The 288,358-nt window shown below is 40.9% G+C and overlaps 9 protein-coding genes and 5 long non-coding RNA genes across 24 annotated transcripts; 7 read left to right on the top strand and 7 right to left on the bottom strand.

Annotated features, from left to right (window-relative positions):
- The first annotated feature begins 1,008 nt into the window (after nt 1-1,008).
- LOC112845993 (uncharacterized) lies at nt 1,009-14,515 on the top strand. Its single transcript, XM_025905177.1, has 4 exons — nt 1,009-1,343; nt 12,894-13,244; nt 13,483-13,595; nt 14,489-14,515. Exons 1-4 carry the CDS (start codon nt 1,181-1,183, stop codon nt 14,513-14,515), a joined length of 654 nt encoding a protein of 217 aa, XP_025760962.1. The 5' UTR covers nt 1,009-1,180.
- A 277-nt stretch (nt 14,516-14,792) lies between these two features.
- On the bottom strand, nt 14,793-20,166 carry LOC109201327 (uncharacterized). Of its 2 annotated transcripts, none has more exons than XM_019356923.2 (6): nt 19,659-20,166; nt 19,390-19,503; nt 18,067-18,199; nt 17,237-17,584; nt 16,855-16,990; nt 14,793-15,754 (listed from the first exon to the last, which is right to left on the bottom strand). In XM_019356923.2, the coding sequence occupies exons 1-6, from the start codon at nt 19,897-19,899 to the stop codon at nt 15,011-15,013; spliced, it is 1,716 nt and encodes a 571-aa protein (XP_019212468.1). In that variant the 5' UTR covers nt 19,900-20,166; the 3' UTR covers nt 14,793-15,010. The 2 variants fall into 2 exon arrangements, with proteins under 2 accessions (XP_019212468.1, XP_025761533.1); XM_025905748.1 differs by having other exon boundaries at nt 19,897-20,165.
- A 9,022-nt stretch (nt 20,167-29,188) lies between these two features.
- On the bottom strand, nt 29,189-56,943 carry LOC102082281 (uncharacterized). 4 transcript variants are annotated; one of them, XM_019356925.2, is made up of 5 exons: nt 56,377-56,943; nt 52,443-52,621; nt 52,074-52,209; nt 50,083-50,493; nt 29,189-29,735 (listed from the first exon to the last, which is right to left on the bottom strand). In XM_019356925.2, the coding sequence occupies exons 1-5, from the start codon at nt 56,866-56,868 to the stop codon at nt 29,403-29,405; spliced, it is 1,551 nt and encodes a 516-aa protein (XP_019212470.1). In that variant the 5' UTR covers nt 56,869-56,943; the 3' UTR covers nt 29,189-29,402. The 4 variants fall into 4 exon arrangements, with proteins under 4 accessions (XP_019212470.1, XP_019212472.1, XP_019212471.1 ...); XM_019356927.2 differs by lacking the exon at nt 29,189-29,735 and having other exon boundaries at nt 49,540-50,493; nt 56,809-56,943; XM_019356926.2 differs by lacking the exon at nt 29,189-29,735 and having other exon boundaries at nt 49,540-50,493; nt 52,443-52,618.
- On the top strand, nt 33,883-37,999 carry LOC102081795 (uncharacterized). Its single transcript, XR_268066.4, has 3 exons — nt 33,883-34,078; nt 36,411-36,773; nt 37,012-37,999. It is a non-coding gene; the product is annotated as an uncharacterized LOC102081795 (long non-coding RNA).
- A 37,012-nt stretch (nt 56,944-93,955) lies between the features above and the next one.
- Nucleotides 93,956-103,221, top strand: LOC112846315 (coxsackievirus and adenovirus receptor homolog). 2 transcript variants are annotated; one of them, XM_025905829.1, is made up of 4 exons: nt 93,956-94,205; nt 101,053-101,388; nt 101,627-101,694; nt 102,329-103,221. In XM_025905829.1, exons 1-4 carry the CDS (start codon nt 94,103-94,105, stop codon nt 102,344-102,346), a joined length of 525 nt encoding a protein of 174 aa, XP_025761614.1. In that variant the 5' UTR covers nt 93,956-94,102; the 3' UTR covers nt 102,347-103,221. The 2 variants fall into 2 exon arrangements, with proteins under 2 accessions (XP_025761614.1, XP_025761613.1); XM_025905828.1 differs by lacking the exon at nt 102,329-103,221 and having other exon boundaries at nt 101,627-101,846.
- Nucleotides 103,222-134,397: 31,176 nt separating this feature from the next.
- On the top strand, nt 134,398-140,308 carry LOC109201329 (uncharacterized). 3 transcript variants are annotated; one of them, XR_002061364.2, is made up of 5 exons: nt 134,398-134,681; nt 135,087-135,173; nt 136,776-136,819; nt 137,992-138,342; nt 138,581-140,308. It is a non-coding gene; the product is annotated as an uncharacterized LOC109201329 (long non-coding RNA). The 3 variants fall into 3 exon arrangements; XR_002061363.2 differs by lacking the exon at nt 136,776-136,819 and having other exon boundaries at nt 134,401-134,681; XR_002061362.2 differs by lacking the exons at nt 135,087-135,173; nt 136,776-136,819 and having other exon boundaries at nt 134,407-134,681.
- A 10,871-nt stretch (nt 140,309-151,179) lies between these two features.
- LOC109201328 (uncharacterized) lies at nt 151,180-156,150 on the bottom strand. The gene is made up of 6 exons (XM_019356928.2): nt 155,647-156,150; nt 155,378-155,491; nt 154,458-154,590; nt 153,615-153,962; nt 153,233-153,368; nt 151,180-152,131 (listed from the first exon to the last, which is right to left on the bottom strand). Exons 1-6 carry the CDS (start codon nt 155,885-155,887, stop codon nt 151,388-151,390), a joined length of 1,716 nt encoding a protein of 571 aa, XP_019212473.1. The 5' UTR covers nt 155,888-156,150; the 3' UTR covers nt 151,180-151,387.
- Nucleotides 156,151-160,664: 4,514 nt separating this feature from the next.
- LOC109194435 (uncharacterized) lies at nt 160,665-172,366 on the bottom strand. Of its 2 annotated transcripts, none has more exons than XM_019356930.2 (5): nt 171,867-172,366; nt 170,294-170,318; nt 162,825-163,000; nt 162,456-162,591; nt 160,665-161,605 (listed from the first exon to the last, which is right to left on the bottom strand). In XM_019356930.2, exons 1-5 carry the CDS (start codon nt 172,340-172,342, stop codon nt 160,862-160,864), a joined length of 1,557 nt encoding a protein of 518 aa, XP_019212475.1. In that variant the 5' UTR covers nt 172,343-172,366; the 3' UTR covers nt 160,665-160,861. The 2 variants fall into 2 exon arrangements, with proteins under 2 accessions (XP_019212475.1, XP_019212474.1); XM_019356929.2 differs by having other exon boundaries at nt 160,666-161,605; nt 162,825-163,003.
- A 91-nt stretch (nt 172,367-172,457) lies between these two features.
- On the top strand, nt 172,458-175,085 carry LOC109201330 (uncharacterized). Its single transcript, XR_002061366.2, has 3 exons — nt 172,458-172,652; nt 173,946-174,270; nt 174,509-175,085. It is a non-coding gene; the product is annotated as an uncharacterized LOC109201330 (long non-coding RNA).
- Nucleotides 175,086-178,608: 3,523 nt separating this feature from the next.
- LOC109201331 (programmed cell death 1 ligand 1) lies at nt 178,609-199,965 on the bottom strand. 3 transcript variants are annotated; one of them, XM_025905831.1, is made up of 3 exons: nt 199,603-199,965; nt 180,677-181,015; nt 178,609-180,438 (listed from the first exon to the last, which is right to left on the bottom strand). In XM_025905831.1, exons 1-3 carry the CDS (start codon nt 199,673-199,675, stop codon nt 180,293-180,295), a joined length of 558 nt encoding a protein of 185 aa, XP_025761616.1. In that variant the 5' UTR covers nt 199,676-199,965; the 3' UTR covers nt 178,609-180,292. The 3 variants fall into 3 exon arrangements, 1 of the variants encoding a protein (XP_025761616.1); XR_003219223.1 differs by lacking the exons at nt 178,609-180,438; nt 180,677-181,015; nt 199,603-199,965 and adding exons at nt 183,003-183,058; nt 183,189-183,390; XR_003219224.1 differs by lacking the exons at nt 178,609-180,438; nt 180,677-181,015; nt 199,603-199,965 and adding exons at nt 183,010-183,061; nt 183,189-183,390.
- A 6,444-nt stretch (nt 199,966-206,409) lies between these two features.
- On the bottom strand, nt 206,410-211,528 carry LOC102081971 (uncharacterized). Its single transcript, XR_268306.3, has 3 exons — nt 210,909-211,528; nt 206,792-206,842; nt 206,410-206,617 (listed from the first exon to the last, which is right to left on the bottom strand). It is a non-coding gene; the product is annotated as an uncharacterized LOC102081971 (long non-coding RNA).
- Nucleotides 211,529-213,733: 2,205 nt separating this feature from the next.
- LOC102081053 (interferon-induced protein with tetratricopeptide repeats 5) lies at nt 213,734-223,166 on the bottom strand. Its single transcript, XM_019356959.2, has 10 exons — nt 223,009-223,166; nt 220,912-221,088; nt 220,063-220,252; nt 219,798-219,989; nt 218,098-218,325; nt 216,238-216,379; nt 216,042-216,168; nt 215,816-215,960; nt 215,454-215,501; nt 213,734-214,783 (listed from the first exon to the last, which is right to left on the bottom strand). The coding sequence occupies exons 1-10, from the start codon at nt 223,011-223,013 to the stop codon at nt 214,571-214,573; spliced, it is 1,467 nt and encodes a 488-aa protein (XP_019212504.1). The 5' UTR covers nt 223,014-223,166; the 3' UTR covers nt 213,734-214,570.
- LOC109201428 (uncharacterized) lies at nt 218,332-219,286 on the top strand. Its single transcript, XR_002061467.1, has 2 exons — nt 218,332-218,778; nt 218,897-219,286. It is a non-coding gene; the product is annotated as an uncharacterized LOC109201428 (long non-coding RNA).
- A 7,910-nt stretch (nt 223,167-231,076) lies between the features above and the next one.
- LOC100702506 (interferon-induced protein with tetratricopeptide repeats 5) lies at nt 231,077-236,570 on the top strand (the record flags this gene model as incomplete). The annotated part of the gene is made up of 8 exons (XM_019357048.2): nt 231,077-231,232; nt 231,314-231,518; nt 231,677-231,885; nt 232,543-232,684; nt 232,764-232,890; nt 232,978-233,119; nt 235,364-235,411; nt 236,074-236,570. Coding segments are annotated over 8 exons (1,242 nt in total), but the record flags the coding sequence as incomplete, so codon positions are not given.
- Nucleotides 236,571-288,358: the final 51,788 nt, after the last annotated feature.

Consider the following 288,358-nt stretch of genomic DNA (forward strand, 5'->3'; position numbering starts at 1 on the left):
GTGGCTTTTTTTTTCTTTCTTTACTGTTTTCGCGCTGTCCTTAGAAAACGCTTAAAACACACAGACAAAAACGTGACGACAGTATTTAGAGAAAAGCATGGCTTATATATATTATCATAACTCTGGATTTACTGGCCTGTAATTAAAATTTAAAAACTTTGAAGTCCGAACTTTCAATGTGGGCTGAAACAGAGACTCAGCGTGGCTGCAGCTTGTTGCTATGTCAGCTTAAAATAGTCATGTGATTTGGAGGTGCAGCGTGTCCGTGGACCACAGAGGGTTAATAACACTCACCTTCCTTCCATTTCCAGAGTGTAACATCCAACCACCTGTGTAAAATCCGAAATTCCCGTGGTGTTGTTCAAAATGTGCTCTGGCACAATCATAAGCATCGCTTGATACTGAAAACAGGAAAAAGCCGGTCCTGCTATGGGCTGAACCATTTGTTAATGTTGGAGGGGGGGAACACTATCCAATATATTCAGTTTTAGCATTTATATTCAGTGTTGACTGTAACTACGCTCAAACTGTTAATGCTATCTTATTTTAATAAACAACACTGTCATATGCAAAACTGGGGTGGCAAAGGATCATTTTAGGGTGGCACTTGCCACCCCATGCCACCCTTCTAGATCCGCCCCTGCTTCGGGTCTCTCCTCTTGCCTCCCTTTTCCTTCATCCACCTGCTGGCTTCCACCACTTGCTAATGTTATTGAATCTGTGGAAGCTCCGCGATATCCACCACACGAAGTAACGAGTAACGAGCCTATCTAAATCCCAGTAACGAGTAACGCGTTCCTGGTTTTGGCATAATAACTAGTTACCGTGCTCGTTACCACAATAATAACGTAGTTACTGTAACGCGTTACTTAATAACGCGTTAGTCCCAACACTGGATATAACTGACAATATAATTGATGCCAGACAAAATACTTTACAACTCCACATGCTGTTGATGTTGTTAACTTTTCATTTTGTTTCCTCTCTTTCAGACGTAAACATCACAGCCGGACAGAACGTTATTCTGCTATGTCAAGCTCCAAACTACAATATCATAGTTGCAGATTGGAGCAGAGCTGACCTGGGATCAGAATATGTTCTTTTGTACCGGGATGGACATTTTGATCCAGATTACCAACATCTATCTTTTAAGGGTCGAGTGGATCTGCAGGACAGACAGATGAAGGATGGAGACGTGTCTCTGATTCTGAAGAATGTGACGATTAATGACACTGGAACATACGAGTGTCGTGTCATCACGAGAGGAACAAACCGTGGGAAAAGAGCTGTTTTGAAAAATAACCCCATCAGCATCATCACCCTGAGTGTTGTTGATCCTCCAGGTGAGTGAGTAGAGTTGAGTGTGTGTGTGATCAGAGGTGAAGCTGCTTCCTGGTTGTTGATGTTTGTTTCTAAAGATGTTGTTGATGAGACTTTGTAGAAAGCAGCTGGTCTGAGTGATGTGATCAGAGTGCAGTAGATAATGTCTGACAGCAGTTTGAAGAGGAAATGGATTCTGTTCTGTTCTTCACTCATCACCTACCTGACAGCTGACACCTCACACCTGTTTCTCACCTGCAGGTCAGACAGGAGGAGACACAGAGGATGGAGGGAAGGAGGATGGAAGGAAAGAGGATGGAGGACATGGAGAGGATGCATCTGTTGGATTGAAGCTTGGTCTGCCACTTTCTGCTGTGCTTGCTGTTGCTGCTGTTTTCCTTTTTTATCTACAGAAGTTATAAACAACAGAGTCGAGATTCACATCGTCCTCCTTCTGAACCGCAGTGCCTGAGATCTTTCTACGGCTGAAGTCTGAATCTCCTGTTGTTGAACACAGAGACAGAAATCAAGTAAAAACAGACAGCGGTCACCAACACTCCACAAGGATCCCCGATTTCAAGGACCCTTGAAAAAAAAGCTTATTTTTTTCTGTGGTTACAAACGAGCCAATGGCATCATCCTGTGATCAACATTAAAGCAGCAGCAGCATTACTGACATGTCTCAGTGTTCCTGAGAATTCAGCTTTAAATATGACCAAAACAAACTCTGCTGGCTGTCATACTACATCAGTTTCATCAGCACTGAGAGAGAGCAGCAGAAGAACAGTCGGAGGCTGTTAGATCGGTATTTGATTTTTGTTCATAAAAACTGAGCAAACAGAAAGATGCCCTAAAGAGGAGAGTATTGGCCTTTTTATGGCCGTTATCATGGGGTATTGCTGAGGAGAAAGGAGGAGGAGCTGTTGGTTGTAGTTTTTTACCGATAGTCACTTGGATGAGTGACGAAACGTTTTTCCCAATGAAAACGTCCAGATGAACAGAATCTTGTTTCATTTCTATAAAATGATCTTGTTCTCCACAATTTACTGTTTGTGTTTGTTAGTGAGAAACGAATATCAACAACAATATGAATAACGAGAGCATCCATCTGTTTAATATAATTATAAAAAATGTAAACCTTTAACGCCTAATATCGTAAAACACAGCAGACAGATGTTGCAGTTTAGTATTTTAAATAGTTTACTAAGTTTCTATACAGCTCAGCTGTCTCTTGTTTGGGAACTTTATTGAGTTATGATATTATTTCTTTTAGTATTATTTTTGAGTGGAGTTCTTTTTAGCTGACCTTTTTTATGGGCCCACTTATTTCTTAAAATAGCTTATTTTTGTGACTGTGTATTTTGACATTATTTTCGTCATTTTGGGGTATTGCAAAAGCCACATTTTAAAAATTACACCTGTACCTGTGCATCCTTGGCTGCCTGGTCCCTGATAAGAGAGGGAGAGGAAACAAAATCCCATTTCTCATCAATGTTTCACTCTTTTTGGTTGATTTTTGAAGAATAGCATCAATGACTGATTCACTGATGTTTTACTTAACATGCTATTTGTTTTATGTATATCATTTCTGTAGCATATTAACAATAAATATTGTTTCACCTGTTTAAATGTTAAGTACAATGCAAGAGTCTTTGAATCAAATCACATCCTAGTAGCTAACAGAATGTAGTCCTGACCTAATTCTACATCCTTTCCTGTTAAAAACGTTGTTTGTAACGTCTAATTAAAAAAAAAAATCTAATCTTTCTCTGGTTTGTATGGTTTCCAGTGTGGCATCTTCTTCAGCGCAGAATGGTGCTGTATTTTCAATAACTACACTGTTAGTAAAATGTTTTGAATTATTTATTTGATGTAATAACAAATATTTTAATGTTCAGTAAAATGAGACTGAGTAGAAGAGGGATTTACGTTTGACCTTGCTGTGGTGCAATCCATAAATTAATCCATTAATACACCTTCATACACAGAGCAAACTGCTGCTTAGATTAATTAGCATTTTTATCCATAATATTACTCTGAGCAGGACTATAACATATTGTGGGTTGACAAACTCTGCTGGTGTGAAAGACAGGATGAGAATGCAAATAAACAGTCATCAGTGACTCATAACAATAAAGTCATGGGCCGGACTCTAATTTCCTCAGTTCAAAAGAAATGATTTTATACACGTCAAAACTGAAATTATATCAATAGAAGAATATGTATAAATATCTGTCAGTTTAAAGATTGATTTTTCTTTCATTTATTTACTAAAACTGCTGGTATGCAGTAACTGAAGCGTAGGCCGTGCTGTGTGCTCAGCTACTAACCACATACCCCTGCTCTTGCCTCTTTACACTGGTTGCCTGTCCATTTTAGAATTCATAAGAAAATTTTATTGTTTGCTTTCAAAGTTTTAAATGGCCTGGCTCCTACTTACCTGTCAGACCTTCTATACCTATGCAATTACACACCAAAGGTCTCTCAGGTCAGCTGACCAGTCACTCCTTGCTGTCCCCGTTTTGCGACTGAAACACCGAGGGGGTCAAGCTTTTGCTGTTGTGGCCCCCAAATTATGTAATAAGTTGCCCCTCCATATTAGGCTGGCCCCAACACTTGAAACTTTCAAATCACTTTTAAAAACACATCTTTTCTCCATGGTGTTTTAGGAGTAGTATCAGAGTCAGCTTATAGTCAGTTATAGTCAGCTTTTGGTCGCTCTTAATCTTCTTTACTTTATTCATTTTATTTACTGTATATTTATTATCTATTTTAATCATTTTTAATGATTCATTTCTATCTTTTTTCATGTATTTATTTTATTATTTAAGTAAACTTTAATTTAAGTTTACTTTGACTTCAGCAGCGAGCAGGCGCACCGAGGGCTCTCGCGCTCACTTTATAGAATTTCGAAAACCCATCGGTGCAAATTATAAGTCTGTATCATAACGTCTGGTGTTTTCGTGTTTGTTGGTTTGTTTTTATTTTGTTTTATTTTGCGAGTTGGTTCTCTGGCTGCTCCAGCCAGCCAGAGAATCCCCCGCTGCCCGCGGGGGCCTATCGCGTATAGGTGTAATGGAGAATCAGCCAATCAAATCGCAGCTTTTCAGCCAGTGTAAAAAATGATATATTTTTTTGCACTGAACCGTCTGAGCGCAGGTTCGAGTCCTGGTTGGGACAAAGGCTGTGTTACATTATCAAAAGATAAACACCATTTTTAATTTAGTTAATGTGGATAACATTTATTTTTAACTTTGCTTTTTCTTATTATTTGATTATTATTCTATTTATATTATAGTGTTACGGCCTGTGGAGTATTATGTACCTATACTGCGTAAAGGAATATCTTTTATTTATATTTATGTATTATTTACATTTTTTTTTTTATTGTACAATGCTTTGGTGCCACGGGATTTTAGCATTCCTCAATGTCTAACCGCTAACAGAAGGTATCTCAGGAAGTTGGAAGCAGGCGTTCACACGGGAAAAGTTCATCTTTTGTCTTCTCCACTGTAAGAGGAAGCAAGGGAGTGTGAACTTTTCTCTGGGGGAAGACCAAAGGTGTGGAAACAGCTGTGTACTGCCTTTTGGTTCTGTGGAAGGTGTTTAAACCCAAGGCTCTGTTGGGTTTATTTAATGGAAAACTTCCACAACAACTGTCACATAGTACATAAGTACATAACTCAAAATAAACTGTATCATCACAGTTTTGAGATGATACAGACCAGACACACTCTTCAGTTATGCAGACATCCAACTTTTAATACAAAGATTAAAGTTAAAACTATAATTCAGATACATTCTGATGGCATAGAAAATTAAGCTTATGCATAATTTCAATAAGAAAGATCTGTAATAAGTCATTTGTCTGCTTCCTGGTGGCTGCTAGTTTATATCTATTCATTTTCCAGCACAAACTCAGTACTGACATCATTACTTTATTCCACTCATGCTCTTGCCAGCCTCCACTCTGCATGCTTTAAATCTGTTGCTCTTCTGCTTCTGCCATTCTGCGTTTCAGATCCGCAGCCATGCAGCCCGCCTTCTCTCCTTTCTCCTCCTCACCGTGGTCACTCAGAACCCTGTCCCAGCCTCCATCCACCAGCATGTTGACTCTGGGGTGGGGCTTGTGCAAAATCCTGTCACTGCTGAGATTCCTTCTGCTATGATGGATCATTGGAGTCTAACTGCCTAACAGTTAAATTCATTTCTGTATCTCAATAAATCATGTTCGGTTTTTCCACATGATCTCTCCTTATTGAACTGCTTTTGTAGATAAGCGTCAAGCCAGAAAGCAACAGTACCTAAACCAAAAATATTATCATCAGAAGTGAGAAAGTGTCTGGAATATCTCCAGCTGTGCTGCATGTATTAAAGATAACTTCAGACACTGTCTGGTTGTCATGTCTGAAACAGGCTGTACGGTCACACAGATAAAAGACATCAGTCATGTTTCTAATGATATAAATCAAACAAAAGGATTATAAAGATAAAAGCTGTGAGACCCCCCTAGAGAACGGATGGCTTGTTATCATTACATGAAGTGATTTAGAAATAATATGTAAGCATTCAGGGCAGCACTCACAACTTTTTAAAACTGATTACCTGATGGTGAGCACACAGATATAAACATACATGTGAACTCTAAGAGGTTATAAAGAAGAGAGCTGTGCTTTTACAGAACACAATTTATTTACATTTTATATTTACAATCAGTTTTTATTTATATAAACAAAATAAACATTGCAAAACTAGAACAAAACTATCTTATTTACAATATAAACTGTTTCTCCCCTATTTCCTTTTTTCTTCCACCCATCTTTGTCTCTCTGCCTCATAGAAAGGAGACTCCTGAAACTCCTTCCAGGTCATCTCCTTGGCCATGCCCTTGTCCCTGTACAGAGAGTGCACTTTTGAAGGGCAGTAGATATATTTCCCTGCCACTCCAGGGAAACCCGTATGAACATGTGGGCTATTTGGTCCCTGTTTCAGGTCCATGTGGCAGAACCCGCAGAGGCGGCCTGTTTGTTGGGTTTCTGGCTTTTTCCTCTTTTTCTCCATCTTTTCCTCTGACCTCTTCCTGGTAGCATCCAGTTCCCTTTGGAAAAAGTCTGTCTGGGCAAATTCCTCAAAGGGCATTTTAGGGTTAGTGATTCCCTCAGCAGCATAAGTTTGATGCACCTTGTTGGAACAATAGAAATAGAGCACAGCCCTGTCTGGTAAAAATAGTGGACGGTGGATCCATCTGTCTCATATTGAGACTTGGGCTGTCCACAGGCAAGACAAGTCTTTGTCTGCCTTTTTTTACCCTCAGGCTGCTGCTGCTGTGGCTTTTCTAAGATGCCCTCCACAATCTTCTCTATTGAGACTTGTGTTAGTGCTGTAGACAGGGCAGGAGGAGGCGCGTTAAAGACGGCAGGCTCTATGGTGACTACAGGGACACTAGTTGTTTCACTGCCTTCAGAGTGCCACAGCTGCTGAATCTCCATTAGTTTTTCTGGGCTTATGTTCAAAGATGAATTGGTGTTGAGAAGTTTAGCCAAGCTTCAGGATGTCCTTCTTCCCATGGTACGTTTGCAGCAGATCATCTATTGCCTCTTTCATGGGTCGCACAAAAACCCGTCCACCTGTCTTTATAGGTCCAGTGCAGAGCACTCCTTGGTGAGGCCCGCTTCGGCAGAGGTAGAGCTTCAGAGATTTCTGGGAAACAATAGTAATAAGCTGTGTCCCAGCTGTGTCGGTGGAGTTTAATTAACTCGGCCGTCTGCTCCTTGCTATCTACAATATAACAGGACACTGGCGTAAATTCTCCACCATCTCACACTTCTGTTTATGTCTATGTGGGTGCGGGGTGACACAATGACCCATCTTTGTTTTGACTTTTTTCTGGTTGTAAACTGTGAAACTGTTGAGACCAGTTTTTACCCCCCCCAACTGTAAGGGCAAGAAATGCGTTATTGACAAAATCAAAAACTCGACACACCCTCCGCCACATAACCTTTTATTTACAATGATGTATTTTGTTAAAATGTTCAGATTTTTCAATATTTTATTCTCCTTAGTTGTTGTAAAATAATGTGTGCCCTAGTCTCCAATGAGACATTGTGCTGGAAGGATAGTTATTCCTCCGTTACACCACGAGAGAGCATCTTCTGAAATGAGCAGCTCTAGTGCGAGTAAACAGGCCACTCACCATAATGCAGTGTGCCTAACAAGAGCTGTGCGAGACTGTGTACAAACGTGTAATGGTGTACTATATCTATATGTTTGCAGAACATACAGTAAAGGTGAACTCACAAAGCTACACTGGTTTCTATTTCTTTTAATCTAAGTGTGCAACATAACCGTGACCCCCTAAATTGATGCGTATTCAAGAAAACAAACTTTAAAAAAGGATCTGTCTGACTCAAAGACACAAAATTTAAAAAAAAAAAATCAAACATAGAATTAAACACATAAACACAACATGGGCGGTGACTCATGGCATTAAAGTCCAAATTCCACAGCAGAAATAACAACTTAAAGTAACAGATCATTTTAGTTTTATAGACTAAATACTGTAGAAAATGTATTGAAGTGATTTAAAGAATTTCACAGATTCAGTGAGAAAACCAGCCAACAGGTGGCAGCACAGGTCCTATCTTGACACCTTATGATCACGGCCACTCTTCCACTGCTCTGCTCACCCTTCAAAGCTGACGAGATCCATGCTATAAACCAAAGACTTGTTTGTTCTTTTTCGTTCACCTCTAGATTCTTGATGTTCTCCTCTGTTGCTTCGGCATCACAAGGTGTGTGTGTTTGAGGGGGATGAGCATCCAAGATAAGTAAGCTGGAGCAGAGGGGACCTGGGTCGGGGTGTCAATCGCACAACCCACGACATGAGTTTATATGTCTGTTATTAATGGCCTGTCTGTTATGTGGAGCCGAATCTTCAGCCCGGCTGAGAATACATGCAGGCTGGCATGGGGGGTTATTTTGATGGGTACGCCATGTGGCCAATCACAGACTGACATCATGTGATCATGTGGAAGAAGAAAGGGGGCAAAATTTGCTGTGTACTACAATAAGCTGCTGGAAATAGTTTGTTCAGATAGAGACTTTGATACTAATACTGTAAAACCACACGTGATCATATCAACACGTCGCTCCGCGGTGAATTAGCCTGAGCTCATCCTTCTATACTCCACATTAGTGGTACTTTCCTGCTGTCAGTATTTTCCCACAGATGTAATTTATAACTGACATTGTTTAATAAAATATAATGACAGAGTCAGACATATGTTTTACAGTTCTAGCTCTGTCTGTTTAGATTTCTACATTATAATCATTATAATTCATCCGATATAAATTGTAAATTATATAAATTACAGATTAATCTTAACAGTAGGTCAAACTGTATAAAAGGTTGTGCCACAAAATACTCCCAACTTAATTATGACTTAATATATTGTAGTTGAGATATTATAGAATAAAAAACAGTTATTGGTTTTGCTTAATAGCAAACCTAGAAACTTTTACTTTAACAAACATCAATAAAAACCTGCTTGTTAACTGTGGTTAACCAGGTCAAAGAAAGGTCACGATAATTTAATCTGTTATTGCAAATTAGGGCGACATATTATCATTTTGCCATTGTGTGTGCTTTAATATATGAATTGGTGACATTTATAAATGCTACGAAGTTGCTGTTATTACCTTCAATGAATTTCTCTTTTTCCGTGAAAAATGCTGGATACTCGCCTTTTAGTTTATATGAAACCAAAGTCTTGTACTCTTCTGGTTCCATCCTCTTGTGGTGTTGTTTTTGTTTTGTTTTTTAATTGTAAATTAATTTTCTCGTTAGGTCAGGAGCACTCAGGTAAGACAAATTTTCAGTTCTTACACATAACGTGAACTAATTTGCATAATTGACGAGGAAAACCCACGTGACCTAAGATGTTGGAAAACTGTGTCAATGTGTCAATATAGGCCAACCAAATAGGCCTGTATTGAGATTATTTTGGTCATTGGGGCGTATTGCAAAAGCCACATTTTAAATCACCTGTAGCTGTGCATCCTTGGCTGCTGGGTCCCTGATAAGAGAGAAAACAAAATCCCATCTCACATTAATGTGTCATTCTTTTTTGTTGATTTTTGTAGAAAAGCATCGATGACTGGACATTCAAAGGTGTCAAATAAAGAAAACCCTTTTTTAAAATGCTGTTGGTTTTATGTTTCAATTTATGTAAGATAAAGAGAGAACCCCAACAATCAGCGACCCTCTCTGGGCAACCACTTTGGTGACAATGGGGAAGTGAAATCTCCCTTTTAACAGGAAGAAACCTCCTGCTCAAACAGGGTCTGTTGTCACCAGTTGAGGGGAGGAAGACCAAACAAAAGACATGCTGTGGCAAGATTAATAATAACCAATGATTCAATAAAGAGTGTGTAATAAAAGCATGAGTAATAAAAGCATGAGAAAGCAAGAAAGCGTTGGTTATTGTGGTTGCAGCTTCTAACACAGTGCTGCCTTCTACACTGAGTCATGAATCGGTCATTACAGACTTTTTACAGGATTTCAACACCTCAGTGAGCTAGAACATTTTTTTTTAAGTTTAAAGTTAAATCATTTGTACGTGCTTATAGCAGTTTTTTCCCCCCTTGAATTCCACCACCTAAAACAGGGTTAAAGTAACACAGTTTTACTCTTATGTAGTGTTAGTCTCAACCCATCCAGCCTCAATATGCTTACTTGACACCACTACTTGATATTAAGTCACGCTTAACAATTGCAGCTTGCTGCTATCAGTTCAAGCTGAAAATGGCTATATTTAAAGGAAAACATGACAACAATAATAACAATGATAAAACTAGAGATACTTCGCCTCGTGTGTTTTATACATATAAAAAACTTGCTTCCTTACCAAGTTCAATGCTTTAAGTCATGTTAATTTCAACAAATCTTTAATTTAAAAAAAAACCCCTGAACAGTCAGCTGTTCTTGCGGTTGCCTGTGCAGCACTAAAAAGCTACCTATAGTTCTCCGTTGTATTTAGGATATACTGAATGTATTTTAATCAGCCAAGGCGAGCTCGTGTAACAACTGGCTCCCATCACGAACATTGGCGGGAGATTAATGGAGAGGTAAGTTAAGTTTACACTGTTTGTCAGTGTCACGATTAGATTGATCTAATCGGGACACTGGTCATGACACCTGGTTAAAAAAACTGAACTGTAGACTGCCGGATGGCTTCCACACAGCCTACAATAGAAGCCAAGAACTGTCGTTCTAAAAAAAGAATCATCTCCCTTTTATCTGTAGCAATGTCTGGTTGTGCTCAATAAATGACTAAATGATCAGAGGCAAACAGGCGACCACAGGTCGTGTTTGCCACATATGCAGAATATTATTATGAACTTTTCTTTTTCTTCACACCCAGCCATAAATCTTCCTGTCAGCTGGAGATCTTTATGTAAAAGCTCTTGAGGTTTCAGGACTGTGACGTGCAACTGTTACAAATAAACTAACTATGAATGTGCACTGAGTGGAATTCACAAGATAATAATTCACAAAATCAAAAATTTTCTGAGACATTGGTTACTTCCTCTTTGTCCCCTCTTACATAGTATTGTTTCTGTTGTTCTGATAAGAACAGGTGGGTGTGTTCTGTAGTCAGTTTCGCGTGGATGGAGGGGGATCATCCACTCTACCCTTTTTATGTGAGTACCTAGAGAGCTGGTAGCTTAAATGACTTGGATGTTAACAGAGAGCGTCTGTCCTGATAGCCGGTGTCTTTGGACCTTGGATTTATATTTCCCATCTACACATAGACAGCCCGACTATGTTGCAGTTGTGTTGTAGTACAGTCCTCTGCATGCTGCTGCTGGTCTGTGTTCTGGTCAATGCCCATGAAGAAGGTAAGCTGTGAAGCTGCACGCGTGTTGTAATGTATGGAGTAGTTTGGAATGTATGGAGCTTAGTTTCTCTAAGGGATGGTCATGTGTCATATGTGCTTAGATTTGAGTGATATAGGAACAAATTCCAGATGTTATAGTTTCAGATTTCATATCCATTAAAAGTGTAGTGGAAAGAACTGTAAACGGCATTAAACTGACTTTGAGACCAGGCATAAAGACAATATGGCCACAAATCTGTCTTCTTTCAGTGCAGCACTGACAGAGCACAAACCAAACACTGTATCACAACATCTTCACTGTTGTTGTAAGTGCAAGCACTCAGCGTCCTGTGACGTTAACTTCTGTGAATCTGACAAGAAGAAGCACTTCTTAAAACAAAAAAAATATCTTACTCAGTTGCACATTTCTTTCAATCCGAGTGTGCTAGTTTTAACAAATGTACAGTATTTTTTCTCTTACGTTGTAAATTTGCCCTGTACAGTCCCTTATTTCTTGTCTTTTTATTTTAAATTCATTGCTTTTGTGTAAATCTGCCTGCTGGAACCCCTGAATTTCTCTAGTAAGGGTTCATAAAGGATATTTAACACTAAAGGACAAACACTGATCTTTTTGATGTTACAAGTAAAAAATGATCCCAGACCTGAAAAAATGTTCATTTTAGTGGAATGCACATTCCTCCGGTCAGCATGTAAATGGAAATAAGTTGAAAGCTGCATTTTCTAAGAAACACACTTCCCCCAGAATGACACAATGCAACTGTATAGGTCATGTGATACGTGTTTCCCTCTATGTGCTTGACACACAAACGCAATTTCTGCACTGACACATCGATTGCAGCTCTCTCACTCTAGATCGTCTGTTAGGTCATCCTGTAAATTCCTAATATAAAAGCTCTCTGTGACCGCAGAATGACAGAATTGGCCGCGTCTCAACACTTTCAAACACACTTTTATTTACAAACCCACAAAGCAATCTCACAGCCTGTGGAAAATAAACTATTTTAATTTCATACTGATCCTTTTATGATGTGTAAATGTTTGAATCAGTGTTCTGGTTAAAAGGCATGTAAGCTTTTGTGATCTGTATCCGTACCTATAAGATAAAAGATAAGGCTTTTTTTGTTTTTTTGTGACAAAACAATGCTGCATCACCTCTGAGCACACACTTACCCGTGTTTACTTGTGATGAATGGAGTGGATGATTGCACAAGATGTGTGTATTGAGTTGATAAATGGCATCTAAGAGAAAGAGTCCACTTTTTATGTCACAGAAACGCATTAACACCAACAGCAATGTTTGTTTAGTGACACTGACCTGCATTTACATTACATTTTTTTGTTTTTTTTTTAAATTTGATCCAACCTTACAGCTCACTAACAGACCTGGGCTGCTGTTGTGGAACAAACACACATTTCACCAGTTAAAGTGCAAACCTGGACTCAAAAATATATTATGCTTTCTTATCCAAATGCAAAAGAAAAAGTCAGTTTTACACTTAAATTGGGGAAGGATTTTTTCCCCATGAAAAATAAATCTAAATCTCACTGTGTTGAATTTCAGCATCCTGTGTGAGCTGTACTGCCTGTGGCTCTGCAGGAATCAATGGTTTTTGCTCCAGAAGTGAGCGATGCTGTCGATGTCGTTAACTTTCCATTTTGTTTCCTCTCTTTCAGACATAAACACCACAGCTGGACAGAACGTTATTCTGACATGTCGAGCTCCAAACTACAATATCATAGTTGCAGATTGGAGCAGAGCTGACCTGGGATCAGAATATGTCCTTTTGTACCGGGATGGATGTTTTGATCCAGAAAACCAGCATCCATCTTTTAAGAACCGGGTGGATCTGCAGGACAGACAGATGAAGGATGGAGACGTGTCTTTGATTCTGAAGAATGTGATGATTAATGACACTGGAACATACGAGTGTCGTGTCATACACAGAAGAAAACACCGTGGAAAAAGAGCTGTTTTGAAAAATAACCCCATCAGCATCATCCACCTGAGTGTTGTTGATCCTCCAGGTGAGTGAGTAGAGTTGAGTGTGTGTGTGATCAGAGGTGAAGCTGCTTCCTGGTTGTTGATGTTTGTTTCTAAAGATGTTGTTGATGAGACTTTGTAGAAAGCAGCTGGTCTGAGTGATGTGATCAGAGTGCAGTAGGTAATGTCTGACAGCAGTTTGAAGAGGAAATGGATTCTGTTCTGTTCTTCACTCATCACCTACCTGACAGCTGACACCTCACACCTGTTTCTCACCTGCAGGTCAGACAGGAGGAGACACAGAGGATGGAGGGAAGGAGGATGGAAGGAAAGAGGATGGAGGACATGGAGAGGATGCATCTGTTGGATTGAAACTTGGCCTGTTACTTTCTGCTGTTGTTGCTGTTTTGTTTTGTTTTTTTATCTACAGAAGTTATAAACAACAGAGTCGAGATTCACATCGTCCTTCTTCTGTACCACTGTGTCTGAGATCTTTCTACGGCCAAAGTCTGAATCTCCTGTTTCTGAACACAGAGACAGAAATCAAGTAAAAACAGACAACAAACTCTACTGGCTGTCATACACGACATCCGTTTCATCAGCACTGAGAGAGCAGCAGCAGAACATTTGGAGGCTGTTAAATCTGTATTTGAGTTTTGTTTTTAAAAACTGAGCAAACAGAAACAGGGCTTAAAGTTATCGTGGGGTATTATTGAGGAGAAAGGGGTGTGCTGCCACCTGTTGGTTGTAGTTTTTTTTACCGTTTTTGCAGTTTAGTATTGACTGTTATTTACTGTATATTTTATTATCTATTTTAATCATTTTACTGATTCATTTTTATCTTTATTTTAATATTTATTATTTATTATTATTTATTATTTATTTATTATTATTCTTTGTCATTTTAATGGGTTTTAACTTCTATCACAGTTTTTTACTGGAAAGTACTTTTGACAACCATGTTGTTTTTAAGGTGCTCTATAAATAAAGTTGGATGGATTGGATAAGAAAGAATGAGAGATTATCAGAGGCTATGCCTTTTCTATGGTTATTCCACACCGGTGGAATTACCTGGGTCTCAGTCACACGACCCATGTCACCTCTACTTAAGGCCGCATAATGACGTGAAGAAAGACTTTTTAAAATTTATTCCAAAATGATTTAATATGAAGGCAGAGTGTCACAGGTATCGACCTAAAGCATGTGGCCTCATGGGCAGTGTAGTCCGTGCTGCAGGGAGAATGTACTGCCATACTTCCCTTGTAACAGAACTGATACTGCTGCACAGGAACACAGGAAACTAGATGGTGGCTAATGTTTCCTGTGTTTTTACCTAAACTGTTTTGAGTCACATTTGAGTGAAATGTGTTTGGAAAAAAAAAAAAAAATCGGAATTGAGCATTAAGACCTGCAGAGTGACCGTAGCTTAAATTGTGTATGCGCCGAAGGACTACCTAGTGCAAAGAATATACATGGATACAGTTGTGCATAAGCCAGCTATTTCTTTTTCTACATATATATGGGTCAAAATAGCCGTGTTTGACAAATGAACAGTGAAAACAACAGCAAAAAGAAAAACAGATCCTTCAGGCTGGATTGAACAAAGTGATATTTTATTTGCAAAACTTTTAATGAATTTTTAAAAAACATTTTACTGTTGTGTGAAACCAGTAAACTCTTATTTTAGCAACAGTATCAAAAACATTATAACATTGAATGTTTGCAGAACTTATTTACATAGTAAGTATTTAAAGCTCCATGCATAGCACAAGTTACTGGCACTGGTTCCTTGGGACAACTCCATCTCGTCTCACTTAACCTGTTTTTTAACTAATGCTGTGTTCTGGTAATTTGACAGCATACATGCTACTGCAAACAGTTGGCTGATATTGTAAACAGGTGACATGATGATGATGCCATCAAAAAGTTTGTTCTGTTTGATCCTCCTAATGACTCGCTCCACATGTAGCCTGAGTCTGACTGTGGCCTGAGTCTCCTTAACCTGGTTCTTCTTCTGCTTAGATAGAAAAGGTGGGCGGTACACTTTGCATTTACAACAATCTGTGATCAGGAAGCCCTTATCTACCATCACTGCCATGTCTTCAGTCAACTTCTCAGCAATGCCTGACTGTTTGAATAGTTCCTTGTCACTAACCGAACCTGCGTACAGATCAGAGATGAATGTGACTGGACCATGTGGAGCTATGCCAACCAGGGCTTTCATCGTGCAGTGGGATTTGTACGAAGAGTACGTTTCACTCTGGAGAAGTGATGAGGATGGTGTCTGACACCTCAGCTCTGTACAGTCAAGGATCACCTGGGTGTCTGAGAAATCTTTGAATTCCTTAGGGAGGTAAGCTTGCACTTCTGCACGTGTAAGCCAGATGCACTGAGACCCCAGTGCAGTGGCAAGAAAACTTGTCCATGTTGCAATGATGCGGCTCACTGTGGACTGGTGTATGTTGAATTGATGAGCCAGGTCCCTCTCCTTCAGACCAACAGACAGGAAAACCAGGAAAAGAAAGAACTCGTCGATTGGCTGGAGCAGCTGCCTCTGAAAGGTTAAAACAAAAGGGAAAATGTTACTCCTAAAGCTATGAACTAGTAAGATCATGCTTTTCTTGGCTAAATGTTTTGTAAGATTGCTGTAATGGTTATGCACACCATACTGTACTGTCAGAGTTGAGTTTTATTATTTTTCTACTAAATAAAGTTGTTTTATTATCTTTATATACACACTGCAAACGTCCTCATATGAGTTGTAGGACAAGTCTTAGTAGGACTTGTTAACAGTCCTACTAAGGGGCAGGTCAAATGTCAACGGCACTTCATCCATGTTTATGATCTCGTCTGGTCCGATGGAATATTTGTTTATCTTTCGTTGTGTGAATTTGCGCAAGTTTGTTATTTTCTCTCCATAGTCGGGAGGGAGTTGTTGACACACAGTCGTCCGCACCCTGATGGACAGTCCTTTTCGTTTTTCCGTTGGCGACTGTTTTCAGTCGGATCTGCACAGTTGAAACACCTCGTACATTTGCTCTCTGTGTGTTCACCCAGTCTTCAATACATTTGGGCCATCTGCTCTTATTTCCTGTGAAAGCTCTCGTCTTTTTGGACTGAGCCAGTTCGTCACGCTGGCGTCTCCAACGTCTCACCATTGATTCGTTTATACCAAGGGTACGTGCAGCAGCTCTACTTCCCCTCGCTGAGAGCCAAATCGACTGCCTTTAATTTGAAAGCTGCATCACATGCATTTCTTTTGTTTGCCATACTGAGAGTTTGTGAATGAAAGCTTCCTTTGCTCCTGTAATACTCCTCTTGCTAATCAAGTTTGTTTTTCGCGCTACTTCGTACAGCACTGCGTTGCCTGGTGGACGGACATGTGACCAACATACGACTCTTGTCCCCTGATACTGTGTGTCTGATCACATGCCCTTCTGCCAGCCAACGTAGTGCCGTACAACAGCGGAACAAACCAAAACAAATCCTCTTACGATATCACAAAAATCATGAACAATCCATAGAAAAGCCGCACCTGACTGAAAGGGTTCAAAGCTTGTGCAAAAAGTAGTTGCTTGTAGCCCAAAAATTACGCTACATAAATACAATAACATTGCACCTCTAGTTCCAACTACCAACAAAGCCATAGCCTACCGTTTGTGTGCGTGCAGGTGTCAACACTTCTTCGTCCGTGTTGGCAGCTGACTTGGCTCCTGAAGCCTGGATCATTTCATAGATGCAAGGCTCAATCAAAACCCAGAATGCCATCAAATGATTATAGCTTGGAAATCTATTCACAAGAGAGACAAACATTGTGTCAATCATTAATTAACATCACACATTGAAATTAATTAATGTCTGATTAAGACGCTATTTGGTGCATCTACATGAAACATACAATCAGCAGACAAAAAGTAAATATCGATGTTGTTTACATGAAGACTGGAAACACTTGAACTTTAACTGATGGTGACCTTGGTATGAGCTAACTGTATATATATTATATACAGTTAGCTTGACTAGAACTCAGGTGTACCTGGTATAGAATTGGATGTCAGTGTCGGAACCAGCAAACCGCTGTAACCCAAACTCTCGCTGGACACGTAACTCCTGTATTTCCTTCTTCAGACTCTCCAGGTCTTTGGACAGGTCTTCTGCTGACGGCTCAGGAAATGAGCAGTAGTCATGATCTGTTGTAACACTGTGCTGACCTTGATCCCCAGGATGGACTAGTTCAGGGGATCGCTCCGTTCTCTCCCAAACACTACTCCGCGGCGGTTCAACTTTATATCTATTCCACTGAAAAAGTGTCGGGACAGCACCTTTAATAAGCCGCCTTTGACCATCAAGGGTTGTTGGTCCTGCATCCTTGGCTGCTGGGTCCCTGATAAGAGAGAAAACAAAATCATGTTCATTCTTTTTTGTTGATTTTTGTAGAAAATGGTCCATGTTTTTGGCGACAGTTTTTGGTGACAGTGGGGAAAGAAACACTCCCTTATAACAGTCAGAATCAAGAGGGTGGGGAGGCTGTGGCAAGATTAATAATAACTAATGATTCAATTCAGAGAGGTGTATAAATGTACAGTGGGTGAAAATGTGATTAATAAAGAGTGCATTATGTGCTAAGGGTTTAAGCAGCTCCAAGAATTAGAAGAACCTTTTAAAAACAGTTTTAAAGTTAAAATCATTTCAATGTGTTTATTGTAGTTTTTCTTTTTTTAGTTTTCCACCACCTAAAGCAGGGTTAAAGTAACACAGTTTCACAATTATGTAGCGTTAGTCTCACCACACCCAGCCTCAATATGCTTACTTGACAGCACTCCTTGGTATTAAGTCACACCCAGAGAAAGACTTTGATATATTCACCTTGGAGGGATGTCTTCTGCAGATAGCTTGATTTGTGTTATCCGTTTTAGCTTTGCTGTCTGTCTTCTGTTGAACACATCCAGTCTCATTTTTCTTCTTATCTCCTCTGCAGATGCCTTCTCTGCCTTTCTGCCTACAAAATAAACATAAACATTTCAGTATTTCTCCTTTAGAGCTTGCTAACTAAGAAAGCACGACATAAAGCCCACTATGCATGCAGCTATGTGAGCTTTATGTCCACATAGCTGCAACGATAGTCTAGTAAATAATGAAAACACTTATGTTAGGAAGCTTATATTTGGTAACTTGACATTTTCATACAAAATGATCGCTGCACAAGCGGAATACGACGGCTGGAAGGTCCCATCTTTCAGTCTTGTTTTGCTTACTCCTGGCTCTTTTAATGGTGCTGCTCAATTTAGCTCACCTAATGCGGTAAAAGGAAGTACCTTTCTTTTTTCCTCGTCTATTTGTACAACCTGGGGCGCAACAGTTATCAACCATGGTTAGCCGCGTTCACCACAGCAGTCAGCCGGATGCTGCCAAAATAGCAAAGTCTGGGGTGGGGGAGTCATCTCTCGAGCCTGAACAGAGCTCGCTGTTCCCTGCGCAGTACTACAAATACTACCAGTTTCGTAATAAGAAATCGCATCCAGTTTACTAATGGCTGGGTGCAAGATTTGGCTATTTTCAAGCCGCTAAACTGTGAGTACGTCGTCATTCAAACCAAGGTAAGTCAGCTGGAGTGCGTGGAGTATAACAGCCATTATAAGATAAGATAACCCTTATTAGTCCCACACAAATTTGTTTTGTCAAAGCAGGAAGTGGACAGTGCAAAAGTTACATAGCAAAAATTAGAATACAATAAGAATAAAATACTGTACACAACTGTACAGAATAGAATAAAATTAAAAATACTATATACAGTTTAATAAATAGAATAAGAATAAATAGAATAAGATATACAATAGGAAAAAAACAGAATACAAATTCTATGTACAACTGAGTAAAAATACATCGATGCCAGAAAGGAGTATTGTGTTATTGTTCACCACCCACCACAATTAATGTTATACATTTATCAATGAACTGCAAATATCTCGTGGTTATATTATGTGTCCATAATTGTAAAGATGCAAACTACTACATTGATAATCGAGCAAGATATTACTTTAAACCCATTTGTGTCCTCCATGCACACAAGGGGAATTTTCAGCGGTTTTCACATTAAGGCCATATAAATCCTCAAAACTTTACGTGGTGATTGCCGGACACTAAGAGCAATTTTTTGAATTAGGGATTGGGGGTGGGGGTGGTGTTTACCTCCGACTAGTGCTCTTTGTTGTTGTCCTTGCGTTCGTCGTCTTTTTTCGGAGTTCATGTGTAGCGTTGGTACCCAGTCTGGATTTGTTTGATCCATTTCATAGGCAGGCTTCCCTACAGTGGTGCGAAAGAATTAGCGAATCTTTACATAGCACGTGTGTCTGCAAAGTCACTCAATACGATGTTTGTTCGGATTGTATAACCTCCGAGTGCATCAACAATAAAATTATTAAGCTATAAAGAGTGATATGAACATATATAGAACTTACCGGAGTGAAAATGTCTGGAGCACACCAACAGACATTTGGAGATGGAAGAGAACTGGAGATCAACTCGTCCCACGGCTGCTATCCAGGCTAGACGCCTTTTTTTGGTAAGTTCCGCTATATGAGCTCCCTCATGTTGCTTCCATGTCGGGAAAGAATGAAAAGATAAACCATTCCCAAGCTTATTCCCTTGCCGGTCGTGCGATCGAACAGTACAGCCGATCACACAGCAAGTACGAACCATGGCTGATGTGTGTGCTTTCGCTCCTCTTTCGTTTGAGCCCCGAAATATGGCGCATCAGCCCAAAAGCCTTTCCACGCCCACCCGCGTGACATCACGAGCCAAAGCCCTGTTAGATAGTGATGTGTCTTGTGTGTCGAAGCGTGTGTCAGGGGAGTTTTTGTGAAGCACGTATCGAGGCTCGCTTTGATTACGTATGCAGTGACGTTCGAGGCCTCGCGGGCAGTCCGTACCACGTGACTGATTCAGGAACTGGCTCGCCGGTTCGCGCCTGATTCGAAATAAAATGGGCAGCAAAACACAGCGGACCAGTGTTGCCAACTTAGCGACTTTGTCGCTATATTTAGCGAGTTTTCAGACCCCCTAGCGACTTTTTTTCTATAAAAAGTCGCTAAAAAAAGACGTGAAAGCGCGTATCGCTTTTACTCTCAACAAGCAGCGGGTGCTGTAACGCAGTCAGTTCTTCTTTTAATCTTTTACTCTTATGCTGTTTTATGGATCACAAGGTTTAAAACTACTTATAAACACACACACAAACACAAAGTAACTCCACCAGAGTGCCTATTTCGGGTCACTTTTGCCGGTCCAAGCCCGGGTAAAGGAGCAGGGTTGGAATTGTGACATTAAAAAAACAATAATTGCTAAAAGAAATTTAATTTGTAGTTCTAAATAAACTCTAAATGCATTTAGGACGTTTTTTACTCACTTTATGTCTCTTCCACGATGTTATTTCTCTCTCCAACAACATAGATTACAATTATATTAGCGTGACCAATTATGCAAATTAGGTGATGACGTCATTTAGCGACTTCTAGCGACTTTTAGGACAGCCAATAGCGATTTTCCTTACTGAGGAGTTGGCAACACTGCAGCGGACTCCCCATCACACTGTTGTGGAATTGGATTGCGTACGTGCTACATAGTTACTTGAGCATTTCTTCTTCGATGGAACCAGCAAGGAAGAGATTTTTTTTATTTATTTAATCTCCTAATAAAGTATGCACAATATAATAAATATCACAAAAGATAAGTACCATAATATAAATAAACAACACTACAGATCCTATAATCTGAGTTCTGTCTTTTAGTTTATTAAAAAGTGAAGCGCCACACAGTTTGTGTGATTATCCAGATGTACATAAGCATGATTACACAGTTACACAATCATACCAAAACTCTGTCCTGATAGTTTCCACTTTCTCTTTTGTATCAGACATACTGAGACAATATTCGTGATAAATAACCATAAAAACAATTAATTTATTCAGTTTAGAGGTTTACACATCACATCAGTATAGTCAAAGAGCCTGTTTAACTCGAATCGTCCACTTGATGGCGCAGTAGAGCAAATGAATCATCATAATGCTTTGACCATGAGTCGACCAGTGTGATGGAAAGCTTCAGTTCATCACGAGGCTTCATCTTATGGAACGCCAGGACTGCCATAATGAATTAATTAAATACATGATTAAATAACTGAGTATCATCCTTAAATAAATGTTTTAGTGTGTTTGTACAGGTGGCTATGGAACTGGATCAACGCCCTCCACAAGCACAGCGGCCGGAGCAAAATGATAGATTAACATAATTGGAACCACACCCAGCCCGTGTTTTGACTGAATATTACACAGCTTCACTCCATGTACACTTACACTGAAGAACAAGCTTCGAGCTCAACCGATCTCTCCCTGAAGACAAAATGCAGTTTGAGAGCAACGGCGTCGACTTCAAGACTCAACAATGTGAACACACAGCAACACTGCCCTAAACCTTAAAGGGTCCAGCAGCATGTACCATGGATGGATGGAAGTATGCACTCCCAATCACAAGCTGGGAGGTTCGCCAGCGACATCACTGTGTGTGAATGGACTTGAGAAGACTGTCTGAGTTTCACATTTGCCATACTGGAAGCTGAAATGGCAAAGGAAGAGACTGAAAAGAGTGAAAGACAAAAGGCAAAGCTGAAGAAGACACGCCACAACTGTGAACTGCTGCAGATTCAGGAGAGAGACATAAGCTGTGAGAAGTGGGGAGAAGAGAGCATGGAGGAAAAATGAAGTCTGTTGTTGTTAATGTGAGAACACATGAAAATTGGGTTGGAAAACTGTGGCCGGCTGTCTTGTGGAGGTTGATAAAGAGTCCGTAGGATCGCAACAAAGGTAAAACTAAAACGCACACAAACACACATAAACAGAGAAATGTGAAGGAAAGGCAGCTTTAAGGACATACCTTGCTGAATCTGTAGCTCCACTGCACACACAGCCATTAAACCTGCCTACTAACACACACACATGCAATGAAGATCAGCTTGTTATCTGTCATCAGTGTTAAGATTGTGCAAATTTCACAGACACTTTTTATCAAACGCTGAGTGTATCCACTGCTGACAATTAACTCTCTAGGTTGCAGGACAACAGTTTAACTTTTGTGAAAGAAAAAAAGAGATTCTGGTTTGACCAACCAATGCTTTCTGCACTATTGGTGCAGCACAAGTAATTTACTTTTGGGATAATATTTTGAACATGCATTTCTGTTGTCCTGTCAACTTAGTGGGTTATCAGCTGATTTGCAAATTAGTTGATTGTTATTAGATCCGGGAAAGATGACTGGATTATAAAACAAGTGAATAAGATGTAGCAGAGGGTGTAGTTTCCTGTTTCTGATGTATGGGTGAAGCTTGCACCCAGATACACACTCTGATTACATGAGAACAAACTTGTTTTGAGAAATACATGATGACATGTTACACGTTTTATGTTTGGGGAAGAAAAAAAAGGAAAGAAAAGTTAAATAAAATAATTGGGTCTGTGAAAAAAAAAAGCACAGACCTGGGGAAGAAATTCACATTCCTGTGATAAAACATTGATATGAAGTGTTTAGGAAGCTTTTAATGGTGAACATTTGTGTTGTTTGAACTCTGCAGCTGCTAAAGAAAAACATTTTCTCTGTGTATTTAGCAGGTGAAACTAGATCAGTTGGCCCCAGACTTTCCAGAATTGGAAATATTTGGGAGCACTTGTGGGCAACCAGTAAATATGATGTGGGGAAAATGAACAAAGGTAGTGACTCTTAAGTCTGATTTCAGACCATGTAAGCATCAGTTGTTAATTAAAGCCAGACGCAGTGACTGCAGCACTGCATGGCAGGTTCTAATCCCTACAGCCTGTTGTTTCACCTGAAGGCAAAAACTTTTCCTGTTATTTTTCCAGTAGATTTTGGGTTTTTTGTTTTAGTACCAGGCTGATTCTGCCAGTTAGGTTTGGGTTGTTTTTCTTTTTCTAAGAGAAAGACTGTTTTTTATTTTTACACTTAGACATGTCCGGAACCGGGCCTAAAATGTTTTTTTGTTTTTGTAACAGTGCACTTAGGGAAAAACCCTGCCAGGTATCATCCCTCTGGGTGTGATATTTTGTGTATTGATGATTTAAAAGCAGGCCTGCAAGATTGGGAGCAAAAGCGCTATAAAATACTTTAATTGAGAGCAAATATAAGGTGAGCTTCTCTAGATTACAATTGGCTTCTGAGAAAATTCACCTACATAGGACGCTGACCATATTAGATGGTAAATTCTGTGTTTAAAAGGATTGTAGCGATTCAATCCATTTCAAAAGCAATAAGAATTGTTTTTGTTTTTGGAATGACGAAATATTGCTGTCAGTGGATATTTATATTTGTGTGCAGTTTTCCACTGTCAGCAATGATCGTTATGAATGCATGTGACTAGATGAATGCATGTGATTGGTATAAATGCAAATGCAGAGGACTGTAACTGGACTGATGATGTGATGGTAAAAAATAAAATGGTAAATGGCCTGTATTTATATAGCGCTTTAACAGTCCCTAAGGACCCCAAAGCGCTTTACATATTCCAGTCATCCACCCATTCACACACCGTTGTCAATCAGATTCTTTCAGATGGCACAGATGGCAAGCTACATTGTAGCCACAGCCACCCTGGGGCGCACTGACAGAGGCGAGGCTGCCGAACACTGGCGCCACCGGGCCCTCTGACCACCACCAGTAGGCAACGGGTGAAGTGTCTTGCCCAAGGACACAGCGACCGAGACTGTCCAAGCCGGGGCTCGAACCGGCAACCTTCCGATTACAAGGCGAACTCCCAACTCTTGAGCCACGATCGCCCCATGTGGACTAAATGTGACTGACTTGAAATTGAGAAGACGGTAACTATTGTAGGATTAGTCACTTCTAATGCCTAATCCACCCAAACAGTGAATAAAGGGTGGATGTGTGTGTTTTTGTTTGCTTGTTTTTGCAGAAGCAGAAGGATGACAGAGACCAGAGGAGGAGAGACTGTAGGTTTACATGAGTGTGGGCAGACTTAACCCTTTAGCTGCTACTTTTCTGTTTTACTGATTTTGTGTGAAGAACACTGTTTTTACTGGCTGCTTGTTGGTTATAGTAACACACTGTATTGTTGGAAAATGTCAAATGCTAGAAGTTGGCAGAAAACATAGCGCCTTGAAGAGCGTGCAGAGAAGGCTTTCACCCACCTACTGCTGACTTCATTAGGAAAGAAAATTTTAATCAAAACACAGACAGGTCAGTTGAATGCATGAATTGGGCCCGACATGTGCTACTCCGGAGGAGATGCCCTGATGTTGCATTGGCAATGATCTAACTAACCTTTTTCGTTAAGAAAGGAGCCTAGTTCTGATGAGTTGACTCATGGGAGTGTCGATGCGTCAAGAGGAGGAATTCCAGGTTTAACATGAAACAGTGTAACATGAAACAATGCTTTCTGTGTTTTCCATGAGTTTTTCATGACAATTTTCTCCACGGCTTTTTACTGTGACTTGTGGGATTAACATGTTATGGACAGGTATTAAACCTCTACAGGTGGTACACCCATGTTCGGATGAGGGTTTGAAAACCTATAAGTGAAGTTCACTAAAGGAAAAATGTGGATTGATGTTGGTTGATATATTTTCCAAATGGTTAGAAGTTTTTCCTTCTAGTAGGGAGATACAGGTGCAGCAGCCAGAGTATTGCTGGAAGAAATCATCCCAAGGGTGGAATCTCCAGACTGAGAGTGAGACTAGGTGCTGATCAGAAGTCTTCAGAGAACCAGCGAGAAATAGGAAACACAGAGCTGACAGCCCAGGCAGTAGTTGAGGTCAAAGGTCATGCGTCATTATGAGAAGATTCCAGAAGCACAGCAATAAAGCTGCATTGGAACGAGAGGGTGAGGGGTGAAAAGAGCGCCCTCCTCCAACAAGAGCATGCCAAGCTCCAACTCAGCGACTGCAGAGCAGACTCTGTGCCACCGAAGAGGGATCATGAATGCAGATGACACCTGATTAAACAATTAGGCAGTTGTGCCTGAAGTAGTTCCGTGTGGTTTTGTGTTAAGGGGGTCGTGGGTGTGACATTTCTAATCATCTTATAACTGATATGCATTTACATGACTCTCTGAACATCACAGCTAGACTGATTTTCTAGCATGTCAGTTCCTGATGCGTAAGTGCATTTGGCCCTCACTGTCTGAGTAAACATAGTAACAACAGTTGTGAGTTCTTTTGACATGTGTACTCAGCTTTGACATGTTGTTTGACAGCCTAAACTAGGATTTTGGGTTCATCACATTTCATTCAGGGATTTTGATAGGTCTCAAACATGCTGGAAGCACCTAAAGAATGAGGTTGTTCTTCTAGAGTTAAATGTGGTTGTTTTGGTTTCCCCAATCACTGATGTGAGGACAGTAAAGATAATTGTAAATGCCTTTGAGAGGGTTTACACTGTTTAAATGGGTCTACAGTAGTAAAGAGTACAGCACAATGCATAGATAGAGAGGAAAGATCGATCTCTCTGTTGTAAATGTAGCTCAGAAGTGTTTGATATATGTTGGCTGTGTGGAAATTCATGGCTACTTCTGGGTTTTACCCCGGACTTTGGGAAGCACTAACATTGAATTTAGTTTATGTTTGTTGTATTCACTTAGGTACAGATATAGTCACTGTCCTTTATGGCAAACATCTGGACAGGGCAAAGCAAATGGCACAAAGGAGTGTGTGTGATGTTTGGTGAGGCATGTGTGCCTCAATCCCTAATAACACTGGGGAAGAGGGTCTTTTACAGAAACCATTAATAAATTGGGAGACATGGGTTGATGGATTTAATGATGAATTGGGAAAGATATATCACACACTGAAAGACTTCCTTATCTAAACAACGGGTTCTTATGAAAGAGCAGCTTGATGTAACTAAGGTTAAAGTTTTCTTTTGCAGATGAACAACAGAGGCTGTTTCATTTCTGTATATGATCTCATATTGTGTTTTCTTTTATGATATAACTGCCATCCTTCAAACAAAGGGTGGAGACTCAGATGGAGCGAAGATGACCGTAAAGTGTGAATTTAGGGAGGATGCACATTATGGAATTTCTTTGAGTACGCAATAGTGCTGATGTTATTTTCAGTAGTTGGAAAAGAAATCCCCATGTTTTTATGTGATTCTTAATTGTGGTATCACAAAGGGTGGAATGTGGTGGCAGATTTCTTTTCTCATATATTAATCACATATTTAATTATATCACATTAGTTATAGTAATATTACTTTCTCACTTTACTATAGTAAGAGCACTCCTGCCACTACTTTACATGCATGTGGAAAGTTAACACAGTGAGGCCGTTGTAATGGGAGACATTAAACAGCTAGTGAGGCTCCTTCTGTTTATCAGGGATGTAAATCATTAGGTGAAGGCTAAGCAGAAAACAAGGTCATAATTCTCTCTGTGCGGGAGGCTCCAACTGGTGGCCTGTAATGTCCTTCAGATGGGCTAACACCAGTCGTTCGAAGGATTTCATGACCACAGACGTCAAGGCGACAGGTCTGTAGTCATTCAGTCCTGTGATGGTGGGTTTCTTGGGAACAGGGATGATGGTGGAGCGTTTGAAGCAGGAGGGAACTTCACACAGCTCCAGGGATCTGTTGAAGATGCGAGTAAAGATGGGAGCCAGCTGTTCAGCACAGGTTTTGAGGCAGCAGGTGAGACACCGTCTGGTCCGGGGGCTTTCCTGGGCTTCTGTTTCTGAAATAGTCGGCTCACATCCTCAGTGTGTATTCTGAGTTTCAGGGAGGAGGAAAGGGGGGTGAGAGGTGTGATGGAGGTCGTTGAGTCTGGATTGGAGAGGGTGATGATGGTGGTCGTTGAGCCTGGAATGGGGAGGATGGTGGTGGTCGTTGAGTCTGGATTGGGGAGGGTGTTGGTGGTCGTTGAGTCTGGATTAGGGAGGGTGGTGGTGGTCGTTGAGTCTGGATTGGGGAGGGTGGTGGTGGTCGTTGGGTCTGGATTGGGGAGGGTGGTGGTGGTCGTTGAGTCTGGAATGGGGAAGGTGGTGGTGGTCGTTGGGTCTGGATTGGGGAGGGTGGGGGTGGTTGTTGAGACTGGATTGGGGAGGGTGAGGGTGAAGGGGGGAGAGGTGGAAGATGTTTTGGGGGTCAATGTCTGAAGCAATGTCTCTGAGGAGGGGAGGGTGAGGCGTGGGAGTCTGTCCGTCTCAAACCTGCAGTAGAACACATACCATCGTCACGCAGTCTATTCTTGAAAATAGTTTGTGCATCTTCATTTTTATTCACGGTTCCACATGTGGCAAAAGTTTTGTGTTGCCTTAACTTACACCCTGTAAATTTAATAATCTATAGTTCAAACGTGGGGATGGGGACTACTTTTTGTTTTTATTTGCTGACATAACCAACTCTGTCTAAAAATAAACCTCTGACATGTTTAAACATATGAAAAATCGGATGCAGTATCCTCTAACTACTTGGTTAAAATAGTGTTAGAGAAATAAACATATTCTTATAGCAATGTGCATCACTGTAGTTATAAAACATGAACCATCTAAAATGGTCCCACCAGTGTGTAGTCCTACTTAGAATAATCCTTTAATTGTCCCACAAGGGGAAATTTGGTTGTAACAGCAGCCACTTGCACAATCACTTCTGCGTTATACTCAGCCCTGCTCCACTGTTTCCGCAGTGGTTAAACAGTGGCGACGTTCTACACCCGCTGCCTACAAGCTCCCAAAATTGAACAACTGCCAGAAAATTAGATAAACGATTTACGTTATATGCTGCATCACAGATACACAACTATGAGGGTAAGAAAACAGAAATTAACAGACAAAAAAACGTTGGCTAACTTCAAATTTAAACATTGCAGTACTCCTCTCTGCTTTATCACACCTAATTTGGCGGGGAGGTCAGTTCCTTAATCATAATTATGACTCTGACCTCACAGCCCATTGTCCCTTCAGTGGGCTGGTTTCAGTCATTATGCAATGTACTGTTTATAAGGTTTGGGGAAACCTGCAGTCAGCTGAGACTGAAGAAGTCACTTGGATGAGTGACGAAACGTTTCTCCCACAAAACGCTACGTCCAGATGAACAGATTCAACTTTTGGAGATTTACTTTCCTGGATGATTGAGAATGCATCAAGACGATGGTTACTTTTTGTTTTAATAGAGAGAGAAGGAAGCACTAAGCCTGCAGGGGTAACCATAATGCTGAACTATGATTCTGTTCGCCTCTTGTGTTTTTGTGCTTAGAAGACGAGCTTCTACATCTCAGAAGTTTGTATGTAAATCTGGAAATGGCTCACAAAATAAAGGAAGCTACACGTGGTCAAAGCTCTTCCTCTGATTGGCATCTGCTCCACAGGCCCAGAGTGACTGCCTCTTGGTTTCGGGAGGTGTGTCAAGTCAGAGGCCAGAACTCAGCAGAGTCACTAGCAGAGTGTATAATGAAGGGAACAAGGCAGACAGCAGACATGAGGAGAGGTACTGAGATGGAGCCTGCAATAGCAGCAGAGTGTAGTAGGCTAATGAATGTTAACATCCTGTGTTCTGGTCATTCACCCCATTGCCCCCTGGCTTTGCTGCAGCTCCTGATGGTGTTGTTTTTGACCCCAATGAAAACCCCCAGATTGGCCTCGTGGAATTCAAATGTCCCAATGTACAAAACTTTACTGACTGCAAATATGTGCAGATGGACTGTTGTAAACTAAAAAAAGAGCCTATTGTGCAAAGACAACTGATCAGTCGGATGCAGTGGTGTGACTTTGTTGTGTGGGCATCAAAGGACTACCTAGTGCAAAGATTATACATGGATACAGTTGTGTATAAGCCGACTATTTCTTTTTCCTTTTTTTACATATATGCATATATATGTATGTGTATATATGTATATACAGTATATGGGTCAAAATACCCGTGTTTGACAAATGAACAGTGAAAGCAACAGCAAAAAGAAAAACAGATCCTTCAGGCTGGATTGAACAAAGTGATATTTTATTTGCAGAACATTTAATGAATGTTTAAAAAACATTTTACTGTTGTGTGAAACCAATAAACTCTTATTTTAGCAACGGTATCAAAAACATTAAAACATTGAATGTTTGCAGAACTTATTTACATAGTAAGTATTTAAAGCTCCATGCCTAGCACAAGTTACTGGCACTGGTGTCTTGGGAAAAGTCCATCTCGCCTCACTTAACCTGTTTTTTAACTAATGCTGTGTTCTGGTAATTTGACAGCATACATGCTACTGCAAACAGTTGGCTGATATTGTAAACAGGTGACATGGTGATGATGCCATCAAAAAGTTTGTTCTGTTTGATCCTCCTAATGACTCGCTCCACATGTATCCTGAGTCTGACTGTGGCCTGTGTCTCCTTAACCTGGTTCTTCTTCTGCTTAGATAGAAAAGGTGGGCGGTACACTTTGCATTTACAACAATCTGTGATCAGGAAGCCCTTATCTACCATCACTGCCATGTCTTCAGTCAACTTCTCAGCAATGCCTGATTGTTTGAATAGTTCCTTATCACTAACCGAACCTGCGTACAGATCAGAGATGAGTTAAAAAAAACGTGAGATCTTCAAGTTCCTGGGTACCACCATCTCCCAGGACCTGAAGTGGGAGACCAACATCAACTCCATCCTCAAAAACACCCAGCAGAGGATGTACTTCCTGAGACAACTGGGGAAGTACAGTCTTCCACAGGAGCTGCTGATCCAGTTCTACACTGCAGTCATTGAGTCTGTCCTGTGCTCCTCCATCACAGTCTGGTATGGTGTAGCCACCAAACAGGACAGGTGCAGACTGCAGCGGACTGTACGGGCAGCAGAAAGGATCATCGGCGCCCCCCTGCCCTCCATCCAGGATCTGTACCTCTCAAGAACCAGGAAACGGGCAGGGAAAATCATCACAGACCCCTCACACCCTGGACACAGACTTTTTGATCTGCTGCAGACCAGGACCACCCGACACAGGAACAGTTTCTTTCCCCTCGCCATCTCCCTCCTAAACAGTTGAACTGTCACACTGCTCCCACTGCCAGACTGCAACTGCACCTTATGTACATTCAGTAGTATTCATTCCACCTCATTTCATTTCTGTATTTTATGTATATAGGTTTAGATTACTTATTTATAGTTGGTTTATACAGCTTTGTGTATGTATGTGTAATGTATATATAGACACGTGTGTGTGTGTGTGTGTGTGTGTGTGTGTGTGTGTGTGTGTGTGTGTGTGTGTGTGTGATTTACATTGCTGTGCTTGAGAGCCACCATCTACCGGAACCAAATTCCTTGTATTTGTCTGCACATATACTTGGTCAATAAACACGATTCTGATTCTGATTCTGATTGGTTGATTGCTGTAATGAGAGTTGAAAGTTTGTTTTTCATTTTAGTCAACGTTTATGGATATAATAATGAAAGTCAGAATAAAAATATGTTAGAAGATATAACTTTAAATATTTTTTAACTTAAAGATCGATACCCTACGGAATATATTTTAATGGGTGGTGATTGGAATATGACTCCTGATGAATGGACTGATAGATGGCCCTCAAGGACAGGTAGACCACAAAAAAATAACCTAATTATAGAATTTTTGATAAACAACAATTTGACAGATATTTGGAGAGTAAGAAATCCAGGAATTAAAAGCTTTTCCTGGTTTAAACCAAATGGAGCTTGTAAATCTAGAATAGACTATTGGCTAGGAAGTGACAACATTCTTAACCACACTGTAAAAGTTGTGATGTCAGATGCACCTCTTTCTGATCATTGCTTTATTGAATTATGCTTAGAATCGGAAATTAGACAATCAAATAAAAGAACTTATTGGAAGTTCAATGCCAAACTTTTACAAAATGAAGATTACTGCAACATAGTCAAAAAAATTATAAAAGATATTATGGCTGACCGTTTAATTGTAGGATATATCAGTAAATGGGAATTCATTAAATTCAAAATTAGAGAATTTATTCAATTCAGTAAAAACATAAGTCGAAAGCAAAGAGAATATGAATGTAAATTATTCCAAGAAATTACTTATTACTGTAGTAAACATGATCTAAATAGCCAAGAAAGGAGTAAACTTATGGAGTTGCAAACTAAATTAGATCAGCTCTACCTAAATAAAGCAGAAGGAGCTTTTGTGCGTTCACGCGCCAAGTGGATTGAGGAGGGGGAAAGAAATTCCTCATATTTTTTTAATTTAGAAAAGAGCAGACAGAAAAGAAATTTTATATCTTCCCTGTTAATTGATGGCATTGAATGTGACGACCCTAAAATTTTGGAGAATGAAACTTACACATTCTATTCCAATTTATACTCCTCACAGTTCTCTCAAGCAGATTGTGATGCTTTTTTTGATCAAATAGATAATCTGATCCCTAAAATTGATGAATCATTTAAGGAATTTTGTGAATCTGACTTTAGAATCGAAGAGTTAGATGCATCTGTTAAGAAAATGGCGCTTAATAAATCCCCTGGTCCAGATGGGCTTACAGTTAATTTCTTCCAATTTTTTGGGGAAGACTTAAGGGAAATTCGATTCAGTAGAACATCCTTTTATTTTAGAAACACTAACTCGATTTGGATTTGGGGATAAATTTAGGAAGATAATAGATATACTGTATAATGATATAAATAGCTCTGTGTCGTTAGGCTATGGCACTGGTAAAAGATTTAGTGTTAAAAGAGGAATTAGGCAAGGGTGTGGAAGCTCTCCGCTGTTATTCATAATGGTTGTGGAGATGCTCGCAATTCTAATTAAAAACAGCAGCGTTGCCAGAATTGAGATTATCGATAATTTTTTAATAATTAGTCAACTTGCAGATGACACTACTCTTTTCTTAAAAAATGAACATCAGATTCCCCTGGTAAAACAAATAATCACATTCTCAAAAGCTTCAGGCTTAAAGTTAAATTTAAATAAATGTGAACTATTGGCGTTAAAGGAGTGTCATTCACAATTACTGTACGATATAAAGGTGAAGAAGGAGGTAAAATATTTGGGCATCACAATTTCAAAAGATCACAAAGTCTTAGAAAAAGTAAATATTTCAGATAATGTTGACAAATGTAAGACAATCTTAAATAAGTGGTTACAAAGAGACATTACAATTTTTGGAAGAATATTATTAACCAAAATGGATAGTTTATCTAGATTTATATATCCAGCTTACTCTTTATCAATATCAAATAAAGTTATTAAAACAATTAATAGCTTGAATTTTAATTTTATTTGGAGGAATAAGTGCCATTATATATCTAAAGATGATTTGGTTAAACCATACATTGAAGGTGGTGGAAACGCAATTGACTTTGATATAATGAATGGTGTCTTGAAACTTAAATGGTTAAAATCCTTCCTAAATAATCCACACTCCATTTGGTTTTTTATACCAAGTAAGGTCTTTAACACATTGGGGGGTATTGATTTTCTCCTAAAGTGTGACTTTGAAATTACTAAGCTACCTGTTAAACTCTCTGAATTCCATAAACAGGTCCTTCTTTATTGGAAAATGTTATTTAAACATAATTTCACTCCACATAATAGCCCAATTTGGAACAATAGATATATACTTATGAACAGAAAATCTATTTTTATTCAAGATTGGTTATCAAAAGGTGTTTGAGCAATTGCCCATTTTGTAGATAAGGAAGGACATGTTCTAGAACATCAAGATTTTTGCCAAAGGTTTAATATCCAATGTTCTAAAAGTAAATTTAATCGGGTTATAAAATCCATTCCACTGTCACTTAAAAACATAGTTGTAAATGATATAATATATTCTGACATCTCCCCCAAGTTAAGGCAATTATATATAGATGATATTCGATTTTGTGATGTTAAATGCAATAATAAGTTTCTATGATCTTCATTAAGGAGTCTTTATTCTCCAAATTTACTTAGACGTAATTACATATTAAAAGATTTCCAAAGGGAAGAAATTGAAAAAATAAGAATTGATTATATCACCTTCCCTATCCCTCCTGAAGCGAAAGAAGTCCAATTTAAAATTTTAAATAAAATTTACCCAACAAATAGACTCCTTGGTGATAGATTCAAAATAGAAACTGGTAATTGTGTATTTTGTGAAACAGAAGAGGAGGATTTGGACCATCTATTCTTTTTGTGCAATTTTATACAATTATTTTGGTTGGATTTTCATACCTGGCTTTATTCCAGTGAGATTCAAATTACCCCATTTACCTTAAATATGATAATGTTTGGAGTGTTTTTGAAAGAAAAGGAAGCTAATTATGGTGTTAATGTGTTATTAATTTTGTGCAAGCTATTTATACATAAATGTCGTTTTTTTTTTAAGACCAAAACAACACTAGCTTACTGGAAAAACGACTTAAAACTGTTGGTTAAATCTTTGACTTTAATTAAAAAGAAAAAGGTTGCTTTTTTTATTTCCTTTGTAGAAGATTTTGCTTTAGTGAGTTAATAATCTGTTAAATTATGTGACCCCATCTTTATATTTTCTTTTTCCTATGTATGAAAGTTGTTAATATGTAAGGAATGTTTATTCTCTGAATGTGTAATGTATGGTGCATTTTGTTTGTATGTTATCTTTACTAAAAAACAAAACAAAAAAAAACTCTACATCCGGTCTCAAAACAGGAAGTGAGCATTTTGTGTACACTGGGTCCATTGGTCATTTCCTTTCCGATCTCACCACACCCAAGTAGTAACAGGAAAGAAACCTGAACACTCAGCTGTTCTCGCTGTTCCATGCCCAACACTACCTTTAGTTCTCCGTTGTATTTCGGGTTTACTGAAGGCATTTAAATGACCAAGGCGAGCGCGTGTAACAACTGGGTCCCTTCACGGACGACGGCGGGAGATTAATGGAGAGGTAAGTTAAGTTTACACTGTTTGTCGGTGTCCCAATTAGATCAGCGCGGAAGCTTCCAGGAAAACATGAATCCTAAAAAAAACGGAATTGTAGACTGGCGGAAATAGATCTGTCGTTCTAAAGAAAATAATTTCCCTCCTATATGTAGCAACGTTTGGTCTGGTCACTAAATGTCTAAACCAGCCAAAATCTTCCTGTCGGCTGGAGATCTTTATGTAAAAGCTCTTGAGGTTTCAAAGCTGTGACGTGCAGCTGTTACAAATAAACTAACTCTGTGAATGTGGACTCAGTGGAAACACTTAAGTAGTAATTCAGAAGATCAACAAGTTTCTGAGACATTGGTTAATTCCTCTTCGCTCTCTGACGGGAACAGGTGAGTCAGCTTTATTTGGTATTTTGGGTGGAAGGAGGGGGATCATCCTCCCCACACTTTTTATGTGAGTACCTAGAGAGCTGAGAGGTTAAATGTCTTGGATGTCAATAGAGAGAGCGTCTGTCCTGATAGCCGGTGTCTTTGGACCTTGGATTTATATTTTCATTGTGCCACCTGCACATAGACAGCCCGACTATGTTGCAGTGCTGTTGTAGTACAGTCCTCTGCATGCTGCTGCTGGTCTGTGTTCTGGTCAATGCCTATGAAGAAGGTAAGCTGTGAAGCTGCACGCGTGTTGAAATGTTTGGAGTAGTTTGGATGCATTTCTCTACGGGATGGTCATTCAGTAAAAGGACTAGATGTTACAATCCCTGACACTGTACAATATGAACCCTCAGTGAGAATACCAGGCTAAAACTAAATAAAGCAAGTTACCTTAAATGGGATTGTGCTGTTTATCAAAACGTCTGCTAGCTTATTATTATTAAGTAGTAAAGAAAATGGAACAGTGGCACGATTTCTGGAGATTCTGGATGATCAAAGGATTAAAAACACCGTGCTGATATTTACTCAGGAAAAGTTTCTCCCCTTCTCAACATCTCGGGTGCAAAATACAGTAGCCACACATAACTTTGGGGATATGTTTGTAACAAAAAAAAAAAAAAGGAAGGCACACGACCACTAAGCGGTGCGGAAGAGGAATGTTTTTTTTTTCCCTTCTTTTCGAGAATTCTGAGAAATAATCAGAATTCTTGAAAGAAGAAAAAAACCCCACATTCCTACATTTTTTTTTCCAGTGGTCCTAATTCTCTTCCATAAAACTGACATCTATTAGTGTAGGCTGACAACCAAACCAAACAGTGTTACAACATGATCACTGTTGTTGTGAGTTTTAATCATGTGATGCTAACTACTGTGAATCTAGAATTCACAAGAGGAAGTATATACAGCACTTTTTATACATCTTAAAACAAAAAATATCTTACTGAGTTGTGCTATTTTTAACAAATGTACAGTATGTTTTTCTTATGTAGTAAATTTGCCCTGTACAGTCTCTTATTTTATGTTTTTCATTTTAAATTCTTTACTTTTGTTTGAATCGTCATGCTTCATTTGCCTGCTGGAACCCCCAAAATTCCCTAGTGAGAAATCATAAAGGATATTTCTATTCTATTCTTTTGTTTACCCGCAAATAACATTAATAATGTTAATTCGTTTAAATCTTTCAGACAGAATCTGGAACATAATTAACTCAGATGATAAATGAGAGGAATTGGAAACACTAAAGGAAAAACACTGACCTTTTTTAATGTTACAAGTAAAAAATGAACCTGGACTGGAGAAAATTTTCATTTTCATGGAACATGAACCACTGTGACATTTCATGGCACAGTGGATCCATCCACCCATTCGCTTCCGCTTATCCTTTTCAGGGTCGCAGGGGGTGCTGGAGCCTATATCATAGGGCGAGAGGCGGGGTGCACACTGGACAGATCACCAGTCTGTCGCAGGGCTAACACATAGAGACAGAGACAACCATTCGCATTCACATTCACTCCTGCATTCCCACCTATGGGCAGTTTAGATTAATCAATTAACCCCACTAACTGCATGTCTTTGGACTCTTGGAGGAAGCCGGAGGATCCGGAGAGAACTCACGCAAACACTTAAAGAACTTAAGAAGTTTTTAAAGAAAAACTTAAAGAATGTTTCAGTGGTTCAGTCTGTGAAATGTTTCAATTTTAAAGAAGGTAAGTCCACGTTATGAGGTTGGAGATGTTCACACCACAAACAACAGACTGAGGTATGAACATCTTCAATTTGATTTTAGTTCAAACAAAACAGTTCAGCCTAACATGATTTCAATAGAGGTTGAGTACAGAACAGCTAAAAGCATAAACTGTGGAAGTTGACCGTAGACTTTTAACAACTCTCCTCTGTGTTGTTTCCTTTTTTTAGTCCAGAGAAACATCAGAGCTGTGTCTGGACAGAAGAATGTCACTCTTCAATGCCGAGCTCCAAACAACGGACATCCTCACACGACCGTAGAGTGGAGCAGACCTGACCTTGGGGATCAATATGTGCTTTTGTACCGGGACGGGCACTTTAACTCACACAACCAGCATCCATCATTTGTGAACCGGGTGGATCTGCAGGACAGACAGATGAAGGATGGAGACGTCTCTCTGATTCTGAAGAATGTGACAATTAATGATGCTGGAACATACGAGTGTCGTGTCAAGACAGAAACACACTGCAGAAAGAGAGCTAATCTCAGTGTTGACCCCATCATCATCATCAGCCTGAGTGTTGATCCTTCAGGTGAGTGAGTAGAGTTGAGTGTGTGTGTGATCAGAGGTGAAGCTGCTTCCTGGTTGTTGATGTTTGTTTCTAAAGATGTTGTTGATGAGACTTTGTAGAAAGCAGCTGGTCTGAGTGATGTGATCAGAGTGCAGTAGATAATGTCTGACAGCAGTTTGAAGAGGAAATGGATTCTGTTCTGTTCTTCACTCATCACCTACCTGACAGCTGACACCTCACACCTGTTTCTCACCTGCAGGTCAGACAGGAGGAGACACAGAGGATGGAGGGAAGGAGGGTGGAGTCACTAGAGGACGTTCTGGTCTGTCAGTTTTTGCTGTGATTTGTGTTCTTATAGCTGCTTTTGTGATCTCTGGAAAATTGAAGAACATAAATTCCCCACTTCCTCCTCCTGAACAACAGCAAGTCTAAAAAAAGAAGAAGCTCTTCACTTTTTTTATTTCTTTGTCTTCAGACAAACCAGTTTACTGTAACAGTACAGACATGTTTTGGCATTCCTTCAGAATCAGCTATAAATATGAGTAAAACAAAGCGATTCATTATTGCTACATACGTGGCCCTTATACAGGACATCAGTCTTAGTCATCTGTCTCTGAAATTTGCTCTGACTAAATGAAGATGTGAATTCTGTCAGATTCTATTACTGTGTAATCTCAGAGTTTAAACTGTGGTCCAGAAGTGTCTGATGTGGTTGTGGAGCACTCTGATGATCATGTTACATCATTTATTTATTTATGTATTTATTTATTTATTTTTCTTTCTTTGCTGTTGTCAAGTGTTTAATGTTAAAGGTGAAATTATTCTTCCTCTGCTGCACCTATCTCCTGCGGTGTGCCTCAAGGATCTGTCCTTGGTCCCCTGCTCTTCTCACTGTATATGCTTCCCTTAGGCACAATCTTTGAGAAGTACAACATTGCACATCATTGTTATGCTGATGACATACAGATCTATTTTGAATTAACTGATGATCGTTCCATGTCTTTGCACTGTTTTCATAAGTGTATGCGTGAGGTCAAAGATTGGCTCTCTGGTAACTCCCTTAGCTTAAATGTCAGGAAAACCGAAATCATCGTGTTTGACAGTAATATTCCTTGCAGCCAGTAATATCCCAAGCATTGGCTTCCCGTTAAGTACCGTATTTATTTCAAAATTTCATCTCCGAGGAAGTTATCCCAGAGAGAAGTAAAGCAAGTGTGTAAGTTCATCTCTGAATGTTTGTAAAGCGTTCCCGCGTTAAGCTTAACAACCGATATATGGAGCGAGTGCCTCTCTCTCTCCCTCCCTCTCCTGTCGCTACTTCAATGTGAAACTGATCAACGATCAGCTGATCGGATTTTCTGTCGCGAGTCCGTCTCTCTTCTTTGTTTTTGGCCCACTTTGCACCAGAAAGAGGAAACCAGCGGCTGAACAACAGCAGCACGTTTAAGCTTGATAAGCTGTTAGAATTTATTTAATATTACTTTCTAGACCAGGATCCTTTTCTACGTAGCTGACGGCTGGTAACTGTGCAGGGGCGGATCTAGCAAAGTTTAGCCAGGGGGGCCGATAGGGCATTAACAGGGAAAAGGGGCACAAAGACATACTTTTCTTTCTTATTCTCATTTAAAATGTCTAGCTTTTAATAAATAATTATCTGAATCTTACACCCAAAGTTTTAATCTGGTGTAAAATGTATAGAAGTCCATTACTGTATAACTGTTAAGTCTAATATACCCTAGTAAGCTATAGTACTTTTTCCTTTGGGAAGGTACCATCTGTGAATTCTGCAATTCTGTTGAAGAAAGATGTTGAATCTATTTAATTATTCTTGAAAAATAATTTATTTCTGTGCATTTTTTTTTCACCCTGCATCAAATTAAAGTTGATTACATCGATTAAGCATCATGAGGTGGAGGGTGGGGGGTGGTTCCCTATTTTTTTTTGCTGGGAGTTTGCAACCCTATTAGTTAGGTTGCTTAATATTTCTGCTAAGTACTCTTTAAAATACCAGAATAGGAAGGATGGAGTAGGTTTAAGTTTATTAGATTGATCAGTGTTGCTGAACTATGAAATACTTTGGGCGCAGTGTATTTTTTACATACAGGTATAACAGAATAGCTTTAGTGTTGCTGTTTATTTAAACTTCAGTATGAACTTATACAAAATGCAGCAAGATATTAAAAAAACAGTTTTCTTGATTAAAAAACACTATATCGGATTCATATCGGTATCGGCAGATATCCAAATTTATGATATCGGTATCGGACATAAAAAAGTGGTATCGTGCCATCTCTAGTAATAAGATCATCTTCCCAGTCACTTCTGGTACAGCTGAGATCCCGACTGAAGACTAGAGGGCGTGTTTGCCTTGGCTGCACCCGATTTGTGGAATAGCCTCCCCATTACTATCCATGACTCTGATTCCCTTCAATCCTTCAAATTGCAGTTAAAAACCTATTTATTTAACCTTAACGGCATCAACCTGCGAGCATGTTTGGTACTTTTCCATGGGCTTCATCTGTCTCTATTATTATATCTGACCTCCTTGTATGATCAGCACTTTGGCATACCACTGGTTTTGAAATGTGATATATAAATAAAGTTTGTTGTTGTTATTTTCTGTACTAACAGGCTATAAAACTAAATGATCTGTTACTTTAAGTGGAATTTTGACTTTAATGCCATGAGTCACCGCCCATGTTGTGTTTATGTGTTTCTTTGTATTTTTAGATTCTCAGATTATTTTTTTATATATGTGGAATATACCGAAGACTTTTCAATGGAACAAGACGAGCAGATGAAACATCTGCTTCCCACCAGGGATTATGGACAGAGATTAAGTCCCAACCCGACCGATAGCACGTCCTCTTTGGAACCAAGATAGTGATAGAAATTTTGAGGTGTAGGATGTAAGAGGTTAAGCCACGCAAGGTGAGTGCATCCCACACTGGAGCGTCCAGTGTGCTGTGACGTGCTGTGCTGCTGTACCAGTGCAGCTCCATGTCCAAGTCGAATTTTATGCTTCATCGACCGATCTAATGCAAAGGAAATATGGCTATGACGCCCTTGCTCCCCACTGCACTCCTTTGACCTGTGGTTTCAGTTCCTGGTTTGGTTTCTGCGTTTAAAGGTAAGTTGGCATCATTTGTTAAGTTGTTCCGCCTTGGTGTGTTTGTTGATGTTGAATTTAAATCAGCATTACAGAAGGCTATTTAGGAAAAGAAAAAAATGTTATGCAAAATTTTACAAAAAATAAACTTTTAATATCTCTATATTTGCTTGTTGTTTATTCTGAACAGTATACAAGTTACAGTGGGTCATAAGCAACGTCAAAAACTAAAAAATCAAAAAAACCTATTTGAAGCAAGTGCCAAGTGCACCTTTTCAAACTTGCCCCCTCCCCTGCCCTCCTCTCGATACACCAGCCATTTTCAGGCTACCACCAGCATGCTCTCTTGCAGGCCTGCTGTCATAGAGGATTTGCAGCCTCTAGGGTCGGGGTGTCAATCGCACAACCCACGACATAAGTTTATATGTCTGTTATTAATGCCCTGTCTGTTATGTGGAGCCGAATCTTCAGCCCTGCTGAGAATACATGCAGGCTGGCATGGGGGGTTATTTTGATGGGTACGCCATGTGGCCAATCACAGACTGACATCATGTGATCATGTGGAAGAAGAAAGGGGGCAAAATTTGCTGTGTACTACAATAAGCTGCTGGAAATAGTTTGTTCAGATAGAGACTTTGATACTAATACTGTAAAACCACACGTGATCATATCAACACATCGCTCCCCGGTGAATTAGCCTGAGCTCATCCTTCTATACTCCACATTAGTGGTACTACCACAAAGGTTTATTAGTTACATAAATCAGAGTTTAACCAATAACCACAGTGACTTTGGAGACTTTATTTTAGACTTCCTAACATCTGTACATATTTATGTATTCATACAGATACACACACACACACACACACACACAGGTTCTCTATATTTTTGACAGTATGCCTACTTCAGAAGCCAAAAATATTATTCCAAACACAATACTGTTTTAGTAAAACTCAAAGAAAAAGTGTTGAAGGTCATTGTGACTAATGGCCTTCATTTTTTTTCATACAGATATCAATCCAAATGAGTTTAATTTTATATTTCCTGCTGTCAGTATTTTCCCACAGATGTAATTTATAACTGACTTGGTTAATACAATATAATGACAGAGTCAGACGTATGTTTTACAGTTCTAGCTCTGTCTGTTTAGATTTCTACATTATAATCATTATAATTCATCCGATATAAATTGTAAATTATATAAATTACAGATTGATCTTAACAGTAGGTCAAACTGTATAAAAGGTTGTGCCACAAAATACTCCCAACTTAATTACGACTTAATATATTGTAGTTGAGATATTATAGGATAAAAAACAGTTCTTGGTTCTGCTAAATAGCAAACCTAGAAACTTTTACTTTAACAAACGTCAATAAAAACCTGCTTGTTAACTGTGGTTAACCAGGTCAAAGAAAGGTCACGATAATTTAATCTGTTATTGCAAATTAGGGCGACATATTATCATTTTGCCATTGTGTGTGCTTTAATATATGAATTGGTGACATTTATAAATACTACGAAGTTGCTGTTATTACCTTCAATGAATTTCTCTTTTTCCGTGAAAAACGCTGGATACTCGCCTTTTAGTTTATATGAAACCAAAGTCTTGTACTCTTCTGGTTCCATCCTCTTGTGGTGTTGTTTTTGTTTTGTTTTTTAATTGTAAATTAACTTTCTCGTTAGGTCAGAAGCACTCAGGTAAGACAAATTTTCAGTTCTTACACATAACGTGAACTAATTTGCATAATTGAGGAGGAAAACCCATGTGACCTAAGATGTTGGAAAACTGTCAATGTGTCAATATAGGTCAACCAAATAGGCCTGTATTGAGATTATTTTGGTCATTGGGGCGTATTGCAAAAGCCACATTTTAAAACACCTGTAGCTGTGCATCCTTGGCTGCTGGGTCCCTGATAAGAGAGAAAACAAAATCCCATTTCACATTAATGTGTCATAGAAAAGCATCGATGACTGGACATTCAAAGGTGTCAAATAAAGAAAACCCTTTTTAAAAATGCTGTTGGTTTTATGTTTCAATTTATGTAAGATAAAGAGAGAACCCCAACAATCAGCGACCCTCTCTGGGCAACCACTTTGGTGACAATGGGGAAGTGAAATCTCCCTTTTAACAGGAAGAACCCTCCTGCTCAAACAGGGTCTGTTGTCACCAGTTGAGAGGAGGAAAACCAAACAAAAGACATGCTGTGGCAAGATTAATAATAACCAATGATTCAATTCAGGAAGGTGGAAAAATGCACAGTGTGTAATAAAGACTGTGTGATAAAAGCATGAGAAAGCAAGAAAGCATTGGTTATTGTTGTTGCAACTTCTAACACAGTGCTGCCTTCTACACTGAGTCATGAATCAGTCATTACCTTACACCTCAGAGAGCTAGAACATTTTTTTAAGTTTAAAGTTAAATCATTTGTACGTGCTTATAGCAGTTTTCCCCCCCTTGAATTCCACCACCTAAAACAGGGTTAAAGTAAGACAGTTTTTCTCTTATGTAGTGTTAGTCTCAACCCATCCAGCCTCAATATGCTTACTTGACACCACTACTTGATATTAAGTCACGCTTAACAATTGCAGCTTGCTGCTATCAGTTCAAGCTGGAAATGGCTATATTTAAAGGAAAACATGACAACAATAATAACAATGATAAAACTAGAGATACTTCGCCTCGTGTGTTTTATACATATAAAAAACTTGCTTCCTTACCAAGTTCAATGTTTTAAGTCATGTTAATTTCAACAAATCTTTAATTTTTAAAAAAACCCTGAACAGTCAGCTGTTCTTGCGGTTGCCTGTGCAGCACTAAAAAGCTACCTTTAGTTCTCTGTTGTATTTAGGATATACTGAATGTATTTTAATCAGCCAAGGCGAGCGCGTGGAACAACTGGCTCCCATCACGAACATTGGCGGGAGATTAATGGAGAGGTAAGTTAAGTTTACACTGTTTGTCAGTGTCCCGAATCTAATCGGGACACTGGTCATGACACCTGGTTAAAAAAACTGAACTGTAGACTGGCGGATGGCTTCCACACAGCCTACAGTAGAAGCCAAGAACTGTCGTTCTAAAAAAAGAATCATCTCACTTTTATCTGTAGCAATGTCTGGTTGTGCTCAATAAATGACTAAATGATCAGAGGCAAACAGGCGACCACAGGTCGTGTTCGCCACGTACACAGAATATTATTATGAACTTTTCTTTTTCTTCACACCCAGCCATAAATCTTCCTGTCGGCTGGAGATCTTTATATAAAAGCTCTTGAGGTTTCAGGACTGTGACGTGCAACTGTTACAAATAAACTAACTATGAATGTGCGCTGAGTGGAATTCACAAGATAGTAATTCACAAGATCACTTCCTTTTTGTCCCCTCTTACATAGTATTGTTTCTGTTGTTCCAATAAGAACACTTGGGTGTTTTTGGCAGTCAGTTTTGCGTGGTTGGAGGGGGATCATCCACCCTACCCTTTTTATGTGAGTACCTAGAGAGCTGGTAGCTTAAATAACTTGGATGTTAACAGAGAGCGTCTGTCCTGATAGCCGGTGTCTTTGGACCTTGGATTTATATTTTCATTGTCCCATCTACACATAGACAGCCCGACTATGTTGCAGTTGTGTTGTAGTACAGTCCTCTGCATGCTGCTGCTGGTCGCTGTTCTCGTCAATGCCTATGAAAAAGGTAAGCTGTGAAGCTACACGTGTGTTGTAATGTATGGAGTAGTTTGGGTGCATTTCTCTAAGGGATGGTCATGTGTCATATGTGCTTAGATTTGAGTGATATGGGAACAAATTCCAGATGTTACAGTTTCAGATTTTATATCCATTAAAAGTGTAGTGGAAAGAACTGTAAACGGCATTAAACTGACTTTGAGACCAAAGACAATATGGCCACAAATCTGTCTTCTTTCAGTGCAGCACTGGCAGAGCACAAACCAAACACTGTATCACAGCATCTTCACTGTTGTTGTAAGTGCAAGCACTCAGCATCCTGTGACGTTAACTTCTGTGAATCTGACAAGAAGAAGCACTTCTTAAAACAAAAAAATATCTTACTCAGTTGCACATTTCTTTCAATCCGAGTGTGCTATTTTTAACAAATGTACAGTATTTTTTCTCTTACATTGTAAATTTGCCCTGTACAGTCCCTTATTTCTTGTCTTTTTATTTTAAATTCGTTGCTTTTGTGTAAATCTGCCTGCTGGAACCCCTGAATTTCTCTACTAAGGGTTCATAAAAGATATTTAACACTAAAGGACAAACACTGATCTTTTTGATGTTACAAGTAAAAAATGATCCCAGACCTGAAAAAATGTTCATTTTAGTGGAATGCACATTCCTCCGGTCAGCATGTAAATGGAAATAAGTTGAAAGCTGCATTTTCTAAGAAACACACTTCCCCCAGAATAAGACAATGCAACTGTATTGGTCATGCGATACGTGTTTCCCTCTATGTGCTTGACACACAAACGCCCTTTCTGCACTGACACATCGATTGCAGCTCTCTCACTCTAGATCGTCTGTTAGGTCATCCTGTAAATTCCTAATATAAAAGCTCTCTGTGACCGCAGAATGACAGAATTGGCCACGTCTCAACACTTTCAAAAACACTTTTATTTACGAACCCACAAAGCAATCTCACAGCCTGTGGAAAATAAACTATTTTAATTTCATACTGATCCTTTTATGATGTGTAAATGTTTGAATCAGTGTTCTGGTTAAAAGGCATGTAAGCTTTTGTGATCTGTATCCGTACCTATAAAGATAAAAGATGAGGCTTTTTTTGTTTTTTTGCGACAAAACAATGCTGCATCACCTCTTATTGAGCAGACACTTACCCGTGTTTACTTGTGATGAATGGAGTGGATGATTGCACAAGATGTGTGTATTGAGTTGATAAATGGCATCTAAGAGAAAGAGCCCACTTTTTATGTCACAGAAACGCATTAACACCAACAGCAATGTTTGTTTAGTGACACTGGCCTGCATTTACATTACTTTTTTTTTTTTTTTTTTTAAATTTGATCCAACCTTACAGCTCACTAACAGACCTGGGCTGCTGTTGTGGAACAAACACACATTTCACCAGTTAAAATGCAAACCTGGACTCAAAAATATATTATGCTTTCTTATCCAAATGCAAAAGAAAAAGTCAGTTTTACACTTAAATTGGGGAAGGATTTTTCCCCATGAAAAATAAATCTAAATCTCACTGAAGTGACCTGTAAATGATGTGATGATAATCTAGGCAGTTATTTTAAAGCCAGTCCACACGAAGAGGGACAGAGCCAAAACTAACAAAACCTCACTGTGTTGAATTTCAGCATCCTGTGTGAGCTGTACTGCCTGTGGCTCTGCAGGAATCAGTGGTTTTTGCTCCAGAAGTGAGCGATGCTGTCGATGTCGTTAACTTTCCATTTTGTTTCCTCTTTCAGACGTAAACACCACAGCTGGACAGAACGTTATTCTGACATGTCGAGCTCAGGGGCGATTCTAGGATCAGAGCTTTGGGGGTGCTGAGCACCCAGAGAGCTGCCCAGCCAGGCAAGATAAACTTTATTCGTCACGATGAGACTTCTTCCCCGTCTCTGTCAGTCCCTGCATCCTTAAATGTCTCCAGTTGTCCCGAGTTCCCTCTGACTGTCTCCTTGGTGCATTTAAACCCCTGTTCCTCCCTGTCCTCGTCGTCTGTTGTCCTCGTCTCTGTTATCAGTCATCATAATTTTACCATCTCTGTGCAAGTCTGCAAATTTCTTTCTTAAATCATATGATTCTTAAATTCAACAAGTCTCTCTGTGCCTGGGTCCTCGTCACAAAACATGACATCACTGTTTTGTACATTTTAACACAATTTAATCCCCACATTTGTGAAAGAAAAGCAAAACACTTTTTGAAAAGTCTGTAACAAAACCATCAAATCAAAGATAAAGGTTATTTAAATGCTGCAAAAGAAGAATGGATTGGAATAAAAAAATACATATCCTAACCTTAATTACTGCGGGAGAATAATGAATGATGCTCATAGTGAGTAAAAAGTAAACTGAGTGCATTTTTTAGATTCACTTTTAATGTGTATGTATAATATAATACAGATACATAAAAAAACACTCCCAAAACAGAATAAATTATTACAAATAAAAATCTTTACTGCAGATACTAAATTTACTAATTTAATAATACTAATTTTGTGTTGTAATATTTAATCGGGTTCATGCTTTCATAGTGGTACTTGGGAGACTTGACATTTTTATCACGTGGTACACACTGTAAAAAGTTTGAGAAACACTGATAAGTGTATGTGTGCTTTTGGAAAACATTTAAAGCTGCTGTACAGAATCTTTGAAACAAGCTAGCTTAAAACATTTTTAGAATATAAACAGAGCATCTGCTTCTCTTTACAGCTCCTCACTCCACCAGGGCTGTTTGGCTCTTTCTGCACAAATGTGGTGCACGTACTGCAGCAGTCATACAGACAACTGGACGGTCCAAAAGTTGGCCTACCTATTACTGGCTGAGGTTTTAGTAGAGTTGTGGCTGAACCACATAAAAATATATCATTAATTTTAATCTCCCCAATCAATGATAATGTTATGTTGGAATGTTGTTAAAGAGGGTCAAAAGTGTTTCAACCCAGTTTGTTTTGCAGATTCTGTATAGCAGCTTTAATATAGGGAGGACACAACTTCAAGATTGTGTCAGTAAAATCAGGTTTTTTCTCTTCGTCAGTTTAATAGTTTCTGTTTTGCCTGTCACTGTTCGCTGTCTGTTTTCTTACCTGGTTCTTCCTGACCTTGTACTTTCTCCTCACGTTCCCTCTTTCCTCTCTCCCTCTTTGGACTGACAATCATACACAAATAGATTGTATTCAATTAGATGAAAAATTACATTAATATGAAAAAATACTATTAAGATCACTAACAAAAAGTCCACTCTGTCTACTTTCAACCAAAAGGAAAAAAACCAAACCACATGAACATCTAATAAAAGATATAAATATTGAAACACTGATCCAACATTATCCTTTATTGACGGAAAATTTGATTTTACACTTTTACCTGAATGTGGCTCCTTTTTTTGAAAAAACTTCCTTTTATCTATTATGAACCTGGCTGTCTCTCTCTACAAACACACACACACACACACACACACAACAGTTGTTATAAGGTTAATGAGCATTCGGTCAGTTAGCTAGTTAGTATCCATTTAAAACAGGACAGTGGTAACAACAGTAGCTACGGACAATTTTAAGTTTTAGATTTTAAATAGGCTGTATACATTTCAGTGGGAGCAACAGGACGGTCAAATGTCACTGATTTTACTACAGTATAGGACGGATTGTAGGGTAGCAAACATCGCCGGAAAACAAGTTTTCAACACTGCAGGTTACCTGGTGTAATGTTTTTCAGCTAAAAAGAAACATGGCCTGACTCCTACCTAACTATATAAAGAGTAACTGAAGGTTAAATGCAGCTAATATGTCCTGTTTTAAGCCAGGCACTCCACCTCCGCTCCGCTGCGTCTCAGCCACCATCGCTCTGGCAGCAACGGTGCTAGAGCCAGAGTGGGGGAACAGCGAGCTGGAACAAACCATTTTGGGAGGGGGGGGGTTATCTATACTTTTGTTGTTAAAATGTTATGTCTCAACCAAGCACTGTATGCTTTTTATATTTTTAGCAGTGTGTCGCACAAACAGCAAATATTGTCAAAAAAAGTAAGAAATCTTTGGGGGTGCTTTGATTCATTTTGGGGGTGCTGAAGCACCCCCAAAAATGGGCTAAAATCGCCCCTGGTCGAGCTCCAAACTACAATATCATAGTTGCAGATTGGAGCAGAGCTGACCTGGGATCAGAATATGTTCTTTTGTACCGGGATGGATGTTTTGATCCAGAAAACCAGCATCCATCTTTTAAGAACCGGGTGGATCTGCAGGACAGACAGATGAAGGATGGAGACGTGTCTCTGATTCTGAAGAATGTGACGATTAATGACACTGGAACATACGAGTGTCGTGTCATACACAGAAGAAAACACCGTGGAAAAAGAGCTGTTTTGAAAAATAACCCCATCAGCATCATCCACCTGAGTGTTGATCCTCCAGGTGAGTGAGTAGAGTTGAGTGTGTGTGTGATCAGAGGTGAAGCTGCTTCCTGGTTGTTGATGTTTGTTTCTAAAGATGTTGTTGATGAGACTTTGTAGAAAGCAGCTGGTCTGAGTGATGTGATCAGAGTGCAGTAGATAATGTCTGACAGCAGTTTGAAGAGGAAATGGATTCTGTTCTGTTCTTCACTCATCACCTACCTGACAGCTGACACCTCACACCTGTTTCTCACCTGCAGGTCAGACAGGAGGACACACAGAGGATGGAGGGAAGGAGGATGGAAGGAAGGAGGATGGAAGGAAAGAGGATGGAGGACATGGAGAGGATGCATCTGTTGGATTGAAACTTGGCCTGTTACTTTCTGCTGTGCTTGCTGTTGTTGCTGTTTTGTTTTGTTTTTTTATCTACAGAAGTTATAAACAACAGAGTCGAGATTCACATCGTCCTTCTTCTGTACTGCTGTGTCTGAGATCTTTCTACGGCCAAAGTCTGAATCTCCTGTTTCTGAACACAGAGACAGAAATCAAGTAAAAACAGACAACAAACTCTACTGGCTGTCATACACGACACCCGTTTCATCAGCACTGAGAGAGCAGCAGAACATTTGGAGGCTGTTAAATCTGTATTTGAGTTTTGTTTTTAAAAACTGAGCAAACAGAAACAGGCCTTAAAGTTATCGTGGGGTATTATTGAGGAGAAAGGGGGTGTGCTGCCACCTGTTGGTTGTAGTTTTTTTTACCAATAGTCACTTGGACGATGTTGCAATTTAGTATTGACTGTTATTTACTGTATATTTTATTATCTATTTTAATCATTTTACTGATTCATTTTTATCTTTATTTTAATATTTATTATTTATTATTTATTTATTATTATTCTTTGTCATTTTAATGGGTTTTAACTTCTATCACAGTTTTTTACTGGAAAGTACTTTTGACAACCATGTTGTTTTTAAAGTGCTCTATAAATAAAGTTGGCTTGGATAAGAAAGAATGAGAGATTATCAGAGGCTATGCCTTTTCTATGGTTATTCCACACCGGTGGAATTACCTGGGTCTCAATCTCACGGCCCATGTCACCTCTACTTGCGGCCGCATAATGACGTGAAGAAAGATTTTTTAAAATTTATTCCAAAATGATTTAATATGAAGGCAGAGTGTTACAGGTATCGACCTAAAGCATGTGGCCTCATGGGCAGTGTAGTCTGTGCTGCAGGGAGAATGGACTGCCATACTTCACTTATAACAGAACTGATACTGCTGCACAGGAACACAGGAAACTAGATGGTGGCTAATGTTTCCTGTGTTTTTACCTAATCTGTTTTGAGTCACATTTGAGTGAAATGTGTTTGAAAAAAAAAAAAAAATCGGAATTGAGCATTAAGACCTGCAGTGTGACCGTAGCTTAAATTGTGTATGCACCGAAGGACTACCTAGTGCAAAGAATATACATGGATACAGTTGTGCATAAGCCGACTATTTCTTTTTCTACATATATATGAGTCAAAATACCCGTGTTTGAAAAATGAAAAGTGAAAGCAACAGCAAAAAGAAAAACAGATCCTTCAGGCTGGATTGAACAAAGTGATATTTTATTTGCAGAACATTTAATGAATGTTTAAAAAACATTTTACTGTTGTGTGAAACCAATAAACTCTTATTTTAGCAACGGTATCAAAAACATTATAACATTGAATGTTTGCAGAACTTATTTACATAGTATTTAAAGCTCCATGCCTAGCACAAGTTACTGGCACTGGTGTCTTGGGAAAAGTCCATCTCGCCTCACTTAACCTGTTTTTTGACTAATGCTGTGTTCTGGTAATTTGACAGCATACATGCTACTGCAAACAGTTGGCTGATATTGTAAACAGGTGACATGGTGATGATGCCATCAAAAAGTTTGTTCTGTTTGATCCTCCTAATGACTCGCTCCACATGTAGCCTGAGTCTGACTGTGGCCTGTGTCTCCTTAACCTGGTTCTTCTTCTGGTTGGATAGAAAAGGTGGGCGGTACACTTTGCATTTACAACAATCTGTGATCAGGAAGCCCTTATCTACCATCACTGCCATGTCTTCAGTCAACTTCTCAGCAATGCCTGATTGTTTGAATAGTTCCTTGTCACTAACAGAACCTGCGTACAGATCAGAGATGAATGTGACTGGACCATGTGGAGCTATGCCAACCAGAGCTTTCATCGTGCAGTGGGATTTATACGAAGAGTACGTTTCACTCTGGAGAAGTGGTGAGGATGGTGTCTGACACCTCAGCTCTGTACAGTCAAGGATCACCTGGGTGTCTGAGAAATCTTTGAATTCCTCAGGGAGGTAAGCTTGCACTTCTGCACGTGTAAGCCAGATGCACTGAGACCCCAGTGCAGTGGCAAGAAAACTTGTCCATGTTGCAATGATGCGGCTCACTGTGGACTGGTGTATGTTGAATCGATGAGCCAGGTCCCTCTCCTTCAGACCAACAGACAGGAAAACCAGGAAAAGAAAGAACTCGTCGACTGGCTGGAGCAGCTGCCTCTGAAAGGTTAAAACAAAAGGGAAAATGTTACTCCTAAAGCTATGAACTAGTAAGATCATCCTTTTCTTGGCTAAATGTTTTGTAAGATAAGACAGGATAGACCCTTATTAATCCCACATGTGGGAAATTTGTTGAGTTACAGCAGAAAGTGGCAAAAATTCAGAAAAACAATGGGATAGGATAAGAATAATAATATAATAAGAATAAGACACTGTGTACATTGACAACGTAGCATTTTGTTCTAATGTAATTGGTTGTTGTAATGGATCCATATGGATGCATATCATATCGTACTCATATCGTATTTTAAATTTTTCTACAAAATAGTTGTTTTTATTATCTTTATATACACACTGCAAACGTCCTCATATGAGTTGGCACTCCGTCTCTTGAAGGTCAAAAGCTAAGTTCAACGTGACTGTCCGGACTGATTATTGTAGGAATGATGTAGAGTGCAGAGGGTTGTTTGCAACACGCTCACACACACATGATAATGATTATAGGGATATTCTCTGGTTCAGAAGGCCAAATAATATGTCTGCAAGTAGCAGTGGGACAGAATTAAATAATCAAGAAATAATCAAGACTAGGCGGGGAGGTGTTTTTCTTTTCTCTCTTACAGAGGAGAGAGCAGATACCAGAGGAGGTCACAAATGTACAAGGAAGATTCGCAGGGAGACAGGACTGCCACCTCCGTGTGACAGCACGATAGCCATGATAATCTTTGTTATTGTCTCACTATATAAAGTTGTTGAGGGTTATCCTTTTTGTGAACCACATGCTTGATCTTACACAGAGGTCCACAGCACTATGTAAACTTCTAATTTCAATTGCTAACACAAATTAAATCTTTTTAAATGACAGAACGTTCTTCTGAAATTCCTTCTGAACACACACAACAGTACCATGGAGCCCCACAAGGAACATGGGAAAAAAAAAAAAAATTAAGATTAACTTTTGCAATATCTCGCAAAAGTAACTCGGGATCTCGCAAAAGTAGGTAGCATTTGAAGGCCAAGTTGGCGTATCCTTCGTGACCCAACCTATCCGAGAACTCATACCAGCCAATCCGTTTCCAACAATGGCAGCAGCTACTTAGTTTTAATATTACTCTTTCTGGGTCACAAAATAAACTTTTAAGATATTTTCAGACGTGAATGTAGCTGTGTAAACTTCAAATATCTGCTCAGTTTATCAAGACATCACATATTTGCAAAAGTGGTCATTTTTTTGTTTTCAAAGATGTCTGTTACCCACCAGCTGAAAGCTAACGGCAGGTCGAGGCCCACTACAGCCAGGGGGAACACCGCACTCCAGGCACATCGTGCCGCGACCTCCCGGTCGGATTCGAGTAGGCGGCCCTCCGAAGGATGCGGCCGAAACATTTGCCAGATCTTGCAAAAGTTCATCTTTATTTTTTTTTCTCCCATGTCATGAACACAACAGTACCTTGGGGAAAACAATGAGGTGCTGTAGTACACAGGTGTAAGTATGCAAAGGATGCTGAGTCCTTTAGGATCTACATAAACACAATGACATCACACCTCTAGTTCCAACTACCAACAAAGCCATAGCCTACCGTTTGTGTGCGTGCAGGTGTCAACACTTCTTCGTCCGTGTTGGCAGCTGACTTGGCTCTTGAAGCCCGGATCATTTTATAGATGCAAGGCTCAATCAAAACCCAGAATGCCATCAAATGATTATAGCTTGGAAATCTATTCACAAGAGAGACAAACATCGTGTCAATCATTAATTAACATCACACATTGAAAGAAAAATAATGTAAACTGTGACAAATATGATAACGGTATGCTACCTAACATTAAGATAGTCTGATCAAGAGGCTATTTGGTGCATCTACATGAAACATACAATCAGCAGATAAAAAGTAAATATCTATGTTGTTTTCATGAAGACTGGAAACACTTGAACTTTAACTTCGATGTACCTGGTATAGAATTGGATGTCAGTGTCAGAGCCAGCAAACCGCTGTAACCCAAACTTTCGCTGGACACGTAACTCCTGTATTTCCTTCCTCAGACTCTCCACATCTTTGGACAGGTCTTCTGCAGCTGCTGCTGATGGCTCAGGGACTGAGCAGTAGTCATGATCTCTTGTAACACTCTGCTGTTAAGAGATATTTTCAGGCAAGAATGTAGCTATATGAACTTCAAATAGGTGCTTGATTTATCAAGACATCACACATTTGCAAAAGTACTCTGTTTTCTGAGACATCTGTTACCCACCAGCACTAGCTGACCGGGAGGTCAAGGATCACTACAGCTGGCGAGACGAGCGAAATCCCAGCATATCATTTTTAAACCGCCCGCGGTCTTTCGCTACTCAGGTTAAACATGATATTTAAGTCTCTTAGGTAACTTCTAAATTTTAATGTTGTGTTTAATTTAGTGTTTTATTTGTTCCTGAGTCAGTTTGGCTGAGATTAAAGTTCAGCTTCATGACTGGACAGTTTTATTTAACACTGAAATCTCACTTAGAGAGCTGTGATTGTATTTTGAATTCCACCCGTCATATCCCCTGATGTAAAATGTTCTGTTTTTATTTAAACAGCTGACTCTGAATTAAATACACTAAAAACTCAAGAGGAATCATTTTCACTGGGAGCAAAAACAGCATGCTAATGCATGGAAATCCTGTTCTAACATCTCACCTGTTTGTTTTTATTCAGACCATACATGTGTACTATTTTTATTAATAGAGAGATTACGCTTGTGTTTTCATAAATGTAGCGATTGTGCTTAACTATATAAAACTTACTGTAAATATTAATCACAGTTAGTGAGCCTCGACCTCCTGGCTCATGCAACATAACTGTGTTCAAATATGGAGTCACGTGATTCCGCCCAATGTGGCGCTCCACAGTGGGCCTGTCTCAAAATGCGTACTTGCGTTCTCGTGTACTTGTGATACGTCATCAGTCGGAGACCAAGTACTGTTCCAATTCAAAGTACGCATCAAGGAGAACACGAAAAAGTCCCGGATGTGTTCTCGCTCCGCCTGTTTTATCGAGCATGCATCAGTGGTGACTTGTGTGGACTTGGTACAGCTAAATATCCCAGAATGCATTTCGTCCAGAACTCAAACGCAGCAATGGCGGCCGAGCGCGGCTAAAAACGTTTAAATATTACTCTTTCTGGGTCACAAAATAAACTTTTAGGTTATTTTCAAGCGAGAATGTAGCTGTGTAAACTTCAAATATCTGCTCGATTTATCAAGACATCATATATTTCCAAAAGTGCTCCGACGTTTTCGGAGACGTCTGTGACCCGCCAGCTCCATAGCAGACCGGGAGGTCGAGGATTACTAGAGCCGGCGAGAACAGCACAAGAGAGCAAGACCGGTATTCACGAAGGTGGAATCTAAGGATCAAAGGAATGAAAGACAACATGGGCAAAGATATCAGAAAAGAGGTGATCAAAATTCTCGCCAAGGTCGCCCCAGAATGGTCAGATAATATGGACACTGTGCATCGCATTGGAAGAAGGGAAGAGGGCAGAAATCGCCAAGTTATAATTCAGTTCACAAAGCGCCTACACCGAGACGGAATATGGAAGAAGTCCAAAAATGTTCGGCTTTGTGAGAGTGCAAAATTCCATTTTGCCGAGGACCTGACGAAGGAGGATCGTGTGGAGAGGGAGAAGGTCTGGGTGAAAATTTTACAAGCCAGAAATGCGGGGAAGAAGGCTTACTACAGAGGAGCTGTCGGTTATATTAACGGCCGTCACGTTCTGACAGATGGTTGAAAAGTGTTCACTCTTGTTTGTTCTTTGAACTCTGCATAAAGAGGGACGTTTGACAGTTTTGAATGGCATAGATGCCAGCACCGCTGTTCTTTCACCTTTCTCTAAACAGGAAAGTAAACTAACTTTTTCTCTTTTTCTATTCAAGTTTGATATTTGCAATCTATTTTTATTTATTTTTAATGCTACGCACATGTTTATCCATTGTGTCGTTGAATGTTAAAGGTCTCAGGGATAACGTTAAAAGAAAAGCAATGCTTATGTTTATCAAAGGGCTAAAAGCGAATTGCACCTTATTATCTCATTCAAGCGTCACTTGAATGAGAAGAAACTCATTCAAGTGACGCTGATGCCACCTTCTGGTCAAATCGATGGGGTGAAAAAAATCCTCTTTGGCCACTGATCCAACCACTCTGCTGGAGTAGCTCTCCGTTTCTACCAATGTCCAGGGAAGGTCGTAACTTTTCAGGCTGATTCAGGACACTGGTTGGTAGTTGTATTGAATATTGATGGTTCTTTTGTGATTCTAGTAAATGTTTATGGGTTTTCCTCTAATACTCTAAATAAGCTCATGCTGGAAAAAATAACAGATGTCCTTTCCGAGTATAAACTTTTATACCAGCGGTCCCCAACCTTTTTTGCGCCACGGACCGGTTTATGCCCGACAATATTTTCACGGACCGGCAATAAGGTGTCGCGGATAAATACAACAAATAAAACTAGTGCCGGTACCGAAAAAAAGAAGATTTATTCATAACACACGTGAAAAGACCCAGGAAAACCGAGTTAACGATAAAAACGATAACAAAATAACGCTGAAAACCGATAAAAACCCTGAAAACCATACATTTCACACCTGAGCCTCAACTCTCGCGGCCCGGTACCAAACGACTCACGGACCGGTACCGGTCCGAGGCCCGGGGGTTGGGGACCGCTGTTTTATACCACACAGACCATGCATTACTAGGCGTCGACTTTAATCTTGTTCCTAACGAATGGCAGGATAGAGATCCTCCCAGATACAGTATTAATCAGTGGAATCCAATTCTGACAGAGTTCAATGATTCAAACAATTTAAGTGATATATGGAGAGAGAAAAACCCTGGAGTTACTCAATTCTCTTGGATTCAACCAAATGGTAATAATATGTCCAGACTAGATCTGTGGTTGGGCTCGACTTTACTATATAGATCTGTTTCACATGTTTCTATCTCAGCAGCCCTGTTGACAGATCACAGTATTATTATTCTTAAACGCCAATTTAAAGGAAAGGCATGCAGAAATAAATTTTTAATGACAATTTTCACCAAACAATTTTTCCCTTCACAACTAAAAATAAAATATATGTTTAGAGATTATTATTCAAAGTTTTTGACTAAATATCTTTCTTTTTCAAGTTCACCTAAAGTGAAAGAAAATCACTTTAAAATTGTAAATGCCATATATCTGTCCAATGACTATCTTCACAGGAAATTAAATATAGATACGAACGCATGCACTTTCTGCAATAATGATATTGAAACTACAGCATCTTTTTTATTCATGTGAAAGTTCCAGATCTTTTTGGGATGATTTTCAGTACTGGTTAACCTCTAAAAACATTGACTGCCCTTCTCTAACCTTTCAAGTAATTAGATTTGGCCTACAAACAGAAAATAAAAAATATAACTTATTTATAGTTGCAAAATTTTCCATTCACAAATGTCGCTTCTTGAAAATTACTCTGATTTTTGTTGGCTTTAAAAATGAAGTCCTGCGTGTAAGACTTCATTAGACAAGTGTAACTTAAAGCTCACACATTACTTGAATTTTTGATGCAGCTTTTCAATTGAGCTAGATTGTATGTGCGTACTTTTGTTTTTACTTTTATATGATAGGTCACCTTGCTGTACTTTTATGCTGCTTTATGGTATTTCTGACCTATAATATTCTTTAAATGTTCTTTGTTCGACGACTGCTTTGTTCTTAACCACTTATACATGTATACAACTTTTTGTTGACATGTAAAATAAGCGCTATATTGTTATTTTTTTGACAATAAAGGAAAAAATTGTACTGCTACATCGGACTTATCTCATCGGTTGATGCATCAGTTTCACTTGAAGAACACTGAACACTTACGGATACTTTAGTAGCTTCAGCTGCTTCATTGCTTGTCTCCTCCATAACTGACAGAGTGTCTGATTGGTCACCATCATCCACGCACATGTTGGCTACTGTAGAAGCGGGTTGTTGTTGTTTACCACCATCCCGGAAACTGTTTAGCATCTCTGGTCTTATGCGTTTCTTAGCGCGGTTTTCACTCGCTTTTCCTGGACCCGTGGTCTCCTCATAGCGAAAAACTGTCGGGACTGCATTTGGTTTTAGTCTTCGCTTATAACCAGAAGCACCTGTGAGCTCTTTTATCAACCGTGGTCGACTAAATGCCTCAAACGCATCAGGGCTAAAATGGCGAGAGCACAGCCGCGAGTCTTTGGGGAGTTGTACTCGACCGCAGGCATCTTCCCATTGCTTTCTTCTTGCTTTCTCATGAGGAAAGCTGTGCAGACTTACATCTGTTCCTTTGTTGCCCTTCGACTGGAAATTACAACCGAAAGCTGCACAATGCGGCATAGTAGCTCCTCTCCTGCAACAACAGGCTAGCTGAACGAAAGCGCCTGCCCACAACCAATATACATCATCGTCCCAGAATGCATTGCGTGCACAAAAACATGGCCGCTCCCAAGGCTTCAAAATAGTTTTAAACAACAAAGATTTAATGAATAATGAAAACATTTTAGTTATTTTCAACCATGTTTATGTAGTGGAGATAATTTGTAACATATTTAGAGTAACTTGACATAATAGTCGGGGTTCCTTTTAAGAAAAAAAAAAGGAAAAACTGTAAATGTGAATATTACCAAAGAAATCCTGCTCCTGATCAGCGCTTTCCTCCTGACACTCAGACTACCACATTTTATTTATACCTGATTTCACTTCAGGTTTCTCTTTATTTTGATTTATGCAACACAGTACACACGGAGGCCAGCCAAGTGAAATTAACCATGTGTTGTGACCACATGGGGGAAATTGGGATTATTATTATTTGTATTACGCTTAGTTGTTGTCCCTGTGGTTTTCCGTTTAGTATTTAAAATGGTTTTCTCAGTGTCTCTATAGGCTCAGCTGTCTCTCATTTGGGGAGTTTGTTGAGTTATGATAGGATTTTGCTAAGCATTGTTTTGAAGGAGTTCTGTTTAGCTGACCTCTTTTAGGGGTCCACTTATTTCTTAACATAGCATATTTCTGTGATTGTGTATATTAACATTATTTTTGTCATTTTGGGGGTATTGCAAAAGCCACATTTTATAAATTACACCCGTACCTGTGCATCCTCGGCTGCTGGGTCCCTGAAAAGAGAGAAAACAAAATCCCATTTCACATTAATCTTTCATTCTTTTTTGTTGATTTTTGTAGAAAGTCATCAATGACTGGACATTCAAAGGTGTCTCACATAACAAGACAAATAACAATGACAAAAGTTTCAGATACTTCACCTTGTTTTCTTAACAAGTTGAATGTTTTAAGTCATGTTAATTTACAAATTTGTTAATTTCAACAAATCTGTAATATTAACCTCACTTTTTTAACCTTTAACCTTTGATGGTTCTAATAGACTGTGCGCCTTAGCATTTGCTACTTCCGGTGGGGAAACTCCTGTAGAGCACTTCGTTTCCTGAGTGATATTCGTGATATTATGGTCGGGTTTTCCAAAACAAGTTAACCAAATGGATGAATCATGCGGCGATTTACATATCTCGAGATGTCTTGGGCATTTACCATTTATATATCTGTAGATGATGTTCACTGACTTGAACTCGATTATTCTACACTAAGAGCAGAACAATTAAAACCACATATGGGATTTGTGAAATGTTTAAATAAAGGTTCATTTAATACATTTTCATGCATCTGGACCACAGTAGAACAGATCTCATACTACTGTCCAATTTTGCTTTATTAGCTGTTCTTGCAACTTTAAACTTTGTGGGGTTTTCAGTTGTTCTCACTTCATAGAAGCTACTGTACATCTGACCTGCATCCTGTGTAGATACCTTCATAGAGAGAACATTAAATTAAACTCCTCTGAGATATTAAATTACACATTGTGTGACAGTAGGGGGCACTGCATTTTTTTTGCATTAATGCAATTAATTAAATCTGTGAATGAGATCATTGGAAATTGGTCATAAAAGCTGTGCAGAAAGCAAAGAAACACAAGATTAATCCAGGTTAAGAAAGCAGTACAGAGAGGAGGGAAAGCAGTGGCCAGGATTATAAGAGAATATGCATTTGGTGTTTTCGTCGAGCTCCCCTGATATGGTTTCATATTTAACGCGGTGCTCCAAAACTCCAGGTCGCTCTGTCTTTCTCGAAAAATTATTCCAGTGGAATAACGACGGAACAACTTTCGGCTGAAGACAACGCTTCCCAGAGGAAGACACGAAGATGTCTCCAGTCTCAAAATGCCGACTACACACTCTAGAGCTGGTCGTAACTGTGAAGCCGTGCCTTCTGATTTCCATCAGCCATTGTGTGCGCAATTCAGGATCCTTGGGAAAGCAGTGGAAACTTAACATCTTGTTAAACCTGCCCCCAGCAGTGCACAGCGGGACACAGCAGTGGTGAGTGTTCCCACCTTCTGCTCTTTGTAGCTTAACGCGATCTTTCCGCTTTCGTATTTTGGACATGGTTTTGGTGTCTATCTTTGCAGCAGCGATTGACCGCAAAATAAAGCTACCGGAAATGTACAACTCTACATCCGGTCTTGAAACAGGAAGTTAGCGTTTTCTCGTTCACGGGGTCATTTCCTTTCCTCTCCGATCTCACTGCACCGAGCAGCAACAGGAAAAAACAAACCCTGAACACTCAGCTGTCCTCGCTGTTCCCTGCGCAGTCCTACAAAGCTAGCTTTAGTTCTTCGTTGTATTTCGGATTTACTGAAGGCATTTTAATCGACCAAAGCGAGCGCGTGGACCAACTGGGTCCCTTCACGGACGACGGCGGGAGATTAATGGAGAGGTAAGTTTACACCGTTTGTCGGTGTCCCGATTAGATCAGCGCGGAAGCTTAAAAACGGAACTGTAGACTGGCCGATGGTTTCCACGCAGCCTACAACAGATCTACTGCTCTAAAGAAAACAATTTCCCTTTTATCTGTAGCAACGTTTGGTTGTGGTCACTAAATGAATAAAAGGCCAAAGGCAAACAGGCGACCACGTGTCGTGTTCTCCACCTACACATAATATTATTATGAGCCTCTTTTCTTTTTCTTCACACCCAGCCATAAATCTTCCCGTCGGCTGGAGATCTTTATGTAAAGTCTTTGAGGTTTCAGAGCTGAGACATGAAGCTGTTTTTCCTGTTCTCCTGATAAGAACAGGTGGGTGTGTTCTGCAGTCAGTTTGAGGTGGAAGGAGGGGGATCATCCACCCTACCCTTTTTATGTGAGTACCTCGAGAGCTGGTAGCTACATAAGTGGCTCTTATACAGGACATCAGTTTCAGTCATGTGTCTCTGAAATTTGCTCTGACAAAATGAACATGAGACTTTTGTCAGATTCTGTTACTGTGTCATCTCACAGGTTAAACTGAAGTCCTCTTGTATGTTCAGCACTTTGGCATACCACTGTTTTTAAATGTGCTATATAAATAAGGTTTGTTGTTGTTTTTGTAATAAATGTTGAGCTAACGTTCATTATTCTCTGTACTATCAGGAGCCAAATAAACGTCCCTCAGTGGATAATGGAACCAGGCGTCTTATAGTAAACTGTGATCTACATTTGTATTTGTGACATTTGATTTGATAAACTGACGCAGTCAGAAGTTTTGAATGTTTTTAATTTTTAAGATAAGATAAGATAGATAACCTTTATTAGTCCCATGTGTGGGAAATTTGTTTTATTACAGCAGTGGACAGTGCAAAGTTGCATAGAAAAATTGGAGAAAAACACTGGAATAAGATATCAATAAGATACTGTACACAACAGAATAGAATAAACTAAAATACTATATACAACTGAATAAAATAGAATACAAATGCTATATACAGTTGAATATGATACAACGATGCCAGAAAAGATTATTGCACTTAGTGTTAGTGCACATGTGTGGATGTGTGTGTTTGATCAGTTGGAGTCTTTGTTGTGGAGTCTGACAGCAGTGGGGAGGAAAGACCTGCGAAATCTCTCCGTCCCACACCGTGGGTGCCGCAGTCTCCCACTGAAGGAGCTGCTCAGTGCTGTCAGAGTCTCCTGCATGGGGTGGGAGATGTTGTCCAACAGTGATGACAGCTTAGCCACCATTCTCCTGTCACTCACCACCTCCACTGGGTCCAGAGGGCATCCTAGAACAGAGCTGGCCCTGCGGATCAGTCTGTTCAGTCTCTTCCTGTCCCCAGCAGACCACACCATAAAAGATGGCTGAGGCCACCACAGAGTCATAGAAGGTCTTCAGGAGTGGGCCCTCCAGTCCAAACGACCTGAGTCTCCGCAGCAGGTACAGTCTGCAGTGTAGATGGTGAAGAGGAACGGAGCCAGAACCGTTCCCTGTCCGACACACAGCCCTGAGTTCTCACATATTTTAAGATCAGTTTTAGCCGCGGATACATTAACATGTGTTTAGTCTAAACTTGATTTTTGTCTTCTTGCTGTAATTAAGCTGAACAAGTGTTGAAGAACAAACACACAAATGGAAACAATCATTCACAGAGAAATCAGTGAGGACAGTCTGTGTATCTCTCCATATCTGATAAAAGCTTTTAAATCAGGCTTCTTGTCTGTTGTTTGTAGAGTTTTCAACAATAAATAAAGATTTTGACTGTAAACCTTTTTTCCTGTGTGACATAGATGAGCTCCTAAAGCTCAGTCTGTGCTTGTAGGACAAGAAAGGCAACCACAGTCTGAACCAGGTTTACTTATCTGCTTATTTTATTAGTGGGGACTGAACGTGTGCCTGTTTCACTGTTAAAAGTCTACAAATCTAGAAGAGGATGCCACCATCCATAAACATTAAACATTACCTTTATTATGATGTCTATAGCATTACCATATTATATTATATTAGAATAGATTTTAAACCAAAGGCTGGACTGTGATCACCAGTGTTGGGTAAGTTACTTTAAATTAGTAACTTAGTTACATTACTAGTTACTTCTCTAAAAAAGTAACTCAGTTACTTCAAGTTACTCGTTACTTTCAAAGTAACTAGTTACTAGGGAAAGTAACTTTGGTTTTACTCAGAATTCTCTTGTTAATGTGTTGCTTCCATAACTGGATACCCAGCAAGGTTCCCAGTCTTCTAGCTTGCTTACTTGCCACAAGTGCACTGTGCCACCTAGAAAGGAAAAAATAATGTGCACATTTCCACGAGAGAAATCCCACGCCTGGACCGTCGTTGACCGCCGCCATGATTCTAGCCTGCTTTTTACATCCAACACAAAAACTGCAGTCGTGGTGCTTTTGATTGTACTCAGAACTTGGAAATTCTGCCTTCTGAATAGGAAGATGTAGGTAACACCAGACTGCAGATGAGCTGCATACAGAGCTGGACTGGGACAAAAAAATCGTCCCGGGCATTTTGACTAGAGACCAGCCCACCATTATAGGAAAAATCATAAAGCCTTTGAATGAAAATAAACACTGTTGTGACAGTGATGTACACTGTTCTGATGGCATATATGTATCAATCTATCAATTGTTTGTTGTAAGACTCAGATAACTATTTTTTTTAAAAGCGAGACATTTTAAATGAGAATAATAAAGAAAAGTATTTCCTTGTGCCCCCCTTTCCCTGTTAATGCCCTACCTGTCCCCCTGGCAACACTTTGCTAGACCCGCCCCTGCACAGTTACCAGCTGTCAGCTACTTAGAAAAGGATGCTGGTGTTATTTGTCTCTCAGAAACAGTTCATAACTTCCCTTCAACTCATCCATGTCACCTAAAAGGTAAACCTGTTTCTCCATCACCTGTTCAGCTCTGATGATTCAGTAAGGACATCTCCTGGTTTCATCTGCATGTTTCCCTCTCACCAGATAACCAAACCAATATCATGACCAGCAGCTTTACAGCTGTGGCTCCAGCAAACATCAGCTGATACTAGAAATTAATATTAAATAAATTCTAACAACAGCTGATCAAGCTTAAACCTGCTGCTGTTGTTTAACGCGACATCCGCTGGTTTCCTCTTTCTGGCGCAAAGTGGGCGATAAATAAACGAGAGAAAAGCCGATCAGCTGATCATTGATCAGTTTCGTGATTGAAGTAGAAACAGGAGAGGAGAGAATGAGAGAAGAAGAGGCAGCTGTGCAGCTTCAGCTTTGTGTCTTTTTCATTGTAGCTGAAGTCCGGGACAAACTGTGTTCCTTTTCACCTCAGTACGAAACGCGTAATATTTTCTCTGAATACGAGACGATTCTGTTTTTTACAGGATGGTTGGCAACTCTAATAATTAACCGTATGAACAAAATAAAGTTCAACATCAGTAACATAGCACCCACACAGCTGTATAGAAACTCCGTCATGCTAGCTAGCACGCAGTACGAAAATGTCATCATTCCGAAAATAAACTCCACCTAAACCTGGTTTATATCTGACTCAGACTGCAGGTCATAACTTCTTACCTGAAGTTCAGTTCACCTGACACTCGGACCGGCGGCCGCTTCGGGTCTCTCCTCTTGCCTCCCTTTCCCTCATCCAACTGCTGGCTTCCACCACTTGCTAATGTTATTGAATCTGTGGAAGCTCCGCGATATCCACCACACGAAGTAACGAGTAACGAGCCTATCTAAATCCCAGTAACGAGCAGTGTTGGGACTAACGCGTTATTAAGTAACGCGTTACAGTAACTACGTTATTATTGTGGTAACGAGCACGGTAACTAGTTATTATGCCAAAACCAGGAGCGCGTTACTCGTTACTGGGATTTAGATAGGCTCGTTACTCGTTACTTCGTGTGGTGGATATCGCGGAGCTTCCACAGATTCAATAACATTAGCAAGTGGTGGAAGCCAGCAGTTGGATGAGGGAAAGGGAGGCAAGAGGAGAGACCCGAAGCGGCCGCCGGTCCGAGTGTCAGGTGAACTGAACTTCAGGTAAGAAGTTATGACCTGCAGTCTGAGTCAGATATAAACCAGGTTTAGGTGGAGTTTATTTTCGGAATGATGACATTTTCGTACTGCGTGCTAGCTAGCATGACGGAGTTTCTATACAGCTGTGTGGGTGCTATGTTACTGATGTTGAACTTTATTTTGTTCATACGGTTAATTATTAGAGTTGCCAACCATCCTGTAAAAAACAGAATCGTCTCGTATTCAGAGAAAATATTACGCGTTTCGTACTGAGGTGAAAAGGAACACAGTTTGTCCCGGACTTCAGCTACAATGAAAAAGACACAAAGCTGAAGCTGCACAGCTGCCTCTTCTTCTCTCATTCTCTCCTCTCCTGTTTCTACTTCAATCACGAAACTGATCAATGATCAGCTGATCGGCTTTTCTCTCGTTTATTTATCGCCCACTTTGCGCCAGAAAGAGGAAACCAGCGGATGTCGCGTTAAACAACAGCAGCAGGTTTAAGCTTGATCAGCTGTTGTTAGAATTTATTTAATATTAATTTCTAGTATCAGCTGATGTTTGCTGGAGCCACAGCTGTAAAGCTGCTGGTCATGATATTGGTTTGGTTATCTGGTGAGAGGGAAACATGCAGATGAAACCAGGAGATGTCCTTACTGAATCATCAGAGCTGAACAGGTGATGGAGAAACAGGTTTACCTTTTAGGTGACATGGATGAGTTGAAGGGAAGTTATGAACTGTTTCTGAGAGACAAATAACACCAGCATCCTTTTCTAAGTAGCTGACAGCTGGTAACTGTGCAGGGGCGGGTCTAGCAAAGTGTTGCCAGGGGGACAGGTAGGGCATTAACAGGGAAAGGGGGGCACAAGGAAATACTTTTCTTTATTATTCTCATTTAAAATGTCTCGCTTTTAAAAAAAATAGTTATCTGAGTCTTACAACAAACAATTGATAGATTGATACATATATGCCATCAGAACAGTGTACATCACTGTCACAACAGTGTTTATTTTCATTCAAAGGCTTTATGATTTTTCCTATAATGGTGGGCTGGTCTCTAGTCAAAATGCCCGGGACGATTTTTTTGTCCCAGTCCAGCTCTGTATGCAGCTCATCTGCAGTCTGGTGTTACCTACATCTTCCTATTCAGAAGGCAGAATTTCCAAGTTCTGAGTACAATCAAAAGCACCACGACTGCAGTTTTTGTGTTGGATGTAAAAAGCAGGCTAGAATCATGGCGGCGGTCAACGACGGTCCAGGCGTGGGATTTCTCTCGTGGAAATGTGCACATTATTTTTTCCTTTCTAGGTGGCACAGTGCACTTGTGGCAAGTAAGCAAGCTAGAAGACTGGGAACCTTGCTGGGTATCCAGTTATGGAAGCAACACATTAACAAGAGAATTCTGAGTAAAACCAAAGTTACTTTCCCTAGTAACTAGTTACTTTGAAAGTAACGAGTAACTTGAAGTAACTGAGTTACTTTTTTAGAGAAGTAACTAGTAATGTAACTAAGTTACTAATTTAAAGTAACTTACCCAACACTGGTAACGAGTAACGCGCTCCTGGTTTTGGCATAATAACTAGTTACCGTGCTCGTTACCACAATAATAACGTAGTTACTGTAACGCGTTACTTAATAACGCGTTAGTCCCAACACTGGTGATCACTGAAGTGGGACTTTTATTGTTCTTAATTGTTCTCAGTAGATTGTTTGTGCTCAATTTCAAGTTATGTTTTTCACACCTAATTTGAGTGTTTTGTTTTAGTTATCTATAGTAAACTTCACAGGTACATCCTAAATGTAAAAATGGATATTGAAAGGCTGCTTTGGTGATCTTTCTAACACTGAAACTATAAAACAGGCACTCTGAAGCAAAGCTCTTTGCATTTTTTTTCAGTGACGACAGACAAACCAGAGTTTCCTGTAGCATAATTATTTCACTGATATGAAAACAGGAGCAGCAGGACAGACACGTCTCAGTGTAAACTTGAAACTGCCTGTTATACATGACATATAATTAACTTTGGTCCACATGACAGTTTCAGTCATGTAACCTTGAATTTCACTCGCTTCACAGTGGAGGATTGTGAGCTCAGAGCTAACCGGAGCTTTGTCTTCTGATGCACTGAAGATAATAACAAGGACCAGGGTTCGTACGGGTGCTTGAAATCCTGGAAAGTGCTTGAATTTCATTTACTCAAGTGAAAGCTTTAAACATTAGCCCGATACATAACTAGCTAACTTAAGGCTTTCTGATTAACCCGGTCGACGGACTCGACCGGGTATTTTCAGGCGAGAATGTAGCTGTGTAAATTTCAAATATCTGCTCGATTTATCAAGACATCACATATTTGCAAAAATGCTCTGACGTTTTCGGAGACGTCTTTTTTTTTTCATGCTTTGTGGCAGCTTTAGAACATCTGTGGCATCTATTAATGTCAAATCTAGCCTTTATTTAACAACATAAGCAAACTCTATGTTACAATGATTGCACAGCCATTAAGGATCAAATCAGTTTCTGAAAAATGTTCTGTTTTTTCTCCCTCTGCTTGCTTCTTACTGTCTTTGAGGCTCGGGACCAGCACTCCTGTTGTTGGACAGAAAGACATCAGTAAGTATTTTGGTTTTCCAATATATTAGCAACTGTCAGTGACATTTATATTAATCAGGCTGAACTTTAATCATACTTTAGATCAGCCTGTTTTACTTATTGTTTTATTTGTGCTTTGGTTTGGGGAAGTTGTTTCTTCACTGATCTTTTCCTGTCTTCTGTTATTAGACTTGAGATATGACTGCACTATGCTGTTGCTGGTGACCACAGTTAATTCTACAAGACATGCTGTGTAAGTAAACAAACAACAACAGTTTGGTCTGCATCTCTTGAAAGATCACATCCCCCAAACTTAGTTTAGAGGGTCTACACTGTATATAGTGAAGTCTGCAAGTTTTCTAACAGCAAAATCTGTTTTGTGCCCAAAATCATTTTGCACATCATTAGAATGAGAGTTATTGGCCATGTTTGCATAGCCCTTTTTTAAAATGATGCTTTCATGACATTGTGTGTTGGGTGGTGGTCACGGCTATCCAGACTGACAATTTGGGACATTGAATGTCACCTCTCCAGTGGGGAGGGAGCCTGAGATCGTCTAAATTGGAGTCTGTTTTATACCAAATGCAGAAAAAAATGTTTTAAGAAAGCAATTAAGTTCATGTTCCAAAAAATATGATTGTTTGCTTGCAGGACACCAGGAGAGATGAGTCCTCCGTCACAGATGGTGTGGTCAGTGAAGATGGTCGCCTGCAGGTTCAAGCTCATTGCATCTCCAACCCACATCCACTGCCACTGTACTTAAGGGAAGTTAAAGACTTTCTTCTGCACTAACTTTTGGATCACCTCGATCCATGACAGTCATTCAGGCAGTAATGCCTGGACTGGAAACAAGCCATCCTTAAAATATTACAACATTCCAGCTCATGTGTTGGAATGGAAAACAAATGTGTTGTTTAAATTAGAGACTGCACTTGTGACAGAACAATAAATATTTTATTCTGATTATATAAGTAATGTAAGTACAAAACAAACTGTGGTAGACCTAAACTTATTTTCAGAATAATTACATCTGAGACTTTGTTTCATTGTAAGATTATAACAGTGATGGCAATATAATTGTTTGTTGTTCAGCAGAACATGTCCAGTATGTTGGCTGTTGTACTTTGTTGTGTTTGAAAATAAAAGTTGGACTTATTTTAACATCATTACAAAAATTGTTGTTAATTATTTTTAATCATATTCAGGTTACCACAAATTGTTTTTTCATTTAGTTGAACTTAACATGTTTGTCAGTAGGTAAACAATTAGTATTGTACAGTCAGAAATATCAAGTTATTGTTAATACTGCAGACTTGCAATGTATAAGTTGTCCTAACAGTCATTTTAAGTAAGCTTTACTTAGTTTTTTTGAGCCAACGAGTTTACATATTTTTTTTGAGTTCTGGGAACTAACAAGGCTGTACAGTGTACTCAAAATGAGTAAGTTGCCCTAACTTGGTCATCTTACGTAAACTTGATCCAATTTTTTTGAGTTCTGGGAACAAATGAGCTTGTACAGAGTACTCAAAATAAATAAGTTGTCCTAACTTAGTCATTTTTAGCTAAGCTTTACTCAATTTTTTTGAGGCAACGAGTTTCCATAATTTTTTTGAGTTCTGGGAACTAATTAGATTTTACAGTGTGCTTAAAAAGTGCTTGAATTTGACCCTGAAAAAAGCGTACGAACCCTGAAGGACAGAGGAGGCAAGGATAGAAGAGACAAGGAAACATAATTTTTAGTTACAGTTATTGTTGCAGATGTTTCTTGTTATTGTCTATGTTGCTTTATTTATCCACAGAAAACAGAAATCATCAAAACACAGTGACTCTTATGAACATTAAAGAGCTGATCTGAAATTTATTCTGTGCACTTTTCTGCAGAGCTTGATTTTACGATGAGAACAGACAGCAGGTGGAGAACAGCAGGTGAGCGTAGTGGAGCTTTTAGCAGGTAGAGAGGTGGAGGAGACAGACGTAGAGTAAATCAGTTCAGACAGTGCATTAAAATGGGGCCATAGTAGCACAGTTAGCAGGGTCTCACAGCTAATTAAGGAATTTAGTAACTTCTTTAAGCTTTTATTTTGCACTTTTAAATCTAATTTGTGGTCATAGTGTAGCCATAATATTTATTTAAAACATACAAATCTTTATCATAATGATTATATTCCATTATTATATGAGTTGTGAAAAGTTCTGAACTGGATATGTAAAGATCAGAAACCTTCTCGGCTGATCTCACATTCAAGATCATCATCTCGGCCACCTCCAGACTGTTTTCAGATCTCAGACTTCCTGCCATGTTCTCTTATACATTCAATGTGTCATTTTTTTATTTATACAGCATCAAATCATAACAACAGTCACCTCAAGGTGTGTTATATTGTAAAGTAGACTCTACAATAATACATACAAAGAAAAAAAATCGTATTCCTTATTAAAGGAAGCTTTGTAGCACCCACAGGCTCAGATTCAGCCTTCACAGCATCACATGGCACCACTAGCTCTGAATCAAAGAAACTTGGATGCTGGTTTTCTGGATCCAAATGCTCATCCCATAAACAAGGACACATCCATCTTCCAGGTCAGCTCTGTTCCACTCTAAAACAATGTCATCCTGTTTTTTTCTTTGTTTTGTTTTGTTCTTTTGAGCTCAACATGTTAAAGTGGCATCCACACTCAGCTGTGACAATTTTCTGGTCTGAAAGACGTTAAAACAAAATTCAGAACAGACTGATGTGATTGTGGAGCACTCTGAGAAAGAGTAGCAGAAGAACAGTTGGAGGCTGTTAAATCTGGATTTGGTCCTGTTATTTTAAACAACTGAGCAAACAGAAACAGGTCTTAAAGTGGAGTATTGGCCTTTTTGTGGCTGTTATCATCGGGTATTACTGAGGAGACAGTGACAAACACACCAAAACTGATAGACTCACTACCAGTCCCACAAACCCTCCAAGTCCTCCTGAAATAAATCTTAGAAAAACTTAAAAAAAAAACCTTAGAAAAACCCTGAAAACTAAATTTTGGGCACATCTTCATGATAAACACATCCTCAGATCATCTGTTTGTTCCTGTGCTGAGTGACAATGCTGGGAAATTGGTGCTACACCAAGAGACTGAGAGCTCATTTGGAAAAGCTCCGAGATATTTCAGACATGATGCATTTCAACAGGAGGCTGGTATGAATCCTGATTCTGCTTCTTATGTTTTCTGTAGATCAAAAAAGCAGCAACAGCAGCAACGAGAAACACAGCAGGAATTATAAAACCAACAATCCATTCAACAGATCCATTCTTCGCTCCTCCATCCTCCTTCCCTCCATCCTCTGTGTGTCCTCCTGTCTGACCTGCAGGTGAGAAACAGGTGTGAGGTGTCAGCTGTCAGGTAGGTGATGAGTGAAGAACAGAACAGAATCCATTTCCTCTTCAAACTGCTGTCAGACATTATCTACTGCACTCTGATCACATCACTCAGACCAGCTGCTTTCTACAAAGTCTCATCAACAACATCTTTAGAAACTAACATCAACGACCAGGAAGCAGCTTCACCTCTGATCACACACACACTCAACTCTACTCACTCACCTGGAAGATCAACACTCAGGTAGATGATGCTGATGGGGGGAGTCTTCAGATGAGTTCTCTTCCTGCGGTTTGTTTTTCTCTGGACGACATGACACTCGTATGTTCCAGTATCATTAATCGTCACATCCTTCAGAATCAGAGACACGTCTCCATCCTTCATCTGTCTGTCCTGCAGATCCACACGGTTCTTAAAAGATGGATGCTGACCATCTGCATATAAGTGACCGTCCCGGTACATAAGGACATATTCTTCCTTCAGGTCAGCTCTGCTCCACTCTACAACTGTGATCGGGATGTTGCTATTTGGAGCTCGACATGTCAGAGTGACGTCCTGTCCAGCTGTGATGTTTAGCTCTAAAGGAGAGGAAACAATATGGAACATGGTCAAAGATTCAAAGTGTTATGATTATCCGATGAGCTACACGTGGAGATCACTGATTTCTGATGAACCAGAGGAAGTACAGCACACACTGGATGCTGAAATTGATCACGCTGGTGTTTTTTATGAGAGACAGTTACGACTCGATGCTGGACATGTTTTCAAATTAAAAACATCTTTTATTTACAGATTTATTTCTTAGTGACATTTTGATCCATCTTTAATTAAATTCCTTTAACACTTAAAGAACTTAAGTAGTTAATTGTCATCTACTTTTACTTATTCATTTTTTAGTAAGATTTGACAAATCAAGTATTTAAGATATTTTTATGGGGTTTAATAGTTTTATAAATGATTTACATTTGTAGGGGCAATCATCGGTCCTTTTTTTGCTGCTTCTGCAGGACATAACGTTTGTGAGTCATGCTTTTCTAAGAAAGCTTGTTTGCCATTTGGTAGCAAAAAACAAGGCGAATGTAAAAAAAAAAGGGGGAAAACATTATTCCAAAACCAATGTAGTGGCGAATTTCTGTCCCAAACTTTGAAAACATAATTCTTCCACTTCTTAATGTGAGCTGTCCAGATTTATTTCTGACTCGTACATACAAATAAATGATGTCATGGTCAAAAAAACATTTGCTGCTACAGCGCACATTTCCATTGCCGTCCTGGCTCATTCTAACCACACATGCGCTGTAATGTTTTCTTACCCGACACAAATTAAACACGCAGCATATATTCTCTAACAACACATTATACAAAATCAAACATGTAATAACTGAAGCAGTATCAAAAATATTTCTCTATAGATTGGCTCTAACACCAATCTCTCCAGTTGGTGCCCCGATTACATTTTCCTAAAATTATACCAAAAACAACTATAAACAGCGATGTTCTGCAAACTTTTGCTTCTCATCCTGCTTACTTGCCTATTCTTTCTTGTCATGCTGCAACTTTCCTGTGACAATGTACAGAATGGTGTATGTCAGTTTAATGCTGGGTGGTGCTGCAATAGTAACTATCCTCAGTCAGAAGGAGAGGCTGATATCCAGGGATTAGATTACCACAGGTGGAGTTTATTGGCGGTCAGATGGATGGTACAGGGAGGTATGGCATAAAGTAGGAGGATGTGGAGGGGTGATATGGTGTGGTTTCTGTGATTAAGGACAGGGTATACATTACAACATGAATATGGATTAAAGATTAAGGAAACTGGCAACAAATTCCTCCCCCACAAATCAGTCTGATACCGCTTCTGACAGTGTCCACATTTACTAAGGCACTACCCAAAAGGCGCCACAAGAGGGCACTCCAACACAAGAGATGACCTATTTACACTGATACACTTAGTAAACAGTCAGCCCCCTACTCAGCCACTACGTAATACCGCGATATTACAGTGTACAAATTCACATGAATTGGCAGAGGGAACAAACAAAGCTGTAACAAGCCCAAACAATCAAATAACTGGGCTGCCATAGCTATCGCTAACTAGCACTCATGCTAAAAGTAACTAAAACCAATACACACAAGTAGCAGGGTAAACATCTTAAGCATGGAACATTAACTCACGTTTATGTGACACACACCATCCCCAACAAATACAGGATGGGCTATTTGCTTTCCTTCCCAGCAGCTCTCTCCTACATCGTTAGCCCAGGAACGAACGAACCATCTAGCTCAGAAGTCCCATCACTGCCCAGGGGCTGCTGGGTAATGTAGTTCACACAAACACAGGCTTTTCTACAGACGAGGTATTAAATATGAGATGGTGATGGTGACCTTTGAATGACCTATAAAATAAAATTTAATATCTCAAAAACCGTAGCAGCACAAACGTTAATTTTACTTGCACAAATCTGCACAAACGTGGCACTAACAGCTCTGCATATTTGCCTTTACGTTTCAAGTGGGTGGTGGGGGGTCAGCTTCACTCTGCTTTTCGAGCGGGAAATAAGGAAAAAATTAATGCGACGGAAAAGAGGCGGCTGGCTTGACTACGGCTCACAAATGAAGACCGTTTTCGGAGAGCGCAACCTCTGACTGAGTGCCCGTTGTTTGTTTAGGCAGTCTGACCACCTGTTGAAGGTAACGTGCTAACGTGGCTAACGCTAGCATCACTGCACATAGCCCCGTTATTTTTTTTTTCATTCATTTATTTCATTTATTTGTTCATTTCAGGCACAACAAAATACATATGTTGAACATAAAGTGCACAAAACAAAAAAAAAACAAACAAAAATTACCTGAAAAGGAGTGGGACGAAGAAAACTTATTAAATCCCACCCCTATACTCACTCATCAACAAAAACAATAAGCTTCCCACAGCTACGCCCATCGTTGCAAAGCATCATACATATACATACATACATATATATCTACACACACATGGACATATATGTACATACATACACGCACACTTTTTTTTTTTTTTTTTTTTTTTTGAATATATACCAGCAATGGTAAGAGAAAAGACATTACAGAGCACACTAACACCATTATTGAGTATACTGTGACCAGACCAACTGCTTGTAGAGGAATTTAAATCTATGAATATTTTTGCATTGTTTCAGTTGTAAACTCAGACTGTTCCAGATTTTCACACCACATACAGACACACAAAAACCTTTACGGGTTGTTCGAATTCTGGGTAATTTGAATTTTCCGAAGCCTCTCACATTATAACCTCTTTCTCGAATTTCAAATATAGTTTGTAAATTTGCAGGTAGAAGTTTATTAAAAGCTTTGTATAAGATTATGGTTGTATTGTAATTAACCAGATCCTGGAATTTAAGTAACTTTGCCTGAAGAAAGAGTTTGTGAGTATGATCTAGATAACCAGCCTTGTGAATAATACGCAGTGCTCGTTTCTGTACTGTAACTAATGGATTAGTTGTATTTTTATATGTGTTTCCCCACACTTCCACACAATATGTGAAATATGGAAGAACCAGGGTACAGTACAGAGTACGAAGTGCATCTTTATCAAGGTATGGTTTCACTTTGTTCAAAACTGCGAGGCTTCTGGAAATTTTGGTTTTTATGTGTCTGACGTGGGGTTTCCATGAAATTTTGTTATCAATTACGACTCCCAAAAATTTGTTTTCACTCACATTATCAATTGGTACACCTTCAATGATGATTGGTAATTCTATATTATATTTTAAATTACCAAAAAACATTGCTTTAGTTTTACTTATATTTAATGATAATTTATTTATATCCATCCATTTTTTTATTAATTTTAGCTCCCTGTTTACGGTCATTACAAGATCAGTGTAATCATCGCTGCTGAAAAATATGTTGGTGTCATCTGCGAACAGTATGAGTTTAAGTACTTGAGAAACCTCAAAAATATCATTTATGTACACATTGAAAAGTTTTGGTCCCAACACTGACCCTTGGGGAACACCACATGTAATACCAAGTTTCTCTGAATGGTAATGCCCTATGCTAACATATTGTTCCCGCCCCGTTAGGTAACTTTTTAACCAGTTACCAGCTTTCCCTCGAATACCATATCTTTCCAATTTATCCAATAAAATTGAGTGATTGATTGTGTCAAAGGCCTTTTTGAGATCAACAAAAATACCAACTGCATATTTGTTTTTATCCAGTGCATTAGTAATTTCTTCTACTGCCTCAATTATCGCCATTGAAGTGGTTCTTTGCGTTCTGAAACCATACTGACCAACATTTATTATTTGATGTTTTTCAAGGAATTTTTCTAATCTTGAATTGAAAAGTTTTTCTAAAACTTTTGAGAATTGAGGCAGTAGAGAAATAGGCCTATAATTGGTAAAACTGTGTTTGTCATTACTTTTGTATAGTGGTATTACTTTCGCAATTTTCATTTTTTTTGGAAAACAACCGGACTGAAATGATAAATTACAGACATATGTTAAGGGACTAGCAATATTCAGAATAACCTGTTTAACTACAGACATATTTATGTCATGATAATCCATTGAAGACTTACTTTTACATTTTAATGTGATATTTATTACTTCTTGCTCATTTGTAGCAGAGAGAAACAGTGAAAAGGGATTTGATTTTATATTACTGATATTTTCATTTTTTTGACACGGGATGTCCGCTGCTAGTTCAGGGACCAACATTTATAAAAAATTTATTGAACCCATCAACAATGTTATTCATGTTGTGATTTTCACCATTTGCATCAATGAAATATTCAGGATATGACTTTCCAGAAGATCCTTGTTTGATTAAGTTATTTAACACATCCCAAGTTCCTTTAATATTGTTTTTATTTTCATATAATCTTCTTCTATAATAAAGTTGTTTACTCGTTCTTATAATATCAGTCAATTTATTTCTATATGCTTTATATCTTTGTTCCACTTCTTTTGTTTTTACTTTGATGAACTGTTTATACAGATTGTTTTTCTTTTTGCAAGCATTGATAATTCCTTTTCTGAGCAAAGGACTTTTTATCTTTTTTTTCTTTGTCCTGTGTTCGTTTACAGGACAATGTTTATTGTACAACATAGTAAAAACATTTAGGAAATTGTCATAAGCCTTGTCCACATCTGACTCTTCATACACCGAACTCCAATCTTGCTGTGCTAAATCGAAATTGAAGGCATGAGTTGCTTCTTCATTTATTGTTCGCTTTGCTATTGTAATCTTAGTATCTATTTTTTTTAAATCACAGTCACACAAAGTAAAAACTGGTAAGTGGTCAGTTATGTCACAGACAAGCAGGCCACTATTAATTTGGAAATCCATGACGTTAGTAAAAATGTTGTCAATAATAGTGGCGCTATGTGATGTTATTCTGCTTGGCTTTGTTATTGTTGGATATAGTGATAAGCTGTACATCGTGTCAGTGAAGTCATCAATGGCTTTTAACCTTGTTGGGTTTAGCAAGTCAATATTAAAATCACCACAGATGAATAGTAATTTTTGGTTCACCGAAGCAAACATTTTTTCTATCCATTCATTAAAAGTGTCAATACTTGAACTGGGTGTCCGATATATGCAACTTATTATAACATTTCTCTTTTTTTCATTCATGATCTCAATAGTCAAACATTCCAAAATTCCATCAATAGCCATAGACATAGTTGTTACAACATTATATTTTATAGAGTTATGAACATATTGTAACGATGGTTAAATGTTATTTTACAGTGACATGTTGGTTATCTCTGCACACTGTTGTTATTTCTTTAAGATACATGTTTGGTTGTGCTGCAGGAAAAAGGGAGTTAATGTGTGCAGGAAGGGGAGGGGGGTCTTTGTTGTTGTGTGTGACTGTGCGGGGCTGAAGTGAGGTGTTGTATGAGAGCACTCTCCCCGGAGTTAACGGCCTGTTTGCCTGTCACCGAATAAACGGACAAAGTGAGACCAAAACGTCTGCTTCTTGAGAACGTTACACTGGTGTCAGAAGTGAAGAACGTCCGCCTGAAACGCCCGACACCCTGTTGCTGGCGACGCTGACCGTCACGAGACCGGAGGATGTTGCCGGACAAGATTAAGAGGGAGAGGGAGGAGAGGGAGGAGAGGGAGGTTCGTCCGCGCTCGCCTGCCCATAGAGTGAGGGAAACGGCGCTGCGGCTGTCTGCTGAGGCTGGATTTTCTCCAGGTTTGACTAGGCTCGGGACATTTTCGCACCGTGGCCGCGATTCCGGTGGGGGGAGTCGACCTCGCTTGGCGCGCCGTCACGTGATGTAAACAAACATGGCGGCGCCCAGCAAGCTGCCGCGAACATAAAAACGCCTAAGTTCGGCGGCAAGACGCCATGGGAAGTGTTTATTGCACAGTTTGAGCTGTTAGCTGTTGCAGCTGGCTGGTCTGAGGAACATAAAGCTCTCCAATTGGCTTTGTGCCTGTGTGAGGATGCAGCTGCATGCCTGCTGCTGCTGACCGAGGAGCAAAGGGGGGATTATAATGCTCTGGTTGGGGCACTTCAGAGACGTTTCGGGCAGTATAACCAACCGGTGCTGCTGAGGTCGGAGTTCCACAACAGACGCAGATTGCCAGGAGAGCCCCTTCGCATTTTGGCCCATGAAGTCGAGTGTCTTTGCCGGAGGGCGTATGACAGCATGCCACCATCAGTGCAGGCGGAGTTAGCTCGGGACCAGTTCCTGCAGGCCCTGAGCCCTAAAGAGCTCCATATGCAAACTCAGCTTGCTCGACCAGCCACGCTCAGTGTGGCCCTGGAGCTAGCGTTGGAGAGGGAGATGCTTGCAGGATCCTCTGGGGGCGCTGATGACACACATGTGGTGAGGGCTATGTCAGCACCTGCGGAGCAGATGGAGATGCCAGCGGGCCCGTGCAGTTTGGTTCAGATGGCTTCTCTGCAGTCGCCTTCCCCTCGGGCTGGCCCACGCCGCCGACCACAGAGCTGCTGGGGATGTGGCCAAGTCGGACACCTCATCAGGCAGTGCCCCAAGCTTGCAGTGGTTCAGGGAAACGCCCACGGGCCCGTGTAGGTGGGAATACACGGGCCAGGGAGAATGACATCCCCACACCACCGCCATTTCCACCCAGTGCGGTCATCGCTGTGGGCTGGACCCAGGTTGGCGACTTTTGCCATGTTCCAGTGATGATTGCGGGGGTTTCCTGTACGGCCCTTCTGGACACGGGGTCCAATGCAACGCTGGTCCGACCCGATGTCGTCCCAACCGGAGCTGCTGTGCAACCGACTAATGTGCGACTTAAGACGGTGACCGGGGATCTGGCCCCAATTAGAGGGAGGGGAGTGTTCCAGTTTAAGGTGGGGGACCTCGGTGTGCCTTATGCTGCCTGGGTGGCTGACGTGCAGGACGCCTGCATCCTTGGGCTGGATTTTTTGCGAGCCATTGGTGGTGTACTGGACTTGGGCAAAGGCTTCCTCATACTCCCTGATGGGAAGAAGGTGCAGCTTATTCCTCCCCCGGTCTGCCCAGCATCTGCCGCAGCATCCACCTCCACCTCGGAGACCCCCGCAGACCCGCCAGCAGAACAGCAAGCGGGGAAGGAGGAGAGGCTCTCAGCAGTGAGGAGCATCTGGTCAAAGAACTGTGAGGGGCTGACTCCACAGCAGCAAGAGAGTCTATGGCAGGTACTAAGAGAGTTTAGTGACATTTTTGCCCTGAAAGAAAGTGATGTTGGCTTGACACACTTGGTAGAGCACGTCATTGAGACCGGGGATGCCCAGCCTATTAAAGTGCGCCCCCGCCGCCTGCCCCTGGCTCATCAGGAGGCTGCTGACAGAGAGTTGTGTGAAATGATGAAGGCGGGCATCATAGAGCCATCTGATAGCCCGTGGGCCTCCGCTGTGGTGATGGTGCCTAAGAAAAACAGCCCAAGGATGCGTTTCTGTGTGGACTACAGACCACTCAACAAAGTGACAAAAAAGGACTCTTACCCCCTTCCCAGGATTGACGAGTCTCTCGATTTAGTAGCCGGATCCTCCTGGTTCTCCACCCTTGACCTGCGGAGTGGCTACTGGCAGGTGCCACTGTCCCCTGAGTCCAGACCGAAGACAGCCTTCTGCACCAACAGGGGACTATGGCAGTTCAAAGTCCTGAGCTTTGGTCTGTGTAACGCTCCTGCTACCTTTGAGAGGCTGATGGACAGTGTGTTGGCTGGTGTCCCACGCCAACGGTGTCTGGTCTACCTGGATGACCTTCTAGTACACGGGAGCTCCTTTGATGCTGCCCTGGATGCCCTGAGACAAGTGTTGGGGAGGGTGGCAGCTGCAGGCCTGAAGCTGCACCCCGACAAGTGCCACTTCATGAGGTGGGAGGTGGAGTTTCTGGGCCACAAGCTGGGTCAGGAGGGCATCGGCACTTTGGAGGAGAAAATTCACACCATTACTGAGTGGCCCACACCAGCGGACCAGAAACAGCTCAAAAGCTTCCTAGGACTGGCGTCTTATTACAGGAGGTTTGTGAAGGGCTTTTCCTCTATAGCTGCACCACTCTTCCGCCTGCTGCAGAAGGACCGTGACTTCATCTGGACCCAGGACTGTCAGCAGGCATTCAACACCCTCCGCAGATTGCTGACAGAGTCCCCAGTCCTCGCCCCCCCTGACCCCACCCTGCCTTTTGTCCTGGACACTGACGCAAGCAATGTGGGGCTGGGAGCTGTGTTGTCGCAGGTTGGGCCAGAAGGTGAGAAGGTGGTGGCGTACTTCAGCCGGGTCCTGAACAGGAGTGAGCGGCGCTACTGTGTCACACGACGAGAGCTGCTGGCCGTGGTGGCAGGGGTGAGACACTTTAAGTACTACCTGTGTGGCACATCATTTGTTATCAGAACTGATCATGCCGCCCTCCACTGGCTGATGTCTTTCAGGGAGCCAGAGGGACAGGTAGCTCGCTGGCTGGAAGAGCTCCAAGCCTTCAATTTCACTGTGGAGCACAGAGCAGGGACGCACCATTCTAACGCAGACGCCCTCTCTCGCCGCCCATGTGCTGCAGTTGGCTGCCGTTACTGTGAGAAGCGAGAGGAGACAGAGCGGGAACTCACAACAATGGATGGAGCAACACAGCTCACCTGCAGGGCTCTTCTGGTGGTGGATGCAGCGGAGTGGAGGGCACGGCAGGAACAAGACACTGACCTGCTGCCAGTCCTGCAGTGGCTGGAGAGGGAGGAGCGACCCCTTTGGGATGAGGTCACTGGGTTTTCCATCTGTACCAGGGGCTGTGGGCCAAGTTTACAGCTCTCAGGCTGAAGGAGGGGGTGTTGGAGCGTGCCTGGAAGGATCCTGCCACAGGGGAGGAGAGGTGGCAGGTTGTGGTGCCAAGGTCGCTGAGGTCAGCTGTGCTGGAAGCCTGCCATGGGAGCACTGGCTCCGGCCACTTTGGGGTGTCCAAGACCCTCCGCCGCCTCCGCCAGGGCTACTACTGGGGTCAGCAGCGGAGGGATGTGGAAGACTTTTGCCGCAGTTGTGATGCATGTTCCTCGCACAAAGGGCCACAGGACCAGTCCCGGGCTCAGCTTCAGCAGCAACCAGCTGGAGCTCCAATGGAGCGAGTAGCTGTGGACGTCATGGGCCCATTTCCTCGTACAGACAGAGGAAACCGCTATGTCCTTGTGGCCATGGACTATTTTACCAAGTGGCCGGAAGCATATGCCATCCCAGATCAGGAGGCTGAGACGGTGGCTGATGTATTAGTGGAGGGGATGTTCAGCCGCTTTGGAACAGCAGAGACCCTCCACAGTGACCAGGGGCGTAACTTTGAGTCCAAGGTATTTGCTGCCATGTGCGAACGCCTGGGGATTAAGAAGACCCGCACCACCCCACTTCACCCCCAAAGCGATGGACTGGTGGAAAGGTTTAACAGGACGCTGGCCCAGCAGCTAGCCATCCTTACCTCAGAACACCAACGGGACTGGGACTACCATCTTCCCCTTATCCTCATGGCCTACAGGTCGGCAGTGCAAGACTCCACCCAATGTACACCTGCCCTGCTCATGTTAGGGAGAGAGCTGAGAACTCCCGCAGAGTTGGCTTTTGGGAAACCCCCGGACGCGCCAGAGGCACCACCAGGCCGGGACTACGCAAGGAGGCTGCAGGACCGGCTGGATTCTGCACATTCCTACGCCCGGGAGCAGCTGGCGAAGGCAGGCCTGCGCCAAAAGAGGAATTATGACATCACCACTAAGGGGAGGCACTTCCGTGCTGGGGAGCTGGTGTGGGTCTACAGCCCAAAGAGAAAGAAAGGACGGTGTCCTAAACTGGATAGCAGCTGGGTGGGGCCCTGCAGCGTCCTGGAGCGAGTGGGGGAAGTTGTTTACAGGGTGCAGTTGCCTCCTAGAGGGAGGAAAGTGGCGCTGCACAGAGACCGGATGGCCCCCTATAGAGGGCAGTCCCTCCCCTCCTTCCCTGAGGGACGTGTACAGAGCTCCCATGACCCTGCACAGAGGAACCCCCGGCCGGAGCTGCGTTCCCCTCCCTCGTACTCTCCACCTCAAAGCCCCAAAGCTCCGTGTACACCCCAGGGGCTCAGGAGGTCAAGGAGGGAACGTAGGCTACCACCCCGCCTCAGAGACTGTGTTGTTCCCTCGGGGACGAGGAACTTATTGCTGGGGGGGCAGTGTAACGATGGTTAAATGTTATTTTACAGTGACATGTTGGTTATCTCTGCACACTGTTGTTATTTCTTTAAGATACATGTTTGGTTGTGCTGCAGGAAAAAGGGAGTTAATGTGTGCAGGAAGGGGAGGGGGGTCTTTGTTGTTGTGTGTGACTGTGCGGGGCTGAAGTGAGGTGTTGTATGAGAGCACTCTCCCCGGAGTTAACGGCCTGTTTGCCTGTCACCGAATAAACGGACAAAGTGAGACCAAAACGTCTGCTTCTTGAGAACGTTACAATATATAGCAACCCCGCCGCCCACCTTATTTAGTCTATTCATGTATTTTAAATCATATCCATTCAAACAGAAATCTATTCCTTTATCAACATTGAACCAAGTTTCAGTGATGGCTATAACACTAAAGGGTCGAGAAAATTGTTGTAAGTAGTCCTTAATGAAATCAAAATTAGAGTACATACTTCTGCTGTTAAAGTGAATTAATGAGAGCTTCCCGTCTAGGTTGATTTTTTTTTCATATTGTTCCTGTGTGAAATAATTACAATTTTTAACAAAAGAAGAGAGAAAATTACTTTCAGAGTCTATTTCTGGGTCTATTATATTATGCTCCTTATATTCACAATCTAGATCAATAACTTTCTGTTGGAGAATTGATTTCAACGTGTCCATGTCATTTCCTGGTGTAATTAGAGATGTTGGTGTATTTATCATTTGATTGTCATTAGAGTTATATATTACCTCGATACATTAGTGTCAGTTGTACTTGTCCAGATCCTCCATGTTCCTCACTATCAGTACTTTTGCCTCTTCTGGTGTCCTGTTTAGCTTAATGAAAATCTTGCAGTTTGTTACCCATGTATGTTGTATTTTACCGTTCTTCTTCAGTTGCCTTGCCTTCCTCGCAATGTCTGCGTTTTTTCGTGTCAGATGCTCATTAATGAAAACGTCCATGCCTTTCAGTTTGCGTCCTTGTTTCAGCAGTGCGACCTTGTTCTTCCGATTAACGAATCTCATAATGATGGCCGGCGGTCTGTCGCTCCTCCTGGGCAGTGGGTGACATGCTTCTACATGCTCCAGGTCCATCTCTATCCCCTTGCTTTGAAGGAAGGACGCCACCTGTTGCTCCACCGAGCGGGTCTCCTCGTCGCTGGGCTCCCCGACGTTCCCGGCCACCGCGCGCGCGTACGAGCGCGGCTTGATTTTAATACCGCTGATGACCACGTCATTCGTACGGGTGTACTGCTCCAGCTCATCCACCCGCCGCTCGAGATCCATGATTCGTCTGTCCTTCTCGGCATTTTGGAGGCGTAGCTGTTTTACCTCCTCCAGAAGTCCCAGAAGCAGCTCCTGCTGTGCCCTGACTGCGGCCACGTCGCCGCACAGCGCTCCGAGGGAGGTTTTTATGTCCTCAACCTCCTCTGGTGTTGGGCCTTTCTTAGGTGGCATACTGTCTTTAGTTTTGTCTTAACCAGCCTTTCCAGTCCAGGGGTCCTTTCTTTTTTTATTTAACTGGCGAGCTAGCAGCTGCTGGTAGCTAATGCTACCGTAAACTTGCTAACTATCTCCCGGTTAGGAAGCGCAGCCCGAAACACTCCGGTCGATAGAACTGGCAGAATGTTGGTTGTCCTCTTCTTAACCAAAGTCCTGTTTGCCGTTTTTAGAAGTTACAAATACAGTGCCCATTGATAAGCAGCGACTGTAGAAAGCTAGCATTTCAATCCAGTGTCACTTCCACAACCGGCCTCCGCCATGACACTCGGACCATGTCCGCCAAAGAGAGAGATCCTCCAGCAGCAGCAGCCATCTACTCAGTGAGAAGAACAGCAACAGACGACCGATATGGGTCAACGAGGAGTAAAGGGACATAAAGTTTACTGCTAGATTCATTTGAAGGAAGTCAGAATATTGAACAATAAATGAAATCATTGTGGAAACATTTGAACTTAAACACAGTTGAAGCACAAACTTCACTCTGGAGTTAATAAGGCCAGAAAAACAGCAGGAACCAGAGAACAGGACGAACATTTGATACTGAGACTCTGAAGCCTGTTTCACTCGATCATGTGACCAATGACGTTTCATTCGTCTCAGTGAAACACTGGAAATGAGGTGACCGTTTCAAATCTTTGGTGCTGGTTCATTAGTTATAAGGAGACATGAAAAGCTCGGTGTGTCCTCACCAGAGATGGGCAGTAACTTACTGTAATCTGATTACTTTTTTCAAGTAACGAGTAATGTAAGGGATTACTATTGCAAAAACGGTAATTAGATTACCGTTACTTTCCCGTAGGAACGCTGCGTTACTGCGTTACTAAAACCATGATTTTTTGCGAGAATGTCTCATGACAGTGACGTAAGCGAGTGCGCCGTTCGTGACAACAGCTGTCTGCAGATCAACAATGGATAATATATTGGCCGTTTATCAATGCCCAAGTACGCGAGTACGTACTCGCGTTCTCGGTGAGTACGTACTCGCCGAGAACGCACGGGAGTACGTACCCGCCGAGAACGCGAGCACGGACTCGCGATATGTACAATTGGAACACCAGCGTACGTGATGATGTCACAGGTCCGGAGTTTTTACTGCCGTCCCCTCCTCTAAAGTACCATTCTTGGATTCTATTAGTGTAGCTTTGCATGAGTCACAGTTCAAAGTTATCATTGGTGCAAACCCGCAGCTCATGTTGTCGTTCTTTAGCATCTGTGGGAACTGAAAGTTTGTGTAACAAAACAAGCAAACAACTTTTATTTCACAATTACACAATCATACAGAGTACAACATGTAGTGAAATGCTTGTGTCCAAGTGGACATGCGGCATGAGGCTCCGCCATCTCAGGGGCTTTTTTATTTTTATTTTTTTTAGCATGGGGGTCGAGCGAGGACCCTTACTGGATACCACTGCCAGGCGGGAATAAAACTCGAGACTGCTCCAAGGTTGTTCAGTCTTACAACTATGCTATTGTTGGGATTTAGAGATTCTTTTATTGCTGCCATATACTCTGCCTTATGATAAATGCATTAATAACATGTTTTACAGTATTATTTTATCAGTAATATTTCTTACAGGGTTCATATTGCATTGAATATGTTTGTCATCACATTGACCTTTCTATTCACAGGTTGAGTTCATTTTATACACATTGCATATCTGTGCTGATTTGGAGTTGATGTTCCATCCAAGAGGGTTTTAAGCTTCACTGGTGAGAGTGTCCAGGTGATACATGTTGAGGGAAGATGAGAACATAACAGGTTAATTGCATGCATGCTTACAATACACATATTAATCTAGTAGCAGGCCTGAGTGAAGGCCCAAGTGTCTTCTGCTTCTTTTTGAGACCTGCACCAATTCTGTCTACTTAGTGATTGAGGACGAGGGTCAATTATTAGCCCTTAGAGGCCCTGAAGCTTGAAGTTATTACCTTAAAAGGAAGGTGTTATCAAAAAGAGAAGTTATATGTCTGTTTATAGTTATTAGAGATGTACAAGATGTACCCTTGTCTGTAAACAATGACTGGACATAATGTATTTTTGATCTGTATTTGACGTGTACGTGGGGGTGTGATCCTCTATGCTATAAAACCAGAACCCAGTGTATTTTTGTCAGAGCAAAACAGGCCATATGCTGATGGTTGTTCTCCTGTGTTAATAAACTCATCGTTTGATTGCACTTGTCTGGAGCCTCCGTCGTTTGTTGTCTGGTCTGCAGTTGATCGATCTCGCTTCACTATCCAGCCGCTAATAACTTGATAATTAACTGCATGGTGCAGAGCTTAAAAAGCTAGCTAGCGCTTTTATTCCAATAAATCCCAAAGTTTTGATATATATGTATATATCCACAGCTGGACTGGCCATCGGGCATACCGGGCATTTGCCCGGTGGGCCGCTGGCGATTTTTTGTTTTTATGGGCCGATGGATTTTTTCTTTTTCTTTTTCTTTTTTTTTTTTTTAGCAAGGGTATATATAATGAAAGGTGTTGGATTGGCCAATTGGTCATGATCGACTCTGGGCTGGACCAATTACAGCCGAGGAGGCCGGATGCACCCTCCCCCTTGTTTAGCAATCTTATAGAGAACTAAAGAAAATGGAGAACAAAAAAAGGAAAGGAGGTGTTTATGAAAATATCACTAAATCTGTCATTTATTAATTTTAATATTAATTAATGATCATGTCTCACCTCTAGTGTTCTTGGTCTTAATTTAAGGTTTTTCCTATAGCGATTGACAGATCACGTGACTTTCGCGCATTGCATGCCGGGAACTCGAGGCAAAACAATCCAAGTACCGCATCAAATGCAAGCATTTGCAGCACCGCAAAACGTTCATTCTCCGGTTCCAATACCTTCTTGGTTTTTCTTTGCCGCACAAAAAAGGAATGTACAAAACTAAGGAGAACAATGCCGGTCCGTACAAAGACAGACTCGACGAAAAGGCAAAGAAAAGATACGAGGAAAAAATCAAAGGAGTGAAAGGGTCAGACCCTTACCAGCACACAGAGTGGACAAAAGACGTTAGCGTGCTGCCCAACTTTCACCACGCTCAGATTTATAATTATACGGTTCTTGGAGTGAGTGCATACACTCATGAAGTTTTTAGTAACTTGAGGTCACTGCAACAAGCCCGGGTACAGTTTACCGACGGATGGGTACAGGACCTTGAAATGCACCGTGTAGAACGAAAGACCATCGTACAAACAAAGGTAAGTTTATCAGTCTCACAATCGTCGTCATAAATACACAATCGTTAACCGTTTATTAATATAACCTTTGAGCTCAACGGTAATTAATTAGTAGTGGAAATAATTTCTGGTACGCATTACAGAAATGTAGCAGTGACAATAATATTGTATGCTGTAATCGCACTGGACAATTAGTGATACGAAACAACTGTTTTATCCTGTGAATAAAAGTACATGTTTTTGTCAATGTCAGGTGGTAATAACAGAAGCGAAACGCAATATTGTGTCAGGACAATTCACTATTTATGCACAATAAATAAAGGAGCATAGCGCGACAATTTCTGTTCAGCGCCAGACTTGCTTGTAACCTATATCACCAATTATGTTAAGAAAAATGACCTTTGTGGGAATGCTTGGAGCAGACTAACATGTGAGCTGGAGTGTTCTGAGACGTTATATTTGGTATATCCAGACCATCCGTCTGCTCTTACTTCGGAAACATGGCTTAAAAAATTTCTCTTCAACGAGGTAATCCGATAAAAAAAAAAAACGATCTCTTTACCCGTCGGCTTCCCGTGGCTGTCATGCGACCGGCTATTGCAGTTAATACAACAGCTTCTTACTATTTTTTGTGTTTCTTTTTATCGCTGTGTAACTGAGTTCAATTGAAAGCCTGCGTGCGCTAGTACCTCTTGCCTCAAGTTCCCAGAATCCTTTGCGGTTTTACCCCTGAATGACGTCACATTTTCAATCTCTATCCTGGTGGGCCGGTCTCTAGTCAAAATGCCCGGGCCGATTTTTTGTCCCAGTCCAGCCCTGTATATATCTATATATCTTATATGCTTATAAGAAGTCTTCAGTCTGTGCTGTAAATATGTTGCAATAATCCACTGCTGTGAAGAAACACAGGAATGTCAGAGTGGGCTCTCGACTGTTTAATAGGAATTAAACCTCCACCTCTCAGTTGCTGCAAGTGTTTTCTCATGGAAAACCTGATGAACAGCTGGCAAACAGCCAACAGTGGAGCTGTGTTTTAGGTGGTGGCCACATTATTCATTATCAAAACATTCAATGACCAAAAACATATGTGTGCCACCTTCAACTTTGTTCAAAGACAGGCTTACAAATCAGGCTTTTTCTTAGTTATATGCTGACTTACAAATAACTAAGAAAACTAAAATATTTGATAACATCTGGCAGTAAAACGTCTTTAACGCAGAATCAAAGATAAAGTTGTTTGGCTCTCAGTCATCCAGGTCATCATAGTCTAAGGAGCTTGGAAAGAAAAGCGTCTGGACTTCTTTAAGTTGCTTGAAGACGTTTCACCTCTCATCCAAGAAGCTTCTTCAGTTCTAGGGTCAAATGGTGGAGAGTCCCAGATTTAAGCTCTGTGGGAGTGTCCCACCAAGAGGGACAAAAGGACCCCCTGATGATCCTCTAATCGCCTGAGCCAAGGTGTGAAAATGGGTGTGGGTCCCAATCAGCCAGGGTTTCAGGTGAGCTCATTGTGAAACCTGACCCCACCCTATCATGTGATTTCCTGAGGTCAGATGGCCCAGGATGTGAGTGGGCGTTAAGGCATCTGGGAAGGGATCTCAAAACTGGATTATAGATGGCAGACAGTTGGTGTCGTAAACCACCGCCTCTGTTCAAAGATGGTCACTCACAGTGGACGTAAATGGCTTCTTTCACTCCTCTTTCAAACCATCTGTCCTCTCTGTCCAAAATGTGAACATTGGCATCCTCGAAAAAGTGACCTTTATCCTTATACTCCCCCTAGGTTTAAATCTGGGACTCCCCACCATTTGACCCTAGAACCTTATTTGTTCCAGGTTTAATTCTTTGTTTGACTTTAATCTCCCTGTGAATATCATGCATTAACCCACTGCTTTAAACAACCAAAGGAATAAAAAACTGGATTTAATGGATTAACAGTGATTTATTTTTGCTTCTTCTTATAGGAATCCTGCTGAATCAGCACCAAAGAACACACAGCAAACCCTCTGAGCTTTGCTTCAGGTTATCATGTCATCATCAGTGCAATCAGTGAGAACAATCTGATGTGTGTTTACTTAAACTCAGTGAAAGGCTTCCTGTCAGCTCTGTGCTGACGTCTCATAAACCTTCTTTAACTAGAACTTAGAACAAAGATTAAAGCTGTTTGACTCTTATGGCTCAGGCTGTTCTCCTAAGAGAACAACATGGACGCTTCAGTACAGAGTGAAGTATTTGTGGTCTGCAGTCACTCTAAACTCTGCTACACTCCATCATCACAGTTGCTTCAGCACAGAACAGACAACTTCCTTTTTAGCAGATATGTGTTATTAAAGAGTAAAGAATGGCAAAGTTCACTCAGTGTAACTCACAGGGAAAACATCTTACTTTCCCTGATTTTTGTAACTGCAGCTGTGTGCAGAAAATGATAGTTACATAATCGTTTGTTTCAGGTAGTTTTTTCTCTTTTATTTCTATATTTTTTTAAAAGTTGTCACATTTTGGGATATTTTGAAGAGAATAATAATCACCATTCAGGTAACAGGTTAGGACTGCCAGTTAATGAAGAACATGGCTGACTGAGAACTCTCCTCTCCTCTCCTCTCCTGTCCGGGTTACTTCCCACATTCCAAACATGGCATGTTACACTGGTCTGTCCCCCACCTCCCTACATCAACCACTACAGCGTTATGGGGTTTAGCCTGGTGCAGAACTGTTCCCTCATTTGTTTCCTGGTTTAATTCTGTTTTTTGTTTGATTTTAATCCTCCTGTAAATATCATTCACTAACTCACTGCTGTGAAGAAACAAAGAAATAAAAAACTGGACTGTTGCCTGTTTAACAGTGATTTATTTTTGCACCTTCTCACTGCAATCCTGCTGAATCAGCACCAAAGAACACACAGCAAACCTTCTGAGCTTTGCTTCAGCTCATCATGTTATTCATCATCAGAGCGATCAGTGAGAACAATCTGATGTATGTTTACTTAAACTCAGTAAGAGGCTTCCTGTCAGCTCTGTGCTGACTTCTGATAAAACTTCTTTAACTAGAACTTAAAATAAAGATAAAAGCTGTTTGTGTCATGTTTCAGCTGTGTGCAGGCAGAGATTGGACCCAAACACAAACTCACTGACACAAAGAATAAACTCAAAAAGCCACAGCTTTATTGGCTGGTAGGGAACAAAGCCTACATGAGGAAAACACGGAAGGCAGGGCACCAGAACTAACATCACAATATAAATCAATCAAAAAAAAATCAATCAAAATGTATTTATTTAGCACATTTTAAAGACCGAAGTACACCAAAGTGCTTTCTAGTAAAACCATGATACAGATAAAATCACAATATAAAATATAAATTACAGATATAAAATATAAAATAATTACATAATCTAAATGCAAAGCCAGATGTAAATTACCCTAATTAGCCTCGAATGCCAGGTAAACACAGTTACACAAAGGGAGACACAGAGGGCAACTACACGAGGGAACCTATGCATAGGGAACAAAACAGAATACAAGAAACTCAAACTAGGACACTAGGCTCTGAATAAACTAAGGCAACAAAACAAAAAAAACTTTGAACATAAATCATAATACAAAATCACAGGGACACAAGAAACTCAAAACACTGGGTCTAGACACACAGGACAGTTTGGCTCCTAAAGCTCAGTCTTTTCCTTTAGGACAACAACATGGACGCTTCAGTACAGAGTGAAGTATTTATAGTCTGGAGGAGTGAGTCAGGTTTACAGTGTGACAGAAGAAGGTTACTGACCTTGGTTTGTGGTGCAGCTCAGCAGTGAGATCAGAACTAAAGAGAAATTAAACTTCACACAGTTAAACTCAGTTTTTACATTCAACAAAACAGCAGAGGCATTGCACATTACACAGAGTGAACTTACAGAGCAGACACAGCAGAGACGTTTCCTCCATCCTGCTGCTCACTGATATCAGACCAACACTCAGTTCACCGCCGCTTCGAACAAATCGCTGCTTTTTCTCTTCTCCTTTCACTTTGACTGGCTGTCAGTGTTGTGGTTCTCTCTCCACTGAACATCATGAGAAAGTTTCTGTTTGTGGCATCAATAAAGTCTAAAACCTACAGAACCTGAAGGCAACACAAGCTCATATGTGATGCTTTCATTTACTGTCCTATTGCCTCTGAGGGAAGTTTGTGTGGCTCTTTTGTTCAAAAAATAAAATAAAATTATGATGATATTAATAGAAGTACTGATTTGATTAATTCTGTGTGAGATTTACAGAAACAGGTTGTGTCTCTCTGTAGTTAATAGCAGGAAATGATCAGGAACTGTTCCTGTTTCGTCCTCCTCACAGCTCAGAGACACAAAGTCTCCTTCAAAGAACTGAGAGCTGCTGGGACTCACAGTCAGACGAGCTGTGAGGAGGAAGAAGAAAAAAGGATATACAGCACATTATGTACATTTTTGTAGCAGTCAGACACCTTTCACAACAACTGAATTTATGACACTTTGTGACTCCTGTTGACCTGCAGTGTTATGAATCATTCACTAGGACAGACATACACACAAAAGTGAAGTGATGTCTTTTTTCAATAATTGCTGCATTTCTATAACACCTGCTGTCATTCCCCTGTTGATTTTCAGAGGTTAACTTTTAACTCCATATTTCCTGTTTCCATTCATTACCAGCTGTCACTGCATGGCATTAAAACAGATATTATAATGAAAGTAATTAAAAAACCCACAACAACCTAGTGTTTACATATAGTTATATTTAATAAGATATATTAAAAATCCAATAAAAAGAAATGTTCTAATGGAGTATGGAAGCCACTAATCCCTGTTTATTTACTCGTGCTATATTTATTTGTATGTTGAGCTTTTAATGTCTCTTAGTATATTTTCTTAAATGAGAATCTTCATTAAGAAGCAGAAGTCTTGAAGTCGGACATGCATATGAGTTTCATTTAATTAACAGAGCCAGCAGGAGTAAAATAACACTATTATGACGAAGAGTTTGATGTCTTTATTTCTCTGCACCATGTTCTTAATAAATGTGTCCCACAGTCTCCTGGAAGTCTGCAGTTACGCTTAACTCTGATACACTCCACCATCACTGTCGCTTCAAAAATAATAGACAACTTCCTTTTTAGCAGATATGATGTGTTATGATGTGACTCACCGGAAAAGCATCTTATTTTCCCTCATGCTTGCAAGTGCAGCTGTGTGCAGCAAATGATAATGATATCCTTGTTTCTTATAACTAAGAAAACTAAAATATTTGATAACATCTGGCAGTAAAACGTCTTTAACTCTAATTCAGAATAAAAGATAAAGTTGTTTGTCTGCTAAAGGTCAGTCTGCTCCTGTGAGACAGAAACAAGAAGACAGATCAGAGTTTGTGAAACTTTTCATTGTTTTTATACATTGAGGAATGAAAGTCAGTGTCAGTGGTGATGCTAGCTTTGTGTTCACTCAGGCCCGTATAGTCCTTGGTTAGATAGCAGTGATGTTCAGTCACAACACACAGGACTCTTAAATAAACATCTTTACTGTCATTCTGCAACACAACAGCACAGGAATGCAAACACAGGCTTACAGGTGTGGAGAGCGCTCTGTAAACGAAATGTATACAAAGTGCTGAATGTAATGAACATCCAAGTCATAACTTATGTTTAATTAACTCTCTAATAGTAAAACCAGAAATACAAATGAGTATGTCCGTGTATGATCATCTTTATGCATAAGTTTCATCCTCACCAAACCAAACAGCATTTTACATTTTGTTGTGTTCACTGCAGACATACAGGAGCTGTGTGTCAGCAACATATCAGGTGACCAGTGTGTGGTAGGTTAATCTGTCTGAATAACTCCGGTCACATCTCATTGGCTGCTTCAGTGTTATAGAAATTCTGGTTTCCTCACATCTAGATTTATGTGTTTAGAATCTCACTGTAGGATTTGGCATAACCTTTGTGTGCTTAGATGAAGTATGTGTGTGTGTCAGTATGAATCTGTGAAAACTACTTAGCTTGGTGTAACAACGTTTCACTATGTTATCTGCTAACTGTTTTACTCAGAAGGACAAAACTCCCAAGATGACCAGTGCCAAGAGCTTCCTGGGAAAAGACAGTGGGAGTTGCTCTCTGCCCAGCCACAGCCTGTGGGACAGAAACCTGTTGTACATAAGTGTGTGGGGGTATAAGAGAGGAGCTGAGGCTTCCCAAGGGCAGAGCTGTGAACGGTCATGTTTGATGTGTGTTGGCTCTCCTGCGTGCATGCAGTAATTAAAATAGTTTGACCACAGTTGACTGTGTTGCAGAACTTTTTTTTAATAGAAAATTCCACAACAGTAGATTGAGCTTTGACCTTTAACCTCTAAGCTCTGTGTTATTTCCTCTTTCAGACCAGAAAACCATCACAGCTGAAAATGGAGAGAAGAGTGGATCTCTTTATTTATTTCTGGTACTGAAAAAAGCCCACAAATGAAATTAATGAGAATGAAGAGGACAGAGGGAAAGTTTAAAAATGAAGTTTGGGATTATGTCTGTGAAGGTTCTCAGTCATTCAGGTCATCGTAGTCAAAGGAGCTTGGAAAGAAAAGCGTCTGGACTTCTTTAAGTTGCTTGAAGACGTTTCACCTCTCATCCAAGAAGCTTCTTCAGTTCTAGGGTCAAATGGTGGAGAGTCCCAGATTTAAGCTCTGTGAGAGTATCCTCCCGAGAGGGACAAAGGACCCCCTAATGATCGTTCATTGTGAAACCTGGCCCCACACTATCATGTGATTTCCTGAGGTCAGATTGCCCAGGATGTGAGTGGGCGTTCAGGCGTCTGGGAAGGGAACTCAAAACTGGATTACAGGGAGTGCAGAATTATTAGGCAAGTTGTATTTTTGAGGAATAATTTTATTATTGAACAACAACCATGTTCTCAATGAACCCAAAAAACACATTAATATCAAAGCTGAATGTTTTTGGAAGTAGTTTTTAGTTTGTTTTTAGTTTGAGCTATTTTAGGGGGATATCTGTGTGTGCAGGTGACTATTACTGAGCATAATTATTAGGCAACTTAACAAAAAACAAATATATACCCATTTCAATTATTTATTTTTACCAGTGAAACCAATATAACATCTCCACAGTCACAAATATACATTTCTGACATTCAAAAACAAAACAAAAACAAATCAGCGACCAATATAGCCACCTTTCTTTGCAAGGACACTCAAAAGCCTGCCATCCATGGATTCTGTCAGTGTTTTGATCTGTTCACCATCAACATTGCGTGCAGCAGCAACCACAGCCTCCCAGACACTGTTCAGAGAGGTGTACTGTTTTCCCTCCTTGTAAATCTCACATTTGATGATGGACCACAGGTTCTCAATGGGGTTCAGATCAGGTGAACAAGGAGGCCATGTCATTAGTTTTTCTTCTTTTATACCCTTTCTTGCCAGCCACGCTGTGGAGTACTTGGACGCGTGTGATGGAGCATTGTCCTGCATGAAAATCATGTTTTTCTTGAAGGATGCAGACTTCTTCCTGTACCACTGCTTGAAGGTGTCTTCCAGAAACTGGCAGTAGGACTGGGAGTTGAGCTTGACTCCATCCTCAACCCGAAAAGGCCCCACAAGCTCATCTTTGATGATACCAGCCCAAACCAGTACTCCACCTCCACCTTGCTGGCGTCTGAGTGGGACTGGAGCTCTCTGCCCTTTACCAATCCAGCCACGGGCCCATCCATCTGGCCCATCAAGACTCACTCTCATTTCATCAGTCCATAAAACCTTAGAAAAATCAGTCTTGAGATATTTCTTGGCCCAGTCTTGACGTTTCAGCTTGTGTGTCTTGTTCAGTGGTGGTCGTCTTTCAGCCTTTCTTACCTTGGCCATGTCTCTGAGTATTGCACACCTTGTGCTTTTGGGCACTCCAGTGATGTTGCAGCTCTGAAATATGGCCAAACTGGTGGCAAGTGGCATCTTGGCAGCTGCACGCTTGACTTTTCTCAGTTCATGGGCAGTTATTTTGCGCCTTGGTTTTTCCACACGCTTCTTGCGACCCTGTTGACTATTTTGAATGAAACGCTTGATTGTTCGATGATCACGCTTCAGAAGCTTTGCAATTTTAAGACTGCTGCATCCCTCTGCAAGATATCTCACTATTTTTGACTTTTCTGAGCCTGTCAAGTCCTTCTTTTGACCCATTTTGCCAAAGGAAAGGAAGTTGCCTAATAATTATGCACACCTGATATAGGGTGTTGATGTCATTAGACCACACCCCTTCTCATTACAGAGATGCACATCACCTAATATGCTTAATTGGTAGTAGGCTTTCGAGCCTATACAGCTTGGAGTAAGACAACATGCATGAAGAGGATGATGTGGACAAAATACTCATTTGCCTAATAATTCTGCACTCCCTGTATAGAGTTTGGGATTCCTTTCTGTTCTTCACTCACCACTTAACTGACTATTTTCAGTGAATGATACATCAACCACTGCCCGACTGTTATGGGGTTTTTGCCCGGTGCAGAACTGTTACCTTATTTGTTCCAGGTTTAATTCTTTGTTTGACTTTAATCTCCCTGTGAATATGATGCATTAACCCACTGCTTTACACAACAAAAGGAATAAAAAACTGGATTTAATGGATTAACAGTGATTTATTTTTGCATCTTCTTATAGGAATCCTGCTGAATCAGCACCAAAGACACAGCAAACCTTCTGAGCTTTGCTTCAGGTTATCATGTCATCATCAGTGCAATCAGTGAGAACAATCTGATGTGTGTTTACTTAAACTCAGTGAAAGGCTTCCTGTCAGCTCTGTGCTAACGTCTGATAAACCTTCTTTAACTAGAACTTAGAACAAAGATTAAAGCTGTTTGACTCTTAAAGCTCAGTCTGTTCTCCTAAGACTTTTATGACATTAACTTCTTTTTTAGCGGATATAATGTAATATAATCACTCAGTGAACAGTCGTTCAGCGGTGTGACTCACAGGAAAAATTTTCCCTGATGTTGGCAAGTGCAACTGTGTGCAGCAAATGATAATGATATCATTGGTTGTTTTAGGCTGTTTTTTTCTTTTATTTCTATATTTTAAAAGAAAAAAACTGTCACATGTTGGATTATTTTGAAGAGAATAATTATCACCATCAGATAACACAGGGTTAGGACTGCCAGTTTATTTACACTCCAAACTCATGAAGAGCATAGCTGACTAAGAAGTCTCCTCTCCTCTCCTCTCCTCTCCTCTTACTTCCCACATTCCAAAGAGCACCCACCTCCTTTCCTTCATGATTGTACACGCCTTCTAGAAGTATCAAGCATCCCCAAATTTCCGACAGATGTGTGATAAAAGAGGAACTTGCACTTTCCTTCCTTCATTCATTCAAACATTAGCTCTAGATACAAGTTTATATAAAAATCTGAATTTATCAGTAGATTCGCCGATTAAAACCTAATTTTAAACATCATTTATAGAAAACAGATAAAACAATGGTGCGATCGGCAAATCTGTGCCCTGGAATGGCTGTTTTGATAACTGCGTCACACCTGTGGATTCTGTCCTCTGCCTTCCTCCTGGAGTTTACTTCTGCAGGTGAGATGTGTTAATAATGCTTTCGGTTATGCTGAGCGAGTTCTTACTTGGTGACATGTTTTTTCAGGTGTTTTCTGCTGCTTTTAATAGTTTTCACTTGACATACTTTACCTACATAACCAGCCAGGAGGTTACTGATGTTTATTCATTCATTCATTTGCTGATCAGAGAATAAAAATGATTACGAATCAAATAGTTATGATGCTTCCTGTGGAGAGAACAGAAACTATGTCTGTGGCTGTTCTGTTCTCCTAATCTTAAGGAGCTTCAATTATTCCTTTATTGCGCAGTTTAGCACAGGATAGGAAAAGTGAGTCAGTCATTATATGCAGTAATAATATATAGAAAACAAGAGAGCAACACAACGCCCCCTGCTGGACATAGAATAGAATAAACCTTTATTGTCCCACAAATGAGACATTTATATTCGTAGAGCAGTCCCATATACATAAACAACTGAAATTCATATACACAGATAAAAATGTAGGTAGATATGTACACAAGTGTGGGTGGTGTATGAATGCTCCTGGTGAAATATACAGTGTACAAACAAGCTGTTAACAAGCAATTAAAAACATGTGATCTGTCAATTAAACAGGTGATGAGTAAGATAACCATGTTAAACTGTGTTATAGAGTCTGAGAGCTGCTGGTAAGAATGACCTGCTTCCTACACTGTGGGTGTAAATGTCTGGTGCTGATCAAGCTGCTCAGAGCTCGTACAGTCTCATGAGGTGAGTGGGGGGTGTTGTCCATGATGGATGTTAGCTTAGACAACATCCTCTCCTTCCAACCTGCTCGATGGACTTCAGCGGGCAGTCCAGCCCTCCTGACCAGTTTGTTGAGTTTCCCCCAGTCCCTCTCTGCCATTCCACCACTCCAGCAGGCCAGAGCATAAAAGATAGCAGACACCACCGCAGTGTCGTAAAACGTCCTTAGGAGTGTCCTGTTCACCCCAAAGGATCTCAGCCACCATAGCAGGTGGAGACGACTTAGACCCTTTTTGTAGAGTGTATTTGGGTTTGTGGACCAGTCCAGTTTGTTATTGAGGTGAACACCCAGGTACTGTATTTGTAAATGGTAAATGGCCTGTATTTGTATAGCGCTTTACTTAGTCCCTAAGGACCCCAAAGTGCTTTACACTACAGTCATCCACACATTCACACACTGGTGATGGTAAGCTACATTGTAGCCACAGCTGACAGAGGCTGTCAGTGCGCCCCAGGTTCTCGTGTACTCCTCCACGGTTTCAGTGTCCAAACCCTGGCTGTTCACTGGTGTAATAGGGCGTGGCTTCTTGCTGAAGTCTATCACCATCTCCTTCGTCTTGCTGGCATTGATGCGAATATGGTTCTGTTCACACCAGCTGATGAAGTCATTGATGACCCCCCCACTCCAGTTTGCTTGCCTCAAACACCCGACCCACAATGGCGGTGTCGTCTGAGAACTTCATGAGTTATACTAAAACTTACTGATGTCACCATTGTTGTGGAAATGGAGTGTATTACATTCATTTGTCTCTGTGCCTAAGCCCCACGCCCCCGGTACCGGGGGCAAAAAGGAGGAGATCACGTTTAATCGGATATAACGCGGGTTGAGAAACATAAGTCCAGACATGTGTGGTATCCACAGAAACCTCAGAATCTCAGCTAAAATTTCATATAAACCATTTCTACAACCACCAAACACACCGAAAACAAGCCGCGATTAAACGAGCAGTTACGTAAATGCGCAGAAGTCCGCTAAACAAACAAAACCGAACTAGAAATTCTTCAGACTTCATGTAACCGGTTAAAAATAGGCTGGTTAGCTACCAGAGCTTTCACTGACTCCACACACCAAGTTTCACCACGATCAGACCAAAATTCACTGAATGAGCCGCAAAAGAAGACCACAAAAACACACAGCGGCGTAAATGCGCTAAGACAGAAATTGGCTTACCGTCCAGATTTCCTCCGTTATTTTCGCCGGTAGCCGGTAGCCACGTGATTGCCAGTAGTTGCCATGCCTACCTAGCCACATCAGAGCTGTTTTCCGTCAACAACCTCCATTTTAGACCCACCTACAGACACGTGACTGAACAGACGCCACATGCAATAAATTTGGGCCCACGTGGGTTTTGGCATTACAACGTCTGATTGGTTGAAGTGACGTGAACGCGGCATCGTTACTTTGAATCTATTGGCTAAAACGATTAAAAAGAGGTGTCAATCACGCAAATTGACCAAAAGAAACCAAAGTTACAGCCCCACGGAGTTTAAAGGGCCAGAGGCCAATCAAACGCTCTATGCGCACTGCAGAAAACTGCCATTACCATGTAAATGTGTGGTTAATTCTTCCAAAATATATTTTTTAAAAAAAGCATTTTTAGGCCTGTTAATAAAAATTATTAATTTCTGCTCTTTAATACCTAAAAAAATAAACTGGCATGGTGTCCAATTGTGTGCCAAAATTGGACATTTTTGTACAACGTCTGGATATTCATGTATTGACAAGGCTGTAGTTTTTCACTGTTTTACTTTAGAAACATAAATATTTGCACAGATGATGTTTATATGTTGGTTACTGAAATTCTGGAATCAAATGTGAGCTGAGGCATATTTTTAAAAGGGTTATATGCTAAAAATTACAAAAAAAAAATTAGAATAAAATCTACTTACTTTTTCTGTGTTCCAGTCTCAGTAACTTTGACACAGTAATATCTGCTTTAATATTTACACCTCTGTTTAAATTTCCCAAGTGTTAGCTTTATTTTGATACCAAGATTGTAAGGACAGAGTTTGTAATTGCAGAGAAATAATCAATTTAATTTGGGTATTATATACATTTTCGAGCAGGAAGCTCAGAAACCCCCTCGGGGCTTAAGAGGTTAAGAAGTCGTATAAAGTTATATTGAAAAAAGTATTTGTTATTTTTTAATTGAACTGTTTTATGCAAACATCACTGATTTACTATCTGCCATGATTGGAAAACACTGTCGAGCTAGACTAGCCTCTGCAGGGCTCGCAAAATCGCTAGCCGGACGCCCCAGGGCTAGCGATTTTATTTTAGTTCAGCTGAGCCAAATAAGACCGGTCAGGGTGAAGAAGTGACAGCCAAAGAAAAGCCTACCACAAAACAGAAAAGTTATGACAAATCAGACTATGAGGCAAAAAGAAAGTGCAGCTTTATGGTTTCATGGACAAAAGAATTTCTGTGGCTGCAATATGACAAGCTAAATAACCAGGGGTGCACATAAGTGGTCCGCAGGTGCGCATTCGCTGTTGTTAAGGGTCCGAAATTGAGGACGAGAGTAAAACAATGATGGTCCAGAAGAGGTCGGTCAAACAATTGATTTTAATGAATACACGCAGCGTGGGGAGACGTACACTGGAAACCATCACTTCAGATTGTTTTTATATTGTTAGGGTATTATAACGCCCCCTCTTGCGTTTACAAGCACATAATTTGCATCTTAAGAACATTATTTGCCTCTTCTACAGATAATGATCAATTTTAAGAGATAAATGCAGAGACAGGAGTTCCCCTTTCTGGCATCCTCTTCCAAATATGATCTCAGGCCTTTGAGGTCCCCATGGACTTGTCCTCCTTCTGTCACCTGTTGCTAGGCAAACGCAAATGCAACAAGAAGCTGAATACAGAGCCCGTTCTCACTCCCGAGGCGTAACATCCCGACGTTTTGTCACGTCCCGCAGCGTTCCTGAGGAACGCGAAAGGTGACCTTCCACGTTGTTATGGTACGCGGCGAGTTCCAGCCCTGTATTGCAGCCCTAAACCTAACCTTATCCCTAAACCTAACCATAACCTTATTCCTAACCTTAACCAGCACTTTACAGGGAGTGCAGAATTATTAGGCAAGTTGTATTTTTGAGGAATAATTTTATTATTGAACAACAACCATGTTCTCAATGAACCCAAAAAACCCATTAATATCAAAGCTGAATGTTTTTGGAAGTAGTTTGTAGTTTGTTTTTAGTTTTAGCTATTTTAGGGGGATATCTGTGTGTGCAGGTGACTATTACTGTGCATAATTATTAGGCAACTTAACAAAAAACAAATATATACCCATTTCAATTATTTATTTTTACCAGTGAAACCAATATAACATCTCCACAGTCACAAATATACATTTCTGACATTCAAAAACAAAACAAAAACAAATCAGCGACCAATATAGCCACCTTTCTTTGCAAGGACACTCAAAAGCCTGCCATCCATGGATTCTGTCAGTGTTTTGATCTGTTCACCATCAACATTGCGTGCAGCAGCAACCACAGCCTCCCAGACACTGTTCAGAGAGGTGTACTGTTTTCCCTCCTTGTAAATCTCACATTTGATGATGGACCACAGGTTCTCAATGGGGTTCAGATCAGGTGAACAAGGAGGCCATGTCATTAGTTTTTCTTCTTTTATACCCTTTCTTGCCAGCCACGCTGTGGAGTACTTGGATGCGTGTGATGGAGCATTGTCCTGCATGAAAATCATGTTTTTCTTGAAGGATGCAGACTTCTTCCTGTACCACTGTTTGAAGAAGGTGTCTTCCAGAAACTGGCAGTAGGACTGGGAGTTGAGCTTGACTCCATCCTCAACCCGAAAAGGCCCCACAAGCTCATTTTTGATGATACCAGCCCAAACCAGTACTCCACCTCCACCTTGCTGGCGTCTGAGTGGGACTGGAGCTCTCTGCCCTTTACCAATCCAGCCACGGGCCCATCCATCTGGCCCATCAAGACTCACTCTCATTTCATCAGTCCATAAAACCTTAGAAAAATCAGTCTTGAGATATTTCTTGGCCCAGTCTTGACGTTTCAGCTTGTGTGTCTTGTTCAGTGGTGGTCGTCTTTCAGCCTTTCTTACCTTGGCCATGTCTCTGAGTATTGCACACCTTGTGCTTTTGGGCACTCCAGTGATGTTGCAGCTCTGAAATATGGCCAAACTGGTGGCAAGTGGCATCTTGGCAGCTGCACGCTTGACTTTTCTCAGTTCATGGGCAGTTATTTTGCGCCTTGGTTTTTCCACACGCTTCTTGCGACCCTGTTGACTATTTTGAATGAAACGCTTGATTGTTCGATGATCACGCTTCAGAAGCTTTGCAATTTTAAGACTGCTGCATCCCTCTGCAAGATATCTCACTATTTTTGACTTTTCTGAGCCTGTCAAGTCCTTCTTTTGACCCATTTTGCCAAAGGAAAGGAAGTTGCCTAATAATTATGCACACCTGATATAGGGTGTTGATGTCATTAGACCACACCCCTTCTCATTACAGAGATGCACATCACCTAATATGCTTAATTGGTAGTAGGCTTTCGAGCCTATACAGCTTGGAGTAAGACAACATGCATGAAGAGGATGATGTGGACAAAATACTCATTTGCCTAATAATTCTGCACTCCCTGTAATGAGGTGAAATAGTGTTTTCCCAAGCGATTTGAAGGGAAAAAGCGAAGATGTGTAGATTGAGTCCAAACGGTTCTCATGTGTCCGCAGTTTTCCGATGTCGTCAGGAAGGAACGCGTTGGGTGCCCGAAAACGTAATATGTTGACGATTTGTCACCTAGCGTAAAATGTTACGCTTAGGGAGTGAGAACGTGTTGGAATACATTCAGGCCTTTGCTCAGCTACTATTTTACTGTAACAATATACTCAGCATATAAGCTTTTAAGATTATAGATTTAACTCAACGATTTAAAGTGGTTATAACTGCACCTGTAATAAACATGTTAATATGTGATTATGATAACCCCTGTAATACAAATTATAACATAATGCCAGCAACTTCAATAAATGCTTGGATGAAATGATAATTAATGCAATAATAAAGATGATGGTTATGTGAAATAATCCCTGTAATTCTACACTGTCAAATCAAAAAACGCGCACAAGATAAGAAGTTGCAACGCGTGTTTGCGTACATAAGATTTTCTGGAGGAGGACAGACATTTGTTTAGAACTCTTAAAGATGTCAAAGAAGCTCCTTTAAGCAATTACTTTGGTGTTTTCCCTCGATTTCTGAGTCGACAAGCGCCTTTGTTACTGGGACCAGTAATTTTAAGAAAGACCCCCATTAGAACCCATGAGAAATGCAAGAAATGCATTATTGCTCAGTCTGCAATATCTTTCCCTGAACAAACACCAATTGCAAAGAACATACTAAAAATAAACCTGAAAAATCTGTTTAGAACAGCGTACTATGTTGCAAAGAGTGAACTACCACTGGCACAATTTAGCAGTCTTTGCAAACTTCAAAAAGCAAATGGCCTAGATCTTGGTTCCACTTACCTCTTACCCTTGACTTTAGTGGAAATTTTAAATTCAGGATCTGACACAGACTGATTCATGTTCTACACAGTTCTTACAAGTTCATAGAAATTTCTGTTCAATTAGAACCCAAGTATTTGAGTTGATGATTGTAATTTTTATACAATGTTGTAATTTGTGTTTCAACAATTTTTTGAATAATGTTTTGTTTCCTTTACAATATTATACTTTAATGTATAATATTGTAAAGGAAACAAAACAGGAAACAAAACATCAATCAAAAAATTGCTCTCTTTTTTATTCGGGCTACTTAAATTTATTTTGGGCTACCAAAAACTGAAGAGTGCCTGCCCGAAGGGCTACCAGGGATTTTGACATTTTGCGAGCCCTGCTTTGTTGTTCAGTTTATTAACGGACGCATTAAGAATAGGAACTAGATGTAAAACTATGATAATAAATAACATTTAATGCTTGTGTGATGATTTGACCAGTGTGCATAACTCCAGTGTCTTCTGATTGGCTGCTTTAGAAGTGAACAGTTATACTTGGATCCCTTTAACCTCTCTGCTCTGTTTTGTTTCCTCTTTCAGACCAGAAAAACATCACAGCTAAGTCTGGACAAGACGTCACTCTGACATGTCGAGCTCCAGACAACAAGGATCCTCATGTACAGTGGAGTAGAGCTGATCTCAAGGAAGATAAACTTGTTTTTGTGTATCGGAATAAGATGCCCGATCCAGAAAACCAGCATCCATCTTTTAAGAACCGGGTGGATCTGCAGGACAGACAGATGAAGGATGGAGACGTGTCTCTGATTCTGAAGAATGTGACGACTAATGACACTGGAACGTACAATTGTCGTGTCCAGAGAGAGACAGAGAGTATGAAGCTCATCAACAGCACCTATCTTCATGTTGATCCTCCAGGTGAGTGAGTAGAGTTGAGTGTGTGTGTGATCAGAGGTGAAGCTGCTTCCTGGTTGTTGATGTTTGTTTCTAAAGATGTTGTTGATGAGACTTTGTAGAAAGCAGCTGGTCTGAGTGATGTGATCAGAGTGCAGTAGATAATGTCTGACAGCAGTTAGAAGAGGAAATGGATTCTGTTCTGTTCTTCACTCATCACCTACCTGACAGCTGACACCTCACACCTGTTTCTCACCTGCAGGTCAGACAGGAGGACACACAGAGGATGGAGGGAAGGAGGATGGAGTCTCTAGAGGATGTCCTGGTCTGGTAGCTGGTCTCTCAGTCTTTGGTGTGATTTGTGTTGTTGTGGCTGCTTTTGTGATCATTGGAAAACTGAAAACGTCAAATTCGTCCTGAACAAAGTCCAGTCTGAAAAAAAGCTTGTTGCAATTTGGGTTTTTTTTCTGTCTGCAGACAAACTTTTTTTCATTAGTTTTTTTTTTTTCATCTCTCATTAAGAAATGAACGTGTGATTAAGATTCTGTTACTGTGTAATCTCAGGGGTTAAATTAAGGTCCAGAAATGTCTAATGTGAGTTTGGTGCCAACACTCTGAGCTCATCACTCCCCACAAATCTAACAAGGACAAACTGGGTGTGCACATGCTCCTGCCACAGTTATTTTAGGAACCACTTAATCTGACAGACAGAATAAACCATAAACAACTGAACTGCAGGATAGTCAACAAATACAAACTGCTTAGTTTACTTACTTATCTCTAACGCAGATCAGTATATTATCTTTAAAGTCAGGACTTATCACGATCGATGCAAAACAAACAAGTTTGTGAATACTTCCAGTGTGGGTTTTGTCTGTGACGTGTGACTCGTGCTTTTTTGTTTAGAACAATAATGTCTCCTATTGTTCTGCATTTCAGTGTTAAATATTTCTTTTGATTGCAGTTGCCAGATATGCAGTAAAAGACAAACCCCACAGAGAACGAGTCACGAGTCTCAGTTCTTCAGGTACAATCACATATGATCAGAGAACTGAGTGACAGCCTGCAGAGGAAACTGCCAGCAGATGAGTGCAAAGCGCCCTCATCTAACATGTCACAAATATTGTTGGTAAGTGTCATAGTGGCTTTGGCACAAAGTGGCTTAATATTCAAGATGGTTTGATGCTACATATACATAAGACTAACTAACTAAATAGCTTATCCCACATAACCTCTCCACTCTGCTATTTTAAATTTGTTTTATGTCTTATGCTTTTATGATTGTGTAAACTGCTTGCTTTTATGTTGCTTTTATTATTCTACCTTGTACAGTGTCCTTAAGTGTTCTGAAAGGCATTTTCAAATAAAATGTATTATTATTATTATTATTAACTCTGCACAAAACTAACTCGTGAAACTCAGCTTTACTTTATCTCTGTACTTTTTGTTTCATGATTTCAAGAAAAATTCTAAATTAAGGAAATATTGTAATAAAAATTGGAATGTGACTGTTGGAGCTGTGTGACCTCTGTGAGCTTCCTGATTCAGATTGTGGTGGAGATGTAAAAGACTACAGGACAGCTTCAGATCATAAACTTCTTTAAGAAGTCGTCCTTTTTGTTTGCTCTGCTGTCTGATAGAGACGTATCCACACAGGCCAAGCAGAGCCAATCAGCTTTCACTTTAGATTTTAGTCACACTGTTGATCACAAGATATTGTTCATGTTACTCAGAGTGTATCTTACTTTTGGCACAGCTGGAGCTTCTGCCAGCCACCACAGGTGATCAGGGCACTGAGATGAAACACTCTGGCTCTGAGGTTTCCTACTTACACTTTTCTGGATTTTACACAACTGAATTCACCATCATACACACAGATGTTTACAGATGATGTCATTGCTGATTTTTCACAACTAGTTGGTGTAAAATTAGCCTCTGAGGAGTGAAACTAAACAGCATCATACAGTTAATATAAACTGGCAGCAGCTACATTTCACAGTGGTTTAAAAATACAACCTAACATAATGCATCACTGTGAACTTCACCACAGTTCTGCACTAAACTGTAGAAACCTGCTGACTGGTTTCACCTTTTCATAACACACAAAGATTATAACTCAGTTTGTGTTTCCAGATGTTCAACAATATGAAATAACCAAATCATTTATACAGCAGATCTTACTGAGCAGTTAATATCTCATTTTTCTCCTGTCCTCACTTTTTTACACCACATACATCAAGTCAGATAAATCCATATCACAGTGACATCTTGTGTTGCTGGTAACTATGTTACCTTTGTCATTTTCCATAGATTGAACTAAAGAAATGAGAACAAATTATGTTTTTGAAGGACTTTGTGATGATGTAAAGTTGAAAGCTGTGCTGTTTTGAGCAGCTGTGGCTCAGGAGATAGAGCAGGTCGTCTTCTAGTGGACAGGTTGGTGGTTTGTCTTAGCTCCTGTAGTCTGAAAGGCCAAGCATGCATGAGTGTGAGGGTGTGTATGTCACCTTAAAGGCACTTAGAGAAAGTCACATGTGAATAAGGCTTGTAGTAAGAAAGTGTTAAATTAGAAAATGGCAACGTAAGTACTGATCCATGTAACACTTGAGTTTTTGCAGTTAGTGAAAGAAACAAAACACCAACAAACACAATAAGTGACAAACAAGGAGGCACCAGCCCACTGAAATCACCGTTATGTCCTGTAGTCTCAGTGTAGACATTATCAGAGTGAGACAGTACTGCCACAGTGAGGTCAAACTGGAGCATTGCTGGTAATAATTCTCCACCTAAAAACTGTTGGAACGAAGACCTCCTCACACTTTTAACCAAAGCTGACAAAAGTACAGAATGTCTGTACTTTTACTTTTACAACTGTTAAAAATAATCAAGGCAAGATCTGAAAACTGCTGCTCACAAACGCTGTCCATCTAATCTGACTGAGCTGGAGCTGTTTTGCAAAGAAGAATGGGCAAGAATTTCAGTCTGTAGATGTGCAAAGCTGGTAGAGACATACCCTAAAAGACTGGCAGCTGTAATTGCAGCAAAAGGTGGTTCTACAAAGTATTGACTCAGGGGGCTGAATAATTACACACACCCCACTTTGCAGTTATTTATTTGTAAAAAATGTTTGGAATCATGTATGATTTTCGTTCCACTTCTCACGTGTACACCACTTTGTATTGGTCTTTCACGTGCCACTGCCACTGTGTACATATATATATATGTATATATATATATATATATATATATATATATATATATATAACTTAAAAATCAACCAAATACTTCCAAACTTTGAGGACTGTGAGCAAAAAACAAAGCAGACTGGGCCCAATAACATCTAGAAAACTGTGTGGTTTTTACAGTTAACACAACTGTCTTTCTGTGTTTTACTTTATAAATTGATTTATTGTGGATAACACAAATGTTCATGGAGGGAGAATTATTATAGTCAGAGATTGCTGTCTTTAACTTTAATGCTGTCTTCATTTTTCTTTCTTTGCTCATTTGAGGATTTCTCCAAAACGTGTGGAGACGTGTGGAGGATAAACACGTGTGCAGATCAACAATGTGGTGATCACACATATTGACAGTGTGTTATAATAAGTAGCCTCGTTTGGAGTTGTGCAGGGAGTCACTGTTTTACAGAACAGCATTATTACGATGTGGCCAAATTGGCCAGCAGGTGTCACCGTGGTGATGCGCTTCAGATTGTTCCGAAGCTTCAATACATTTCAGGTGTCAGGCCAAGGTTATTGTCTCCCTGCAGGGGGACCAACTATGTCCTGTCCGATAACAAGTGAGAGCAATAAATAGATCATTTTCTGTTGTAACCCACAAACTGAATGGTAATGGTATAACGACACTCATCTTTCACTTTTCAGTGAAGCATAACGTCACTATTATTAATCTGATTTTACTCCTCACCAAATAACACATCCATAAATGTAAGTTTTCAAGAAACCACACTTTTTCACTTTCAGGAAAGAAACAGAAGTCTATGTGAATACAATTTTTTCCTCTCACAACAAAAAAGCTTTAAAAACCATCAATATTTGTAATATGTTTAATGTCCTTGTTATTATTTAATGTCACTGCATCTCTCATTTTTTAACCTAATTTTTTCTGTTTTTGTTTTCTCCCTTTTAATCGTGCTTTCTATTTTATTTGGTTAATTTTACATACTCTTATACTGTATTATTTTGTATCAATAAAGTATACATTATTATTATTATTATTAGTATTATAATTTTGCAGTACAATTGTACATTGTCTCCTCCATGTACAACATTTGTTGTTATTGTTCCGCCTGAAATAAAGTTAGAGGAGAAAAAAACGTCGCTACTTCCACGTTGAGTTTGTTAGGCTGGAGGCGGAGTCAAGTGGATTTGCTTTTTCTGCCCGGTGCGCGCTCCCGACGTTAGGGAAAAATTCAGTGGTGTAGGCGGTGTCACCCCCTCGATCCGTACCGCGCATGCACGAATTTTACGTCACCTCGTCGCTTTGCCTTTTTTTGTTTAGCTTTATTGAGGAACAGTATACAGAAAATGTATACAAGTTTGAACAAAATTAACATGCCAGGGGGTGTAATATAAAAAGTTGCATACATTCAAATAATTTGTAATTAGTACAAAAAGTAATAGTTTTCATATCCTTTTTATTAAGTGATTCACAAATCAATTTTATGTAAGATAAAGTATCATTATAGTAGTGTTTAAAATTAGGCTTTTGGCTACTGTATTTGCATTTGTGAAAATAAAATTAAGCTAAGATAACTAACAAGTTTATAATAAAGTAAACATCTTCTTCTTTTTTTGCCTTTGAAAAAACCAAAATACAACATTTTCCCATTTCAAAGCAAAGTCCTCGTAGAGCTGTCCAGTAATGAATCTACTGAAGTCTTTCCAAAATGTTCTAGTGTATGAACAGATCCAGAAGAGGTGCTGCACAGTCTCAGGATGGCTTCCACAAAATCCACAGTTCACATTTGTGTCCCTTTTGAATTTTGTCATATAATGATTAGCAGGATAATATTTATGAAGTATTTTAAATGAAACTTCTTTCACTTTATTCGTTACCAGATACTTGTTAGGAATTGTCCATACTCGTTTCCAGTTAATGTCACTGACAAAGGAATTCCAATAAGACATCACATGTGGAACAGTTAGATATTCTCTGTGGAACAAAGCACAAATATTCTTATTACCTTTACTGTGGTTTGTTAGACAGATTCTTCCTATGTGTGAATCCACAGGGTTGGGGAGAGAAACAGATATGCAAGGTTGAATACCTTTAAATAGCATTATAATACCCGTAGGTATTGCATCAAATAATATGGCATATTCTTTGGATGTGGCTGGAAGTTTCTAAGTATTTAAGATTTCTGGAGCTGCCCATTAGGATTAAACAACTCTTCACTAAAACAATTTGTTTCTCAACCCAACTGGAGAAAAATAATGATTTATTTTTATGCATTATGTTCCCATTATTCCAAATTCAATATGTATGAGGTGTAAAGTTGTGTTTATAAACTAGGGAACAAGTTAATAGAACTTGTTTGTGAAACATCGAGATGTTTTCTGGAGGCTTATCTATATTATAATCACAACCTAAGATAAAGCTTAGCCCACCAAAGTTAGAGAAAACGTAGTGAGGAATAACATTTCAATGGGGACAAGTTTTGCCGTCCACATGCAGAGAAATTGCTGCATAAGTCAGTCGAGACAGACCTTCTATTTTTGAGATCAATATCCTCCATCTTAAGGTTAAATCTCTCTGCAACCACTGATTTAATTTGGTTTGAGGTTTTTTAATAATTGGGAGAAATTTTAGTGAGATTCTATTTTTTTTTTTTTTTATCTCTGCAGACAATCAGACCTAAATAAGTTGCTTTGTTTTTAACTGTTATATTACAAATACTCTGAACATTACACTCTTTGACAGGTAATAACTGACATTTATTTAAGTTTAGCATCAATGGTATCATCTCTGTCTGCTATGTTTATACTTTCACAGGGCTATTTGAACTATGAGAGGCAAGAATTTGAGTACAAAGTAAAAAAAAGATAAGGGCTAATCGGGCCTCCCTGGCGTACCCCTCGATTAAGACTAAATCGAGAAGTGGTGCCATTTTTCATTCTAATAGTGCTATTTGCATTGGAATACAGAGTTTTGATAGCTTTGCAGAAGATATCACCAAAACCAAATCTCTGAAGTGTGAGAAATATAAATTCATGCTCAATTGAGTCAAAGGCTTTATAGAAGTCTAGGAGAAGGATAAATGAGTCATCAGATATTAATGCTGAGTAGTCCAGAATATCCAAGACGAGTCTAATATTATTGGAGATGTGCCTGTTTGTCATAAAACCAGACTGTGTCTCACCTACAATATCATCCAAAATATATTTAATTCTTCTAGCTAGCAAAAGAGCTAATATTTTATAATCATTATTTAGGAGGCTTATTGGTCTCCAGTTGTCTATAAAAAGTAGGTCCTTCTCAGGTTTGGGAATTAAAGTAATAAGTCCTTGAGTAAGGTTGGGGGGAAGTTTGCCCCTTTCTTTCTTTCAAAAGTCTTTTTATTAAAGAAAGGTTTCAATACAATGTATACAGTAACAAAAATGCTTCAGAATTTTCCAAAATTTCAATCTTGTTCCCACCCTGACCCTTAAAACAACAAATAATTCACAGCCTGCGGCCCAACAAAACAAAAACAGAAAAAAACCAAACAAAAACGAAAAACAACAAATAGACTCATATAAGAAAAGAAAAGAAAAAAAAAAGGAGCCGGGGGGGGGGGGGGGGTAGACAGCGAAGGACAGGACCAGTACATATGGAACAATGTACCAGGAGCACCCCCACACCTTATACAGGCTGGGTCCACCCCTGAGTATATGTGTGCCAGCCTATCCCTGGACCAATGCCCCCGATGAACTATCTTAAATTGGATAAGTGTATGTCGAGCGCACATTGATATATTATGAACCTGGCCAAGGATAGAGTCCCACAGTTCATTCGTAATATGAAAGGTAAGGTCCTCTTCCCATTTAGATTTGATAGCAGCTACTGAAGAGCATTGTAAATTGGAAATTAAGCTATACAAAGCTGATATTATGCCCCTTGAGGTTGGGTTGACAATTAAAAAATCATCTACTGGATTGTGTGGAGGTATTTGGGGGAATTCTGCTGTCACACTCTGCAAGTAATGTCTGGCCTGCAAGAAGCGAAAAAACTGAGCTGCAGCTATGCCAAATTTGGTGGATATCAAAGAAAAACTTACAAATTGTCCATCTTGATATAAGTCTGCAAAGTATTTTAGGCCCTTTCTATGCCAGATATGAAAAGCATTATCTGCCATTGAGGTAACAAATAGGTGGTTTGCTGCAACTGGGCTTTGAAGTGAGAAAGCCCGGAGACCCAGACTCTGCCTAAACTGAGACCAGATTCTAAGAGACTGCTGGACAACTCTATTGTTACTAGGTAGAGGCAATGCCAAAGGCAGTGATGAACCTAAAGTCGCAGGTAGAGAAATTTTCCCACTTAAATAGAAGTTTGCCCCTTTCAATACTTTCATTATAAACCTGCAACAAAAAGGGTGCAAGCTGAGAAGAGAATGATTTATAAAATTCAGCCACCAGCCAGGGGCGGATCTAGAAGGGTGGCATGGGGTGGCAAGTGCCACCCTAAAATGATCCCTTGCCACCCCAAGTGCCACCCCAGTTTTGCATATGACAGTGTTGTTTATTAAAATAAGATAGCATTAACAGTTTGAGCGTAGTTACAGTCAACAGTGAATATAAATGCTAAAACTGAATATATTGCATAGTGTTCCCCCCCTCCACCATTAACAAATGGTTCAGCCCATAGCAGGACCGGCTTTTTTCTTGTTTTCAGTAACAAGCGATGGTTATGATTGTGCCAGAGCACATTTTGAACCACACCATGGGAATTTCGGATTTTACACAGGTGGTTGGATGTTACACTCTGGAAATGGAAGGAAGGTGAGTGTTATTAACCCTCTGTGGTCCACGGACACGCTGCACCTCCAAATCACATGACTGACGTAGCAACAAGCTGCAGCCACGCCAAGTCTCTATTTCAGCCCACATTGAAAGTTCGGACTTCAAAGGTTTTAAATTTTAATTACAGGCCAGTAAATCCAGAGTTATGATAATATATATATATATATAATCCATGCTTTTTTCTAAATACTGTCATCACGTTTTTTATGTGTGTTTGTGTATTTTAAGCGTTTTCTAAGGACTGCGCGAAAACAGTAAAGAAAGGAAAAGAAGCCACCTCTTTCCTATCGGTGGAAAAATGTACCATGTCAACCAATTTTTAAAAAAAAAGCCAACACGTGGGATTTGGTTGTTTAGGGAGAGGGGAGAGTTTTGGGAGTGACGGTAATGGCAGCGAGACAGAGCAAGCGAGCGAGAGAGAGAGAGAGTGAGAGCGAGCGAGAGAGTTTTTAGATGTAGGAGATTTGTGACGTTTAGTGTGGAGTGTACAGTTAGTGTGTTGTGTTGTCTTGTGTAGTTGTTCTGTTGTGTAGTCATTTTGTTTTGTGTGTCAGTGAGGCCACTAATGACGTAAACACTGTCACTAAGTAGAAAACCAGCGGAGTGATACACCTCCTGTTGTCAGGCCTGCAGGTTTATCCCTGTGATGTTCTCCTCTGTCTTTTGGTGGACAAACTTTTTTTTTACTGGCACACATCATTTGTGGGGCATCTTATTGCAACACCTGATTGTTCTCTCATTTTAGTTTTAGTAATATTTTTAAATGGTTGTACAAAATGAAAGAAACGGCAGGTGTATTGGCTGCATTTTTAGATAAATAGTTGTAAATGTTTACAAAATGTACAATTTATATTTGCATTTCAAGTTATAAAAATTTACTCAACATGTCTGTGGGTTTTTTTAGAGTAAAAAAATACTACTAGGATTTTAAGTTCTTTGTGTGATTTCAGATCAGTAATACTAATGCAGTATGTCAGTGAAAAAAAACAACTAAATTCAGTTGAGCTGAAAAGAATGATACCAAACAAGGCAAGGGGAAAAAAATAAAATGAAACAATTTGAGGGTGAAATACAAATGTAAACTCAAAAGGAGTCAAAAATGGCCGGTTGTATTTTAGACCTCAGTGGGTTAATCCAACAAATCATGAAAAATTAGGTTTAAATTTTTGTTCATGACAGTGCAGATTTCTGACATTTTGTGTAATTTAAGCTGTAACAACGTGATTGATTTCTAACAAAAAACAGTGTAAAACTTAAGTTAGACTTGTGTTTGTAAATGAACCGCCCCATGTTGTGTACCTTTCTGGGTTTTATACTTATTGGGCTACATATTTATTTATTATACAGGCTATACAGTACATAAGATCAAAACTCACATGTTTTATGTAACTAAAGTGTTTAATTATGTGGGCTACAGACAATAATTAAGTTATAGACTATATTTATATGAAAAACGTGTATACTGACTGCATTTGAATCATTTTAACCATATGTAACCACCTGCATATGTGTTTGGGGAAAAAAAAGGCTTTGATTTTGCCACCCCATTTGATTTCTTTGCCACCCTTATGCCACTCTAAAAAAATTTCTCTAGATCCGCCCCTGCCACCAGCCCATCTGTGCCTGGAGATTTGTTGTTTTTAAGAAATTCAACAGATGTCAATATCTCTTTTTCAGTAAATGGACTATCACAAAAAAGCCTATCAGCACTTATAATCATTTCAACATTATTTACGGAGTCGATAAATTGGGTAGCGACTTTTGCGTTATAATTGGATTCATACAACTTCGAGTAGAAATTACAACAAAATTGAGAGACAATTATTGCATCATCAGTGACCGTCCCATTTATATTCAATTTATGAATAGTATTGGCTTTAGATCTATGTTTTTCTAAGCGGAAAAAATAATCAGAATTCTGCTCTCCCTCCTCTATCCATCTTTTTCTTGAATGAACAAAAGCTCCTTCAGCTTTCTGGTGGTAAAACTCAACATATTAGATTTTCTTCTTCTGCTGCCCTCGACTTAGCTATTTTTGCCCCATACTGTCTCAACATTTACTCATCTCAAATTAAAAAATTTCCCAGTTTGTACTATAGGAATTCTCAATATTAGCCTTGTGTATAAAGGGTTTTAACATTCGTGTAATTTCAGATTTTACAACTGTATGGCTCAAAAGCAAACTATTTAATTTCCAATATGAAGACCTATTAATGGTAATAGTAGGAAACAGTTGCAGGTTAATATATATGGCTCTATGGTCGGTAAGTGGAGTTGTAAGGATATTGACCGTAACGCTGTCCTTTGATAGACTACTTGATATTAACCAAAAATCAATACGTGATTTTTTTGAACCAGAATGGTTACTCCAGGTAAATGATATATCATCAGGAAATGTGTCTCTCCAAATATTGTGCGATCTACTGTACAATATAAAGCGCCTTGAGGCGACTTTTGTTGTGATTTGGCGCTATATAAATAAAATTGAATTGAATTGAATTGAATATCAGTTACATTAAATTTATCCATAAATGTTTCCAATCTCAAATTATTGCTAAAATGTTGTGCTGGGGGCCATCTATCTATAGTGTCATTTAATGAAACATTAAATCTCCTCCAATTAATAAATTTTAACTGGGATATTTAGAGAGCCCAAAACTAATCCTTGTATGTAAAGAGTCAATTAATTTATCATTTTCAGGTTTAGTATATTGGGCAGGACTAATGCTTCACTGCACTCTGCTTGTATGTCATTTTTTGCTCTACGTGTACTAAATGCGCCTGCTCCTTGTCGTTTCAAAACATATCTCTCTCTGACTTTATATCCTCTACGAGAGTTTGTGTTGTATTATGTTCAACAACCCAGTACTGCTTTCCTCCCGAGGTCCTTGTAGAGAAATCCACAAGCTTTCAGCTACTTGTATCCCTCCTCCTGCATGTTTACATGTGAGTTTCCGCTGTTGGTAAGTGCATGTATCAAATGTTGCATAAACGTGACAACAAAGTATAAGGAGTCGGAATATAGAAGCTATGAAGGGAGGAGGCCTCCGCAAAAAACTTATCTTTTTGTATTCATATCTTGTACGAGTTCTCTAAAATTATCAGACTTTCTGCCCTTCATAGTTTGTGTGTGATTAACAAAGGTGATATCTGATAACAACCTAAAGTTCATCATGAGGATGACACTGAACACTGCAACCTTTTGCTGCTGCAATTTCTAATCTTTTCCTCAACTTTTCTGTGGATCTAAGCTGAAGTGGTTTGTTGTGGTCTCTCTGGAACAGCATCACCAGGTTTTCAGCAAGATTAGACCTGCATCAGCATGATCACCTGCCACCAACACCTATCTGATTGACTTGTACAGAAAATAGTGGTGAATCCTACTGACAAAGAAACTGCTTCAAAAATAAACACAAAACAGAAGCACTAAATAATGATTTTAATTCTTTATATAGTGCAATGTGCATAAAAGACAAAAAATTCAAGCATGTTTAACAGGTTCAAGAAGAGCCATGATACAGTTTATAAAAAGAGGTTGGAGGATGCTGGTGGTTGCTGTTGTAAAACCAGTTGCAATAAAACTGCAAAGAAAGCCTCCTTGTGATTACTTTGGTGACTGGCAGGTTGTAGTGGTTACCAGCAGTTTCCATGAAGGACGCAGATTTGTCTGCAAACACTCACCAACTACTCAAACACGCCCGACATCTGGTTTGAGTCACACTATCCACTTTTTCACTAATAGTTTGTTGTTCGACAAGTAGCAAGTAGCTGCATCAAACCTTTAAAAAAAAAAACTAAAGGCGAAAATAGCAAGTATTTGCAGAAAAATTGTCTTCCATGCAAAAAGTAGTCAGTGGCCAAGGAGTTTGGGTGCAGCACCCACAACACCTCCATTATCCATGATCAAAAATACAGAAATGGCCAAAAAATATACACAAAAATACATGAAGAACTAGCAAAAAGACACAACATCCACATACATGTGCATCTGTGGTTGTAAACATGACAGTAAAACTAATGTTTAAGCCATTATAATTAAAATAATAATAATGATAAAAAAATCCTAACCGTTCCTTTCCAAACAAACTACCTTCATTTCAGGAGCTGGAACATCAGCCAACATCTGTACTGACATCTCTGCTGACCTCCTGTCGAACCACATATGGCACATATTTCATGTTAGTACCTTTTGTACTCATCTCTGTTCAATATTCAATCCGATGTTTTACCATTATCATTACTGTTATTCTTACTATTGTATTTAATTAGTTTGATGTATTTAAGCATGTAAATGATTGTCTTGTACTTCACCTGGTTTGATTCTGTTTAAAAGCTATTTTGTGATTCAGGATTAAAGCTCAGTTCTTCATGAGGACATTTTGTGAGTTAAGTCTCATTTGAAAACAGTTAAGGGTTAAAAGTATATTTTTGGTTAACTATGGAACTTATGAACACCTTCAAGTGAATGCTAAATAATGTTTACACTATACGGAGGCATATATGGCTTATAAAAGGAAGCATAATATATGAATATTATTGATCAGGTTTAAGAATACTGTCAGTCTGCAAAGCCAAATATTTAATCCACTTGTTCCAGACTCAAAGTGATGCATAATCAGACTGAAACAACAGACTGAAACTTGAACAAGATTTTCAATTTCTTTATATTTAACTGACATCACATAATGTTTACTTTCAGGTTTATTTACCCTCACACAATAAGCCAACAATTAGAGGGTACATTACTCCCTTTTCTATTAGTACCTACTTGGATCAACTCGCCACGATTCGACTTGACTGGTGTTCCCTTACAATTTAGTACCTCTTAATGTGTGTGATGTTGTGATAGCAACGAGTCCGAGTGTCTTTTGATATAATTAATATGCATATATTACCCAGGACTTTGACCTAATAGAAAACGCTGAAAACCATGGCAAACTGTGCCAAGTCGATCCGAGTAGGTACTAATGGAAAAGGGCTAAAGCGTCCTTCAAAGACACCTATTAATCAGCAGAATCCTAAATCTGATGTTCACGTCTTCTGTAAATAAGAAAACCAGCAACAGCAGCAACAAGAAGCACAGCAGAAACTGACAGACAAACAATCAGTCCAACAGATCCATCCTCCTGCCCTCCTTCCTCCTTCCCTCCATCCTCTGTGTCTCCTCCTGGCTGACCTGCAGGTGAGAAACAGGTGTGAGGTGTCAGCTGTCAGGTAGGTGATGAGTGAAGAACAGAACAGAATCCATTTCCTCTTCAAACTGCTGTCAGACATTATCTACTGCACTCTGATCACATCACTCAGTCCAGCTGCTTTCTACAAAGTCTCATCAACAACATCTTTAGAAACAAACATCAACAACCAGGAAGCAGCTTCACCTCTGATCACACACACACTCAACTCTACTCACTCACCTGGAGGATCAACACTCAGGTAGATGGTCCTGATGAGCCTCATAGGTTCTCTGACTCTTTGGACAACACGACACTCGTATGTTCCAGTGTCATTAATCGTCACATCCTTCAGAATCAAAGACACGTCTCCATCCTTCATCTGTCTGTCCTGGAGATCCACCCGGTTCTTAAAAGATGGATGCTGGTTGTCTGGAGAAGGCTGATCATCACGGAACAAAAGCATATATTGGGGCTTCAGGTCAGCTCTGCTCCATTCAGTAACTAGGATCTTGTTGTTGTTGTTTGGAGCTCGACATGTCAGAATGACGTTCTGTCCAGACTCAGCTGTGACGATTTTCTGGTCTGAAAGAGAAAACAACACAGATCAGAGAGGTTAAAGGTCAAAGTATAATTGCTCATTTTTACAGCACCAATCACTGAGAGGAGCTACAACTAGAGACTGCTGGTTACTTAGCCAGATAAAACATACTGAACCCCAAAAAATTATCACATGGTGATATTTGTAATTACTCAAACCCCTCCTCCACCCTCCTCTCCTTGTGTGTTAGCCCATCCGAGATATGAATGGAAGAACTCGGAGCGAAACACAAGGAAAGAGGAGTTGAGGAAACAGGTTGAGCAGAATAAGACATCATTGCCTCAAAGCCTCACGTTAAACTGATGTCAATCAAATATGACAACTAGCACAACTAGATCATAAATAGTTTAATTACAGTCCAATCTGGATGTTACCATCTCATATGTAATACTGTTATGATATGTTTACGATTTAAAACCACTTTAAGTTAATAACATAGATCAACTAGAGGCACGCAGTGTTGTGAAATAACTCCCCTCAAATGTGTTAAATCTATATTGTGGCGAGCTCAGACACGGAGGAGACAGAGGTTTCTTTGGGAGCACCCGTTTATTTGCAAACGGCCCAGAACACTGCCGCTACCTCCCTCCTCAGCGCGGCAACAACAACATAACAACAAAAAAGGCGCTCTCTCACCGGAAACAGTCGCCGAGAGAGCGCGTCACTCATCACCATGATAACAGAAAACAGAACTATAATAACAAAACCCCAAAACAACCCTGACCCGCTACATAGCCCCCACCTAAGGGGTCAGTCGTCCCCGACAGCCCCATTACCCCACACAAAGTCCTGTAAGTGTCCGGGTGCCTTCTTCTGGCGCACAGGCCGGTCTCGACCGGCGGGGGAAAAGTCACTCGGATCAGAACCTGGGGTGTCACCAGCATCCCCTGCCCCGGCGTCTGCCGGAGCGAGCGGTCGGTACGGTGAAAGCCTGTCCCAGTGCAACACCACCATGCGCCCCGGGCCCGGCATGCGGATACGGTACACCACTTCCGTTAGCCGCTCCACGACCTCCGCTGGCCCTTGCCAGTGACTGCACAGTTTGGGGGACACTCCTCTCTTGCGAACCGGGCAGTACACCCAAACCTTGTCACCAGGCACAAAAGCCTCCCCCCGGCACTTGGTGTCGTAGGCTCTTTTCTGTCGTACTCCGGCGCTGGCCTGGGCCTGGCGGGTGTAGTCGTGAACCACCTCCAGCCGCTCCCTCAGCCTCCTGTAGTAGTCCATCTCTGGCCCACCGTCAATCTCCGGCTTGGGGGGGGGACCCAAACACCAGATCCACAGGCGTCCGGAGCTACCGCCGAAACATCAAAGCGGCAGGCGTGCACTGGCTGGACTCCTGAACCGCAGTCCGATACGACCAAAGGACTAGGGGCAGATGTCGGTCCCAATCCCGCAGGTGGCGGCTGGTGAGAATGGCGAGCTGGGTAGCCAGTGTGCGGTTAAAACGCTCAACCAAGCCGTCGCTTTGTGGGTGGAGCGGTGTGGTTCTTGTCTTCTCCACCCCCAGCCGCCGGCAAATCTCCCCGAAGACCTTCGATTCGAAGTTGCGCCCCTGGTCACTGTGGAGCTCAGCCGGGACCCCAAAACGGGCGAACATCTCCTCCACCAGCCTCTCTGCCGTCGTCGTCGCACTCTGGTCCGGCACCGCGTAGGCCTCCGGCCACTTTGTGAAATAGTCCATCGCCACCAGCACGTACCGGTTCCCTGACTCCGTAACGGGGAAAGGCCCTAGGACGTCCACTCCCACTCGCTCCATCGGCGCCCCCACCAAGTACTGCTGAAGGGGGACAGTGGAGCGTTGAGTGGGGCCCTTCTGCGCCGTGCAGGTGTCACAGCAGTGCACGTGAAGTTCCACATCTCGTCGACAGCCAGGCCAGTAGAACCGTCCCCTGAGGCGGCGGAGAGTTTTGGCGTTCCCATAGTGGCCTGCCCCCACCAAGCTGTGGACAAGCTCAAGCACCTGCGACCGCAGCGACCGAGGCACCAACAGCTGCAGGAGATCTCTGCCCTGACCGGGGGCCCGCCATCTCCGGTACAGGAGGCCGTCGTGGGTCTCCAGGTTGTTGTGCTGGGAGTAGTAGGCCTTCACCTCGGGCTCCTGACCCGACACCCCCGTCCAGTCTGGGCGTTGCGCCGCCTCCAGCCAGCCCCCCACCTGAACCAACATCACGTCGGCCTCCTGCTCCCGCTTCAGCTGCTGCGTTGTCAATGGGAGCCACCCCCCTCCGCTGGCTGTGGCTTGAGCAGTAGCCACCCCCAGCGCCTCCTGGGCCCGCTCCTCCTGTCGCAGACAGTAGCGGCACTCGACGGCCATGCAGGGCCATCTGGAGAGGGCATCAGCGTTGCCATGCTGCCGACCTGCCCGATGTTGGATCTCGAAGTCGTAGCCCTGAAGGACCTCCAGCCAGCAGGCCACCTGACCTTCTGGGTGTTTGAAATTCAGGAGCCAGGTCAGAGATGCATGGTCAGTGCACAGGAGGAACCGGCAGCCGTGCAGGTATGGCCGGAAGTGCCGCACCGCTAGCACAACGGCCAGCAGCTCCCACCGGGTCACGCAGTAGTTCCTCTCAGCTCGCCCCAGAGCACGGCTGAAGTATGCCACCACTCGTTCTCCGGCCTCGCCCTGCTGGGGAAAGGACCGCCCCGACTCCTACATTGCTAGCGTCAGTGTCCACAATGAAAGGTTGCCGGGTGTCGGGGTAGGCCAGAACTGGGGCTCTGGTGAGGGCCTCCTTCAGCTGTGCAAAAGCTGCAGCGCAGGCATCACCCCAGCCAAACGGCTGGCCCTTGTCAGTCAGGCGGTGGAGGGGGCTGGCCATCGTCGCGAACCCCTTGATGAACCCACGGTAGTAGGAGGCTAGGCCCAGGAAGCTCCGCAGTTCTTTGACGTTCGAGGGAGTCGGCCTGTCTCGTCTGGCTCTGGTTCCCTCCGCTCCCTGCTTTTGACCGCACTGGAGGGCAAGAGTCTCTGTGTCAAGAGTGATAGCCCGCTTTGCGGGTCAGCAGATCAAGGCCGATGATGCACTGGTCTTGAATGTCAGCAAGCCAGAAGTCGTGCACCAGCTCCAGATCCTTCACTCGGACCCGCAACGGTTTCTTCCCCCGCATATCAGCCCTCTCACCCGTCACCGTCATCAGCTGGGTGTCGGTGGGCGACCAACCCTTCACCAATGGCCCGGACGTTCCAGGGAGCACGCCAGGTCATATCAGGGAAATGGTGGACCCCGCATCCACCAGGGCCTGGCATGGCTGGTCCTCAACACAGCAGCTCAGGTAGAGTCCCTTGAGGTGCCCAACTCGGCCCACCACCGTGCATCGTCCTTGGAGGGGGGCAGGAAGCTGGAGCGGTGGTCCCCTCGCTACACCGCTCCCTCCCCGTTTCCCTGAGGCTGCGTAGTCCTGGTCTTCGGGGCAGGTGCTGGCAGTCACGCGCCACGTGGCCAGGCTCATCGCACCGGTAGCAGCGGTCGGTCGGTCGACGGGGACGCCTCCGGGGCACCGAGGGTTGCAGCTGGCATATCTCGGCGACCTCCCCCTCCCCATCGCAGTCTGCAACTCTGATTTGGGGGCAGTTTGGGGGGGGCACCTGCTGGTTAGGTTGCGAGGTGAACACCAGCTCGGCCCTCTCAGCCTCAAGGAGCGCCTCATGGAGAGTTTGAGGCATGGCCAGGCGGACGTGTTGGCGTAGTCGCTCTGGAAAAAGTCCTCGCAGAAAAGCATGCAGGCTAAGCTCCTCACGGGCTGCTGCTGGGAACTCCGGGTAGCCACGACGAGCATGCAGCAACACGTCCGCTGCAAAGGTGCCCAGGCTCTCCCTGGCCGACGGCTCCGGTTGGTCAGCTGCTCTCTGCTCTGATCAGTGGAGTGCCGCTGCCCGAATCGCCTCTCGAGTGCTATGGTGAGGGCCTGGAGCTCATGCTGCTCTGACGGGGCTAGGTCAAGGAGTACCTGCAGTGCATCTCCTTCCAATGCTAGCGCTAGGTGTGTAGCAGCCTCTTCATCGCTCCAGCCATTATGCCTCGCGGCTAGCCGTACTTGTGAGAGGTAGGGCTCTAGCGGGGTTAGCCCGTTGTATTTCGGTACCTTAGCTGGCGTTGCAGGCATCACTGCTCGCTGTCGGGGGCACGGTGTGTCGGTCGACAGAGGCAGCCCATGAAGCATTGCTCCAGCGTCTGTTGCGACGGGCCGCCGCCGCGGTGCGCTCATGCCGTCGGGACCCGTCGGGGGACTTACATGGCCGCTCGCTTCCTCTCTCCTCGATCGCCAGCTTCCCAAGCAGCGGATGCTCTCCTCGACAGCTTGCTCCAGCCTCCGAATGTCTCTCTCCATTATGGCGAGGGTGAGCAATCCCACTTCTGACACCAATGTGGCGAGCTCAGACATGGAGGAGACAGAGGTTTCTTTGGGAGCACCCGTTTATTTACAACCGGCCCAGAACACTGCCGCTACCTCCCTCCTCAGCGCGACAACAACAACATAACAACAAAAAAGGCGCTCTCTCCCCGGAAAACACAGTCGCCGAGAGAGCGCGTCACTCATCACCATGACAACAGAAAACAGAACTATAATAACAAAACCCCAAAACAACCCTGACCCGCTACAATATTAACGAGCCGGTGTAAGGAGCAATAAGTACAAATATTTGTGTTAAAGGTGCAAGGAGTAAAACTAAAAAGTCGTTAGAAGAGTAAACTTGAAAATGCTACTTAAGTACAATAACGAAGTATTTCTAAAATATGAACCCATAATAACATTTTTGTTTATATAGTTTATTTGTGATCTGACCGTCACTAGTCAACAACAGCCGCAGGCTTAGCTAGTCGCTATTTTTACAAACAGTTTAGCATCGTTTTAAGCACTTTATCATTATTATTATATCCTATCACGCTGTGAGGGTTTATATCAGGGGTCCCCAATCTCAGTCCACGAGGGCCGGTGTCCCTGCAGGTTTTAGATGTGTCCTTGATCCATCACAGCTGATTTAAATGGATAAATTACCTTCTCAACATGTCTTGAAGTTCTCCAGAGGCCTGGTAATGAGCTAATCATGTGATTCAGGTGTGTTGACCCAGGGTGAGATCTAAAACCTGCAGGGACACCGGCCCTCGTGGACTGAGATTGGGGACCCCTGGTTTATATGGTCTTTATATATTGTCTAATGCTTACAATTAAAAACATGTTTTACTGCTACGTTTTTCTCCGGTAACTTCCGGAAACGGCCCCGACATTCAGTGGCTAAATCGGAACAACAAAATTACTCCACATATTTAAACATACGACTCCATGCACAGTTTACCTTTAGAGGCAGAAGCTCGCTCACAAATGCATAACAGAAGACAGAAGATTGCAGAAACGACAGAGTAAGACATGTTTTTGGTTTGCTTCAGCTTCCTGGTTGGAATCTGTCGGGTTTCCGGTACGGATCGGGTAGTGACAGAATCAAAAGAAGGGTTTTTTTTTTTCTTCTTCTACTGATTGGCCAATATTTATTCAGTTTGGCTTATATCGCCCCCTATGGCGGGGAGGGGCGGGGGTTGCAAAGACTAACAATGGAGTGATATGTGAGAATTACTGAATATGATTTAAAAGCCTTGTTGCGGCATTCTGGACAAAAATCTCCCCTCCGATACTACGTGAGAACAATAAATGTATCACGTTCTGTTATAACCCTCAAGCTGAATGTAGCCACACCTATCGTTTAGTTTAGCTTTTCACTAAAGTAAAACGTTGGTAGCAATGGAGGTGGCATCTGTTCTACCAAAAAGTGATTGTCTGCCAAAAACTGATTTCCGGTATTTGCCAAAAACTGATTGCTCATATTTAAACGGCTATAAGTAACTTGTTGGGTTATAATATGTTAAACATATGTCAAATGGATCCCTCATGGATGACATAAAGTCATCTTGAGCCACAAACAACATTCGTGTAACAAGGTAGAAGCCGCAATCAGTTTTTGGCAGTGACTTTTATATAACCTTTATTTATGCAGTAAAAAAATCATTAACATTAAAAATGTCTTTTGTAAGAGTAAGCTGGCCAAGAGGACAGCAGAAATGGCAGCAAATATTACAATAGTTCTGTAAAAATATTTTAAGTGGCGATAAAGGACCGGATTGGTTATAATGTAAGTATAATAACACAGAGTTGTAAAAATACTTGAAAAACAGATAATTTTTTAATTCTATATGTAACCCCTTTGTAAACCCTGTTCACCGAAGTCTATTTACGAACATACGTAAAGATATTACACAGAAAAAATACACAGAAACATTGGAAATCAGTTTTTGGCAGACAACCACTTTTTGGCACAACACCAATTCGAATTGCTCATCTTGCGCCAGTGCGCGCTCCCGAGCAAGGCAAAACCCTCCTAAAATTTTTATTTATTTTTTAATGAATTGGGCGGCGAAAATCCCCGTTTAAAGAACTAAAATACCCAATGCAGCTGTATAAACAAACAAATGAATTAGATTACATTACAAAATATTACTCCTGTAACAGTATTCTTCATAGCAGAATTATAAGCAGTAGTTCCAACTATTTTTTGTTCCGACCGTGTACGTGTAAAAGGATTGCTTACGTACAAATTCAAAAACAGATTAAACACAAAACAAAAAATACCTCATCATTAATCCCCTTCCATCGTCATTCGAGTGGCGCAGTTGTTTACCCTTTCCTCCTGTTCCATTATAAGGTCTTCAGTATAGTCCAGGTATAATCTCTGATTCTGAAGATAAAAGAAGGGACTGATCAGTCCCACCATCGGAGAAACATAAACCCCCCAAAAAACAGTTCAGTGCTATCCGTTCTTATAAAACTGCTAGCATATAACCTCCTGCGCAGGTTCTTATTTAACTACCAGCATATAAGCTCCTCCTCCGAGGAGGTTCTTATAACACCCTCGGCTCATAAATAAGATCTTCCTCACACTATGTGAGGGAGTGGCTTTACCCTTTTCCTGTAGCTGAACGATGTCTGTGGCAGCAAAAATAAAATAAAATACAATAAGACAAAATACAGTACAATAATATATATTAAAAAGCAGCGCAGGTATTAAAACAAACACTCACACAAAAACCCAAGTTAGTAAGAAAGGATTTACATTAACACGTATTAAGTATCTTAAGTATTACGATGATCTTTTTGTCCATCTTGAGCCTGCTTTAGTTTCAGCAGACCCACACCAACAATATCCACCTTCACATTATTAAGCAGTCTAGTTTGAAAGCAGTAGGATTTATTCTCTTCGTCGTTTGAAACACAGGGCATTTCACTAGGAAAGGGAGATATATCGAGCTTTTAATGAATATGTATTTTCATATAAGGTATAGGATATGAGACAACATCGTTTATTTCGACATGATCTATATCGCAATAGAGTTATAAAACCGCAAGTTTCTTCTTTGTTCGCATCATTTCTTTTTACACAAGATGACTCTCCCCTCCCCCACCGAGTTACTCGTTAGTCCTGGTTTATAACAAGATAAACTATGGCTCGGTTTGGAGATGGTTTAAATTCATAGTGTCAGATGACCAGCAGAATGAAATGTAATTTAATCTGTAGAGAATGGCGGAAACAAGTCCCGACTATCTTTTCCACCATTTACAAAAGCGCCATTAAATGGAGCGTGTGTGTGTGTGTGTAGGTGTGTGTGTGTGTAGCTGTGTGTGTGTAGGTGTGTGTGTGTAGGTGTGTGTGTGCGAAATTGCCTGCTGTGACTGCGACCGTGAAGTCTTTCCAGACTCCAGTCCAGAAATTAAGCACATTACAAAACTCATATATCCGTTCTGTGCCATATGACAGAAGAAGTGAGAGGTGGAGTAACATTGCTGAAGCAGTGGACTATCATATCGTTTACAGCCTGTGACCACAACTGAAAGACTGTTGCTGGACAGCTGTGTGTTTGTGTTCATCTGAGGTTGTATGGACATAATTTTAAGACCTGCTAAGGACCAGATGTTTTTAACTATATCCTGATATGTGTAACCTTAGAACTGAAAAAGATGGTACTTCCTTTTTTTTACCTCCCACACTGGAGGGAGAGATGTGACAAAAGCGACATTTTGTTTTTGCCTGATGTGTTTATTTTAAGCATTTAGAGAGCAGCTACATTCTGTTTAATGTCTTTGAATGAAACATTGATCACTGCTGTATGATTATTTTAAGTTTTTTTGATGTGTACTTGTTATTTCCTGGAGCAGGAGGAGACACTGACATATACAGATATAAGTTGGTCGAGGGCGGGATTAACAGTAGAACTAATTCCTCATGTGTTAGATTTCGTTTTAGATTGAAATCTTTTAGGTAGACATACATAGTTGTTCTCATTTTTTTCTCTGGTTTAATTATTTTACTTAGTTTGATTTTTCATTGGTTCGCCTGACCGTCATGTCGTCATGGTGCACTACTGCACGGCTTTGAAGAGGAACAGGAAGAAGAACCGGACAGTCGACTGTTTAAAAGCCTTTTATTTCTGCCTCCAACCCACAGCACGCAAGAGTGAACGTCTCTTCTTTGTGCATTCCTGTTGAGTGTGTGCCAAAGAGCACACAGGAAAACTCAAATGAGTCACTGGCACACACAGTCACAAAAATGTGATCCGTTTCATGTAAACTCAGTAAAGACAGGGCTATAAATCAGGCTTCTTATTAGTTATGTGCTGACTTACAAGAAAAGTAAAATATTTAATGAACAAAGTGTTTGTTCCTCTAACACAGCAAAGACCACAAAACTGAAGGTTTAATACAGGAGTATCTGTAGTTTGAAGCTATTCTGATGTCTGCAAAACCTTCACCATGGTTTCAAAAGATAGCAGAGCAGTTCCCCTTTACCATCATGTTTTATACAGAGAAAACAAGACAAACTTTTCATCTAGCCTAATGCAGCATCTGCTGTGCGGAAACGTCACAGGCTAACAGAGACACTCGGCTCTCAGCTCTCTTGTGCTGGCAAGTGTAGCTGTGATAATGACATATCTGCAGAGTCCAAACTCATGAATGTGTGACTTTCTATGTGTTGTAAAAGAAAGCAAAGTTAATTTTATGTTTATTTGATGCGTACTTGTTATTTCCTGAAGCAGAAAGAGTCACTGAGATATACACACATAAGTTGGTGTAGGGTGGGACTAACTGCAGAACTATTTCCTTATTTGTTAGATTTAGTTGTAGATTGAAATATTTAAGCTGGACATACATAGTCTTTCTTATTTTGTTCTCTGGTTTACTTATTTTACTTAGTTTGATTTTTCATTGGTTCGTCTGGCCAGTCGTCATGGTGCACTACTGCTTTGAAGAGGAACAGGAAGAAAAACCACACTGTCGACTGTTTAACAACCTTTTATTTCTTCCTCCTCCCCACAGTGAGTAAGAGTAAACTTTCTGTAATCCTGCTGAATGAGTGAGAAAGAGCACACAGGAAAACTCAAATGAGTTATTATTGGTGCGCACAGTCACAAAAATCTGATCTGTTTCATGTAAACTCAGTAAAGACAGGCTTGTAAATCAGACTTCTTATTATTTATGTGCTGACTTACAAATAACCAAGAAAAGTAAAATATTTATTGAACTATGACAGTTTAGATTCAAACAATTAAATAAGAGCCAAAGTGTTTGTTCCTCTAACACAGCAAAGACCACAAAACTGAAGGTTTAATACAGGAGTATCTGTAGTATGTAGGAGTGTAGTAGGAGTATCTACACATGCCGGGGAAGTCCCAGCATGTGTAGCTGTGATAATGATAATATTCCCACAGTCCAAACTCACTAATGTCTGACTCTCTTCTTTGTGTTGTAAAAGCAAAGCGTTTTAGTGAAGTACAACCAACGGTTGTCACATTTGAAGAGTCTCCACTTCACTAAGAATAAAAGAAAGAAAGAAATCTTAAAACCAAAATCAATATTGGTGTTCTTTCTGTCGTTTTGTACTATGTCTTAACACATAAACATTAATTGAGTTTTCGGTAGCAGAGACATGTGTTTTTTTATTTTCTCAAAAGTTAAGAGTGGAAGCCACCATGTTCTGTGGGACAAACTGAAGAGCTTGTGCTGCTACCTGTTGGCTGCATTTATACAAAACACCTTACAGTGTGACTCACCCCAAGGTGCATTCACTTTATTGAGGAGGTAGGGGCGGTTCTTCTCTTTAAACATACTAAACAAAGAATTGTGAGGAAAAAAAAGAAAGAAAAAGCACATTTCTACTTTAGAGAATCAGTGCTTCAGTTAATCTGACGTGCTTACCCACAGCATCACAGAGGACTGAAGTGTATCGCAGGTTTCAGTGCCAAAGTTAAGCAAAAGTAAACTATGTGCCAAGAAAATCAGTTTGGTAGATTCATGGCAAGTAAAACATGTGTTTAAAAAAATTAAGCTAAATAAAACACTACGTAACATTTCTTCAGTTTTAAAATAATGAAATTTTAAATCCATCAAAGTATATAAAACTGAAAGACACTAAAATGTTTGGAGATAAGTCATTTAAAGTTATTCTGTGTATTTTTGTTATGGGTGTTTTATTAGTTCATGCAACTACCTGTTTTTGTGTGCTTATTTTATTTAATTTTATATGAGACAATATTCTGTTTCTCTTTTTTTAAAACATCACAGAGTGAAAGTGGCCGTGTCGCAGCCATGAGTTACAGAAACTTAATGGTGTGTTGATGTGTAACAGCAGCTCCGAAACACCATTAAGTTTCTGTAGGAGGAGTCTGACCCCCAGGAAGAGGAAAAGTGACTTCCTACATGAATCAGCCGTGCAGTTTGAGTGTGCTTTGTGACACATTTTTGCTGTAACATCTTTGTCGTTCTGCTGGGCTATACTGTCCGTCTCCCTCGTGGGTTTGAAACTATAAGGTGGTCAACATGGACTACAAAAACATCATCTTTGATTCTATAAAACATGATAATATTCTGCTTTTTGCACATAAAAAGGAAATCCACCGTCCTCACCAAATTGGACTCGTATTTATTTCAACAAGAAATTGATATTAACCTGTATTTTTATACGCCTGGTCATTCTTTTTCGTTTGATTTGCCATGCTGTGTGATATAGTCTATTATTTCTGTTTCACTTAAACCTTCAGACAGAAAGCTGTTTCACCTTTGCTCTGAACTCCTCCCATATTCAAAAACACCCAGTCACTACTCAAGCAGTTGGTGTTTTGCAGTGTAACAGCTCCAGGCAGCGTCAGTGCGATCTTTTATGTAGGTTTAGTAAAAACGCCACAAAGTTAGATTCAGAGATTAAAGTTCTCTATAATATTTGGAATACACCGAAGTCTTTTAATTGAACAACCCAAGAGGGTGAAACAACTGCGCTCCCCTACAGACTGTAGAGAAAGGGCAGATCTAGAGAAATATTCTTAGGGTGGCATGGAAATCAAATGAGGTGGCAAGTGTTTAAAAATATTTTTTAAACACTACGTAGGCAATTAGGTAAATAAGTGCCTAACTGTATGACACTCATGACCAGCCAGCAAGTGGGCTGTGTTTTAGTGACTCTCTGATCATGTCTGAGAGAAATTCTGAGCTTTTAGATTCCATCTGATCTCCAGAGGAATAAATTCATAAATACATTACAATTATAGAGTGAGATAAAATGAAAACTTAAAGTAAATATTTCTGTGGATAATTTTAAGAATACTCAGTAATAAGTGTCTGTAATAAACCTCTTTATAACAGGCGAGTTTTACAGGTGACTACATCATGAAGCTCATTCAGAGAAGGCTAAGAGTTTGCAGCACTGTCAACAAAGAAAAGGGTACTTTGAGGAATCTAAAATATGAGACATATTTAGAGTCATTTATCAATTTTTTTATTTGCTACATAATTCCATACATGTTGTTTCATATATTTGATGTTTTACAGTGTAGAAAGTAGTAAAAATAAATAAAAACCACTGAATGAGATGTTGTGTCCAAAGTTTTGACTGTAGCGTAGATAGCAGAAGTTAAAATGTTTCAATTTCTTACCAACAATTTTTGTTAACAGGTGATTACGATGGAATTCTGCTTCATTAAGTATTATATTTGAATTTTATCATGTCTGGGTTCAAATATTTAAATGTGTAGAACTGAGTACATATGACGTATCGGTGCTTGAAGCTGTTTTGCAATGTGGTTCAACACCTCCCCCACACCATAGAAACAGCACAGCACTGACTGGGGATTCCCCCTTGGATTTACTGAACCTGCGCAAATTTGCGTAACTTCCCTCAACCCTACTAGAATTACTGGCTTTTTTATTTTCTGGTGCAAGTCCCGAGGTGTTACCCCTGCTGAGATTTTCACAGGTCGTCAGCTCGTTTCTACTCCAGCTTTTGTTGTGCAAACCACCCATTATCCTTGAGGCCTGGCACATTTGCATTTGCTCACTCAGAGTTGCTCAGATCATCTAGCCTAATGCAGCACCTGCTGTGCGGAAACGTCACAGGCTAACAGAGACACTCGGCTCTCAGCTCTCTTGTGCTGGCAAGTGTAGCTGCGATAATGACATATCTGCAGAGTCCAAACTCATGAATGTGTGACTTTCTATGTGTTGTAAAAGAAAGCAAAATGTTTTAGTGGAGCAGAGTCAAATGTTGTCACATGTGAAGTGTCTCCACTTTACTAAGAATAAAAGAAACAAAGAAAGAAAGAAAGAAATCTTAAAACCAAAATCAATGTTGGTGTCCTTTCTGTTGTTTTGTTGTATGTCTTAGAAACTAAAACATAAAAGTTACAATAACACCAACAAGATATTTAATCAGTAAAAATATGACTAAACAAAGAAATAACTGACTAAAAGTATTTAGGAGGCAAGGTTTTCTTTATTTAACATATTTTAATATTACTCATTAATACTTTTTCACAGAACTAAAAAGAATGTGTCTCTGTATATATTATATTTGATATAAAATATAAATCAGGCTTCTTATCAGTGAACAAAGCCCTGATTAACCTGCACGAGTGCTGACTAGATGAGCGTGTTGTTGTTAGTTCACAGAAGATGAAGCATCTGAACTGAAGTTAAAAGAAAAGGTCTCAGAGAGACTCAGAGCAGATGTAACCTGCATGAAGGAGTTACAGCTTAATGTGATATTTTGTGGCCTCTGTGGGACTCATTAACAGACTCTGTTTGACTGTTAAACAGTGACTCTGTGTTTTAAATTTGGTTCACAGTTTTTCAGACTTCCTGTGTGTAAGGAAGCAGAAAGTGGAGCTTTGCTGAAGGGTTTCTGGGATAAATACAATAAAATGTGTTGATTTGAATCTGCTGACTCACAGATTAAAAGAATAACACTAAAGCAAACATCTTTAACTGTGTTATTAAGACTCAGAACTGAAATATTTGGGCTGTCCTGTTTAGACAGCACAGAAAACAAAATGGAGGAAATCATGCACAGTTTGTGGTTTGTAGCAGTTTTACACTCTGCTCCACCTCCAACTGAATTTCCTCTTTGAAAAGAACACTTCAGAGTTGTGTTGCTGCTCAAACAAGAACTGTTGACTGTCTGTTGCTGACACACACAAGCAAATTCCACAGTGTCACATTTACTCCTGTGGGATCAGAGTACTAAAACAACATGTGACATTACTGCTTATCTGAGCAGGGATCATTTTTCTTATCATCAAATGAACATACGTCAACTCTGTATCCATGAATATTACCAACATGCCTGCTGCTGGTTGTTCCTCTCTGTATTGTGAAACTGTGTTTAGTCTTGGCTGACAGTTGTGCAAGTCTCAGCAGTAACTTCGGCAGTTTGAGAGTTGATGAATATCTGAGTGTAGACTTTTTATCTTTTTATCTTAACTCATACTTTGTGTCAGCAATAAAGAGGCAGTTTCTGTGGTCTGAGCCGCAACACAACTCTGAGCTGTTCTTGTTACACAGAAAATTCAGTGGGAGGTGCAGCAGAGAAACCGCACGAACCACAAACTTCTCATTTTGTTTTCTGAGCGTTTTAAACAGGAAAAACCCAGGTATTTAATTTCTGATTCTTAATCACAAAGTTAAAGATGTTTGGTTTACTTTTATTCTTTTAATCTGTAAGTCAGCACATTCAAATCAACTCATTTTTATTTTAGTATTTATCCCAGAAAACCTTCAGCAAAGCTCCACTTTCTGCTTCCTTACACACAGCCGGTCTTAGAAAAAGAGTTACTGTTTAACAGTAAGTTACACAGAAGTCACAAAAATTCCATGACATTCAGATTTAACTCCTTCAGGCAGGTTACATCTACTCTGAATCTCTCTGAGACCTTTTCAGTTCAGATGCTTCATCTTCTGTGAACTAACAACAAGCCGCTCATCTAGTCAGCACTCATGCAGGTTAATCAGGACTTTGTTCACTGATATGAAGCCTGATTTATATTTTTATATCAAATATACAGAGACACATTCTTTTTAGTACTGTGGAAAAGTATTAATGATTAAGATTAAAACATGTTGAACAAAGAAAACCTTTATTCAGTTGTCTTTATTTCATCCTAATTTTACTGATTAAATCTGTTGTTTGTGTTGTAATTACTGCTTTTGTTTTGTATGTGTCTGTTTCTGCTGCATTTTAACATGAAATACAGTTTCACCTCGTTTACAAGTTAAATCAAATGTAAGAGACTCTTTCACAAACCAAAAGTGACAAACCAGTCAAATATGAGCAGATTTACATAAATCTATAAGTAAATAACTCGTGTTTAAGTCAGACTCTTGAGTTCCAGCGTGTCCTGAAGCCCTTCAAAAGCTGTGTTTAGTGCAAACAAAGATCCAGGTTATCGTTCTGACAGATTAACCCTCTCACATCCTGCTAGGTAACAGCATGTAGTCCCGACGTAACCCAACTTAAAAAACATCAGTGGAAAACTTCTTAACTTCAGGTAAGGATCAGAGATGTGATATGTGTGGGTGTGTTTACTCTGAAAGTCAAAAACAGAAATGTAAAATTCACCTCTGATTCATAAAGTCCTACACAGAACAGTCAGCGTCAGACACACTAAGACCCACAGAGACCCAAAGATGTGCATGAGTACATACACACACACAGAGGAGGGGGGTCAAGAAACTTTAAGTTTAACTTAAAATCCAGACCTCTACATTTGAGTAACTCCTATAGCACATGCAGACAAACACTGCATCACACTGAGACCTTTGGAGGACTCCAACCTTTGTGTTGTCTGAGCTGCTTGTTATCTCCAACTACAATTGATAATGGACAGATAATCTAGTACTGTAATTTGCATATGTGTAAGACAGAATAGAGACAAAAGCTGTGTCCCAAAACGTCGGCTGCATCCTTCGGAGGCCGCATTTGAAGGCCGATTACATCACAGCCAGGCGACGTATTCAGTTCAGCCAATTTCAGTTTCCAATAATGGCGGCCGCTACTAAGTTTTAAAATTACTCTTATTAATCTTTCTGGGTCACAAAATAAACGTTTAACATATTTTCAGGCTAGAAAGTAGCTGTTTAAATTTCAAATATCTGCTTGGTTTATCAAGACGTCGCATATTTGCAAAAGTGCTCCGACGTTTTTGGAGACGTCTGTTACCCACCAGTTCGATAGCAAGCCAGGGGGTTCAATGGTCACTCGAGCCGGCGAGAGCAGCGGACTCCCTGCTTCATTGTTTTAAGACCCCCGCTCAATCGCTACTCAGGTTAAACATGATATATAAGTCACTCGGATAACTTAAAAATGTTATTGTTTGGCTTTTTTCTGTGTTTTATTTATTCTGGAGTAAATCGGTTTGGCTGAGATCAAAGTTATTAGATTATTAGATTAAATAAAACTTTATTAATCCATCGGGTGGGTTCCTCCTTGGTTTTTACACAGCTGAATAAACGTCAAACAGAAAACTGATTAAACAAAAGTGTGAGACAGTCGAGAATTTATGCCAGTGTCCTGTTATATTTTGTTATATTTTAGATAGGAAGGAGCAGATGGCCGAGTTTATCTGAAGGCTAGACTGTCCCATTTCATAGCCTCGCACTTCTGGCCTTCTTGGTCTTCAATGGAACCTCCCCACGTAGACCGTGAAGGCCGGGTCCTCCGAAGGATGCAGCCTACGTTTTGGGACACAGCTAAAGACTGTTGGACAAACTGAGATCAAGAAACATGATTAGAAATTCCACACTCAGGTACTTCTCATGGCTGCACTGTTACTTTCACAACCTGGTCTCAGAGTAAGATTTCACTCTTGTGCTAGTGAGGATGTGATACTCTGCACTTTTCATGTCACCTTGAGACAGAAGTGACAGAGCTTTCAGTGTGGATCTGTTCACACAGGAGCAGGGTCACTATGACGGCTGTTTGGCATTACTTGAATACAGATTTAAAAGAATAGAAACACTAAAGTTTCAGTGCTGCACTTTTGATTTAGTTGCTGAACTGAACAAGAGAAGTAATTCTGCTACACCCACATGTTATTCCTGTTTGGTTGGATGAGCTCCAACCAATGACAGTCATTGGCTCCAACAGACCTGTGTAGGAGGGAAACTTGCAGCAGAAAATGAAAGCAGCCTGTGAGTGTGACCACATGTGCACCATGCTCCTGTTAGTTGCTCTGATGTTAATACAGTACCCAGTGATTGCCAGTGTACGACCATATAGGTTGAGAGAAACACAATTTTTAATACATTTTTTTTTCCAGTGTGCTTTTATCAAGTGCTGAGTTAGTTCAGCATTTTTGAGCAAAGTCTGATTCTTAGGAGTTACTTAACCAAGTTAGGTGTAATTATTTGGCATAAGTTGAAATAAGTAAATTCAACAATGCATTTTTAGTGCACTTGACAGTAAAACATTAAGCTCTGTATAACTTAGATCATATAAAAGCTATTTAACATTAAACTATTCACCTTACACTAGTTTTAAAATGGTAATTTAATCCCTGGAACTGAGTAGCAAGCAGTGAGTGAGTTGGAAATAATTCAACACTGAAGTACTTAGACGAATTCTCCACTGACTCAGCCCCTGCACTTTGTTTTCTCCACTGTGTAACAGGAACAGGATGTTTAACGCTCAGTTCAAATCTATAAAACACAAAAATGTAAACTTTTTTTGTTTTGTTTGTGTTGAATATCTGGGTTATTATCAGTAAACCTCATGTTGAAAACATAGTAGTAAATCAGTTTGAACTTCCAAAACTGAGTATTCATCAGGGTCACAAAAATCTCTGAATTCCCACCTCTGACACACAATCCTGTCACTACACTATATTTGTTGGTGCTACACTTTACTAAATCAGGCCCTTAGAGTCAAGCAGATTATATTTTTCATTTTTTCCCACACAGTTAAAGAAGGTCTTTTAAAAAGAAGTTTAGCAATGAGGAAACACTAAATGAATAGCTTTGACACCTTAGTGGTGAAACTAAAAAGTCAAGATGGACTACAAAAAAATTATACCAACTTTAGTTTTAGTTTTGTTTTTTAGGTTAAAAACGGCAACATTGACCTCATTATTTATGTGTTGTAGTTGCTCTTTTAATTCTCCGCCTCTCACCAGCTAAAGAAGCAGTTGTGTGATCATCCACATTAGAAACAGAAATAAAATGTCTTTTATTGTCACTAAACACATGAACAATGAGAACAATGGAGCATCTCCTACTCATTGCAGACGTGGGGAAAGAAAGCGGTGGTGAGGTGTACAGCTCTGCGGCACCATATACATATCAACAGTAAATGTACAAGTATACAGTATCAGAAAAAAAATAAATAGTGATATATATTTACAATAAGGGTTATTGCACGTAAGTTAAATAGTTCACAGTTAGCTCTTCCCATTCACACAGGGCAGGTGGGAGTTCCTGCTTCAAGTAGAAAATTTTAGTCAGACAATCGGGTGCCGATTGAAGCTTCGGATGCCATTAAATTCGCGACTATGAACAAAGCCTCGCTGTTTCTTCCGCCGTTTTTCCGTTTTGCATGAGGGGAAACTGGCTGCACCAAGTTACAAGTTGTTGGCTGTATCCCAATTCAGGGTCTGCAGCCTTAAAGTACGCAGCCTCAACGGTCCTCAAGGGCCGCGTACTCAAAGACCGCTAAGGCCGGAAGTGCGAGGCTTGTGAAATGGGACGGTCTAGCCTCCGTCGCGCTGCCCAGGTTGCCTAGCAACCATGATAGCTGGAAACGTGTGGTTGACAGAAATGAAGGAGAACATATTTTGTTCATTTGTTTGTTTGTTTCTACACGAGCTTTGTGTGATTTAATAAGTATCTGAGGCTGAGACCACAGGACTGTAAAACACGATTGTTGGCCTTCATATCTGTACTGAACAGTCATTGTAAGATTAGCTAGTAACCAACAATTAGTTAATGTTGTTCATGAGACTAAAGTCAGTGTAAATATGATATGGCCAATATTATAGTTATTATATTAATCATTATTAGTTATTACAGCAGTGAGTTTGAACTCTCAAATCAAATCACTTTTATTGTCACATCACATGTGCAGGTACACTGGTACAGCACATGTGAGTGAAATTCATGTGAGTGAACTCTGTGTCAAATACTGAGCTTCAGTAAAGATTCAATTTGCAGTTGTTTATATTTCCTATCACCTTAAATCTTCACTCAAAGACACGCATCTTTGACAGTGCATATATAGATGTAATATATATAAGAGACAAATATTGTTCCTTCAATATGTTGGCATTACTAAATTTGGCTCAATGCTTACATATATGTGGAAAAAGAAAATGTACGAGCTGTGATAACTGTTGCTGATAGAATGAAGAGTAGACTGATATATGAAATATTCCTTTATTGGGTGAGAAAATCAGACCATGTCATAACTGCTTTAAGTCATACAGAATAGATATCAGAGCCTTAAACAGGCTGACTTCTGCTAAATGGGTCAAACTGGGCAGAAAGTATACAAAAAAAGCAGGAACTCCAGCAACACTTGAGAGGGTCATAGTAAAACATAGTAAAAAAAAATAGCTTAAATACAAGACAGGAAACAGAAAAAAATTCAAATTAACCAGTCAAAACTTCACAGATAGGTCAGCTGACATATCATAAGTAGGTATTGGTTAATTGGTTAGGTCACGCCCAAGTAGATGTTGGACTAGAACATTAATGATGAGGAAGAGAGGGGGGTGACATAACCTCCATATGTCTGAAAATAATACATGCATGAATAGCATAAGAAGGATACTATAAATATACACACGACCTGTGTGTATATTTATAGTATCCTTCTTATGCAAACTCTGAATTGGGATACAGCCTATGTCTCTACCGATGTATGACAGAATGGGAGGAGCGAAAACACCGGTCGTTTTGGGCGTACTTTGGCTGGTTTCCGACTTTGAATTCGAACAGTGTGACTCAGACTTTGAGTCTAGTACAGTCAACAAGGACTTAAGTACATACAGGTCCGCAGCTTCAGCTTCAAACGGACCATGGCTAGGCCACACAGACTCAGTGCTTGTTTCGAATATTTTATTAAACTTTTCGGTTTTATTTGGAACACTTCATAATGGAACAAGACGAGTGGGTAAAACAACTGCGCCACGTTAAGGACGATGGAGAGGGATTAATCATGACGTATGTTGCTTTTTTTCATCTCTTTTCATTCGTTATTAGCATTTTACTTTTTGGCTAACTCGATTAAAGGAAAACATAACAACAATAATAACAATGATAAAACTTTAAGATACTTCACCTCATGTGTTTTATCCATATAAAAACTTGCTTCCTTACCAAGTTGAATGTTTTAAGTCATGGTTTTTTAACGTATCTGTAATATTAACCTCACTTTTTAACCTGTGATGGTTCTAATTGGTCATTTCCAATTAGGCAGAAATATAGGCAGAAATGTGGCTCTTCGATCTTACACCAACTTAATTTCCTCCCAGGCAGTAGCAGAAAAAACCCCCAGAACAGTCAGCTGTTCTCACAGTTACCTGCGCTGTACTACAAAATTACATTTAGTTTTCCGTTGTATTTAAGATGTACTGAAGGCATTTTAAGCGACCAATGCTCGACCGTGTAACAACTGGGTCCCTTCACGGATGATGGCCGGAGATTAATGGAGAGGTATGTTAAGTTTACACTGTTTGTCGGTGTCCCGATTAGATAAACACAAGGTCATGACATCTAGTTAAAAAACTGAACTGTAGACTGGCGGATGGTTTCCATGAAGCCTACAATAGAAGCTAAGACCTTTTGGTCTAAAGAAAATAATTCTATCTCCCTTTTCTAACATTTATCTCTGTTTATTACTGGAAAGCACTTTGGTCAACTATGTTGTTTTTAAAGTGCTCTATAAATAAAGGTAGATTGGATTACTTTTATCTGTATGAACAATGGGTTGTGGTCACTAAATGACTAAATGACAAGAGGCAAACAGGCGACCACGTGTCGTGTTCTCCACCTACACATAATATTATTATGAGCCTCTTTTCTTTTTCTTCACGCCCAGCCAACATCTTCCTGTCAGCTGGAGATCTTTATGTAAAAGCTCTTGAGGTTTCAGAGCTGTGACGTGCAGCTGTTACAGATAAACTAACTCTGAATGTGCACTGAGTGGAAAAATTCAAGTAGTAATTCACAAGATCAACAGTTTTCTGAGACATTGGTTACTTTCTCTTTTGCCTTTTACATAGTATTGTTTCGGTTCTTCTGATAAGAACAGGTGGGTGTATTCTGGCAGTCAGTTTGAGGTGGATGGAGGGAATCATCCACTCTACCCTTTTTATGTGAGTACCTCGAGAGCTGGTAGCTTAAATGACTTGGATGTTAACAGAGAGCGTCTGTCCTGATAGCCGGTGTCTTTGGACCTTGGATTTATATTTTCATTGTGCCATCTGCACATAGACAGCCCGGCTATGTTGCAGTTGTGTTGTAGTACAGTCCTCTGCATGCTGTGTTCTGGTCAATGCCTATGAAGAAGGTAAGCTGTGTAGCTGCACGTGTGTTGAAATGTATGGAGTAGTTTGGGTGCATTTCTCTAAGGGATGGTCATGTGTCATATGTGCTTAGATTTGAGTGATATGGGAACAAATTCCAGATGTTACAGTTTCAGATTTCATATCCGTTAAAAGTGTAGCGGAAAGAACTGTAAACGGCATTAAACTGACTTTGAGACCAGGCATAAAGACAATATGAGCCCTCAGTGAGAATACCAGTGTAAAACTAAATAAGTTACCTTAAACGGGATTGTGCTGTTTATCAAAACTTTTGCCAGCTTCTTATTATTAAGTAGAAGGCAGACGACCACAAATCTGTCTTCTTTCAGTGCAGCACAAACAAATATTACCACAGAACACAAGCCAAACACTGTCTCACAACATCTTCACTGTTGCTGTAAGTTCAAGCACTCAGCATCCTGTAACGGAGTACTGTAAACTGAAACTGACAAGAGGAAGCACTTTCTGTGCATCTTAAAACTAAAGTATATCTTACTCAGTTGCACATTTCTTTTCATCTGAGTGTGCTATCTTTTAATAAATGTATAATGTTTTTTTCTTATGTTGTAAATTTGTGCTATAAAGTCTGTTATTCTTTACTTTTGTGCCAATCTGCCTGCTGTAACCCCTGAATTTCCCTAGTGAGGGACCATAATGGATATTTCTATTCTATTCTTTTTTTGTGTTTACCTGCAAATATAATTAATAATAAGTCATTTGATTATTTCAGATAGTAATTGGAACATGATGAACTCAGACGACAACAGAGAAAAAGTGAGGACAGGAAAGGAAAAACACTGACCTTTTTTGATGTTACAAGTTAAAAATGATCCCAGACTGGCGAAAATGTTCGTTCTAGTGGAATGCACAGTCCTCCGGTCAGCATGTAAATGCGCAAATGCAAATGAGTTGAAAGCTGCGTTTTTTAAGAAATACACTTCACCAGAATAAGACAACACAATTGTATCGGTGATGTGATGTGATGCATGTGGTTTCTCTCTCTGTGGTTGACACACAAACCACAAACTTTTCAACATTGACTCAGTGAGGTAGTTGAACATCTACTGCACATCGATTGCAGCTCTCTAATCATCACCTTGTGTGTTCATGTGTTTCACCAAGGAGAACGAAAAAGATCATCTCTTAGATCATCCTGTAAATCCGTAATATAAAAGCACTCTGTAACAGGAGAATGACAGACCCACACCCATCTCAGCACTTTCTAACACACTTTTATTTACGGTTGCTGTTCTAACACTGGCTGTAGCTTTACAGCTGCCAGCCAGACACCAACAACAACAGCACTGCAGCACCTAGTTCAGCCTTTAGGCCAGGGAGGCGTGATTGCAGATGCCACTAAGGTGCAGCAGCATCGCAGAACACTCCCCGCTAGAACTGTTACAGCCTGTTGAAAGCAAACTATTGATAAACTCTGGCCTGTTTTTATTTTCATACTGATCCTTTTAAATAATGTGTACATTTGTAAGTCAGTGTTCTGGTTAAAATTCATGTAAGCTTTTGTCATTTGTAACCGTACCTATGAAGATAAAAGATGAAGACAAAACAATACTGCATCATAGTCTTTTATTGAGCAGTTGTGATGACTGAAGTGGACAACTGAACAAGATGTGTGACCAAAGTGGAATAAATACACAAATGTCACCAGTTAAAGCAAAAGAAAAAGTTAGTTTTACACTTAAATTGGGAAATGATTTTTCTCCCATGAAAAATAAATCTAAATCTCACTGTAAACAAATGATGTGATGATAATCTAGGCAGTTATTTTAAAGCCAGTCCAAATAAAGAGAGACAGAGCCATAACTTCAATTTCAGCATCCTGTGTGAGCTGTACTGCCTGTGGCTCTGCAGGAATCAGTGGTCTCTGCTCCAGAAGTGAGTGATACTGTTGATGTTGTTAACTTTCCATTTTGTTTCCTCTTTTTCAGACGTAAACACCACAGCTGGACAGAATGTCATTCTGACGTGTTGAGCTCCAAACTACAATATCATAGTTGCAGATTGGAGCAGAGCTGACCTGGGATCAGAATATGTTCTTTTGTACCGGGATGGATGTTTTGATCCAGAAAACCAGCATCCATCATTTAAGAACCGGGTGGATCTGCAGGACAGACAGATGAAGGATGGAGACGTGTCTCTGATTCTGAAGAATGTGACGATTAATGACACTGGAACATACGAGTGTCGTGTTGCGAACAGAAGAACAAACCGTGGGAAAAGAGCTGTTTTGAAGAGCAACCCCATCAGCATCATCCACCTGAGTGTTGTTGATCCTCCAGGTGAGTGAGTAGAGTTGAGTGTGTGTGTGATCAGAGGTGAAGCTGCTTCCTGGTTGTTGATGTTTGTTTCTAAAGATGTTGTTGATGAGACTTTGTAGAAAGCAGCTGGTCTGAGTGATGTGATCAGAGTGCAGTAGATAATGTCTGACAGCAGTTTGAAGAGGAAATGGATTCTGTTCTGTTCTTCACTCATCACCTACCTGACAGCTGACACCTCACACCTGTTTCTCACCTGCAGGTCAGACAGGAGGACACACAGAGGATGGAGGGAAGGAGGACAGAGTCAGTAGAGGACGTCCTGGTCTGTCAGCTTTTGCTGTGATTTGTGTTGTGATAGCTGCTTTTGTGATCTCTGGAAAATTGAAAAACACAAATTCCTCAATTCCGTCTCCTGAACAACAGGAAGCCTAAAAAAAAAATGTTTACCAAGGACCCGACACACACACAGAGTGTTTTGCTGTGCTCAGATTTTTTTATTTTGTTTTTTTGTTCAGTTCTTTGGGCTAAGGCCCTCTGGCACCAGGAGGCAGCTCCTTCGTCATCTCCTCCTCTGCACACTCATGCACCTCGTCCATCTCTGCCACCACTATGCATATAGGGAGAGGGAGTCATCAGTCACAGCACACACACCTGTACCACCCCTCCAATGCAGCAGGGCAGAGACCACACCCCCGCCACAACAAGCTCTTTGCTTTTTTCTTTTTCTTTGTCTGCAGACAAACCAGTTTACTGTAACAGTACAGACATGTCTGGGCATTCCCGGAGCGTCAGCTCTCATACAGGACATCAGTCTCAGTCATGTGTAATGTTTGCTTTTATTATTCTTATTGTTTGTGTTAGTCAAATCTGACACTGTGAATAAATGAAGTTGTGGTTTCTTTCAGATTCTGTTACTGTTTAATCTCAGAGGTTAAACTGAGGTCCAGAAGTGTCTGATGTGATTTTAGAGCACTCTGTAAGAACATACGATCATGTTACATCATTTATTTATTGGACACAGAAGCACTGATTATTTTTCTCTGCTGTTATGAAGTGTTAAAGGTGAAATCACAATTTTCCACCTTTAAGATTGTGTGATCCTCTGATTACTCTGAAGTGCTGAGCTAAGCTATGCTGTGGCTTTACTCTGTGAAAGGAAAAGTTCTGTTAGTATCTGAAGGTATCCTGTAACTCGAGCTGTCAGATTCATGCAGATAAATGTTGAGAGTTGAAAGTTGATTCTTGTCTTCTTGCTGTAATTGAGCTGAACAACTGTTAAAGAACAAACACACAAATGGAAACAGTCATTCAGAGAGAAATCAGTGAAGACAGTCTGATGTTTATCTCTTCATATCTGATAAAAGCTTTTAAATCAGGCTTCTTATCAGTTGTTTGTAGAGTTTTCAATAATGAATAAAGATTTTTACAGTAAGCTATTTTTTCCTGTGTGACATAGATGAGCTCCTAAAGCTCAGTCTATGCTTGTAGGACAAGAAAGGCAACCACAGTCTGAACCAACCTCGGCTGTAATTTGTCCAGCCCATAGTCAACCATGACCAATTGGCCAATCCAACACCTTTCACTGTTTAAATCGTTACAAAAACAAACAAACAAAAAAACATCAGCCCATAAAATTGGACAAAAACCAGGTAGGCCGATGGCCAGTCCAGCTATGGTGCAGCTCATGAACACTTTGTCACGAGTGCCAATAAAGATAAGCTTCTACTGAAAGTCAGAGTTCAGCCTGTTTTCCTCATATTTTTACCAAGATTATGTTTTCTGAACCCACAGAGAGGATGGGAATGATGTTTGTCTGATGATACAAACCTGTAAGCCTGTAAATAAATGACTCAGCAAAACACAAACACAACTGGTCAAAATGTTAATTTCGTAACAACATCGTCCTCAGTTAAAGCAGAAATAAGTTGGAGAAGGAAAGTTCACATTTTCTCCTCCTGCAGTGTTTCATTAAAGTTCTTTGCCTTAATGTTTCCTGTTTGTCACTCTGTTGGTTGTCACTTTGTCTGGTTGTAATACTGTGAACAGGATGTTGTGAGAATTAATAATTAACCAGAACACAAGGTCATAATTCTCTTTGTGACGGAGGAGGTATAGCCACAGCCCCCCCCCCCGGTCGTGTCCAAATTCATAGGCTGCATCCTCCTGAGGCCGGATTTGACCGATTACATCACAGCAACGCGCCAAAGGCTGTCCAAATTCATAGACTCCTCTGAATGCAGCCGACAAATGCGTCCAGAATTCATAGCGTGGCCCAGCCAACTCCAGTTTCAAGCAATGGCAGCCGCTACTAAGTTCAAATCTGAAGGCTAGACCATCCAATTTCACAGCCGTTTACTTCCGGCCTACCCGACCTTCTGAGGACCCGGCCCACGTAGACCGCGAAGGCCGGGTCCTCAGGAGGATGCAGCCCATGAATTTGGACACGACCTTTGTATATAAGATGTAAGGGCAGTGGCCACAATTCAGAGATGATTCTAGTGTTTCACTGGGATGCTCTCTCCGCATTGCAATGTGTTTATTAAACTCAATTCCAAATCAAGCGCACCGGGTGTGTTGCAGGTTATTGTTAAAATTTCCACAACACTTCAGCCTGAGCTTTAAAATGTGAGCAAAACAGGCCTCGAGGTGAAGAGTGATGGTAGTTAAGTGCTGTTATTAGGTGTTAATGAGGAGAAAAGAGATGTGCTGCCACCTGTTTGCTGTGATTAAACGTGTACATGAGATTTTATTCCCTTGTTCTCATGGATAAATTAACTTTAAAACATATTCTACCAAAAAATGGTTTGTGAATGACAGAAATAAATAATACTAACAGCTACTCCTGGGGACTTTATTATGTACACTGTTACACTTGACCTCATAAAATTCAGCAGACAGATGTCGCAGCTGTGCCTGACGTCATGTTTCATTGTGGTGTGTGTGTTTGGCACCACAGGGCCACCGTACATTGATCTAAAATGACATTTCTCGTTTTAAAACTTTCTCAGTGAATCCATTCTGCACCTTGAAGGTGAGTTAAACGTTGGCTCACATGTTGTTGCATTAGAGGATCAGACGGAGCTTTAAGAGCCAAACATCTTTTTTCACTAGCTGGGCCACGTCCTCATTTTAGGTTTGTCAGCGTTTTAGTCGGTAAAAGTGAATGCTTTGACATGAATTGAGCGGCTGTTTGGGCAAGGTCTCGAAGGGGACTGGCGATGGCTCCCAGGCCTGACAGATCCCCATGTACTGCTCCAGCTTACTTATCTTGGATCCTCATTCCCCTTAAACACACACACAAGTTACCTTGTGATGCAGAAGCAACAGAGGAGAACATCCAGAGCATAGTGGTGAAAGAAGAAGAACAAACAAGTCTTTGGTTTATAGCATGGATCTCATGAGCTTTGAAGGGTGAGCAGAGCAGTGGAAGAGAGGCTGTGATCATAAGGTGTCAAGAAAGGACCTGTGCTGCCACCTGTTGGCTGGTTTTGTCACTGAATGTGTGAAATTCTTTAAATCACTTCAATACATTTTCTACAGTGTTCAGGCTATAAAACTAAAATGATCTGTTACTTTAAGTGGAATTTTGACTTTAATGCCATGAGTCACCGCCCATGTTGTGTTTATGTGTTTCTTTGTATTTTTAGATTCTCAGATTATTTTTTTTATATATGTGGAATATACCGAAGACTTTTCAATGGAACAAGACGAGCAGATGAAACATCTGCTTCCCACCAGGGATTATGGAGAGAGATTAAGTCCCAACCCGACCAATAGCACGTCCTCTTTGGAACCAAGATAGTGATAGAAATTTTAATTTCGAGGTGTAGGATGTAAGAGGTTAAGCCACGCAAGGTGAGTGCATCCCACACTGGAGCGTCCAGTGTGCTGTGACGTGCTGTGCTGCTGTACCAGTGCAGCTCCATGTCCAAGTCGAATTTTATGCTTCATCGACCGATCTAATGCAAAGGAAATATGGCTATGATGCCCTTGCTCCCCACTGCACTCCTTTGACCTGTGGTTTCGGTTCCTGGTTTGGTTTCTGCGTTTAAAGGTAAGTTGGAATCATTTGTTAAGTTGTTCCGCCTTGGTGTGTTTGTTTATGTTCAATTTAAATCAGTCTTACAGAAGGCTATTTAGGAAAAGAAAAAAATGTTATCCAAAATTTTACAAAAAATAAACTTTTAATATCTCTATATTTGCTTGTTGTTTATTCTGAACAGTATGTAAGTTACAGTGGGCCATAAGCAACGTCAAAAACTAAAAAATCAAAAAAACCTATTTGAAGCAAGTGCCAAGTGCACCTTTTCAAACTTGCCCCCTCCCCTGCCCTCCTCTCGATACACCAGCCATTTTCAGGCTACCACCAGCATGCTCTCTTGCAGGCCTGCTGTCATAGAGGATTTGCAGCCTCTAGGGTCGGGGTGTCAATCGCACAACCCACGACATAAGTTTATATGTCTGTTATTAATGCCCTGTCTGTTATGTGGAGCCGAATCTTCAGCCCTGCTGAGAATACATGCAGGCTGGCATGGGGGGTTATTTTGATGGGTACGCTATGTGGCCAATCACAGACTGACATCATGTGATCATGTGGAAGAAGAAAGGGGGCAAAATTTGCTGTGTACTACATTAAGCTGCTGGAAATAGTTTGTTCAGATATAGAGACTTTGATACTAATACTGTAAAACCACACATGATCATATCAACACGTCGCTCCCCGGTGAATTAGCCTGAGCTCATCCTTCCATACTCCACATTAGTGGTACTACCACAAAGGTTTATTAGTTACATAAATCAGAGTTTAACCAATAACCACAGTGACTTTGGAGACTTTATTTTAGACTTCCTAACATCTGTACATATTTATGTATTCATACAGATATACACACACACGTTCTCTATATTTTTGACAGTATGCCTACTTCAGAAGCCAAAAATATTATTCCAAACACAATACAGTTTTAGTAAAACTCAAAGAAAAAGTGTTGAAGGTCATTGTGACTAATGGCCTTCAAAAATTCTTGAGAAAATAGTTGCCACACAACTCCACTCACATTTAACTAATAATAATCTGTATGAACAGTTCCAGTCTGGTTTTCGCCCCTCCCACAGCACTGAAACAGCACTTATAAAAATAACCAATGATCTTCTTATGGCAGCTGACTCCGGTTTACTTTGCATTCTTATCCTCCTCGATCTGAGCGCTGCTTTCGACACTATTTCTCACTCCATTCTCCTCAGTAGGCTGGCCTCCATCGGTCTCTCCCATACTCCACTAGCCTGGTTTAAATCATACCCGTCTGATCGCACTCAGTTCATTCAACTCAAATCCTTTACTTCTCAGCCCTTTCCTCTGACCACTGGCGTGCCCCAGGGATCTGTCCTGGGGCCCCTTCTTTTCATTATCTACCTTCTACCGCTTGGACACATTTTCCGTAAATACAATATCCATTTTCACTGTTATGCCGATGACACCCAGCTTTATCTGTCCACTAAACCCGATTCTGCTCTTCCCCCATCCTCCCTCACCCTCTGCTTAGCTGAACTAAATTCATGGTTCTCTTCTAATTTTCTTAAACTCAATAGTAATAAATCCGAGCTCCTCTTAGTAGGCACTAAATCAACATTATCCAGAACCAACAGTTTCTCTATTACTATCAATAACTCGCCGGTCTCCATTTCTTCCTCTGTGAAAAGTTTGGGTGTCATCCTCGACAGTACTCTATCTTTCAATTCACACATTAATAATGTCACTCGGTCTGCATATTTTCATTTGCGCAACATCAATCGTCTCTGTCCTTTTCTCACCCCACATGCCACTGCCATTCTTGTCCATAGCCTTTTTACTTCCCGGATTGATTATTGTAATTCACTTCTTTTTGGCCTTACTCAAAAATCCATCCACAAGCTTCAACGCATCCAGAATTCTGCTGCCCGTATCATCACCAGGACCCCTTCTACCCACCACATCACTCCTGTTCTGCAGCAGCTTCATTGGCTCCCGGTCAAGTATCGTATCAATTTCAAAATACTCTTGTACGCATTTAAAGCTATTCATCATCTCTCTCCTCCATATCTCTCTGATCTGGTTAACATCACCGCCCCATCTCGTTGTCTCAGATCTTCTTCTTCCCTTTCACTCTCCGTCCCCTCCCCCCGTCTTGTCACCATGGGGAGCAGGGCTTTCAGCTGCTCTGCTCCTCGACTCTGGAATTCCCTACCTCCTGATTTAAGAAATATCTCTACCTTCTCTCTCTTTAAGTCCCAACTCAAAACCCACTTGTTCAAAATAGCTTATCCCACATAACCTCTCCATTCGGCTATTTTAAATTTGTTTATGTTCTATGACTGTGTAAACTCTTTGCTTTTATGTTGCTTTTTATTCTACTGTGTACAGTGACCTTGAGTGTTTTGAAAGGCGCTTTCAAATAAAATGTATTATTATTATTATTATTATTATTATTATTTTCATACAGATATCAATCCAAATGAGTTTAATTCTATATTTCCTGCTGTCAGTATTTTCCCACAGATGTAATTTATAACTGACATTGTTTAATAAAATATAGTGACAGAGTCAGACGTATGTTTTACAGTTCTAGCTCTATCTGTTTAGATTTCTACATTATAATCATTATAATTCATCCGATATAAATTGTAAATTATATAAATTACAGATTGATCTTAACAGTAGGTCAAACTGTATAAAAGGTTGTGCCACAAAATACTCCCAACTTAATTACGACTTAATATATTGTAGTTGAGATATTATAGAATAAAAAATAGTTCTTGGTTCTGCTTAATAGCAAACCTAGAAACTTTTACTTTAACAAACGTCAATAAAAACCTGCTTGTTAACTGTGGTTAACCAGGTCAAAGAAAGGTCACGATAATTTAATCTGTTATTGCAAATTAGGGCGACATATTATCATTTTGCCATTGTGTGTGCTTTAATATATGAATTGGTGACATTTATAAATGACACGAAGTTGCTGTTATTACCTTCAATGAATTTCTCTTTTTCCGTGAAAAACGCTGGATACTCGCCTTTTAGTTTATATGAAACCAAAGTCTTGTACTCTTCTGGTTCCATCCTCTTGTGGTGTTGTTTTTGTTTTGTTTTTTAATTGTAAATTAACTTTCTTGTTAGGTCAGGAGCACTCAGGTAAGACAAATTTTCAGTTCTTACACATAACATGAACTAATTTGCATAATTGAGGAGGAAAACCCATGTGACCTAAGATGTTGGAAAACTGTGTCAATGTGTCAATATAGGTCAACCAAATAGGCCTGTATTGAGATTATTTTGGTCATTGGGGCGTATTGCAAAAGTCACATTTTAAAACACCTGTAGCTGTGCATCCTTGGCTGCTGGGTCCCTGATAAGAGAGAAAACAAAATCCCATTTCACATTAATGTGTCATTCTTTTTTGTTGATTTTTGTAGAAAAGCATCGATGACTGGACATTCAAAGGTGTCAAATAAAGAAAACCCTTTTTTAAAATGCTGTTGGTTTTATGTTTCAATTTATGTAAGATAAAGAGAGAACCCCAACAATCAGCGACCCTCTCTGGGCAACCACTTTGGTGACAATGGGGAAGTGAAATCTCCCTTTTAACAGGAAGAACCCTCCTGCTCAAACAGGGTCTGTTGTCACCAGTTGAGGGTGACAAAAGACATGCTGTGGCAAGATTAATAATAACCAATGATTCAATAAAGAGTGTGTAATAAAAGCATGAGTAATAAAAGCATGAGACAGCAAGAAAGCGTTGGTTATTGTGGTTGCAGCTTCTAACACAGTGCTGCCTTCTACACTGAGTCATGAATCAGTCATTACAGACTTTTTACAGGATTTCAACACCTCAGAGAGCTAGAACATTTTTTTTAAGTTTAAAGTTAAATCATTTGTACGTGCTTATAGCAGTTTTTTCCCCCCTTGAATTCCACCACCTAAAACAGGGTTAAAGTAAGACAGTTTTTCTCTTATGTAGTGTTAGTCTCAACCCATCCAGCCTCAATATGCTTACTTGACACCACTACTTGATATTAAGTCACGCTTAACAATTGCAGCTTGCTGCTATCAGTTCAAGCTGGAAATGGCTATATTTAAAGGAAAACATGACAACAATAATAACAATGATAAAACTAGAGATACTTCGCCTCGTGTGTTTTATACATATAAAAAACTTGCTTCCTTACCAAGTTCAATGCTTTAAGTCATGTTAATTTCAACAAATCTTTAATTTTTAAAAAAACCCTGAACAGTCAGCTGTTCTTGCGGTTGCCTGTGCAGCACTAAAAAGCTACCTTTAGTTCTCTGTTGTATTTAGGATATACTGAATGTATTTTAATCAGCCAAGGCGAGCGCGTGGAACAACTGGCTCCCATCACGAACATTGGCGGGAGATTAATGGAGAGGTAAGTTAAGTTTACACTGTTTGTCAGTGTCACGATTAGATCGATCTAATCGGGACACTGGTCATGACACCTGGTTAAAAAAACTGAACTGTAGACTGGCGGATGGCTTCCACACAGCCTACAATAGAAGCCAAGAACTGTCGTTCTAAAAAAAAAATCATCTCACTTTTATCTGTAGCAATGTCTGGTTGTGGTCACTAAATGACTAAATGATCAGAGGCAAACAGGCGACCACAGGTCGTGTTCGCCACGTACACAGAATATTATTATGAACTTTTCTTTTTCTTCACACCCAGCCATAAATCTTCCTGTCAGCTGGAGATCTTTATGTAAAAGCTCTTGAGGTTTCAGGACTGTGATGTGCAACTGTTACAAATAAACTAACTGTGAATGTGCACTGAGTGGAATTCACAAGATAATAATTCACAAAATCAAAAATTTTCTGAGACATTGGTTACTTCCTCTTTGTCCCCTCTTACATAGTATTGTTTCTGTTGTTCTGATAAGAACAGGTGGGTGTGTTCTGTAGTCAGTTTCGCGTGGATGGAGGGGGATCATCCACTCTACCCTTTTTAAGTGAGTACCTAGAGAGCTGGTAGCTTAAATGACTTGGATGTTAACAGAGAGCGTCTGTCCTGATAGCCGGTGTCTTTGGACCTTGGATTTATATTTCCCATCTACACATAGACAGCCCGACTATGTTGCAGTTGTGTTGTAGTACAGTCCTCTGCATGCTGCTGCTGGTCTGTGTTCTGGTCAATGCCTATGAAGAAGGTAAGCTGTGAAGCTGCACGTGTGTTGTAATGTATGGAGTAGTTTGGGTGCATTTCTCTAAGGGATGGTCATGTGTCATATGTGCTTAGATTTGAGTGATATGGGAACAAATTCCAGATGTTACAGTTTCAGATTTCATATCCATTTAAAGTGTAGTGGAAAGAACTGTAAACGGCATTAAACTGACTTTGAGACCAAAGACAATATGGCCACAAATCTGTCTTCTTTCAGTGCAGCACTGGCAGAGCACAAACCAAACACTGTATCACAACATCTTCACTGTTGTTGTAAGTGCAAGCACTCAGCATCCTGTGACGTTAACTTCTGTGAATCTGACAAGAAGAAGCACTTCTTAAAACAAAAAAATATCTTACTCAGTTGCACATTTCTTTCAATCCGAGTGTGCTATTTTTAACAAATGTACAGTATTTTTTCTCTTACGTTGTAAATTTGCCCTGTACAGTCCCTTATTTCTCGTCTTTTTATTTTAAATTCGTTGCTTTTGTGTAAATCTGCCTGCTGGAACCCCTGAATTTCTCTAGAGAGGGTTCATAAAGGATATTTAACACTAAAGGACAAACACTGATCTTTTTGATGTTACAAGTAAAAAATGATCCCAGACCTGAAAAAATGTTCATTTTAGTGGAATGCACATTCCTCCGGTCAGCATGTAAATGGAAATAAGTTTAAAGCTGCATTTTCTAAGAAACACACTTCCCCCAGAATGACACATCTGTATTGGCCATGCGATACGTGTTTCCCTCTATGTGCTTGACACACAAACGCAATTTCTGCACTGACACATCAATTGCAGCTCTCTCACTCTAGATCGTCTGTTAGGTCATCCTGTAAATTCCTAATATAAAAGCTCTCTGTGACCGCAGAATGACAGAATTGGCCACGTCTCAACACTTTCAAACACACTTTTATTTACGAACCCACAAAGCAATCTCACAGCCTGTGGAAAATAAACTATTTTAATTTCATACTGATCCTTTTATGATGTGTAAATGTTTGAATCAGTGTTCTGGTTAAAAGGCATGTAAGCTTTTGTGATCTGTATCCGTACCTATAAAGATAAAAGATAAGGCTTTTTTCGTTTTTTTGCGACAAAACAATGCTGCATCACCTCTTATTGAGCAGACACTTACCCGTGTTTACTTGTGATGAATGGAGTGGATGATTGCACAAGATGTGTGTATTGAGTTGATAAATGGCATCTAAGAGAAAGAGCCCACTTTTTATGTCACAGAAACGCATTAACACCAACAGCAATGTTTGTTTAGTGACACTGGCCTGCATTTACATTACTTTTTTTTTTTTTTTTAATTTGATCCAACCTTACAGCTCACTAACAGACCTGGGCTGCTGTTGTGGAACAAACACACATTTCACCAGTTAAAGTGCAAACCTGGACTCAAAAATATATTATGCTTTCTTATCCAAATGCAAAAGAAAAAGTCAGGTTTACACTTAAATTGGGGAAGGATTTTTTCCCCATGAAAAATAAATCTAAATCTCACTGAAGTGACCTGTAAATGATGTGATGATAATCTAGGCAGTTATTTTAAAGCCAGTCCACACGAAGAGGGACAGAGCCAAAACTAACAAAACCTCACTGTGTTAAATTTCAGCATCCTGTGTGAGCTGTACTGCCTGTGGCTCTGCAGGAATCAGTGGTTTTTGCTCCAGAAGTGAGCGATGCTGTCGATGTCGTTAACTTTCCATTTTGTTTCCTCTCTTTCAGACATAAACACCACAGCTGGACAGAACGTTATTCTGACATGTCGAGCTCCAAACTACAATATCATAGTTGCAGATTGGAGCAGAGCTGACCTGGGATCAGAATATGTCCTTTTGTACCGGGATGGATGTTTTGATCCAGAAAACCAGCATCCATCTTTTAAGAACCGGGTGGATCTGCAGGACAGACAGATGAAGAATGGAGACGTGTCTCTGATTCTGAAGAATGTGACGATTAATGACACTGGAACATACGAGTGTCGTGTCATACACAGAAGAAAACACCGTGGAAAAAGAGCTGTTTTGAAAAATAACCCCATCAGCATCATCCACCTGAGTGTTGTTGATCCTCCAGGTGAGTGAGTAGAGTTGAGTGTGTGTGTGATCAGAGGTGAAGCTGCTTCCTGGTTGTTGATGTTTGTTTCTAAAGATGTTGTTGATGAGACTTTGTAGAAAGCAGCTGGTCTGAGTGATGTGATCAGAGTGCAGTAGATAATGTCTGACAGCAGTTTGAAGAGGAAATGGATTCTGTTCTGTTCTTCACTCATCACCTACCTGACAGCTGACACCTCACACCTGTTTCTCACCTGCAGGTCAGACAGGAGGAGACACAGAGGATGGAGGGAAGGAGGATGGAAGGAAAGAGGATGGAGGACATGGAGAGGATGCATCTGTTGGATTGAAACTTGGCCTGTTACTTTCTGCTGTGCTTGCTGTTGTTGCTGTTTTGTTTTGTTTTTTTATCTACAGAAGTTATAAACAACAGAGTCGAGATTCACATCGTCCTTCTTCTGTACCGCTGTGTCTGAGATCTTTCTACGGCCAAAGTCTGAATCTCCTGTTTCTGAACACAGAGACAGAAATCAAGTAAAAACAGACAACAAACTCTACTGGCTGTCATACACGACACCTGTTTCATCAGCACTGAGAGAGCAGCAGCAGAACATTTGGAGGCTGTTAAATCTGTATTTGAGTTTTGTTTTTAAAAACTGAGCAAACAGAAACAGGCCTTAAAGTTATCGTGGGGTATTACTGAGGAGAAAGGGGGTGTGCTGCCACCTGTTGGTTGTAGTTTTTTTTACCGATAGTCACTTGGACGATGTTGCAGTTTAGTAATGACTGTTATTGACTGTATATTTTATTATCTATTTTAATCATTTTACTGATTCATTTTTATCTTTATTTTAATATTTATTATTTATTATTATTTATTAATTATTATTCTTTGTCATTTTAATTGGTTTTAACTTCTATCACAGTTTTTTACTGGAAAGTACTTTTGACAACCATGTTGTTTTTAAAGTGCTCTATAAATAAAGTTGGATTGGATAAGAAAGAATGAGAGATTATCAGAGGCTATGCCCTCTCTTTGGTTATTCCACACCGGTGGAATTACCTGGGTCTCAGTCACACGACCCATGTCACCTCTACTTAAGGCCGCATAATGACGTGAAGAAAGATTTTTTAAAATTTATTCCAAAATGATTTAATATGAAGGCAGAGTGTCACAGGTATCGACCTAAAGCATGTGGCCTCATGGGCAGTGTAGTCTGTGCTGCAGGGAGAATGGACTACCATACTTCACTTGTAACAGAACTGATACTGCTGCACAGGAACACAGGAAACTAGATGGTGGCTAATGTTTCCTGTGTTTTTACCTAATCTGTTTTGAGTCTCATTTGAGTGAAATGTGTTTGAAAAAAAAAAAAATCAGAATTGAGCATTAAGACCTGCAGTGTGACCGTAGCTTAAATTGTGTATGCGCCGAAGGACTACCTAGTGCAAAGAATATACATGGATACAGTTGTGCATAAGCCAGCTATTTCTTTTTCTACATATATATGAGTCAAAATAGCCGTGTTTGAAAAATGAACAGTGAAAGCAACAGCAAAAAGAAAAACAGATCCTTCAGGCTGGATTGAACAAAGTGATATTTTATTTGCAAAACTTTTCATGAATTTTTAAAAAATATTTTACTGTTGTGTGAAACCAGAAAACTCTTATTTTAGCAACGGTATCAAAAACATTATAACATTGAATGTTTGCAGAACTTATTTACATAGTATTTAAAGCTCCATGCCTAGCACAAGTTACTTGCACTGGTGTCTTGGGAAAAGTCCATCTCGTCTCACTTAACCTGTTTTTTGACTAATGCTGTGTTCTGGTAATTTGACAGCATACATGCTACTGCAAACAGTTGGCTGATATTGTAAACAGGTGACATGGTGATGATGCCATCAAAAAGTTTGTTCTGTTTGATCCTCCTAATGACTCGCTCCACATGTACCCTGAGTCTGACTGTGGCCTGTGTCTCCTTAACCTGGTTCTTCTTCTGCTTGGATAGAAAAGGTGGGCGGTACACTTTGCATTTACAACAATCTGTGATCAGGAAGCCCTTATCTACCATCACTGCCATGTCTTCAGTCAACTTCTCAGCAATGCCTGACTGTTTGAATAGTTTGTTGTCACTAACCGAACCTGCGTACAGATCAGAGATGAATGTGACTGGACCATGTGGAGCTATGCCAACCAGGGCTTTCATCGTGCAGTGGGATTTGTATGAAGAGTACGTTTCACTCTGGAGAAGTGGTGAGGATGGTGTCTGACACCTCAGCTCTGTACAGTCAAGGATCACCTGGGTGTCTGAGAAATCTTTGAATTCCTTAGGGAGGTAAGCTTGCACTTCTGCACGTGTAAGCCAGATGCACTGAGACCCCAGTGCAGTGGCAAGAAAACTTGTCCATGTTGCAATGATGCGGCTCACTGTGGACTGGTGTGTGTTGAATTGATGAGCCAGGTCCCTCTCCTTCAGACCAACAGACAGGAAAACCAGGAAAAGAAAGAACTCGTCGATTGGCTGGAGCAGCTGCCTCTGAAAGGTTAAAACAAAAGGGAAAATGTTACTCCTAAAGCTATGAACTAGTAAGATCATCCTTTTCTTGGCTAAATGTTTTGTAAGATTGCTGTAATGGTTATGCACACCATACTGTACTGTCAGAGTTGAATTTTATTATTTTTCTACTAAATAAAGTTGTTTTTATTATCTTTATATACACACTGCAAACGTCCTCATATGAGTTGTAGGACAAGTCTTAGTAGGACTTGTTAACAGTCCTACTAAGGGGCGGGTCAAATGTCAACGGCACTTCATCCATGTTTATGATCTCGTCTGCTCCGATGGAATATTCGTTTATCTTTCGTTGTGTGAATTTGCGCAAGTTTGTTATTTTCTCTGCATAGTCGGGAGGGAGTTGCTGACACACAGTCGTCCGCGCCCTGATGGACAGTCCTTTTCGTTTTTCCGTTGGCGACTGTTTTCAGTCGGATCTGCACAGTTGAAACACCTCGCCCATTTGCTCTCTGTGTGTTCACCCAGTCTTCAATACATTTGGGCCATCTGCTCTTATTTCCTGTGAAAGCTCTCGTCTTTTTGGACTGAGCCAGTTCGTCACGCTGGCGTCTCCAACGTCTCACCATTGATTCGTTTATACCAAGGGTACGTGCAGCAGCTCTACTTCCCCTCGCTGAGAGCCAAATCGACTGCCTTTAATTTGAAAGCTGCATCACATGCATTTCTTTTGTTTGCCATACTGAGGGTTTGTGAATGAAAGCTTCCTTTGCTCCTGTAATACTCCTCTTGCTAATCAAGTTTGTTTTTCGCGCTACTTCGTACAGCACTGCGTTGCCTGGTGGACGGACATGTGACCAACATACGACTCTTGTCCCCCAATACTGTGTGTCTGATCACATGCCCTTCTACCAGCCAATGTAGTGCCGTACAACAGCGGAACAAACCAAAACAAATCCTCTTACGATATCACAAAAATCATGAACAATCCATAGAAAAGCCGCACCTGACTGAAAGGGTTCAAAGCTTGTGCAAAAAGTAGTTGCTTGTAGCCCAAAAATTACGCTACATAAATACAATAACATTGCACCTCTAGTTCCAACTACCAACAAAGCCATAGCCTACCGTTTGTGTGCGTGCAGGTGTCAACACTTCTTCGTCCGTGTTGGCAGCTGACTTGGCTCCTGAAGCCTGGATCATTTCATAGATGCAAGGCTCAATCAAAACCCAGAATGCCATCAAATGATTATAGCTTGGAAATCTATTCACAAGAGAGACAAACATCGTGTCAATCATCAATTAACATCACACATTGAAATTAATTAATGTCTGATTAAGACGCTATTTGGTGCATCTACATGAAACATACAATCAGCAGACAAAAAGTAAATATTGATGTTGTTTACATGAAGACTGGAAACACTTGAAATTTAACTGATGGTGACATTGGTATGAGCTAACTGTATATATATTATATACAGTTAGCTTGAATAGAACTTGGGTGTACCTGGTATAGAACTGGATGTCAGTGTCGGAACCAGCAAACCGCTGTAACCCAAACTCTCGCTGGACACGTAACTCCTGTATTTCCTTCTTCAGACTCTCCAGGTCTTTGGACAGGTCTTCTGCTGATGGCTCAGGAAATGAGCAGTAGTCATGATCTGTTGTAACACTGTGCTGACCTTGATCCCCAGGATGAACTAGTTCAGGGGGTCGCTCCGTTCTCTCCCAAACACTACTCCGCGGTGGTTCAACTTTATAATTATTCCACTGAAAAAGTGTCGGGACAGCACCTTTAATAAGCCGCCTTCGACCATCAAGGGTTGTTGGTCCTGCATCCTTGGCTGCTGGGTCCCTGATAAGAGAGAAAACAAAACCATGTTCATTCTTTTTTGTTGATTTTTGTAGAAAATGGGCCATGTTTTTGGTGACAGTGGGGAAGGAAACACTCCCTTATAACAGTCAGAATCAAGAGGGTGGGGAGGCGAGGAAGACAGAACAAAAGGCACGCTGTGGCAAGATTAATAATAACTAATGATTCAATTCAGAGAGGTGTATAAATGCACAGTGGGTGAAAATGTGATTAATAAAGAGTGCATTATGTGCTAAGGGTTTAAACAGCTCCAAGAATTAGAAGAACTTTTTAAAAACAGTTTTAAAGTTAAAATCATTTCTATGTGTTTATTGTAGGTTTTTTTTTTTTTAGTTTTCCACCACCTAAAGCAGGGTTAAAGTAACACAGTTTCACTATCATGTAGCGTTAGTCTCACCTCACCCAGCCTCAATATGCTTACTTGACAGCACTCCTTGGTATTAAGTCACACCCAGAGAAAGACTTTGATATATTCACCTTGGAGGGATGTCTTCTGCAGATAGCTTGATTTGTGCTATCCGTTTTAGCTTTGCTGTCTGTCTTCTGTTGAACACATCCAGTCTCATTTTTCTTCTTATCTCCTCTGCAGATGCCTTCTCTGCCTTTCTGCCTACAAAATAAACATAAACATTTCAGTATTTCTACTTTAGAGCTTGCTAACTAAGAAAGCACGACATAAAGCCCACTATGCATGCAGCTATGTGAGCTTTATGTCCACATAGCTGCAACGATAGTCTAGTAAATAATGAAAACACTTATGTTAGAAAGCTTATATTTGGTAACTTGACATTTTCATACAAAATGATCGCTGCACAAGCGGAATACGACGGCTGGAACTGAGCAGTGCTGATTTTCTGAACACTGGAAAATAACTCAAAATGTTAGAAATATTCCAATGTTAGAAAATCAGCACTGCTCAGTTTTATTCATTGTAAATCTTGAAAACTGACTAGGTTACTTTTAAAAATACAACACTGTCAAAAGTGTTCATTTAACACTCAACAGTGTGGACACATATAGACACTCTGTAGTGTTAATTTAACACTGGAGATTTTGCTGTGTACAACTGAGTAAAAATACAACGATGCCAGAAAGGAGTATTGCACTTAGTGTTATTGTCCAGCCCCCACCACAATTAATGTTATACATTTATCAATGAACTGCAAATATCTCGTTGTCATATTATGTGTCCATAATTGTAAAGTAGATGCAAACTACTACATTGATAATCGAGCAAGATATTACTTTAAACCCATTTGTGTCCTCCATGCACACAAGGGGAATTTTCAGCGGTTTTCACATTAAGGCCGTATGAACCCTCAAAACTTTACGTGGTGATTGCCGGACACTAAGAGCAATTTTTTGAATTAGGGATTGGGGGTGGGGGTGGTGTTTACCTCCGACTAGTGCTCTTTGTTGTTGTCCTTGCGTTCGTCGTCTTTTTTCGGAGTTCATGTGTAGCGTTGGTACCCAGTCTGGATTTGTTTGATCCATTTCATAGGCAGGCTTCCCTACAGTGGTGCGAAAGAATTAGCGAATCTTTACATAGCACGTGTGTCTGCAAAGTCACTCAATACGATGTTTGTTCGGATTGTATAACCTCCGAGCGCATCAACAATAAAATTATTAAGCTATAAAGAGTGATGTGAACATATATAGAACTTACCGGAGTGAAAATGTCGGGAGCACACCAACAGATATTTGGAGATGGAAGAGAACTGGAGATCAACTCGTCCCACGGCTGCTATCCAGGCTAGACGCCTTTTTTTGGTAAGTTCCGCTATATGAGCTCCCTCATGTTGCTTCCAGGTGGGGAAAGAATGAAAAGATAAACCATTCCCAAGCTTATTCCCTTGCCGGTCGTGCGATCGAACACTACAGCCGATCACACAGCAGTTACGAACCATGGCTGATGTCTGTGCTTTCGCTCCTCTTTCGTTTGAGCCCCGAAATATGGCGCATCAGCCCAAAAGCCTTCCCACGCCCACCCGCGTGACATCACGCGCCAAAGTCCTGTAGGATAGTGATGTGTCCTGTGCGTCTAAGCGTGTGTCAGGGGAGTTTTTGTGAAGCACGTATCGAGGCTCGCTTTGATTACGTATGCAGTGACGTTCGAGGCCTCGCGGGCAGTCCGTACCACGTGACTGATTCAGGAACTGTCTCGCCGGTTCGCGCCTGATTCGAAATAAAATGGGCAGCAAAACACAGCGGATTCCCCATCACACTGTGTTGTGGAATTGGATTAGTACGTGCTACATAGTTACTTGAGCTTTTTTTATTTAATCTCCTACTAAAGCATGCACACAGTAATAAATATCACAAAAGATAAGTACCATAATATAAATAAACAACACTACAGATCCTATAATCTGATTTCTGTCTTTTAGTTTATTAAAAAGTGAAGCGCCACACAGTTTGTGTGATTATCCAGATGTACATAAACATGATTACACAGTTACACAATCACACCAAAACTCTGTCCTGATAGTTTCCACTTTCTCTTTTGTATCAGACATACTGAGACAATATTCGGGATAAATAACCATAAAAACAATTCATTTATTCAGTTTAGAGGTTTACACATCACATCAGTATAGTCAAAGAGACTGTTTCACTTGAATCCACTTGATGGCGCAGTAGAGCAAATGAATCATCACAATGCTTTGAACCATGAGTCGACCAGTGTGATGGAAAGCTTCAGTTCATCACGAGGCTTCATCTTATGGAACGCCAGGACTGCCATAATGAATTAATTAAATACATGATTAAATAACTAAGTAAATGTGGCAATAATTAATTAAAATAGGAAATAATAAATAAAAATGGAAAAGAATTAATTAAATAAACACATTTAATTAATTAATTCCGGTAGATGGTGGCTCTCAAGCACAGCAATGTAAATCTCACACACATTTCATACAGAAATGAAATGAGGTGGAATGAATACTACAGAATGTACATAAGGTGCAGTTGCAGTCTGGCAGTGGGAGCAGTGTGACAGTTCAACTGTTTAGGAGGGAGATGGCGAGGGGAAAGAAACTGTTCCTGTGTCGGGTGGTCCTGGTCTGCAGCAGATCAAAAAGTCTGTGTCCAGGGTGTGAGGGGTCTGTGATGATTTTCCCTGCCCGTTTCCTGGTTCTTGAGAGGTACAGATCCTGGATGGAGGGCAGGGGGGCGCCGATGATCCTTTCTGCTGCCCGTACAGTCCGCTGCAGTCTGCTCCTGTTTAGTGGCTGCACCATACCAGACTGTGATGGAGGAGCAAAGGAGAGACTCAATGACTGCAGTGTAGAACTGGATTAGCAGCTCCTGTGGAAGACTGTACTTCCCCAGTTGTCTCAGGAAGTACATCCTCTGCTGGGTTTTTTTGAGGATGGAGTTGATGTTGGTCTCCCACTTCAGGTCCTGGGAGATGGTGGTACCCAGGAACTTGAAGATCTTCACAGTCGACTGTTGTGGCAGATTTCTTTTCTCATATATTAATCACATATTTAATTATATCACATTAGTTATAGTAATATCACTTTCTCACTTTACTATAGTAAGAGCACTCCTGCCACGACTTTACATGCATGTGGAAAGTTAACACAGTGAGGCCATTGTAATGGGAGACGTTAAACAGATAGTGAGGCTCCTTCTGCTTATCATGGATGTAAATCCTTAGGTGAAGGCTAAGCAGAAAACAAGGTCATAATTCTCTCTGTACGGGAGGAGGTATAGCCCCCCCCCGTGAGAGGGGCCAACATGTAAGAGTTTGAGGAATGTTCTTTGTCTGTCTCTGTATATAAGATGTAACTGCGGTGGCCACAATTCAGAGATGGTCCTGGTGTTTCACTGGGATGCTCTCTCCACATTGCAATGTGTTCATTAAACCCACTTCAAATCAAGCTCACTGGGTCTGTTGCAGGTTATTGTTAAAATTTCCATAACACGACACTGGGCTGTCTGATATGAGGGAGAGCAGAGTTGAGGGACATCTCCTGAAGTCCACTGTCATCTCTACAGTTTTAAGAGTGTTCAGCTCCAGATTGTGCTGACTGCACCAGAGTACCAGCCGCTCAACTTCCTGCCGGTATGCAGACTCATCACCATCCTGAATGAGGCCAATGACGGTGGTGTCGTCTGCAAACTTTAGGAGTTTAACAGCCGAGTTCTTGGAGGTGCAGTCATTAGTGTAGAGGGAGAACAGTAGTGGTGAGAGGACACATCTTTGAGGGGCTCCAATACTGAGGGACCGAGTTTCAGAGGTGATCTCCCCCAGCCTCACTTGCTGCTTTCTCTCTGTCAGGAAGCTGGTGATCCACTGACAGGTAGCTGGTGACACGCTGAGCTGGGAGAGTTTGGAGAAGAGAAGTTCAGGAATGATGGTGTTAAAAGCCGAACTAAAGTCCACAAACAGGATCCTGGCATAAATTCCAGGGCGGTCGAGGTGTTGCAGAACGTAATGCAGCCCCATGTTCACTGCATCATCCACCGACCTGTTTGCCCGGTAGGCAAACTGCAGAGGCTCCAACTGGTGGCCTGTAATGTCCTTCAGATGGGCTAACACCAGTCGTTCGAAGGATTTCATGACCACAGACGTCAAGGCGACAGGTCTGTAGTCATTCAGTCCTGTGATGGTGGGTTTCTTGGGAACAGGGATGATGGTGGAGCGTTTGAAGCAGGAGGGAACTTCGCACAGCTCCAGAGATCTGTTGAAGATGCGAGTAAAGATGGGAGCCAGCTGTTCAGCACAGGTTTTGAGGCAGGAGGGTGAGACACCGTCTGGTCCGGGGCCTTTCCTGGGCTTCTGTTTCTGAAATAGTCGGCTCACATCCTCAGTGTGTAGTCTGAGTTTCAGGGAGGAGGAAAGGGGGGTGAGAGGTGTGATGGAGGTCATTGAGTCTGGATTGGAGAGGACGGTGGTGGTCGTTGGGTCTGGAATGGGGAGGGTGGGGGTGGTCGTTGAGACTGGATTGGGGAGGGTGAGGGTGAAGGGGGGAGAGGTGGAAGATGTGTTGGGGGTCAATGTCTGAAGCAATGTCTCTGAGGAGGGGAGGGTGAGGCGTGGGAGTCTGTCTGTCTAAAACCTGCAGTAGAACACATACCACCGTCACGCAGTCTATTCTTGAAAATAGTTTGTGCATCTTCATTTTTATTCACGGTTCCACATGTGGCAAAAGTTTTGTGTTGCCTTAACTTACACCCTGTAAATTTAATAATCTATAGTTCAAACGTGGGGATGGGGACTACTTTTTGTTTTTATTTGCTGACATAACCAACTCTGTCTAAAAATAAACCTCTGACATGTTTAAACATATGAAGAATGGGATGTAGTATCCTCTAACTACTTGGTTAAAATAGTGTTAGAGAAATAAACATATTCTTATAGCAATGTGCATCACTGTAATTATAAAACATGAACCATCTAAAATGGTCCCACCAGTGTGTAGTCCTACTTAGAATAATCCTTTAACTGTCCCACAAGGGGAAATTTGGTTGTAACAGCAGCCACTTGCACAATCACTTCTGCATTATACTCAGCCCTGCCCCACTGTTTCCGCAGTGGTTAAACAGTGGCGACGTTCTACACCCGCTGCCTACAAGCTCCCAAAATTGAACAACTGCCAGAAAATTAGATAAAGGATTTACGTTATATGCTGCATCACAGATACACAACTATGAGGGTAAGAAAACAGAAATTAAAAGACAAAAAAAACGTTGGCTAACGTCAAATTCAAACATTGTGTTACTCCTCTCTGCTTTATCACACCTAATTTGACTGGTCAGATAGTTTAATCAACATGTGTTTGAGTGATCAGAAGCAAATATACATCAAGTTAATACTGCAAACATACACCATCTAAAGTATTACAGTTATCGAGGATGGTTACTTTTGTTTTAATACAGAGGGAAGCACTAAGCCTGTAGAGGTCAGTAACCATAACACTGAACTATGATCCTGTTCGCCTCGTGTTTGTGGGCTCAGAGGGGGAGCGTCTGCATCACAGAACCTTGTCTGTAACTCTGGAAATGGCTCACAAAATAGAGGAAGCTCCACATGAGCAAAGCTCTTTCTCTGACTCCACAGGCCCAGAGTGACTGCCTCTTGGTTTCGGGAGGTGTGTCACATCAGAGGCCAGAGCTCAGCAGAGTCACTAGCAGAGTGTATAATGAAGGGAACAAGGCAGACAGCAGACATGAGGAGAGGTACTGAGATGGAGCCTGCAATAGCAGCAGAGTGTAGTAGGCTAATGAATGTTAACTACTCATCCTGTGGTCTGGTCATTCACCCCATTGCCCCCTGGCTTTGCTGCAGCTCCTGATGGTGTTGTTTTTGACCCCAATGAAAACCCCCAGATTGGCCTCGTGAAATTCAAATGTCCCAATGTACAAAACTTTATTGACTGCAAATATGTGCAGATGGAATGTGGTAAACTAAAAAAAAAGAGCCTATTCTGCAAAGACAACTGCTCATCAGTCGGATGCAATGGTGTGACTTTGTTGTGTGGGCACCGAAGGACTACCTAGTGCAAAGAACATACATGGATACAGTTGTGTATAAGCCGACTATTTCTTTTTTTACATATATGCATATATATGTATATATATGGGTCAAAATACCAGTGTTTGACAAATGAACAGTGAAAACAATAGCAAAAAAAAAACAGATCCTTCAGGCTGGATTGAACAAAGTGATATTTTATTTGCAGAACATTTAATGAATTTTTGAAAAAAACATTTTACTGTTGTGTGAAACCAATAAACTCTTATTTTAGCAACGGTATCAAAAACATTAAAACATTGAATATTTGCAGAACTTATTTACATAGTAAGTATTTAAAGCTCCATGCCTAGCACAAGTTACTGGCACTGGTTCCTTGGGACAACTTCATCTCGTCTCACTTAACCTGTTTTTTGACTAATGCTGTGTTCTGGTAATTTGACAGCATACATGCTACTGCAAACAGTTGGCTGATATTGTAAACAGGTGACATGGTGATGATGCCATCAAAAAGTTTGTTCTGTTTGATCCTCCTAATGACTCGCTCCACATGTAGCCTGAGTCTGACTGTGGCCTGTGTCTCCTTAACCTGGTTCTTCTTCTGCTTGGATAGAAAAGGTGGGCGGTACACTTTGCATTTACAACAATCGTTGATCAGGAAGCCCTTATCTACCATCACTGCCATGTCTTCAGTCAACTTCTCAGCAATGCCTGATTGTTTGAATAGTTCCTTGTCACTAACCGAACCTGCGTACAGATCAGAGATGAATGTGACTGGACCATGTGGAGCTATGCCAACCAGGGCTTTCATCGTGCAGTGGGATTTGTATGAAGAGTACGTTTCACTCTGGAGAAGTGGTGAGGATGGTGTCTGACACCTCAGCTCTGTACAGTCAAGGATCACCTGGGTGTCTGAGAAATCTTTGAATTCCTTAGGGAGGTAAGCTTGCACTTCTGCACGTGTAAGCCAGATGCACTGAGACCCCAGTGCAGTGGCAAGAAAACTTGTCCATGTTGCAATGATGCGGCTCACTGTGGACTGGTGTGTGTTGAATTGATGAGCCAGGTCCCTCTCCTTCAGACCAACAGACAGGAAAACCAGGAAAAGAAAGAACTCGTCGACTGGCTGGAGCAGCTGCCTCTGAAAGGTTAAAACAAAAGGGAAAATGTTACTCCTAAAGCTATGAACTAGTAAGATCATCCTTTTCTTGGCTAAATGTTTTGTAAGATAAGACAGGATAGACCCTTATTAGTCCCACACGTGGGAAATTTGTTGAGTTACAACAGAAAGTGGCAAAAATTCAGAAAAACAATGGGATAGGATAAGAATAATAATATAATAAGAATAAGACACTGTGTACAATAGAATAAAATGCTACGTTGTCAATGTAATTGGTTGTTGTAATGGTTATGCATATCATAAATTTTTAATTTTTCTACAAAATAGTTCTTTTTATTATCTTTATATACACACTGCAAACGTCCTCATATGAGTTGGCACTCCGTCTCTTGAAGGTCAAAAGCTAAGTTCAACGTGACTGTCCGGACTCATATTGTAGGAATGATGTAGAGTGCAGAGGGTTGCTTGCAACATGCTCACACACACATGATAATGATTACAGGGATATTCTCTGGTTCAGAGGGCCAAATAATATGTCTGCAAGTAGCAGTGGGACAGAATTAAATAATCAAGAAATAATCAAGGCTAGGCGGGGAAGTGTTTTTCTTTTCTCTCTTACAGAGGAGGGAGCAGATACCAGAGGAGGTCACAAATGTCCGAAGGATGCGGCCAAAACATTTGTGCGATCTCGCAAAAGTTCATCTTTATTTTTTTCCCCCCATGTCATGAACACAACAGTACCTTGGGGAAAACAATGAGGTGCTGTAGTACACAGGTGTAAGTATGCAAAGGATGCTGAGTCCTTTAGGATCTACATAAATACAATAACATCGCACCTCTAGTTCCAACTACCAACAAAGCCATAGCCTACCATTTGTGTGCTTGCAGGTGTCAACACTTCTTCGTCCGTGGTGGCAGCTGACTTGGCTCTTGAAGCCTGGATCATTTTATAGATGCAAGGCTCAATCAAAACCCAGAATGCCATCAAATGATTATAGCTTGGAAATCTATTCACAAGAGAGACAAACATTGTGTCAATCATTAATTAACATCACACATTGAAATAAAAATAATGTAAATTGTGACAAATATGATAACGGTATGCTACCTAACATTAAGATAGTCTGATTAGGAGGCTATTTGGTGCATCTACATGAAACATACAATCAGCAGATAAAAAGTAAATATCTATGTTGTTTACATGAAGACTGGAAACACTTGAACTTTAACTTCGATGTACCTGGTATAGAATTGGATGTCAGTGTCAGAGCCAGCAAACCGCTGTAACCCAAACTTTCGCTGGACACGTAACTCCTGTATTTCCTTCCTCAGACTCTCCACATCTTTGGACAGGTCTTCTGCAGCTGATGCTGATGGCTCAGGGACTGAGCAGTAGTCATGATCTCTTGTAACACTCTGCTGTTAAGAGATATTTTCAGGCAAGAATGTAGCTATATGAACTTCAAATAGCTGCTTGATTTATCCAGACATCACATATTTGCAAAAGTACTCTGTTTTCTGAGACATCTGTTACCCACCAGCAATAGCTGACCAGGAGTTCAACGATCACTACAGCTGGCGAGATGAGTGAAATCCCAGCATATCATTTTTAAACCGCCCGCGGTCTTTCGCTACTCAGGTTAAACATGATATTTAAGTCTCTTAGGTAACTTCTAAATTTTAATGTTGTGTTTAATTTAGTGTTTTATTTGTTCCTGAGTCAGTTTGGCTGAGATTAAGGTTCAGCTTCATAACTGGACAGTTTTATTTAACACTGAAATCTCACTTAGAGAGCTGTGAATGTATTTTGAATTCCACCCGTCATATCCCCTGATGTAAAATGTTCTGTTTTTATTTAAACAGCTGACTCTGAATTAAATACACTAAAAACTCAAGAGGAATCATTTTCACTGGGAGCAAAAACAGCATGCTAACGCATGGAAATCCTGACTGCTCCAAAAATGATTATATTTTAAATACTTCCAAACCCCAGCAGCTGTCTATTGTAAGTTTTCAGTGTCTACTTAAATAAAAATAAAAGTGTTCTAACATCTCACCTGTTTGTTTTTATTCAGACCATACATGTGTACTATTTTTATTAATAGAGAGATTACGCTTGTGTTTTCATAAATGTAGCAATTGTGCTTATCTATATAAAACTTACTGTAAATATTAATCACAGTTAGTGAGCCTCGACCTCCTGGCTCATGCAACATAACTGTGTTCAACTATGGAGTCACGTGTTTCCGCCCAATGTAGCGCTCCACAGTGGGCCTGTCTCAAAATGCGTACTTGCGTTCTCGTACACTCGTGATACGTCATCAGTCGGAGACCAAGTACTGTTCCAATTCAAAGTACGCATCAAGCCGAGAACGCGAAAAAGTCCCGGATGTGTTCTCGCTCCGCCTGTTTTATCGAGCATGCAGCGGTGGTGACTTGTGTGGACTTGGTACAGCTAAATATCCCAGAATGCATTTCGTCCAACCTCAAACGCAGCAATGGCGGGCGAGCACGGCTAAAAACGTTTAAATATTACTCTTTCTGGGTCACAAAATAAACTTTTAGGTTATTTTCAAACAAGAACGTAGCTGTGTAAACTTCAAATATCTGCTCGATTTATCAAGATATCATATATTTCCAAAAGTGCTCCGACGTTTTCGGAGACGTCTGTGACCCGCCAGCTCCATAGCAGACCGGGAGGTCGAGGATTACTAGAGCCGGCGAGAACAGCGGACTCCCAGCACATCGTTTTCAACACCCCCCCCCAAAAAAATCTCCAAAATCGCGGGTTTGGAGAAGGAAACCTCAACCGTACGGAGGGAAGTTGACGAACTCGAAGAAAAGGCAAGAGAGCGAGACCGGTATTCACGAAGGTGGAATCTAAGGATCAAAGGAATGAAAGAAGGCATGGGCGAAGATATCAGAAAAGAGGTGATCAAAATTCTCGCCAAGGTCGCCCCAGAATGGTCAGATAATATGGACACTGTGCATCGCATTGGAAGAAAGGAAGAGGGCAGAAATCGCCAAGTCATAATTCAGTTCACAAAGCGCCTACACCGAGACGGAATATGGAAGAAGTCCAAAAATGTTCGGCTTTGTGAGAGTGCAAAATTCCATTTTGCCGAGGACCTGACGAAGGAGGATCGTGTGGAGAGGGAGAAGGTCTGGGTGAAAATTTTACAAGCCAGAAATGCGGGGAAGAAGGCTTACTACAGAGGAGCTGTCGGTTATATTAACGGCCGTCACGTTCTGACAGATGGTTGAAAAGTGTTCACTCTTGTTTGTTCTTTGAACTCTGCATAAAGAGGGACGTTTGACAGTTTTGAATGGCATAGATGCCAGCACCGCTGTTCTTTCACCTTTCTCTAAACAGGAAAGTAAACTAACTTTTTCTCTTTTTCTATTCAAGTTTGATATTCTTGATATTTGCAATCTATTTTTATTTATTTTTAATGCTACGCACATGTTTATCCATTGTTTCGTTGAATGTTAAAGGTCTCAGGGACAACGTTTAAAGAAAAACAATGCTTATGTTTATCAAAGGGCTAAAAGCTAATTGCACCTTATTATGTCATTCAAGCATCACTTGAATGAGAAGAAACTCATTCAAGTGACGCTGATGCCGCCTTCTGGTCAAATCGATGGGGTGAAAAAAATCCTCTTCAGCCACTGATCCAACCACTCTGCTGGAGTAGCTCTCCATTTCTACCGATGTCCAGGGAAGGTCGTAACTTTTCAGGCTGATGTTTCAGGACACTGGCTGGCAGTTGTATTGAATATTGATGGTTCTTTTGTGATTCTAGTAAATGTTTATGGGTTTTCCTCTATAACTCTAAATAAGCTCATGCTGGAAAAAATAACAGATGTCCTTTCCGAGTATAAACTTTTATACCACACAGACCATGCATTACTAGGCGTCGACTTTAATCTTGTTCCTAACGAATGGCAGGATAGAGATCCTCCCAGATACAGTATTAATCAGTGGAATCCAATTCTGACAGAGTTCAATGATTCAAACAATTTAAGTGATATATGGAGAGAGAAAAACCCTGGAGTTACTCAATTCTCTTGGATTCAACCAAATGGAAATAATATGTCCAGACGAGATCTGTGGTTGGGCTCGACTTTACTATATAGATCTGTTTCACATGTTTCTATCTCAGCTGTCCTGTTGACAGATCACAGTATTATTATTCTTAAACGCCAATTTAAAGGAAAGGCATGCAGAAATAAATTTTTAATGACAATTTTCACCAAACAATTTTTCCCTTCACAACTAAAAATAAAATATATGTTTACAGATTATTATTCAAAGTTTTTGACTAAATATCTTTCTTTTTCAAGTCCACCTAAAGCAAAAGAAAATCACTTTAAAATTGTAAATGCCATATATCTGTCCAATGACTATCTTCACAGGAAATTAAATATAGATACAAACGCATGCACTTTCTGCAATAATGATATTGAAACTACAGCATCTTTTTTATTCATGTGAAAGTTTCAGATCTTTTGGGGATGATTTTCAGTACTGGTTAACCTCTAAAAACATTGACTGCCCTTCTCTAACCTTTCAAGTAATTAGATTTGGCCTACAAACAGAAAACAAAAAATATAACTTATTTATAGTTGCAAAATTTCCAATTCACAAATGTCGCTTCTTGAAAATTACTCTGATTTTTGTTGGCTTTAAAAATGAAGTCCTGCGTGTAAGACTTCATTAGACAAGTGTAACTTAAAGCTCACACATTACTTGAATTTTTGATGCAGCTTTTCAATTGAGCTATATTGTATGTGCGTACTTTTGTTTTTACTTTTATATGATAGGTCATCTTGCTGTACTTTTATGCTGCTTTATGGTATTTCTGACCTATAATATTCTTTAAATGTTCTTTGTTCGACGACTGCTTTGTTCTTAGCCACTTATACATGTATACAATTTTTTGTTGACATGTAAAATAAGCGCTGTATTGTTATTTTTTGACAATAAAGGACAAAAATTGTACTGCTATATCGGACTTATCTCAGTCTGGGTTGATGCATCAGTTTCACTTGAAGAACACTGAACACTTACGGATACTTTAGTAGCTTCAGCTGCTTCATTGCTTGTCTCCTCCATAACTGACACAGTGTCTGATTGGTCACCATCATCCACGCACATGTTGGCTACTGTAGAAGCGGGTTGTTGTTTACCACCATCCCGGAAACTGTTTAGCATCTCTGGTCTTATGCGTTTCTTAGCGCGGTTTTCACTCGCTTTTCCCAGACCCGTGGTCTCCTCATAGCGAAAAACTGTCGGGACTGTATTTGGTTTTAGTCTTCGCTTATAACCAGGTGCACCTGTGAGCTCTTTTATCAACCGTGGTCGACTAAATGCCTCAAACGCATCAGTATGGGCTCAAAATGTGGTCATAAATATTTTGTACTTGTAAATCAGGATTTGTATGTGTAAAAAAGATTTGTGCGTGCGTAAAAAAGATTTGTGTGTGTGTAAAAAAGATTTGTATGTGTAAAAAAGATTTGTGTGTGTGTAAAAAAGATTTGTGTGTGTGTAAAAAAGATTTGTATGTGTAAAAAGAATTTGTGTGTGGACTTAGCCAAAAAAAACCCCTGCAAGTTACAAGTACGAATTTTGACCCTATTTTTCTTCCTGTCATCTGATTGGTCAATGTCATGTCAATCACAAATGTAACAATCCAATCAGAGAACAGATGGGTTTGGCTGTCGGAGGGGTACTTTTTTGAACTGCAGGTCCTTGAAGGGAATAAATGCCCTTTTACATGCCAACCCAGCGTTTTCCTTCATCACCACGAAGGAAAACAGTCTGTGGTCGTCCGAGTTTGGTGATTTTTGTGTCACAGGTCTACCTGCTTTATACAGGGACTTCCACAGCCTTTTCAACAGCGCTGCGGACCGCGGGGGGGGGGGGGGAGTGTTTTGGAAATGACAGTCTTCATTACAAAGCTTTCTTCGTTATGAATTAGCATACATGTTTTTATTGAACATTTGAAGAACTAGCAAAAAACCCAGAAACTGTTGTAGAGGACATAAAGTCAGAGATAGAAACGACAAGGAGCAGGTGCATCTAGTACAGGTAGAGCTGCTGCAAAAACCCACAGAGCTCAGCAGCCAGCGCAACAAATTCTGGATCCTTTGCTTTTAGTTAGCATTAGCAGCACATCCTGCGTCCGATGTGAAAGGACCTTTATGCTGCGCACTGTGACTCACAGCAATGGTCCCGGGTCAGCCCTGACTTTGTGTTAAACTAATCCTAAAGTAATAATGGTATTTCTAACCACTGACATACCACAACTTTATCCTTTCAACAGCTACTGAAAGTTAGGGGACCTAGCTGCTATCGGATATTTATATAGAGATCCTCCAGCTTCATACTGTATTACCCTTCAAGGACCTGCAGTTCAAAAAAGTGCACCTCCGACAGCCAAACCCATCTGTTCTCTGATTGGATTGTTACATTTGTGATTGACATGACATTGACCAATCAGATGACAGGAAGAAAAATAGGGTCAAAATTCGTACTTGTAACTTGCAAGGGGGTTTTTGGCTAAGTCCACATACAAATCTTTTTTACACATACAAATCTTTTTTACGCACACACAAATTCTTTTTACACACACAAATCTTTTTTACGCACGCACAAATTCTTTTTACACACACAAATCTTTTTTACGCACGCACAAATTCTTTTTACACACACAAATCTTTTTTACGCACGCACAAATCTTTTTTACACATACAAATCCTGATTTACAAGTACAAAACTGATTTACAAGTACAAAATATTTATGACCACATTTTGAGCCCATACATCAGGGCTAAAATGGCGAGAGCACAGCCGCGGGTCTTTGGGGAGTTGTACTCGACCGCAGGCATTTTCCCATTGCTTTCTTCTTGTTTTCTCATGAGGAAAGCTGTGCAGACTTACATCTGTTCCTTTGTTGCCCTTCGACTGGAAATTACAACCGAAAGCTGCACAATGCGGCATAGTAGCTCCTTTCCTGCAACAACAGGCTAGCTGAACGAAAGCGCCTGCCCACAACCAATATACATCATCGTCCCAGAATGCATTGCGTGCACAAAAACATGGCCGCTCCCAAGGCTTCAAAATGGTTTTAAACAACAAAGATTTAATGAATAACGAAAACATTTTAGTTATTTTCAACCATGTTTATGTAGTGGAGATAATTTGTAACATATTTAGAGTAACTTGACATAATAGTCGGGGTTCCTTTTAAGAAAAAAAAAAAGGAAAAACTGTATATGTGAATATTACCAAAGAAATCCTGCTCCTGATCAGCGCTTTCCTCCTGACACTCAGACTACCACATTTTATTTATACCTGATTTCACTTCAGGTTTCTCTTTATTTTGATTTATGCAACACAGTACACACAGAGGCCAGCCAAGTGAAGTTAACCATGTGTTGTGACCACATGGGGGAAATTAGGATTATTATTATTTGTATTACGCTTAGTTGTTGTCCCTGTGGTTTTCCCTTTAGTATTTAAAATGGTTTTCTCAGTGTCTCTATCCGGTTGTTTAGTGATGACGTGACGAATCCTACTTCCGGGCCTAAAGTAGTCTGCGTTTAATATGGCTTTTGTGTTGTTAACATGTTTAATGTTTTGTATTTTCTTCTATTTAATCTCAAAAAGCTCCTAAAAACAGTCACTGATCACCGTTGACCTCCCTCGGCTTTTATTTCCGCTAATCATTTATTTAAGCTCAGTTTTTAAAACCTTACGATGTAACTACAGCACAGCCCATGCAGCAGTATATCAATAACTAACCTCGTATTGTGGATGGATTATCTCACTTGTTCTCCTGGCTGAAGTTTAGTCCTTTTACAGCATCCTGCCATGTGATTTCATTTGTTCCTGACCACCGAGAACACTCACGTTAACTTTTATCGAGTGGAAAAAAAGTTAGCTTGTTTATATTATGCTAACATAGCTGTGTCGCTAGCGGTCACGTAGCACATCATTATATACCAGCTAGCCAAACTTCAGTAACCCTACAAACGTCACTGCTGTTTAGTTTTCTGTCTTCATTTATGTTGGAAGTGATAGCAGAGCTGTACGTTTGAATTTGTTTCTTTTTTTTTTTTTTTTGCCTGTCCCATTTGGTTCTTAAGCCGTCAGAATTGTTGTCTGAAGACCAACAAGGATACCAAATGGATTTTTGAATTTGTTTCTAAACCCCTGCAGTCAGGACATGCTATATTGTATTTAGATGGAAGCTAGCGAGCTAACTTCCTGCTAACTTCTAACTCCGTTAAATGTCATAAATTCCGTTTTCATGGATGCCTGGATGTTAAACTCAATTGTTACACCTGGTAGAGAAGAACGCTGATCATTTTATTAAAGATGAAAGACTTTAGACAGTTTTTTCAACTCTCAGTAATGCCACAGTGATCGTTTGATATATGGACCTGCAGGAGTTTAGGCCCAGACACAGCCAGTGACGTCAGACTGAACAACCGGATAGGCTCAGCTGTCTCTCATTTGGGGAGTTTGTTGAGTTATGATAGGATTTTGCTAAGCATTATTTTGAAGGAGTTCTGTTTAGCTGACCTCTTTTAGGGGTCCACTTATTTCTTAACATAGCATATTTCAGTGATTGTGTATATTAACATTATTATTGTCATTTTGGGGGTATTGCAAAAGCCACATTTTATAAATTACACCCGTACCTGTGCATCCTCGGCTGCTGGGTCCCTGAAAAGAGAGAAAACAAAATCCCATTTCACATTAATCTTTCATTCTTTTTTGTTGATTTTTGTAGAAAATCATCAATGACTGGACATTCAAAGGTGTCTCACATACAAGAAAAATAACAATGATAAAACTTTAAGATACTTCACCTTGTTTTCTTAACGAGTTGAATGTTTTAAGTCATGTTAATTTACAAATTTGTTAATTTCAACAAATCTGTAATATTAACCTCACTTTTTTAACCTTTAACGGTTCTAATAGACTGTGCGCCTTAGCATTTGCTACTTCCGGTGGGGAAACTCCTGTAGAGCACTTCGTTTCCTGAGTGATATTCGCGATATTATGGTCGGGTTTTCCAAAACAAGTTAACCACATGGATGAATCATGCGGCAATTTACATATCTCGAGATGTCTTGGGCATTTACCATTTATATATCTGTAGATGATGTTCATTGACTTGAACTCGATTATTCTACACTAAGAGCAGAACAATTAAAACCACATATGGGATTTGTGAAATGTTTAAATAAAGGTTCATTTAATACATTTTCATGCATCTGGACCACAGTAGAACAGATCTCACACTACTGCCCAATTTTGCTTTATTAGCTGTTCTTGCAACTTTAAACTTTGTGGGGGGTTTTTCAGTTGTTCTCACTTCCAGCTACTGTGCATCTGACCTGCATCCTGTGTAGATACCTTCATAGAGAGGACATTAAGTTAAACTCCTCTGAGATATTAAATTACACATTGTGTGACAGTAGGGGGCACTGCATTGTTTAGGTTTTTTGTTTTGTTTTGTTTTGCATTAATGCAATGAATTAAATCTATGAATGAGATCATTGGAAATTGGTCTTAAAAGCTGTGCAGAAAGCAAAGAAACACAATATTAATCCAGGTTAAGAAAGCAGTACAGAGAGGGGGGAAAGCAGTGGCCAGGATTATAAGAGAATATGCAGTTGGTGTTTTGGTCAATATTTTAATATATAGTCAAAGTTAGCAGCCCTTTTGCTTTATATTATCTGCTCTTAATGGATTTAAGCTGTATTCCCTGGACCAGAGATCTGAGGTTACTTCAATCAACAGCTGATGGTTTGTGTTATTGTTGATAGTTAATATCGTTAACTGATTGGGTTAATTTGGTTAAGTGTATTTCATGTAATCCAATGTTTTTCGTCTGCTTTAAGGTGATCAGAATTTGAAATTTGAGATGCGGAATCATTTAAAGCAAGTTCAAAGAAAGTGCTGAAATCTGCCTTTATTGAAGTTTCACAAATCACAGAAAGGTTTCATAAAATCGTTGTTTTGTTGTGCTTTTGTTCTGCTATTAGTGTGGAATAATCGAGTACAGGTTTGAAATGTCAGGGTTGTGTAGTTTTTGCTCTGCAGCAGATCAAACATGCTTAGAGTAGAGAATAAGTTGCTCTTTATCCATTTCCCTAATCGGAAGCTACAAACGCAAACCAACTTCAGCCTCGTGTTAAAATGTACATTTGTGTGGTAATGTTATAAAGCAATGGGTCACTAGTTGAAAGCTTCAGGATTTCTTACCTTGTATAGTCCCGAATGTCATCAGGTGATGTGGCAAATCGCTGCAGTCCCTGAATCGACTGATAAGACCCGAGCTGCAGCCTGAGCTCGTCGAGCTCCCCTGATATGGTTTCATATTTAACGCGGTGCTCCAAAACTCCAGGTCGCTCCGTTTTTTTCGAAAAATTATTCCAGTGGAATAACGACGGAACAACTTTCGGCTGCAGACAACGCTTCCCAGAGGAAGACACGAAGATGTCTCCAGTCTCAAAATGCCGACTACACACTCTAGAGCTGGTCGTAACTGTGAAGCCGTGCCTTCTGATTTCCATCAGCCATTGTGCGCGCAATTCAGGATCCTTGGGAAAGCAGTGGAAACTTAACATCTTGTTAAACCTGCCCCCAGCAGTGCACAGCGGGACACAGCAGTGGTGAGTGTTCCCACCTTCTGCTCTTTGTAGCTTAACGCGATCTTCCCGCTTTCGTATTTTGGACATGATTTTAGAGTTTATCTTTGCAGTAGCGACTGACCGCAAAATAAAGCTACCGGAAATGTACAACTCTACCTCCGGTCTTGAAACAGGAAGTTAGCGTTTTCTCGTTCACGGGGTCATTTCCTTTCCGATCTCACTGCACCGAGCAGCAACAGGAAAAAACAAACCCTGAACACTAAGCTGCGCAGTCCTACAAAGCTAGCTTTAGTTCTCCGTTGTATTTCAGGTTTACTGAAGGCATTTTAATCGACCAAAGCGAGCGCGTGGAACAACTGGGTCCCTTCACGGACGACGGCGGGAGGTTAATGGAGAGGTAAGTTTACACCGTTTGTCGGTGTCCCGATTAGATCAGCGCGGAAGCTTCCAAGAAAACATGAATCCGTGACATCTGGTTAAAAAACGGAATTGTAGACTGGCCGATGGTTTCCACACAGCTGCTCTAAAGAAAACAATCTCCCTTTGGTTGTGGTCACTAAATGAATAAAAGGCCAAAGGCAAACAGGCGACCACGTGTCGTGTTCTCCACCTACACAGAATATTATTATGAGCCTCTTCATTTTCTTCACATCCAGCCATAAATCTTCCCGTCGGCTGGAGATCTTTTCATAAAAGCTCTTGACGTTTCAGAGCTGAGACATGAAGCTGTTTTTCCTGTTCTCCTGATAAGAACAGGTGGGTGTGTTCTGCAGTCAGTTTGAGGTGGAAGGAGGGGGATCATCCACTCTACCCTTTTTATGTGAGTACATCGAGAACTGGTAGCTTAAATGACTTGGATATTAACAGAGAGCGTCTGTCCTGATAGTCGGTGTCTTTGGACCTTGGATTTATATTTTCATTGTGCCATCTGCACATAGACAGCCCGGCTATGTTGCTGTGCTGTTGTAGTACAGTCCTCTGCATGCTGCTGCTGGTCTATGCCTATGAAGGTAAGCTGTGAAGTTGCACGCGTGTTGACCACAGAGCCAAAACACAACAAAAAACACTGACTCACAACACGATCACTGTTGTGACCTTTATCACTGTACTGTGATAATAACTCCTGTGAATCTGGAATTTTAAATATTATAAATATATATTTACACCATGTTTGTTCAAGTTTTGACACACTCGGAGTGAAACAGATCATCTGTTAGATCATCCTGCAAATTCACTCTGACAACCTGTTGAAGACAAACTATTGATAAACTCTGGCCTGTTTCTATTTTCATACTGATTCTTTTAAATAATTTGTACATTTCTGTGTTCTGGTTCAAATGCATGTAAGCTTTTGTGACCTGTAACGTACTAATAAAGATAAGTTTTTGTTTTTGTTTTTTTACTTGAGACAAAACAACGCTGCATCATCATCTTTTATTGAGCAGACACCCGTGTTTAATTGTGATGAATGGAGTAGAGGACTGAACAAGACGTGTGTATTGAGTCGACAAGTGGCATCTAAGGGAAAGAGTCACCTTGTAATTTATATCACAAAACCTCACCGTGCTAAATTTCAGCATCCTGTGTGAGCTGTACTGCCTGTGGCTCTGCAGGAATCAGTGGTTTTTGCTCTAGAAGTGAGCGATGCTGTCGATGTCGTTAACTTTTCATTTTGTTTCCTCTTTTTCAGACATAAACACCACAGCTGGACAGAACATTATTCTGCCATGTTGAGCTCCAAACTACAATATCACAAGTGTAGAGTGGAGCAGAGCTGACCTGGGATCAGAATATGTGTTTGTTTCTCGGGATGGGATGTTTATTCCAGATGAGCAGCATCCATCTTTTAAGAACCGGGTGGATCTGCAGGACAGACAGATGAAGGATGGAGACGTGTGTGATTCTGAAGAATGTGACGATTAATGACACTGGAACATACGAGTGTCGTGTCAACGTTAGTGGAAGAAATAAAGACCCCATCAGCGTCATCTACCTGAGAGTTGTTGATCCTCCAGGTGAGTGAGTAGAGTTGAGTGTGTGTGTGATCAGAGGTGAAGCTGCTTCCTGGTTGTTGATGTTTGTTTCTAAAGATGTTGTTGATGAGACTTTGTAGAAAGCAGCTGGTCTGAGTGATGTGATCAGAGTGCAGTAGATAATGTCTGACAGCAGTTTGAAGAGGAAATGGATTCTGTTCTGTTCTTCACTCATCACCTACCTGACAGCTGACACCTCACACCTGTTTCTCACCTGCAGGTCAGACAGGAGGACACACAGAGGATGGAGTCAGTAGAGGACGTCCTGGTCTGTCAGTTTTTGGTGTAATTTGTGTTCTTATCGCTTCTTTTGTGATCTCTGGAAAATTGAAAAACACAAATTCCTCACTTCCTCCACCTGAACAACAGCAAGTCTAAAAAAAAGAAGCTCTTCGCTTTTTTTCTTTTTCTTTGTCTTCACACAAAGCAGTTTACTGTAACAGTACAGACATGTCTTGGCATTCCTGAAGATGCAGCTTTAAATATGACCAAAACAAAGTGATTCGTTATTGCTACATAAGTGGCTCTTATACAGGACATCAGTTTCAGTCATGTGTCTCTGAAATTTGCTCTGACAAAATGAACATGAGACTTTTGTCAGATTCTGTTACTGTGTCATCTCACAGGTTAAACTGAAGTCCTCTTGTATGTTCAGCACTTTGGCATACCACTGTTTTTAAATGTGCTATATAAATAAGGTTTGTTGTTGTTTTTGTAATAAATGTTGAGCTAACGTTCATTATTCTCTGTACTATCAGGAGCCAAATAAACGTCCCTCAGTGGATAATGGAACCAGGCGTCTTATAGTAAACTGTGATCTACATTTGTATTTGTGACATTTGATTTGATAAATTGACGCAGTCAGTAGTTTTGAATGTTTTTAATTTTTAAGATAAGATAGGATAACCTTTATTAGTCCCATGTGTGGGAAATTTGTTTTATTACAGCAGTGGACAGTGCAAAGTTGCATAGAAAAATGAGAGAAAAACACTAGAATAAGATATCAATAAGATACTGTACACAACAGAATAGAATAAAATAAAATCCTATATACAACTGAATAAAATAGAATACAAATGCTATATACAGTTGAGTATGATACAACGATGCCAGAAAAGATTATTGCACATATGTGTGTGTTTGATTAGTTAAAGTCTTTATTGTGGAGTCTGACAGCCGTGGGGAGGAAAGACCTGCGAAATCTCTCCGTCCCACACCGTGGGTGCTGCAGCCACTGAAGGAGCTGCTCAGTGCTGTCAGAGTCTCCTGCATGGGGTGGGAGATGTTGTCCATCAGGGATGACAGCTTAGCCACCATTCTCCTGTCACTCACCACCTCCACTGGGTCCAGAGGGCATCCTAGAACAGAGCTGGCCCTTCGGATCAGCCTGTTCAGTCTCTTCCTGTCCCCAGCAGAGATGCTGCCGCCCCAGCAGACCACACCATAAAAGATGGCTGAGGCCACCACAGAGTCACAGAAGGTCTTCAGGAGTGGGCCCTCCACTCCAAACGACCTGAGTCTCCACAGCAGGTACATCAGGTACAGTCTGCAGTGTAGATGGTGAAGAGGAACGGAGCCAGAACCGTTCCCTGTCCGACACACAGCCCTGAGTTCTCACATATTTTAAGATCAGTTTTAGCCACGGATACATTAACATGTTTAGTCTAAACTTGATTTTTGTCTTCTTGCTATAATTAAGCTGAACAAGTGTTGAAGAACAAACACACAAATGGAAACAATCATTCACAGAGAAATCAGTGAGGACAGTCTGTGTATCTCTCCATATCTGATAAAAGCTTTAAAATCAGGCTTCTTATCTGTTGTTCGTAGAGTTTTCAACAATAACTAAAGATTTTGACTGTAAACCTTTTTTCCTGTGTGACATAGATGAGCTCCTAAAGCTCAGTCTATGCTTGTAGGACAAGAAAGGCAACCACAGTCTGAACCAGGTTTACTTATCTGCTTATTTTATTAGTGGGGACTGAACGTGTGCCAGTTTCACTGTTAAAAGTCTACAAATCTAGAACAGGATGCCACCATCCAGTAGTGGAGCTTTTAGCAGGTAGAGAGGTGGAGGAGACACAGAGTAAATCAGTTCAGACAGTGCATTAAAATGGGGCCACAGTAGCACAGTTAGCAGGGTCTCACAGCTAATTAAGCACTTTATTAACTTCTTTAAGCTTTTATTTTGCACTTTTAAATCTAATTTGTGATCATAGTGTAGCCATGATATTTATTTAAAACACATACAGATCTTTATTATAATGGTTTTATTTGATTATTATATGAGTTGTGAAAAGTTCTGAACTGGATATGTAAAGATCAGAAACCTTCTCAGCTGATCTCATTTTCAAGATCATCATCTCGGCCAGCTCCGGACTGTTTTCTGATCTCAGTATTCCTGCCATGTTCTCTTATACGTTCAATGTTTCAGTTTTTTTATACAGCACCAAATCACAACAACAGTCACCTCAATGTGCTTTATATTGTAAGGCAGACCCTACAATAATACACACAGAGAAAAGAAACCCCTTATTCCTTATTAAATGAAGCTTTGTAGCACCCACAGGCTCCGATTCACCCTTGGGCATCACATGGTTCCTCCTCAAGTCCCTGATGCACTAGCTTTGGCTGGTGCTGCCTATCATCCTCTGGACACACTGGAACTATATCCAGCACCACTAGCTCTGAATCAAAGACATGCATCCATCCTTCATCTGTCTGTCCTGCAGATTTAGGCGATTCTTAAAAGATGGATGCTGGTTTTCTGGATCCAACTCATAAACAACAACACATCCATCTTGCAGGTGAGCTCTGTTCCACTCTAAAACAATGTCATCCTGTTTTTTTAGCTCAACATGTTAAAGTGGCATCAACACTAAGCTGTGATGATTTTCTGGTCTGAAAGAGGTTAAAACAAAATTCAGAACAGACTGATGTGATTGTGGAGCACTCTGAGACGGAGTAGCAGAAGAACAGTTGGAGGTTGTTAAATCTGTATTTGATCCCCTTTGTTTAAAAAAAACAAAACACTTAGCAAACAGAAACAGGTCTTAAAGTGGAGTATTGGCCTTTTTGTGGCTGTTATCGTCGGGTATTACTGAGGAGAAAGGTTGGTGTGCTGCCACCTGTTGGTTGTAGTTTTTTAACTGATAGTTTTAACTTCTAAAGGCTGCTTATGTAGAGGAGAGCACTGTGTCGGGAGGAGGCCTGGAAGTAGGACTCTGAAGAAATTATCCCTTTTATTTATATCCTGTTTCACTGCAGAAGTCTCTTGGATGAGTGTTTTTCCCACTGAAACGTCCAGATGAACAGAATCAACTTTTTGGGATTCATCCTGTTTCATCTCTATAAAATGATCTTTTTCTCCACAATTCTGCTGTGTACATTCTAACAACATAGATCAAATTACACATTTTTATGACAGATTTATATTCACTATGAAAAGTGTAGCCATCAGCCTTAAACAGGGCAGAGCACTAAAACACACATGTTTAAGTTTGAGCCTTATCAATTATATCTTTACAGAATTTACAGATAAATCTAAATTTCACTGATGCAATCTGTAAATAAATTATGTATTCTGAGCTGTTATTTTAACATCACTGAACAGGTGAATGGGGAGAGAGACATGACTTTAATTTTTTAATTTCACAAGGACAGAAAAACTACACGCACAGAATCATGAGTGGAATCTGAAGAATTAGTGCAACATGATTGGTTAATATGTTTCCTGCTTCTGTTTGATTGGCTTTTGTTGCTCAGGGGCGGGAAAACTGAGGACTCTTTCTAATTTGTGCCTCCTGATCTCCTCCGTCTTTCTGCCTGTTATCTGAAAATCAATCTCAGAGCTTCATGCTGAAGAATTTCTCATTTATAAAATAGTTCTGGAGCACTGTTTGTATTCTAGTTGTAATTTAATGTTATTTAACTACCACAGTTTAAAATGAAGCTCTAAGACACTGATGCCTCGTTCTGTTGAGACTGTTTCCTTGACTCCTCTCTCCTTGTGTCCTTTCTGAGCTCCTCAGTGGGCCTTAGACACACTGGAGGAGCCATTTGTGCAGAATGATCCTCTGATAACAGACATCACAGTGTGCTACACACTCTGGTTTAAAGAGGGACTTAAGTGAGAAGAAGCCTTTTACTGAGTTGAAGTAAACACACATCAGATTGTTCTCACTGATCGCTCTGATGATGAATAACATGATGACCTGAAGCAAAGCTCAGAGTGTTTGCTGTGTGTTCTTTGGTGCTGATTCAGCAGGAATCAGTGAGAAGGTGCAAAAATAAATCACTGTTAAACAGTCAACAGTCCAGTTTTTTATTTCTTTGGTTCTTCACTTCAGTGGCTCAGTGCATCAGATTCACAGGGAGATTAAAATCAAACAAATAACAGAATTAAACCAAGGAACAAATGAGGGAAAAGTTCTGCACCAGGCTAAACCCCATAAGTCGGGTAGTGGTCGATGTAATATTCACAGAAAATGTGAACACAGACAGTACATGAGGGAAACTGCTCTGTAAGTGATCAAATCAACACACATCGCACAACATTCCTCCTTCCTTGCACACTTTCCTCCAGAACACTGAGCAGAAAAAAGACACCTGGACTGTTTCAGCAGCTCCTGGAGGAGAGGTGAGAAACAAACAAATGAAATCTAAACCAGCTTTTTTACTCTGATACCGTCAGGATTTCATGGCTGACTTGACACATGCACAAACTGCAACAGTGTTTTTTTTTTTATAGTGCTCACAGCATTTATGCATTCACTATCTTGTAAAACACTCAACCCAGAGAAAAAAAGCATAAATTACTTTGTTTGTTTAAATTGTTGGTTTACACAGAAAAAAAACCAAAGTTTCACAAATAGGAAATGTAAAACACAGGTTTCTGTAACACTTCTGTTTCCATTTTCCACTGAAGGAAGTTCAAGTACCTGCTGAAGGAAATAAACAAACAAATTTGAAAAATACCATAAAGTCAGTGGTACTGAGATGGCCTATTTTGCAGAACAAGTTATTTTCCAGTCACTGCTGCATTAACTTCAGTTTTCATAAAACAAAGTTTGTAATTTGTAGCTGTGCAAAATTCACTTTTACAGTCTAAAATCTCTGTTTGTGTAAATGTAGGAAATGTTACACAGTAAAGACAGTTGTAAAGAGGGAGTTATAAAAATGTTCATGATAGTCAACATGATGACTTTGAGTGTTTCACTCAGACGTATATTTCATGTCTATAACATTGCCAAGGATGCATCACCATTAATTAGTGTAAACAATTTTATCCCAAACCCTCATGTTTATCTAACTTCATAGATTTAATGCTTAAAGTGATGCAGTTTTATTTCATAAGTGTAGAAACCTGTGAGCTGTGAAATGATTCCCTCCATCACCAACCCCACAGATGTCCAAATGTAAAATTAAATATAAAGTTTATGTCCTGGGACATGAATTTGTAGATATGAACCTGAGGTATGTTCATGTGTATGAGTTCATATCCACAAACACATCAGTCAGTGCTGCACCATTAGTACCTGTTTCCCTGCTCCAAACAGTTTGAAACCCTCCCAATGTCTTTAGACTTTAACAGGATCTCTGAGAAGCAGAAATCACATATTCAGCACCGTTCCCTTTTCTTCTTTTAGAGATCAGAACATTAGGTACAAGAATAAACACACCAAAACTGACAGACTCACTACCAGTCCCACAAACCCTCCAAGTCCTCCTGGAGGACCTGCAGGTGAGAAGAAGGTGAGAGCTGGTGATGAGTGAAGAACAGAAGAGAATCCAGGATTTTAGTGAGTTTTTCAGTCCTTGAAACCCTGAAAACCAAATTTCATGATTTCCATGTCCTCAGATCATCGTTTGTTCCTGTGTTGAGTGACACGCTGGGAATTTGGAGCAACAGCAGGAGATTCAGGTGGAAAAGCTGTGAGATGTTTCAAACATAGTGCATTTCAACAGGTTAGTATGAATCCTGATTCTGATTGTCATGGTTTATCTAGATCATAAAAACAGCGACACCAACAAGAAGCACAGCAGGAACTACCAGACCAACAATCAGTCCAACAGATCCACTCTTCGCTCCTCCATCCTCCTTCCCTCCATCCTTCTTCCCTCCATCCTCTGTGTGTCCTCCTGTCTGACCTGCAGGTGAGAAACAGGTGTGAGGTGTCAGCTGTCAGGTAGGTGATGAGTGAAGAACAGAACAGAATCCATTTCCTCTTCAAACTGCTGTCAGACATTATCTACTGCACTCTGATCACATCACTCAGACCAGCTGCTTTCTACAAAGTCTCATCAACAACATCTTTAGAAACAAACATCAACAACCAGGAAGCAGCTTCACCTCTGATCACACACACACTCAACTCTACTCACTCACCTGGAGGATCAGCAACATGAAGGTAGATGCTGCTGATGGGGTCTTTATTTAATTTTAAATTCATGTTGACACGACACTCGTATGTTCCAGTGTCATTAATCATCACATTCTTCAGAATCAAAGACACGTCTCCATCCTTCATCTGTCTGTCCTGCAGATCCACCCGGTTCTTAAAAGATGGATGCTGGTTTTCTGGATCGGACATGTTATTCCGATACACAAAAACAGGTTTATCTTCCAGGTCAGTTCTGTTCCACTCTACAAGATCAATGTTGTTATTTTGAGCTCGACATGTCAGAGTGACATCCTGTCCAGACTCAGCTGTGATGTTTTTCTGCTCTGAAAGAGGAAACAACACAGAGCAGAGAGGTTAAAGGGATCCGAGTATAACTCTTCAATTCTACGGCAGCCAATCAGAAGACACTGGAGTTATGCACACTGGTCAAACCATCACACAAGTATTAAATGTTATTTAATATCATAGTTTTACATCTAGTTCCTATTTTTAATACGTCCGTTGATAAACTGAACAACAGAGGCTAGTCTAGCTTGACAGTGTTTTCCAATCATGGCAGATGGTAAATTAGTGATGTTTGCATAAAACAGTTCAATTAAAAAATAACAAAAACCTTTTTCAATATAACTTTATACGACTTCTTAAAGTCACAGAGACAAATGAATGTAATACACCCCATTTCCATAACTATGCTGACATCAGCAAGTATAAATCATGAAGTTCTCAGACAACACCGCCATTGTGGGTCGGGTGTCGGAGGGGGAAAAAATGGAATACGGGGGAGGGGGTCATCAATGACTTTGTCAGCTGTGTGTGAACAGAACCATCTTTGCATCAATGCCAGCAAGACAAAGGAGCTGGTGATAGACTTCAGCAAGAAGCCACCCGCTATTACACCAATGAACATCCAGGGTTTGGACATTGAAACAGTGGAGGAGTACACGAGAACCTGAGGTACACTGACAGCCTCTGTCAGCTGTGGCTACAATGTAGCTTGTCATCACCAGTGTGTGAATGTGTGGATGACTGTATGTAGTGTAAAGTGCTTTGGGGTCCTTAGGGACTAAGTAAAGCTCTATACAAATACAGGCCATTTACCATTTACAAATACAGTACCTGGGTGTTCACCTCAATAACAAACTGGACTGGTCCATGAACACAAATGCACTTTACAAAAAGGGTCTAAGTCGTCTGCACCTGCTATGATGGCTGAGATCCTTCGGGGTGAACAGGACAGTCCTAAGAACGTTTTACGACACTGTGGTGGCGTCTGCTATCTTTTATGCTGTGGTCTGCTGGCGTGGTGGAATGGCAGAGAGGGACAGGGGGAAACTCAACAAACTGGTCAGGAGGGCCAGCTCTGTGCTGGACTGCCCGCTGAAGTCCATCGAGCAGGTTGGGGAGGAGAGGATGTTGTCTAAGCTAACATCCATCATGAACAACACCCACCCCCTGCATGAGACTGTATGAGCTGTGAGCAGCTCGATCAGCAGTGGACTTTTACACCCACAGTGTAGGAAGGAACGCTACCACAGGTCATTCTTACCAGCAGCTCTCAGACTCTATAACACAGCTTAACATGGTTATCCTACTCATCACCTGTTTAACTGATGGATCATATGTTTTTAATTGCTTGTTAACAGCTTGTTTATACACTGTATATTTCACCAGGAGCATTCATACACCACCCACACTTGTGTACAAATCTACCTACATTTTTATCTGTGTATATGAATTTCGGTTGATTATGTATATAGGACTACTCTACGAATATAAATGTCTCATTTGTGGGATAATAAAGGTTTATTCTATTCTATGTCCAGCAGGGGGCGCTGCGTTGCTGTGCATCCTGTTGTTACAGGCATGGCCCTTTAAGGGTGAAGCCTGATGGGAAATGTATTCGGGATGTGTGTAGCGGGACTGACTTTTTTTTTTTTTTTTTAAATGAACTTTATTTAGAACAATGACAATCTCAAAGAGACACGTGACAAATTAAATTATATGTAGCGGGACTGACTGGTGTGTGTGTGTGTGGAGAGAGAGAGGAGAAGGGGAAAAGCAACGGTTAGAATATAATAACTCCCTCGGCAGCCAGAGTTGTGTCGGCGATGCTCGCTGTGAGTAAACTGTTTCAGCCCACTATACGCGGTGTTCGTGCCTTGGAGAAGAAGTTCGGTGAAGCAGTTTTCCTACGCCTCCTTCGATCTTTTTACTAGCAGAGTTGAACTGTACAGTAAGCTGGTTGCCGGTGTTGTGCCCAAAAGTGATTGTCTGCCAGAAACTGATTGCCGTTGTTCCAGATCAACTGGCGTTTAGATCAACTGGCGTTGGTCGAACAGATGTGTGGCAGTCTTGCGTTTCAGGAGCTGCTACCGACAAAACAGCAAAAAAAACGCCAAATGTGTCATCTGTGACACTTGTGAGGTTATCTCAAACACACTCCGTCAGTCTTGATGCTGTTGAACAACAAAATGTTTAAAAATGTCGCGAGTTTACCTGGTGATAGCCTCATGCTCGACACGATCGCGAAAACAGCAAACAATTAACACCACGCCGGTGTTGTTCACAGGACAGCGAGAATAAATGATCGGGAGACTCTTGCCGTCGTTATCGTTCCCCTCGCACGTTTTATTTCTCCGGTTTCAGCGTTTTATGCTCAAAACTAAAGCTGCAGTTTACTTTGTGTGCACTAACATGGACTCGAGTCAACCAGCGCCACCTCTGGTCGAGTGCCACAGCCTACAGCCAGATCAACTTGTGACACACATCTGCAGCACATTTGAATTCGTTTCATGCACAATACATGTGTACTTTTCAATTGTGTGTTTGTGCGTCATGCAAATAAACCTTTGAAATGAATGAAATTATATCATGTATTTATTATTGGCCTACATTTGTACAAAATGCCAAATTATATACACAAAGTCATAGAAATCACCACTCCAATTGGTCATCATGATTTTAATATTCTCTTTTTCCATAACAATGAAATACGCCTTGGACAAATATGACACATCAATAGTTCAGTAGTGTTGTCACATCACATCCTGTAAGCATCTTCTGTCTGTGTCTTTTCTCTGGAAATGAATATTTCCAGCCAATATAGGCAATCCATCAACATGGCTGGAGAGTTGGTTGTTGTATATAGTCTGTATAAGTGTGGTTAATCTAATGAACATTTGTAAGGTGATGCCAGTTACTGTGAATTTACAGCAGTTACACAGTGATTAGTAACAGAGCCAGTGAGAGTGAGTGGATTGAAGAAAGTCAGTGACTCAGGTGTGTCGATTGGTTTGTCATCTGTTTGTGAGACTGGAGGAGACGTAGAAATCTTTTGTTTTAAATCTTAGTGAGGAAGATTCCTGTTTTAAAACGAGAACATTTTGTGAGAAATGCAAGAAGTACATCTGCAGAAAGCACACAGTTACATTCTGTCCATCATGTGGACAAAATTGAAAATGTTGAACATTGAAAAACTGAGAACATTGGGCAAGTTCAAAAGAAATGTGTTTGTAAGAACGAAAAACCTTTAATAATTGTTCCTAAAAATAGTTATGGAAAGTCTAACTGTTGTATGTCTGTGTTCTACATGTTTATCTAATGGAAAATAAAGTTGCTATTGTTTTATTGCAGTTTCTTGACAGTTCTGAGTGGATTTACATTTACCTGCAACAAAATCAATGTCATTTTTCTGTTTTTCAACATACTATAAGGTTTAATTTCCAAAACGTGCATATGATCTTCAATTTTTAGCAGATCCAATATCACATAGCTGCTATGTCACAGCAGCTGGAGCAGTCTCAAATAGAGGTATGTCCACTGCTGCCACCTGTGGCCAAGTACCATAGCCTACTACTAGATTAACTTGTGACACATCTGCACCTGCTGCTATGATCACATTGAGTAGAGGCTGAGTGGCTGCACTTACCCCTGGTACATCCAAATCTACCCACAAAGATGTTGAAAGATGCAATCCCAACAATGTGCATTGTCAACACTAAAAACAATCAGTAAGCAAAGACAACAGGGATCAATTTTTTCTGTTTATTTAGCACCCACAACATTTGTAGTCGCCTTCTGCACAGGGCAAGTCCACACACACTGTGTGGTACCACTTTCCGCAGAAGGTGCATTAAATCTGCAAGATTGAATGAGATTGTCAGGGTCATTGTCTGACTGTTTATTACTAATCACCTGCTGTACATTCACAGTAACTGGCATCACCTTACAAACGTTCATTAGATTAACCACACTTATACAGACTGTATATAACAACCAACTCTCCAGCCATGTTGATGGATTGCCTATATTGGCTGGAAATATTCATTTCCAGAGAAAAGACACAGACAGAAGATGCTTACAGGATGTGATGTGACAACACTAATGAACTATTGATGTGTCATATTTGTCCAAGGCGTATTTCATTGTTATGGAAAAAGAGAATATTAAAATCATGATGACCAATTGGAGTGGTGATTTCTATGACTTTGTGTATATAATTTGGCATTTTGTACAAATGTAGGCCAATAATAAATACATGATATAATTTCATTCATTTCAAAGGTTTATTTGCATGACGCACAAACACACAATTGAAAAGTACACATGTATTGTGCATGAAACGAATTCAAACGTGGTGCAGATGTGTGTCACAAGTTGATCTGGCTGTAGGCTGTGGCACTCGACCAGAGGTGGCGCTGGTTGATTCGAGTCCATGTTAGTGCACACAAAGTAAACTGCAGCTTTAGTTTTGAGCATAAAACGCTGAAACCGGAGAAATAAAACGTGCGAGGGGGACGATAACGACGACAAGAGTCTCCCGATCATTTATTCTCGCTGTCCTGTGAACAACACCGGCGTGGTGTTAATTGTTTGCTGTTTTCGCGATCGTGTCGAGCATGAGGCTATCACCAGGTAAACTCGCGACATTTTTAAACATTTTGTTGTTCAACAGCATCAAGACTGACGGAGTGTGTTTGAGATAACCTCACAAGTGTCACAGATGACACATTTGGCGTTTTTTTTTTGCTGTTTTGTCGGTAGCAGCTCCTGAAACGCAAGACTGCCACACATCTGTTCGACCAACGCCAGTTGATCTAAACGCCAGTTGATCTGGAACACCGTCCGCGGGAGCGCGCAGCTGCTTAAAGCTGCAGCGCCCGGATTACTTGCGTTGCCAGCTACTTCCGTGCAACTGATATAACGTTATTAGGCAAAGGTATGCATTTATGGAACTTTAATGTTTCTTGTAACCGAATTATGACGCTTGTCAGAAGTTTGCTTTCATCGTGTAGCGCTGTAACGAATGACTACACGCATCACGGTGGAATAATTAATGCCTACAGGTTTAGTATGTCTAATCTCGTTGTTCATATTTGTTATAAGACTGTCGAATAGTAGTTAAAACAACAAAGACCTATTGTGCCAGTATCACCATGACTCTTTCTTCTTTGTTCAGAATAACGACTGAGAACATGGCATTTTAGCGCTACCAAAAATATTTCGGCTTCAAACTTGTTGGATATATTCCAGAAGGGTTACATGTGATATATTATATCCCCAAAACTCTCCAAGAACTGCTGAATAACTTGTACAGGAACAATAAAACTGATAATATGAAATTTCCAAACTGCCAAAAAGTGATTGTGGCCTATATCTTGTCACTGAAATATTATTTCTGCTTCAAACTTTCTGGATGTCATTCAGAAGGGTCCTATGTCAAATATTACATCTCAAATAGTCCCTCAGAACTGCTAAATAACCTTTAAGGGAACAATAAAACTGACAATATGCAATTTTCAACCTGCCAAAAAGTGATTGTGGCCTACAACTTGTCACTGAAACAATATTTCTGCATCAGACTTGTTGGGTATCATCCAAAAGGATCATATGTGGCACATCATATCCCAAACAGTCTCTGGGAAATCCTGAATAACCTTTAAGGGAACAACAAAACGAATAATATGCAATTTTCAAGCTGCCAAAAAGTGATTGTGGCCTATATCTTGTCACTGAAACAATATTTCTGCATCAAACTTGTTGGGTATCATCCAAAAGGGTTATATGTGACACATTATATCTCCATCAGTCTCTAAGGACTGCTGAATAACATTTAAAGGAACATTAACATTGATAATATGCCATTTTCGACCTGCCAAAAAGTGATTGTGGACTATAACTTGTCACTGAAACAATATTTCTGCTTCAAACTTGCTGGAAGTCATTCGAAAGGGTCATATGTGACATATTATAACTCAAACAGTCCCATAGAATTGCTGAATAACCTTTAAGGGAACAATAAAACTGATAAAATGCCATTTTCAGCCTGCCAAAAAGTGATTGCCGCCTATATCTTGTCACTGAAACAATATTTCTGTTTCAAACTTGACTGATATCATTCAGAAGGATCATATGTGACACATTATATCCCAATCAGTCTCTAAGAAGTGCTGAATAACTGTTAAAGGAACATTACTACCCATATTATGCCATTTTTGACCTGCCAAAAAGTGATTGTGGACTATATCTTGTCACTGAAACAATATTTATGCTTCAAACTTGTTGGGTATCATCCAAAAGGATCATATGTGGCACATCATATCCCAAACAGTCTCTAAGAAATGCTGAATAACTTTTAAAGGAACATTTATACCCATAATATGCCAATTTAAGACTACCAAAAAGTGATTGCTGCCTATATCTTGTCACTGAAATACTATTTCTGCTTCAAACTTGCTGCATGTCATTCAGAAGGGTCATATGTGACATATTATATCTCAAACAGTCCCTTAGAACTGCTGAATAACCTTTAAGGGAACAATAAAACTGATAATATGCCCATTTTCAACCTGCCAAAAAGTGATTGTGGCCTATATCTTGTCACTGAAACAATATTTCTGCTTCAAACTTGTTGGGTATCATCGAGAAGGGCTATATGTGACACATTACATCCCAAACAGTCCCTTAGAACTGCTGAATAACTTTTAAAAGAACATCAATACCGATAATAGTCATTTTCAACCTGCCAAAAAGTGATTGCCGCCTATATCTTGTCACTGAAACAATATTTCTGCTTCAAACTTGTTGGGTATCATCGAGAAGGGCTATATGTGACACATTATATCCCAAACAGTCCCTTAGAACTGCTGAATAACTTGTACAGGAACAATAACATTGAGAATATGCCATTTTCAAGCTGCCAAAAAGTGATTGTGGCCTATAACTTGTGACTGAAATAATATTTCTGCTTCAAACTTGTTGAATGTCATCCAGAAGGGCTACATGTGACACATTATATCCCAAACAGTCCCTTAGAACTGCTGAATAACTTGTACAGGAACATTAATATCGATAATATGCCATTTTCAAGCTGCCAAAAAGTGATTGCCGCCTATATTCTGTCACTGAAACAATATTTCTGCTTCAAATTTTATGGACATCATTCCCAAGAGTTTTATGTGACACATTTTGCTGCAAATTTAAATCAAGCCTTTATTGGACAGTGCATAAAACGTCAAATTTCAAAAATGTTGTAATTCAAAAATAATACAAAACAAGGATAATGGCCAAATGGAAACAGGTGGGAGGAGATCTGCTTAAACACATTAGGAACACTAAGTCATAGGAAAGAGAAAACAAATGGTAATAAAAATGTCATTCCAATACAGCACTTACTAATTGAAACGAAAACCAAAAACGAATAACAATTACATCCAATCAAAGAAGAAACCACCAGTTAAACTAAACTAAGAAATAGACCAGAAACAGGGGCTATAGCGGAAGCTGAACACGAGTAAACCATGGAACAACATATATATTAATTCTTTGCCTACAGTAACTATAATGCTAACATGTTAGGAAACACAAAATAATTGAATAATCCTACAAACAAATTGCAATCAAAGCTGAACTCTTGTATTATTTTTGAATTACAACATTTTTTAAATTTGACGTTTTATGCACTGTCCAATAAAGGCTTGATTTAAATTTGCAGCAAAATGTGTCACATAAAACTCTTGGGAATGAATGATGTCCATAAAATTTGAAGCAGAAATATTATTTCAGTGACAGGATATAGGCGGCAATCACTTTTTGGCAGCTTGAAAATTATGGAGGACCACAAGAGCCACGCGCATCGAAATAAAAATTTCTGTGCTTTAATAATGAATTGTAGAATAAACTCTGCAATTGTAAATTCATTTTTGAATTCCAATTTAATAAACTGCATTTCAAAATCCTTTTTCCAATTGCATTTCAAAATCCTTTTTCCAATTGCACTTTAATAAACTGCATTTTAAAATCCTTTTTTCAGTTGCAATTTAATAAACTGCAGTTCAAAATCCTTTTTCCACCTGCAATTTAATAAACTGCAGTTCAAAATCCTTTTTCCACTTGCAATTTAATAAACTGCAGTTGGGAAAATCCTTTTTCCACCTGCAATTTAATAAACTGCAGTTCAAAATCCTTTTTCCACTTGCAATTTAATAAACTGCAGTTCAAAATCCATTTCCCTTTCCTGTTCGCTCCGGGATTAGCTGCTGGATTAGCTCCTGGATTAGCTCTTCGATTAACAATTTGCTGGAGGCTATTCAAATTAGCCACACCGTGGGATGTAAGGAGCTCTCTGATTGGTTGGTCAGACACAGGCTGTCTGCCAGCCTGGATTTTTCTAGCTCATAGCTTCTCCCTGCTAGGAAGCGTGTGTGCTTGTACAAAGGCCGTTCAGCGTCGGGATTTACACTCGGCTCGACACGGATAAGTGAAGAATGAAGGGAGCCTGCAGCGAAACGGAGAGCCAACCTCTGACTGAGTGCCTGTCTACACATTCTGACCACCTGTTGAAGGTAAGGTGCTAACGTGGCTAACGCTAGCATCACCGCACGTAGCCCCGTTATTTTAAGATCATCTTATGCCGGGCTCACACTGTGCGATTTTTGACCCATTTTGAGCCGATTTTTGAGTCGTGCGACCGTTTTGGCAATCGGCCCGAGTTTGTCCTTCATCGTGCCTCGTGCATCGTGTAGTGTACGTGGGGTAACGAGAAGCGATTAACACCTCACGACCAGCTCCCGATCATCAATCGCTTGGTCGGGAGGATTTCAAACCTGTTTGAAATCCTCGCGACCGTCGTGAGGGTGTCACTGCAGCTTCTCACACTGCGCACGCGCAAACACAAATGTCAGCGAAAAAGACGGCGCAGCACGGCAGTGCAGCGTGTGATCTGGACACAAGCGATGGAGGCACAACTTGTAGAACTTTGGAAAGCTCACCCGAGCCTTTTCGATGTGGCCTCACAAAATTATCACGACCACAACAACCGTGAAAATAGTTGGATCTACACTGCTGCTCAATCACAGCTGCCTGATCAATGTTTTTCATAAAGTTGATGGTGGTGGTGTGCGTGTCTGTGTGAGTGAAAGACAGAGAGGCAGAGCGAGCGGCAGAATTTCTGTTATAACCTTCATTTTATGAACGCACAGTGTGAGCACTCAGGTCGCATCAGAGCATCGGGCCGTATAGTGTGAGACCTGCATCGTGACCTATGAACTTCTAACCCCTGCGAGTCAATCGTACAGTTTGAGCAGGAGCTGAATCGCGCGACTGAAAAAATCGCACAGTGTGAGCCCGGCATTAGCTAATGAAAGTTTTACGTCGCAGCTGTACGAGCTCGCTACGTGTTTTGTAAGCTGCTGTGCTCTTCACAAATAAAGCTGGAAGCAGCTCAGACTGTTAGAACCAGCACTGAGGCCTGTTACATTTATACAGTGTTAGAGCAATGGCTGCAACCTACAGCCTTTAAACTAGCGATTACAATGCTGACAGTAAACTCGTCAGTCCAGATGTTACCACATTACTCTATGGTACTTAGAGTTAAAACAACTGAGACAGGCTGATTAAAATAACAGCTGTCAGTTCTCTCATTCAACATATAAAGACTGGAGATCACACTACTGATTTCAGTTCATTTAATATGTGAGTGCACAGATTCATTCTCAACTGGACATAAATGATGATCAAAGGTTGTTTAAATGATGAATTCATCAAATCCCAGCCTCTAACACAGTGCGCTGAATCTTAGCTTTGAATGTCCAGTATATTCTAATCAGTGCAATGTAAGCATTCACCGAACCTATAGTATCTACACCTGTGTGGCAAATGTGTGGTAAAGATACAGATAATGAAATTTAATTATTAATACAATATACATCATGAAAAATGAAAGCTGAAATTGATTCAGTTTAGTACTTTTCTCTGTATGCTCTGTGATTATAAAGGCCTTAAATTCTGTGATATATACTGTAAATGATTTTCACAGAGGTCTTAAAGTACTTAAATCACTGCTGATAGTCTGGTTGTTTATATTTTCATGTTTTTGTGTCTGTAAGGCTGTTTGATGACGATTTGGACTCCTCTGGGAGATGAGGACACACCCACATCTGTTCCATACTGCAGCCATGGATGGTGTTACGGTTCTGAGTCAGCTTTGGGCCATCAGACGCACACACTGGAAAACCAGCACCTGGACTTCATGCAGGAGAGACGGCCTCAGTGATGGACTCTGCATCCTCTACTTTACCTCTAATCTCTTTCTTCTTTAACACACAATTAAAATCACTCCAAAAGAGTGTAAACTTACTGAGGAAGTCTCTAACTTGTACACATTTGTACTTTTACTTGTTTTATGAGTTATTTTTAAGAAGAGTAAAGTTATTCACATAAAGTTGTTATTCTTCTGTATTTATTCTTTTGTATCATGTACCACAGTCATACTGAACTTTACAGACCTGGTGAATTGGAGAAAACAAAGATCACACACACACACACACACATATCATTCAGCTTCAGCAGTATTTCTATTCATGTTATGAATTCCAGTCTAATGTCAATTCACTGAGTTCAGTTTTGGTCTTAAACTCCAGAGAATACCACCTGGTTCAACAATCTTTTTATCTGATTATTGGCAAAATGTTTTCTTCTTTCAGAAAACATTCTTCTGAAAGAAGAAAACATTTTGGGCTCAATTTCAGCCTCAGGCAAAATTGAGCCCAAAGAAACAACAACAAAGTTTAGTTCCTCTGGATTTTCCATGGAAAATTGTTTTATCACTCATCCAGGTGACTTCTCCAGTGTCACGGATGAGTGATGAATGTATCTCCCACTGGAAACCATTGTGTCCAGTTAAAGTCAATCGACTTTTTTTAAGGACAGTTGTTAGATGCTGTGCTCATGAGGACAATGGGTTTTAACTTGCAGCACAACACAAAGCTGCCATACTGGATCAACGATCAAAACACTTAACTGAGCAGAATTAAGGCAAAATGTAATATCCTCATATGATGACACATCACACATGACCCAGCATTGTTCTAAGAATGCAAACTTTATTATTGGAAGTTTCCACAGCTGCCAGAAAGGGACAGATTTCTGGCTGGTCTTAATGAGTGGTCGTTGCTCTCTCGTTTTCTCTGGAATTGCTGCACAGAGGATGTAACACCCATGATAAGCACTGAGGTTTGTGTCCTTGTCAGAAATCAGCAATACTCAGCTTCCAGGTAAGGAAAAGTGGAACCAGAAGATATTCAAATACATCTCTCCACAGCTGCTGATGAATTCTACAAAAAACAAAGTTTGTTAAAAACATTTGCAGGTGAATCACCACTGATTTATCACTGACATCCATTTACTCAAAAAATACTGACAAGTGGATAACTAGGATATATAATATATATATAGATATAATTTCAAAAATGTCCTGTACAAAATGGAACTGTATATGACAAATATGGTGTGGTGCTTGTAGAATTTTTAACAAGGACCCTACAAAACTTTACAGTACTCATACTGCCAAACTTTTGACAGCTAGGTGTGCAGTAGGGCTGGGTATCGTCACTGATTTCTAGAATCGATTCATTTCCGATTCACAAGGTCCCGAATCGAATCGATCCACGATTCGATTAAATTCTATTTGAATCTGGGAAATTTTGACAGTCAGAAATATTATAATTCAGATTTCATTGACATATTTTTGTATCTATAAAAAGGAAGCTGACACACGCAAGACTTTATCAAAGGTGTGAACGTCACAGCAGCTGCCTTTGTGTCAAAGTAGCTGAAGATAAAACAGAAAAACATGAAGGTGGTTTTCCTGGCCTGGGATTTTATAAAAATATATATCTGCAGTACATCAAAAACGAAAGAAAACCATTAATCAACATATGAACGTTACCTCTGACGTTACAGCGGTTTTATTAGAGACACGGCTAAGCGTTTTGCATTTTGCATAATTTTAAAAAGTTTAAATTTGTTCAGTATTGAACGGCAGAAATTAGGTTTTCTTTTCGGAAGTATGTAAAACGAAAAAAAAAGAAAAGAAAAAAACAGCGGCCGACAACGCTGTAAACAACAGTAGAGTTGCACGTAACAAGCAAGCGAATAATGCAGAAAACAGTACAGAGAGAGAGAGAGAGCTGTGCATGAAGTGTGATTTTATCGTGGGTGAAGCAAAACAGTAAAAGTCAGAAGGAATTCATGACGATGTTTACGTGAAGCGTAGTTTGGATCTTCTTTTGCTGCTGGTTCAGTCAATATTGTTTGGAGAGAGATAAAACTAACAGCTTTAGAATCAGCGCAAAAAGGGCGTGAACACAAAGCGCGGACCCGCCGAAACATCAGAATCAGCGTGCTGTCGGCTTTCAGCACCGACCGTGTCCGTGCAGTTGTTGTGCCAGAAAGTGATTGCCGTCCGCGGGAACGCGCGCAGACGCTTAAAGCTGCAGCGCCCGTCGGGTGAGAAAGGCGACATCTCACTGATTCTGATCCGCGGGTCCGCGCTGTGTGTTTACGTCCTTGTGCAGAATCCGTGTACCTGCTCTCATTTACTGTCTTTGCTGTTTGGTGGTTGTTGAAATTTTGTGAGGTTTCACCTGAGATTCTGGCGTTTCGGGCAAAATAAATTTATATTAAAAAATCGATTCAGGATTTTAATGAATTGATTTCACGTTATCCAAGCCAGGCGATTTTAATCGATGAATCGATTATTAAAACCCACCCCTAATGTGCAGTTCCTGCTTTAAATGCATTCAAAATCTAAGTGATAAGAGGCCAGAAATGTTTGAACTCGCTTATGAACCTACATCACTGAGGCCGTCTCTCCTGCATGAAGTCCAGGTGCTGGTTTTCCAGTGTGTGCGTCTGATGGCCCAAAGCTGACTCAGAGCTGTAACACCATCAATGGCTGCAGTATGGAACAGATGTGGGTGTGTCCTCATCTCCCAGAGGAGTCCAAATCGTCATCAAACAGCCTTACAGACACAAAAACATGAAAATATAAACAACCAGACTATCAGCAGTGATTTAAGTACTTTAAGACCTCTGTGAAAATCATTTACAGTATATATCACAGAATTTAAGGCCTTTATAATCACAGAGCATACAGAGAAAAGTACTAAACTGAATCAATTTCAGCTTTCATTTTTCATGATGTATATTGTATTAATAATTAAATTTCATTATCTGTATCTTTACCACACATTTGCCACACAGGTGTAGATACTATAGGTTCGGTGAATGCTTACATTGCACTGATTAGAATATACTGGACATTCAAAGCTAAGATTCAGCGCACTGTGTTAGAGGCTGGGATTTGATGAATTCATCATTTAAACAACCTTTGATCATCATTTATGTCCAGTTGAGAATGAATCTGTGCACTCACATATTAAATGAACTGAAATCAGTAGTGTGATCTCCAGTCTTTATATGTTGAATGAGAGAACTGACAGCTGTTATTTTAATCAGCCTGTCTCAGTTGTTTTAACTCTAAGTACCATAGAGTAATGTGGTAACATCTGGACTGACGAGTTTACTGTCAGCATTGTAATCGCTAGTTTAAAGGCTGTAGGTTGCAGCCATTGCTCTAACACTGTATAAATGTAACAGGGCTCAGTGCTGGTTCTAACAGTCTGAGCTGCTTCCAGCTTTATTTGTGAAGAGCACAGCAGCTTACAAAACACGTAGCGAGCTCGTACAGCTGCGACGTAAAACTTTCATTAGCTAAGATGATCTTAAAATAACGGGGCTACGTGCGGTGATGCTAGCGTTAGCCACGTTAGCACCTTACCTTCAACAGGTGGTCAGAATGTGTAGACAGGCACTCAGTCAGAGGTTGGCTCTCCGTTTCGCTGCAGGGTCCCTTCATTCTTCACTTATCCGTGTCGAGCCGAGTGTAAATCCCGACGCTGAACGGCCTTTGTACAAGCACACACGCTTCCTAGCAGGGAGAAGCTATGAGCTAGAAAAATCCAGGCTGGCAGACAGCCTGTGTCTGACCAACCAATCAGAGAGCTCCTTACATCCCACGGTGTGGCTAATTTGAATAGCCTCCAGCAAATTGTTAATCGAAGAGCTAATCCAGGAGCTAATCCAGCAGCTAATCCCGGAGCGAACAGGAAAGGGAAATGGATTTTGAACTGCAGTTTATTAAATTGCAAGTGGAAAAGGGATTTTGAACTGCAGTTTATTAAATTGCAAGTGGAAAAAGGATTTTGAACTGCAGTTTATTAAATTGCAGGTGGAAAAAGGACTTTCCCAACTGCAGTTTATTAAATTGCAAGTGGAAAAAGGATTTTGAACTGCAGTTTATTAAATTGCAGGTGGAAAAAGGATTTTGAACTGCAGTTTATTAAATTGCAAGTGGAAAAAGGATTTTGAACTGCAGTTTATTAAATTGCAGGTGGAAAAAGGATTTTGAACTGCAGTTTATTAAATTGCAAGTGGAAAAAGGATTTTGAACTGCAGTTTATTAAATTGCAACTGAAAAAAGGATTTTAAAATGCAGTTTATTAAAGTGCAATTGGAAAAAGGATTTTGAAATGCAGTTTATTAAATTGGAATTCAAAAATGAATTTACAATTGCAGAATTTATTCTACAATTCATTATTAAAGCACAGAAATTTTTATTTCGATGCGCGTGGCTCTTGTGGTCCTCCATAGAAAATGGCATATTATCGATATTAATGTTCCTGTACAAGTTATTCAGCAGTTCTAAGGGACTGTTTGGGATATAATGTGTCACATGTAGCCCTTCTGGATGACATTCAACAAGTTTGAAGCAGAAATATTGTTTCAGTGACAAGATATAGGCGGCAATCACTTTTTGGCAGGTTGAAAATGGCATATTCTCAATGTTATTGTTCCTGTACAAGTTATTCAGCAGTTCTAAGAGACTGTTTGGGATATAATGTGTCACATATAGCCCTTGTCGATGATACCCAACAAGTTTGAAGCAGAAATATTGTTTCAGTGACAAGATATAGGCCACAATCACTTTTTGGCAGGTTGAAAATGGCATATTATCAGTTTTATTGTTCCCTTAAAGGTTATTTAGCAGTTCTAAGGGACTGTATGAGATATAATATGTCACATATGACCCTTCTGAATGACATGCAGCAAGTTTTAAGCATAAATATTGTTTCAGTGACAAGATATAGGCGGCAATCACTTTTTGGCAGGTCGAAAATGGCATATTATGGGTAGTAATGTTCCTTTAACAGTTATTCAGCATTTCTTAGAGACTGATTGGGATATAATGTGTCACATATGATCCTTCTGAATGATACCCAACAAGTTTGATGCAGAAATATTGTTTCAGTGACAATATATAGGCCACAATCACTTTTTGGCAGGCTGAAAATGGCATTTTATCAGTTTTATTGTTCCCTTAAAGGTTATTCAGCAATTCTATGGGACTGTTTGAGTTATAATATGTCACATATGACCCTTTCGAATGACTTCCAGCAAGTTTGAAGCAGAAATATATTTTTTCAGTGACAAGTTATAGTCCACAATCACTTTTTGGCAGGTCGAAAATGGCATATTATCAATGTTAATGTTCCTTTAAAAGTTATTCAGCAGTCCTTAGAGACTGATGGAGATATAATGTGTCACATATAACCCTTTTGGATGATACCCAACAGGTTTGATGCAGAAATATTGTTTCAGTGACAAGATATAGGCCACAATCACTTTTTGGCAGCTTGAAAATTGCATATTATTAGTTTTATTGTTCCCTTAAAGGTTATTCAGGATTTCCCAGAGACTGTTTGGGATATGATGTGCCACATATGATCCTTTTGGATGATACCCAACAAGTCTGATGCAGAAATATTGTTTCAGTGACAAGTTATAGGCCACAATCACTTTTTGGCAGGTTGAAAATTGCATATTGTCAGTTTTATTGTTCCCTTAAAGGTTATTCAGCAGTTCTGAGGGACTATTTGAGATGTAATATTTGACATAGGACCCTTCTGAATGACATCCAGAAAGTTTGAAGCAGAAATAGTATTTCAGTGACAAGATATAGGCCACAATCACTTTTTGGCAGGTTGGAAATGGCATATTATCACTTTTATTGTTCCTGTACAAGTTATTCAGCAGTTCTTGGAGAGTTTTGGGGATATAATATATCACATGTAACCCTTCTGGAATATATCCAACAAGTTTGAAGCCGAAATATTTTTAGTAGCGCTAAAATGCCATGTTCTCAGTCGTTATTCTGAACAAAGAAGAAAGAGTCATGGTGATACTGGCACAATAGGTCTTTGTTGTTTTAACTACTATTCGACAGTCTTATAACAAATATGAACAACGAGATTAGACATACTAAACCTGTAGGCATTAATTATTCCACCGTGATGCGTGTAGTCATTTGTTACAGCGCTACACGATGAAAGCAAACTTCTGACAAGCGTCATAATTCGGTTACAAGAAACGTTAAAGTTCCATAAATGCATACCTTTGCCTAATAACGTTATATCAGTTGCACGGAAGTAGCTGGCAACGCAAGTAATCCGGGCGCTGCAGCTTTAAGCAGCTGCGCGCTCCCGCGGACGGCAATCAGTTTCTGGCAGACAATCACTTTTGGGCACAACTCTGGCTACGAGCCAGTCACGGAACCTTCAAGTAACTGCCAGAGGTTTCCTATGGGCTCAAATTGTGGTCATAAATATTTTGTACTTGTAAATCAGGCAGGAAAGGAGAAGAGAGAAGAGGAGAGGAGACTTCTCAGTCAGCCATGTTTTTCACGAGTTTGGAGTTTGATTTACTGGCAGTCCTAACCCTGTGTTATCTGAATGCTTGTGAATATTATTCTCTTAAAACCCCCCCAACATGTGACAGTTTCTCTTTTAAAATATAGAAATAAAAGAAAAAAAAAAACCAACCTAAAAGAAACAAGGATATCATTATCATTTGCTGCACACAGCTGCAGTTGCAAACATGAGGGAAAGTAAGAAGTTTTTCTGGTGAGTCACACCGCTGAGTGACATTTGTCCTCCTTTACCTTTTCATAACACATCATATCTGCTAAAAAGGAAGTTGTCTGTTATTTTTGAAGCCAAAGTGATGGTGGAGTGTAGCAGAGTTAAGCGTGACTGCAGACTATAAATACTTCACTCTGTACTGAAGCGTCCATGTTGTTGTCCTAGAGGAAAAGACTGAGCTTTAGGAGCCAAACTGTCCTGTGTCTCTAGACCCAGTGTTTTGAGTTTTTTGTGTCCCTGTGATTTTGTATTATGATTTATGTTCAAAGTTTTTTTGTTGTTGCCTTAGTTTATTCATAGCCTAGTGTCCTAGTTTGAGTTTCTTGTATTCTGTTTTGTTCCCTATGTATTTAATAGGGTTCCCTCGTGTAGTTGCCCTCTGTGTCTCCCTTTGTGTAACTGTGTTTATATTGTGATGTTAGTTCTGGTGCCCTGCCTTCCGTGTTTTCCTCATGTATGCTTTGTTCACTACCAGCCAATAAAGCTGTGGCTTTTTGAGTTTATTCTTTGTGTCAGTGAGTTTGTGTTTGGGTCCAATCCCTGCCTGCACACAGCTGAAACATGACACAAACAGCTTTTATCTTACTTTTAAGTTCTAGTTAAAGAAGGTTTATCAGAAGAGCTGACAGGAAGCCTTTTACTGAGTTTAAGTAAACACACATCAGATTGTTCTCACTGGTTGCTCTAATAATGAATAACATGATGACCTGAAGCAAAGCTCAGAGGGTTTGTTGTGTGTTCTTTGGTTCTGATTTAGCAGGATTGCTGTGAGAAGAGGCAAAAATAAATCACTGTTAAACAGTAGTGAGTTAGTGAATCATATTTACAGGAGGATTAAAATCAAACAAATAACAGAATTAAACCAGGAAACAAATGAGGGAACAGTTCTGCACCAGGCTAAACCCCATAACCCTGTAGTGGTTGATGTAGGGAGGTAGGGGACAGACCAGTGTAACATGCCATGTTTGGAATGTGGGAAGTAACCCGGACAGGAGAGGAGAGGAGAGGAGAGGAGAGGAGAGGAGAGGAGAGGAGAAGAGAGTTCTCAGTCAGCCATGTTCTTCATTAACTGGCAGTCCTAACCTTGTGTTATCTGAATGGTGATAATTATTCTCTTCAAATTAACTCAACATGTGACAGTTTTTTTAAAATGTAGAAATAAAAGAAAAAAAAATAACCTAAAACAAACAATGATGTAATTATCATTTTCCGTACACAGCTTCGCTTGTAAAAATCAGTGAAAGTAAGATGTTTTTCCTGTGAGTTACACTGAGTGAACTGGCACTGTGCTAAACTGCGCAATAAAGAAATAATGAAGTTCCCTAAGATTAGGAGAAATGAACAGCCACGGACATAGTTTCTGTTCTCTCCACAGGAAGCATCATAACTATTTGAATGAACCCACTAATACGTGATCATTTGTATTCTCTGATCAGCAAATGAATGAATGGACGTCAGTAACCTCCTGGCTGGTTATGTAGGTAAAATATGTCAAATGCTCACTAATAAAAGCAGCAGAAAACTCATGAAAAAACATGTCACCAAGTAAGAACTCGCTCAGCATGATTGAAAGCATTATTAGCACATCTCACCTGTAGAAGTAAACTTCAGGGGGATGACAGCAAACAAAATCCACAGGTGTGACGTAGTTATCAAAACATCCATTCCAGCGCATAGATTTTGCCGATCACACTGTTTTGTTTTCTATAAATGATGTTCCGAATTAGTTTTTATTCGGCTAATCTACTGATAAATTCAGATTTTTACATAAACTTGCATCTAGAGCTAATGTTTGAATGAATGAAGGGAGGAAAGTGCGTGTTTCTTTTTCTTTCAGCCAAGATAAAGGGAGGGGGTGGGACTATCATCTGTCTGGAATTGGGTGTTGTTTGATACTTTTAGGAGGAATATCATGAAGGAAAGGGGGTGGGGGCTCTTTGAATGGCTCCTTGTGTCTCCTCCTCCTCAGCCCTGTTCCTACAGTGAATCAGAGTTAAACTTTTTAATCACACATTTGTATAAATGTCAGCTTGTCCCAGCAGAACCAACATGACTCCATTTTCTTTAACACTTATCCTGATGAGAGGAGGCAGGGGGGCTGGAGCCTTCCCCGGCAATCACATTGGGAGAGGTGGGGTACAAACAGGACAGACCAGGCAGGCAGGAAAGGAGAAGAGAGAAGAGGAGAGGAGACTTCTCAGTCAGCCATGTTTTTCACGAGTTTGGAGTTTGATTTACTGGCAGTCCTAACCCTGTGTTATCTGATTGCTTGTGAATATTATTCTCTTAAACCCCCCCCCCCCCCCCCCCCAACATGTGACAGTTTCTCTTTTAAAATATAGAAATAAAAGAAAAAAAACAACCTAAAAGAAACAAGGATATCATTATCATTTGCTGCACACAGCTGCACTTGCAAACATGAGGGAAAGTAAGATGTTTTCCTGTGAGTCACACTGCTGAACAAGTGTTCCCACAGCAGTGCTGTGTTACACTGAGTGAAATTTCTCACAAACAAAGCTCAGAAGGTTTGCTGTGTGTTCTTTGGCTGCTTTGCTGCAGCCATCCTGATTCAGCAGGATGGCTGTGAGAAGAGGCAAAAATAAATCACTGTTAAATAGGCAACAGACCAGTTTTTAAATTCCCTTTGTTCTTTAAAGCAGTGGGTTAGTGCATCATATTCACAGGGAGATTAAAGTCAAGCAAAGGACAAAAATTAAATCAGGGAACAACTGAGGAAACAGTTCTGCACCGGGCTAAACACCATAACAGTTGATCAGTGATTGATGTATCATTCACAGAAAATGGTCAATTAAGCGGTGAGTGAAGAGCAGCAAAGAATCCCACACTTCCCCTTTAAATTTCCCCTCTGTCCTCTTCTTTCTGATTTTTCCACTTGTGTTTGTTTTCAGTACCAGAAATAAATCCTCTTTTGAAAAACCCTGAAAAACAAATTCTGCACGTTTGTCTTCAGATGATCTGTTTGTTCCTGTGCTGAGTGACTACACAAAACATTTTAAGCTGTGATGGTTTTCTGGTCTGAAAGAGGAAACAATAGAGCAGAGATGTTAAAGGTCAAAGGACAACTGCTCAATCTACAGCAGCCATTCAGAAGTCACCAGAGTCACCACCACACACTGGTCACCAGAAATGTTGCTGACACACAGCTTAAGAGTCCTGTGTGTTCTGACTGAACATCACTGCTATCTAACCAAGGCCTATGCGGGCCTGATTGAATACAAAGCTAGCATCACCACCAACAGTGACTTTCATTCCTCAATTAATAAAAAGAATACAAAATTTCACAAACTCTGATCTGTCTTCTTGTTTCTGTCTCACAGGAGCAGACTGAGCTTTAGCAGACAAACAACTTTAAGTGGTGTGTCCAGCGGGGTGGCCTGGGGGGGCACAGGCCACCCCCCAACCAGACTATTGCTAAAATGGACGATTATGTTTTCACAGTGAAGCTCAGATATCCGAGTGTAAGTGAATGCAGCTTTGGCTTCTTCAATATGAGCATCACGTTAGCAAAGGAAGGAGAGCTAAGCACGAAAGAGGCACTGCAGAAAACAATTTTTCAGCGAAGGAAAATGAGGAGAGAATAAATGTCCTGGTAAGTAATATTAAGTTTGTTGAGTTTAGTAAACTTCGGTGAAATTAGAATACCAAGGAAAAAATAACACTTAAAGAATTATTGCAACCGTCGAATATTTCAGGCAGTAGGCTACTGGGGGGAGCTAACATAAGAGTTATGAGTTATAAGATATAATCCAAGTCGTAACATAGCTTTATGGAGCTGCAGATTTGGTTGCAGGTTAACATAGCTGGACTGGCCATCGGGCATACCGGGCATTTGCCCAGTGGGCTGATGACTTTTTTTTTTTTTGTAACGGCATGAACAATGAGAGGTGGTGGATTGGCCAGATGCTGGTCGATGTGTAAAAATAACTCAGTTGTTTGGTGGTGGCTATGGCGGAGCTTCCACAGAGGCCAGCAGGTGGATGAGGGAAGAGGAGGCAGGAGGAGGAGAGACCCCAGGCGCCCGCCAGTGTGAGTGTCAGGTGAACTGAACTTCAGGTAAGAAGTTATGACCTGCAGTCTATCTGGGTCAGATATAAACCAAGTTTAGGTGGAGTTTATTTTCATTGTGCTGACTTTTTACAGTCAGTTACAATAACTCGTACTGCGTACTAGCTAGCATGACGGAGTTTCTATACAGCTGGGTGGGTGCTATGATGTTACTGATAGTGAACTTTATTTTATTCATAAGGTTAGTTAGTAGAGTTGCCAACGGCTCCTTAAAAATGGAATGGTCCCTCATTCAGAGAAAATGTTACGCGTTTTGTATTGAGCTGAGAAGAGAGCAGTTTGTCCCGTAATTCAGCTATAATGAAAAAGACACAAAGCTGGAGTTATTCTGTGTCTTTGCTGCACAGCTGCCTCTTCTTCTCTCATTCTCTCCCCCTCCCTCTCCTGTTCCTACTTCAATCATGAAACTGATCAATGATCAGCTGATCGGCTTTTCTCTCTTGTTTGTTTATCGCCCACTTTGCGCCAGAAAGAGGAAACCAGCGGACGTCCCGCTAAACAACAGCAGCACGTTTAAGCTTGATCAGCTGTTGTTAGAATTTATTTAAAATTAATTACTAGTATCAGCTGATGTTTGCTGGAGCCACAGCTGTAAAGCTGCTGGTCATGATGTCGGTTTGGATATGTGGTGAGAGGGAAACATGCAGATGAAACCAGGAGATGTCCTTACTGAATCATCAGAGCTGAACAGGTGATGGAGAAACAGGTTTACCTTTTAGGTGACATGAATGAGCTGAAGGGAAGTTATGAACTGTTTCTGAGAGACAAATAACACCAGGATCCTTTTCTATGTAGCTGACAGCTGGTAACTGTGCAGGGGCGGGTCTAGCAAAGTTTTGCCAGGGGGCCAGGTAGGGCATTAACAGGGAAAGGGGGGGACAAGGAAATACTTTTCTTTCTTATTCTCATTTAAAATATCTAGCTTTTATTAAATAATTATCTGAAGCTTACAACCAAAGTTTTTGTCTGACGTAAAATGTATAGACATCATACATATACCAACAAGACTGTACATCACTGTCACAACAGCGTTTGTTTTCATTCAAAGGCTTTATGGCTTTAATACCTGGTGGGCCGGTCTCTGGTCAAAATGCCCAATTTTTTGTCCCAGTCCAGCCCTGCAGGTTAACACTGGCAGTGTCACCATGCCAGCTGACTGTATTTCATCATCAGCCAGTGTTGTTCTTTATACATCAATATTACCAAAGTTTATCATAAGGCAGCATAGAAAGTATTTACTTGCTTTCAGGTTTTATTCAGATGTTAGTCTTTTCATTTATTTCCCCACTTTTTTCCTGTTTCAAAATCAAACACCAGTTTGTGAGAAGATTATCTTCTTTTTTTAATAGGCAGATAAAGTTTTGCATTGGCTAATTTGCCAATTGTATGTTAAAAATGTTCGTATTTTAATATTCAAAAATGTTTTTGCCCAAAACATATGTGCACTATATGTCAGTAAAAATACTATGCAAATATTGCTGTCCTTGAATGCTGAGTAAACACTGACAAAGCACTGATTGTATCTCTTGTACTTTATCAACGCAGTATCTAAAAACTTTGCACCGTAGTGGTTAAAACCTCATTCTAATAAGAGTCAAAAGCGCATTTGGTTATTAGGTTTACAGGGTTATTGAATTATGATTAACGGTCGGTAGAATTTTTTTAACATTATCTGCCAATTACATCTGCCACCCTTCTCCAAATCTGTGCCCCTACCTGGCTCCCCCAACAAAAATTTTCTAGACACGCCACTGACAACTTTATCTTTTATTCTGAGTTAGAGTTAAAGAAGTTTTACTGCCAGATGTTGTCAGAATTTTTTAGTTTCCTTAGTTATTTGTAAGTCAGCACAAAACTAAGAAAAAGCCTGATTTGTAAGCCTGTCTTTAAACAACGTTGAAGGAAGCACACATCAGGTTGTGCTCATTGAATGTTTTGATTATGAATAATGTGGCCACCACCTAACACAAAGCTCCACTGTTGGCTGTTTGCTCTTTGGCAGCCGTTCAGCAGGTTTTCCATGAGAAGACACATGCTTGCTGCAGTGCCTCTAATTATAAAATCCAGCTGTAGTTGGGCAAAGCAGTTTGATGCATTTGTGTCATTAACATATTTCATTGGCACTTGTTTGAAATGATGCTTTGGGCACATTTCAAACAATGTGCCCAAAGCACCTCGACCCCCCTGTTTGCGTTTCAGCAGAGAGAAGTCTGTTAAAGGAGAAATTTCAAAGAAATTGCAAACAAAAGAGGTTTAAAGAGATGTCTGAAGATGTCCTTAAAATGATTCTAGGTCAGTTTAAGCTAGACTAAAGAATAAAATAAAAGAGTGGCATATGCTAATGTGCTACAGCTGTTTACAGAAATGAGTTCTACAGACATGCAGGCTGAACTTGGTTAATTCTGCTTCAGGTAAGAAACTTTTTGAATCTCTGATGTTGCATCAGCAGTGTTGGGTAAGTTACTTTAAATTAGTAACTTAGTTACATTACTAGTTACTTCTCTAAAAAAGTAACTCAGTTACTTCAAGTTACTCGTTACTTTCAAAGTAACTAGTTACTAGGGAAAGTAACTTTGGTTTTACTCAGAATTCTCTTGTTAATGTGTTGCTTCCATAACTGGATACCCAGCAAGACTGCCAGTCTTCTAGCTTGCTTACTTGCCACATGTGCACTGTGCCACCTACCAACAGAAAGGAAAAAATAATGTGCACATTTCCACGAGAGAAATCCCACGCCTGGACCATCGTTGACCGCCGCCATGATTCTAGCCTGCTTTTTACATCCAACACAAAAACTGCAGTCGTGGTGCTTTTGATTGTACTCAGAACTTGGAAATTCTGCCTTCTGAATAGGAAGATGTAGGTAACACCAGACTGCAGATGAGCTGCATACAGAGCTGGACTGGGACAAAACAATCGTCCCGGGCATTTTGACTAGAGACCGGCCCACCATTATAGGAAAAATTATAAAGCCTTTGAATGAAAACAAACACTGTTGTGACAGTGATGTACACTGTTTGATGGTATATATGTATCAATCTATCAATTGTTTGTTGTAAGACTCAGATAATTATTTTTTTTTAAAGCGAGACATTTTAAATGAGAATAATAAAGAAAAGTATTTCCTTGTGCCCCCCTTTCCCTGTTAATGCCCTACCTGGCCCCCTGGCAAAACTTTGCTAGACCCGCCCCTGCACAGCTACCAGCTGTCAGCTACTTAGAAAAGGATCCTGGTGTTATTTGTCTCTCAGAAACAGTTCATAACTTCCCTTCAACTCATTCATGTCACCTAAAAGGTAAACCTGTTTCTCCATCACCTGTTCAGCTCTGATGATTCAGTAAGGACATCTCCTGGTTTCATCTGCATGTTTCCCTCTCACCAGATAACCAAACCAATATCATGACCAGCAGCTTTACAGCTGTGGCTCCAGCAAACATCAGCTGATACTAGAAATTAATATTAAATAAATTCTAACAACAGCTGATCAAGCTTAAACGTGCTGCTGTTGTTTAACGCGACATCCGCTGGTTTCCTCTTTCTGGCGCAAAGTGGGCGATAAATAAACAAGAGAGAAAAGCCGATCAGCTGATCATTGATCAGTTTCATGATTGAAGTAGAAACAGGAGAGAATGAGAGAAGAAGAGGCAGCTGTGCAGCTTCAGCTTTGTGTCTTTTTCATTGTAGCTGAAGTCCGGGACAAACTGTGTTCCTTTTCACCTCAGTACGAAACGCGAAATATTTTCTCTGAATACCAGACGATTCTGTTTTTTACGGGACGGTTGGAAACTCTAATAATTAACCGTATGAACAAAACAAAGTTCAACATCAGTAACATAGCACCCACCCAGCTGTATAGAAACTCCGTCATGCTAGCTAGCACTCAGTACGAAAAAGTCAGCACAACGAAAATAAACTCCACCTAAACTTGGTTTATATCTGACTCAGATAGACTGCAGGTCATAACTTCTTACCTGAAGTTCAGTTCACCTGACACGCGGACCGGCGGCCGCTTCGGGTCTCTCCTCTTGCCTCCCTTTTCCTTCATCCACCTGCTGGCCTCCACCATTTGCTAATGTTATTGAATCTGTGGAAGCTCCGCGATATCCACCACACGAAGTAACGAGTAACGAGCCTATCTAAATCCCAGTAACGAGTAACGCGTTCCTGGTTTTGGCATAATAACTAGTTACCGTGCTCGTTACCACAATAATAACGTAGTTACTGTAACGCGTTACTTAATAACGCGTTAGTCCCAACACTGTGCATCAGTGACCGGGAAACTGCTTTATATATAAAATGTTTTATTTCCACTTCATCACTGGTTCAGTGCAGCTGTATGACTGTAAACACACACAGATTATGATTAAATAAATAATATATAATATAGAGAGGAGAGCAGGGATTTGTTTGGCAGCCAGCTGGATGTCACTGGTCACACTGGTCAGACTGGTTACACTGTGGTGTAGGTGTGTGGCTCAGCTTCAGTAAGGAGTAAATGACCGCTGGCTCTGGTGGAAGATCTGAACACAAACACACAGATTAGAGAAAATTTAGATGTCAGGAGGCAAACTGTTTCTATTTTCACCTCTCCTCTCTGTCCTGTAATAATTCCAATCTTATTGATCTGATCTGTTTACCCTTTACCTTCATGTGACCACATTTTTGGAGCTAGTATCAAACCTGAGCAGCTGTACCTCTGTGCCTGCTGTTTGTCCTGATGGTGATTTCTCCATAACTGACGTCATCTGTTGATGAATAAAATGCAGGTGGATCACTCTCTACCAAAACAAAACAAAGTCATGCCACTCACATGAAACTCATCATTTAGGATGAGATAAAAATTGAGTTTTCATGAATTAGCGCTGCAAACATGAGGACTTTGCAGCTTGTAAAAACAAAACGCTGCTAAGCCGTGAAACCAAATAATCCAAGCAATATCAATTAAAAGGCTTTGCAGTAAATTTGTACCTGATCATGAGTACGGCCTCATCACAGACCTGAACTATTCTGTGTTCAAATGCTGCACAGAAAACCAAATGTTTCTGAGTGCAGTGGACAAACTTTGGCTACGTCCACACTAGCCCGGATAGATTTGAAAACGGCATTTTAATCTGAAAACGCTCTGCGTCCACACTAGCGTTTTCAGTCGTTTTCACAGAGTCGTGCGTCCACACTGAAACGGATGAAAACGCTTACGTTCCAGTCCTGCGCATGCGCAAAAGCGAGTGAGAATTAAAGAATTTGAAGAAAAGCTATCCGGAGCATGTACAGACTGATATTCATCTTTTTTTTTTAGGGCAGTCAAAATTGAGAGCAATCAAAACAACCGCTGTATAATGCACTCTGCTATCTTTGTTTATTTGGTCACATGACTGCATCACATGACTAAAATACGTCATCGTTTTAGAAAGTCTGCCTTTTCGTGTGTCTGCGACGGGACAGCTTCGTTTTGAAATGTATACGTTTTCGAGAGCGTTTTCAAATTGCTGTGTTTTTCCTTGAGGAAAGTGCCGTCTCAGTGTGGACGGGAGGTCAAAACAGAGAGAAAACGATGCGTTTTCAAACAAAAAAGTATTAGTGTGGACGTAGCCTTTAGGTGTTAGCAGGACTGTGTGCTGTCTTTGATAAAACATGTTTTAATTTAAATTCTTGATTATCTCACCTGGTTTTAATGTACACACTTGTCTGTAAATAGTTAATGTATTATTTCTGGCTAGTTATGACATTATTTCCTAGTTTTTGTTGGTTTTCTTATATTTTTATTTTGGCTAATCTGGAAAAGCTATTTTCAAGGCACTACCCCCAATAAGCTAGCACTCTGACTGTTCTACTTTATCAGTAACATAAATTTGTTGCATCATGAAGAGTATGTATGTATATATCTATATTAATATGAGTTTAGATTTGAGTGGGGTTTTTCAGTTTTTCACTACCAATAGTTCTTCATTAAAATTTTCAAACCAAAACTTTTGGATTTATTGGAATCAAAGTGCTAACTAGCTTTTTAAGCTCTCCACCATTGAGCTAAATATCAAGTTATTAGCAGCTGGATAGCATAGTTGTAAGACTGCACACCCTTGGAGCGGCCTCGAGTTTGATTCGCCCCTGGCAGTGGTATCCAGTAAGTGTCCTCGCTCGACCCCCATGCTAAAAAAAAAAACCCCAAGCCCCTGAGATGGCGCAGCCTCAGCTGCATGTCCGCTTGGACACAAGCATTTCACTACATATTGTACTCTGTATGATTGTGTATCTCTGAAATAAAGGTTGTTTGCTTGTTTTGTTGCACAAGCTTTCAGTTCCCACAGATGCTAAAGAACGACAGCATGAGCTGAGGGTTTGCACCAATGATAACTTTGAACTGTGACTCATGCAAAGCTACACTAATAGAATCTAAGAATGGTACTTTAGAGCTGGATGTAACCAGAACAGGAGAAATAAAAGCATTTCAGGAAAAAGATCTCACTAGAAAGCTGCGGTTGGAGCCTTGTGAAGCTTTTGAGGCCTCGTCTTGACTGTACAGAAAAAAGATTTGAAGCTTCCAAACCTTAAAGACAGGCCAGTGATATGTGATAGGATTGTCAGCGCCAGTTATGGCATCCAAATTGTTGTTGTTGATTCAAATTTCAATAAAAAAGCAACAGATTTTTCATTCTGAGAATCGCTGTCCACATATGAAAGTGTTACAGCATTTTGTCCATTTGCCGATAAAATGTTTAAACGTGTTTTCATGTTAATCCATCACTTTTATATCTGTCATATCTGTCTAAACCTGCCTTAGACAGATATGACAGCTTTGTTCTGTGGAGTGAGACGACAGTTATTTCAATATCAGTGTTTTGGAGCTGTGACCAATGTTCCCTCTAAGCTGCGCGCGTGCGCAATTGCGCACTGCTGACACGGTCTCTGCGCACAGAAAATCTGCATTGCGCACAAAAAAAAAAAATCTAACCTGAATTGAAATTAAAATGAAAACTTTAACAATTTTGTTTTGCAGTGTTAGTCAGTAAGTGACTGGCTGCTCCTGTATGGGATTAGAACGATGCCACCTTATCCCATAGTCCAGCCAATGATGCGATTCACATTCGTATATACGCAGCTAATCAACGTGGTTGACAGGCTATGACAGCGTCCTTATGTGCCGACACCGGTGTTTTAACGAGCAAAGCGGCGTGGCTGATGTGGAGTGAAGCCACGTTAATGACAGACGGAACAGTTGACGGAAAAAGTGTGGACTTTATACCAGTTTTTAAATTGTGTTGATGGGCCACGTAAAAGCAGAGTTATGATAAAAATATCTGCAATGTTTGGTTTTCTTCCTGAATACTACCGTTGTTTATATTTACTGCGGGAAGAAACGGTAAAAACGGCGTTTTATAAGGAAAAGGCTCGAAAGCCTGTGAGCAAAAACACCCCACCACCTCCCCTTTCCTATTCGTCCAAAAAAGTACCGTGTCGACCAATCAAAAAATGATATGGCAACGTGGCATCTAGTTGTTTAGAAACGGGGGGAAGTTTTAGGAGTGACGGCGGTGTTTTGAGACGTGAGAGATTTGCGACGTTTAGCGCAAATGTTGTGTAGTTAGTGTGTAGTTAGTGTGTAGTGTAGTCAATAGTTTTGTTGTGTGTGTCAGAACAATGAGGCGACTGCTGAATGTTACAGGTGTTACAGGAGTGATACATCTCCTGTTGTCAGGCCTGCAGGTATCAGGCGGTTGTTCTCCTTTATCTCATAGTGGACAGAAATTATTTTTTGGAGTGGCACAAATAATTTGTGTGGCATCAGATTTGATACAGAACAGCTGATTGTTCTGTAAATAGTTTGAAATGTTTATTTAAAAATGCATTGGCTGCATTAAAAAAAATTAGCTGCAAAAAACTTTGTTGTTTGCTAAACTGAGTTACTTTTTTGAAGGAGTAACTATATAATTAATTGCCCAGCATTGGCCATTATATACTATATTTTGCAGACAGAGAGTTACAGGACTCTCTCCCAGACCACAGACTCATTATACAAGTCAGAGCTTTATAAAAAAAAAAAGAAAGAAAGTTGTGTTTTCGAAATCGGAGTTCAAGTTATTTTTACTTCCAATAGTCTTAACATACTACACAGGTCAATGACTAGATTTCTTTTACATTTTCATTGTAAGTGGGCTAAAGTAGTTAATTAAAGGTAGTCTAACATAAATGTAAATGCTGTAATTTGATTTGATTTTAATAAACCATGTAACTTGGATGGATTCGATGCTGGCGTGACCACAGTGCACACGTCTGATGTCGCTCACAGTGGTCCAAGGGATCGCTCAGGGAGTTTGTGCGTTCGCTCAGACACAGGAAAAATTAGAGGGAACATTGGCTGTGACTGACTGTTTGTGAAAAGTTCTCATGCAGTTTAGTGGAAGCCATTTACAGTAGTAATGATCAATAGGACATCCTGGGATTTCTCTCATTAAGAGAACATGAAGCTGGTTTCATCATCACAATTCTCAACACTATGAGGCAGCGAGGACACACCGAGCTTTTCATGTCTCCTTATAACTAATGAACCAACACCACACTTCCATTGTTTCACTGAGACGTATGAAACGTCATTGGTCACATGATCGAGTGAAACAGGCTTCAGTCTCAGTATCAAATGTTCATCCTGTTCTCTGGTTCCTGCTGTTTCTGGCCTTATTAACTCCAGAGTGAAGTTTGTGCTTCAACTGTGTTTAAGTTTAAGTGTTTAAGTGTTTGATTTATTTATTGTTCAATATTCTGACTTCCTGTGGGCCTCTCTGCCTTCAAATGAATCTAGCAGTAAACTCTATGTACCTTTACTCCTCTTTGACCCGTATCGGTCGTCTGCTGCTGTTCTTCTCACTGATGAGTAGATGGCTGCTGCTGCTGGAGGATCTCTCTCTTTAAAACCAAATGAAAAGATTTCACTTATAACAGAACTGATACTGCTGCAATTCCAACATTTGGAACAATAAGATTTATAAATCAGCTGATAATGTCTTATATCAATACAAATAGTAACACCATGTTAAGTTTTTAAGTCAAAAAACAGGAAACTGGAAGGCGGCACATGTTCTTCACATCGAAACTCTTTGACCACAAAGTCTCATATGTAGCATCACAGTTCACACACAGGAAAACAAAAAAATTTGTATACATTTCTAATGTATTAAATGCATATATTTTAAATATATTAAATATATAATGCTTAATTTGAAATGCTGAAGTTCAGAATAGTTTAGTTGCTAATTTAATGTAACTTTCAATTTGAAATGCAAAGGTCCTCACACAGACAACAATGCTTCCTGTGCATCAGGTGACTGTTTTTTGTTGTTGTTGTTGTTTTAACAGGGGTCCGTTCTTCGTACCTCGCTAAGTAAGTTAGCCGGATTTGATTGTTGACGATTTCGCGTGATCTTGGATCATTCGGTTCTGCGAAGCTCATCCGGGACTTGCTGTCATAGCAACAGATCTGTAAGCGTAAACCTGCTCGGGAGCAGGCTTACTTTATGTAAACAGGATTAGATCGCGGCCACTCAGGTATGTCCGCTGCATTTATACGAAAGCAACAGCGATATTTCTCCACTGTTTTTCCACAAATAAATATCATCAATGTAACTAAAGATAATGCAGCATTTGATTCTTTTATTGATTTCATACAGATACATACAGGTCATTTCCTAAAAAAAGGGAAATGTACTATTAATCATTCTATTACATGTATTTGATTATTTCAGATGTAATTCATATTTTAGAGTAGTAATAGTAAATTACTTCGTGCAATCAAGATGAGAGACCACGACTATAAAAGCGAAGGTGGATTTGGGAAGTCTGTCGCAGCCATGTCCTGTCCCGTTCGTACGCAAGCAACCCATTGCGGAAGGTGCAAGATTGATAAGGAGAGTTTACAGAATTTAGCGTATATTGCGGGATAGACAGGATCCTTTAGCTCAGCGTGACAGTGTGCTCATAGAGAGATGTCGATTTTCCCGTGAGGGTATTATTCACTTAACCAACTTGTTGGATCCCTATGTTAAGAGTTCCACTCACCGTAATATATCTATATATTAGGGGTGCAACGATACTCGTATCGATATTGAACCGTTCGATACAGTGCTTTCGGTTCGGTCCGCGTGTGTATCGAACAATACAACATTTTTAATTTATTTTATCAACTTTTCTTCTGACGATGCTGTCTGTGTTGAGAGCTCAGTGGATCTGCGTTTGACTACTCCGCCTAGGCTGCACTGTCGAGCGCAGATCCACTGAGCGCAGCGCAAGCTAGCAAGACAGAAGCTAAGCTCTGTCAACATGGCAAATTGAACCTCCCCCGCCCGCATTCAGATCTGGCTTTTGGAACTATTTTGGTCTTCATGTGAAGCATGACCCTGAAGGTAAGCATCATGGACAAAAGTAAAACAGTATGTAGGATGTGCCACGCAATGCTCAATTACATGGGTGGGAACTACTGTGTTAGCGCAGTTAGCTCGTTAAAGTGTTGACTCCGTCCAGCCCCAAGCACGGGTCGATCCGCGGTAGCTCGTTAAGGGAGATTCGCCGTGTTGTGGCGTTAACGTCATTTCAGATTAATGCTGACAGCACTCGTGGGAACACAATGAATATGACTGCACATTTACGCCGACATCATCCTAGTGCAAAGACAATTGGAAGCAGACAAAAACAACAAGCATGCATGCTACAAACTTTACCCGAGTCATTTAGACAGCTGTTAGCACATGATTCTCCTTATGGGGACCTGATATGTTTAATATGCTGCTGAGAATATACCCCAGAAGAAGCGTATAGTATAGCTTTTATTTTGGAAAGAGCCATTTTTCTGTAATAAACTCTCTTTTCCAAAGATGAGGGATTTCTCCATCAGATTTATTTTTTTATTACTTTGTTGTTTTAGCAACATTACATTTAAAAACTGTACTTTAAAGTTAAAATATATATTTATAATTTTAATAAATGACAAATTAAAGAAGCATGAACATTTTTTTGTATCGAAAAAATATCGAACCGTGACACCAAAGTATCGAACTGAACCGAACCGTGAATTTTGTGTATCGTTGCACCCCTACTATATATGTATATATATATATATAGATATATATATATGTAATCCGTTACTAGTCAGATAATCTTAAAGTTTTTTTATTTTATTGTGCCTGTAATATAAGAAAGTATATATATTTTATATATATATACTTTTATATAGGTTCCTATATACAAAAGTCTCACACCCTCCCTGTAGTCCTTCTACATGTCTGCATCATGTTGTTTGTGTCTGTATTGTCTGTCCACTCTGTTAACACTAGAACCACCACTGGAACCTCAAAGCTTTAAGAAAAAACAACCCCCCCCAAAAGATCTCACATTACATGACTTTTCCTAAAATGGGGTTAATCATCAAATACTGCATGTTTAAGTGAGATGGATCAAACGGAAAAAGCAAGTCACTTCACCTCATAGAAATTAATATGCTGCCACTTCTGGTGCCAGGTTATTGTTTACACAGATTTTAACATGAAGGCTCGAGCAGAGCTGGTCAGAGTGGGGAATGTGTGACTGACTGTCTGGAAACCAGGCAGGTTCCTGGCTGTGTGCAGGCAGGAGAGGACTCAAATGCAGACTCATGGAGGCAAAGACAACACAGCTTTATTTGCTGGCTGGTAAAACAATACAAACCACTCTGGGAAATAATATAAACTAGACACACACAACCATGAGGGTACAGAAAGAAACACAGGACTAAAGTCCACTGAGGGCAAACGAGGGGATGAGACACAGCAGGGAAACGTGGGGGAAGCAAAACCAGAAACACTGATGTGAGACAAGGGCCCTCCCTAGCTTAGCCTCTTGGTGGTGGGAAACTGCACAGTGAACCACTAGGTCATGTATGCTTACTGCACCAGTTCTGTCTGATAACTTTGGCTTATTTGATTCTGCATGGTGAACACAGACATGGGGAGGACACAGTTCAGTGTACTTCTAGTGCCAGTGCCAAGCTCAGATAATTGGGGAGGGTTGTGTCATGAATCAGTCATAAAATATTTAACAAATCAAACATGTAAATCATCATGAATGAGCTTAGCACACTGGTTCAGTCTGGGTTAACACTGACTGCCCCTGGTGCTGTTGTGTGTTTTCTTCAGTTTTGATTTTCCTTTCTACACTTACATTTTAATTTGAGTTCTCCTAACTTTCCTATTTATCGTTTTTGAATACTCTTCTGTTAAAAATTGTGCAACATTTAACATTTTTCTCCAAGATATATAAACAAAACAAAAAAGATACATATGCAAATAACAAATTTTATGATTTAGAAACTAAGAGATAAAATACATATTCTAAAGATTAATTCCATCCTGCTCTTTCTGAGTGTTTCACTCTCAAAACAAGATCAAAATACTTTTTGGCTTGCATGTTAGATTGTAAGAATTAGTTATAGCCAGTTTTTGCAGTGATCCTGATTAATCAGAGGATGATCCCTGCAGCTCCAGGCGCAGCTCACACAGAGCAGACAGGTACTCTTCATTGTCCTTGTCATAGTTCAGAGCTTTCTCATAAAAAAAAGCAGCTTTCTTGCTGTCGCCCTCAGCTCTGGCCACCTGACCCAGCAGAGCGAGAGCCTTGCCATCACCCCGATTCTTTGCCAGACGTCTCTCAGCGATCTGCTTCAGTTTCTGCAGGAAAAAATAGAGGAACAATGAAATATTAATTTATGTTCCAATGAAGTAGATTCTGTTCATCTGGACGTAACGTTTTCAGTGGGAGAAAACATTACAGTCATTATGCTTTAATTAAAAAAGCGACATTTTGAAATTTGAACTCTGGATGCTAAAGGATCTACCTCCCATCCTACATTTAAATAGTATAGACACCACAAGTAAGCCCGCAGTCTGAGGTTGAATTGCTCTAATGGGGTGATATGGTACCATAAGGTCTTTAAGATAAGATGGGGCCTGATTACCAGCTTAAAATGTTTCTAAGGGGAAGAGTTTTCAGGGGACAACAGAAGGAGAAAAGCTATACAGAGGTGTGTAAGACTGCAACTCTGGATAGTCACTTGGGGGGTTTTCATAAATTTGGCCAGACTTTCTGAAATGAAAGGAGTTTCATCCAAAGTGAGACAGATGCCACATCTCCTCACAAGACCTAGTGAAAGACAGTACCACTGGCAGTCACCAGTAGTTTTCAAAAGGTAAGTTGAAAACAGTCCTCAGGAGCACAAGTAGGTGGTATTGAACAAAACATTTAAATCAAGCGAGCTTTGATATGAGGTTTTGCTCACACAGTTAATAACAACACTGAGTTTATATAACACGTAACCTTTGTTATGTCTCTAGTGCTCACCTTAGCACACTGTCTCCACTCATATTTTTTCAGTGGTATCAGCAGCCCCTGCAGAGAGAAAACAGCAGAAAACTATCATTAAGATAAATCCATCCAAACCAAGGTCATGTGGTAGATGTGAGCGGTAACATGTTTCACATTACTGCCCTGACACCTCCACCCTCCAAACAAGGCCTGTTAGTTTTCTTCTTTCATTGTTCTTCTTGGGTTGAAACGTGGAACATTAAGAGGCAGCTGCATGTCTAACACTGGACATCAGCTGCCTCACCTTGGTGTAATTTGCCCTCTGATGAATCAGCTACCTGTCACCTTCATTTTTTCTTCAGTGAGGACCAATCAGAGTCTGGCACCTAGAAACTTACCTTGGTATAGTGAGCGATGGCTTGAGCCTCATTTTTTTTGTGATAAAGATGAAAGTCACCGCAGCGCTGATGGATAGTCTGACAATCCTTTTCCTCCTCCACCTCTGGTAACTTCTTCAAGCACTGCTGATAGGCCTCCTCAGCCCTGAGAAACAAAGAGATGATGAGCAATTTACAGCCAGAGGAAAGAAAGGAGGAAACCCTGCATCTTTGTTTAGACGGGTACCTGCTCATATCCCCTGCCTCTGCATACAGCAGTGCCAGATCAGCCCACGCCAGGACAAAAGGTCTCTTCCTCTTCACAGATTCTTCAAGGTGACTGATACAAATACGCCTCCACTTACGCACCTTTTCTGTGGAGCATTAAAGGATGATTTGAGTTGTGTTAATTAAAGAAAAACATGCAGTATATTTCTGTGTACCTCTGTTGCTGAAGGGCCTGCGACACTCCTCAGCAATTATTTTCTGCTTGTAGCACAGAACCAGCTGGTAGTTGAAGGAAGATAATTGATCGCCCCTTTTCAGTCCTCGCTCAAACACAACAATAGCCTCATCCAGTCGTTTCTGCAACACATTTAAAAACACTAATCAGATACAAATATTCAGATCAATTTGAGGATAAAAGAAGAAAAATAACAGAAGAATGGTTTAAACTCTCTTAACAGCTATAAATGCAAACACTGGAAAAGTGATGAATTTAGAAGGAAATTCTCTCTTGTTCACACCAGCAACTTATATAAATGCATGAAAGTCTATAAAAAAGAAAAAAAGGAGGGAAAGGGGAAAAAAGACGAATGGAATCCCTCAGACAAACCCAGACTCCAAGCTCAGGAGACAATCAGGAGACAGACACTATCTCTACTTTTAAGATTAGGCTTAAAACTTTCCTTTTTCCTAAAGCATATAATTAGGGCTGGATCAGCATTTCGGCTCTGCTTTTTGTAAGTGATATGGTTCTATATGCTCATCAGGTTTTGGCCTCCAACTTGCACTGGAGCGGTTTGCAGGCAAGTGTGAAGTGGCAGGAATTAGAATCTGCACCTCTAAATGAGAGGCCATGGTCCTCAGCCAGAAAAGAGAGGAGTGCCCACTCTGATTCAGGGACAAATTACTGCCCCAAGTGGAGGAATTGAGGTGTCTCAGGGTCTTGTACACGAGTGAGAGGAGATTGGCAGATGGATTGGTCCTGCAGCTGCTGTGATGCAGATGCTGCCCCGGTCAGATGTGGTGAAGAAAGAGCATAAAAGCAAAGCTCTTGATTTACCGGTCGATCTACGTCTCTACCCTCACCTATGGTCACAAGGTTTGATGAGATGAGATTGCAGATGCAAGGGGCAGAAATTAGGTTTCTCCAAAGGGTGGCTGGCCTCTCACTTTGAGATAGGGTGAGGAGTTTGGGCCGTCCAAAAGGGGCTCAGAGTAGAGCCGCTGCTCCTCCACATTGAAATAAGTGGAAGAAGATGGATGGATGGATATTCATAAATTTGAAATTTAATCAGTGTGTCTGTACTTACCATGGGAAATTTATGATACTTCCTGTAAAACATTAATACAAATTTGCAGCAGTGGACGCCACAGTTGACTGTCTACCTCAGGTTTAATGACTGATTCTTCTCGTCCCCAAATCAGTACAGTATCAGGATTAAGGAGAGCAAAAACACCCAAGCTGTTCAGGATTACAAAATAGGAAAGGAAATGAAGGCCTAAAGCCAGCCAGCATCCCTAGAGATTACGGAGTTGTTCTAAAAACTCCCAGGAGCCCAAAATGAACACCAAACTTTTGGAGATTCATATGAAAGTCAAGGACAGGTTTTATAACCTTTAAATAAAGTGTCTTTATTGACCTGGGTGCTGTTGATGATGCTCTAATAAGGCTTGTATGGTTGAGGAGGCCTTAAAGTTGATGGTGAATGTGCTTTCATTTAAAGACAGCAGCTAATGGCATGAATGGTGGGCCCAGAAAGATTTCCAGACTAGAATCTTGGACCTCTATCATCTGGTACCTTTACCCTCAGGTCAGGCAGAGTTGGAGTCTGTTGGTGGTCTCGTCTCCTCACTGTCACCAAGTGGTTAACATTGAATTAATTTCTAAGTATAACACTGCAGGTGCCTTGACATACTGTAAATAATGTTAGAATAGTTTCTATGAAGAAAACGTTTTCAAAAAACTGAGGATGAGTCTCTACAGACGGATTTCTTAACTTTTGTTTGATCTGCTGTTACTAAGCCAAAGACCCAGTAAGCAGAAGTAAGAATTTATAAGACCAAAGTTGCAGACTTACCCGATTACGTAAGTATTTTCCTGAGTGGCGGAGGATATGAGGGTTATCAGGATCATTTTCTAGTGCTTTCATCACCAGACTCTCAGCCTCTTCGTATTTCTTATAGGCCGCCAGCTTCGCGCCCAGCATGCACTGCAGAGCAGCGTTATTTGGGTTGATCTCCAATGCAAAGCGAAGCTGTTTGATGGCCTGGGATTCCTCATCTTCCTGTAAGTTTTCTAAAACCCACTGCAGATGAGAAACTGGTTAGTCCACAGTTTCTTTTGCTTGAATAAATATTAGTCATTGAAACTTCTAAAAATTATACTGACGCTGAAGTAACCGAGGCCACTGATGGAGCCCTAAAGTTTACTCTCATCATTTGGTGCTGTCTTGATTTTAGGAAGTCCTCTTATAGCTCATCACCTACTGTCATTAAAGCTGCTGATATTGGGATCGTTGAGTTATAAATATCTAGGTTTGGTACTTGACTATAAACTGTGTTTTGAATCTCATGCTGATGCCACTACTAAAAATGTTCAACAACGACTGTTCTTTTTAAGGAAAATGAGATCTTTTAATGTCTCATCTGAGATGCTGTCTTTGTTTTATAGAAGTTTTATCGAATCTGTGATGTCCTTTTGTATCGCTGCCTGGTTTGGTAACCTGACGGTGAAGAATAAGAATCGGTTGGGACTTCTGGTAAAAACTGCAAGAAAATTTCAGCATGCTGGCAAGATGGACTTTTGGCCATTTACAATAAAAATGTGCTGAGTAAGGCTCATTCTATTATTAATTGTTTGAACCATCCACTTCACAGTGAGTTTGAGTTGTTGCCTTCCGGCCGCCGTTACCTCCGAGGAAGACCAAAAGACTCCAGGTTTCTTTTATCCCCACTGCATCTTGTCTCCTTAATGGCAAATAACTGTCCTTAGACTTTCTATTATTGTCATTATTATTTTATATTATTTTTCTGTTTCCTTTTATCCTGCTGCTAAACTAATCTCCCCTTGTGGGACAATAAAGAATTTGAATTGAATTGAATTGAGGAGGAACATACCCATATAAGGTAATAAACTTTTCATTCTTAGTGTTAAGATTAGTGTTAAGATGTTTATACTATACCAGTATTTTTAAAATGCACAATAAACTTTTTTGCCTTCCAGTAAAAGCTAAATCAAACTATGACTTACTTTTATTTGTAAAGAAAGCAATACTGTTAAATACACCACATTTCTTCTGTGCTCAGCTGCAGTATCCAGATAAACTACATAATTATGCCACATCATTTTTAGCAATTTAGTGATTCCTGGAGCAAAAAGTAACTTTTTGAAAAACTCTGTTACATTCAGAGCATCTTTTAAGTTGAATAAACTGCCCTATGCAATTAGAGAACTAGCGACTATTCATAATAATAATAAAAAAACATTTAAAAGCCTATTTATACAGTTTTAATAAATACTGTAAATATTGTAAGAGGGTAATGTTGTGACCTGTTTTCCGTGTGTATTGTGCCTCAGTGCTTATATTTTTACGATTATTGTGGATGTAAGAGCCAAATCATGTGGATGTTTTGCATCTTTATTACAATCATCTTTATTGTATAATGTTTTATTATATTATACTTGATGGCTTGGGCCCCAGGAAGATCAGCAACCACTATTGTGTAAGCTGATGGGGTTCCTTATGAATAAATAAAAAAATCTCATCATAAAACTGACCTGTTCTCCGTAAAAGAGGACAACAGCGTAGCAGGTGTTCCACTCAACGTCATGAGTCTGTACCTCAAGTGCTTTACGAAAACAGTCGATGGCTTTTGATATAGAAGACCTCGACACCTTAAAATAGGCCCAGCCTTGTTCCCCGTACACCTCTGGAAGGAGACTTCCTGATGAACCAGTGGGATACTTCACCTGCAGAGGGAGAAGGAAGCGTCAGAGGTTCAACAGCAGTGATCATCATGTTTGATCTGATTGGTGTACATACCAGTATGTCCTCGACTCTCTGACAGTAGCTTTGTGACTGTGCAAAGTCTCCATCATGGTATTTCAGCCAGGCCATGTCTCCATACGTCACAATCAGCCGCTTCTCACTCTCATCACCGTAACTCTCCCTGATGGTCTCCTCTGATTGGTTTAAAAGTGACAGCGCTTCCTCTCGTTGATCCTGAAGATACCTGAGGACCAACAGGTCATCAACAGATGTTCAACAGTTGGTGTTTACAACACCTGACAAGAAACCGACTTGAGGGTTCAACTACACCTTGTTGGTAGTTTGACTCAATTAAGGTTTTTATCTGAGGTTCATGACTCCAGGGTTAATTACTGCATTTCCACCAGAAAAACAAGAGTCCAAACAAGCTTCAGGAAACAGATTTATATCAAGATTCTTAAAGAATCAGAAACTTTAGTCCAATACTCCAATAATTTTTCTCTTCCTATCACGTGTGTCTATTAAGGTTGAAATAATGAAGTAAACGTAAAGCAAGCTGAAATTTTTCTTCTAGCTGTAGCTTTGCTATCAATCTGGTAATTACTCATTCTTAATGTTAACTTATGAAGTGAGTTGAACATGAGCAGCCATATCTACTCCAGACAAAATGTTGTTACATGAAATAATTTAAAATTCATCTGTGTTAGCAGCAGGAACACTGCTGGTAGGTAACATTAGCAGAAGAAAGACAGCTCAGGGTTGGATCTGATCCTGAAAACAAAACAATCTCTCTATCATTCAAATATAAATCCTGCTGATGCTGACCACAGTTTCCTTGGATTTGAATGAGCAGAATAAATCCACTTTAGCTTTACTTTCATCAAACAGCTACAGAAACCGTACCTGAAATAAGCCAAAAGGCTGTAGAAGCAACCTGCTCCTTTATATGGACTCTGATGAAACTCTATGTCAATCTCTGTTCGGGTGATCAGTTTTTTCAGGTCTATGTCCAGCTTCAGATCCCAGGTGAAGTGACACTGCAAGTGCTGCAGCCTGCTGAGCAGAGCGCTGCTATCTTCACTGTAAGAGAGTCACAAAGAAAAAAGCTGTGAGGACCATCACAGTGAGAGCATCAAACCTGGACTGGCTGAACCGAGGCTCACTCAGTGCTCTGACACATCTGAGGATCCTGTTTCTACGACCAGCACATGATTAAACATCCTCACTCAGAAACTCTCATGCCAATTCACCCACACTTCCCAGCTCCTCTCCTTGAGAAAATTCAGTTTGTGTGATCAATCAATGAAATCAATGATGTGAAGTAGACCTGTGGTTTGAATCTCACACTGAGGAACCAGAAGAAACTTTAGATGTGGAGAGAGACACAAACACAGGGGGACAGCTAATGTTGTGATACACAGGTTTGTCCTTGTGGAATATTTTTGACATTGTTCTGTTAAATATTTTTGGATATGAGACCACACAATTAGTTTTTGTTTAATTCATTTGATCACATGCCAGTGTTAAAAAGTTTAGTTATTGATGTTAGATGTGTCATGTTTCGGCTGTGTGCAGGCAGGAGAGGCCCCGAACGCAAACTCACGGGGACACGGGAAATAAACTCAAAAGCACTGCTTTATTGCAGACTCAAGGAAAGGATACAAAACTAAACTACACAGTGAGGCACACAAGTGAACACACAGCATGAGGGATGACGCGACACTGATTCAGAGAAACACAGGGTTTAAGTACACTGGGAAGTAATGAGGGGAATGAGACACAGAAGGAGAGCACAGCTGGGAGAAATCAGGACTGACGAGACAAGGAAGCAAAGCAGGACACACTCACATGAGACAGACCTTCAAAGTAAAACAGGAAGTACAACACTGAGACATGAACTTGACACGGTGGAGACAGAGCAACTAAGAAACTGTGTGGATTTTGATGCACAGGGATCGATGTGCACGTGATACAAATCTCAACATTGCAGTGATGTTGAAGGTTGGAAAGTTTAGGCTGGTAGTAGAATGAATGAAGTGCATTCCAAGCAGCACTAAGTGTGCAGCACTCTGTGCACTCCTCAGTGCAGTGCCATGCATTGCTCTCCAGGAACTGAGATTGTTTGCTTGACACTGTTCAGCCACTGTACAGAGACTCTATGCATGATTGTGAAACAACAAATAATAATAATAATAATAATAATAAATTTTATTTGAAAGCGCCTTTCAAAACACTCAAGGTCACTGTACACAGTAGAATAAAAGCAACATAAAAGCAAGCAGTTCACAGAATCATAAAAGCATAAGGCATAAACAAATAAAATAGCAGAGTGGAGAGGTTATGTGGGATAAGCTATTTTGTACAAGTGGGTTTTGAGTTTGCACTTAAAGAGAGAGAAGGTAGAGATATTTCTTAAATCAGGAGGTAGGGAATTCCAGAGTCGAGGAGCAGAGCAGCTGAAAGCCCTGCTCCCCATGGTGACAAGACGGGGGGAGGGGACGGAGAGTGAAAGGGAAGAAGAAGATCTGAGACAACGAGATGGGGCGGTGATCTTAACCAGGTCAGAGAGATATGGAGGAGAGAGATGATGAATAGCCTTAAATGTATACAAGAGTATTTTGAAATTGATGCGATATAAAGGGTCGACTGCACAAGAACCGAAGGGTGAGAGTCCTGAGGTTAAAGTGTTAGTGCAACCTGTGAAAGTAACAAGGGACAAGTGACAGCTGGACTGAAGGGACCAATGAGACCATGTAACACAAACAAAAAGTCACCTCATCCTCTTATTATGTCATATCCAGTATTCAGTTCAACTAATCAAACATAAAAATTTCTAATATGAAACCAACGATTCACAGATTTTTGGACTGTGTTTCTTTGTATCCCTCTCCGTGCACCTGAGCGCCAGGTAAACTAAACTCCTGCTGGATTTAAAGTCCACTCAGGTGGTTCAACTTGTGATAAATGACCGATTATTTATCAAAGATTTGGCAGACTGACCTCATGTTGGAGCAAACAGAGACCTCCTCCTCCTCAGACTCAGCAAAGTGATGACTGAACACGAAGAGTGAGTGGACCGATCTGTGAAGCTGTCACCTCAGTTACACAAAACACAAACAGCCCTTCTCCTGCTGCCTTCAGGGCCCCGATGAAAACAGGTAAAAGTGAGAATCCATCTGCTCGTGTCTCTCCTGTCCTCTCGTTTCCTCTCCTCTCCTCTCCTCTCCTCTCCTCTCGTGAATTTAATGACCATAAATATAAATTATGTTAGGAGACGGGAGGCACACATTTGAGACAGGAGGAAAGCGTACCGACGAGAAGGCTGGCCTTTCTGTTTTACATAACCTCACGAGGAGTCTTTGAAGGCACCACGAGGGGACGTTAAGTTTCGTTTCTGCATCTCAGCTGAGAGCGTCACCGAAGACCACTGATCAGCCATTGGTCTGTAAATAAGTGATTTATCTGTATTTTTTCTGAGGAAGAGAGGGGCTGTTTCTTGTAACATGACGTGAGTCCACATTAGCTTCACAGCAACTTTCTGGTTTCTGAAAACCACCACAAATAATACAGATACTAGTACTAACGGAGGTGGCAAAAGTACAGACAATCCAGGGGCGGATCTAGAAGGGTGGCATGGGGTGGCAAGTGCCACCCTAAAATGATCCCTTGCCACCCCAAGTGCCACCCCAGTTTTGCATATGACAGTGTTGTTTGTTAAAATAAGATAGCATTAACAGTTTGAGCGTAGTTACAGTCAACAGGGAATATAAATGCTAAAACTGAATATATTGCATGTTCCCCCCCTCCACCATTAACAAATGGTTCAGCCCATAGCAGGGACCGGCTTTTTTGTTGTTTTCAGTAGCAAGCGATGCTTATGATTGTGCCAGAGCACATTTTGAACAACTCCATGGGAATTTCGGATTTTACACAGGTGGTTGGATGTTACACTCTGGAAATGGAAGGAAGGTGAGTGTTATTAACTCTCTGTGGTCCACGGACACGCTGCACCTCCAAATCACATGACTAACGTAAGCTGACACAGCAACAAGCTGCAGCCATGCTGAGTCTCTATTTCAGCCCACATTGAAAGTTCTGACTTCAAAGTTTTTAAATTTTAATTACAGGCCAGTAAATCCAGAGTTATGATAATATATATAATCCATGCTTTTTACTAAATACTGTCGTCACGTTTTTGTCTGTGTGTTTTAAGCGTTTTCTAAGGACAGCGCGAAAACAGTAAAGAAAGAAAAAAAAGCCACCTCTTTCTTATTGGTGGAAAAATACACCATGTCGACCAATTAAAAAAAAGTCAACACGTGGGATTTGGTTATTTGGTTGTTTAGGAAGAGGGGAGAGTTTTGGGAGTGACGGTAACGGCAGCAAGACAGAGCCAGCAAGTGAGAGAGAGAGTGAGAGAGAGAGAGAGAGAGTTTTTAGATGTGTTAGATTTGTGACGTTTAGTGTGGAGTGTATAGTTAGTGTGTTGTGTTGTCTTGTGTAGTTGTTCTGTTGTGTAGTCGTTTTGTTTTGTGTGTCAGTGAGGGCACTAATGAATGTCACTAAGGCACATTGCAGTGTAAACACTGTCACTAAGTAGAAAACCAGCGGAGTGATACACCTCCTGTTGTCAGGCCTGCAGGTTTATCCCTGTGCTGTTCTCCTCTGTCTTTTGGTGGACAAACTTTTTTTACTGGCACATCATTTGTGGGGCATCTTATTGCGAAACCTGATTGTTCTCTCATTTTAGTTTTAGTAATATTTTAAATGGTTGTACAAAATGAAGAAAACGGCAGGTGTATTGGCTGCATTTTTAGATAAATAGTTGTATATGTTTATAAATGTACAATTTATATTTGCATTTCAAGTTATAAAAATTTAGTCAACATGCCTGTGGTTTTTTTTTTTTACAGTAAAAAAATACTACTAGGATTTTAAGTTCTTTGTGTGATTTCAGATCAGTAATACTAATGCAGTATGTCAGTGAAAACAACTAAATTCAGTTGAGCTGAAAAGAATGATACCAAACAAGGCAAGGGGAAAAAAATAAAATGAAACAATCTGAGGGTGAAATACAAACGTAAACTCAAAAGGAGTCAAAAATGGCCGGTTGTATTTCAGACCTCGGTGGGTTAATCCAACAAATCATGAAAAATTAGGTTTAAATTTTTGTTCATGACAGTCCAGATTTCTGACATTTTGTGTAATTTAAGCTGTAACAATGTGATTGTTTTCTAACAAATAACAGTGTGAAACTTGAGTTAGACCTGTGTTTGTAAACGAACCGCCCCATGTTGTGTAGCTTTCTGGATTTTATACTTATTGGGCTACACATTTATTTATTATACAGGCTATACAGTACATAATATCAAAACTCACATGTTTTATGTAACTAAAGTGTGTAATTATGTGGGCTACAGACAATAATTAAGTTATAGACTATGTTTATATGAAAAACATGTATACTTAGTGCATTTGAATTATTTTAACCATATGTAACCACCTGCATATGTGTTTGGGGGGGGGGGGGGGGGGGGGGCTTTGATTTTGCCACCCCATTTGATTTCTTTGCCACCCTCATGCCACCCTAAGAAAATTTCTCTAGATCCACCCCTGAGACAATCTGTAGTTCAGTAGTAAAAATACTCAAGTAAAAGCTGAAGTACGGATTCAACTTCTTTGCTCAAGTGAAAAAAAGTTTTTTAAAATGTAGAAAAACAGGGCCAGGAGTTCCAAAATGATTAAATTAAATATGACATAATTAACTGAAACTGGAATTAATAAATAAATAGATAAACAATTAAATGTCATCAGTGTTGGGGATGAGTTCCTGCCCCAAGTGGAGTATCTCGGGGTCTTGTTTGCGAGTGATGGGAGAAGGGAGCCGGAGATCAACAGACGGATTGGTGCTGCGGCTGCGGCTGCACCGGTCCTTCGTGGTGAAGAGGGAGGTGAGTGAGCTTCCGCCGAAGGGTAGCTGGCCTCTCCCTTAGAGATAGGGTGAGAAGTTCGGCCATCCGGGAGGGGCTCAGAGTAGAGCCGATGCTCCTTCACATCGAAAGGAGCCAGCTGAGGTGGTTCGGGCATCTGACAAGGATGCCTCCTGGGCGCCTCCTGGGTGAGGTGTTCCGGGCATGTCCCACCGGGAGGAGGCCCCGGGGCAGACCCAGGACACGCTGGAGAGATTATATCTCTCGGCTGGCCTGGGAACGCCTTGGTGTTCCCCCGGATAAGCTGGAGGAGGTGGCTGGGGAGACTGCGGTCAAGTGAGCCCTCACTTGCGAAGTCACAGTCAAGCTAGCCGCCCTGCCAGCCGCACCTAAAATGTGGTTGCACTATTCTTACGCATATTACGGTATGGATGCCGACTGGCTTAGAAACGCAGTCTTTTGTGTCCTGACACTATTTAACTTCACAATCCACTCCGTTTTGGTTCATCTCCACTTTTCCCATTGTGATCCACAGCCAAGATTACTGTACGAATCAGAGAAAATTAACAATAAAATTTGCCTAATATACAGTACTGTACTTTTAATATCTTCATCTTTGACCTCAGATTACATATAAACTGTAAGAGGTGCCGCAGATATCTCACTGGATTCTGACTCTAGGCCGTCTCCACTCTTCCCCCTGTCATCCACAGACAAATTTACTGTACGGTTTTCCAGAAAATTGATAGTAAACTTTGCTCAATTTACTCTACTGTACTCTATATATTCCCAACTTTGAGCTCAGATTACAGGAAAACTGTACGAGGTGCCGCAGATATCTCACTGGATTCTGACTCTAGGCCGTCTCCACTCTTCACCCTGTGATCCACAGACAAATTTACTGTACGGTTTCTGAGATTGCTGTGTTAACAGAGTATGACAGAGGCTAAGAAAATATACTGCCTAAAATATTATCAAATTTAAACAAGAAATTACAAAATTTCCACATTTGTTGTCATTGCCGTGTGTTCAGTAGAGCATTATTTAGTCATAAAAAATACATATCATTGAAATATCATCAGTAAAAGAAATACTCTCACTATGTAAGACATGTTAGCAAATTCAGTTAATAAATATTGTATCAAATCTATACAGATGTTTAAAGGCATAATGCAAAGCATGTTTGTTTCTTATGGCTTACAAATGTGTTTGCCTTTAACATAATTTACATTTCATTTGTACAGTTTCACAGACGAAACAATAAAATAAGTTTCCTGAACTGTTCTTCATGGCCAAGATTTTGAATCCTTTTGAGGGTGATGCATTATCCATGAAGGTGAGCAATTTGTTCATTGACCTCTGATCCTCGCTGACTCTGACGCCTCCTAATTCTGCTTCCAGCCTTGATGATTAATTTGTTCTTCCTTTTGGCATCCCTGTCACTGATGCTGTCACCAGTTGTCCACCAGTCTAATCTGCAATTCCAGTGAACCCAGAATTACCTGTATCTTTGTAATGTTTCCAAAATATACACTATATGTTGATGGGCATTGTCCCACTTTTTTTCCTTTACAAGCAGTGTTGGGACTAACGCGTTATTAAGTAACGCGTTACAGTAACTACGTTATTATTGTGGTAACGAGCACGGTAACTAGTTATTATGCCAAAACCAGGAACGCGTTACTCGTTACTGGGATTTAGATAGGCTCGTTACTCGTTACTTCGTGTGGTGGATATCGCGGAGCTTCCACAGATTCAATAACATTAGCAAGTGGTGGAAGCCAGCAGGTGGATGAAGGAAAAGGGAGGCAAGAGGAGAGACCCGAAGCGGCCGCCGGTCCGCGTGTCAGGTGAACTGAACTTCAGGTAAGAAGTTATGACCTGCAGTCTGAGTCAGATATAAACCAAGTTTAGGTGGAGTTTATTTTCGGTATGCTGACATTTTTGTACTGCGTACTAGCTAGCATGACGGAGTTTCTATACAGCTGGGTGGGTGCTATGTTACTGATGTTGAACTTTATTTTGTTCATAAGGTTAATTATTAGAGTTTCCAACCGTCCCGTAAAAAACAGAATCGTCTCGTATTCAGAGAAAATATTTCGCGTTTCGTACTGAGGTGAAAAGGAACACAGTTTGTCCCGGACTGTAGCTACAATGAAAAAGACACAAAGCTGAAGCTGCACAGCTGCCTCTTCTTCTCTCATTCTCTCCTGTTTCTACTTCAATCACGAAACTGATCAATGATCAGCTGATCGGCTTTTCTCTCTTGTTTATTTATCGCCCACTTTGCGCCAGAAAGAGGAAACCAGCGGATGTCGCGTTAAACAACAGCAGCACGTTTAAGCTTGATCAGCTGTTGTTAGAATTTATTTAATATTAATTTCTAGTATCAGCTGATGTTTGCTGGAGCCACAGCTGTAAAGCTGCTGGTCATGATATCGGTTTGGTTATCTGGTGAGAGGGAAACATGCAGATGAAACCAGGAGATGTCCTTACTGAATCATCAGAGCTGAACAGGTGATGGAGAAACAGGTTTACCTTTTAGTCAAAGGAGTTTGCAAAGAAAAGCGTCTGGACTTCTTTGAGTTGCTTGAAGACGTTTCACCTCTCATCCGAGAAGCTTCTTCAGTTCTAAGGTCAAATGGCCGAGAGTCCCAGATTTAAACCCAGTGGGAGTATCCCCCCAAAGAGGGACAAAGGACCCCCTGGTGATCCTCTAATCACATGCGACAAGGTGTGAAAGCGGGTGTGGTACCTAATCAGCCAGGGTTTCGGGTGAGCTCATTGTGAAACCTGGCCCCACCCTATCATGTGATTTCCTGAGGTCAGATGGCCCAGGATGTGAGTGGGCGTTAAGGCGTCTGGTGAGGGAACTCAAAACTGGATTATAGATGGCAGTGTGATAGATAGATGGTCTTCAGACCCAGCAACACACTCAGACACAAACTGGTTCACCCGAAAGACAAAACTCCAAAACACAGACTGAACAACGTGGTGTATGCTGTACAGTGCAGCGAGGAATGCCCGGACCTCTACATTGGAGAGACCAAACAGCCACTTCACAAGCGCATGGCACAACATAGAAGAGCCACCTCCACGGGACAAGACTCAGCAGTCCACCTGCATCTTAAGGATAAAGGTCACTCTTTCGAGGATGCCAATGTTCACATATTGGACAGAGAGGACAGATGGTTTGAAAGAGGAGTGAAAGAGGCCATCTATGTCCACTGTGAGCGACCATCTTTGAACAGAGGCGGTGGTTTACGACACCAACTGTCTGCCATCTATAATCCAGTTTTGAGTTCCCTCCCCAGACGCCTTAACACCCACTCACATCCTGGGCCATCTGACCTCAGGAAATCACATGATAGGGTGGGGCCAGGTTTCACAATGAGCTCACCCGAAACCCTGGCTGATTAGGTACCACACCCGCTTTCACACCTTGTCGCATGTGATTAGAGGATCACCAGGGGGTCCTTTGTCCCTCTTTGGGGGGATACTCCCACTGGGTTTAAATCTGGGACTCTCGGCCATTTGACCTTAGAACTGTAGAAGCTTCTCGGATGAGAGGTGAAACGTCTTCAAGCAACTTAAAGAAGTCCAGACGCTTTTCTTTGCAAACTCCTTTGACTACGATGACCTGGATGACATGAATGAGTTGAAGGGAAGTTATGAGCTGTTTCTGAGAGACAAATAACACCAGGATCCTTTTCTATGTAGCTGACAGCTGGTAACTGTGCAGGGGCGGGTCTAGCAAAGTGTTGCCAGGGGGCCAGGTAGGGCATTAACAGGGAAAGGGGGGGACAAGGAAATACTTTTCTTTATTATTCTCATTTAAAATGTCTCGCTTTAAAAAAAAAATTATCTGAGTCTTACAACAAACAATTGATAGATTGATACATATATACCATCAGAACAGTGTACATCACTGTCACAACAGTGTTTATTTTCATTCAAAGGCTTTATGATTTTTCCTATAATGGTGGGCCGGTCTCTAGTCAAAATGCCCGGGACGATTTTTTTGTCCCAGTCCAGCTCTGTATGCAGCTCATCTGCAGTCTGGTGTTACCTACATCTTCCTATTCAGAAGGCAGAATTTCCAAGTTCTGAGTACAATCAAAAGCACAACGACTGCAGTTTTTGTGTTGGATGTAAAAAGCAGGCTAGAATCATGGCGGCGGTCAACGACGGTCCAGGCGTGGGATTTCTCTCGTGGAAATGTGGGCATTATTTTTTCCTTTCTATTGGTAGGTGGCACAGTGCACTTGTGGCAAGTAAGCAAGCTAGAAGACTGGCAGTCTGGCTGGGTATCCAGTTACGGAAGCAACACATTAACAAGAGAATTCTGAGTAAAACCAAAGTTACTTTCCCTAGTAACTAGTTACTCTGAAAGTAACGAGTAACTTGAAGTAACTGAGTTACTTTTTTAGAGAAGTAGCTAGTAATGTAACTAAGTTACTAATTTAAAGTAACTTACCCAACACTGTTTACAGTAATAATCTCTATGGTTTTAATGACAATTCATATACAGATTGTGGACGTCTTTTTATTCAACACTAAAAACAGTTCCTCATCAGCAGACTGTAGTACAATTTCAGCCTACCGTTAATAAACCCATCCAATGCAGCGTTATCAGAGAAATTATGCAAATGATATGTTTTTATGTACTGGTAATCTATTTATCATGATTCCTGCTCTGATGATTATTTTCTTACCCTTCTGTAATTTTAATAGATAAAGGATGTTGAACATTAAGCTCCAAACAGGATGAATGAGGAAGACCACAGAGGAGAATCATGGATGTAGTGAAAGAATACATGCAGATGGTCTTTTTTCATGGTCAGTATATTTCTGTGTACCTATGTTGCTCCAGGGCTTGTGGAATTGTTCAGCAATTTTCTTCTGCCTGTAGCACAGAGCCAGCTGGTGGTGAAAGAAAGCTGATTCATCATCCCTTCTCAGGCCTCGCTTAAACATATCAATAGCTTCATCCAGTCGATTCTGAAACACATTTTAAAACACCAATCAGATACAGATACAACATCTTGTCAGGTGTTGTAAACATCAGCTGTTGAACATCTGTTGATGACCTGTTGGTCCTCAGGTATCTTCAGGATCAACAAGAGGAAGCGCTGTAACTTTTAAACCAATCAGAGGAGACTATCAGGGAGAGTTACGGTGATGAGAGTGAGAGGCGGCTCATTGTGACGTATGGAGACATGGCCTGGCTGAAATACCATGATGGAGACTTTGCACAGTCACAAAGCTACTGTCAGAGAGTCGAGGACATACTGGTATGTACACCAATCAGATCAAATGTTATAGATCACATGCTTCTGAACCACTGACTGCAGCTGAACCTTCTCTGTCTGCAGGTGAAGTATCCCACTGGTTCCTCAGGAAGTCTCCTTCCAGAGGTGTACCGAGAACAAGCCTGGACCTACCTCAAGTTGTCAAAATCTTACTACTTAAAAGCCGTTGACAGTTTTCGTAAAGCACTTGAGATACAGACTGATGACACTGAGTGGAATGCCGGCTACGCCATCGCCCTCTTTCGGACAGAAGAGGTCAGTTTTATAAGTCTGATATCAGTTAATTAATTTATTATGTTTATATTGTTTTAGAAAACAGCCAATGCATCAGTGTCTAAAAAGATCCAGCAACTAATTTGGGTGTGGTTCTCAGCAGTTCACAGTAGACTAACGCGTTTCTCATCTGCAGTGGGTTTTAGAAAACAGAGGAAACTGAGGAGCCTCCATCCATCAAACAGCTTCACTTTGCCCTGGAGCTCAACCCTGATGATGCTGTTCTGCAGTCGATGCTGGCTGTGAAGCTTGGAGCCTATAAGAAATACGAAGAGGCTGAGTGTCTGCTGAAGAAAGCACTGAAAACTGATCCTGACAACCCTCATGTCAGCCGCTACGTAGGAAAATACGTTCGTAATCATGTAGGTCTGAATGTAAGATATTATAAATGCTTACTACTCATGCAGCCACAGATAATGTGATTCTGCCAGGATCATGTAATATAAGAGTCAGTGCACAGGTCCATGAAGATCCTTTATTTAAAAAAGGTAAAGCATGCACCCTGACCCCTAATCAGCTCCAAAGAAGGCTGTGAAAGATGGCAGCTCCGTACATTTTAAAAACAGAGTTTTTAGATTATCTGTGATCGTTGTTAAAGACTAACTCTGCCTTTTCTTAAATGAGCCGTGCTGGTTGGGCTGCGTTTCCCATTCTCTAATTCTGATCTGATGTTTCTGTCCTTTTATCTGTAGTTTCACCTTCCTGAATTCTCCTGATTCAGAAATAGTAAAATCTTTATTATTTTATTCTGACCAGTGACCTGAATCATGCTTGAGACTGAAATGACAGATTACTAAAGTTTTTTAGGCTTAATTTAGTGGTTCTGAGTTCCTTCCTTCAGTGAAGACAGAGGAAGTTAATGTTTCCACTAAATTGTTAGATTAGATGAAACTTTATTAATCCCTCGGGTGGGTTCCTCCGGGAGATTCAGTAATTGTTGAGGTGCTTTTCCAGGATTGAGGCATTCTTCTTTAGTTTTTTACTAATTTTGTAAAAATTACCATTAAATGTTGTTTCAGTATCAACTGGATGAGTCTATTGATATGTTGGAGCGAGCGCTGAAGAGGACCACCCAGTCATCTTTCATCCACCACCAGCTGGCGCTGTGCTACAAGAGGAAGAAGATTGCTGAGCAGAGCCACAAGCCCTTCAGCAGCCAAAGTATACACAAACATACTGCATGTCTGAAGGTCCAGTTATTGTCAAACTCAAAGATAAACCATGATTTCCGGCTCCACAGGAGAGGTGCGGTACTGGAGGCATTGTTGTATTCGTGAATTTGAAATGGCTGTTAAGATAAAGCCGACCTTTCATCTTGCGTGGGCTGACCTGGCACTGCTGTATGCAGAGGAAAGGAATTTCAGAAGGTACTCCTCTGTAGAAAGCAGCAGTGACTCTTGTCTTTTTGCTCGGAGCATGTTTGTCATCATCATGATCATCTCTTTGTTTCTCAGGGCAGAGGAGATTTTCCAGCAGTGCTTGTTGAAGTTACCAGAGTGTGATGAAAGCCTTTCTCAGGCTATCCATCAGCGCTATGGTGACTTCTATTACTATCACAGAAGAAATGAAGCTCAAGCCATCGTTCACTACACCAAGGTTGGTTAAGAGGTGCAAAGCAATCGAATGAAATATGATTAAAACTAGTATTCATTGGAACGTGAATCACAGGACCTCAAAACTCTGTCACATGACCAGCACAGAGCCCTGAAGGGCAAAACATGTCCCAGAATAAAGCAGTGGACACAGCAGCTGTACTGGTTTGTTGTTGTAGAGTTGACTCTGTTTATTTACTGGTCAGTACACCCTAACCTATAGCCACGAGTTGTGGGCAGCGACTGAAAGAATAAGATAAACGATCCTAGCAGGAACGACCCTCCTCTGAAAAGTGTCTAGGTACTTAGCCTTGGAGGTGGGGTGAGGAGTTTTATCATTCATGAGGAGCTCAGAGTAGAGCTGCTGCTCTTTCACCTGGATGTCTCCTAGGTGTTTGAAACATGCGTTACACGAGAATGTCCTCATTTTTCCAGCACACTCTGGAAAGATTATAATCCTCGGCTGTCTTGGGAATCTTTGGTGTCCCTTCCAAGAAAGTTGTATCAGAAGAGATCTGGAGAAAACTGCTTTTTTGCTAAAAGGCAGTAGATGTATGCACTAAGTTGAAAAAAATCGACATCCGAAATCCACATAAGTCACGTATCATTTTACTAAATGAGTAAAAAGTCCCTGCAGTAGCTCGTCTTAATGGAAGCACTGGACAATGGATGATGGAGGTGGAGCTGCCAGGCATGGAAAAGAATCCATGCCTTAAATCTCATGTTTAAGGCACGGACCACAACTCAGTGTCTGAGTGTCTAAGGCCATGTCCACATTAATACGTTTTCTTTTAAAAACGCATCTTTTTCTCTCTGTTTTGGCCTTCCATCTTCACTGTAAGCTTTTTCTTTCTTTTTTCCTGATAGCAACTTTGTGCTTTTGTGTTTCTCGCAGCAACAACTCCACCTCATTGTTAGTCCATTTAAAAGACTTTGTGCTTTGCCTCAACATTTTGCACGATGTTTCAAAGAGCTGGAATGTAAATAAACAGCAGACAGAAATGAGGCAGGTTGAATCGTCTTGCGTTTCACGCATGTACAGTACAGGAACATAAGTGTTTTTGGCCATTTCATTGTGGACGTGCAACCCTGTGAAAATGACTGAAAACAATAGCGTGGACGCAGAGCGTTTTCAGAAGAAAACACCATTTTCAAATCTATCCGGGCTAGTGTGGATGTTGCCTAAATGAGTCTCACAGGCCTGAATGTGTGCTTGACGCCATTTATAATTCTTAACTTGTTTGATCTGCTGATCACCACAAACAAGCACAAGCAGAAATTCTGGACTTTTAACTGTGTTTTCAGTGTTACAGTTTTTAGTACTGATAAAAACCTCCCTTATGGCCATTCACACAAAGCAATTAGGTAATAAACAAAGAAATGCTCCTATTACAGATTTGCCTCTTTGTCACAGGTCCATTTCTTTCATCATGTAGGAAAACAGTTAAATATGTTTCACTGATCCGGCCCACTTACGATTAAAGTTTGACACCCCTGCTGTACAATAAGAATTCAGGCTAAATGAGCCCAAATCCAGAGGTCCATATGGCAGTAAACAATCAGAACATACACCCTCACACTTGAATGTTATTAATGACTAATCAGTTATATCCTTTGATAGGTTTGTAGCTTGAACCTATTCGCTGGAACGTTGAAGACAATGTAATTACACAGCGAAGCAAGACACGAAGTTCTTCATGTTTCTCGTGCACTGGAGAGAACCGGACAAATGCCGTTCCTTCGCTTGACCCCAGTTGCTCTCATCCGCTCTCCCATAACACTGCTCTTTTGAGGTGACATGAATATGCATAGGTTCATTAACATTAACATATGACGTATACATATACACAAAGAGTACCGTGCCTGTGCGTTGTGTAAGCGTGTGTGTGTGTGTGTCAGAGTGTCACCCCTAAACCTGCTGGTCTGGAAGTCCAGCAGTTCATCTAAACAAAAGGCACTTAGCCTAAAACAGATATAGACAAGTTTATCCTACCATAAAACAATAAAACTCCCATGCTCCAAGAATGTGGGTGTGAATACCAGAATGCTCTGGAATGCACACAAAGCCTTTTACAGCCTACTGAAGATCACACATCCTATCACTACACAATCGATTATACACCTCTACCAATCTACAACTGATTCTAAAACTCTAAGCATATATGGGTAGATATTTCTAAGCATAAATGACAATCACAAATCCAACATCCGTGTTATTAATCTGCCTCCTCTTGTGTCCTGTCTGCAGGGTCTCCTGATTCCTGTGAAGAAATATGAGAAGAAAGTCTGTGCTAAGGTGAGCGCTAAAGGTTATGTGATTAAAGTCTAATCAGTGGTTTATGGTCAAAATGTGCTGAGACCAAGTCTCCTGTCTGCTGCACCTCTGGACCATTTTCATTAGCAGGACGTGAAGTCAGAGGGAGGCTAATCTGTCAGGTGGACATTTTCAGCAGTCCAGGTGGTGGACGATGATTTTAGACTCAAAGAAAACTTTGTATGTGATCTTTGGTTTGTCCATAAAAGGATTACTCCTTTATCTCTGTGTAGGGCCAAAATTCACTAACACAAACAAGGTCCGGCTATTTGCGCGTATTTTGAGTACTTCAGCAGAAACCCCCACCTGCTGAACAGGGACTGGCTCTCCATGACCTTCATATAGACCCTGGCTGTAATCTGATTAAGCACACTCAGTGTACACTGCTTCCACACAACATCTCAGCACAGTACTGAGGGAGTGGGGTCTGGATCGTTTCCACAGCTGTCCTTTCTCTCACCTGCCAACCAGCATGAATCAGTCCTGTTCTGTGGTTTAAAGCTGGGAGCAGCTGTACTCATATGTCTTGAGTTAGACATTAAATATTTTTTAAGTCCTGGTCTGAGAAAGTCACTGAAAATGAAAGTCAGTTACTTTAAATCCACAGAAATTCATCTTTCTTTGTTCCTCCATCTTTCCTGCAGAAACTGAAGAAGATCGCTGAGAAACGTCTGTCAAGGAATCCAGGTGATGGCGAGGCTCTCGCTCTGCTGGGTCAGGTGGCCAGAGCTGAGGGCAACAGGAAGAAAGCTGCTGAGTTTTATGAGGAAGCTCTGAACTGTGACAAGGACAATGAAGAGTATCTGTCTGCTCTGTGCGAGCTGCGCCTGGAGCTGCAGGGATCATCCTCTGATTAATCACAATCACTGCACTCCTGTTACATCATACTTCAGCCCGCTGAATGTGGACTTGATCCATGTGCTTTAAGAACTGCACAACCTTAACAAATGGGCCCTTCATACCTTTCTGTTAGGTATTAAATTATAAACAACGAAGCATTACACACATCAGGGCCACTTTTATTGGATGTTTCAGGCATGTGTGGTGCTGGGTGGAGCTCTGTCACCAGCACCCGAAAAAACAGAGTTTAAAAATGGTGTTTGGTGAATTCCATTAAATTAAAGTCCATACTGAAGACTAATTCAGACTAGTGCTGGGCCATATCATTCTGTTCATGGTAATACCGGCGTAATGTTAGGCAATGATAATAAAATGAATTATCGCGATAGAATATGGGTAAAACGTGCATGCGCAGTGCCTTTGTTTTCATACGCACATGGCGGAAAAAGCGCGGCGGCAACGGAGAATGAGAAGCAGAGGGGCGAAAGCGGATCATTGAATGAAACAGATGAACCAGAATTGGTCTGTAAAAATGCTGCAACTTCAGTGATGTGGAAATGGTTTGGCTTTTGTCCGTCAGATACACAACAAAGCATAATTTTTTGTAGAACATGCAAGCAGGCTTTCGTTGTTACCGTGTTTTTTGGAAAATAAGGCACTCTTAAAATCTCTTGATTTTCTGAAAAATCGACAATGCCCCTTATAATCCGGTGTGCCTTATGTATGAATTCTGGTTGTGCTCACTGACCTCGGACTGATTTTATGTGGTACACGGTGCTCAAAAATCCTTCAAAAAATGTTTTAGTACGACTTTGGTAAGCTATAAAGCCACACCGCTTGATGGATTGTTGTAGCATTACGGCTGGAGCCTCGTGTAGTAATACATACTGCGCTTCAACATAATGTTACCGTATCGTGTGAATATAACCTCTTTTTAAGTTCTGTGGATGTTATACAGGGTTACACTCAGGACATGTCTGCCCATTTCCACTGGAAATGCCTCTTAAACCTGCAGTTCACCTGAAACGTACCTGGACGACTGAGCATGCGTGAATTTAAGATACACGAGTGTTACATTATTATAACTAGGAATGGGTATCATTTAGGTTTTATCCGATACCGGTGCCAAACCGGTACTTTTGAAATGGTGCCGGTGCTTAAACGGTGCTGAACCGGTGCTTAAAGAATGGAGAACACACAATTGGTCCAAAAACCTCTCATGTTTAGCTGGGTTTTTTTTGTAAAAAGATAACAATGTTAGCCTTTTCTGCAGCTATAGGGCATATATGGTCTCACTCTTGGCTGGAAGCAGCGCTTAAACAATGGAAAAAACACAAATTTTGTCCAAAAACCTCTCATGTTTAACTGTTTTCCACTTTTTCTTTTGGTCATTGATGTCATGTTGGCCCAGTATTCTTGGTTTTCATGTATTTTTGTATTTTGTTCCTTATTTAGGCCATGCTTCCTGGGTTGCTCTGTTACGTTGTTCCTTATGTGTTTTCCCCTTGTGACTCTTACCCCCTGTGTGCCCCTCTGTGTATCTGTGAGCCCTCGTCTCTCCTTGTGTTTTATTCCATGTTTTCCCCAGCCCGTTATGTCTGTGCTCTCCCCGTGCTCCCTCTCCTCCTGTCTGAACCTCTGTGTACTTCCTGTTTTACTTTGACAGTCTGCCGTCAGTGTTGCGTTTACTCCTGCCGTGTCTTGCTATGATTATCAATGTCACCTGTGTTCCCCGTGTGCTCCCACTTCCCTCGTTAACCCTCTGTGTATTTATGTCTGTGTCTCCCTCAGCTCTGTGTCGCGTTCTCCCTCATTCATGGCCGTGTGTTTCTCTGTGTCCTAGTGTATTGTTTCCCAGTGTAGTTTCTTATCAGTTTGTTTCATCGTTTCCTTCCAGCAATAAAGCTGTGTTTTGAGTTCGTTCCTGCCTCTGTGAGCTTGCGTTTGGGTCCACTTCCTGCCTGCCACACAGCCGAATCATGACAATTTTAGCCTTTTTGGCCAGGGTGAAGGGAGTATCTGCCATCAAACAAGAAGACAGCCGCATGTAACTACGACGGTGTTTGCTAGTTCACCTTACATGCATTAATGTAATAACATGGTTAGCCTACTCAACGTAAATTACACACGAACAACATTAAGCTACTCACGCAGAGGAGAACGGCTGCTGCTGCTGCCATCATCATCCTCATCATTTCTGCTACACTGACAGGGCTAGGGGCCAGGACTCTACTCTTCGGTTTTTGGGGGATGTTGCTAACTCCGGGTCCGATAACAGGCACCACACCCGCAGCAAGCTATCAAATAAGGTGCATCTTAAAAAAAAACGCTATGCGTCGCCAGGTGTTTCATCAGATTTGAGGTGTTACCTCCTTTGACAGTATCACAGTATCAGCTTAAAGCACTTGTTGCAGGCTGCTGAGTTTACATCTTTAGCTGTGAAGTACAGCCAGACTTTTGACCGCTTCGCCTTGGGCATTTTTAATCTGTAGCTCTGCTCTAAAAGAACGTACGTACCTGGGCCCGCCTACTATCCTCGGAAACGTAAAATGATTGGCTAGAATTGGCTCAGGAAAAAAAAAAAGCACCGAAATGTGCGCTGCTTTTCGGTCTGGTTACTACCGTTTATGTCAGAACCGGTGCCATCATGACACCGGTACCCATCCCTAATTATAACATTTCATCAAGAATATTCTGATAACCACAGAGGGACGTTACCACACATATGCAAGCACACAGGTTACCTTATAATGCTGATCCAACAGAGAATATCAGGCAACCATCTTCGATGTTCTCTGTTGAATGGACAGGAAAGTGTAGCAGAGCTCAGAATAGCTTCCAACCACAAACACTTATTTCTATAATTTGTTACCTTTCATTTAGTTTTCACTGCTGTCTTAGAGAAACAAACTGAGTTTTAAGAACCAAAAAAACCCTTTTATCTTTGATTCTAAACACTTAAAGGTTTACTGTCAGAGTTTATCTGATATTTTCTTAAGAATTTTGAAGTCATCACATAACTAATAAAAAGCCTGATTTATACGTCCGTTTTTAAGTTCAGCTAAGGTTACAGTAAGAAAAATATTACTGTTCAGTCAAAATTTCGAGATTAACCTCAAAATGCTATTTTGAAAGTCTAAATGTGCAGAATAAAGTTATTGCCTAATGAAGAAAACAACAAGAGAAAAGAAAACAGTTTGAAGAACAAACAAAAACATATCTGATCATTCAGAATCAGAAAGGGTTTGTTGCCAAATTCATATGCACAGTCAGCCCTGATGCAGTTTAATGCTCAATGGATTCTTAAAATGTGACTCATCACTGTGTTGAAGGTTTGAAAATGATTAAGCACAGAGCAGCCTGCTTCAGCAGGGACAGACAGCATGAGGACAACTACAGCCTGTCCTCATGCTGTTCACACATAGTCCCAGGGTTATTAGAAGCTGTGCCAAGTGAAGTGAGGTGAAGGTACTGAAGGCAGTTTTTACATGTGTTCATGCAGAAACAGGAGGAAGGAAGCACAGGGACAGATTTAGACAGGGTGATAACAGTGAAGATGCTTTTTAATGAAGGACTGATGTGTGACTCCTCGGGGGTTTCTTACAGACTGACTTTCCAATAAAGTACTGCAACTCCTGTGAGCCAACACCCTAGGTTTATTAAATACAACTAAAGACTAGAATAAATGTCACAAATGTTACAAACACAGACATAAATGTCTGTACTATTTATAAGATAGTCTGTCTGACCTCTTACCTCTAGAAGGCCACCAAATATAAGCTGTTATATATGTTTGTCTTCTGTGAACAGAAAAAAAATGTTCTGCCATTTCTGTCTGACAGACTTCTGCACAGTGTAGACCAACACTCCCTCCCACTTCATTTAGAGTAAAACGAAACTTACTGCGTTACTTTTCCTTTTCTGTCTTAGAGTTTTTCTTATATACAGTTTTTTATATACAGCTACAGCTGCACTTATACTGCATACTGCAAACACATTCCCTTTACTCTCCTTTGTACATATCCCATTCAAACACTCCTCCTGTGAGCCAACGCTCTGGGTTTATCAAAGACAATTAAAGAGCAGAATAAACATCATAAATGTTACAAAATGTGACAAACATTTTGTTTATAAGAGCAGTGCTTTTTTTTTATACTCACAGACACAGTTCTGAGACTGCTACAGTTGTAGCCCTCCCCCTCTCTCATTTCTTGTAAAACAAAACTTACTGCTTTACTTTCTTTTTGCCCAAGAGCCTCTTTTTTTTCTTAATGAATCCTGTTGCTGTCAGAAAGAGTGAGAGAGTGAGACCCTCTGCTTTCTTACACACAGTCAATGGGATTACACCTCATAGGCAGGTGTGATGAATGAAGCATATGAAGCATATCGTGTTGATCACTGTACATTTTCTGAAGTTTCTTCCATGATTTCTTTGTTTAGTCTTACTTTTATTAATTAAATATGTTGTTTTATTGTTGATGTGACATTTCTGTTCTCACTTTTTAAAGCATTTTAACCTATGATACTGTTTCACCTGGTTTCAATGTTAAATAGAGTCGACTAGCTAACATGATGTAGTCCATTTCTACATCTTTACATTTTAAAAACATTGTTGGAAACATTATTTGGAATTATAAATCCCATTTTATTAGGTTTATGTTATTTCATAGTGGTGTCTGTAGCATGGTACTGATTCACCACTCCGTTTTTATTAAATATGATTGAAGAGTATTTCTCTCATAAAAAGTAGAAGTCCATAAATAAACATCTCTCCTGTTCAAAAAAGAGCTAGAGATAACTGACAATCACCAATCCTCTTGGTTTATTTGCTCTGACTGTGCAGAGCCATCACACAAAGGAGAGAGATATAAGATGAGAGATAACAACAGAGGAGAAACTGAAAATCCTCTGCTGTAACATGATAAGACCAGATGTGGGAAGTAGTGAAATAAAAATACTTCATTACTGTACTTAAGTAGAATTTCAGGTATCTGAATTTCATTTGAAAATTTCTCTGTTGTTCTCATTGATTTTATATGATTACTTTGAATAAACAAAAACACTGTAGAGGCAAATGCAGCATTTTTTCATATCATTCAGTAACAAAGTGGCAGCAGTTTCAATGTGAGTCTGCTCGCACGGCAGCTGTGTCATTATGAAGACTGGATTTCTGGATCAGAAAATCCAGATTATATGCAAAAATATGTGAATGTGTTTGTACAAACAGAGGGAGGACGTATACGTAGAGATCTGATGTAGGTTGAATGGAAGTGAAGCTCTAACCAGTCTATTCCATGAAACACTGACCGTGATAATTCTCTTCACCCAGCAGCTGAACTGCATTCCAGTCAAGTACAAATATGTTGACTGTGTGTATGTATCAGGACTATGAACAAATGTTTGCGTGTTTCTCCTTATTCTCCACCGCGTTTGTTTTTAAACCCACCCTGTCCTGTTTATACGAGCAGTGTGAGGGTTTTAAACAGACCTTTGACCTTCAGAGGCGTCCAAAGTTCGAGCCCTTTCTCTGCATTTAATTTGAGAATTATAATCACAGAATAACTGTTGGAATTTGCCGCTGATCAACAAACTTGATCTTAGGGTTGGTGGGCGGGACCTTCTCTGTCCCTCCTTTGATAAACATTCAAAATGAAACTCACTCAGTAACCTCAGTGTGACGTTAATATTTTGTTTTATGCTCATTGAAAAGCAAAACTTGGTTAGACGCTTCATTCCAGGAAGACTGGGTCTGGCAGTGATTGGAGGCATCGCTACAACCACGCCTTCATATATTTGAGCTATAACACAGCTGTTGCTTTCACTTTAGGGACTTTCCGCAGTGGCTCAATAAGCACCCTCAGTGCTTTTTCATACCTTTAGATTTGGAGATTATATTGATGTTATCAGATATATTTGAAATATACTGAAGATCTTTAAATGGAGCTAAAGGAGGCAGTGGAACAACTGCGTCCCTCCACGGATGATGGAGGGAGATTAATGGTGAGGTCGTGTTTAAATTGTTTTCATTGTCACTTTTTTCCTTTTATTTTTACCTGCTTAGTTCACAGTGCGAGCTTCCCAGTTAATGTGAGGCAAACAGGGACGCCTGGTTAAAGCTGGTAAACCTGAACGTTGAACCTTCAACTGTGGTCTGCTGTGAGTTTAGCTGGGACCTGACAGTCACAGGTAGTAGCTACTGACCTACTATGTCATCTAAAGACAATCAGGAAATAACAAAAAAACAACTTCATAGATCAATATTTGTGAAAAGCAGAGGCAGCAGCTGCAGTGGATGCTTCATTGTGTCTAAGACTCAGTTTCTCTTCACTGCTCTGTGTTACTTCACTTCAACTTCCCTCTTCTCCGTGGCTGCTTACAGAGGAACAACAGGACAGATTAGACCGACCGGTGGTTTAGGCAAAGAGTCTGTCGTGGGCAGTCCCTATAACTGCTCACGACAAATGGGCAGTCCATATAAGTGAAAACAATGGGCCAATCCAATGTGTCCTGATCAAAGCTACATTTATCACACAAGGCCCGTTTGGTTTGTAAACAGTGGTTTGTGAGGCGTCCTCATTAAGGACGACTTTGGCTTTACAGACAACACTGATTATCACTCTCTGTGATACACAGATCTTTGATGGTTTATCGAGGGAGAGAAAGTATGATGGATTTTCTTTGTATTGAACTGCTCTGGGCTCTGCTGTTTGTCGGAGTACTGCGGGCATTCGTCCATAACGGTAAACTGAGCAGATATTTAAGTTCTTGTAAACTGAGCACTTTGTGTGTTTCGCTTAACCAGTGATAATGAAATGTGGTCATAACTGTATACATACTTCTAGGGTTAGTGTTTCAAAATAAATGGTGTTATCATCATCATTACTATTATTATTATTATTGTTATTATTATTGCTGTTGTTGATATTAACAATTTTATACATATATATATATATCATATTACAATCGAGGGTTCACGGTCATACCAGGTGTCGAAGGTTTTAAGATATGTATTAAATAAAATTAAAAGCAGTTCTCTTTAATATAATGATCATAGCGCAGATATAAACCTTGCATGAACACCATCACGTATATACGACTATTAGCATGTATTTTTTTTAAAACATCATAAACCTCAATTGTATTGATTTTCCTGATTTGAGTTTGAGTTTGTCATACCCAGTGTGATATTATGCTCTCTGTTTAATGCTTCATGTTGTGTGTCCATGGCTGAAGTTTGTTTAAGTCAGCACTATATCTGAAATGAACACGATAAACAGCTGCGGCTGCTAGTTTAAAATTGTTGTATTACCTTTAAATATTTATAACCCCAAAATAACAAAGTGGAGGCACAGAAAGTGTCCTTTTTATTAAAAAAAGAATATGTGTTTAAGAGGGACCTGAAAGATGATAATGATTATTCTATCTGATATTTTCGGGAAGAGAGAGTTAGCTCAGTGCTACAGCTTACAAGATCTGAGATACCACGATATATCTAGTCCAGAGGAGGCAGTAAAAGTCAAAACTAAAGTCTTAAACTCAATATTGAGATTAATACAAAAATAGAAAAGAAAGAATGTTTCAAGCACTGCAGAATTTCCGTTGTTATTGTTTTTGTTCCGTTTAAAGAGGAAAAAGAGAGAGACTGCGATGCCATCTTACATTACTTGTAAGATGTTGGTCATGTGACACATTTCAAGTGATTTAAGATGGTGCCGTTTAGCTCTTTCTTTATCAAGAGCAGGTTGAAGTTGTGTAATCTGTGAACTGTTGTATTTCTATATGGATTTTCTTGCACTGTAGTTTGTGTGAACGTTGTTGTTGTAAAGCATGTGAATAAGGAGTTACAGTGATCTAATCTAGAGAAGATGAAAGCAGATTACTAGATTTGTTCATGCTTCCTTAATCAGAAATGATTGTGAGGATTTTACATTATTGGTCCAGTTTTATAGATCAGGAGCTCAGGTGTGTTTGTGAGTGCGCTACATACACAGCGGCCAATGACAACTCAGTCTTATCCATATTTGGCTGCAGGAAGTTTGTGCAATCCAGCATTTACTGTCTTTGTTGTGTAGCAAAGGCCCTTTTATCTTATTGGAACTACATTACCCAGCAGACCTTGCATATGGCCGACCGATGTAGTTATTTGCCGGGCTGACAGCAAAGCAGAGAGGTGCTAGGAACTAAAGCGAACAGCCCATCCTTCATTTGTTAAAGCTTGAGTTTGACTGTGCTATGTTTACAACACTTCTATTTGTTTTGTGTTGTAGTTACTTCTAGTTTACTTATTAACTACTAATTAGTAAAAGTGTGAACAAGTGTTTTTTCATCAAAAGAAGAAAAAATAGTAAAATGGTCACTTTAGTTTTAAACTTAATTGTTTCTATAATTGTGATATAAAAGCTGCAGAAGTTAATAATCGTATTTGATCCCTTTAACCTCTCTGCTTTGTGTCACTTTCTCTCTTTCAGACCAGAAAAACATCACAGCTGGACAGATCGTCACTCTGACATGTCGAGCTCCAACCAAGAACATTGATCTCGTAGAATGGAGCAGAGATGACCTGGGAGATGAATATGTCCTTATGTATCGGCATGGGAACTTTCATCCAGACAAACAGCATCTATCTTTTAAGAACCGGGTGGATCTGCAGGACAGACAGATGAAGGATGGAGACGTGTCTTTGATTCTGAAGGATGTGATGATTGCTGATAGTGGAACATACGAGTGTCGTGTTATCCAGAAAGCAAAAAATGGTCTAACGCTCCTCTGCAACATCACCCTGATTGTTGTCCCTCCAGGTGAGTGAGTAGAGTTGAGTGTGTGTGTGATCAGAGGTGAAGCTGCTTCCTGGTTGTTGATGTTTGTTTCTAAAGATGTTGTTGATGAGACTTTGTAGAAAGCAGCTGGTCTGAGTGATGTGATCAGAGTGCAGTAGATAATGTCTGACAGCAGTTTGAAGAGGAAATGGATTCTGTTCTGTTCTTCACTCATCACCTACCTGACAGCTGACACCTCACACCTGTTTCTCACCTGCAGGTCAGACAGGAGGAGACCCTGGGCTGGAAGCTGGTCTGTCAGTTTTTGGTGTGACTTTTTTTTTTTCCTGAAACTATTTTCACCTCCTCCTTGTACTGAACAAAAGCTGGTCTTAAACTACATTTATATTATAAGCTAATGAAATGTTTCATAAGTAAAATCTGATGGTTGAGCTTTCAGATTACTGCAGTACTATTTAATCTACCTCATGCTTTATAACCTATTTATTTGCCTCATTACAAAATGTCCAAATAATGTTCCTTCTGCTATCAGTTAGTGAAGCTTTAGTAGAAAATAGAATCAGTCTATTTCAGCTTTAGTGCTGGATACATGAAAATCTATTTACTGTCATTTCATTGTTTTTATGCTTGTTGTCCTGCTGAGTGTCAAAGAACAAACTTCACACTAATAGAAAACAGATCAACTAGTCTGACAGGTGCCTCTTCATCACAGAGGCAACACTGTGATCAGTAAAATTCGACGTTCATTGTTATTAAATGTTCTCATTAGTTTCTTTCTGTTTCTTTATTGTATTGATAAATTATTACACATAATTCTAAGTAATTATACCAAAACCTAAGAGCAGAATACAAACAGACCATGATACATTTTTCAGGGATCCTCAGCTGCCAGAAGCAGATCAGAAAAGATCATAATGTTTAATATTCTGTAATTGATCAGAAATGCTCAAATAATGAGGAAATAAATGATGTCAAAGTTAATTCTCAGTGTGTCATGTGTGTTACTAACCATGTCCAGGTGTTAAAACTTTGTAAGCTCTGCTTTTCAAATCTTTCATGTTCTTTAAAAAAAGTAAAGATCTTTTGATTTAAAGAGACGGAATTTTTATTTCAGCTCAGCCCCAACAAAATGTCTGTTTTCATGTTTTTCTGGTCTTTTATAAGAATAATAATAAGAACAACTTTATTTATCCCGAGGGAAATTCTTTTGTCATGTACATGCTCAAAGCAGCAGGAGAGACAGAGGAACAGATGAAATAGATATAAGATATACAATATATACAATAAGAATAGTGTACAGTAATATACAGTAGGATAGAGTTATCCGATACTATGTCTTGCACTAACAAAGTAATATACATAACTATATCCTGGTGAATAAATAACTTAATCAGTGCAGGCGGTTCTAGAAAGTGACAAAGTATTGTGCAATAGAATAAAGGGAGTAGCAGCGTATGATGGGGGGATGAAAACAAATATTCAGTAAGTACTCTTGGGTAATATTGCACGGTCTGGGAGGGAACAGAATAACATTGGTAATCATCTCAGGAAAAACACCTACAGAGTGAGGAAGAGTTAAACAGTCTTATAGCCACCGGTACAAAGGATTTCCTGTGGCGGTCAGTTCTGCATTTCGGGGCAATGAGTCTTTTGCTGCGTTTGCTCCGATGGTCCATCATGGGGGCGTGCATGGGGTGGGAGGGGTTGTCCATGATAGAAAGAAGCTTTTTTAGCATTCTCCTCTCAGTCACCTCCTCCAGGTTCTCAAGTCTGACACCCAGGACAGAACCGGCCTTTCTAATCAGTTTGTTCAGCCTGTTGGCATCAGCTGTCTTCACACAGCTGCAAAGAACACGACGCTCTCCAACACCGAGTGATAGAACATGGTCAGGGTCATGTCATCATTATAAGGGAAGTGATATCACAGTAATTTCTCACATACTAAGTGTATAGGTTTCTACAGAGAAAGAGGATCGTACTCAGTGTGCACACTACACAGAAATGACAGCTGGGCCCACACAGTTTAATTTCTACCTGGAACAACAACAGTGATCACACTAGTCAAACTTGCTCAACAATGGCAAGGACAAAAATTTTGTTAATATGATGGATATAACTTTTTCAGACTGTCATATTATAACTATCTGGTGAGAATAAATTATCTATTAATAATATGTTTCAGATCTCATGCAGGTTAGACATGTGTCCTACATGAAGCCATAACTTTACATCACAGGATGATTCTGTCCATTCAAAGCTGCTAATAAACCTGAATATTACCTTTAACCATGATACAAAGAAATTATACAATTAAAATGTAACCTGCACAGCTCCTAACAAGCCTGTGACTGTTAGGAGTCACATGCAAACAACATGGAGGAGTGTTGTGGTTTGTGTTCAGGTTCATCAGACCCACTGTTCAGTTTGAGGAAGCAGTTTTAAGACACAAAAGACATACCTGCAAGTGTAATCGTTTTTTTTTTTTCTGTTTCAAAACAAGCTCATTATTCAAGTCTTTAAGAATCCAAAGAACATTTAACTGTCTGAAGGAAAACTGTGGATGTTAAAATGTGGTCAGATCAGTTTTAACAATGGTTTGTGTTATCAGTTTGAACCTGTTCTTTTCTTTTCCTGTAATTTGTTTTACAAGCAGCAACTCATGAACTCAGTAACTTGATAAAATGGTTTAAAAACTAAATGTGGGATCAGGGCTGTGAGTCAATCAGTCTTATTTGCATGTTCTTTGACAGTATATGTACCGTTTCCTCGTCAGGCTGACTAGATATAGTTTTGAAGTTCATTGACAGCATCAGTGTAAATCTGTCTCATCAAGTTTAGGTGTGACCTACATGAGTGTGTGCTCCAGTTAGTAGAGCTCATGGATAACTAGGTAAACAACAACAATGACATCATCTTCTCAAAATGTCCGTTTCTCCTGTTGATAAGAAAAGTCCCCTAATGTTTAAATCTGACCTCTGGCTTCCAGCTTTTTCGTTTGTTATGAGCTCACTTGTTTACTTATTTTTTCTTTTGTGACTGAAAAAAAAGTGAATCAGTTCTGACAAACTGCTACAGAGTAGATGGAGCCCAACCCTCCCCCATTTCTTGTAAAACGAAACTTACTTTCTCCATTTTTGTCCTTTGTTTATCAACTTATGTGTGACTTTCTTTCTTTTTTTTCTTTGTAAATAATTCTATTTAAGGTAGGAACATTAAATTAGGCTGTTGTTGGTCCTGTTTGTGACGGCTCTGCTTCAGTGATTTATATTGGATGATGAACTGTGACATGGAATCCATGGTAAGCAATAAATGCTTGAGCTCATAAGATCAGTATGGCTGGAGTTATTGGACTTTCCCCATACAACAACTTTCATTCACAACAGTAGCATCACGTCAGCCCATCGAACGCCTCACTGACTTCAAACCCAGGCTTAGCCTCTACATTACAGCTTTACTTAATTTTTCTCTCTTAGAGCCTTTTTCAGAATGACTTATAATAACTCCTGTATCCCAAATATGAATTAATAATACTATAAATTCGGTGATTCAGCAACAGATGACTCAACATTCAAACATTGTAAATAAATAAACCTTCATGACACTGCTGCATCACACCTGCTTATGAAGCATATGAAGTTGATCAGAGTACAATTGTTCATGGGTTTGTTTGTTTTTTGTCATATTACGTTTCATATTACAGGTTTCCTCCATGATTTCTTGCTGTGACTTTTCTGTTCTGACTTTTACAGCATTTTAATGTTTGATACTGTTTCACCTGGTTTCAATGTTGAACCTGAAATAAATAAATGCAAATCTGTGCATAAGAACCATACCTGGTTATTAAAAAAAAAAGAAAACATTAATGATGAGGCCAGATAAGCACTATGACTGAAGCTCAAGAGTACATGCAACACAGAAAGAGGGAAACCCAGAGGGAGGCCATGTTGATTAATGATATTCATGGATACAAAACTGACCTTATATTAGTTTGAAACCAATAAATATATTATTCCTGCTCTGAGGCCTTCTGGTATTTGCTTCCGGAAGTGTGCACCTCCTTGAAAACATAAACCCAGGGAGACAGAGAGGTCGACGGAGAGACAAAAACATGCACAAACGAGCAGGCTGCCCAGCGAGGACTGTCAACCCAAACATGATGTAGTCATTTTTATTATGAAACATCATGAAGTCTCAAGGGTTTGTAAGAAATGGTTGAACGGCATTCCAGACATGATGAGACAGGATTACACGATGTGTGTGTGTGTGTGTGTGTGTGTGTGTGTGTGTGTGTGTGTGGCAGTGCTGATGAACACTGAGAGATGCTCCTCCTCTGATTCACCACTCTGTTTTTATTAAATATGATTGAAGAGCGTTTCTCACATAAATAGTAGAAGTCCATAAATAAACATCTCTCCTCTTCAAAAGAGAGCTAGAGATAACTGACAATCACCAATCGGCTCAATCTGAAACAGCCTCAGTTAAACTTATTTGGTTTATTTGCTCTGACTGTGCAGAGCCATCACACAAAAGAGAGAGTACACAGATGAGATGAGAGATAACAGCAGAGGAGAAACTTTGTTTGCACATTTGAAATTCAAATTCAGCACAGGGCCTGTTTTAATCAGAGATCTGTGGTGCTGATCCACTGCTTGCTGAGTCCACTCTCCTCTTACGCTTTGTCTGTAAGTAGTTTAGATCATAATATTTAAGTGAGTTATCTAGGGTTTTTTAATAGCAACAGCAGATCTCCCTTCTATTGCTTACCTCCCGCTCCTGCTGAATGGCAGGAACAAACAGTTTTAAGTTTGAATAAAAAAAAAAATGCAATTAAATGCTGAGAGACACTCCCCTGATTCACCACTCTGGTATTATTAATGACATTAGCATTACAAGAGCTCCCCCTAGTGGTGAAACACTAGCATTTCAACAGCTGTTACAAGTCCCCTTACAGTTTTCTTGACTATGGATGATCATACTGGAGGCCAAACCTGCACAAGCATAGCAGTGTAGAATGTAACACATCATTTCGTTTCACCTGGTTTCTAAGGTGGATTTACTTGTGCAAGTTTAGATTTTTTGTTTGGTATTGTTGAGTGCCAGTATGGGTTTACTAAGTTTAATTTTGTTTATTTAACTATTAGTTTCTGTGTGTGAATGACAGAAAGACCACATACTGTTGAGGGAAAACAAAGGCATAGGAATCTCTTTTCCTCTGGCTGAGTAATATCACATGAACAAATGCAGCAGATGGCCCCATGAATGGAAATCTGCCCTCACGACACACGTGTGTGTTACATTACAACTTCTTATTATTCCTTCAGATACACACATACATTGAGTACATTGTGTGGTTCAGATGGATTACATTATTAAATCATCATTAAATCTTCATTATAAGTAATTAAATTATCTTCATTGATTACAATCACAAATATTTTCCCAACTGAAAGCATCCCCCCCCCCCCCCCCCCACACACACACACACACGAACTTCGTTCTTATAAAACAAAACGTAATGTTTTACTTTCTTTTTCTCACATTATTCTTTATTTAAAAATTCATTATAACTTATAATAATCAATGAAATCTCCCGAATCCCAAACACCTTAACTTATACCCCAATCAGACCAGGAGTGACATGTTTAGCCGCATGTTCTCCTTAAATTGCTGGCTGTCTGAGTGGTGTCCCAGAAATGATGTGGGCTTCATAGATAATTGGCAAACCTTCTGGAGGAAACCTGGTCTTGTTAGGAGAGACGGCATCCATCCCACTTTGGATGGAGCAGCTCTCATTTCTAGAAACATGGACCAATTTATTAAAGTCCCCAAAATATGACTATCCAGAGTTGGGACCAGGAAGCAGAGTTGCAGTCTTACACGCCTCTCTGCAGCTTCTCTCCTCCTGCTACCCCCCCAAAAACCCATCTCCATAGAGACTGTGTCAGCTCCCAAAAAGACAAAAAACAAACCAAAAACCAGCAATAAACAACTTAAACATAAAAAATCACAAAGAAAGAACAATACAGTATCCACATCTGAACCAAAGAGTAAAACAGTGAAATGTGGATTATTAAATATTAGGTCTCTCTCCTCCAAGTCTCTGTTAGTACATGACTTAATAATTGAACAACAAATCGATTTACTCTGCCTTACAGAAACCTGGTTGCAGCAGGATGAGTATGTTAGTTTAAATGAATCAACACCCCCGAGTCATTCTAACTACCAGAAATCTCGAAGCACAGGCCGAGGGGGCGGTGTGGCAGCAGTTTTTCACACTAGTCTATTAATTAATGAAAGACCAAGACAGACTTTTAATTCATTTGAAAGCCTGATGCTTAGCCTCGTCCACCCCAGCTGTAAAACTCAGAAACCAGTCTTACTTGTTATCATCTATCGTCCACCTGGGCCTTACACAGAGTTTCTCTCTGATTTCTCAGACTTTTTATCTGATTTAATGCTCAGCTCAGATAAAATAATTATTGTGGGTGATTTTAACATCCATGTAGATGCTAAAAATGACAGCCTCAACATGGCATTTAATCTGTTATTAGACTCAATTGGCTTCTCTCAAAATGTAAAAGAACCCACCCACCACTTTAATCACACTCTAGATCTTGTTTTAACATATGGCATAGAAACTGAATATTTAACAGTGTTTCCTGAAAACCCTCTGCTGTCTGATCATTTCCTGATAACATTTACATTTACAATAATTGATTACACAGCAGTGGAGAGTAGACTTTATCAAAGTAGATGTCTTTCTGAAAGTGCTGTAACTAAGTTTAAGAATATAATCCACCCACTGTTATCATCTTCAATGCCCTGTACCAACATAGAGCAGAGCAGCTATCTGAACGCTACTCCAACAGAGGTCGATTATCTTGTTAATAATTTTACCTCCTCACTACGTACGACTCTGGATACTGTAGCTCCTGTGAAAACTAAGGCCTCACATCCGAAGTACCTGACTCCATGGTATAATTCTCAAACACGTAGCCTAAAGCAGATAACTCGTAAGCTGGAGAGGAAATGGCGTGTCACAAATTTAGAGGATCATCATTTAGCCTGGAGAAATAGTTTGCTGCTTTATAAGAAAGCCCTCCACAAAGCCAGAACATCTTACTATGCGTCACTGATTGAAGAAAATAAGAACAACCCCAGGTTTCTCTTCAGCACTGTAGCCAGGCTGACAAAAGGTCAGAGCTCTACTGAGCCAACAATCCCTTTAACGTTAACTAGTAATGACTTCATGAACTTCTTCACAAATAAAATTTTTATCATTAGAGAAAAAATTACCAATAATCATCACACAGATGTAATATTATCTACAGCTACTTTTAGTACCATCGATGTTAAGTTAGACTCTTTTTCTCCAATTGATCTTTCTGAGTTAACTTCAATAATTAATTCCTCCAAACCATCAACGTGTCTTTTAGACCCCATTCCTACAAAACTGCTCAAAGAAGTCCTGCCATTAATTAATGCTTCGATCTTAAATATGATCAACCTATCTCTAATAATCAGCTATGTACCACAGGCCTTCAAGGTGGCTGTAGTTAAGCCTTTACTTAAAAAGCCATCTCTAGACCCAGCTGTCTTAGCTAATTATAGGCCAATCTCCAACCTTCCTTTCATATCAAAAATCCTTGAAAGAGTAGTTGTCAAACAGCTAACAGATCATCTGCAGAGGAATGGCTTATTTGAAGCGTTTCAGTCAGGTTTCAGAGCTCATCACAGCACAGAAACAGCTTTAGTGAAGGTTACAAATGATCTTCTTATGGCCTCTGACAGTGGACTCATCTCTGTGCTTGTCCTGCTAGACCTTAGTGCTGCGTTCGATACTGTTGATCATAATATCCTATTAGAGCGATTAGAACATGCTGTAGGTATTACAGGTACTGCACTGCAGTGGTTTGTATCATATCTATCTAATAGACTCCAATTTGTTCAAGTAAATGGAGAGTCCTCTTCACACACTAAGGTCAATTATGGTGTTCCACAGGGTTCAGTGCTAGGACCAATTCTGTTTACATTATACATGCTTCCCTTAGGCAGCATCATTAGAAGACATAGCATAAATTTTCACTGCTATGCAGATGACACGCAGCTCTATCTATCCATGAAGCCAGATAACACACACCAATTAGTTAAACTGCAGGAATGTCTTAAAGACATAAAGACCTGGATGGCCACTAACATTCTGCTTCTTAATTCAGATAAAACTGAGGTTATTGTACTCGGCCCTGAAAATCTTAGAAATATGGTATCTAACCAGATTCTTACTCTGGATGGCATTACCTTGGCCTCCAGTAACACTGTGAGGAACCTTGGAGTCATTTTTGACCAGGACATGTCCTTCAATGCACATATTAAACAAATATGTAAGACTGCTTTCTTCCATTTGCGCAACATCTCTAAAATTAGAAATATCCTGTCTCAGAGTGATGCTGAAAAACTAGTTCATGCATTTATTACTTCCAGGCTGGACTACTGTAATTCTTTATTATCAGGATGTCCTAAAAACTCACTGAAAAGCCTTCAGTTAATCCAAAATGCTGCAGCAAGAGTCCTGACAGGGACTAGAAAGAGAGAGCATATTTCTCCTGTTTTGGCTTCCCTTCATTGGCTTCCTGTTAAATCCAGAATTGAATTCAAAATCCTGCTCCTCACATACAAGGTCTTAAATAATCAGGCCCCATCTTATCTTAATGACCTTGTAGTACCATATCACCCCATTAGAGCACTTCGCTCTCGCTCTGCAGGCTTACTTGTTGTTCCTAGAGTATTTAAAAGTAGAATGGGAGGGAGAGCCTTCAGTTTTCAGGCCCCTCTTCTGTGGAACCAGCTTCCAGTTTGGATTCGGGAGACAGACACTATCTCTACTTTCAAGATTAGGCTTCAAACTTTCCTTTTTGCTAAAGCATATAGTTAGGGCTGGACCAGGTGACCCTGAATCCTCCCTTAGTTATGCTGCAATAGACGTAGGCTGCCGGGGATTCCCATGATGCATTGAGTTTTTCCTTTCCAGTCACCTTTCTCACTCACTATGTGTTAATAGACCTCTCTGCATCGAATCATATCTGTTATTAATCTCTGTCTCTCTTCCACAGCATGTCTTTATCCTGTTTTTCTTCTTTCACCCCAACCGGTCGCAGCAGATGGCCGCCCCTCCCTGAGCCTGGTTCTGCCGGAGGTTTCTTCCTGTTAAAAGGGAGTTTTTCCTTCCCACTGTCGCCAAAGTGCTTGCTCATAGGGGGTCATATGATTGTTGGGTTTTTCTCTGTATTTATTATTGTGCTATCTACTGTACAATATAAAGCGCCTTGAGGCAACTTTTGTTGTGATTTGGCGCTATATAAATAAAACTGAATTGAATTGAATTGAATACTTGTTTGCTGTGATCTCATCTTGGGACAGAATCCTGAATCAGAGAGTAAATTAAACAGGAAACACAGAGGAAAGTGTACACATGTAACAAGAGAGAAGAAACTTTGCAACCACATTTGAAAGTCAAGTGAGGTGGAAGAACAGACTCTTTACTCAGATCTGAGGTACTGATTTCACAAGTAATTTAGTTATAGTGTTTAAATGTAAATTAACCCTTGTCCACTCCTCAAATTTACACCCACATTTACATTGAGGGGACAGAGGTAGAGAGAGTCACATCCTTCAGGTTGGCCTCAGCTGGTCACATCACATAGATGTGATCACAAAACAACAAGACAGCAGCTCTTCTTTCTGCAGCAGCTGAGGTGGTTTGGTATACCAACTTCTATTGATTTTATTCTGTGTGTCTGTATCACAACCTGGTATGCAAAGACCACAAAGCTCCATAGAGGGCGGTCAGATCACAATGTTTCACCTGTATGAACTGTCAGTCATTCGGAACAGCAGTGGAGGCATGGCGGGGGTTTGGCTGTGATAATGAAGTGACCGTGAGGACAACGGACGTGTACTGCCACCTAGTGTCTGAAGTTTGTCACCAAAGCTGTGACAAAAGGTGTACATTCGATTTTATTCGCTCTAATAATTAATATTGTGGGATTTATGTGAGCTCAGAGGGTGTTCTGTATGCTCATTGAAGTTGATTGAATCAGCCTCACCAATCAAAGTTAGAGGGCGTGGATTTTTTCTCTCCTTTTTTCCACAAGTGGACCTTTTGCTATACTGGTCCACTTAATTGTCATAGTTTATTCATGCTATTTTATTTATTTTTATTTCAAGTTATTACAATCAGAACGGACAGGAGTCGGGGACAGGAAAGAGAAATAAGAAGAAAAGAGAAGTTGGGAGTAAATTAAACAGAAGGAGAGAGAAAGAACAACAGAGGGATGAGAAGAGGGATAGTGAGAAAATCACTAAAAATCTGCTTTGCCAACCGGCCTACCGGCAGCATGCGTTTATGTTTTTCATTGCAAAAGAACTGTCTGAATGGTTAACTGAAGTTAACTTGGATAAATTATAGTTAAGGAGTATCACAGATAACGCCCACGTGAGCTGTGTGACTGTTCACCACTGCACTGAAATCAGTAGGCTATTACTGAAATACACGTGCTATATCATACACTATGATATAAATAGGGAGGTCCTACTAACATGTTTAGTTTTAAAGGACACCTTCCTGCCTTTAGTCTCATTCATGAGACTCTTGGTGGAAATGCGCCTTCTCTTTCCTCTTTGTATTAAAACATTTTAAAAGTCAGTTTAATCTCAAAATTCATTGTTAAATCCAAAACACACCAGATAAAGAAAAGCGAATAGTTCAGTCTAACACATGTGCCAGTGAACCATTAAACTTCAGTAAAACTATGCAGTTATGAAACGTAACTTTGACCTCAGCCAAACCGATTTGCTCAGTTGTAAATAAAACAGCGAAGTAAACGTGACCCGACAGACAAAACCTGAGTGAATTAAGTCCAGTGTTTAACCACTGAGAGGTAAAACTCAGGTGAGGTTTCAAAGCTGTGTGCCGGTGATTGGACATCAGCCGCTGCGTTATATCGCGCAACGACTGCCCAGTTAAACTGTGACTATCACCAGATAACGTGGTCGTGTTTCTTGAATTAGCAGCAGGTGTTAAACAGCTGTCAGGTGAGGAGGAGGATACGTGCAGGTAAACTGAGGGTCTGTTGAGCTGATCGCTGGTTTCGTGAGAAAAATGTCAGCTCGTTCTTTATGTTACAGAAGCACAGAGACAAAAGACCAGGTGGAAAGAGACGATCATTTGGTGAAAATGAGAATCTGCGAATGCAACATGTGGAACACAGAGAGTGGAATATGTAAACAAACCGGTTAACTTACCCCCTCGGTGCACTCTGCATGCTGACTGTTAGCAGAGCAGTGAAATCTCTGAAAACATCTGAGCACTTTTGCAAACATGTTCTATGTTGACAACCTGACCAGACATGTGAAGATTACGGCGCGACATTCGCGGCTAAAACTGTTAAAAGTGTAGTTGGTGACAGAAAAACGGGGTATTTTAAAACTACACCACCACCATTGCTGCCTGTGATTTGAAATGCATTCTGGGATACCTGGCTGCCCCAAGTCTACACAAGCAATCGATTATCTAGGATCGACCTGTTTTGGCTTACTTTGCACGGCAACCAATCAAATGTTAGAGAAGCTGCACGGGCAGCGTTAACCCCGCCCCCTGAGTTTGATGGGTGAGGCTGACAGATAAAATTAATTCAAGATGAGAGCCAGGCGCCAGGACTGCCAAAATGAAATAAATATATCATTAAATAATTAATAAAATGTGTCAATAATTAATTAAAATGTGAAATACATAAATAATTATTTAAATGTTTCAATAATTAATTAATAAAATGTGTCAATAATTAATTAAAATGTGAAATACATAAATAATTATTTAAATGTTTCAATAATTAATTAATTAAATGTGTCAATAATTAATTAAAATGTGAAATACATAAATAATTAATTAAATGTGTCAATAATTAATTAATTACATGTGTCATAACTATTTATTTAATTAATTAATTCCAATTTTAATTAATTATTGACACATTTAATTAATTATTTAATGGTGTATTTAATTAATTCATTATGGCAGTCCTGGCGTTCCATACTTATGTAGAGGAGAGCAGTGTGTCAGGAGGAGGCCTGGAAGTAGGACTCTTTGAAGAACTCATCCCTTTCATTTATATCCTGTTTCACTGCAGAAGTCACTTGGATGAGTGTTTTTCCAACTGAAACGTCCAGATGAACAGAATCAACTTTTTGAAATTTATCCATTTCTATAAAATTATCTTTTTCTTTTTCTCTGCTGTTTACATTCTAACAACATAGATCAAATTCCACATTTTTATAACAGATTTATATTCACTATGAAAAGTGTAGCGGTCAGCCTCAAAATTGTCTTTTATTGCCAAGATTTTAGAAAAGGTTGTGGCCAAGCAACTCACGGATTTTCTACATGAACACAACGTTCTTGATAAATTTCAGTCTGGCTTTTGTAAGGCTCACTCTACAGAAACTGCACTTCTTAGAGTGTCTAATGATATTTTGATGCATTATGATGCTGGAGAGTGCACTGTTTTGATGTTGCTGGATCTGACCTCTGCTTTTGACACTGTTAATCATCTTATTTTGTTAGATAGATTAAACCACTGGGTGGGTGTATCGGGTACCGCATTGAAATGGTTTAAATCCTATTTGTCAAATCGATCTTTCTCTGTGGCTACCTCTAAGTTCAGATCCTCCGTCAGCTCTCTTGCCTATGGGGTGCCTCAGGGCTCTGTCTTGGGACCATTATTGTTTTTGTTGTATTTACTCCCTCTTCTGCAACTTATTTGCTCTTTCTCTGATATTTCATATCATTGTTATGCAGATGATATTCAGCTATATATCTCTTTTAGGCCACCTGATGTTTCTAAGCTCCAAATCTTGCAGTCCTGCTTGGATTCCGTTAGAGATTGGATGGCTGTTAATTACCTTCAACTAAATGGTGATGAAATTGAAGTCATTGTCTTTGCTCCTAAGAAATTTGTTCCCCTCGTGGTTAAAAATCTAGGCACTCTTGCTTCTTATATTAAATCCTCCATTAGGAACCTTGGTGTTACATTTGATACAGCTCTGACGCTGGACACACACGTTAAATCTTTGGTTCGCTCTTCTTTTTACCATTTAAGAAATATCGCTAAGCTGAGTCCCATTGTGTCACATTCCGAATTGGAAATGATTATTCATGCTTTTGTGTCATCTCGCTTAGACTATTGTAATTCCTTGTTTACTTGCTTAAGTAATGCCTCCCTGGAACGGCTGCAGGATGTTCAGAATGCTGCTGCTAGGCTTCTGACAAAGCATCACAAACACTCCCATGCCACTCCCCTCCTGATTCAACTGCATTGGCTACCTGTCAAGTTCAGGGTCCAATTTAAGATCATAATCATGACGTATAGGGCCCTGCACCGTGTAGCTCCAACTTACTTAAGTGATCTTCTTCTTTCTTATCACCCCAGCAGGTCCCTGAGGTCTTGTGACCAGGGGTTGCTGGTTGTCCAGCATACAAGGTTAAAAACAAAAGGTGACAGAGCGTTTGTATCAGTGGCTCCCAGACTCTGGAACTCGCTCCCTTTGAGTTTGAGATCTGTGGACTCAGTCATGTCTTTTAAAAAGCAGTTAAAAACCAGTCTGTTTAAACTCGCTTTTGGTTGATTTTGTTTTGTTTTGGATTTTAATGTCTGTTTTCTGCCTCTGTACTTTGTGATTTTTATCTTGAAAGGTGCTATATAAATAAAATTTTACTTTACTTACTTTTACTTACTTACTTAAACAGGCTAATATGTTTCCTGCTTCTGTTTGATTGGCTCTTGTTGCACAGGGGCGGGAAAACTGAGGACTCTTTCTAATTTGTGCCTCCTGATCTCCTCCGTCTTTCTGCCTGTTACCTGAAAATCAATCTCAGAGCTTCATGCTGAAGAATTTCTCATTTATAAATAGTTCTGAAGCACTGTTTGTATTCTAGTTGTATTTTAATGTTATTTAATTACCACAGTTTAAAATGAAGCTCTGAGACGCTGAGGTCTCGATCTGTTGAGACTGTTTCCTTGACTCCTCTCTCCTTGTGTCCTTTCTGAGCTCCTCAGTGGGCCTTAGACACACTGGAGGGGTTTGTGCAGTCTGATTCTCTGATAACAGACATCACAGTGTGATAAATGTCTCTGTTTTAAAGAGGGACATAAGTGAGAAGAAGCCTTTTACTGAGTTGAAGTAAACACACATCAGATTGTTCTCACTGATCGCTCTGATGATGAATAACATGATGACCTGAAGCAAAGCTCAGAGGGTTTGCTGTGTGTTCTTTGGTGCTGATTCAGCAGGATTGCTGTGAGAAGATGCAAAAATAAATCACTGTTAAACAGTCAACAGTCCAGTTTTTTATTTCTTTGGTTCTTTACATCAGTGGCTCAGTGCATCAGATTCACGGGGAGATTAAAATCAAACAAATAATAGAATTAAACCAAGGAACAAATGAGGGAAAAGTTCTGCACCAGGCAGTCGGGTAGTGGTTGATGTATCGTTCACTAAAAATGTGAACAGGTGAACACAGACAGTACATGAGTGAAGCTGCTCTATAAGTGATCAAATCAACACAAGTCGCACAACATTCCTCCTTCCTTGCACACTTTCCTCCAGAAATCTGAGCAGAAAAAAGACACCTGGACTGTTTCAGCATCTCTTGGAGGAGAGGTGAGAAACAAACAAATGAAATCTAAACCAGCTTTTTTACTCTGATACCTTCAGGATTTCATGGCTGACTTGACACATGCACAAACAGCAACGTTATTTTTTTTTATACAGATCACAGCATTCATAATCTTGCAAAACACTCAACCCAATTTTGTTTAAATTGTTGGTTTACACAAAAAAGAAAAAGTTTCACAAATAGGAAATGTAAAACACAGGTTTTTGTAACACTTCTGATCCAATTTTCCACTGAAGGACCTGCTGAAGGAAATAAATAAACAAATTTGAAAAATGGTATAAAGTCAGTGGTACTGAGATGGTCTATTTTGTAGAACAAATCATTTTCCAGTCACTGCTGCATTAACTTCAGTTTTCATAAAACAAAATTTGTCATTTGTAGCTGCACAAAATTCACCTTTACAGTCTAAAATCCCTGTTTGTCTAAATGTAGGAAACCTTACACAGTAAAGACAGTTGTAAAGAGGGAGTTATAAAAATGTCCATGACAGTCAACATGACTTTAAGTGTTTCACTTGGCATTGCCAAGGATGCATCACCATGACAACCAAGAAACAGAGCTTAAAGAGTGTAAACAATTTTATCCCAAACCATCATCTTTATCTAACTTAATAGATTTAATTCTTAAAGTGATGCATTTTTAATTCATAAGTGTGCAAGTCCTGTGAGCTGTTAAATGATTCCCTCCATCACCAACCCCACAGTGTCATGGTCCCTGTGCCTCACCAGCTGATCCTGTTTTAGGCAACATGTGTTTTGTTGTTTTTGTTTCTCTCTTTCTCTCTCACCTGCCGGGGCGGTGCTCATTATGGGCTCCCGCCCCTGGCCCACGCACCTGCTGCCTATCGGGGTGATCGCAAGGCTCATTTAAGACAGCAGCGCTGTGCCACTCGTCGCTGGATTGTTGAGCTATCAGCGTCAGTCATTCTGCTGTTCGTGAGTTGAACTCTGTGAAGTTTCTTTCGTCTGTTTGCCGTTAACTCCAGTTTCTGTGTGCAGACCTCCCCTGGACCTTTCCCCTGCCTGCCTGTTATCGTGTGGACGAGTGAGTGGATTTGTGTTGCCCTGTTGTGGAGAGAGAAGAGAGAGCCGTCGGAGTGTGTCTGATTCCCGTCCTTCCCTTCACATGCCCTGGACCCCCCTCCCCTCCCTCCAGCACGTTGTAAATAGTCTCACCCGGTGTTGTGTGTACAAATAAACCGTCAACTCTGCTAGGATTCCCGGTCTGCGCCTGAGTCCATTAACTAAACCCTGACAGAACAATCCAGCCAGCATGGACTCAGCAGGTCGGGACCCAGCCGCTCAGGACCCTGTCGCCCAAGCACTTATCGCTCAGGGAGCTGCTCTGGCCAGACATGAGCAAATGCTCGAGCGGCTCCATAACGAAATGGCGGCGCTCACGCAGGCGGTCGCTCGCTTAACTCCTCTGGAAGGTAATCCCCAGCCGGCAGTTCCTGCCCCCCAGGAGCCCCTGCCTGCCGCTGTCGCAGCCATTGCGAGCGCACCTTCGGCACCTCAGCCACCCTTAGATGGACCCCTGCCCACTCCAGAACCTTTTACGGGTGAGTCGGATAAGTGTGCTGGTTTTCTGGCTCAATGTACTCTTGTTTTTCGTGAGCAGCGGCGCTTCCATAATAACGACGGGGCCAAAATAACCTTTTTTGTCCAACTGCTGCGGCACCGGGCCTTAAAGTGGGCTCAGGTCGTGCTTAGCTCGGACCCCGGGATTTCCTATGCTGACTTTCTGTCAAAATTCCATACTGTGTTCAATAAGGGCTCGGGCGCCGAGGCTGCCGCGCTTCGTCTGCTAAACTTCAAGCAAGGTAAGCGGAGCATGTCTGACTATTCTATTGATTTTTGGATTCTGGCTGAGGAGACAGGCTGGGGACAGGAGGCCTTAAGGAGTGCACTGCTTAACAATGTTTGTGAAGAGGTGAAAGATGAGCTTATCATGCGAGATCTCCCTGACTCTCTTACCGAATTAATGGCTCTTTGCATTAAGGTGGATGATCGACTGAGAGCTCGTCGTCTGCCGCGACACTACAGTTCCCAGGAGGCCGCGGGGCAGTTGAGGGCTGGCTCCTCATCGGAGCTCAGCTCTTCCCGGCAAGCAGAGAGCGCAGACGGAGGAGAGCAACCCATGCAGATAGGAGGCTCACATCTTTCAGCCGCGGAACGCCAGCGCCGCATCACTGCCGGTGAGTGCCTCTATTGCGGTCACAAGGGACATGTGGTTGCCTCCTGCCCCTCTCGAGCAAAAGGTCGCGCCCACCAGTGACGGTAGGAGTGCTGGTGGGCGGTCTCAGCCAAGACAAATCTCCTCCACGGTTAATGCTATCTGCCAAGCTCTCAGTGAACACCAGATGTCACACTCTCACGGTTTTGATAGATTCAGGGGCGGAACAGAATTTTATTGACTCTGAGTTAGCTCACCGCCTTCAGCTAGAGCAGGAACCTCTCCCTCACACTCTGCATGTCACTGCCTTATCCGGCCAGCGCCTACCTGACATTACTCACGTCACCGAGCCCGTCATTCTCACTCTGTCTGGCAACCACTCCGAGGAAATTTGTTTTTTTGTGTTCAAAGCCACTCGGACACCGCTCGTTCTCGGGCACCCTTGGCTTCGTCAACACAACCCGAGCATTAATTGGCTAAAGGGATGCGTTACGGGGTGGGGGGAGGAGTGCCATATGACCTGCCTTAAGTCTGCCTCACCGCCTCACACGCCGGCCTCCTCTGCAGAGTCACCCACACCCTCCGATTTGTCCAAGGTACCCCCTGTTTACCATGATCTCGCCGAAGTGTTTCGCAAGGATAGGGCCCAGTCATTGCCTCCACACAGACCTTACGATTGCGCTATCAACCTGCTCCCTGGTGCACCATTGCCTACAAGCCGTCTCTACAGCATCTCGCTACCAGAGCGGGAGGCTATGGAGTCATACATTACTGAGTCCCTCGCTGCCGGCTTAATCCGCGCGTCCTCATCGCCCGTAGCTGCAGGGTTTTTCTTCGTCGAGAAGAAAGACAAGTCTCTCCGCCCGTGCATAGACTACCGTGGATTAAACAACATAACCATCAAGAACAAATATCCACTCCCACTTCTTACCTCAGCTTTTGAGCTGCTCCAGGGGGCAACAGTTTTCAGCAAATTAGACTTGAGGAATGCGTATCACTTGGTTCGCATCCAAGAGGGCGATGAGTGGAAAACCGCTTTCAATACTCACCTGGGCCACTTTGAATACCTGGTTATGCCGTTCGGCCTCACTAATGCTCCTGCAGTTTTTCAAGCACTCGTCAATGATGTTCTGAGGGATTTCATCAACAGGTTCATCTTCGTCTACCTCGACGACATCCTGATCTTCTCCAAATCTCTATCTGAGCATGAAACCCACGTCAGACAGGTCCTGCAACGCCTGCTGGAGAATCGGTTGTTTGTTAAAGGTGAGAAATGTGAATTCCACGTGTCCACAGTTGCCTTCTTAGGTTACATCATCGAGCGGGGAGACCTACGCCCAGACCCAGCTAAGGTAAAAGCGGTAGTGGATTGGCCTGAACCCCCCAACCGACGGCAGCTGCAGCGGTTCCTCGGCTTCGCTAACTTCTATAGGAGATTCATCCGGGACTATAGCAAGGTAGCGCTGCCTTTAACACAATTAACCTCTCCCAAGGTTCCTTTCCAGTGGAACAACGCTGCCCAATCAGCCTTCCAGGAGCTGAAGAAACGATTCGCCTCGGCACCCATCCTGGTCCAGCCCGATCTAACACAGCAGTTCGTGGTGGAGGTGGACGCATCCGACACGGGAGTAGGAGCGGTCCTCTCACAACAGAGGGATGGTAAACTTCACCCATGTGCCTTTTTCTCCCGTCGTCTCACCCCCGCAGAACGCAACTACGACGTGGGTGATCGGGAACTGCTTGCCATCAAGCTCGCCTTGGAAGAGTGGAGGCACTGGCTGGAGGGCACTGCTCAACCATTTGTCGTCTGGACAGACCATAGGAATCTTGCATATCTGCAATCAGCAAAGAGACTTAATGCCAGACAGGCAAGGTGGGCTCTGTTTTTTACACGATTTCACTTTTCAATCACTTACAGGCCGGGATCTCGCAACGTCAAGCCGGACGCCCTGTCCCGACAGTTCTCCACCTCGGAAGGCCTGGCGGACCCTGCACCCATCCTCCCGGCAACCTGTGTGGTGGGGGCCATCTCCTGGGAGATCGAGTCTACCGTTCGCGAGGCTCAGAGAACGGAGCCGGATCCAGGAGGCGGACCGGCGGGGCGCCTATTCGTTCCCCAAACCGTCAGGCCTCAGGTATTACAGTGGGCACACACAGCCCGTTTCTCCTGTCACCCAGGAATACATCGCACAATTACTTTTCTGCAGCGCTACTTTTGGTGGCCCACCCTGAGCCGGGACACCAGAGAATTTGTCTCCGCTTGTACAGTCTGCGCTCGAAACAAGGCTTCAAACCAGCCACCCTCGGGTTCTCTTCATCCCTTACCCACGCCCACCAGACCGTGGTCACATATTTCTCTGGATTTTGTGACCGGCCTCCCACCATCTGCAGGTAATACAGTCATACTCACAATCGTCGACCGTTTCTCCAAGGCAGCTCACTTTGTTGCTCTGCCCAAGCTACCTACAGCATTGGAGACCGCACGTCCACTCACCAATCACGTCTTTCGCCTGCACGGCATTCCGGATGACATCGTGTCTGACCGGGGACCCCAATTCACATCCCGAGTGTGGAAAGAGTTCTGCGCCTCATTTGGGTCTAAGGTCAGCCTGTCCTCTGGATATCATCCGCAGAGCAACGGCCAGTCTGAACGGGCGAACCAAGAGTTGGAGGCGGCCCTGCGCTGTGTCGCCTCTTCCAATCAGGCAGTCTGGAGCGAGGAACTGCCGTGGATCGAATACGCCCACAACAGCATGACCACCTCCGCCACGGGCCGGTCACCTTTCGAAGCTTCTCTGGGATTCCAGCCACCTCTTTTCCCCTCCATCGAAGGCGAACACTCTGTGCCATCAGTCCAGGCACATCTGCGTAGGTGTCGTCGGGTATGGAAGGCCACCCGGGCTGCGTTATTGCGCACCAAGGACCGCAATAAACGCTTTGCCGACCGCCATCGGTCCTCTACCCCGCCTATGCTGTCGGACAAAAGGTATGGCTTTCCACACGCTTCGTTCCTGTCAGGGTGGAATCCAAGAAGCTCACTCCCACCTTTATCGGCCCGTTCGAGATCTCTGCTTTGGTTAACCCTGTGTCCGTAAAGCTCAAACTGCCTCGCAACATGAAAATACACAACGTCTTCCATGTGTCTCAGATTAAACCCCTCCAATCCAGTCCCCTGTGCCCGCCTTCCAGGCCCCCTCCTCCCCCCCGGCTCGTGGATGGTCTGCCGGCCTTCTCTATCACCCGGATCATGGATTCTCGGCGCCGGGGGCGTGGCTGCCAGTACCTGGTGGATTGGGAGGGCTATGGCTTGGAGGAGCGGTCCTGGATCCCTCGGGCAGCCGTCCTGGACAAGCGCCTGCTGCGGGAGTTCCATCGCCTGCATCCGGGTAAGCCTGGTGGGTCGCCGGGAGGCTCCCGTTGAGGGGGGGGTACTGTCATGGTCCCTGTGCCTCACCAGCTGATCCTGTTTTAGGCAACATGTGTTTTGTTGTTTTTGTTTCTCTCTTTCTCTCTCACCTGCCGGGGCGGTGCTCATTATGGGCTCCCGCCCCTGGCCCACGCACCTGCTGCCTATCGGGGTGATCGCAAGGCTCATTTAAGACAGCAGCGCTGTGCCACTCGTCGCTGGATTGTTGAGCTATCAGCGTCAGTCATTCTGCTGTTCGTGAGTTGAACTCTGTGAAGTTTCTTTCGTCTGTTTGCCGTTAACTCCAGTTTCTGTGTGCAGACCTCCCCTGGACCTTTCCCCTGCCTGCCTGTTATCGTGTGGACGAGTGAGTGGATTTGTGTTGCCCTGTTGTGGAGAGAGAAGAGAGAGCCGTCGGAGTGTGTCTGATTCCCGTCCTTCCCTTCACATGCCCTGGACCCCTGGACCCCCCTCCCCTCCCTCCAGCACGTTGTAAATAGTCTCACCCGGTGTTGTGTGTACAAATAAACCGTCAACTCTGCTAGGATTCCCGGTCTGCGCCTGAGTCCATTAACTAAACCCTGACACACAGATGTCCAAATTTAAAATTTTTCACTCTTTAAAAGCTTTAATATAAAGTTTATGTCCTGGGACCTGAATTTGTAGATATGAACCTGAGGTATGTTCATATGTACGAGTTCATATCCACAAACACATCAGTCAGTTCTGCACCATTAGTACCTGTTTCCCTGCTTCAAACAGTCTGAAACCCTCCCAGTGTCTTTAGACTTTAACAGGATCTCTGAGAAGCAGAAATCACATATTCAGCACCGTTCCCTTTTCTTCTTTTAGAGATCAAATCATTGGGTACAAGAATAAACACACCAAAACTGACAGACTCACTACCAGTCCCACAAACCCTCCAAGTCCTCCTGGAGGACCTGCAGGTGAGAAGAAGGTGTCAGCTGGTGGTGAGTAAAGAACAGAAGAGAATCCAGGATTTCAGTCAGTTTTTTTTTTTCAGTCACAGAAACAAATCCCCTTTAGAAAAACCCTGAAAACCAAATTTTGGGCTCTTTTCATGATAAACACGTCCTCAGATCAGTTTTTTTTTTACTGTGCTCAGTGACAATGATGGGAAATTGGTGCAAAACCAGGAGACTGAGAGCTCATTTTGAAAAGCTCTGAGACATTTCAAACATGGTGCATTTCAACAGGAGGCTCGTATGAATCCTGTTTCTGCTTCTTATGTTTTCTGTAGATCAAAAAACCAGCAACAGTGGCAACAATGAGGACAGTAGCAACTGACAGACCAACTATTAGTCCAACAGATCCACTCTTCTCTCCTCCATCCTTCTTCCCTCCATCCTCCTTCTCTCCTCCATCCTTCTTTCCTCCATCCTCCTTCCCTCCATCCTCTGTGTGTCCTCCTGTCTGACCTGTAGGTGAGAAACAGGTGTGAGGTGTCAGCTGTCAGGTAGGTGATGAGTGAAGAACAGAACAGAATCCATTTCCTCTTCAAACTGCTGTCAGACATTATCTACTGCACTCTGATCACATCACTCAGACCAGCTGCTTTCTACAAAGTCTCATCAACAACATCTTTAGAAACAAACATCAACAACCAGGAAGCAGCTTCACCTCTGATCACACACACACTCAGCTCTACTCACTCACCTGGAGGATCAACAACCAGGTTGGTGCTGTTAATCAGAATCATAGGTCCTCCCTCTTCCTGGACAACACGACACTCGTATGTTCCAGTGTCATTAATCGTCACATCCTTCAGAATCAGAGACACGTCTCCATCCTTCATCTGTCTGTCCTGCAGACCCACCCGGTTCTTAAAAGATGGATGCTGGTCATCTGGAACAAATTTACCGCCCCGGTGCACAAAAACATATTCATCTCCCAGGTCAGCTCTGCTCCACTGTACAATTATGAAGTTGTTGTTTGCAGCTCGACATGTCAGAGTGACGTCCTGTCCAGACTCAGCTGTGATGTTTTTCTGGTCTGAAAGAGGAAAAAACACAGAGCAGAGAGGTTAAAGGGATCCAAGTATAACTGTTCATTTCTAAAGCAGCCAATCAGAAGACACTGGAGTTATGCACACTGGTCAAACTATCACACAAGTATTAAATGTTATTTAATATCATAGTTTTACATCTAGTTCCTATTTTTAATATGTCCGTTAATAAACTGAACAACAGAGGCTAGTCTAGGTTGACAGTGTTTTCCAATCATGGCAGATGGTAAATTACTGATGTTTACATAAAACAGTTCAATTAAAAAATAACAAATACTTTTTTCAATATAACTTCATACAACTTCTTAAAGGCACAGAAACAAATGAATTTAATACACTCCATTTACACAACAATGCTGACATCAGCAAGTTTTAGTATAACTCATGAAGTTCTCAGACGCCGCCACTGTTAAGGTTCAAAAATTGGAGAAAAGAGTACGGAGGTTCTCAACATCAAATGATGACACTGATCCAGAAGGTATGATCAAAGCGAAGATTTATTGTTTACACGCGTGGAGCTCAACGCTGGGCAAGGTCAGCGATTGAACTGAACTTAAAATAATTAGACGAAGGTTTTATAGGGGTTGGACAACAAAGCCCCCTCTTTTGCAAAAACAGACAAAGTACAGCTTACGTCAACCCAAACCACAAAATGTTCCGTTAACTTTTTCTAACATAGTTTAAAGAACATTACGTCTCATCTCCATCCCGGTGTCGCACCATGTACGCCTTCTTATCTCCCAGAACATCAGGTGCACTTCCTCTAAGCATCTGACGGTACGCCGGCACAATTCTGCACTTGCAGCAAAAACACATCTTAACTTTTTACCTACTACAGTGAATCTACTATGGTGTGTATGTGTGTGCGTGAGTGTGTGTGTGTGTGTGTATGCTATGTATGTGTCATGACCTCTCCTGCACCCTGGCTCACCTCACACCTCTCGCCCTAGCCAGACATAAGGCCTGCGCTCATACACAGCTGAACTATGTGTGGCTTCTAGACTAAATGTCACACTCAAATGATGATACTCAAACCATGAAGGAAACTTACTTAAAATAAACATAAATGAAACTTAAAACTTACTTCAAAGGATATAATGTGATAAATGATACAAACTTAAATCTTAGCTCTAAAGAATATAAGTAATAAAAGATAAAAATAACTCCAGGCGTATGTCATGTAAGCAGGTGTGTTGCAATTCCTTTCAAAGCTCCTGTCCTCCTCACCGTGTATTGGCAGATCATAACGCCCGCCAAGAGTTTCTGACCTTCACTTGACCAGGAGCCACAGCTCTTTAATATGCTCAAATGCAATCATGTATAAAAGGTTAAAATCATTCTCATAACACAGGTTTTCCTTCTCAGATCTGCCAATCTGTTTGCTCGTCTCTACTACAGTTTAATCATTGAAAATCACAGTAATCAGCATACTATGTGGACGTTACAGATTACATAATGGCAAAAGCATTCTGTCTGACCCCTCACCACCTTTGGGGGTCGGGTGTCGGAGTGAAACGAACTGGAGTACAGGGGGGTCATCAATGACTTCGTCAGCTGGTGTGAACAGAACCATGTTTGCAAGAGAAGGAGCTGGTGATTGACTTCAGCAAGAAGCCACCCGCTATTACACCAGTGAACATCCAGGGTTTGGACACTGAAACGGTGGAGGAGTACAAATACCTGGGTGTTCACCTCAATAACAAACTGGACTGGTCCATGAAAACAAATGCACTTTAAAAAAGGGTCTAAGTCGTCTCCACCTGCTACAGTGGCTGAGATCCTTCAGAGTGAACAGGACACTCCTAAGAACGTTTTACGACACTGTGGTGGCGTCTGCTATCTTTTATAATGTGGGTTGCTGGAGTGGTGGAATGGCAGAGAGGGACAGGGGGAAACTCAACAAACTGGTCAGGAGGGCCAGCTCTGTGCTGGACTGTCCACTGAAGACCATCGAGCAGGTTGGGGAGGAGAGGATGTTGTCTAAGCTAACATCCATCATGGACAACACCTCCCACCCCCTGCATGAGACTGTACGAGCTCTGAGCAGCTCGTTCAGCAGTGGACTTTTACACCCACAGTGTAGGAAGGAGCAGCTGTCAGACTCTATGATGCAGCTTAACATGGTTATGTTACTCATCACCTGTTTAATTAACGGATCACATGTTTTTAATTGCTTGTTAACAGCTTGTTTGTACAGTGTATATTTCACCAGGAGCATTCATACACCACCCACACTTGTGTACAAATCTACCTACATTTTTATCTGTGTATATGAATTTCAGTTGCTTATGTATATGGGACTGCTCTACGAATATAAATGTCTCATTTGTGGGACAATAAAGGTTTATTTTGTTCTATGTCCAACAGGGGGCGTTGTGTTGCTCTCTTGTTTTCTATATATTTTTACTGCATATAATGACTGACTCACTTTTCCTATCCTGTGCTAAACTGTGCAATAAAGGAATAGCTGAAGCTCCTTAAGATTAGGAGAACAGAACAGCCACAGACATAGTTTCTGTTCTCTCCACAGGAAGCATCATAACTGTTTGATTTGTAATCATTTTTATTCTCTGATCAGCAAATGAATGAATGAATAAACATCAGTAACCTCCTGGCAGGTTATGTAGGTAAAGTATGTCAAGTGAAAACTATTAAAAGCAGCAGAAAACACCTGAAAAAACATGTCACCAAGTAAGAACTCGCTCAGCATAATTGAAAGCATTATTAACACATCTCACCTGCAGAAATAAACTCCAGGAGGAAGGTAGAGGACAGAATCCACAGGTGTGACGCAGTTATCAAAACAGCCATTCCAGGGCACAGATTTGCCGATCGCACCATTGTTTTATCTGTTTTCTATAAATGAAGTTCAAAATTAGGTTTTAATCGGTGAATCTACTGATAAATTCAGATTTTTATATAAACTTGTATCTAGAGCTAATGTTTGAATGAATGAAGGAAGGAAAGTGCAAGTTCCTCTTTTATCACACATCTGTCGGAAATTTGGGGATGCTTGATGCTTCTAGAAGGCGTGTACAATCATGAAGGAAAGGAGGTGGGTGCTCTTTGGAATGTGGGAAGTAAGAGGAGAGGAGAGGAGAGGAGAGGAGAGGAGACCTTTAACACCTTTATTACATCAATACTTCAACTCACAACCAGAACTGAAAATGAATACCAAATCAACAGATTAACAACCCTCCCCTCCCACCATCAATCCCACCCAAATACAATAAACACAGAAAACAAACCAAAACAAAAACCAGAAAACACTTCATTCGGCACTTTTCAAAAAGTCAAAACTAAACTATCATCAGTTATTTTGCACAAAACCCCATTAATGCCCCAAATAGAGACAAACTCTGCAATGTTGGACACCATCTTGTAATAAACAAACTCCACTTTCAAACGTGCACCCACTAACCCTTTAAACATAAGTTCCAAATTAACAGATCCCGTTCCCTTCATTTTGTTCCTCCTTGTGAGCCATATACTCATCTTCGCCTGACCTATCAAAAAATTAATCAAACAAACCTTCCTACGCTGCGCTGCAGAGTACCTCGGACCCAGGATAAAGAGACCCTCCTCCAAAACACTCCCAAGGCCAGCAAGCCACTGCCGCAGCAATGAAAAAAGGCCAGCTAGCCTGGAACAGCCAAGCCACAGGTGCTGCAGTGTTTCCTCAGTCAGACAGAAAAGACAGTGGTTCCCTGTTCGTGGATCCATATGTGCCACGTGTCTGTTCGTAGCCACGGCCCCATGCACGATTCTCCACTGGAGATCCGCACTGCGTTTCTCTATGGGAGGTTTGTACAGGGACCTCCAGCTGCCCCTCGGAGATGACCCCGGAGCCAACACACCTGACCACCTAGACTCCAGAACACCAGCCAACAATCCCCTGTTCAGCACCTTTACAGCCACCTCATATATAGCCTTCTTTGAAATCCTTGACAGGTCACCCAGAACAGGTGTTCGAAAGGAAAGAAGAGAGCCCCCCTCCTCATCCTGCTCCCCAACTGCAGCACAAACAGACAGCAAAGGGAAGTCAGCTGAACGTGGTCGACCACCTGCAGAGCGAGTCCCCAGCGCAGCCCTTACGAGTCCAGGAAGACCACCCACGACTTCTTCCACCAGCTTCTCCAGAAAGCGCAGAGACCTGATCCCAGTCTCCTGAGCCAACTTGGCAGCAGTTTTCCACTGCCCTGCCGTCCTCAGGTCCGCCAGCTTGGTAAGACCAGCATTGACGAGGGACCTCTGCACACTAGCAGTGCTGAGCATCCTACTTGGCACCAAGGGATTGTAAAACAGAGGCTCCTCACCAACATCACCATAAAATTGAGAACAGTCTCTCTGCACTGTAAAAACAGTCTTCCAAGCAGTCAAAACAGACTGGTAAAAAACAGAGGTCCGCGAAAGGTCCATGCCAGTCAGGTCTATGAGAAACAGGTGCTTGTCATATGTAAGGTCCTTTATTCTGTGAAGCAGCGTAGATGCAGTCTGGAACCAGGGTGGCTGTTGTCTGTGATAAAGATAACGCTGTGCTGTCTGAAGACGGAACGCTGTGACACGGCTGCGAAGGTCAATCAGACTCTGACCCCCCTCTGACACAGGTAGAGACAGCACAGCAGACCTGATCCAGTGAAACCCACCCCAGAAGAAATTAACCAGGCGTTTCTGTATCTCCTTGAGAAGAGAGGCTGGAGGTTCAACAACAGTGGCACGGTGCCAGAGTACAGAAGCGGCCAGGTTGTTAACAACCAAAGTCCTTCCCCTGTAAGACAACTGTGGCAGGACCCAAGTCCATCGAGACAACCGGGCAGCAATTTTCTCAACAACACCCTCCCAGTTCTTCCCCTGAAAATCATCAGTTCCCAAAAACACCCCCAGACACTTCAGTCCCTCCCTGTTCCACTGTAAGTCTGCCGGTAACACTGGCTCCTCTTTATCAACCCACCCTCCCAAAATGAAACCTTCACACTTTGACCAGTTAACCTTTGCGGAGGATGCTCGCTCATATAAGTCCAGTGTCTTTCTGAGAGTTGTAACATCACATTGACTGGTCAAAAAAACCGTAACATCATCAGCATAAGCAGACAATTTTACTGGACTTCCTGCTTCGTTAAAGGTAAAACCTAAGAGCCCCTGTCTAAGATGGTGTAAAAGGGGTTCAATGGCCAGTGCATACAACATACCAGAAAGAGGGCATCCCTGCCTGATGCCCCTCTGAGCTGGAACAGGCCGACTCAACCCTCCCCCCACCTTTAACATAACAGTAGCATTTAAATACAACAATTTGATCCAAGAAATGAAAATGTTCCCAAACCCAAAAGCTTCTAAAGTTTTAAACAAATAGTGGTGATCAACTCTATCAAAGGCCTTTTCTTGATCCAGAGATAAAAACCCCACATCCAAGTCCTTGAGCTTGGCCAGATCAATAATGTCTCGAATTAAAAACAAGTTGTCCATAATAGTTCTTTCAGGGACACAGTATGCTTGATCCACATCAACAATCATGTCAAGACAGGTCTTCAACCTGTTAGAAAGACATTTTGCAAGAATCTTGTAGTCCGTACAAAGCAAAGAGACAGGCCTCCAATTTTTGAGCAAGCCCAGGTCCCCTTTCTTCGGCAGTAAAGTCAAAACTGCCCTTGTGCAACTTGTTGGCAAGATCCCAGTGGTCATACAGTACGTGAAAACCTCATAAATGTCCTCTCCCATCAGCGACCAGAATTTTTGGTAAAATTCCGCAGGAAGACCATCAATTCCTGATGACCGACCACCGTTGAGTTGTTGAACCGCTGAAGACATCTCCGCAAAGGAAATGGCAGCCTCCAACACAGCCGATTCAGCCTCATCCAGCCGTGGCAGCCCCACCAGCATCTTCGTCACGCATTCAGGGTCACACGCGTCAGCACTAAAAAGGCTGGCATAAAAGTCAATGGCAAGCTTCCTCATTGCCACCGAGTCAGATGTCACCTTCCCATCTGGAAGCCTCAAGTACAACATTTGGTGTGACTCTCGAACCCTCTTCTCCAGCTTAAAAAAGAACCTCGTCGGGGCATCTATTTCCTTAAGAGCAGAAATCCGAGTCCTAATAAGAGCACCCTTTGCTCTCTCGTGAAGAAACTTGCCCAAAGCCTTCCTCCCACTGTCCCAGGTAGTATTTGTATCGACCGTCCCACTTATAACCTCAGTCTCTAGCCTCTTGAGGTCTCGTTCTAAGTCCTCAAAGTAGCCTTTAACAGTGGCTGTTGCATGTGATGTGTATTGTCGACAAAAAAGCTTTATCTGTGTTTTCCCCACCTCCCACCATTGAGCCAAGTTGCAAAAGTCCATTTTCCTTAGTTTCCAGTGGCACCAGAAGTCAGAAAAAGCTCGACAGAACGCTTCATCATGAATCAGCTGCACGTTAAAGCGCCAGTACGAACAGACGTTAGAATGCATCAATAAAGAAATATCGACAGTCACTAAATGATGATCAGAAAAACCAACAGGTGAAATCTCTGCTTTAACAAGCCTATTATTATACATCTGGTTGATATATAATCTATCAAGCCTAGCTGCCGACACATTACTCTCAGAGACTTTTACATATGTATACTGTCTGGTTGTGGGATGGAGCCTTCTCCACACATCAGTTAAATCATTCTGAAGAAGGACTGTAGACAAAAGTGAGCCCGAAGGTGGGTGAGGCTCTCCTGTGTTTCTGTCAACCGAAGGGTGGGTTGTGCAATTCCAGTCCCCTCCCACCACTATTATTGAACCACTGTTTAATTTTGATAACTCATCTGCAATTTTACGAAATAATCGCACACGACCCGCAGCTGAGTTATGGGCGTAAACATTCATAAAAACAAAGGATATACCCCTGATGGTTGCTTTTACCACCTGTGCCCTTCCCTGCTCTATCTCACAGACAGAAACATGTGACAGTTGAAGGTGCCTAGAAAATAAAATTGCTACACCCGCACTGAGGTTGGTACCATGACTCAAAAAAACCTGCCCACTCCAACTCATTCCCCATTCTGTCTCATTATCCATAGTACTATGTGTTTCCTGTAAAAAGAACACATCAATGTGTTTGTTCTTGCTAAGCTCCACTAAGACTGCACGCCTTTCCCTATCCCTACCCCCATTAATGTTAAGTGTACCTACTCTCAAGCTCGCCATATAAGACAGAGAGAAGAGGAGGAGAAAAAGAGAAAAGACAGTGAGACGCTTCCAGAAAGACACCCTTAGTGCTCCAAACATTTTACTATGCTTTTAAAGGAGTTTTTCCCTTCTCAACTTAGTCAAGATCTTTTTAAGACGGAATCTTTTCTGTTTGCTCAATTGTTCATAACCAACAACTCTCCTTATTTTCAGAACAGATTTCATAAAAAGATCAACATCCGGAAAAAACTCAGTGACTTCCACAGACTGCATACCAAACGTCTCATCCAAAAAGCGGTTTATATCTTCCAAGGAATATGACTGCTGATGGTCTTCTTGTGAAACAACATCAGAGCATTGAGACAGGGAATCATCTTCCAACAAATCGTCTTCCTCATTTTCTGCGCTCAAAGAACCTGAAATTACACTCGCAACACCCACCTCACTTGCCGTTACTTTGGTCTGCCCACTGTCCTGAGTGTCCTCCACACTTTCCCTGTCCTGTATGTCATTGCATCCATCCTCCACCTCATTGGTCGCCTGTACTACCCGCTGTTCTTCTAGCGCAGCATGTGGAGCACTGGCTGCGACCTCCATTCTGTCACCTGGCGCCGCTAGCGGCTCGCCGATGACAGCGCTGCTCGTAGACGGCTGCTCGTCCGCACCGCTACGAGCCGGCTGTTCTCCCGTACCGGCATCTACAGCGCGCTCCTGCTCACTTGCCCCACTAGCATGAGCCTCTTGTTCACGGTGCACCTCCTGCTCTTTGTGAGGGCAGGATGAGCGTTTATGACCAACATCACCACACTCAAAACACTTCATGCTACCTGCACTGGCGTAAACAGTATATAAGCCGTTCTCATATCGTACTTTAAACGACACTTCCAGTGTCTGCGAAGGATCATTCAGGTACATGAAGGCCTGCCTTCTTAGCGACTGAACGTGCTGCAGTCTGGCGTCTTTGCAGCCAAGACGAATAACCCTAAACCCACTAGCAAACTTGCCAAAGCGGGTCAGTTCTCTTTCAAGTAGGTCATTCGGGATGAACGGCGGGACACCGGACACGGTGACCCGCGTAGATGGCACAAACAGTGGCGAAACAGCCACAAACAAATCATCCAGAAAGATCCCCCTTTCAACTAACAGGTGAACCAAGCGCTCCTCACGGAGAAAAGCCACCACAGCCTTGTTCATCCGAGAGCCATAAGTAATGTTCTCATGGCCCACCTGTTCACCAACAGCTAGCAGAACCTGCTCAACGGTATACTGTTGGGGTGCCACCACCCTGGCCCCATGTCTAATAGACAGGGGAGGCGAACCCTCACTGGGGAGGGACGCCATGACCCAAGGTAAAACCGGCCAATCAACTAAAGTTCTGCACGTCACACAACACAATGAAATAAACGTGCCTTACCTTTTAACCACCCATAAGCCCAAAGTGTTCTGGAAAAAACAGTCCAAACGTCCCAAACTCACTCAGCAGCTCCACGCACTCACCACACACCTTCACACACCCATTCACTCACACTCCCAGCATGCAGTGCAGGAAAGGGGAGGAGAGGAGAGGAGAGGAGACCTTTAACACCTTTATTACATCAATACTTCAACTCACAACCAGAACTGAAAATGAATACCAAATCAACAGATTAACAACCCTCCCCTCCCACCATCAATCCCACCCAAATACAATAAACACAGAAAACAAACCAAAACAAAAACCAGAAAACACTTCATTCGGCACTTTTCAAAAAGTCAAAACTAAACTATCATCAGTTATTTTGCACAAAACCCCATTAATGCCCCAAATAGAGACAAACTCTGCAATGTTGGACACCATCTTGTAATAAACAAACTCCACTTTCAAACGTGCACCCACTAACCCTTTAAACATAAGTTCCAAATTAACAGATCCCGTTCCCTTCATTTTGTTCCTCCTTGTGAGCCATATACTCATCTTCGCCTGACCTATCAAAAAATTAATCAAACAAACCTTCCTACGCTGCGCTGCAGAGTACCTCGGACCCAGGATAAAGAGACCCTCCTCCAAAACACTCCCAAGGCCAGCAAGCCACTGCCGCAGCAATGAAAAAAGGCCAGCTAGCCTGGAACAGCCAAGCCACAGGTGCTGCAGTGTTTCCTCAGTCAGACAGAAAAGACAGTGGTTCCCTGTTCGTGGATCCATATGTGCCACGTGTCTGTTCGTAGCCACGGCCCCATGCACGATTCTCCACTGGAGATCCGCACTGCGTTTCTCTATGGGAGGTTTGTACAGGGACCTCCAGCTGCCCCTCGGAGATGACCCCGGAGCCAACACACCTGACCACCTAGACTCCAGAACACCAGCCAACAATCCCCTGTTCAGCACCTTTACAGCCACCTCATATATAGCCTTCTTTGAAATCCTTGACAGGTCACCCAGAACAGGTGTTCGAAAGGAAAGAAGAGAGCCCCCCTCCTCATCCTGCTCCCCAACTGCAGCACAAACAGACAGCAAAGGGAAGTCAGCTGAACGTGGTCGACCACCTGCAGAGCGAGTCCCCAGCGCAGCCCTTACGAGTCCAGGAAGACCACCCACGACTTCTTCCACCAGCTTCTCCAGAAAGCGCAGAGACCTGATCCCAGTCTCCTGAGCCAACTTGGCAGCAGTTTTCCACTGCCCTGCCGTCCTCAGGTCCGCCAGCTTGGTAAGACCAGCATTGACGAGGGACCTCTGCACACTAGCAGTGCTGAGCATCCTACTTGGCACCAAGGGATTGTAAAACAGAGGCTCCTCACCAACATCACCATAAAATTGAGAACAGTCTCTCTGCACTGTAAAAACAGTCTTCCAAGCAGTCAAAACAGACTGGTAAAAAACAGAGGTCCGCGAAAGGTCCATGCCAGTCAGGTCTATGAGAAACAGGTGCTTGTCATATGTAAGGTCCTTTATTCTGTGAAGCAGCGTAGATGCAGTCTGGAACCAGGGTGGCTGTTGTCTGTGATAAAGATAACGCTGTGCTGTCTGAAGACGGAACGCTGTGACACGGCTGCGAAGGTCAATCAGACTCTGACCCCCCTCTGACACAGGTAGAGACAGCACAGCAGACCTGATCCAGTGAAACCCACCCCAGAAGAAATTAACCAGGCGTTTCTGTATCTCCTTGAGAAGAGAGGCTGGAGGTTCAACAACAGTGGCACGGTGCCAGAGTACAGAAGCGGCCAGGTTGTTAACAACCAAAGTCCTTCCCCTGTAAGACAACTGTGGCAGGACCCAAGTCCATCGAGACAACCGGGCAGCAATTTTCTCAACAACACCCTCCCAGTTCTTCCCCTGAAAATCATCAGTTCCCAAAAACACCCCCAGACACTTCAGTCCCTCCCTGTTCCACTGTAAGTCTGCCGGTAACACTGGCTCCTCTTTATCAACCCACCCTCCCAAAATGAAACCTTCACACTTTGACCAGTTAACCTTTGCGGAGGATGCTCGCTCATATAAGTCCAGTGTCTTTCTGAGAGTTGTAACATCACATTGACTGGTCAAAAAAACCGTAACATCATCAGCATAAGCAGACAATTTTACTGGACTTCCTGCTTCGTTAAAGGTAAAACCTAAGAGCCCCTGTCTAAGATGGTGTAAAAGGGGTTCAATGGCCAGTGCATACAACATACCAGAAAGAGGGCATCCCTGCCTGATGCCCCTCTGAGCTGGAACAGGCCGACTCAACCCTCCCCCCACCTTTAACATAACAGTAGCATTTAAATACAACAATTTGATCCAAGAAATGAAAATGTTCCCAAACCCAAAAGCTTCTAAAGTTTTAAACAAATAGTGGTGATCAACTCTATCAAAGGCCTTTTCTTGATCCAGAGATAAAAACCCCACATCCAAGTCCTTGAGCTTGGCCAGATCAATAATGTCTCGAATTAAAAACAAGTTGTCCATAATAGTTCTTTCAGGGACACAGTATGCTTGATCCACATCAACAATCATGTCAAGACAGGTCTTCAACCTGTTAGAAAGACATTTTGCAAGAATCTTGTAGTCCGTACAAAGCAAAGAGACAGGCCTCCAATTTTTGAGCAAGCCCAGGTCCCCTTTCTTCGGCAGTAAAGTCAAAACTGCCCTTGTGCAACTTGTTGGCAAGATCCCAGTGGTCATACAGTACGTGAAAACCTCATAAATGTCCTCTCCCATCAGCGACCAGAATTTTTGGTAAAATTCCGCAGGAAGACCATCAATTCCTGATGACCGACCACCGTTGAGTTGTTGAACCGCTGAAGACATCTCCGCAAAGGAAATGGCAGCCTCCAACACAGCCGATTCAGCCTCATCCAGCCGTGGCAGCCCCACCAGCATCTTCGTCACGCATTCAGGGTCACACGCATCAGCACTAAAAAGGCTGGCATAAAAGTCAATGGCAAGCTTCCTCATTGCCACCGAGTCAGATGTCACCTTCCCATCTGGAAGCCTCAAGTACAACATTTGGTGTGACTCTCGAACCCTCTTCTCCAGCTTAAAAAAGAACCTCGTCGGGGCATCTATTTCCTTAAGAGCAGAAATCCGAGTCCTAATAAGAGCACCCTTTGCTCTCTCGTGAAGAAACTTGCCCAAAGCCTTCCTCCCACTGTCCCAGGTAGTATTTGTATCGACCGTCCCACTTATAACCTCAGTCTCTAGCCTCTTGAGGTCTCGTTCTAAGTCCTCAAAGTAGCCTTTAACAGTGGCTGTTGCATGTGATGTGTATTGTCGACAAAAAAGCTTTATCTGTGTTTTCCCCACCTCCCACCATTGAGCCAAGTTGCAAAAGTCCATTTTCCTTAGTTTCCAGTGGCACCAGAAGTCAGAAAAAGCTCGACAGAACGCTTCATCATGAATCAGCTGCACGTTAAAGCGCCAGTACGAACAGACGTTAGAATGCATCAATAAAGAAATATCGACAGTCACTAAATGATGATCAGAAAAACCAACAGGTGAAATCTCTGCTTTAACAAGCCTATTATTATACATCTGGTTGATATATAATCTATCAAGCCTAGCTGCCGACACATTACTCTCAGAGACTTTTACATATGTATACTGTCTGGTTGTGGGATGGAGCCTTCTCCACACATCAGTTAAATCATTCTGAAGAAGGACTGTAGACAAAAGTGAGCCCGAAGGTGGGTGAGGCTCTCCTGTGTTTCTGTCAACCGAAGGGTGGGTTGTGCAATTCCAGTCCCCTCCCACCACTATTATTGAACCACTGTTTAATTTTGATAACTCATCTGCAATTTTACGAAATAATCGCACACGACCCGCAGCTGAGTTATGGGCGTAAACATTCATAAAAACAAAGGATATACCCCTGATGGTTGCTTTTACCACCTGTGCCCTTCCCTGCTCTATCTCACAGACAGAAACATGTGACAGTTGAAGGTGCCTAGAAAATAAAATTGCTACACCCGCACTGAGGTTGGTACCATGACTCAAAAAAACCTGCCCACTCCAACTCATTCCCCATTCTGTCTCATTATCTATAGTACTATGTGTTTCCTGTAAAAAGAACACATCAATGTGTTTGTTCTTGCTAAGCTCCACTAAGACTGCACGCCTTTCCCTATCCCTACCCCCATTAATGTTAAGTGTACCTACTCTCAAGCTCGCCATATAAGACAGAGAGAAGAGGAGGAGAAAAAGAGAAAAGACAGTGAGACGCTTCCAGAAAGACACCCTTAGTGCTCCAAACATTTTACTATGCTTTTAAAGGAGTTTTTCCACGTTTTTCCCTTCTCAACTTAGTCAAGATCTTTTTAAGACGGAATCTTTTCTGTTTGCTCAATTGTTCATAACCAACAACTCTCCTTATTTTCAGAACAGATTTCATAAAAAGATCAACATCCGGAAAAAACTCAGTGACTTCCACAGACTGCATACCAAACGTCTCATCCAAAAAGCGGTTTATATCTTCCAAGGAATATGACTGCTGATGGTCTTCTTGTGAAACAACATCAGAGCATTGAGACAGGGAATCATCTTCCAACAAATCGTCTTCCTCATTTTCTGCGCTCAAAGAACCTGAAATTACACTCGCAACACCCACCTCACTTGCCGTTACTTTGGTCTGCCCACTGTCCTGAGTGTCCTCCACACTTTCCCTGTCCTGTATGTCATTGCATCCATCCTCCACCTCATTGGTCGCCTGTACTACCCGCTGTTCTTCTAGCGCAGCATGTGGAGCACTGGCTGCGACCTCCATTCTGTCACCCGGCGCCGCTAGCGGCTCGCCGATGACAGCGCTGCTCGTAGACGGCTGCTCGTCCGCACCGCTACGAGCCGGCTGTTCTCCCGTACCGGCATCTACAGCGCGCTCCTGCTCACTTGCCCCACTAGCATGAGCCTCTTGTTCACGGCGCACCTCCTGCTCTTTGTGAGGGCAGGATGAGCGTTTATGACCAACATCACCACACTCAAAACACTTCATGCTACCTGCACTGGCGTAAACAGTATATAAGCCGTTCTCATATCGTACTTTAAACGACACTTCCAGTGTCTGCGAAGGATCATTCAGGTACATGAAGGCCTGCCTTCTTAGCGACTGAACGTGCTGCAGCCTGGCGTCTTTGCAGCCAAGACGAATAACCCTAAACCCACTAGCAAACTTGCCAAAGCGGGTCAGTTCTCTTTCAAGTAGGTCATTCGGGATGAACGGCGGGACACCGGACACGGTGACCCGCGTAGATGGCACAAACAGTGGCGAAACAGCCACAAACAATTCATCCAGAAAGATCCCCCTTTCAACTAACAGGTGAACCAAGCGCTCCTCACGGAGAAAAGCCACCACAGCCTTGTTCATCCGAGAGCCATAAGTTATGTTCTCATGGCCCACCTGTTCACCAACAGCTAGCAGAACCTGCTCAACGGTATACTGTTGGGGTGCCACCACCCTGGCCCCATGTCTAATAGACAGGGGAGGCGAACCCTCACTGGGGAGGGACGCCATGACCCAAGGTAAAACCGGCCAATCAACTAAAGTTCTGCACATCACACAACACAATGAAATAAACGTGCCTTACCTTTTAACCACCCATAAGCCCAAAGTGTTCTGGAAAAAACAGTCCAAACGTCCCAAACTCACTCAGCAGCTCCACGCACTCACCACACACCTTCACACACCCATTCACTCACACTCCCAGCATGCAGTGCAGGAAGGAGAGGAGAGGAGAGGAGAGGCGACTTCTTAGTCAGCTATGCTCTTCATGAGTTTGGAGTGTAAATAAACTGGCAGTCCTAACCCTGTGTTATCTGATGGTGATAATTATTCTCTTCAAAATAACCCAACATGTGACAGTTTTTTATTTTAAAATATAGAAATAAAAGAAAAAAACCAGCCTAAAACAACCAATGATATCATTATCATTTGCTGCACACAGGGAAAGTTTTTCCTGTGAGTCACACCGCTGAACGACTGTTCACTGAGTGATTATATTACATTATATCCGCTAAAAAAGAAGTTAATGTCATAAAAGTCTTAGGAGAACAGACTGAGCTTTAAGAGTCAAACAGCTTTAATCTTTGTTCTAAGTTCTAGTTAAAGAAGGTTTATCAGACGTCAGCACAGAGCTGACAGGAAGCCTTTCACTGAGTTTAAGTAAACACACATCAGATTGTTCTCACTGATTGCACTGATGATGACATGATAACCTGAAACAAAGCTCAGAGGGTTTGCTGTGTGGTCTTTGGTGCTGATTCAGCAGGATTCCTATAAGAAGAGGCAAAAATAAATCACTGTTAATCCATTAAATCCAGTTTTTTATTCCTTTGGTTGTTTAAAGCAGTGGGTTAGTGCATCATATTCACAGGGAGATTAAAGTCAAACAAAGAATTAAACCTGGAACAAATAAGGTTCTAGGGTCAAATGGTGGGGAGTCCCAGATTTAAACCTAGTGGGAGTATAAGGATAAAGGTCACTCTTTCAAGGATGCCAATGTTCACATTTTGGACAGAGAGGACCAGAGATGGGCAGCAACGCGTTACTGTAATCTGATTACTTTTTTCAAGTAACGAGTAATGTAAGGGATTACTATTGCAAAAACGGTAATTAGATTACCGTTACTTTCACGTAGGAACGCTGCGTTACTGCGTTACTAAAACCGTGATTTTTTGCGAGAATGTCTCATGACAGTGACGTAAGCGAGTGCGACGTTCGTGACAACAGCTGTCTGCAGATCATAATATATCGAGTGCGGACAGAGTGTAGCATGCAGCGTTTAAAGCGTGGAAGTACTGACCTTATTTTGAGTTTGATTCCATAAAAAGTGACAAAAACATTAGTGTCCATTGTGCATGGGAAGAAAACTTCTTTTTACAGCGAAAAAAACCCCCTAAACTTCCAAGCAAGCACCAAGTGCGCTACGACGTAATGTGAAACTCACAGAGAAACTCGCGGAGTCTTCCACTGACTGCTGCAGCACACCTGCACCAGGGTAAACCTCCGCCTACCCCAGTCCTGCTTTACAGGTGAAAATAGAGCAACAGGACCGCTAGTCTTTGATTTTATTTATTTTCTGCTGTGTTTTACTTGCATCTATTTGAAAGAGTGAGTGTAAACACAAAAACATATTTTATTTTATGTGCTGGAATGTGCAGAAAATAGGTTTAAATGTTAAACAAATTTCTTCCAGTCAGAGAATGTTGCATATAATTTAATTTTTGCTTGATGCATAAAGTTAAAAGATTAAAACTAATAAAACAAGTTTTAAAAAGAGACGTTTTCATTTGATTACATTTTGTATGATGGATTATGCAGAAAAAGTAGAATTGGACTGAAAGATCTATCGCTTTATCACCTATTCAGGTTGTAAATCGTGTTTTTAAAAAGTAACTAAGTAACTAAGTAATTAATTACTTTTGAAAATAAGTCATCAGTAAAGTAACGGGATTACTTTTTGGGGGAAGTAATCAGTAATTAGTAACTGATTACTTTTTTCAAGTAACTTGACCAACACTGGAGAGGACAGATGGTTTGAAAGAGGAGTGAAAGAAGCCATTTATGTCCACTGTGAGTGACCATCTTTGAACAGAGGCGGTGGTTTACGACACCAACTGTCTGCCATCTATAATCCAGTTTTGAGTTCCCTCCCCAGACGCCTTAACGCCCACTCACATCCTGCTCACCCGAAACCCTGGCTGATTGTGACCCACACCCGTTTTCACACCTTGGCTCATGTGATTAGGTAGAGGATCATCAGGGGTCCTTTTGTCTCTCTTTGGGGGGAAACTCCCACTGGGTTTAAATCTGGGACTCTCCACCATTTGACCTTAGAACTGAAGAAGCTTCTTGGATGAGACGTGAAACGTCTTCAAGCAACTTAAAGAAGTCCAGACGCTTTTCTTTCCAAGCTCCTTAGACTACAATGACCTGGATGACTGAGAGCCAAACAACTTTTTTTTTGATTCTGCGTTAAAGACGTTTTACTGCCAGATGTTATCAAATATTTTAGTTTTCTTAGTTATTTGTAAGTCAGCATATAACTAAGAAAAAGCCTGATTTGTAAGCCTGTCTTTGAACAAAGTTGAAGGTGGCACACATATGTTTTGGGTCATTGAATGTTTTGATAATGAATAATGTGGCCACCACCTAAATTAAAGCTCCACTGTTGGCTGTTTGGCAGCTGTTCATCTGGTTTTTCATGCAGCAACTGAGAGGTGGAGGTTTAATTCCTGTTAAACAGTCGAGAGCCCAGTCTGACATTCCTGTGGTTCTTCACAGCAGGGGATTATTGCAACATATTTACAGTACAGACTGAAGACTTATTATAAGAATGAATAAAGAGAACAAAAGAAAAGCAACTAGGTGCCCAACTTGAAAATAATAACTAAATCTACAAGTTTTTATCATGATGAGAGTCTGTGCCCGTCACTGCTTCTGTTAGAAAGCTCCGATATCTGTCACATTGCAACATGTCATGAATTTATTTAGAAGTGGCCCAAGAGATGAAGCCTGTCAGGAACTTTGGTGCACGTGTAGCAACACATTGTGTGATTGTTGCTTTGTGGCAGTGCCTCTAATGATAAAATCCAGCTGTAGTTGGGCAAAGCAGTTTGATGCATTTGTGTCATTAACATATTTCATTGGCACTTGTTTGAAATGATGCTTTGGGTACTGCATACCTGCTACCTCGATCCCCCTGTTTCCATTTCAGCAGAGAGGAAGTGCTGTCTGCTAAAGGAGACATTGCAAACAGAAGAAATTTAAGGAGAAGCCTGAAGGTGATACCACTCCTTAAAATGATTCTAGGTCAGGTGAAAGGCTAAAACATAAAAGAGTGTTGTATGCTAATGTGCTGCAGCTGTTTACATAAATGAGTTCTACAGACTTGCAGGCTGAACTCTGTTCATTCTGTTTCAGGTAAGAAACGTTTTGAATCTCTAATGTTGCATCAGCACGCGGGAAACTGCTTTATATCAAAAAACATTTTATTTCCACTTCATCACTAATTTCAGTGCAACTAAACACACACAGAATATGATTAAATAAATAATATAGAGAGGAGAGCAGGGATGTGTTTGGCAGCCAGCTGGATGTCACTGGTCACACTGGTCAGACTGGTTAAACTGTGTTGAATGTGTGTGGCTCAGCTTCAGTGAGGAGTAGATGACCGCTGGCTCTGGTGGAAGATCTGAACACAAACACACAGATTAGAGAACGTTTAGATGTCAGGAGGCAAACTGTTTCTCTTTCCACCTCTCCTCTCTGTCCTGTAATAATATTATTACAGTCTTATTGATCACTCAGATCTGTTTACCGTTTACCTTCATGTGAGCACATTTTTGGAGCCAGTATCAAAGAGGAGCAGCTGTACCTCTGTGCCTGCTGTTTGTCCTGATGGTGATTTCTCCATAACTGATGTCATCTGTTGATGAATAAACTGCAGGTGGATCGCTCTCTGCCAAAACAAAACAACATCATGTGACTGACATGAAAATCATCAATTAGGATGAGATTAAAATGGAGTTTTCATGAATTAGAGCTACAAACACGAGGACACAGACACCTGGCTTTAACCTGAAGTGACTTTAACACTTCTGTTGAGTTTACTTTTCAAAACAGGAAGTGTAATGACCACAGAGCTGCTCACGTGTCAAAACGATGTAACACTCACACATTGCAGCTTGTAAAAACAAAACGCTGCCAAGCCATGAAACCAAATAATCCAAGCAATATCAAATAAAAGGCTTTGCAGTAAATTTGTACCTGATCATGAGTACGGCCTCATCACAGAGCTGAACTGTTCTGTGTTCAAATGCTGCACAGGAAACCAAATGTCTCTGCTCACCATGAGTGCAGTGGATAAACTTTAGGTATTAGCAGGACTGTGTGCTGTATTTGAAAAAACATGTTTTAATTTAAATTCTTGATTATCCCGCCTGATTTTAATGTATACATTTGTAGTAGTTATACATAGTTAATGTATTATTTCTGGCTAGTTATGACATTATTTCCTAGGTTTTGTTGGTTTTCTTATATTTTTATTTTTGGCTAATCTGGAAAAGCAAATTTCAAGGCTCTACCCCCAATAAGCTAGCACTCTGACTGTTCTTTTTTATCAGTAACATACATTTGTTGCATCATGAAGAGTATGTATGTATATATATTAATATGAGTTTAGATTTGAGTGTGGTTTTTCAGTTTTTCACTATCAACAGTTCTTCCTTAAACTTTTCAAACCAAAACTTTTGGATTTATTGGAATCAAAGTGCTAACTAGCTTTTTAAGCTCTGCACCATATAGGATGACCATATTTTGATTTCAAAAAAAGAGGACACGTAGCTCAGTAATGAAGAACTTGCTTAAAGAAACATATTTATTAACATACTTAAACGATGCCTTCTCTGTGCGGTTAATGAATTATGAAATAAAATATGTCATATAGGCTTTTACAAGTCAACAAGTGCAAAAAACAAACAAACTTAAAAACCTCTGGAATTAAATGATGGTACAGAAATAAAGCCTCATCTGCATAAGAAAAATTACCAGTACTGGGTCGGTATGAGGGCTGGACTGGGACAAAAAATCACCCCGGGCATTTTGACTAGAGACCGGCCCATCAGGTATTATAGGAAAAGCCATAAAGCTCACTTTTCGCGTATAGAATTTCGAAGAAAAAAAACATCGGTGCAAATTATAAGTCTGTATCATGATGTCTGGTGTTTTCGTGTTTGTTGGTTTATTTTTATTTTGTTTTATTTTGCGAGTTGGTTATTAGATGCTGCTCCAGCCAGTCAGAGAATCCCCGCCGCCCCGCCCTCTCCTCACTGTGCCGCAAGCAGCAGGCGCACCTCGCAAACGGAGGGCGCCCTTACTCCCAGCAAATGGGCGATAGAAAACCGATCTGTGCCTATGCCATTCCCGGTATGCGCTGGCTGATGTCGGGGCAGCATGAGTACGAGCAATTTTTTTACTTTTATTTTTTGCCGATGTCCGTGATGCCACCCCCCACCACGATGCCGCCCCGGGCTACCGCCCGTGTTGCCCGTATCAAAAACCGCTACTTGTAAGACTGCACCCCCTTGGAGCAGTCTCGAGTTTGATTCCCGCCTGGCAGTGGTATCCAGTAAGGGTCCTCGCTCGACAAGCCCCTGAGATGGCGCAGCCTCATCTGCATGTCCGCTTAGACACAAGCATTTCACTACATGTTGTACTCTGTATGATTGTGCATTTGTGAAATAAGGGTGGTTGTTTGTTTTGTTATACAAACTTTCAGTTCCCACAGATGCTAAAGAAAGACAACATGAGCTGAGGTTTTGTACCAATGATAACTTTTCCACAGAACGTCCACAGTATGTGAGGACACAGGGCTGTGTCTCTGATACGCTGGTCTGCAGTACGGGGGCCCCACAGGGAACTGTGCTGGCACCGTTCCTCTTCACCCTCTACACTGCAGACTTCTCCATCAACTCCCCACGCTGCCACCTACAGAAGTTCTCTGACGACTCTGCCATAGTCGGCCTCATCACAGGTGAGGACGACTCAGAGTACAGACAGTGGACTCTGGACTTTGTAGACTGGTGTCAGCAGAACCACCTGCTGATCAACGCCGGGAAAACCAAGGAGTTAGTGGTGGACTTCCGGAGACGCAGACCCACCATGCTGACACCGGTGAACATCCAGGGAGTGGACATTGAGATAGTGGACTCTTATAGGTACCTGGGTGTTCACCTGAATAATAAACTGGACTGGAGCCACAACACTGATGCTCTTTACAGGAAGGGTCAGAGCAGACTCTACCTGCTGAGGTGGCTGAGGTCATTTGGAGTCCAGGGAGCGCTTTTAAAGACCTTCTATGACTCTGTGGTGGCATCTGTCATTTTTTACAGTGTGGTATGTTGGAGCAGCAGTTTATCGGCAGCTGAGAGGAAGAGGTTGGATAAACTCATCAGGAAGGCCAGCTCTGTTCTGGGATGAACCCTGGACCCAGTGCAGGTGGTGGGAGACAGAAGGACTCTGGCCAAAATAACATCTCTGATGGACAGAGTCTCCCACCCCATGCATGGAAATGTTGCTGAACTGCAGAGCTGCTTCAGTGACAGACTGCTGCATCCTAGATGCATGAAGGAGCGTTTCCGCAGGTCCTTCCTCCCTGCAGCTGTCAGACTGTACAATCAGAACTGCTCCCAACAAACATAGATGTTTACATCTGCACTGTAAGTTAATCAACCGATTCGCACTACAACCTGGTTTGCGTCTTTTCTGTAGTTATCTATATTTAATTTAATAACTGTACAGTACTCTGTTTATAGTAATCATTGTTCTTGATGTGAATATGTAAGAAAAAAAATTGTGTATGTTTCTGTTCTGTGTCCTGT

This window comes from Oreochromis niloticus, linkage group LG3 (genome assembly GCF_001858045.2).
Source record: "Oreochromis niloticus isolate F11D_XX linkage group LG3, O_niloticus_UMD_NMBU, whole genome shotgun sequence".
NCBI lineage: Eukaryota > Metazoa > Chordata > Actinopteri > Cichliformes > Cichlidae > Oreochromis > Oreochromis niloticus.

Bases quoted from the DNA above. Each gene is read 5' to 3' on its own strand.
- LOC109201327 (XM_019356923.2), bottom strand. From the start codon at position 19,899: ATGGTTCGTACTTGCTGTGTGATCGGCTGTACTGTTCGATCGCACGAC. The intron at 16,991-17,236 runs GTACACCTGAGT...TCTTGTGAATAG, and splicing joins GACATCCAATTCTATACCAG to ATTTCCAAGCTATAATCATT. The intron at 15,755-16,854 runs GTAGGCTATGGC...TTAACCTTTCAG, and splicing joins CACCTGCACGCACACAAACG to AGGCAGCTGCTCCAGCCAAT.
- LOC109201331 (XM_025905831.1), bottom strand. From the start codon at position 199,675: ATGGATGTTTTGATAACTACGTCACACCTGTGGATTTTGTTTGCTGTC. The intron at 181,016-199,602 runs GTGAGATGTGCT...TTCCTCTTTCAG, and splicing joins CCTGAAGTTTACTTCTACAG to AGCAGAAAAACATCACAGCT. The intron at 180,439-180,676 runs GTGAGTGAGTAG...TCTCACCTGCAG, and splicing joins TCATGTTGCTGATCCTCCAG to GTCAGACAGGAGGACACACA.
- LOC102081053 (XM_019356959.2), bottom strand. The intron at 220,253-220,911 runs GTACGGTTTCTG...GTTGGTCCTCAG, and splicing joins AGCCTTTTGGCTTATTTCAG to GTATCTTCAGGATCAACGAG. The intron at 215,961-216,041 runs GTACCCGTCTAA...TTTGTTTCTCAG, and splicing joins GAGGCAGGGGATATGAGCAG to GGCTGAGGAGGCCTATCAGC.
- LOC102082281 (XM_019356925.2), bottom strand. From the start codon at position 56,868: ATGCCGCATTGTGCAGCTTTCGGTTGTAATTTCCAGTCGAAGGGCAAC. The intron at 52,210-52,442 runs GTACATCGAAGT...TCTTGTGAATAG, and splicing joins GACATCCAATTCTATACCAG to ATTTCCAAGCTATAATCATT. The intron at 29,736-50,082 runs GAACTATTCAAA...GTTAGTGATAAG, and splicing joins CAGGTTCTGTTAGTGACAAG to GAACTATTCAAACAATCAGG.
- LOC112845993 (XM_025905177.1), top strand. From the start codon at position 1,181: ATGAAGGATGGAGACGTGTCTCTGATTCTGAAGAATGTGACGATTAAT. The intron at 1,344-12,893 runs GTGAGTGAGTAG...CCTCTCTTTCAG, and splicing joins GAGTGTTGTTGATCCTCCAG to ACATAAACACCACAGCTGGA. The intron at 13,245-13,482 runs GTGAGTGAGTAG...TCTCACCTGCAG, and splicing joins GAGTGTTGTTGATCCTCCAG to GTCAGACAGGAGGAGACACA.
- LOC112846315 (XM_025905828.1), top strand. From the start codon at position 94,103: ATGGTGCGATCGGCAAATCTGTGCCCTGGAATGGCTGTTTTGATAACT. The intron at 94,206-101,052 runs GTGAGATGTGTT...TTCCTCTTTCAG, and splicing joins CCTGGAGTTTACTTCTGCAG to ACCAGAAAAACATCACAGCT. The intron at 101,389-101,626 runs GTGAGTGAGTAG...TCTCACCTGCAG, and splicing joins TCTTCATGTTGATCCTCCAG to GTCAGACAGGAGGACACACA.
- LOC109194435 (XM_019356929.2), bottom strand. From the start codon at position 172,342: ATGTCCAAAATACGAAAGCGGGAAGATCGCGTTAAGCTACAAAGAGCA. The intron at 162,592-162,824 runs GTACATCGAAGT...TCTTGTGAATAG, and splicing joins GACATCCAATTCTATACCAG to ATTTCCAAGCTATAATCATT. The intron at 161,606-162,455 runs GTAGGCTATGGC...TTAACCTTTCAG, and splicing joins CACCTGCAAGCACACAAATG to AGGCAGCTGCTCCAGCCAGT.
- LOC109201328 (XM_019356928.2), bottom strand. From the start codon at position 155,887: ATGGTTCGTAACTGCTGTGTGATCGGCTGTAGTGTTCGATCGCACGAC. The intron at 153,963-154,457 runs GTGAATATATCA...CTCTCTTATCAG, and splicing joins GCAGAAGACATCCCTCCAAG to GGACCCAGCAGCCAAGGATG. The intron at 153,369-153,614 runs GTACACCCAAGT...TCTTGTGAATAG, and splicing joins GACATCCAGTTCTATACCAG to ATTTCCAAGCTATAATCATT.